This window comes from Grus americana, chromosome 1 (assembly GCF_028858705.1).
Source record: "Grus americana isolate bGruAme1 chromosome 1, bGruAme1.mat, whole genome shotgun sequence".
NCBI classification, from domain to species: domain Eukaryota; kingdom Metazoa; phylum Chordata; class Aves; order Gruiformes; family Gruidae; genus Grus; species Grus americana.
This window is the reverse complement of record NC_072852.1, coordinates 146,081,960-146,370,317: the sequence shown is the minus strand read 5'-3', so window position 1 is coordinate 146,370,317 and position 288,358 is coordinate 146,081,960. Positions and strand designations below refer to the sequence as shown.

The window sequence follows — 288,358 nt, the reverse complement described above, 5'->3', positions numbered from 1 at the left end:
CAAATGTGGATTACAGAAATAATTAATCTCTTGGTCCTCCATGCATTATGATTTTTTATTTTTTTTTATTCCTTGCCAGTTCCTATATTTTTTAGCTTGGGAATTATGTCTTTGTGCAAGAATATATCTACATTTTTAGGAAAAGCAACCTCTGTTGCCGAGGAAAAAAACAGCAATATTTTGTCTATTTCCATAATAATATTGAGAAAAGAACTCTGAAAGCAGCACATTATGTCAAAGCACAAGTTTACTTAAAGGTTTATTTTTGTTTAAAAAACAATTAAGTTGTAGAATAACTTTGACAGAGCCACTTTTCCTAAAAATCTTATTTTTCCAGAAGAGCTGATCAGCCCCTTCATCTCTGTAAACAAAATGAGGCCTCTCAGAAGCCTTTTTAGGCTTTTGAGATTCATTAGACACAGTTACCTAATAGCAGTACTGACGTGCTATGAGCCAGTGCTGAAGCAGATCACTTGAAAGGCATGAAAGGAGAAAAACAAAAGCCAGGGTAAAATACATGAGAAATTACAAAGCAAAGCTCTAGGGAGGGGGTTGTAGCTCCACACTGACAGGAGCTCCAGGGTACAGCCCTTGCGGGTTTTCCCCTGTGGCAGGGTTGCAGGCCACAGGGAAGGGAGATGATGATAGATTGTGTATCTTGACTCTGCTAGGGCTTTTGATGTTCACCTGAATTTCTTACATGCAGTGGCAGAGCCCGCAGGCTGCATCATTTATCCTGGCCCAAAGTCTATGGCTGCAGACGTAATTTGGAGGCTGGGTGACCTGCTGTGGCACGTGCTCCTGATGTCCACCTTCCCAAGAACCCTTGGATGGTCATGGGCTGAGGACACATGCACCTGGTGAGGTTATGTCGGGTGACGTGGTGGTCAGGGGGCTGTTGTTTGTGGTACCTGAAGGCAGAAACCATATGCCACAGTCACGGGATCACAAGCAGAGCTTTCAGTCCAAGATAATTCTTTCACTTGGCCTCCCCTGAAACCACAGGGAAGCAGCACACACCCCTGGAAGGATTCATTCCACCAGCCACGGAAAAGGAAATGTGATTTCAATGAAATGCTGCTCCCTGGGTATGCTTCTTACCAGCATCACACCACTGTGGAAAATGCAAACCTTCTGGGTGTATAAGCAGGCAATGCTAGATGTAAAACAAGTGAGGTGATTTTTCCCTTGTTCCAGTCAGAAGAGCTGTCTCAGAAAGCAGACTGCATCCTGGGTTTGAATGGCTTTTCAAGAGAACTGAGGGTAAAAATTGAAAATAATTTTGAGGAAGACAAGAGTGATCAGGTCAAACAAGAGATGTATGTGATGAAGAAAGACTGAAGGAACCTGAGAGTTTGTCAGTCTAAGGAAGACTGAATGGGAATGTCAAAACAGCTTCCAACCATGTGAATGTAGCTGCAAAAAATGAAAGACATAATTGTGGACTGGACAAAAAAAAAAGAGAGTTAAACACCAGCAGAGGAGATTGATTTTAGAAAAAAAAAAAAAAAACTATTCTAACAGTCACGCTAAAGAGTATGCTCTTTAGGGAGATACAGATTGTCCATGAAAGGATGCCTTAAAAACCAAATTAAATAAAAGTCTGTCAGGAATGATATGGGGGTCTCAGCATGAGATTAGGACTGTGCTAGTGTTAATATGTTAGATGTGAGCAACTGGGTCATCAACTTCCATGGCTTTTTGTATTGTCTGCAGAAAGATATAGGTTAGTCAGGACATCTAATTTGTACCTATAGCCCTCTATTAACTGTATAATGAACTAGGTGAGAATGGGCTCCTTTCTCAGTCACTTATAATACGTGCTTGAATTTAAGCACCAGAGTAGCCCTAACGATAGCACAAAGACAAGAGAAATTTTCCAGCACAATTTTACACTCCAGACTCGGTACTGGAGTGACTGCATCAGGAGAGCCGGCAGCATTAGCCTGTTTTTGCAATGAGCAGAAGAAGAAACGACAAAGAGGGATGTGCAAGAAAGGGAATGCGAGCCAGAGTCCCCCGGCTGCAAAGGGCTCTGGGGCTGGGAAGCAACCCACACGTGGAGCCAGGCTGACCTGCCACTTCCCCTGAAAGAGGGAATCCAAGATAATCCCAGGGAATCTGGTAGAAGAATCAGGTTAAATTGAACTGAACGCGCCAAGAAATATTTCCAGTGCAGCAGGTCTGCAGCCTCAGAGAGTCCAGTCACCTGTAAACCCAGATGCTTGATCCCTTTCTCACAGATGAAATTAAATTCATCTCAGCTTCTTTTTCTGCAGAATGGAGAAATGATGATCTGCTTCTAGACAAGTGTTTTACTGGTATTTAGTCATCAAGGCATTTTCTACCAAGGGCATGCCCCTCAGCTCCAGCAGCCTTAGGCCACCAGCGGAGGCTCATCAACACAAACCTGGTGGTAGATGAGTAAACCAGCAGTTTGCCTTGATGGGGCTCCTTCCTCCTTGCTTGGCAGGAAGAAAACACAGCAGTGAAAATCAGGTTCTCCCAACCTCTTCCCTGATTAAATCCTTCTGAGGACAGAACACGACTCCCTGGTTCAAAGACCACATTCATTTTCGTGAACCTGTCTCATGACCAAGTCAGGACACGGCCAAGGTAGGACACGGTGGGAATGCATTTTAAATGTAATGCAGGACGGACTGTGGACCGAGCTTCAGGTGCGTTCAGCAGTTTCTCTTCACTGTGTATAATGTGGCTGCTAACTTCAATGATCCCCACCTTGGCCCTATTAGCACTCACCGTAAGAACAAGTATTTTATCAAAAGTTTCCTTCCTGGATAGCCTTTCTTCAGGTGCTTTTGCTATTGATCCAGTCAAACAGAGGAGATCAGAAAGGAGTGACAGGACACCCAGTGCTTCTGCTTTTAAGACACTTTAAGTCTATTTTTGTAACTTTCAAAATTAATTTTCTGAATCGTCTGCTGAATTTGGTGTGAAAGCTTGTTCTCGTTTCTTTGACCTATGCTTGCCTGAAAACTCAGTTTAAAATGAGAAAGGAGGGGAAAATGTACTAAGTTTTCTTTGGGCACTATACAAAATCCTTTGAAAAAAGTGCCTGCCACAGGGACTGGCCATGGTGGCGGCATGAAGTATGCGCAGCAGCATGGTTTACACTGGTGATTCGGGGCCGCCTGATTCACCTCTGGCTGACGAAGACCCTGATCCCACCCAAACCAGCGCCCCGGGATTACAGGGTGTCATGGGCACTGTGGCGAGCCCCAAAGCGGTGTGTGCAGGATGGCAGCTGCCTGCTCTCCTCACCTCCGCTTGAACATAGCAGAGCTGCTTGTCTCCTGGCTTGGCCGGAGGGGGCTTGGGACTTAACCATGCCCCGGTGCTGGCCCTTCCGACGTGACATTATTCCTGCTGCAAAACACTAGTGGACTTTTTACAGCCTGGATGATGTATTACCAAGAACCACTTGCTGTTGGCAAGGCTTTGATTTGACCACTCTTTCCTTAAAAACCTGGCATGACGTCACTGACAGATGACCACAGGCTAGATAACCAAGGAAGACAGGATCCAAGAGGTGGTTTCTAACCTAAGAAGTGCTACAGATTATGTCAGCATTGACATTCGCCATAGTGTATATGATTCCCTGCTTTTTGGTGGGGCAAAGGCAAGGGTGGGTGACAAACATTGATAAAATGGGCATCCATTCCTTCAGAAGAGGTCTTAAAGTGTAGGCTGTTCCTGCTGTTTGTTGGTTTTGAATGATGAGAAAATGTGCAGTAATCTTACGCTTGTCATAAGAACTTCTATTTCTTTTTCCATTTTCGTTTTCTACCATTTTCTGCTATTTAATTCTGCTCCCACTAGTCAGGTCGGTCTAACAATGTGTAGTGCAACAGTAGCTCACTAATTTGCAGTAATGATTAGAAACTCTTTTGAAAATAATTAAATTTTCAAATTAGCAAGTAGATAAGCAAATGGAAATGTGCAATCAGTCAAAAGGTGTGATCGGCTCATTTATGTTGTCATCCCTGATTTGCTATTTATGACAATGCTATGTTTTCTAGCTGCTGTACTAATGCAATTCTTCATGGTATGCTAGCTAGCCCATGCGCTGTAGCTAGGAGAAATGATGCTATTAATAGGAGACTGCAGTACCTTCCATTAAATCTTAGCTGAGAGGTGGGGAGAGGCTGCCAACTTCTGTTGCAGATTATAAAGTGTGCAGTCTAGCAAGTGCATATTAGCTAGATGTAAGTGCAAATGTATTGCTATCTATGCCAAGCCCATTAAAATGTACAGACATTTACTTTTTTGCCATTTCTGCTGCCATAAGAGAGAAATAAACATGAGTCATTTGGTGAAGCCGTAGCAATGGCGAAGACTTCTATCCACACTGTCACCGTGATCTGTGGTAATAATTGTCATTAAACAAACCCAGTTGCAGTTCTCCATCTTTGAGCAACAGCGGCATCTTAAATATGCTTCAGCTAACATTATAATGAAGGCAGAGCACGACCAAAATGGGCTACCTATACGGAGGGACATCTCCTTTCCTGCAGAGAGATGGGCAGCACTGCCAAGCCCCTGCGTGACGGCAAGGCCTGCCAGACACAGCCGCCCCGGAGGTCGCAACATGGCGGTGCCGGACCACCACGGCAGCTGTCTCCACACCTCTCTGCCACCGGCCACAGGTGCCCTCCCACGGTGCCGGCTGCAGCAGCTGCCTTCAGCCGGGGGCATTGGCGTTCCCGGAGCCAGTTTCTCCAGGAGTGGATGTGTATGGCCGTGGGGGCATCGCACCAAATGGGACTCGAACGGCAGCAGCCGCGGGGCTGGTCTCATCTATCACAACTGCTCTCTGGATCTGGCCAGGGACTCAGCGGTGCCCTGGCAGCTCACCTTGCCATCGTCTCCTTAACGTCTGAGCAGGCTTCAAAGGCAGTTAAATGATTTCAGAACAGCCTATGGTAGCTATTTTTTACTGAAACACAAAGGTGAGAGAATACATGGGGTAAAAGATCTGCAATAAATAAACTCCAGAGTTTATTTATTTCTGGCTTTTGTTTTTGCCTGTTGTGCTAGGTGCTGCACAAACTCATAAAAGACATAAAGCCTCTTTTGCAAATAGCTTCTATTTTCATACCATAAAAGTTGAGTCAGGTAATCTGTAAAACACAGGTGCATATTGTCTATTTTTTTTTTTCCTGGCTAAAATATTAGATTTATTATTCAGAATCAACCACAGTATTGGTTTATGGGTTAATCCATTACCAGGGTTGAAATGATTTGTTGTCTTTAAATTCATCCTTTAGCACCTATTGTTACCTGTGTTGCTCTACTGCTTCTGAAATAAGGAAGCTAACCTCTTAGAGCAACATCCCAAAAAAGTTTGTTTGTGTTTAAAGAAAATGCAAATAAATTAGGGCTAGCTTCCTTCTAGGGTTTGAAGATGAAGGTAGACTGCCAAACAATGTAGGGTATAGAAATGCAGGACCATTCTTCACAAACATCATCCACTATAATTCTGTGTTCATGTCACTACTCTACTGTCACACTACTCATCCCTGTGTACCCTTCCCTGCCACGGAAAGATATCACAGAAGAAACAGGTACTGGTCAACCTGCTCTGACTTTGAACATCTCCCTGATTTGAGCAGTGGTTGGATCAGATGACCTCCGGAAGCCCCTTCTAACCTAAATTATTCTATGATCTTGTGGTCAATGGCCTCCCCTCTGGCTGGAAGCAGTAAGTCTGTCATGGCACGTGCAGACATCTAAGCTACTGCATTCGGCACTGGAGTTGGCTTCTGCAGCTGCACCTGTTGACTGCATTTATTTTTCACCAAGATCTCTCAGAGTTAAAACGCTCACAGCAAGGCAGTTATCCAGAGTCCATCCATTGGAAAGAAGAAAGGTCTCATTAATGAGAAGACAAGAGTTTTGGAAACTTCTAGCTGTTAACATAATAAAACCTGGCATGACAGCTCCACCTTTAGGACCAGCAAAGGGAGGATCTCTCTCCCACCCACACTGCTGGGAGGTTCAGTTACTGACCGTGGGATGAGTCCCACTGGAGTTCTTGGTGAAAGGGCGTGCTGGAGAGCCCACTCAGAGGAACCTCCAAACCCCTCCTCACCCTTGTAGTCAAGATAGGATTCAAACTCAAGTCAACTGAGATGAAAACTTTTATTTTAAATTGAGTTTGCTTCACAGAACTGCTGACTCCAACATTGTTTTAATACATTAATAAAACCTGTGAGACTTTGGGCTTGATCACTTTGCAGAGGAAGTGGAGGAAGCCTTTAAACCTCTGCCCCTACATGGAAGAATAAAAAAATTGCTGGGTACTCACAGCTCTACAATTTTAAATAACATTAGTATTTTGCTAGCTGCTTATTCCTAATCTCTGCATACGAAAAAGGTTAATGGGATCATTGCAAGATCAGATGTTTATATGGCAGTGGATTAACCTTTACTACTAACTCAGTTTCTTGCAAATGTAAACTGTATTCAGCATGGATACCTGCTAACTGTACCATGGCAATATGGACAACAGTTCAAGCCTTCATTAACTGAGTGCTAAATTACAGCGATAATCATGTAATTTTCAATCATTTCAATCCTTATATATTGCTCATTACAACACAAGCATAAATGACACATTCAAACTTCAAAAAACTCAAGTGAGAAATAAGAATTACCATTTAAAACCACTCAGTGAAGTTGACCTTGATATAATTTTATTCTGTTTTGCAGTAAGAGTATTATAACTATCTGGGGAGGCAGAGATTTTCGGCTTAAAAATATGATTTAGATGTGGCATCTTTATTTCTTATCTAGACCGACCTTTTTCTTCAGATTGTCTCCAAAATATATGCTACAAGGACAATGACTGATGGAGACTTTTGTACCTTTTTCATGCTTCTACCTGATTTTGAAGGATAATGTGGCAGCTTTATGCTTTAATACTGCTAAAATGTAGCTCTAGGATGGGATCAGCCACCAAAAGAATGATCATCAGACATCTGAAGAGTATTCAATGTGGATGGGAAGCCTCCCGTGCTGTTCTGGCCTTTGCAGAGACACAGGACCAGAGAACTCAGATGCAGTCACCAGGAACCAAGAAGCCTGTACGTGCCAATCAAGGTTTGAGGCTGCTCCTAGCTATACGAAGTTTATGACATTACAATCTTTTAATTCTTTGTGCATGTGCTGCATCGTTATGGATTGTTCTATTAGAGCAAGAGCCCCAGAGTCAGTGGTTTTCTACAGGTTTGTCTTCTTCTGGAACTTCAGCCCATTGCTTCTCTATGTTTTCATTAAAGTGTATACTTGCTGTAAGGTTGAGAGGGAGAACAAAAAGAACAGGGCAGGTTTACATGAGAAATATTTAAAGAATGGCCTTTCAAAGAGCTTCGGTCCACAGTGCCTCCACCCAGGCTCCATTTTGGGCTGCCATGCTCAAAGTATTACCCCAGCGTATAGTCCGGGAGACCAGATGTTGCTGAAGATGTGGTGGAACTAGACAGGAGGAATCTGTTTCCTTGTCTGTTTGAAAGGAATTTCTGGTGAGGTTAAAGCGAAATGTATGAGTCACAAATCAGCTTACAAACAACTTTGCAGTTAATTGCTAAATAGCATTATCCTGGGGTGAAGGTGGACTTCCTGGTTAGTGTCTGTTTACAGGCTCTGGATTATGAGTGTTATGTTTTTAACTATTTCATATTGCAGGAAAAAACCCGATAATTCATTCCTTTACATATATAACATGAAGGAGAAGACAAAACCAAACCAAACCCAAAACTGAAAAGCAGAAGAGGGATTTGTTCACTTCTGAGAAAAATGACACGAGAAAGAAGACAATGGGGTAACAGTATTGAAAAAAGATGCTCATGAATATCAGGAATGCCATGTGGATTAACTCTGTCAAGGTCTTTGGCTAGAGAATAGACACAGAAAAGTAAGTATAACACATGAAATTTTAAAGCTTTTGTGCAACTTCAGTTAGGTACTATATTCCTCAACTTCCAAAGTTATTCAAGAAGCCTTATTTCAGCTACATTTGCTCATTTCCAAGTGTTAGGACATATCTTTAGCAGATAAAACTGCCACAGCATGAAGCACCTAGGGAGCATACCCAGGAGGGTAGAGCAAAGAACATTCATGTGTATTTATAAAGTTCATCATTCTCAGCTCTGCATCTGACGTTAGGGCAAATATTTAGCTTTGGGTTGTACTGACTTACAGTATTGGGATTTCTCCAGAGGAAAGGTATTTCTTAGTGAAGATACCAAAACCAGTTCCTGAGTGAGCTTAAAGAAACCTTTGTCCTTGTGTTTCCTTAATGTGCTCAGAAGACTCTGCCTTTGCAAGAGAGTTATGACTTAGACTCTTTTCTGGCTGTAGACTAGTTGCAACCTTGAAAAGGTTGAGTTTCCATAGCAGAAGGCCCACTGAGGATTTTTCATGCTGTTCAGGGGTAACACATGCCTCATTATCCCATAATAACCCAAGAAATGTTCGAAACACTCCACAGAACGTATTTTCAATCTTTCAAGCAGAAGCTGGTAAGAAAGGTCATATTCCTTAGCTCCCAAAAAATTGTTTGTTTCCACTGTTTTGACCCGTGCAAAAACATTGGCTTCTATATGGCCTTCATTATTATTGTAGAGTTCCATCACACCACAATAATAGCTGGCTAAGGATATCATTCTGAGGCTTTAACTCTCCTTGAACATAACTTAGCCCGAGCTAAATACTACATCAAAGGTACTGCTAGTAATTTTAAATATGACCCCATGCTCTTTGAGAAGCTCTGAGGTACTTAAAGGGGCTGAGGAGATACACTTGTTGTATGTCAAACTTCCTAATGAATAAGGTTGTAGACCTGTGGTGGGTTGACCATGGCTGGAGGCCAGATGCCCACCAGAGCTGCTCTATCACTCCCCCTCCTTAACTAGACAGGGGAGAAAAGGTATAATGAAAGGCTTGTGGGTCGAGATAGGGACAGGGAGAGATCACTCACTAATTATCGTCACGAGCAAAACAGACTGAACTTAGAGAGGAAATTCATCTAATTTATTACTAAGCAAAACAGAGTAGAGGAATGAGAAATAAAATCAAGTCTTAAAACACCTCCCCCCACCCCTCCCTTCCTCACAGGCTCAACTTCAGTCCCGGCTTCAACCTCCTCCCCCCTCAGCGGCACAGGGGGACGGGGAATGGGGGTTGTGGTCTGTTCATCACACGTTGTTTCTGCCGCTTCTTCATCCTCAGGGGGAGGACTCCTCTCATCGTTCCCCTGCTCCAGCATGGAGTCCCTCTCACGGGAGACAGTTCTTCACGAACTGCTCCAGCGTGGGTCTCTCCCACAGGGTGCAGACCCTCAGGAGCAAACTGCTCCAGTGTGGGTCCCCCATGGGGGTCACAAGTCCTGCCAGCAAACCTGCTCCAGTGTGGGCTCCTCTCTCAATGGGTCCGCAGGTCCTGCCAGGAGCTTGCTCCAGCGCGGGCTTCCCATGGGGCCACAGCCTCCTTCAGGTGCCTCCACCTGCTCCAGCGTGGGGTCCTCCATTGGCTGCAGGTGGAATCTCTGTTCCCCCTCATCCTTCCTCCATGGGCTGCAGGGGGACAGCCTGCCTCACCATGGTTCTCCACAGGCTGCAGGGGAATCTCTGCTCCAGCGCCTGGAGCACCTCCTGCCCCTCCTTCTTCACTGACCTGGGTGTCTGCAGAGTTTCTTACATCTTCTCACTCCTCTCTCCGGCTGCAAAAGCTCTCTCTAACTGTTTTTTTCCTTCTTAAATATGTTATCACAGAGGCGCTGATGGGCTCGGCCTTGGCCAGCGGCGGGTCCGTCTTGGAGCCGGCTGGCATTGGCTCTGTCAGACACAGGGGAAGCTTCTAGCAGCTTCTCACAGAAGCCACCCCTGTAGACATCCCCCCCCCCCACCCCCGCTACCAAAACCTTACCATGCAAACCCAACACAAGACCTAAATATGTTGCATTGCTAGCAGGTGACAGGTCATCACCTGGTGCGTATTGGCCAACATCTGATAGTGGATAAGGTCACATCACCATGGGGGTGGAAATAAGAGAGTGATGTAGGCCTCAGCATGTGACTGAATGGGCACTGCTGTGTGAGCATACAGCAGTGGGGAACCACCCAGGACGCTAAAGGAGTACGACCTGACCTGAGTACATGTGGTGTGCACTTAGAAACAGGAACCTACACTGGTCTTGGGAATTCTTCAAAAAATTTTCCTCCACTCGTCTGACTTACTCAGGTTTTCTCAGGCACCTGCTCTTTATCCATCCTTCATTTTGTCCAGCTACATAATTATCTTAGGACAGTTGTATTTGTATCATTTGATAACGACAATAAAACCTCTGAGTCTTCATCATATTAGGGGGAGACAAGTCCCTGTTATTACTATGGTTGCTTTTAGGAGTTCGAGAATGACCAGAGAGATAACTGGCAAGCCAGCAAGTCTGGCTATTCCCTGTCATCTACTGAGAGAAGTTTATAATCCTTCATTTAATATGGGTCTGTACCCGGAAGGCTACACAGAAAAATTTCTTGAATGCTCTCCAAAGGATAGTCATGGGCACTTAACCACAGAACAAAGACTTGGTCAGCACCTTGATTTTAAAAACATATGTCAAATATTACTTCAGATTTCATTAACTTTTGTAGATATTAAATTACTCTGTATGTAAGGAGATAGGCAGTGGGAAAGCAATCTATTTTAGCTGACTTTCTGATGTTGGAACATCTGATTCTAGAGCTCCTTCTTTCCTAACATGACCACAAAAGAAAGCTGGAAAGCACAGATGATACCAATACTGTAAGAAGAAAAAGACCTAGCATATCCCTCTTCTCCTGTTTCCTTACTTACCAGTCCCTCTCATCACTTCTGATGGTATCCAGAACAGAGACGCACTGGATTTTCCTATCTGTCCAGGATGGGTGAAATCTGGTGAAATCTGTCCTCTTTCCTGCATTACAGGGTGCAAAACTTGATGCAGAATCTAGATATGGCTTGATGCGTGCCATACAGAGATGGTCCTTTTCCTTGGTCTATGTGCCGTGCCCCTGTTCATGCACACAGGTGCTGTTGGCCACCTCTGCTGCCAGGGCACACCATGGGCTCACTTTCAGCTTCCTGCCTGCCGCCATCCCAGGGCCTCTCCCACAGAGCTGCTCCCTACTCCCTCCAGATTTTTCTGGAGAAAAAGCCTAGATTAGGCCCCTACTTTGCAGATGTTTATCTTTTCCGCTGTCTTGGATAGAATAGAAAATGTCATCCTAACGTACGTTCTCAAGAAGGTTAATTTAGTAGCCTTGACTTTACTGGGATGACTCATGAGTCACGAGTTACTCATGAGCATAAATGTTTTTGAGATCACGCCTCAAGCATGTACCTGGGTTTGGAGGACTTTTGATTGACAAATTTATTCTGTTCTCTTTTCTTTAAATATTCATTTGTTAACTTAAAAATCTACTTATTCATACATTACTCATTAAAATATGAATAAAGTTAGTTATAAAAGGTCTAACCTAAAAAAAACCCACCTGCTTTTTTCTCAATTCTTTTGCATGCTCTCAGGAACAGTGTTATTCCCATTATATTTGAGGGATGCTAATGATTAACAAGATTCATTATTAGTGGTATATGTTGGTATTTTAGCACTTTGAAGATGAAAAATCTTGGCTTTTCATCAAAATGATTAAACTGTTATCTCTGTCCACTTCAAAATAAGATCATTTATTAGCAATAAGGGATTCAGCTGCCTAGGAATGATGCAAGGACATCTTAATTTTCATTGCTTAATAAAGCAAAGTGTGAATTCTCAGATTTCTATTTTTTTACTGTGTTTCTTATTCTTGAATTTCTATCAAGATGTCTCTATAATTCACTTCAGTTGGTAGCTAATTCACCTCATTTATTGCATCTTCACCAGTGAATCCTCCCACCAAGCACTGCAAAAACTTAATATGCTGGGTCATCTTTGTGAGAACCTTTCTGAGTTTGATGATTTCTTGATTTATTGACACAAAATTTGCTGACAGAAAACAATTCCAGCTTTGAGATTAATTTACCCAGGAAATCTTTTGCATTAGTAAAGAAAAGTGATGGAACCTGTTGTTGTTTAGTTTTGTTTTTTTTTTGCCAGATAGCTGCTTTTAACTGGAGATATATTTTACCTCCAAGAATGAAGTTGAAGTACAGGATGAATTTAATTCTTGTTTGATGTCAAAGAAAGGACCATTTCCTTCCTTTTCTGTCCTCTTCCTCTGCTCAAAGAGTTTAACTGAAAATGATCAGACTGAGGAAGGAAATGGACTTTTACTGAATCATTGAGCATGGCAAAAATACCCAGTGGTAGCTTATCAGAGAAGTTAGCCAGAGGTAGACCCCTGCAGATATTGGAAGTCCCTTCCTTCCTTCCTTCCTTCCTTCCTTCCTCCCTTCCTCCCTTCCTCCCTTCCTCCCTTCCTCCCTTCCTCCCCATCTTTGTCCTTCCATTCCTGCACTATGCCAGCTTCTGAGCAATGCAAGTTGCTCCTCAGTCATGCACTGAAGTGCAACCAGTTTCAGAGCTGGAATGGATCATTACTTTGGTGCAGCCTGTTCCAGAGAGAATAAGGGGAAGGAAAATGTTGGGAAGAGAAAGAAGAAAAAAAAGTTCAAGACTATGGAAAAATTTCTGAAAGTGGAGAGAACTGAGATAAATTGTAAGATTTTTCTGTGTGTTTTATAGGAGAGGTACAGAAGGTGATTGATACGATTCTATGCCAATTCAATAAAGTCGTATCTTACCCACTATTAGACAGTGAATGATAACTAATAATCCATATTAGATTTAAAATTAAAATCTAAATCTTTAGCTCTTTTCTTATAGATGTAGTGAAGTGCATTGCAAAGAATGGTAGTGGTAAGACTGCAAAGTCTATTTGCAGACCATGACTGCCCAGTTGGCTCTGTAAGCACCTGCCGGTCAGCGACGCTTTGACAGTGACAACATAAATTACTAGCTACGATGTCCTACACTGAGCACAGCGTAGTCCACCAGCACACTTGAAGCACAGCGTCTGACATTTCTGTATGTGGCAAAGAAAATCAGTTATTGCCCTTCTCAATGCTCTTTTATTTGGGGAGGAGGGTCAGTGTGTTGTCAAGGCATGAGCAGGGAAGATCCTCCCACCTGTAATATTGAGTCTGAGGCACAGATACCTCACTGCACCGGCATGTTTCTTCTCCAGCTGCACTTGAGCTGAGGACAGTGAGATGGGGTGCCTGTGGCAACAGCAATACCAGGAAACAGGCTTTTACTGTACGCAAAGCAAATCCTTGTGTTTATAACTAGAGGAAAACAACAGGGTTACGTATAAGTCTGGGGCTCCCACCTTCTTTGTGGTGTTGTGGAAGGAAAACTAAATACTATGTGAAATTTCACATGGGCTTTGCTGCTATTTGAGGTCTTTCTGTTGGAATTAAAAGTGTGGTCATTAAAATTTCATGATGCACTTCCAAGAAAAATGTTCTCTGTTTAGTAAAATAATTAAAAGCCTGCATGGTCTCTGCAGTAAGTGGCTATGGAGGGATGAATGAGAGTGCTGTAGAGGAAATGTGCTTGCTTTAATCAGCATTACATCAACCAAGTGGGATCCATGCAGGAGAACTGCTAAAAATCTATCATTCAATAGAGCTGCACAACTTCCAGACCCTTGGGGAGAGCTCAGTGCCACTTTGCATTTCAGACACACTGTGGTTGGGTCAGACCAGAGTAAATCTAAACCATATTCCTCCCCAGGGTGCTTATATCATTCTAAATAAATAAAAACTTCCCACAACAGAGTATAATATATTAGAAAACCACCCCTCTGTCAGCCTTCAAGGTATTTCTGTCAGCCTCTGTGCTATTTTAAGCTCCTATATAGGTGGCAAATGCTCGGCTTGGCACTGAATCTCAGTGACACACATGCAGCATTTCAGCAGCAAATGCTGGTGAAAGGGAGGGCAAGGGAGCTACAGCACTCTCTCCTCTCTACAGAGAAAGAAAGGATTTATTTTTAGATTCTTTAGCCATCCACCCCTACAGCCCTCTCTGCTCCTTCAAATGCAGACAGGCTACTCTGAGTATAAGATTGTGTGTGGTGGGCACTAAAATTATGCTGATGGCTTCTAGGAGACTCAAGATAGCAACAGGTGCCACCGTGAGTAGCAACTTAGAAGTGTCTAAAAATGCATGAAAGTGGAAGAAGAGGTTTGTCATCTAACCCAAAAGCTCCCAGTAGCTCCTGGATGTAGTGCTGAGGCTATCTACATTATACCCTGGCGAACTGCAATATTCAGCTGCCTGCTTTCTAACTTTGCCTATTGCTATATTCAAATTAATGATGTCAGACAATATGTTCCAGAGCTTATGCATCTAACTGCAGTCGTTAACCACAGAAGCTGCTTCCCCACAAGAGCTGCTTCCAAATGTCCTATCGATGCTACTGTGACAGTATACAGCACGATGAATTTCTCATGCAAAAGCCTTAAAACATGGGTGTGGAGAAGACAAATACAGAAGGAGCCAAATTCCCAACACACCTTGTTGGAAAAACAATTGCTTCTGGTCTACAAATAGGACATGAACATGCAAAGATCTTCGCTTCTGATCTAGCAATTGCTCTTAAGCAATCTAATGCTGTAATTTTGGTTCCACATATGAGCAGTCCCAGTAAAGTGTCCATAAAGTAAAAGAAATGCTTAAGTGGAGCAGTGCACAACACTGTCATAACCGGGCCCAGGAAGGTAATGTTTCAGATTCCAGGTAACAGGTTGGGAAAGCTTTCAGTGTGTGTTTTCTTGTGTGGTGGCATCTTTCTATTTACTATTTTGGGTGCCAAGGCATGCTCTCTTCTGCTCTTTCCTCAGTACACTTTACAAGGTTTACATTTCCTGAGGGTTGTTTGTTGGTTTTTTTTTTTTTTTTTTTCTAGCCATGTTCTCCTGTCACAGCCTACAATTTTTGTTTTGGGCTTAGTAGCAAAATGCACAGTAATTGGACTGCAGCAGCATATGATGAAGATTTTAGGTCTGCTTCACCTCTCTGTCACCAAAACCTCTGCATGACCCAGCTTCAGCAATCTCTGCGTTCCACTCTGCTAGCTGCTCTTGTGGGATGTTAATCACATATTGTTTCCCTGGCTGTAATTGGGAGGGTCTAAAAAGAATTACCTATTCCAGTCACGGCTGGAAACTGTGGGTGTAGTATGGCCTATGCAATGGCAGAAGTATTAAGCTTAAAGAAATCTCCATGGACAAACTCAGGGAGCGGATGTTCCTTACAGACTTTACAGCAAAGTCTATGCTGATATCTATTGCATGGATCTTTGTGTGCAGTTTGACAAAAAGGGGTGAAAATTTTCCAGAAAGTACATTGGTATAATACATGGAGCTCTTGTTCATTATTAGCTATTGGGAACTTAAAATTAGGCAACTATTTTCCATGCTGCCCCTGGCTATGTTCCCACTACTGGCATAAGATACAACAATAGCAAAATGCCACCTCTCTTAGCTGCAGAGGAGAGTTAGTTGCTTGTATGCAGAGGAGACGAATTCAACAGCTTTGGACGGGAAGTTCCTTATTTTTTTTTTTTTTTCAATAGTGCCACTTTTAATGGCTTTGCGATTGTTCAAATAAAGGAAGTTTTAAGGCTCATTTCTAATCTCATAGATGCATTTTTCAAAACTTAGTTCTTAAGCAGGAATATTACGATTTCACAGAAATATCCTATTCATCTTGATAGCCTAGTATCTGTGACCCAGGGTAACTGCATTTCTGCCTCCTCTGAGGCATCTCAAGACCAGGCGATATGTCTTTATTGTACCTGGGATATTCACACGACGTTACTCTGAGCCGCAGAGCTGTGCATGTGTTGGTCATGCTTGCCCAGAAGGTGATCAGCTAGGAAAAGAAGGATTTTAGATGGTTACTAAGTATATGATTCGCTGTATATGATTCTAGAAAACTGACAAATATCTAGATATTTTCTAAACATGGTTTTAAAACCAAGCACAAGCAGGTATCTTTCTTCACCCAGTTGCTCTGAACAATTTCCTTTACTTGAGACCCTTTACTGGCCATAGCGGAGCTACTTCTCTTTCCGTGAATTCACAAAATTTGGTCTTTCTGGACAAAGTGTTATCATAAACTGCCTGTTGAGGAAGTAAGAATTTCAAAGTCAGTGAAAGATTTAAAAGCCTACAGACATTTTCTGGAGCTATGCTTTACTTCTAACCATTCTCCTAACCTCACTGCCTGATTCTCCTGACAGCCCTCTTGTACTCTTGCAGTGAACACTTTTTTATGTAGATCAAAATACAGTATTCATAAATTCCTCCAGAATAGCTCCATTTCTCTATATGTTTTTTCTGCCTTTAAGACATGCTCAAGACTGTGTTGTTCATGGCAGGAGCCTGGCTTATTATTCAGCCAGCGCACTCTAGCCACAAGGTATTAGTTCAGTCAGTATTCCTAATCAGTGCAGAGTCTGAAATAAATTAACCAATCTACACTCATTAAAGACACCACTATCAATCTTAAGAATATTTATGAATTCTTAAGATCTTCTTTCCTCCAGATTAAATATTTGCTATTTGCAACTGCTTTCTAAAATTATCTTTGGCACAAGTATTTGGTTTGCTTTTGATATGAAACCCATTTTCTCTTGCCACCAAGGATAATCATGCAGGGAAGGGAATATGTTCCCTAATCATAATTTGTTATTCCTTTTCATTGTTAGTCCTACTTTTTTTTAGCTTTTTAAGGACTATCCCAATGGGCAGAATCAATGAGGTACTTATGTAGTGCCCATCTCAGTGTGTGGGTAATGAATAAAGTGAACAGTGCAAAGACACCAGGGGTTTTTATGTAAATAATTTGGTGAACATTTGTAGAAACTGAGTTGATTAGCAAAAATCATACTAATTTTCCAGGTTTTATTGGTGCAAAATAGGTTTACATTTACTGGGGAAATTTTTCACAAAATTTCTTACTGCCTAAGTTCTTTTTCTCACACTCTAACTTAAAATAGGTTTACATTTGAAGATGACTGTGCTGCAAACCAAATTGCTTCAGGTTCTTAACAGAAAATACAAAAGATTCATGTAATATTTGTGACAAATTTATCACCTTTTACCTTGCCTGCCCAATCAGTATCACACATCAGAAATGCTTATCACTGAGGGGTTTTAGCAGCAAAACATTTTATAATTGCAATTGACTCCAAAATAAAAAGTGCATGGAAGCTGATAATTCTTTCTTGCTGTGACCTTTCAGACTTGCATATTTGTCTTCATTTCTTATCGGAAACCCAGTAAACATCTGGAGTGTTTTCAAAACATAACTTGTACTGAAATGTCTTTTTTTAGATCAAAGAAGTCAGATACGTAGATTTAAAACAATGCTTACTTTTCTCTCTTTCTGTTCCCAGTTTGACCTCAGAATCTTCCAATTGAAAACTTTTCAAATTAGCATCTATCTAACAATAGTTTTAGTTTACCTGAAACAGCAAAAACTACTTTGTCAGAACTGTCCTAGGTGTTTACTAAAACACCTGTGTAAAAGGGATGATATCCTATAGTTTGTAGGTGAGACAGACACAATGATGTATCTATGTTTAAGAGATGAAAATGAAAATTCAGAAGTGTGTGTTTTTTCTTTCTATAGCTTTCCTTGGGATCCACATTAATGGTATTTTTTTAATACAATAAATTTCTTCACAAGAAAGATTACAGGAAGCTAAGAAAATCTCTCTTTTGTCTTTGTGTTACCCATATCTCCCTCTTCTTTGTGTCCATTGTTAATATGCATGACAAATGACAACCTTCTCTTTCCCCACACCTCACAAAATAATCCCCCTACTTGAGAAATCCATTCACACTTGGAGGATTAGTTTAAAGCACAGGAGAAAACCAGTTAAGTGATCTGAAACTTTCACAGTATAAAGAGATTTTCAGAGTACATATATTTTTAAAAAAGTTTGCTAAGGCGTTATGGAGAAGAATAAAAATTGTGTTTCATTTTCCTTCAGAATATAGATCATATTGAATGCTGCCATTCTTTAAAGACACAAACAAAAAGCAATTATGTGAAAGTAAAGTAAGTATATGGTCAGAATTGGATAGTTCACTGATCTGGACATTAAAAATATCTATGTGCACGTAAGTTTGACAACTGATTGGGGATATCATTGGCACACAGCTCCCTCCATTTCAAGTACAATATAACCATAGCTTCATCTCACTGACTAGAAAGGCATTGTTACATGAATACATCACTACCACTCAAGTGAAAGAACTGTACCGATCCACATCATTCTGTCCTTCATTACTCATTCTTAACCTAGGTCACTGAGGTGATGTGATTACAGAATATTATGGTTCTAGACCGACCTCTTCTAAATTACTGGCGGCTCTTATAAATTACTGATAAATTGATGATTTGCCTTTTGTGTGTGTGTGAATTCTATTTCCAACCTTATTTTATTTCTTTTCAAAGTATTGGTTTTGTCTAATTTTGTCATCATGGCAAACACTGTAGGTGATTACAGAGACATATTGTATCTAAAACACCAAGAAAAAAAACACTATTAAAAAAGAACTACTTTCCCTTTGATCAGCAACCCATAGAAACCTGCTGACTTCTTTCAGACATTATAGCTCTTTTAATTAACTTACTACTGGCTTTGCTATTATACAGAACTAAACCACTGCAAGAATGTTAAGGCGATAATAAACATCTCATTTAAATCCACTAAAGAGAGAAAAAAGTAATTTACAGCAAGATCTCTGTCCTTAGTTTACCCTTTTGTGTCAAATGCTTGGAGAACATTTAGGAACTGACAGTTTTTCTTAGGACAGAAAGGAGTCCCTCTGGAGGAAGCAGGCTTACTTATTGAGATGAGAAATATCAGGTCTTTGCTGCCTAAAATCTGTCTAAGAAGCTGGGATCAGTGTCGGCTCACAAGATTTCCTGCTTTTTCATTTCCTTCTTTCGGTAAATTCAAACCCTACTTTTAGAACTGTTTTTATTAATTTGCCATTTTTTTCAGCATTTACACCTCGATGCACTGATGACTTTTAATGTATGGATTTTCAAAAAGGAAGAAAATTTGACTCAACTAAACGGTATTATCTCTATATGTTGCACTGAGGAAAAAATGGTCTCATTATTTAAACGAGTTTGCTGTTTAGCTTTTGGCAAAGAAGGGAGGAGTTTAGAGAAGGCTTAGGAAAGAGCACTGAAAATAATCCAGAAATCTAGAAAGCCTGTTTCCCATAGCAAGGGAATTAAGAAGTTCAATTTATTTATTTTTTAAAAAGTAGTTTGAGAGATGACTTGATCAAGCGCAGCAAGCACCTCCATGAAGAAGTGTTTGCTGGTGGTGTAGAGATCATTCATCCACTGAACCTACAGCAAGAGACTGAAACCAATTGAGTTCCAAATGGAAAGAAAGGGGAGTTTCTGGCCATGGTTGTACTAAAACACAATCGGAGGTGATAGAATCCAGGTTGCCTATTGTCTGTAAAACAAGGATAGATACAATTCACAAATGATGCTCTAGCTTTGTCAGATTTTGTGGCCATGATGCAGTCAAGTAGACAATTAGGTGAGCCCTTTACATTTTGACAATACCTCCTACCACAGGACTGTTACTTCAATTCATTTTTTCATCTCACATGATAATATTTACATTTAAACTGCAGACTCAGATAGAACTTGATAACCAAACATGACCTTTAAAATGCTTTAGATGTTTTTTCCTTTCATAACTTTATTCTCATTTTTCAACGGAATTTCTATGCCTTGGCAGGCTAAATTAAGCTTAGTATTCTATCTTTAAACACTGATTTTAATGAGGATGTCCTACAGAGTGCAGCTAGATTTAGCTGCAGGTGCATACAGCAGTGTCACTCCCAAATCTTATCTTCCATTCATCTCAATCAAGGACCATGTCACAACACTTCACTATGGCTGACTATCCTGGATCTAGGAGCTTGGAAATACTCTGAATGCTCTAGTTAGGGCATAAACATTGCACTTGGAGAATGGAAAATTGCTCTGCAACTGCACAAGCATATTTACATGTTGTCTGCTGTGTAGAAGAAGCTGGGGACTTCCTGAAAAAGAGGTGTTTTCCACTGAGGGACAAAAATCCTTTGGGGACTGATGCTGCTAGGTGCTGGCTACAGAGAGACACCTCTTTGGCAGACATGAGGCAATGCCCCTTTGGGGAAGCAGCGCGAGGGATAGGAAGGCAGCTTAGGACACAGTATTTGTTACACAGCTCTCTCAAAGCTTGAACTCCTTCAAGATTTTCTGTAAACTCTTCTCTTGATTATGAGTCATGCTAATCCACTCAGGGGACAACAGCAATCCTGTATGATTTGGGACTAGTCTCAGCTAACCAAAGCGGTTTCAATTTCAGATTGAATCAGTCCAAAGAGGTCTGAAAAGACTTGCAACAAGATGTGCCATGTAAATTCCAACAATGAATAAATCAGAGGTAATTGTGAGCTGTTTCTGGATATTCCGTGAACAGGGGAAAGAGCTAAATTAATCAAGTGCACTATTCATTGCAAAATTACTTTTTCAATCTTAATGATGAAGCATTGTACAGAGACGAACCGTATGCTCTTAAACCTTCTGGTCCTTAACGCTAGCAGTTTCCCAGGAATGGGGCAGGGTGTTGCTTTACCCTCACCCCTCTGCCACCACCCCCAGTAGTCTTGTTGCAGAACCGTTGTGCTTTCTGATGCTGTGTTAATGGCTTTCACTGTTGCTGGCCTAAAAGTACTGCTGTACTTGGCACTTTCATCTCTTCCATCTCGCTTGCCATAGTGCCAAACTGCTTGCTGAGGTGGAGGATGAACTGAATTAATCCAAGCTCCATGGTAAGACACATGCCTGGACTCTACTATTACATTTATTTGGACTTCTTTCTCTTGCTGCTTGCTGTTGTTTCAAAAAAAAGGTGAAATTGTGATGTTGATGGTGATTATGGGCTCTTGTCTGAATAACATGTTTTCCTGTTCAAAACTTAAAAGAAAGATAGCTTTTTTTAAAAAAAAAAAAAATTATGAGAGTGCCATGATTATTTTACTCCAGCAGCTTCGTTCCATTGAAACAATGATGGAATTGTCAAAACATTGGCTCAGAGTCCTTCTTGCTTGTATACGTTCACTCACAAAGTGTAAGAGTTCAATGCGCAAGAGAATAAAGGAATGTGATTGAGTGTCATTGTGTGTCTGTAACCACTTACAGTTATGAGAAAAATAGAGAAAAAAGTATAAATTCAATCCTATGTGCTTTGCAGGAGTTTGGTATCATACTGGATGCCTGTTAATATCTTCAGTTCTGTGACTTTGGACTAATACAACAGCTTTCAAATCCATGTACCAACCTGGGCTTCCAAACTATTATTGAATGAATTGGCTATCTTTCTCCTTTTCATTTCAATGGATCAAGTTACAAACCCAAAAGTTTTCAGCTTATAAATTTGTTAGGAGGAGAAAGTTGTACATGCCTTATTTCTGCGTAGGCATCTTGATTTGTACAGTACTCCAACATGCTTCATTAACTCCAATCCAGTTCATAGTCCATTGGGTATGAAATAAAACCAGAAGAAAATTGGCATTTACTGTCACCTTTTCTCTTCAGGGGCCAATGGGGTATCCCAAATATCTCTGAAGACCCAGTAACGCATTAAAAGGCCATTCATCACAGGCGTGAAATCACTGACAGCTTAACACAGAAGACCTTAGTACTGCAGAGATTACCTCTGCAATATGTACTTCTTGCTCTTGATGATAAGAGCGAGCTCTGAAAAGACTGTGGGTTTTATGTGAGGAAAGCAAGAACAGAAAGGAAGAGCAGTAAGTTGCCTTTCTTGCAACACTTAATGTTTGGTCTTGGTGGCCCAGCCATGTGGGATCAGGAGAGAGGATTCCAGAGTTGGGACTGGTTTAGCATCCTGAGAATAACAGGAATATTCACTGGCTGTTAACACAGATTAAAAGGGGAGAGGAAGAAAAAGAGCCTTTACTGGGAAGATGCAGCCAACAACAGGGAAGCCATTTCTATTCTATGCACCTTGTTATTTAGAGCTTTGCATCCAGCTTGCTTCTGGCAACTACAAAATACATAATAAAATTAATAACAGTTCATTGCCACCAGCTGCTCACAAGAAACAGATGCAATCGTGGAGCCATTTAGTCAGCATTTCTTCCTTCCCAGTTATACCTTATCTTGAGCAGGGGATATTTGAATAACGAATTGTGTATTTGACTGCGAAGTAGGACAGATATAAATCAAATTATTCTCCTTAACTACTGCATATTATTAAGATGTAGTTGCACAGTTAAGCACAGGAGATTTAGGCAAAGCACATTTGCGAGGAAAATTCAGCTTCGACTTCATTCAGTTGGGGCATTTCCTCTCAGCACCATTCAGCGTGAGCTCCATGCCTGTGTGCACGGGGAGGACAGTCCCTTGCCCTGCCGTGGAATGGCTGCACTGGCACTCTGTCTTGGGGATACTCCTGGGTTTTTTTACCTTCCTAAATCTTTCCCTTTCTCTTTACAGTGGAGAGATAATAACACATCCATACCTGGGACCCCCCCTGCCAAGGCTTCTCTCTAGAAATTCTCATTGGAAATGTTGTGGATTCCCTTGCCTGAAACGTGATGTTACCCTGGCATACTTCCACTGCAGAAACATTTTCATGTTCCTAAAGGAAAATCACATGAGTTTCTAAGCCTATTAAGAACATGATTTACATGTGCCATATCATTCAGGGTAAAAAATTTCCCCTTGCCCAAAAGCATATAACTCTGTCTGAATGTAGGAGCCAGCAAACAAGGAATTTTTCCATTGACCATTGACCGTTGTATAAGAATAGCCAAAACACCTTGGTAAACTAAGCCTTGGATAAACTCTTTGTGAGACTTTAGAACTCCCCTATGACACAACCGACAGAAATTTGATAGGTTATTCAGATAGTGAATTACATCTTAAATGAAAAACAAGGTGGAAGCATTCATAATTTAGAAGAAACTCATAAACCCCAAAAGAGAAAAGAGAAACTATTTTAGGTACATTGTTACTTCAAATTAGTCATATAGTGGCTAGAGCTATGCCTGCAACTTACATCACTAAAAAAAAAAAAGAAAAAAAAAAAAAAAAAAAGAAGTAATAATAGCAAAAATGACATTAATACACTTAGACATTCTTATTAAAAGAACCAGGGGATTGGAAACAAATGGTTACAGCTAGAGGTAAATGTAGTCCAGGTAAAGTATTATGGCAATAAGGAAATATGAAACACCAGGATAGGAGAGAGTTATAAGTGGCAGCACCAAAAGCTGCTTTTCTGCAGCCCCTCATCCCCTGGCTGGTCAAGGAGATGCCTGAGAGAGTGCGAGGTGCAGCAGGTCGGCATCATGGTGCTCCCACAAAGGAATCCTCTGAAGTTGAGCACAGGGTGGCTCATCCCCTGCCCTGCCACCTGCTGCTATTCTTCAGGAAGGACCTCAGGGGGTCCCACTTGGCCACCTGCTTCCATGGAGCTTTTGGGAATTTTTATTCAGATTTGATTTGTTTGAAATTGACCAAAAGGTTCAGACAACATTTGGGAGGCAGGAGAGACACAGGCACACAGGTACTGATCAAATACATCTAATTACCTTGGGAATGCAGGTAAAAAATTAACGCCCCAAGGAAGAATTTCATTAAAAAGCTGCTTTTCTTTTATGTGCTCTGTGGTTCTTTGAGGTTCTCAGTCTTGGTTATGTTTCAAGGGGGAAGGAGGAAGAGAGAATTTCTATTCTCCAAAGCCTGGTGAATCGAATGGATCCAGTCCGCTGTTTGCTAATGAAGGTGTTGAGCACGGCCATCTTCCATTACATTTCAGTAACAGCTACATGTTTATGCAAAAAGAAGGCACTACTTTGCCTTTTTTTTTTTTTCTCTCCTGTGTTTTACATCCCAGTTTCCCCAGGAAACAAAAGTTATGCAGAACTGTGTGTCCATGCACATTTCCCTCATTTGAAGGAGGGATCTGGGTTTCAAACGTAGTTATGTTTTTATGAGTTTTATAAAAAATCCATAGCTGGAAAAGTAGGAAATGCGAGGGTCCAGACATTCACAGATTCATTATACAGTGACTCACATGTCTCATTCTTTCATTATCTTGCTGCTTTCTTAAGAGACTCAAGCTGACTCCTCGCGAGTAAGACACTTTTCCAAAATTTGCTAACATCTGCATTTCAGGGGTTGAAAATGCCAGACTTTTTTGAGAATCTCACAGTTTAGTGGGCCAGAGACACCCTTCTCCACTCTGGAATAATTTCAACAACTGGGAGAGAGTGTCATGTCAAGCCAGTATTATACTAGTCACAGTCAGATTTAGCATTAAGCATGACTGAGAGATAAAAAGACGTGTTTATTTGAAAACACAAATTTGCCACTATGGAATAAAGTTACAAAAAATATAGCAAAGTTATTTGGTTTATGCTTAATACTAAGAAGCTTCCTGTGCTGCTCCAACATCGCCATGGCTTTCTGGGTCAGCCCAAACCAGCCTCTGCCACCTGCCTCGGGCTTGGCGTGCTCTGGTGAGCTCCCAGAGCTGGGTCTTCCTGTTCCTGACCAAGGCTGAGTGATCAGGCTAGAATATCCCATCCCTTGGAGGCTTTTTTTGTCTTTTCTTATGACCAAGCATAATCCCGAGTTCATGTTCTCCCCCCCTCTTAGGGCTGCTGTTATCAGTCACATTTCTATTGTAGCAGAGACCCGACTTCAGGTATCAGGCTGCGTGGTGCTGTTTACTGCGTCCTTAAAACATGACAGATAGATAAAGCAATAGATAGGTAGGTAAGTAGGTAGATAGATCGATAGGTAGATAGACAGACAGACAGATTAATCCATTTTCTCATGAGATATGAAATGTGCAAGATTTATAACATTTTTCTTACTATAGCCATGATTCTACATATGACAGTAAAGCTAACGGATGACATATGAGCATGGGTTATTTGGGTGGCACAGCATCCCCATATGCTTTGGGTAATAGTATAACAGAGATTAACCGCTCTGCAGTTGAAGTAGTTTTAGGTCTTTAGTTAGAATGTAAATGAACAACACTTCTCACTAATGCAGACACTTTTATACTCGTGGGCTCGAACGGATACAGAGCTCTGATTGTCTACATAACAGTACAGTATCTGCTTGAGCATTAGTTCTGCTCCTCACTGTGATTTGGACAAGACAGTATGGCCAGGCTGATATTTAATTGAATTTTAAACATATCATTTAGCCACAGTAGATGACATTTTCCCTGAAAACTAGCCAGAGAGGTTTAAACTGTAAAACCTTTCAAAAGCATAGACTTTGCAAATTTTAGTCTTATACAACTATATAAGGGCTATGTATAAATGCAGTTTATTACTAAATCCCTACAGGAAACAGAAGCAATGGCCACTGAGTATGTTTGCACAGGATAGAGTACTTTGGGTGAAATGACTTTCTGGGACAGAGTATGCTGTGAGGTGCGTTGACACCCTTGGTTGATTACGACAGCTTTCATGTCATTGTTGAACTTCTCTGAAGGAGAATGTTTAGGTACATGCATAAATATTAGGATATCATAGTATAATTAATTTAAATAGTCAGTCAGCTAGCTGATAGCTGACTGATGGTATATTTATAGAGAAACAGATTCAGGGTAACTCCTGGCTTGTTAGCCAAGGTGCTCATCAGTTAATATATGTCACATTATCAGAATGGTTGGACATTACATGTCTGCTGGAGTGGGCCTCTCAGGACATACAGGCACCAGGCGGCCAATGCACGTATCCCATGTAGGCTTCGGTTTCAAGCAGGTGTTGAGCTGCAGTTAGATCAATATTGATGCTAAAAACTTTGTTGCTGACCTTTAGCAACCGAATCAAAAAGTACAAGAATATAAAGGTGTGCAGTATGAATTCAAGTATTTCATTGAAATTAATGGAAAGGGTAGACTTGAATGAGTGGACCTACACAAATATCAAGTAGTAGAATTTCTAGAAGGGTACTGTTAATTACTGAGCTATCTGAATGATGAATAATTATATCATTATAAATACCCACTGGCCAATGCATTGGCTTGGAGAAGTGTTGCTGCATGATGAAATATGCAAGTGTACCAAAACCCTGCTGCTTGCAGGGACATCATGCATAGATAGATGAGGACACAGAATATGGTTTTCTTTGTCATGATGGAGCATTTTTCAAACCCTTCAGCAGCCTATCATTAGGGTAGTGGAAACAAAAGCCTGAGAGACACCTGGTCCTCACCTGCGCTGTGCTGTAAAAGGCGCAGAACTAACTGGGTGCCCAGCTCCTTCACTGCCCCCCTCCCAGCACCTATCCTCAGCGCGACGCCTGTCCCCAAGCATCTCTGAAGCAGCACTGTGGGACAGCACAACCAGTAGTGCTCATGTGGGGCTAACAGACCCAAATCAGCAGTTACTTGCTAAAAAATGGCAATTTCAGCCCTCTTTCAAAGGAAGGCAGCCAGGTAAACTGTTACTGTGAAATGTGCTATATCTGCACTTAGTACGGTGTGCTACAGTGACTATTTTGATTTAGCTTTCCCAGCCCTGAAAACACAGGCAGCGTCTGGTGGTGCAACAGCCATGCAAATTTCATGAGCAGGGAAACATCAGATTTACAAACTTCACACTGACACTGACTTAATGCATGCTTTCGCTGGAAAAAAGGCCTGAGAGAGAGGCAGGAAATCCAGACGCAGCACAACAAAGAAGCAGGAAGCCTAGCTAGCCTGGAAACTGGCATTTTCTGAATAATGTTAAATAACAATTTTCTATCACATCTCTTCCAGTGACATTTGGCATGTAATTACAGACAGTCCATAGGGTCCACCTACATGGCGCACCTCCTCTAGTGCTGGAATTGGGGGTGCTCCGGGGCACACCTGTGCCTGCAGGTCCCCAAGGTCAGCCGTTCGGGTCCACACGTGTGAAACCCCATCTTCTTTCTAGACCCAACTCTACACAGTAGCAGATCTGGCTTTCTCCAGCAGGTTTTGTGATTAATGATAGTGTGACAGAATGATTTACTTTTAGCCAAACTCATTAAGAAATAAACCATCCTGTGAGATCATGGTACTACATAGTATAGCATACCTGTGAGTATGCACCACGACGAAGGAGTATATCAATGTAATCATCTTATTACATTTTCCCTTGTTTACCGATTGCTATTTAAATTTGTGGGAAGTTTACAAGGACCTTTATCTAAGTGCTCATAATACCCTTCCTAAAAGCTTCAGATGACAAAAGAAAAGAGAAATCAGACATTTCCAGGGCAGAATTGTTCCTTCTATTTTACAGCTGAGCAACTGAGCAGAGGATTGATTGGGCAGCTTGCTCAAGGCCAGACATCATTGCTATGGCTTTGAGTTGTTGTAACAGAGGTCTTGTGAATTCCTATCCAACGCAGCCACATCCTAGACAGTCAGCAAATAGTGTACAAATGTATATGGCAATTCCAAATATCATCCAGGGCAGCATGTGTACACAGGAATAGCAACACTATGGAGCCTGTGGAGATGTCGATGAGAAAACCAGATTTAGAAAAAAGAAAACCTTTTGCTTTTTGTATTCTTCATTTTTATATGTCAGGGTTTATTTGTTTTCTTTTTTTTTTCTTAGTTTGTGTTGTCCCTGGAGTACTGTCTTTTCATCTTTTCTCTCTGCAACAGAACATTTAGTTTTCAATAGTCTCCAGTCTGCAGTTCCATCAATAAATGTTTTTACTCTCGATAACTGAAAAGTGTCCAACAGCAACCCATCGATCCTGTTTGTGCATGAGAAACTTCAGAATACTGATCTTTCAGGGCACAAGTAGTTATTATGAAAAGTAAATACTGCTCCTAATTTGGCCTTAACTTTTTGTACAATCTATGCCCAGTCAAAGCTTCTGGAAAAATACTGGCATCTATAGATTAAAACCTAATGATCTTGGGGAAATTTAGAAAGGAGGCTGATGAGATTCTTACAGATTTTATTCTTGCACCCGGAATGCAGAAATGCTGTAAAGGGTCAGCAGCTTTTAGCTCTGCTTTCCATCGCTGTCTTTAGTATTCCTGTCAGAGAAATACCATTTAGCATTTCCCTTCTCTAACATGTCTCATTTATTTGCCAGCATTTTTAGTGATGCAAGTCTTGTTGATATCTGTGAGAGAAGAACAATTTGAAGACTGGTCAGAAAGTACAGCTGTAAATGATGTTCATGCTTTCCATTAGGCTGCCTTTAGCTCTGTCAATAAATGTCAGTTATGGAGAAAGATAGCACGCTTTCCGAAAAACACAAAAAGAGCTGCATCAAGGTTACACCCTACTGTGTTCTTCAAGCAGTGAAGGGTATTGTCAGTAGGGACTGCTACCTATGGAAATGGATCGATCTCCTCAGAAGAAGCAGAAATTACGTGCTGTAGGAATGCATGCTTCCTTCTATTTTTGCTGTTTCTGGGGCCTTTATGCATATTCCAAAACAGTTATAACAAGTAACTTGAGTCCTAGTATGCCTCACAGAGAAGCATAGTGAAGCTGGCTGTTTAAAAGCTCATCTGGCCTTTAATTAGCTCCGCTGCAGAACAAGCACACCCTGCCCCAGGAAGGAACAGCCCTGTACGTGTTTGGAGAACACGGCCTCCCACCCTGCTGGGTGCCGGTCTGGGGGCCACTTGCTTACACATCCTCCCATACAGACGTCTTGCCGCAGTGGCTGAGGTCCCCAGCGCAGCCCAGGGGGGACTGCACCGTAGGTGGCACCCAGGAGGGCAGCACAGCTCCCCTCGGGAGCGTGGTCAGGTCTTCTCACATCTCCTCCGACTTGGCAGCTGAACACTGGGCGCATCTTTTGCTTAAGAGTTTCAGGGAACAACTTCCAAAGGTCTTCGGACTGAAAAAACCAAACACCTGTAGAGGTCTCTCTTCACTTGGTCAGATGAGATTTATCTCTGCTCCTCCAAGGCACTTGCCCGGAGAACGTGCTCGGTGTTCCTCTCCAGCAAAAGCAAGCGCAGTGATAAAGCTTTCAGAAACATCATTTTGCAGGTTGAGTTAATTCATACAGAATCCTTACTATTCAATTACTTCTGCCATTTCTGGAGTGATGAATTCACAACATACAGCATTAATCGTCAGGCAGCTACATCTAAACCATGTAATAACTAGATGCTCTAACGGGAATTGACAGCTGACGTGTACCAAAAGTGTTACTTACCATGGCCTGAAATTGAGGGAATTATGTGACAAAATTAAATGCTTGCATGCTTCCAGGCAGCAGCTCTGATTTTAGTAAGGAACAAAGAAATACAATTACTGCACAAAGATTTACTGTAAGTAAGTTTGATCAGGATTTTTACCTACAATAAACCACTTCAAACTATGTCACCAGGTATGCATGTAAACACATTCATCTCGATGGATGTCATGACTTGCTTAATACAACCAATAATGCAATGCCTTACAGCAGCAGTGTTTTTTGGGGAAAAAACCTCCAACTACCCAACTTTCTTATTCTTTTAACAGACAGCCATTTAAAAATACTTCTTTGTAAAATTAAGTTTAATTAAGCATATAGGATTCACTTAACAGCATTTTTCTTCCATCATAAAGATTTTAAAGGCAATTTTATCACCCTAATTTGGTAGTTCTGATTAACTTTTTTTTTTTTTTTTTTTTTTACTCCTTGTAAAAACATTAATTTGTCAGGATCTACTGAACAGAATCTGCAGCAATCCTGTGCTCTGTTGCATGACAAGTATATTTTGTAAGTAAAAATCGTCTGTTTCTTTAAAAGGAATTCCTGTAGGTGGACTCCCCAGTAACTGAGCTGAGAAAGTGTAGGAATTCAATATGTATCAGTCTGTTTTGCTTTCCAAACTGCCAGGTTAGCAAGGATCAGGTGGTAGCATAATGTCTTATGCATACTCAAAATATCTTTCCAGCAGGGGGATGTAGAATTCCAGGTTTTTATGTGTTGCAAGACTGGTGGGACAATTATTTTCCTGTGTCACGAACACCAAAATGGATCTATTTCAAAGAAGAACAAAGCGAGAGCAAAAAAACCCAAGCAAACTGATCTGAAGAATTCCCAAATCTGAGCAACTGCTAAATTGCTTCCCTGTTTGTAATCTGAATAAATGATAACCATGAATTCTTTGGAATCACTTGCCAGATCACTGCCTGGGAAATGACTGGAGCAATTATTCCTGAATCTATTTAGAGTAAATTACGGATAAAAAGTGAGATAGCATATGGATAATTTAGAAACTATTTGGCCAGTATGTGGCTGGCTGAAAACAATGCAAACTGGATCTGGCATTGCTCTGGAGCATGTTTTTCCCTGGTGTGAATCAAGTCAAAAATAAAGTAAGTCTAGCAGAGGGCTACAGGGATGATGAGGGGACTGGAGCATCTCTCGTATGAGGAAAGGCTGAGAGAGCTGGGTCTGTTTAGCCTGGAGAAGACTGAGAGGGGATCTCATCAATGCTCATAAATATCTAAGGGGTGGATGTCAAGAGGATAGGGCCAGACTCTTTTCAGTGGTGCCCAGTGACAGGACAAGGAGCAATGGGCACAAACTGGAACACAGGAAATTCCATCTCAATGTGAGAAAAAACTTCTTCACTGTGAGGGTGACCGAGCACTGGAACAGGCTGCCCAGAGAGGCTGTGGAGTCTCCTTCTCTGGAGATATTCAAAACCTGCCTGGATGCGATCCTGTGCAACCTGCTCTAGGTGATCCTGCTGTAGCAGGGGGGTTGGACTAGATGGTCTCCGGACATCCCTTCCAATCCCTACTGTTCTGTGATTCGGTAACATTTAAAAAAAAAAAAAAAAGAAAAAAGTTGATTAGGCACCCTAGAGTCTTTAGACCAACAAATATAATTTCCCTTGTTAAGGTAGTTCAATGCCAGTCACAAAGGGAAAGCTGAGCCCAGTCCAAAGAAAAGACATTTCTATGGATTTTGACAAATTGAACATTAGCTCTGCCATTGAATCTCATCTGAACATCTGCAGCCTGTTCCTGTGGAGCCACCCTGGATCCCCTCTCTCCAAGAGGGCCATAGCATCTTCCCTCCTCAGGAAGCTGCAGCTATGTAGTGGCGAGGGCACTCTCCTGCCTGCTCCTCTGTTCTGATAAGAGAGATGAAGGCTGGCTTGTCCTTTAGGGCAGAGGAACTAAATCTGATTAATACAATGAAGACATCAGCCAGAGAAGCTCAAGGCAGGTGGGACCTGAGCCAAGGGTTACACCAGTGAACTGTGAGCGGGAGCTCCTCATCCACTGCCTGTGAAGGACCTGAACTTCAGCTCAGGTAGCACATATCTTCTGTTCACCAGTCTTCGTTTGTCCTTCCCTGGCTGTGTAAACCAACAGCATTACATTGAATCCCACAGGCTTCAAGAGTGCACACCTGAGAAGCTGACATCTGCCCAGAGCGGGGAGCGTAGGCGCAACCTTTTGAATCCTTTTTGTTTCTGCCTGAGCCACAGACCTGAAAGAGAAATAGATTGGGTTAATTCTTCCCGAACTCCCAGTTTCCAGCCTGAATTCCCTCTTCCTCACACTTCCTTCCATGCAGTCCCTCACTTACCACATTTCCTTCTTCACCCAGAGATTCCTGGCACATGATAAGATGCTTTTGCAGCATGCATGTTGGAATTTGTCCTTTTGCTTGAAAGCTGCTTATTGTTGTATGTCAATTGAGGAAGGAAACACTTCCTATTTAATCATAGAAAATCGCATTCAGAGATATAGAATCATCACACAAAACAAAGAAGCCAATTAAGAGATTCTAAATTAAAAAAAAAAAAGAGAGAAAGAAACAAGCTGTTGTCAATATACCAATGTCAATTCTCAACAGAGCTTTGAGTTATCCAATAATAAGGCTCTTTCAGGGGGTCTACTCCCGCTTCCATTGAAGTCAGTGGCAGAACTCCCAATGATACCAGGAGGAGCAGAATCTAGTCAATAATCTGCAAGCTGCTGGTTCAGTAAGAGACATTATGCAGATGGCCATATAAAGAAGTTGAGCTGAAAGTCATTTTGTGTTAAAAAAAAAAAAAAAAGAAAAAGATAAATACGGAAGAGAAATTCTGTTGTAATAGAAAATCACTGAAGGCTTAGATTTCAGAGGTAGAAGGCGATAAATCATTTAACATTATAAAATGTGGTGGACAAATTGTAACAGAATTACATAACACATACCAAGATGGGCATAAAGAACAGGTCTGTATGAAATTATACCTTTATTTCGGTATTAAGATAAAATCTTACAGATTTAATTACATGCTGAGTTTTGCACTGTTGGAAGCAACTGATTTCAGTAGAGCTGTGAAGAGTATAAATTAGTATATTACTGACTTATTCAGATTTCTATTCCTTGAAATAGGGAGCTGGGTTCAAAAGAAGGGGAATAAAAAGTGGGAAATGTGTGTAGATCATAGGGCTAGAAGGAACCATTTTAAATTGCTGCAGGGGAATTTCAAGGTAAATTGGGAAACAGTTTGTCTGCAGAGGCTGTGAAATCTTTATTAGTAGCAGTCTTTAAGAGTAGGTGTTAGATAAGCATTTTTCAGGAACGTCAAAAGAAGCAGATCCTGACTTAGGAAAGGAAGGCAGACTAGAGAATCTCTTGACATCCCTTCCAGACATCTTTTCTATGATACTTTCATGTTTTGTTTTGGTTTGTTTTGGTTTTTTTTTTTCCAACTGATGATTTCCTCCAATCTATAGGTCACACCATTCTACTCACTGCTGTTGTACAGAATGTAATGACTCCTATTTGGCTGCTGGTTTGGTTTTCAAAGCATTATAAAATAAAGATTCCCTTCATCACAGTTATTACAGCAGTGCCTAATGATCAACAAAGAACGGTGCCACTGCACTAAGTGTTATACTTGGTGAGCATTAGAGGATCAGTGCCTCTAAGGCTTTTGGACTAAAAAGCCTTTGGTATTTTCCTCAGCAGTGAATCACCCTCATGCCGCACAGTCTATGCAATGTCTTTCTGCTCCATTTGGAGAACTCTGTTGCACATCCCGTTTTCTTCCTCTGAAAGTACTCACACTGTAATAAAATCAGAGCTTTCGGTCAGTGATGCAGGTTTGACTCTGTTCCCTGAGTATATCCCACTGGAACTGAGATGCCTATGTTGAGAGGTTCCTTGACTCTGCTCTAGATGAAGGGAAAGTGGTGGTGGGGGGTATCTTCAGGTGGTAGTTTAACGCTTGTGAGGTCTGTGTTGCCTTGCAGAGGTGATTCCCCTCCCCCTGCTCCCCTAACCTAGGAATTTCAACCTGGTCTTAGGTTTTTAGAATCATAGAATTGTTTTAGTTGGAAAAGACCTTTAAGATCATCAGGTCCAACTGTTAACCTAGCACTGCCAAGTCCAGCCACTAAACCATGTCCCTAAGCACCACATCTATGCATCTTTTAAATACCTCCAGGGATGGTGACTCAACCACTTCCCTGGGCAGCCTGTTCCAATGCTTGACAACCTTTTCGGCAAAGAAGATTTTTCTAATATCCAATCTAAACCTCCCCTGGTGCATCTTGAGGCCATTTCCTCTTGTTCTATCACTTATTATAGGAGAAGAGACCAACACCCACCTGGCTACAATCTCCTTTTAGGTAGTTGTAGAGAGCGATAAGGTGTCTCCTCAGTCTCCTTTTCTCCAGACTAATCCATCCATTTAGATGGATTTAGTCTTTAAATTTCCTCTGTAAGATGTTTTTGTCTATTTCTTCAACAAGTTCTGTGGCTTCTTTCTTCACAAGTGATCAGCAATGATGTCAATTGTAAACCTTGTTTTTACCATACCTGTCATGAAGACCCTACCAACAGATGCTTCTGCAGCAACAATCTTGAATCGTCATCTTTCCACTCACTGCCATTTACGTTTACTCTTTGCACATCCTTTGGGTCTGGCAAAATTACCCAGTAGGCAGGAGCATGGACACCCTACCACCATGCAGGTTGAAGATGTCAAGAAGAGATTTTGCTGCCAATGGGGCCTATGTTAATGCCAGCAATGTGCCATCAATTAGGCATTTTCTTAGACTATAAACAGTTGTGTTCGTCTTCCACTATTGTTTTGCTATTCAGAATTTGCTTTGAAGGAGTGGGCTCACTGTTGGAGATGGTTCACACCTAGCCCAGTAGCTCTATCAAATTTGATTCTGTGCTTGGATATTTCCTTTTAACATCACTCCTCTAATGTTTTGAAGGAGGGTTCCCAATCTAGGCTCACCTTTTCTGAAATTATCCATTTTCCCTCTTGTGGTACAATATAGTGAAACTCATTGCACAGACTCACAGAAATTAGTCTGCCATGAAACATGACAGAACTATTTAATTTTATCATTTTTGCCTGGTTCCTACTAGTACACATACTGTGCAGTACAGTACCGGTCAGTCGCCTGCAAGTTGATTCAGAATCAACATGGAAACAATGGGAGAGGTGCTTGGAAACCATGTTGTTCACCATTTGCCACAACAGTTAAAAGAGAGAACTGTGGAACTTCATGGCCTCAAAGAAAATAAATTCAAACCTCTACTGGAAGAGAGGCAGTGGTAGCAAAATACTCACAGCAGATTAGTTGGTTTTAATACATACCAGTAAAACTGTAGTGAGCTTCTGTTGCTACTGATGGACATCCAGTCAAAGCTTGGCCAATGCAACTTGTGTTGATATGGGTTTCACTGCTCTTGATGCCTGAGCTTGCAGTAAAGATAATGCAGTAACACCTGTCCATGCTGGAATCACACCCTCAAATGCACCATAGAGCCTTGTAATGATAAAGATAACGAGCCATCAAAATTGAGTGGCTGGAAATTGTGAAGCCTCTTTTGCTGAAGGTCTTTAAATGGAAGCTGAATAAAATGCTATCTGGGATGATGTAGTTACAGATGATCTTACCTTTGGGCAGATAGACAAAGTAATTGACCTCTTGATGTCCTGGCCAGGCACATTTTTTTACTTTATAATCTTACATTTTCATTGGGTAACAAACCTTGCTAATTTGTTTTTCTGAGGCTCTTAAACTGCCTCAGTGCAATGTTGATATATCAATCTTCACAGTCATATCTGAGCCTAGTAATGCCTGCTATTAGGTTTACTTGCAAAATTAATTTCTAAAATTACATTATTCTAAGATTGCTCTGAATATAGCAAGTCACCTCCCTTCTCACTGCTAGGTTTTGTAGATTCTTGATTATCCTTTCATCCAGAGAAAACCTTAAAATATGAAGAGCTATTGTGAAGGATGTCAGCTCCATAGTTTTTGAATTTAATAGGGGAAATGTATCTCTCATGTATAGAGTTTTGCAGGTTGGTTAGGTGTGCGGACTGAATGTAAAGAATTCCTTGCCTTTTAATTTCTGCATATACCTCTCTCCAACCTACCTACAGAATGTGCCTGGTGGCTTCATTCGGTTTTGTAACAGGAATGGAATTTAAAACTATCGTTAGAATATGACTCTACCAGATTTAGCTTCACCAAGTTCCAAAGCACTTGTTCAACTGGGTTTCTGATTGCTATTACAATTAATTAACATGATATTTGTTGGCAGTCTGGAAAACGCTTCTATAGAACAATTCAGACAGAATAGATCCAGACTTTCCTCCTGGACTCTGCTTTCTTTGGATGTAGTGATCCATACACAGACATTGACGTGGCAGCAAATTCCTGCTGATTTCCTTGGGAAGAGTGGAAAGTCTGAGAACACTTTATGATGATGTCTTTGAAATAAGTCCCATGCAAATAGACAGGGTTTGTCTGCATGAGTCCCTGCTATAAGTAATGAGAGCCAGGACCATCCTATGCATTTCTTTCTGTGAGAGTCTATCTTCTGTTTAGCCACAAAAGTTTGACTTTACACTTTGTTATGTCGTCTTATTAGGCAAGATATTCATTCTGTTATATGATTTAGATGTAGCCTCTGAATAGAGAGAATGTATTCCTATCTCAGACTTGCTCTTTCCTTGGGCATTTTAAATAATTGTTAATACACAAATTTAAAATTTAAGTTAATATGGTATTTAGGATGTAACACTCCTTTGTGGTTTAACCTGTCATTATGTCTGATTATTCCACTACATTATGAGCTTACTCAGAGTAGAAGAGAAAAACTGCTTGTTTTCCTGACAAGGCGAAGGAGAAGAAGAAAATGATTACACAAAGGAGATGGTGGGTCCCATTCTGCCTCTGTTACATTGTATTTGCATCACTGCTGTTCCAGGCATTTCAGCAAAGTTATTCTAAATTTGCATCTCTGCCACCAAGGGCAGGATTTGGCCCACACTGTGTAAAGGCTGCATCCTGTTGTTATGGCAACAGGAGTTCTAAAAATTCTGGAAGAAAAGAACACCAGGTTGTTGTGATAAATGATGCATTAAAAGTGACTGCTTTCTTGTAGTTTCATAGTTTTAATTGATGCAGTTTTGTGTGGAATCCATTTTTATTGATAGATGCAATTAGCCAAGATGCTGCTGTAGTGGCTTTAACATTCCAGTGGCCAGATATCACACGGGAGATGATCAGGTTAGATTTTATAGCAAGATGAGTGCTTGGTTATCTTAAACTTATATGACAAACTTATGTTCTGTGCATTCCAACTGATGTCTGCACCAGCTGTCACACAGCAGCAGGAATCAACCTAAAGCTAATGTTATCACAGTGACACGAAGGAAACCACATTTTTAACATCTAAAGCATTCTATGTTCTGAAACGGGCTTGTGGGGGGAAAAAGTTTCTGAGTTCCTTTACTTGTTTCTTTCAACATCCTTGCCTGGAGGTATAACACGTATAATGCTTTCTGATGCTCTTCTCTCTGGTCTGTGCTGGGCTGAACTTTGAGGTCTATAAATCTATCCCAGCCAGCCCTCTGAGTTTACAAATCATTGGGTTGGATTTGCTTGATTGGCTCCACCATGCCCTCCCTGACAAATTAGCCTGCCAGTGGTCATGTCCTTCGGAGGAGACACCTGACTCGCATCCTCCTGGAGAGTTATAGGTGGCACTGGTTAAGAAGCAAGCATAGAAACGAAGCAGTGGGAGGCTAAAGGCAGCAGTGAAATAAAGGTAGATTCAAGTTTTAATTATACAACATATTATTATGCATATAAAATGGGGTGCACTTCTGTTCCAGTTTACAGGTATCAAAGTTCAGATGTCTGCATATGGGTGTCAATATGTGCCTAAGCTTCCAGCATAGCCAATGGTGCCCAAATCAATGGTGTGGGACTTCTTCACTTAAATGTGTCACCTGCTGCCATATGAGATATGTTGGGGTATCAAAGACATCTAGGACTTCTGGGAGCTCTGACCATTTTTGAAGCAGTAGCTGGATATATCTAATATGGCACCAATATTTAGGCTACTGAATATTCCCATTATCTAGACTGGACAATTACATAGCTCAGATATTCAGCTGACACCAACGTTAGCCTTGTTTAAGCTGTATTAATATGTTGTACATTGACTGTAATGAGAGCTTAACACATGAATTGCTCTGAATGAGTGGGTGCCCCAGTAACACCAGTCTGTAGGTAAGTGGGAGTGGACGAGACCAGCTTCATGCTTACACCTAGAGAACCAGCTTTAAAATATTGACAGGAATTTCTGTTGAGAGTTTTTATCACAGGTATGGAAATGTGGAAATTAATTGATTAAGTTTTCGGATAAAATCACTGTTGTGGCTCTGATACATATTGATGATTAGAAAAGGGATGTGAACCTTCTGTGAGGCTGGATTAGGTTCTGTGTTGGTGTTCTGCAGTGAGTGTGATCAGCAAATTTCAGGATACATATTGATCAACAGGAAAAAAATAGTCACCAAGACTCAAATTCAGCAGGATATTTGAGCATACAGATTGTTTTTTACTGGAATTTCTCCTGTGCTTAAGATTACACACTTGCTAATCAGACCCTAGGTTTCTACAAACTATAATTTGCAGCATTACCCATAATGTTGTTCTGTTTTTCAATTGCTCTACTTACCTCATTCCCTGGATGTCATAGCAAAACATTGTTGAGATAAAAGGAAAGTTAACTCTAGTAAATTCTCAGTGCACCTCAAACACTCTCTTGGAAAAAGTTTATTCTCAGAAGCCAGGATCTGAACACCCCTCAAAAGGCTATCTTGTCTATGGCCAAGCTCCGGGTGTTCATGGATGAAGCTGCCACCCCACCTGTGCCCTTGCTCCTTGCCAGAAATTACCGCCCCGTTGGAGGAACTGCAGAAACCAGCATGTCCTGACTCCCCAGGCCCTGCAGTTCCCCAGTGCGGTCATGGGAGAGTAGCCCGCACACCACCTCCTCCCATCATATCATGGTCTACATGCCAAGCCCAGCTGGGGCAAAATGGCTGGGAAAAACCACAGCAGCTCAGGCGGGAACATGAGTGTGACCATCACGTGGGAGTGGAGTGCCAGAAACGTGTAGTTAATAAATCAACCAACACCTTTGAGTTAAACTGTTGGATTTGAGCAATTTTTTTTTTCTTTCCCCTGAGATAATGTGTGCATGCACACATATTCAAAGAAATAACTCATATCTTAGAAGGCAAAAAAAAAAAAAAGAAAACTACATTCCAGTGAAAATAATAATAATGGCTGGGGGCTGCTATAGGATTATCATTTTTAGCTCTTAAACAGTGACAGTACTTTCTGTGCTGTAGAATAGTGAAGGGGTAAAATGTAAGTCCTGCTCAGATTAAGTTGCTGGGAAGAAAATACATAAATCTGTAGCTTTAATGAAAAGAAAAAGCAGAAGTGGTTACAGTCAGAAAAACACTTATAGGGTCTTTTTTATTTGTTCTTGTCAGACCATAGGACGTAGATTGAAGAAGAAGTTAAATCTCACAGGAAGCTAGCACTGGCCTTGAGTACACTGAAGCTAATTTCAGATTTACAGAGCAGGAGATGGCTTAGCTTATTTTTAACCCATGAAACTCCAAAGTAGGATAAAATTAAACAAAACCCAGAGACCGTACATAAAGCAACAGAACCAACTCCTGAACATTCCTCCTGCCCTCACACTTAATTCCACAAATTCTCATAAAATCTGAGGTAGCGTATTTACTGTCTGATGTGTTAGTGGGAAGCTGCAGGTGTAGCTCAAGAGAGGAGAGACAGAAAAATGGACAAGACTGGAATTAGGTAAAGCAGCAACCTGTGACCCCTCAGCAGCAGTAGTTTAGCTGAAATTTTATTTTTCAAGGATCTTTGCTCTGAAGGCAACAAGGAATCCAGGTAGTCTGGAGTAGTTAGAAAAGTCATAATGGTCCCTTCTCTGGCAAAGAGTTAGAGAGGAAAAATGGGCCTGGAATGGAGAGCAGACGTCAACCTTTCATCTGTTCCCTCCGTAATGGGAGGCACTGACTGGGGCAGCAGCCTTGGCATGCAGAGCAAGCATCTGCGCTGGTGAAGATCCCTCTGTTGGGAGCACAGGAACAACTTCATTCGTCAAATTGCATAGAAAAGAATAAAAAGAATATACATTATTTCCTTTTATGTTTGCAGAGTTGTTAAAAATTCATGGCCCCATTCTCCAAGAAATTCATCAGGCATGAACTGAATGAACTGCAAAGTGTGTTTTACGTTGCATATATATATCTGGAGGGGAATTGGAAAGTGGTCATAACTCATGAACTAAAACTAACTTTGGTGTGACCAGCATACTACAGCGCTGCATTCATTTCCTTGGAAGTGTATGTGAAGATTAAGCAAACAGAAGTGTCTTTTTAAAAGCCCTTGCTCTACCCTGAGGGATGTTGTCAACAAAGATCAGGTTTAGTTGACCTGTTGCTTCACAGGTTGGGTTAGAGACACAGACCAGACTGGGGGGTTGAGGATGAGAGATGTGGTACTCTTACCTATTGTTCTTCTTCTGTGGTCTGCAAAGACACACAAATAGGAAATGGAGCTAGATGGTTACTGAGACCCGCAAAGGATGTCCAGTTACACCTGCTGAGGGATTTTGTGTCTCTGGAATGAAAATGGTTGAGGAAGAACAAATCGGCATGATGACAGAAGCTGATGTAACTTCCTCTTCCCTGCTGAGAACGTATTGTGATACAGAAATCGGAACTAACGGAACATAAAATGGTACTTTCCATGAAGAGGTATATTATGGCCATTTAGCAAAGTTAGTCGTTGAAACTATTAAAATACACAAAAGCAGACCATGAAATATATTAAATTTATACTATTTCAAATTAGATTTAAATTTCAAGAGGTCATAATAGGACCAAATATTTTGCTGCCAGACATAAAAAGAATACGAATTGTTACTAAAATAGCTGTAAATTTGTATATCTTACTAAGTTATGTCTTCTCCATTAAATTTTTGGTCAATGAAAATATTATGAGTATTAAGTATTAAAAATGTCAAACTACATAAAAGCCTGAGATTGATACTTTTGAAAATAAATATAGAAGCACAGATTATTTTGAAAATTAATAAGTAGTAGGACACTACTTTCAGTTGTTTCAATGTAAACATTTAATCTAATAATTGAATTTATTTTGCTGTTTGCTAGTTACCAATGACATAATAATCACAAACTTGTTTGGAATTTGATTGCTACTTTGTTGACTTTTGACTATATTTTTGCTTCGTATTTTATTCATTGACTCTTTAGATTTGTTCTGATTGTGTTCTTTTCATTTATAGTAAAGCATTTCCTGCATCTGAAGCTACTTCAAAATAGATATTTTGTATAAATTTCCTTTAACTGTCTTTTTATTCCACACTAATAGCATCCTTTTATTAATTTACTTAATCCACCTAATGACTGATTTACTAAATCTGAAAGGATATCCTATCCCAATCTTCTCCAATCTTCTGAAAAAATCTTAAGACTTGGCTTCACCTAGAGGACAGTGGTTTTGAGCAATCACGACTGATTCTTCTTCACTCAGAACTCATGTTTCTGAAAGATTTTCATGACAAGCTGTTTGACCCCAGGTATCAGGATGCGAAAGTCATCCACCTGATAGTTGGCATACATCCTCTCTTCTCGAAAGAAAGAACACGGCGTTCCTGTAAACAGTTGTGTAGACACTGGCAGTCCAGAGAGGCAGTACTCTGTATTAAAAATTTCTGTGATCATAGGAAAAGTTAAGAGAATCTCTGAATAACATGCTGAGTACCAGGTAATAGTTAGGGCTTCTTCCGTGGTGTCTTCATTTTGAAAGATTTAATCGTATGTTTAAGAAGGTCTCGAGGACAATGTTGTACAAGTCTAGCATTTCCACCAGGAAGGTCCATCTCCCTGTAGCATAGCAGACATCTGAAATCTGCATCACCTTGTTTCTTCCTGCCCCACAAAGTGTCTCTGCTTTTTCTCCCACAGAACTGATTTTACCATTCACATATATCAGAGACTGACCATTGGACCCATCATCTCCTGCCAGTCAGGATTTCAATGATCATGTTTGTTTAATTTAATTTATTCTGAGACATAGTTAGAGAGTACCATCCAAGATTTACAGTTTTGTGCTATTTCCTTCAGACCTGATGGAAAACATCATCCTCCTCCAGGCCCCAGACCAGACAAAAAGGGTGAAATATCCAGGAAGAAAGTGTTGTTAAGTGGACTGGCAGAAAAGGCTGCAGGCAGGTATCCTCATTGCTTCATAAGAAAAATAGTACCTGCTTTATGTCCTGCGTGGGACTTCTGGAAGGTGGAAGGGAAGTGATGGAAAGAGTGGCAACAAGATTTTGTGTCTGGAAGTGAGGGGAGAAAAGAGGGGAGAAAAGGTGTAAGGAAGCTTTGAAATCCACTCCTCCAGCACCGATTCAGCCGGGTGCCACCGCGAGGAGCTTCCTCGCAGTCAGCCCAGCTGTCCCGGCACGTATTTCGCCCACGCACCTGCTGGGAGCCAGGCTCCCCCTGCCCTACCCTCTCCATCTGTTGCTGCTGCCTCGGGAGGAGGGATGGGCTCTCCTTCAAATGTGCCGCCAAAATGCTTTTTATTACTTTCAGTCATTTTCATGAGAAAAAGTGGGGTGCTGGGAAGGAAAACTGTGCTAGGAGGGAGCTGGTTCAGGTGTCCCGGGGCAGCTCTGCTCCCAAGGGGAGCCCTGGCACTGTTGCCTGGGTTGTGGGAAGCCAAAACCTCTGGGCAGCTTTATCGAGCGGGTCCTTCACGGACAGCCAAATTGTGTTCCTCCTCCCGTTGCCATGGGGATGGGCAATGCTCCTCTGCAGAGACAGCAGCACATTGGGGACCAGGGGAAGAAAGATCTGAGACTGCTCCTCTTTCCCAGACACAGCACATGCTCCTCTAAAAGGAAATTATAAGTTTGTTTTCTGCATATTCCTTAAACTCTAGGCAAAACGATCCTGAGAGTTAAACGGTTCTCCTCCTACATATCCATCCTGCTAATCAATAAATTCTACAGCTGGTGATGGGAGGATGATTTATGGTACAGTGCAGTATCAGAGTTACACTGCTTTGTTGATGTATTGATGCACTATATTATGGAGGCAATATCCTGCAGTGATACATTGATTCAAAACACGGTTGTAACCAGCAGCAGCATTATAGAATAGCCCTGTCTACCTTTTTTTCTTTCTTTTTTATGTCTGTTCAGATGAAAACATTAGGGATAATGCCATTATGGCATTGCTGGTCTCCTCAACAAGAAAAGATCCTCATTTCTTTGAGAGTCACTGTCGTGGTTTAACCCCAGCCGGCAGCTCAGCCCCACACAGCCACTCGCTCACTCCCCCCTGGGATGGGGGAGAGAATCGGAAGGGTAAAAGTGAGAAAAACTTGTGGGTTGAGATAAAGACAGTTTAATAAGTAAAGCAAAAGCTATGTGCGCAAGCAAAGCAAAACAAGGAATTCATTCACCACTTCCCATGGGCAGGCAGGTGTTCAGCCATCCCCAGGAAAGCAGGGCTCCATCATGCTTAACGGTGACTTGGGAAGACAGACACCATCACTCAAATGCCGCCGCTCCCCCCTCCTTCCTCTTCCCCAAGCCCCCTAAACCAGGACAGTCACACTTGGACCAGCTGCCCCCTTCAGCTGGTGCATGGAAGGCATTGGATGCTGTTCCCATTGAGGGCAACCAGACAGCATAGACAGGCTCTGGCCACCACCTGCTTCACAGCTGGATGGACCAAGTAGCACTTGCAGCCTGGTTAGTGGGGGGGTTGCCAATGCCTTTGAAACAGAAGAGGCTGTCTGACCCATCCTGTCGTATCACCAGCATGCTCTGTGTTTACTTGCTCCCTCCTCTCCCCGTCAATGATGAGCAGTGTTTGTTTTGAAGTGGTTTTGCTTTGCCACATTCCCAGTGAGATAAGCGCATGGCAGCCACTGGAGTATATCGAGCAATAAGACTACATTAAGAAAACCTCCTAGGGAAGCCAGTGTACCACAGTGTTGAAATTAGACAACATATTGTACAACACAGCCTCAGATATTCAGATGAACATTTTTCCTCGAGGTCCCGTAGGCACATCCAAGTTTGAGTGGTGAGGAGTACAAACAGCTGCAATCCTCAGGAGCCAGTGGGCACACTGCTGTCACCAGCTACTGAAGTGTAAGTCAGTGACTCTGGCACACCTTGAGGAAAAAGTCTGCTACCCAAACAAAATATGATTTCTCATCAGGGAGTAGAGCAGTGGCCTGGAGGAGGAGCAGGATCTGACTGCAGAATGCCACAAGGAGATTTGCAGAGGGGAATTAAGTGTTCAGGTATTTTTCTTTGAATATTTTTTTTTTGTCTAACTATCAGCACAGATGTGCTGGCATGCTCTGATGTAGAATATTGCCTGCTAAAAAATTCTAACAACTTCTTTTTTGGGAGAAAATAGCAATGAGTTATATGCAATAACTGTTCAAAGCTTGTCATAAATCCAAAGAGCCAACAAATAACTAGACTACCCATACATCTAAGTCCTCAGTGTGCCTCTCAGACACAGCAATTTCTTTGGAGCAGATGGGGAACTAAGAAGACACCCAAAGCTAAAGGGAGCACCTGGCATCCCTTCTAGGGACTGCATACCTGTGCGTCTTTGGACTTTGTGCTTATAGCTTGTCATGGAGCCTTACGGGATGCAGCTAATGGCATTCATGAATTCCCCTTCTCAAAAGGTCCATCGTACAAAAGAAGCAGCCAAGACGGAGGATCTATTAGAAAACTTATTTCTTGAATAAGACACAAAGGCAAAAATCAAAACTGTGGTCTGGAAAAGGCCACATCCAGGCTGCTTATCATGTGTGCCTGGCAAGTGCTGCACCTACTGTCGCTCCCAATTTCGAGGGGGTGATTCATGTGGTTCTAAGTTGAGGGGTCTCCACACCAAAAAATAAAGACCATGAATTCCCTTTTTTCTATAAACTGAAAGTAAATCGAGGAAATGAATGCTCCTGTGGAGGGTGATAAAAAGATTGCTAAGGAAACATAGAAAATAGAGCAAAGGAGATGAATTAGATGTTATTAAGCACCTGAAATTTTCTACAGTCAAAAGTGGTCTAGCATCCAGTTGCCAAGCAGGGAACCACTTACAGTACTATGCACTTGTTGGAAATTTTCAGACTAGCTGAGAAATTCTGTTGCAGATGTCACTGTCTGTGTCTATTTCGGGCTATGTTGCTGTGCAATTAAACTAGAACTTTTTTTTTTTTTCTCATCTGAAGGATAGGGTTGCAATAAGTGAAGATAACTGTACAGTTCTTACTTCTATGAGGATATTAGCATTTGCAAAACATTTTCTTGCTGGAGTCTCATAATACAATCTGATGTTAGTTATCATCTTCTCAAATGAGACAGAGCTTAACAGCAAGAAACAGATTTGTGGCTGAAATTTCATTTTATCACCCTAAAAGTAGTGACAGAATCTAGCACATAATAGTTCATATCCTTTGCAGTATGTCTTGATAAAAGTTTCATGTTAATTAGTTACTTGGGCAACTGGCCAGTGTTCTCTGTTAATTGTAGAAGACAGAACATTTACTTTGTAATAGACTTTGAAAAAACCCCTCCAACTTAAATAAAAGATGCTAAATGAGAGTAGGTCTGACTTGTGTTTTCAAAGAAGAGAAGGAAAAGAGGAAGCAGTACTGATGCTTCAACTTCAGAAGACATGTATCTTCCAATACATTTTACTTTGGTTTCTTCAGATTTCCAAACTGGAGATTAGGGAAAGAATTTATCGCTTTTCTGAATGCTTCCATACTGGGGAATAGCCCTTAGTGGTAGAGCACAGAAGAGAAACATTGCTGCCAATATGTGTTTAAAATGATTTTTAACAAGACAAGTAATCATTGGAAGGCTGCTTTTTATGCAGAAAACCCACTGAAGATACTGCTCGTCTTGCTGCATTTGTGTGAAGTAGGTTTTTGCTTGTACATTTTTGCTTGTTTTGAATTACAGCTCTCTGGAGCTCTATGTACTGTGAATTGTTTTTCCGTAGTAAATCCTGCTTAAAGTGGAGCAAACAGATCTTCAGCTGTTGGAATTAAAGGTTCTTCTTTGTTCACTGGAGACTATTCCTGGAGTCTTTGCTTCCGTCGAGCAAAAACTTGAAGATCAGGCTCTAAATAGTGGGGCTACCTAGTTAAACATTTATAGAGAGAAATCTGCTCACATCCTTCTCTAAGTGATGTGCTGGACTGTGGTGGTGAAGAGCAACATATCCTGCCAGGAAAGCAGAAGGCTGCTCACCAAGGATTTTTGCCTTTTCTATGGTTGCTTCCACCAAGATAATCAGCTAAAAGAGGCCATAGACAACCCTGATCATGTCTCAGTCATTGACAGCCATAACAGCTTGTATATACTATTAAGCAGTTTGTCACACATCACAGTATGCACTGAAAATATTGTGATAGATGCAGCTACTACTGTATATGGAGCTGTCAGAAAAATGGGAGATGCAGGGATTGTGCCTTCAAAAATACAGAAGTTCCCAGCTCGATTTCATCTAGCATGTTACTTTTCAGTTGAGAACCAGTGTAATTCTTATGAAATTGTTCAGTATTCTTCCCCTCATGGATATTTGCACCTTGCTTTTCCCCTATCTTAAGAAGGATAATCTAGCTCAATAAATTCACATCAGGCATAACTGAAAGAGAAAAAGATCACTTGTACACAAGTGGTCTTCAGAAAACCAGGGTTTCAGTAAGGAACAAACGGTAAGGAGCAGAACCATGTAAAAGAAAGCTTGTTGAGGGGTGGGATGTTGCAGAAGAGGAGCACTGACCTGTATACTGCAAGAAATGACCCGGATTCAGAATAGCACTTCTCAGTGATGGAACTGAAGGTTTTTACATCCTAGGATGGACCTTGGAGGATCACATATTCCATCCTCATCACAAGGCAGGACCAAATATGTGTACATTGTTTCTGATGAGTATTTGTCTAAGCTACAAAAATGGAAACTCCGCTGTCTCCTCAAGCACTTTTTCTAGTCTGTTGCCCTCATTATCATTAGATAGCTTTTTGCAAATCTAAATTGTATTTTACTTACTGCTACTAAGGTCTCTTACTTCTTATCCTATCCATCACATGTATATACAGAATATTCTCCTGTTTGCACAGTCCTTTAAATATACTTAGACTGCTCCTCTGACTCTTCTCATCCTTAGGCTAAACAACTCTGTTTCTTCCAAGTCTTCCTGCCAGTGTGTTTCTCTTGACCTATGATCATTTTGTAACTCCTTTCTAGACTCTTTCCATTTGATCTGTCTTATTCTTTAAGAATGCCTGTGGAAACTGGATATCTTAGTGTTAAAGTATTTCCCAACAGAAAGTAGAGCAGATAGACATCAGCTGTTCAAAGTCAGGGAACAGCAAGGACAGCTGCTCCTCAAGGGAAGGGGAAGCAGAAGTTGGACCACAGCCTCAGTCCCAAGCAGGGGTAGCAGAGCAGCTCTGGCAACACTAATAAAGATCAGATCACCAAACAAGTCATAGTGATGAGGCAGGTCTGAGGTCAAGCTGGGAAGTTAAGCCTGCAGGTCAAGATCATCAAGGAACATGGCAAGGCACAGGCATGGCTGCAAAAGAGCTTATTGCAGTATGCAATATGTCTACTGATCCTGCTTTTTCTGACATCTTTTTGTAGAAGGTGTTGGTTATCAACAGAATAGGATGACAGAATACTTAATCATACAAAAATAGCATACTTTGTTCCAAGGACTGCTTTTTAGAGAGCACTATTAGAGAAAGAAGTGTTCTCAATTAACCTTAGAATATGAAAACTATTTGACTTAAACTGAAAATCTTCAAGTCCATTTCTCAAATGCAATGATTATACATACATCTCCATACAATTATTCAGGAGCTCATCTTCTCTCCCCAGCTTTCCTCCAGAACCAAATGCCCATAAATCACAGAATCATAGTATCACAGAATCATAGTATCACAGAATCACTTAGGTTGGAAAGAACATTTAAGATCATCAAGTTCAACTGTTAGCCTAGCCAAGTCCACTAACCCCAACAAACCACATCCCTAAGTGCCACATCTACACATCTTTTAAACACCTTCGGGGGTGGTGACTCTGCCACTTCCCTGGACAGCTTGTTCCAATGCTTGACAACCCTTTTGGTGAAGAAATTTTTCCTAATATCCAATCTAAACCTCCCCTGGCACAACTTGAGGCCATTTCCTCTTGTTCTGTCACTTGTTACTTGGGAGAAGTAACCAACATCCACCTGCGTACAACCTCCTTTCAGGTAATTCTAGAACGATAAGGTCTCCCCTCAGCCTCCTTTTCTCCAGACTAACCAACACCAGTTCTCTCAGATGCTCCTCATAAGACTTGTGTTCTAGAACCTTCACCAGCTTCATCGCCCTTCTTTGGACATGCTCCAGCACCTCAATGTCCTTCTTGTAGTGAGGGGCCCAACAATGAACACAGCACTTGAGGTGTGGCCTCCCCAGCGCTGAGTACAGGGGGACGATCACTTCCCTGCTCCTGCTGGCCACACTATTTCTGATGCAAGCCAGGATGCTGTTGGCCGCCTTGACCACCTGGGCACACTGATGGCTCATATTCAGCCAACTATCCACCAGTATCCCCAGATCCTTTTCTGCTGGGCAGCTTTCCGGCCACTCTTCCCCAAGCTTGTAGCGCTGCATGGGGTTGTTGTGACCCAAGTGCAGGACCCAGTGCTGAGCCTTGTTGAACCTCATACAGTTGGCCTCAGCCCATTGATGAAGCCTGTCCAGAACCCTCTGTAGAGCCTTTCTACCCTCAAACAGATCAACACTCCTGCCCAACTTGGTGTCATCCGCAAACTTACTGAAGGTGCACTCGATACCCTCATCCAGATCGTTGATAAAGATATTAAAGAGAACTGGCCCCAGCACTGAGCCCTGGGAACCCCACTTGTGACCGGCCGCCAACTGGATGTAACTTCATTCATCACAACTCTTTGGGCCCAGCCATCCAGTTTTTTACCCAGTGAAACATATACCACTCCAAGCCGTAAGCAGCCTGTTTCTCCAGGAGAATTCTGTGGGAAATGGTGTCAAACTCTTTACTAAAGTCCAACTAGACAACATCCACAGCCTTTTCCTTATGCACTAGGCAGGTCCCCTTGTCATAGAAGCAGATCAGGTTAGTCAAGCAGGACATGCCTTTCATAAACCCATGCTGACTGGGCCTGATCACCTGCTTGTCCTGTACGTGCCACCTGATGGGATGATCTGCTCCATAACCTTCCCTGGCACCGAGGTCAGATTTACAGGCCTGTAGTTCCCCGGATTTTTCTTCTGGCCCTTCTCACAGATGGGTGTCACATTGGCTAACCTCCAGTCAACTGGGACTTCCCTAGTTAGCCAGGACTGCTGATAAATGATGGAAAGTGGCTTGGTGAGCACTTCTGTCAGCTCCCTCAGTAGTCTCGGGTGGATCCCATCCTGCCCCATAGACTTGTGTGTGTCTAAGTGGTGCAGCAGGTCTTTAACCATTTCCCCTTGGATTATGTGGCTTCATTCTGCTCCCTGTCCCCATCTTCCAGCTCAGGGGGCTGGGTACCTGGAGATTAACTGGTCTTACTGCTAAAGACTGAGGCAAAGAAAGCATTAATTAAGTACCTCAGCCTTTTCCTCACCCTTTGTCACTATGTTTTCCCTTGCATCCAATAAAGGATGGAGATTCTTCTTAGCCCTCCTTTTGTTGCTAATGTATTTATAAAAACTTTTTTTATTGCTTTTTACAGCAGTAACCAGACTAAGTTCTAGTTGGACTTTGGCTCTTCTACTTTTCTCCCTGCATAACCTCATGCGATCCTTGTAGTCCTCCTGAGTTGCCTGCCCCTTCTTTCAAAGGCCATAAACTCTCTTTTTCTCCCTGAGTTCCAGCCAAAGCTCTCTGTTCAGCCAGGCCGGTCTTCTCCCCCGCCGGCCCCTCTTTCTGCACGTGGGTACGGCCTGCTCCTGCACCTTTAAGATTTCCTTCTTGAAGAGTGTCCAGCCTTCCTGGACTCCTTTGCCCCTCAGGACTGCCTCTCAAGGGACTCTGTCAACCAGGCTCCTAAACAGGCCAAAGTCTGCTCTCAGGAAGTCCAGGGTGGCAGATGTATGGCTCCAGGGGTTTCCTACCTCTTCCTAGCTGGGGTTAGGGAACTTGGATTTGAACCGAGCAGAACTCCCTGAATTGCAAAGAAATACAAAAGCAACACTGTTGAACACCCTCCCTCTGCCTTTGAATAAATAATGCACTGTTTTGAAATAAGTTGCTTTGGCTTCCCATGATGAGAGCTTAGACTTGTCGAGCCCATGTGAGCCCACAGGGGTAAGGCAGATGAGGAGCAGGGACTCTGGCGGTAGTGAAGTTCCCCATGAAGGGGTGGAAATAACATGATTTTCCACAAAAGAGTGTTCCTGGAACAAAAGGGTCAGAGCCATAGTTCAGACTTTTCCTATATCTTTGAAATGTCCCGATCTTAAATAACATTGTCAAGTATGTCTGGCTACCAGTGCTTGTCTAAAATAACTTTATTTTAGTAGTGAATGAAATCATATCCATAAATAAAGGAGAGATTGGCCTATCTCACTCAAATATATACGGCTTGTCCAAAAAGAGCACTGTAGTATTTCAAATATGGGCTAAATTTAGACTGGATTAATGAAACTGAAACAAGACATTTGCACTGTCTTGAGAGTTATTTACTTCAGTGGTGCTTAAATAACTCATAAACAGGTTAAGCAAGGAAAGGGAAATCATCATTAAATTGGGAGATGGTACACGCACACACACACACACTACTTAAACCAGACCAAATCTGTGTGTATAGATGGATATTTAATAATTTAGATTTCTGGCACATTTTAACATTTAACACTGGGAAAAGCCTCTGCTATGCCGATTACCTTCATTGCATTTTTACAGTTAGTTAATGTGTAGAGGTAACAGTGGGGTCTGTATCTGTAAAGGCTCTGTTTTCCCTTCTGGCAAAAAAGCTGTGATAGAAACAGAATTTATCTCCATTTTGTATGTGCATGTTGTGACACTACCTATGGACCTTGTAAAGAAAAGCATTATTTAAAATTGATGTTTGCTCTGCTATATTTACAGAAAGCCATGTCCTCTCAATCCCCTCTTAATCCCCACACCCTGTTTATGTCTGCATTGGTGGTCAAGCTTTCACAGCACCCCAAAGGAATACACCTCCTCAGCTTTTAAATGGATGAAATCAACCAAAAAAATTGCCTTTCCAGCTTAAAAAAAAAAAAAATCACGAGCGGAGCACAATGAGAACTTCATGCCTTGTGGAATATAATTACAACTGTCAGGAGCCTCCTGATGTGTTCATGGGATTTGAATGTTTATTATATAACATCGCTACTTAAAAACCAAGGGACTGGTTGCCAGTGCAGTGATGAGTAGAAACATGTTGCATGGCATGTACACGTAGAGAAATGTGCATGCATTTATAGCAATAACAGCAAATTAAAAGGAAAGAAAGGGAGAGGGGGCAGAAGCCTGGCAAGTCGTAAACCCAGATGGTTTGGCGGGACAGCCCGTACCAACCACAACTGCCCCATCATCTCCTGGTGAAATGGATGAGAGTGGCCATGGACGTCCCTAAAGGAAGGACTTGAAGGGTTTCGTCAGGAGGTACCGAGCTCTACATGACCTGGCAGTTTTAGGCCACCCACTTTCCCCAAGCAAGATATTTCGGTGCACCTGAGATCTGTCCCAGGGGCTGCCAGAACAAGAATAGCATTATACGAACAGGGCCTGCTCATCTCGCATAAGAATTAGAGCTGGCACAGGGGCAGGGTTACAGCTGGGACTCCTTGTGGGCTGTACCTACACTACAAAATTCATTTGCTCTCGGAAATGATCTTCAGCTCCTGGCCAAGTGGCGTGGAGCGACTCAGAGCAGAATGCCTCGGCGCTCCCTCCAGAGAAGAGCAGTGGGGTCCACATTGTAAAGCACGTAGCCTGGGGTCACTCCCGGGCTGCATGGGGTATGCTTTTAGCCATCAGGCACAGGTATTTTTTTATGTGCAGTTTATTGCAGATACAAATTTCTGAAATTACGTGGGCTGTGTTTCAGACCACCAGGATGATATTTTTACAGCATGAAATACTGGGTATGCAATGTATATCCTGGGGCAGGTGGGTATTTGGAGGTGCAGAAATTGCTATGATAGTGTTGAAGTAGGTTGGGCAGAGGGACCCAAGCCTGGGACTGACTCTTCCATGCTGCCCACTGGGAGTAGTCCCTGGGCTGGACTTCCCTCAGAAGCAAACCCAGGTTTTTGTTTTCATTTGTTTTTATTGATGGGTACACATCAGCTCATTCCAAAAGAGAGTTCCCATAAGCAAATTAACATTTCGGCAGCATGAGCAATTACAGGATCAGTTCACCCAGGGGTGAACTGGAGATCTCAATTATTAGACAGCGTAGAGGTACCAGCAATTCTGATCTGACTCCAATAATACATTTACTACATCTTTCAATTACATTTGGGAATATTAAAACATTCTCAGTTCACTGTGTCTTGCTCAGTAATATTGTCGAAGTAGGAGACCAAGGATTTTCATACATATATGTAGAGTCTCCTTCAAAGAAGGATAATAAGAAAAGGCCCCTGTAAAATCAGATGGTGACTAGCTGTGCCCTCCCTATCTGGGCTTGCCAGTGGCTTTCTCATTGTCCAGACCAGGACATAAGATAGATCTCATCCAGCTCTCAGCAAGAAGCCTCTGGTTCATTGTTTAATTGAGATCCTTTAATAAAGAATCAGGACAGAGCAGGTGCAAGGTTTGAGACTGGGGAAGGAGGAGGGCTCTGATGCAGTGAGAACAGCATTTTCTACCAGAGGGAAGTTCTTTAAACAGTTTCCCATTAATCAAGCCATGTAATCACTCCTATATTTGTGATGTAAGAATATTTTCCCTCTTTAGTATGTTTTTGGCAAAAGTAATCTTTACTACTATCTGTTTTTCTAAATCCAAATATTCGTCACTCTGAAACCAGGAAATGTTGGGTCAATTTATGAAGCAGAAGAGCATTACTCCTTTCTTTTCTGGTGTTACATACCATGGTTTATCATGCTCAACTTGGTTCACCCTCCTAATCTCTTGAACCTCATACAAATTGTTCTGTTGTTGAATAATAACATAATTAGCCTAGGTTAGTTCTCAGGTTAAATGAATTAATAAAAACAGAATCAAGACAAGAAAAAGTTAACAAGCTAGCAAATAAAAAGACATAAAATAACTTTGTAAAGAAAAAAACTTCCTGATGCATCTGCCTAAAAACAGTAAAAAAATGTTCTGTGATACATAGGCTGACAGACGTGCCAACCATTCGATGGTTTCCAGGCTGCTCTATCTGTGTTATACACTTTGCTAAAAAGGCTGCACTGAAAGTGAGAGAAGAACAATATAAGAAAGAAGAGGGTGTTTAGGAGCAACGTACAGCCCTACCTGTCCCCTGAAGGAGTCTATGCACAAGGATCGCTGCACAGCAGCCTCCTGAGAAATCTTCAAAGATCCCACACACAAAGCTCTCCTGCTTGTCTGTGGCACAGGCAACATCTTCAGCTGGATAATTAGAGGGCAACATGCTGGCAAAGAGTCTGTGTAATCTATATAACAATAACATTAAGAAAAAGAGTCAACATTCTGGGGACTACGCCAGTGATCAGGGCACTATAATTGCTATAATTAAAAGCAAGGCAAATATTGCAGGGAAAGTAGGTCACTCTTCAGGCTGGTGTATCCCTGATGCAAATAGAAACGAGATAAAGAAGATTGTGTAATGTGATCTAAAGCAGAGAAAAACTCTGTTGTTCTGAGGTTGCTAGAGACCCTTCATTAAATGCCTTCGGTTTTCACATGCCCTCCCAGCAGGCGACATTTTCATAAACAGAGTGAAGCTGTTGCAGTCTACCGCAAGGACTGTCGGAGGAGTCCAGTGAGTGGAGCATAATTAAGACCTATTTTGTGCAAGGATGGTTTTAAGGAGGCTACAATACTTCCTATTTCAGAGCCGGTGAACTTAAGTGCCGGTGTTTTTCTGACAGTAGCTTCAGCCACTGAATTTTAACACATGTGGCTTTGCACTTTCAGAGACATTAAGGCTCCAGCCAGTACTTGATATCTGTACGAGTCACCTGAAAACTGGTTTCTGAAGAAAGGGCAAGGCACTGTACAACAAAACAGAAGGACGTTTCCTTGCATCATCACCAGCACCACACCAGCAGCACGCTGGGGATGACCCTGTCTCACCTTCCATCACTGCTTCCCCTTCTCTGCTCAGCTCCCTCCCCCTTGCATGGGATTTGCCCAACTTTTACAAAAAATACTTAACAAAAGAAGTGGTTTATTCATGTGAAGAGTGATTAGAGATTTTTGTGGCCCAACTGCTCAGCCCATGTAATTTCCATCTTCCTTTTCCCTCTCTATCTTCCCCTAAAACTCTCTCACCACCCGACTTCTCCCCCATGTAAACTTACTTTTTGTTGGATCCCTTCAGGCAGGTAATTTCCCCGCCATGTGCTAACCCAGAAGTGTATAAATGCTGGTGGATCCAGATATTCTCACCGTGAAGCCCCTTGCATCCTGAGCCTCACCTCTCCTTCCAGGTTTTCGGGTGGCCCCCCCTTCCTCACTGCCTTCTCCTGGGCTCGGGGCTGCACGCTGAGCACCCAGCAGGCGCTCTGCCCTGGCAGCAGTTTTATCCTCCTCCTCTGACAGGCTTTACCAAACCCTGTGTGGGAGACGTCTGCATGCATTCCAGTGGGAAAAAAATAAATTATAAAGACATTTGACATATTTATTTTAACTTTTTAGTAAAAAGATCTCAACATTTCAGAAGTCCTTACGTTTACCTGCTTTCCCATGCCACTGCAAAATTAATTCTACGCTGAATTCAGGCTTACAAGAATTTTGCAGTAAAGGGGGGTATACTTAAGTCTAAATTGAATTCATTCGAAGGAATTAGATAACTGGGAGCTCTGTTCCTCTTAATTGTAAAGATTCATTGATATGCTTGGACTCTTTCTCTCTGTATCCACTTTTATTTTAAATATTTTGTGCATTTATAATTTACCTAAAAAAGTGATAGGAGTCACAAGCAAGTTTCAAAGTGTATAGATGTTTTATCTTCATAAATAGAACAGCAAAGTAATTTCTCCAGGTCTCTGTGAAACAATTGGCTTGCTAACATCCTGTAATGAAACTATTTAGACAATCAGTTCAAATTAGGGAATACACCTTTTTTGATATACTACTGGGTTATTAACCTTAATGATGTCAGTGTTTGGGGTTTTTCTTTTTCTTGCTATCAAACTCAACTTATTAGTGTCTAAGGTAAAAATCACAAGTTTGTTCCACACTGAGAAATGTATTAATGTGTGTAATTAACCACAGCAACAATGTAGCACAATGTGAGGGAATTGGGAAATTGGCTAAAATTTAGAGATATACTGCGAGGACAAATTGATCCTAGTAAGCTTTTTCCTACAGCTGTCTTTGCTGTCATTTGGCTTAACACCCTGAACTAACAGGAACGTGCAAAGGTATGGAAAGAATTGATAATTGCAATTATTTTGATCACGCCTGTGGAAATTATATATGTTGCAATGTCCTACAGTAAAAGGCATCCATAGGTAGAACTTGAAAGTGCTAGCTAAATGTGTTGGGTTAACCTTGGCTGACTGCCGGATGCCCACCCGACCGCTTTCTCAATCCCCCTCTTCAAGGACAGGGTCAAGATAAAGGGCACATCCACCTGCTGCAGCATGGGGTCCTCCACAGGCAGCAGTGTGGATATCTGCTCCAGCATGGTCCTCTGTGGGCTGCAGGGGAATCTCTGCACCAGTGCCTGGAGGACCTCCACCCCTCCTTCTTCTCTCACCTTGGTGTCTGCAGGGCTGTTTTATTCCTATCCTATATTCCTGTTAGCTGCAGGGCAACAGCTTACATGCACATCCATGTTTTTTTCTGGTAGTCGTACACCACCTGCCTATCTTCTGCTTATGACTTATAAGAAGTCTAAAATACATCATCTTCTGCTGTTTTTCATAATCATTCCTGACTCTGGTGAGCATTTAGGACAAATTGGCTTCACTGTGGGAATAGCTCTCCTTATAAATCATCTTCCCTATTAAATCTCATAAATCTTGGAGTGAAATGGACACTGATAGAATGGTATTTTCTGCAAGAATGAATATCCAGAAGTGTTACTACTCCAGACTCAAAAATTTAGTTATTTTCACTGCTTACAGCTGTACAGACTGACTAAAGCCAGGAAAAAATGAAGACCAATGGATTAAAATGGGACTGTGGAAGAGGACAGTTACAGGACACCAATCGTTGCTCTGCCAACAGAATCTTACAGGTGCCATGTGGAGCCTGAGAACCCATTCTGGAACTAGAAAGTACCTTCAAAAGACCAAGAATATATCTATATCCCTTGAAAAATCATTTTGTGGTAATTGTACTCCACTTTTATAATCACATCCATTTGAATTCCATGAGCTGCAAGAAGTCTTTGTTTCTCGGTATGTCTTTTCCATTAGTGTATTATGTGCCAGAGCAGGTATTTACAGCAGGTAATTAAGTTGCATCATAGCGTCCTTTTTAGTGTAACTTACCTCTGAATGCTATACTATTTTTCAGTGTCTTTGTTAACTTAGGGACACAAAGAATGACAAGAGAAAATTATTTGTTTAGGGACTTTCAAATGATAGTCATGACAACAAATTCATTGCTAACATTTTTGGGGAACAGTTGTCGTCAACTATGTCTTAGACTATCTGGATAACTGCAGTTCAGAGCACAGCAATAAATCATTGAAGAGTTTTTTCTAAGGCAGTTTATGTAGGATAATGTTGTCACAAGACCAACTTACCTCTGAATTAAAGAATGAGGTATTTGTAGAAAGTTTGAGAATGTCTTCATGGTACAAGGTGGTAGATGGGCATATCGATGCTCCTTCCAAATTCAGGTACAAAGCCATTAGCCTGCTGGTAAAGGCTCAAGTTAGTTTAGAAGCTTCTGAAGATCAGCAGTTGAGTTTCTGCCACATAAATTTGGCATCATACAAATGAATTTGCTGCTTGAGAAGACAGCAGGGAGTGTGACCAAGAAGGAAGAACTCACAAGGGAAAGTAAATGAGGAAATCACTGAGAAGGGACGAGGAGATACCTGAGGCCTTGAGACAGAGCTGTATGGACTGACCTATCTTTCCATTTTAACAAATAGATAAGTGCTGTGTTAATGTACACATCCCACACTGCAGTAAGCATTTAGGAGATCAGAACAGGCTAGGAATGGCAGGTCTGTCTGGAAGAAAAATATGAACAAGCATAGTCAAGGTGCATGCCTTTCCAAGGCTGATGCTCACAAACTTTAAAATTGCAGATCTGAGGAAGCCTGTCAGATACAAAATCCTGTTCACTTGACTTGTCCAACAGGAACATTAGTCTGTTGGGCTAAATGGATTTGTGTTTTCTAAGTAATAATCTCCACAATCTGACTAGTGTTTAAAGTGCTTTCCATGTCATATTAGTCATTTATCAGCAGTCCTGACTAACTAGGGAGGTCCCGGTTGACTGGAGGTTAGCCAATGTGATGTCTACCTACAAGAAGGGCCAGAAGGAGGATCTGGGGATCTACAAGCCTGTCAGTATGACCTCGGTGCTGGGGAAGGTTATGGAGCAGTTCATCTTGAGTGCCATCACATGGCACATACAGGACAAGCAGGTGATCAGGCCCCGTCAGCATGGGTTTATGAAAGGCATGTCTTGCTTGACTAACCTGATCTGCTTCTGTGATAAGGGGACCTGCCTAGTGCATAAGGAAAAGGCTGTGGATGTTGTCTAGTTGGACTTTAGTAAAGAGTTTGACACCATTTCCCACAGAATTCTCTTGGAGAAACTGGCTGCTCACGGCTTGGAGTGGTATATGTTTCACTGGGTAAAAAACTGGCTGGATGGCCGGGCCCAAAGAGTTGTGATGAATGAAGTTACATCCAGTTGTAACTCTGACTGCTGCTGCCCACACACTGGTCTTTTTTACTAGACCAGAAAATCTGATAGATTAGTGACTCTCTGACTCCAGGCATTGGCCTAGAGAGAGAAGAACACTTCCTTAGCCTCAACTGGGCTAGCTGACCAGCTCCCATTTAATAGCTATATTGTAAGCAATAATTGGTAACATTCTCCCTGGTGGTACTTCATCTTGGTTATTATTTTACTTCCTTCCTTCCCTCCCCCCCCCGCACCTTTTTCAAACCCTAAGAGCCTCCTTTTATTTCACTTTATGCTTCATATCTTTATAAAAGCAGTAAGTTGCTCTCAGTTGGCACAAGAGTTCTGGAAGAAGTGGGGAGAAAAAAGAGAAAGGAAGGAGAACTGGGAGTGTCCTGAGCACAGCCTGGGAATGCTGAGCAGCTCTAGCTCAGCATGCAATCAGAAAATACAGCCCCTGATTGACATGGCACCCAAAAAACCCAGAGAACAGCGTAAATCCTGAAGCAGCTTCAGAAAAATGGTATCAACTGAAAATCTTTGGAGAGAGACAGCCCTAAGAATTGCTCTCCACACATCTGTCTAACAATTTTGACAAGAGAGCAGCCCAAAACAATTCAAAGAGGCTGGTAACATCTTGTTCCTTCCTCACTTCCTTTGAAGTTTTAATGGATTCTCTAAAAGGAACAAAACTATGGAAAAGGAGACAGGGAAGGTTAGTTTCCAAATTACTTAGATAGCATGTCCGCTTATTTCTTAGCTCTGGCCTGGCTTGTGGCTGTGCTGCAACAAATGCTCTGCAGGCCATTTGACACTCATGGGTTCTGTTAGCTCTGTGTTGAAAACCCTCCTCAAGTGTGCTTTCCAACCTGAATTGAAGATGAACTTTCTCTGCAGCAGGTTTCCATTTCAATGGAGCAGTAACCTCCATTTGGCATTTAATGATCATGCTACTCTTGCTGCATGGCAGAGCTGAAGGAGAGACAGGTTAAGAGGTCTGTCAGGGATGGTGGTGATTTGAGTCAAGCCTCTCAAGTTCCAGTGTTTTTTTAAGAGACCAAGGCATATATCCAAACAGGATGTTTCCGAGATGCCTCCCCACTGTGTGCAATGATTTCTTCCAGTCAGTAGGTGCTGGCATAAGATTGCTAAATGGTACCCAATTTCTATAAGCCCACTTTTTCTATGGTCTCAGTGTTGGCAGACGGTTTGAAGAACCATGGATAATATGTAGCTAAAAAGAATCTGTAACGGTATGGGTGGCTGTAAAAAATTTATTACAAGTTTGAGATGTTGCATTACTCATTAGTGACACTTCTTAGACCAATAGCTGGAGAACTTTACAGCCCTTCACATCATTGTATAATGCCTGTCCCCACAGGTTTTTAAAACAGGCATTAAGATTCAGTAAGGCCAGAATTTTTGTTATTCATTTTATAGAATCATAGAATCACAGAATGGTTTGGGTTGGAAGGGATCTCAAAGATCATCTAGTTCCAACCCCTCTGCCATGGGCAGGGACACCCTCCACTAGACCAGGTTGCCCAAAGCCCCATCCAACCTGGCCTTGAACACTTCCAGGGAGGGAGCCTCCACAGCTTCTCTGGGCAACCTGTTCCAGTGCCTCACCACCCTCACTGTAAAGAATTTCTTTCTAACATCTCATCTAAATTGACCCTCTTTCAGCTTAAACCCATTACCCCTTATCCTGTCACTACACTCCCTGATAAACAGTCCCTCATCATCTTTCCTGTAGGCCCCTTCAGGTACCGGCAGGCCACAATTAGATCTCCCCGGAGCCTTCTCTTCTCCAGGCTGAACAATCCCAACTCTCTCAGCCTGTCCTCACAGGAGAGGTGCTCCAGCCCTCTGATCAGCTTCATGGCCCTCCTCTGGACTCTCTCCAACAGCTCCATGTCTCTCCTGTACTGGGGCCCCCAGAGCTGGACGCAGTACTCCAGGTGGGGTCTCACCAGAGCGGAGTAGAGGGGCAGGATCACCTCCCCCGACCTGCTGGTCACACCTCTTTTGATGCAGCCCAGGACACAGGCTGCATCTTTTCTCTTGTTCATTTATTTCTTCAATTTTTTGGAGTCCTTACTAATACCAGGCAAGCGTGGTCACCACTGTAGTATGAGGTTACTTCTGAAAATGATGAATGCAACGGCCATTCTCTGGGAAATAAAGATGTTCCTTATGCTTTTGATGGGAACATACTCTATAACATAAGTAAATCTTGACTAAAAATGAGAGCTTCTCTCTTTCTGGACAGAGTTTTAAATAAGTTATGGAAAATACCTTTTTATGTCTGGCTTTCTTCTCCCCAAATAAGTGATAAATGTATTGACATTGGTCAACTCTGACATTCTTCATACCTCTCCATCACCTCTTATAGTAAACACAGGACAATATAACTGTTCAGGGAAAATGTTAACAATTTAAAAGCTTTGCAATGCAGATATTATGAAGGGAGGGGACTTTTCTCTAGCAGAGTTATAAATATTAAGATTAGATTAGGAAGGCAGACTGATAGCCCTTCAGTTCACACCTCCTGCAGCCCACAACACTTTATCCAATTTGCTCTCATCATCAACTCCGTTTATAAATGAAGAAGCCACGTACCTCAATATTTATAGGTCAGAGCTGCAGGTCTATTTAGTGACATTATGAATATTGTAAATCAAGTCATATCATAAACTATGAAGGGGACCAATGGTATAACAGTAAAAACAGCAGGAATTTATTGCCAGGTAGAAAAAAAAAAAAAAACCTTTTAGATTAGTTTTTTCTCTCACCTAGAATCAATGTGTTGAGAGGACAGGAGAAGTACGATTAACATCCTCAGATGAAGTACAGCCTTCTGTGGGCAGCCAGGACTGATGAGATGAACCATTGGTGTGATTCATTTTGACCATTTTTTTTTTCCTTTCTATCTGGTAAACCTACCCTGGAAATAAACAGTGCTGTGCCATCCATTTTTGCTAGAGGACATGGAAGGAAAACACAGCCAAAAGACTGGAGCACTCATCAGCTGCAGTGTAGCCCTTTTGGAACAATTTCTTGCAACTCCCTTAGCATCTGACTATGAGCTCCTGTTTTAGGCCATTCAGTCTTGCTCCAGCACTTGCCAAGCTCACCCATCAGCTACGGTGTTGTGGTTTAACCCCAGCCCACACAGCCGCTCACTCATCTCTCCCCTCACAAGGGGATGGGGAGGAGAATAGAAAAAAACCTCATGGGTTAGAGATAAAGACAGTTTAATAGGATAACAGAGGAAGAGAAGAAGAATAATAGTAACAACAACAACAATAAACACAAGTGATGCACAAATGCAATTGCTCACCACATGCAAAAGGCGGGGGCGGGGGGGGGGGAATCAATCTGATGCCTAGTCTGTTTCCAAGCAGCAATTCCACCTCCAAGCAGCTTCCCCAGTTATATACTGAGCATGACGTTCTATGGCAGGGAATATCCATGTGGCCAGTCTGGGCCAGCTGTCCTGGCTGTGCTCTCCCAGCTCCTTGTGCACCTGGCAGGGCGTGAGAAGCTGAAAAGCCCTGGACTTAGTGTAAGCACTACAACTACCCAGCAATAACTACAAACATCAGTGTGTTATCAACATTATTCTCATACTAAATCCAAAACACAGCACTATACCCTCTACTACAAAGAAAATTTACTCAGCCAAAACCAGGACATGCAGCAAAAGGGATTGCGTAATATGGGTCTTCCCCTGTCTCTGAACTGTGTGTACCCACATGCTCTGAGCTCGGCAGTCACTGACAGTAGCAGGAACTACTGGATTTGAAGGAAAACTTAACAAGCCAAAATGGCTTGATTGATGCCTCCCTTTCCAGATACGAGTTTGTGGAGAAAGTGAACCAGCTGACTTGAGGCATCTACTGATAACTCCTTTGCAAAGCTCCTTAGGAGGAAACAACTCCCTGCAACAACACAGCTGGTGCCTGAAGAAGAAAGAATAGTATTTGCTGTAGATTTTTCACTTGCAACAGCCATTGTCAAGTTGACATAAACATGTGTGAGGCATGTACCTGGCCCAGGTGTTTTTGTCTCAGGTAAAATGCTCAATTACCATCCTGATATTAATTTGCCCTGCCTAGGTTTCCGTGCCACTGTTATTGCTAGGGGTCCTTTGAAATCAGTATTGCTCTTAACCCTGATTTCATGTTTGGCTTCCTGTGTCAGCATTCACTGTTGGTAACAGGTATTAAATATTAGCAGGAACAGCTATGTAATACTTTATTCCAGACATAGCATCATCCCCAAACCTTCCTATCACTTCATGAGCCTTCCTGGATAGCCATGTAGTAGCGTATCTGTGTCTTCCTGAGAGTTGTGTAAAAGTGAGTGCCTTGGGAGTCCCATTGTTGTTTTTATAGCAGCTGCATTGTATATTTTTAGAACTGAGCCTGCTTCTATTTTTTGTATTCTCTTTATAGAATGGGATTTAATTGTCACGGGGAAGGTAGTGCTTATATCACCTTAGAGAGTAATAGTAGTAGTTAGAAACCTACCATGCCTGTAAAGGATAAAACCTGAAACTTTGCTTCTGTATCATTTGTCCAAAAGCCAGTTCATTTTGGAGGTTTTGGACATTTTTGAATGCTAACTGCTGCCGGGCATGGTTAGTTTCAGAGTGTGTTAAGGTCTGGGAACACTCAAACATCAGATTTGTTTACTGAATGGGAAAGTCAAGATGAAGGATGTCATCCTAATTGGTCACAGTGGAATTATGAGACATTGTGTTTTTCCAAAGGAAATTCAAAGTTGGTGAAGTTTAGCTAAATCTGTGCAAGTAGGGTGTGTTCTGTCTTTGTTTAAATAAGCAATGTATTGAGCATTAAATGAGGTACTGAGTAGCCTTTAAGGAAGGGAGCCTTTTGTTTCCAAAGTGGAGTATGAATTTCATAGCTAATTACATGTTATTTATAGAAAGAGCCCTTAAATTTAAATTCGTGTCTGGCTGTAAGTGGGAATTGTTTATGTTTGTGAAATATAACTTTGCAATAAGAGTTGTCGTGTGGTTATAGCAGAACTTTGCTTTGGATACTTAGCTAGCACATTTGAAAGATCCTTGAACTTTCATGCAGCCCATGTCAGCATTGAGCTAAAAAATATATCAGAAGCAACTGAAAATTTTCATTCTTTATTCTTAGCATATTCTTGCATTCCTTAGGCACAGAGCTGTATTATGAACACATTGGGCTTTGAGTATCTATGTAACTGAATGTAAACTTGAAGGTGCAAACAAAGGGGAAAATCAAAGTTTTAGGGTGACACAAGGTGAAACTAAGGAACATTAAGCAAAAGAAGAGGCAAGAAAAATCAACAGTGAATTCTCCTAAACCACAGAATTTCCTCCCAAGTGAACCTAGGAGAACATACTGCTGAAGGCATCCAAAGCTAGGCTGGACCTGTGTATATGAGTGCCATAGTGTTTCAAAGGTACCTGAGTAAGCAGTCGAGATGCTTCTGTTCTGTGCACACTGTTAATTTACAGTGAAGGATTTGTCTGAATATTGGACCTCTGAAATCAAAACTGGAAGATATTTCTGGCAGGAACTGAAAGCTATTATGCACTGATTAATGGTATTTGATACTGGGACTGACAGTGCTGATGATCTCCATAAACAATCTGGGCACTGGGAAGGAATGGACACTCACTGAGTTAGCAGATGATACATGTTGTGGGGACAGTTTGATGTGCTGATGGGTTGAGTTGCCATTCACAAGAACCTCAACAGGATGTAAGAGTGGGCTGAAAGAAGCTATGAAAATCAACAAATTAAAATACAAAATCCTGCACCTGAGACAGGAAACCGCCATGCAACGGTGCAAGCAAAGGGCGAGAGACTAAGGAGCAGCTCTGCCCAAAAAAACGCAGGGGAACCTGATATACAGCAGGCTGAACATGAGTTTTAGCATTATGACGGTGAAGACTACCACAGCCTGGGCTGTACTAGCAAGAACATAGCCAGCAAGTCAAGGCAAATGTTTATTCCCTTCTGCTTGGCGTTTGTGAGTGTGTGTGGGGGATGCTGTGTCCGGTCTTCGGCTTTCCCACACAGGAAGGACGTCAATAGGCAGAAGATAGTGTGTGGAGGCCCACTGGGATGGCTGAGGAGCACATGATGAGTGGGAAAAGACTGAGGGGCCTGGGCTTGTTCAGTCTAGAAGAGAGAAGGCAGAGAGGAGTCTAACCACTTTGCTTCACTATGTGAAGGGAGCTTATAGGAAAAGAGAGAGGGATGCTTTCCAAAGGTGCAAGGACAAGAGGTGGTGGTCACAAGCTGTGGTATGGGAAAGTTCACTGGGATATAGGGGGAAAAATTCTTCCTATGAGTGTGGTTCAGCACCTCACAAGGTTGTCTCAGGGTGTCATGGAACAGCTTGGAGACTTTCAGCACCTGGTGGGACAAGTCCCTGAGCTACCTCACCTAACTTTGAAGCCAGTCAAGAGAAGGAATTAGAAATATGTGCCAAATAATGACAGCCTAAGGAAGATGGATAAGGAGCTTTTCTCCTCTTGGTCTCATAACAAAAACAAGGACTGTCAATGAAATGAAAGGTGGTAAACTCAAAACTGATAAAAGCAGAGATTTTTCCTGCATTATTAATTATTAGATAAAACAGTAAAGTTACAGTTTTAAAAGATTCATGGAAGTGTCTGGGGAGTTGCAGGGAAAAGAATAGAAGAGCTTCATTAGTTAACAGTGCCAGAAAAGTGAGATTTGAAGAGAGATAAAACTCCACGTTTTGGTTTTAAAGGAGTTCTAACCATCTGCAACTCACACAAAGTCTATATCAGGGTAACTTAGTCCTCATCTGTCTGCTACAGGATGTTTTCAGCAGTCCCAGGCAGGAATTTATATTTTAGGAAATCCAATGTAATGCTTTCCAAAGCAGTAGAAAAATTCACACAAGTTTTTATAAAACAGGATTCAGCTTTTCTTGTAGACAGGGATGACATTCCCATCTATGGAATATATAAAAACCTAAAAGTATTAACAAAGGTATCATCAAGTAACAATCACAGAATTTTTCTTTTCTTACTTGCTGACAGCTATGCTCAGAAATTTTCATTTTTCCATTAAGTATTTGATTATCATGACAGGACTGAAACCTGTGTTTCTCCTAAGGCCATGCTGAGACCATAAACCTTTGCTAGGAAATATGAACACAGGTGCTGCCCATACTACATCAAAATGTCATGTACTACTTGCAAACAGGGCCAGCAGTGATGTTTGAGTCTATGTCAGCATGAGCTGTGCCTTTCCCAAAATGAACTGGGTACCTTCTCCTCTAAGAAACACTTCTGCTGACTCCACCAGAGCTCTGGGGCCTGGGAGTGCTTCCTGGTCCTGGATGGAGTTTCCTGACCCCAGGTCTTGTGGATAAGATCTGGGTCCTCAAAACTCTCCACATTTTTTGAGCTTGAGTGTTCATTAGGTGGAGCCGAGGTGTGGGGGCACGAAAGGACAGGGGCATGCTCCTGCAGGTCCCCCAGTCTGCAAGGTCTCCAAGAACACCACCAAGGGAGCACCCCCTGGAGCACATTTGCCTCAGAGGTAAGAGCAGCCACTGCGAATTATTCCTTCCTCCAATATAAAAATTGTGCAATTATTACTCAGTTTAGCAGAGAATTTAAACCCAGCAAATTTACATATGCATTTACATCTGAAGAGAGGATGAGAGGAATTTAAATGTAGACTAGAGCCATTGGGCCAATTGATGTACCATTGCATACATGGATGTTCCTTCACTTTTTGTGTGCAAAGAACTGTATGAAAGTAGCAGCAAAGCAGAAGCCATTAACAAGTAATTTGATTAAAAATTACATGCTATTAAAAGCTAACAGATCAAATGTTAGATTCCAGGTATATCTGAACAAGAAGGCAGACAGTTTTGTTTTGTTCTACTGTTTTGCCACTACAACAAAAGGCAAACTAAAACAATGAAATCAGGTAGGCATTAGACTTGCAGCACTGATGTTCGTAATTGGCCTTATGATGAATCTCCACAAAATCGTATTGAACTTCACGATGCTTTGAAAAATTCTACCATTATCTATTTATTGGCCTCAGTTAAAGGTCTTCGCAGAACAGCCCTGGCCTGCTTAGCACAGTTCTACTGCAGATTATAAAAAAAAAAAGAAATTATAAGGAGCAGTAAATATCCACATTGATATAAAAACTATGAGATTTTAAACTCACTAAAATACTGCAATAAACTGCTTGCAGGATTTCTCATACCTCTTGTTGCATCGGCTCTCTGAAATAGTTAAATTAAAAATTATAGAATTCAAACCACCTCAAGACTTACATTGGTATTCGGACGTTTTGCTGTGATGTTTGGACATACTGCACTGGTTTAATTAGCTATCTAACAGCAATTTCCACACTTTAGGAAAGAGAGCACTTCACAAGAAACAGGCAAGAAGTTTGCGTATGCACTTACGAAGTATTGCAAACACGTCTGGAAATTAATCTATGCACTCTCCCGTCTCCCCTACAATCGATGTCTGTTCAGTAATACTACAGCCTTGAAACCACCTCCTTGAGATTTGCCATGTACTTCACTTCACCTGAATGAATACGTCTTTTCATAGCTGGTGACTCATTCATTTCCCATACATATTGTTTTTAAAAATATCAATTTCAGGGAAATACATAGCATTGCTTCAAGCGGAACAAACTTTCTCTGATTTTTCTATTAGCGAATGACTCTATAGCAAAAATGTTAGCTCTGTTGAAAGAGAAGGCAATACATCAGTTAATTTTATAGCAATTTCTTCAGCTTTTTTGCTTAATAGTCATGCCGAATTCTTTCACTTGTAATTTTTTTTGCCCGCCAACACTATAATCTAATGTACACTTGTTTTACTTCTGTCATGTCCTCATTTGACCCTTATCAATATCCTTTCATCATTCAGTTTTGATTCTCATTGACTTATGAGACTTTTGATAAACTTCAGGATGCCAAAGGTTCCCAGTTTTTATGCTCTTATTTTTACAGTCTCTGTCTTTGTAATGAGCATTCCCTGGAGAGAGATGTTTCGGGCAATTGGAAGGCTCAACATTAGAACATGCAAATGTTTAAATTATGGCTTGCAGATCAATGACAAGAAATAGGACATCTATTTCTGGTAACATTGTAGATTTATAGTTATGAGTCAAGGCTAATGCAAGGTGAACTCCTCCCTTTATGATTACTGCCACAAATGCATTAGCTCATCCGTGAATTTCAAAATCGACCTCCAGACAGTTAGTTGGCAATTTGGCACCTTGCTTTGATTGTATACAATTTAACAAAAGAACATCCAGCACTAATTCAACAGTAATATTGCTTCTGCCTTTCAGGAATGATTTATTCATGTCCAAATTACATTTTCTTAAAGGGGGGGTGTGTGTGTGTGTGTGGTTGGTTGGTTGGTTGGTTTGCAGTTTATTGTATTACTTCTCAAGGACATGACAAAAGTAAGATTGTTGCTACTGATCATTAGGTTGAACGTAAGCGTGTCCCAACGGATGGTGCTCTGTACAGAAAACCCAGGGAGTGGATGGGGTGGGTGGGAGGTCAGCTGTGGCATCGTGCTTTCTGACACTTTACAACCTACCTCCTCTGGAAGCTACTGTCCCAGCTATCATCTCTATAAAACAGACAGGGATCTTGACCCCCACCACTGCAGACCCCGAAGGATTCACCAGATTTTAGACAGTGGATCATTGCACTTATATTTTCACATTAACAATATGCTTGTTGTTCTTTTTAAATCACGCAGCATGTGTTTAAGTGTTGGAGACTCCCTATATTATTGACATTTCAGATGATCTATCTCTTTAGTTATTAACCCTCTTCTTGGCTTAATCTTTCTGGATGGGATTTTCTCTGGGTTTACACACCTGCTGCTTAAATCCTGTGGAAATTCATGCCTATCTGGTTATTGCCACTAGGACTGTCTCAGATGTGGGCACCCCAGTATGAGCTAACTTCCATTCTCGCCAGGCTTTGTAGCCATAGCCCTGCTGGATACACGGTGGAAGGGCATTTCAAAAGGATATGGACCTAAGATGGTTACCTGCCCTACCTAAGAGATCATGCAGTTGTAGGTCTAAGATGTAAACACCTCTGTAGCTGTGGATCTCACATCTACTCAGTGAGTGCTCAGCTCTGCCAGAATTGTGTGTTGGGTCTGCATAGCCATCTGGCCCTGAAACAACCAGCTGTGACTGCAGAAAGGGTATCTTCTTGGACTTAGTTCTCTCCCTTTGTTTCCAGGTCAAGCAGATAAGTAGCTCTATCAGTGAAAAAAACCAGGTTAGCATTGCTATCTGACTCCCACAAATCAGCTGTCAGTGCTGGATGATATCAGGTGGTCAAACAGGCATGTTGTCATTTAACCACAGGCAGCATGAGGGTTTCCAGAATAATAGCAAACAATGCTCCACAGGTCTGCTGGGGCTATCACTGTGGCACACGACTTGAGAGCCCAAGCTATAAATATGTCAACTAGACATATTTATGCTCATTAAGTAAGCCTTGATCAATCAAAGGTGGGGAGTTAACAGACACCAGTGTAATATGGCTGGTGTCTCATGTTTTAGTGCCTCACGATGCTAAGGTGATCCAGCTATTTATAGTGTGAGCGAGCTGAGACTTTCCTTCCACTGACTTCCACAGACAACCAGTGGGGTGCCTGTGCCCACCGATATTTCATTCGGGCTCATTAAGCATTTGATGGGAGGCTAGCTGGCAGGACAGTTTATCTTCCAACTCAGCTGGATAACTGAACTAACAGCTGCAGAGTGGTGGTGGAAAGTGTTTAGCTGGAAGGGTAACAAGATATTACTGCTCACACACCTCTTTGAATGCCAGTCTGCTCAATGATGCTCTTATTACAGGGAAAGCTGAACATCGCAAGAGTTTTAGTCTGGAGCAGACTGATACTTCTGCTGGTTTCACAGGGCAGGTGCAGTGAGTAACTAGGGAGAGGACATCTGAAAGGATGCTATGCCCGGGATAGCACGGAAATTCCTGTCCTGGAATTGCACTGTTGCTGTACATACTCTCTTTGTCTAATGGCTGCATGTGAATAGAGAAAAACAAGGATGTCTTGGCCTGGGAACACTTTTGTTCCAGTGGTGCCTTGACTATCTCCTTTCCCACCAATGCTGCTTATGTAGCAAGGTGGAACAGAGTCCAGCAAGAGGAGTGATAATGTTTCATTTGAATCAGGTGAAAGACAGATTCAAATCACAGGTAATGATACCACCAAATAGCATAATATTAAAAATTTTAGAGAAGAGTCATTGTAAACTTTTGGGTTGCTGGGTTTGGTTGGTTGGGTTTTGTTGGTTTTTTGTTTGTTTGTTTGTTTTTGAGGGGATTAGTGCAGGGCTCTCTCCTTCCTTGTCTTTCTCTTTCTTTCTGACTAATTTTCATTCTTTTGCTTTGGCTGAAAATCTGTGGGGGATTTCCATCCTGAGGGTAGTAGCACTGGGGATCCTTCTCTTTCCCCTTTCTGCTCCCTGCCATTTCTCAGGATATCCTCTTTTGCTCTGTAGCCTTCCAGTATCTGTAGTTTTCCAGTTATCTGTAGTCTTCCTCTCCCCATAACGTGCATAATACATCTGCACTGCTCAAAACTTGACTGGGGATATGTGAAAGAGCTGTCAGACAGGGGAGCAAGGAAAGACTGTGGCTCACCTTGAACCCACTTTATTACTTTAGCTAGGAATCTTCAAAACTACTTACATTTCCTTCTTCTAAAGGATAAAAAATTCTTCTAAGTCATTGCATAACAGGAGAACTCAGATCCAAACACTTTGCAACAGAAATGCTTTTGTGACACCCTGCCTTTGCCTTATATTCCACCAGCAAAAAGTAGAAAATGGACCAACAGTATCAAAAAACTTTTCAAATATTGTGGAATTAATAACTTGATTACCTCTTCCACTGTTCTAAAGCTAAGACCAGTGTGAAAGAAAAAAAAAAACAAACCCCAAACCAAAACCCAAACCAAAACCCCAAAACACTACAATATTTCCATCTTTACTTTTCCTGGCAATGTCTTTTCATTCTCACACATTTTCCAGCTTTCTGTTAGCAATGCCACTTCCCTGGCCACAGCCCTTGTGCCAGGCACAAAGATGGCATCTCCGTCCTGCCCACCTGCTAAGGCAGACCTTTCTCCCGGGTCCCTTTGGGTGCTCTCTTGAACAGGTCGTGAGACCTCTGCATGGAATTGCACTCAGCTTCTTCCTTGCCTTTGGCAACCATGGTAACGGCTATGAAGGCCTTTTGGTCCCCAAAACTCATCTCAAATGTGTGAGAGGAGTGAAGGCGGTGCAGAGAACTCTCTGGCTCAGAGAAAGGGGAGATTTGAGAATGAAATCCCAGGCTGGACTTTGGAGTTTGGAATTGCAAGTCCGTGTTTCTCAGGTTTATTATTGATTTTGTGCCCAGAAGCCCAAACAAATGAAAAATTCCCTTCTCTGAAACCTGTTGGGGAGGTCCTTGAGCTGATTTCAGGAATAGTGCCCTAAATTATGCTTCTGAATAGCCTCATGGTACAGGTACACTAGAGATAATTCCACCTCCCAGGCATTCACTATATGCCAACAATAATCTGGATTTCCCAGAATACAGCTTCTGTGGTAAAAGCTAACTGTAATGCTGAAATCATTTATTCTCTGCAAGTTTAGTTCAATTTTGTCTGCTTAGCATGGATGTTAAATTTCCAGCCTCCACAATCAAGCATTTATTAGAACTGCAATCGAGTTATTTTAACCTAGAAAGGGATTTAGTAGACTATAAAAATTACCCTTCTCCTAAAGCAGGGCCAAACATGACACTGTCCTTCATATTCAGGTAAAACTCCTGCTGAAATGAAAGGGAGTTTTCCTTGTGTAAGGACTACACTGTATGCACAGGCTCTGCCAAAATGGTGCCATTACTAGGCTGCTGGCTTAAAAAGGTGCTTTGTCTGTAAGGGAATTAAATACCAAGTCCTCGAGTCCCCAGGCACCCGCTTTATGTGGGATGCAGGAAGGCCACTCTTCTCACAATGTTTTAGGTCTTATCATACGGTAACTCATCAAATAGTAGTTTGTTATTAAATCATTTGACTCTTATTTCATTGGGGACTGCACTAATTTATAAATTGTAGCGGCTGCATTTTTGGATTTGCCTAGCTGCTACCATGTATTATATTTGAAAAGCCTCTGGCACAAATGACACCAGTGTGTTTTTCTTCCTAAGAGCATTAAGTAGGCAAAACTAAAGTTTGTGTTTTAAGGAAAATGCGCTAAACAATCTTTTCGCCTTCTCATTTATTCACAGGTAAATCTTCTTTCGTATTCTGCCATTGGTTCACTCTGAACATCACAGCCACATCTGAAGATCTTGGTGGTCTTCTCAAGCGTAATACATTTGGTAATCTTACCACTATTTGTAAGTAATGTTTATTGTAAAAAGCTGCACTGGAGTAACAGTAGAAGTCGAATCTATTTCATGGATCATGAGGCTGTAATACAGAGAGCATTAGAATCACCCTTTTAATGACTCGCCTCACTGCGCTGCTTGGACCAAGACCTCTTGTGTTAGAAGTCTTGCTGTACAAAGATGACAGCAGCACCGCTTCTTACACAAGGCGGAGAAATGCTGTGTCACATGTCATCATTTTAGTAGGTAAATACACCGTCCTCCCATTGCTTCATTTTCTTGCCTGCTATCTGTAGATGTGCCTATAATACATACGCGGGCAAAACTGTTACTGGAAAATATATCTAGATATTCTTGCCCTTTAATCCCAGCAGGCTGCCATACTATAAAATCAAATGTCTGTCCAATCAACTGAAACTAATTAAATAGCAGCTTTTAAAGTCATATTGATTCAGCTTTACAGTTCCCTCACTTTTGTAACAAGATAATGCAAAGCTTAACTTTTTATATAACTGCAGGAAAAAAGTGCTTCCAAGAGCTATAATTAAGTCAAAATAAGAAAATCCAGCTAAGCTTTTCGTTCACTTTCAGGAGGCCAGAGGTGCAACTATAGACAGAGAAGAGCATTTTCTTCTCCCTCGGGAAACTTCACACCTGGAGTTCCCTCCACTGTTTGAAATAAAGGTTCATCGTAAAGTGTGATTAGGTGGAGTCTGAAGCCGGCATGATGTTTGGGAAATTTTTAAGCCTGTTTTCTCTGGAATGAAAAATCCATCTTCACCTTGATTGCAGCTGTTATTTCTTGGGAAGTAACTGGGGAGGGATACTGCCAGCTGGCAGAGGGAACGGGGCCTGATCCAGCCAAACTTCACTTTAGACCCTTGATAGCAGAACAACCCCAGGGCACCCTCTGGCTGCAATACAGGTTTCCTGGTTTGACAGGTCAGCACTGCAGAGGGCTCATCAGAAGAAAGGTATTTAAAAATGTGTGTTATTACCTTAAAACTGGAGCCAGTAGATAGGGGCAGGGTGCGAAACTTCTGTGCAGAGGATGCGCTACCTGCTAGCTTGTGTAAACGGGGAAGCTCTGCTGATGGTGGTGCAATAAAATATGCAACTTGCATAGGGTGTCAGCAGAGCAGCAATAGATACAGGGTGGCTTAACAGATCAGTTCTCCCCTCACTCTAGTAAAGTTTTGCTTCATTCTAAGCAAAAGCAGCTCTGTGATTCTTCGCTCTGACTGACTTTGCGACTTTGCAAAGAGCTTATGTTCTCAAATAGCAAAAAATGAAGAGAAACACCAAAGTGCAAAACATTTGCAGTTTTAGAAATAAAAATAATGTCAAGATACAACATACATTAAATAATTACAGTGTGAGATGATATACAGCATAAAATGTATCATGTATAGTGTGTAGTCTGTTATATGATGTATACTATATAATTTATCACATATATATTACATATTAAATATATATTACATTTCTATGTGCTGGAAAGAACCCTACAGCAAATTTTAGGACTAGGCTCAGCAAAGAAAGAACCAACTAAACTTCAGCCCAATGTGCAAACAAAAGGAGCTTACTTTTTTTCTTTAATATTTCCTTTAAGTGAGAAATGCTAGGAATAACAGATTTCATTCTCGAAGACAATTTTGTAAAAGGATCAGCAATCTTGTACAAAACCTAGCAAAAAACCCACTCCAAAACCCTCATAGCAAAGAAAATATTATATGATAATGATAAAGACAGGTTGACATGCTAGCCAAGGGTATTTGCACAGAGTGTATCTGGTGGGCGTGGGTGTGTAAGGAACGCACCCTCTGCCTCAGGAGCGGGAACTCACACGCCTGTGCGAGGGGGCTGCAACCACGGGGCTCTTTCTGCAGCTGATGGAGACAAGCAGGTTTCCCTAATGATGAGCCAAAGCAAAAGCAGAGTACGGCAATGTAAACGGTTCTCTGGGAAAAGCCTATTTCTCCCCGCTGGAGGGGTCTGAGCCCGTGCGCAGCTGAAAGAAAAGGAAGAGGGTGATCCCCTTCGCAGGCACATGCCTCCCCAGCGGGTTTCACAGCATTCGTGAACCTTTGGTGCTGTGGCTCAACACAGAGGAAGAGTTAGGTGCTAAAACTGGGGGTTCATAGAAAATGTAATGCAGAGAGAATGCCCGGGTGCTAAGGAAAGGTGAGAAACCTACAGCAGATCTGCTGGGCTGTGGGAATACACCTTGTGCTGCTTGGGATACAGTGTCAAACCTCTTCTGCAGTTAGGTACTTAATGCTTTTTCTTATAAAGTACAAAAGCAGTCAGACCTTTGTTTTAAAAGCCCTGAGAGTGAGGGAGAATGTTAGAATTCTCTTTATACCTTTTTAAAAGTAATATTTCCTTTTTACTGATTCCTTTTTAAATCCACATTTACTGGATACTGGAGATTTTAGTCCTAATTCAATCTGTGCTTGAAGGGAGATGGATGTTTCAAGGAAGGCCCCAGCTTCTGTTTATTAGTGCTGTGTAGGCTACAGGGACTTTTTTTTTAATAAGCCCTTCTGATTTATACCCTGTACTTACACACTCATTAGAGTGAAGCCCAGGAATGAGTCCTCCCCCATACCGGATTGCTTTAACAATTAGCCTGGAGAGGCACCTACCCGTCGTCACGAGCGTGTTGCTGATTTGATATGGTAGTGGGGGAGCTCCAACGGGCAGAACAGACCCCCCCACACACACACACACAACCGGGTGCCCCCAGCCACCCCCTGGCAGACCCCCGGCTCTCTCCCAGGTGCACCCCGACACTCGGCTCCCGAGCCCCTTGGCCCATCACCAGCCTGCACTCGCCCATGGTTGCATCCCCGCGCACCCCCCAGCCCGCACACCCCCGTCTCTGGCGCGGCCCCGGGGTGCCGGCCCCCCCTCAGGCAGGCGCTCAGCCCTCCCTCCCATGGGCACGGGGACGGGGAGCCCTCCCACGGGAAAACCATCAGAAACTGGGTTTAATGAGGAGACAGGAGAGTCTGTGCTGGCCAACACAGGCATGGACAGACACATGGACTGACCAGCACCCACTCACATGCCACCAGCCCCTTTTATCCCATTTTCCCACTGTTTTCCCACACTTGTTCCTCCTCAGTACCCCTTGATCCCTCCCTTTCGCCACCTTTATTCCCCCCTCTAAACATCCCATCCAAAATGCTCTTTCCCAATACAGAGTCACATGCGTCACTGACACTCCTCATCTGCCAAGTGACCTGGGCAGAGCCTCTCCCATGGAGTCATCTTGATGGGTCTCACCCAGCCCGTGGGGTGGCTGCTCTCAGTGACATCCAGGAGGGGTCAGGGCAGGGGACTCCATTGGCCCCCATGGGCTTAATGGGGGTCCCCCCCACACCCTTAGGCCTCCCTACTCCTTTTGCAACTCTTTTTTTATCACACAACATAACAAACTTTTGAGTAGACCCAGTATATGGTGGAAACATGCAATGGCCATGTTTATTTCAGGAGATCCTCAAGGATCTGCATGCCTCATTGATCTGCTCTTTGGAAGCAGGCAAGCAGGGATCAGGGGCTGAGACCCCTTCCAGGACTGGGGAACATTTTGTGCATGCCAGTCATGTAGATACCTGACTTAGACCCTAGAAATCAGTTAAGCCTGCTATGGTTTCTCTAGGGGAAACTGGACCAGTTTGGGATCCCTCTCGGAACAGGAATGGGGAAAGTTCCACCAGAGCCAGGACACCGCATGGGAACAGGGTGGACTGCCACAGGGAGAAAGCAAGGCTCCAGAGGAAGCAGTAAAAGTAGTTTAAAAAAAAAAAAAAGTGTTTTTTTGTATAACTGAGAGGAAAAAAAAGTCCTTGGGCGTTGTGAAAGCCTGCTATCAGGCAGCAGGTTTTGATAACCTTTCAGTATTGATTAATCAGTTGCTGTGTTCATTTGAAACAAAGCCCACAGCTTGTTTAGGAAGTGGCAGCATTGCAGCTTAGTAATGTCCAAAATACCATATCGCTATCAAGGCTAATTTAACACTGATGAGATCAATAGGGTTCCTAGGGCTAGGAGTAGATGAGAAACATGGCTCATTACATGCTGCTCTAGTTCTTCATGGGAAAGAGGAAAAACATCCAGTAGGGTGAGAGAAAAGGGACTTGGAAACAGTGGAGTCCTGAAAATCAGACAGGTACTTTTGGCTTGCTCCAGTGAGTCACCTGAACTGACATCTCTCTGAAAGAGTGACACAAAACTCGGAGAGGTTCCTTCCTACCTCTGACTTACTAGATGTGCCCCTTGACTGGAACATCCTTTTTAGGCTGTTGTTGTCAATGCTTGCTCATTTTTCCCTCTCTCTCTCTGTCTCTATTTATTTAAGCTACCAAACCTATAAAATTCGAGTTTTCTCTGCAAAGGTAAATCTCTATGCAACCCCATAATCTTTGATGATTACTTTTATACAGAACTGCTTCTGGATATTGTCCGGTAAATATTGCCTCCTGGTATAAAGCTTTAGAGTTAGACACAAAAAAGCACTTGGAGTCTTGACAGAGGGGTGTGAGGATGCTCACAAACTGCAGTGCAGCCCAGCCCCTGGGTGGCATGCCACACATGCCCGTGCCGTGCAAGGGGAGAGACGGAGATGCCAGAAGAAACACAGGCAGCAAGCTTTCTGTAGCAGGCCTGCAGTCAGCATGGTTAGTGAGCAGCAGCCAGTAGGAAACACTAAGGAAAAAGATGAAATCTTGGTTCTCTCTGGGCGTTAGGTATCTTTGCTGGCCCTGGAGGGAAGACCCCCAAAGGCAGTAGCTGTATTCTTTGTTCAAAGTATCAAGTGAAGGGAGATTGTGTGGCTGATTCCCTCGGTTTTGCACAGTTCAAAAAGGGAGAACCTCTTTTCGTATACCAGTTGAATAATTGAACTAGCAATCCGTGTAGCAGGCCAATAGAGTGCTCAGCAAGAAATTGGGAGCAATCAATTCCCTTTCCTCCTTGCTTGAAAGACTGCAGCTTCACATCTTTTTCTTGCAAGTGGCACCACTACAGTAAGATAGATTGGGAATAGCTCTTCCTTCTCTCTCCACCTCTAGTACCATCCAAGAAAGGACAGCTTAGGTCTTCTCGTCTTTATCAGAGCAGGCTGGCATTTTCTGCAGAGGTCCAAGAGTATGATATGTTGACTGCAAAGCATCGAAGGGATTCACGCGGCCAGAGTACTCCCTTCTGGGTTGCAGGCTTGTACCCAGCCTGTCATTGTAGTGATGAAGAGGGAACTTCAGATGGCTGCTGAGTGATTTATTTGGGAAGTGTTTATTTATACATTCCTATCTGGCACATACATCATCACCAGTCATATTTCATGGTGATGGGAAAGACACTGTGTGTAATTATCTCAACCAGGCAAGTCATTTTCCTCTTTTAGAGAAAAGATGGAGAGTTAAAAGCATGGCAGGCCCTTCTTCCCAGAAGCACTAATCCTTTCCATGGTAAAAAATTATGTAGTTCATGTAAGAATCTTCCTGTCTGAGAAAGCTAGTTGAAAAATGCATTTGGATCACAATTTGTTTTCAATTGCCAAACACTCTAGCATGCGATGGTGGCAGTTCCAGGCAATATAATACGATATTTTTGTACCTTGTTAGAGATGCTCTGTTTAACAGATTTTTTTATCCATCCCATTTAACTTCTCAGCAATGTCACACACTGACCCAGAAACTGCACTTGGTGACCTCAGGATCCTTTCTAGCAAGTTAGATCTACTAGGCTGGGGATGGGCACAGCACCAGTAACCCTTGTCTCCCCACTCCTCCCAAAACCTTTGGAGCTGTACTGGAAGTTGCGGTGGTTCTTCCCATAGCCGACTCATGCCAAAGCAGCCCCACAGTCTCTGAAGCTCTGGGGCAGAGCCCCACATCAGGATCAGGGAGGTCACCCTCAGCCGAATTATGCCAGGAGAGGCCAGCTGCTGCATGCCAGCCTCTGGTCCCAGCGATGCCGCCCCACCAGCTCTCAGCCCACGGGGGTTCTCTTCCCCACATGGGACTCCTGGCTGAAAAGGGGGCTCAGCCTCCCCGTTCCCACCATCCTGTGTATGTGACTGCTTTTTGAGTCTTTCCTCCTAACAGCAGCTTCTTTTCAGGCCATAAGCATAGATACAGTTTAGAAGAATAGGGTCCTAGAGATTCCCAGGGCCTTCTGAACGCTACAGCCATGGCACGATATCCTGAAAGAGAAAAAATGCCCTGCAAAAGTTAACATCAAATTGAATTCAGGGGTGTACGCAGGAGTATAAGTCCTCACCCTCTCAATAATTTCCATGGAAGCTAACTTTCAATCAAATAACAGTGTCAAAGTTCAAGCCAAAGAAAATGAGCTCAAATAAAAAATGAACAGAGCTCAGCTAAAACTAGAATCAATAGAGTAGCGAACTTAATGACCTGTTCATCTTAGTATCATGTAATTGAGCCCAAATGATATTTAAGCAGAAAGAAAACTGGCCTTACGTTTGTTAATAATTACTCACATTCCAGTAACAAGGCTACGGGAGTGTTCCTTTAAATGCATGTCGTGCATTAACGTTAGTACCCGACTCCAAGCAAGGGTAGCTGATGAACTCCAGCCATGAGAGAAGAATCAAATACAAATTAAATATTTAATGGCTTTAGCAAATGCAGTGGAAGTAGATACATAAATTACAGGGGGGGGAAAAAAAGAATCCCCAGAGTAAGGGGAACTTAATTCAGCAGCAGACTGGTTTAAGGGTTTCCAGTCTCTTTTGTTTTGGAGAATTGCACAACAATGACATATCCAGTGCAACAGCTTGTGAGCCCACATTTTTCAGTCAGTTTTCATGAAGCAAAAGTGTAAGTAACATTAAACAAAGGTGCACTGCACTTCTTATACAGTACAGTTTGCGTGCTTTTGGTCTACAAATAATTTCATATACAGGTTTTAAGACTCACAATAGCTTTATTGTAATTAGTAATACATAAAACTATGAAGCATTGTATCAAGCTGCAGAAGGATATTTCCTTTTTTAATCAACAGTGATGTTCAATGAAACTAAACAAATAATAATGCATGAAATACATAAGACTGATTAGGGAAAGAAAAAAATGTTTTAATTTTTGAAGAATACCTACACATCCTTTTCCTGATGACATCCTGCTTATTTCTGTCTTTGGAGGCTACAAAGATAATGCTGAATCATGGTGCAATGGAAGCATTATTTAAATTGGAGTAGAGTGGGGTTCCCCCTGCCCTTTTTTTTCTGAGCGATGAACAGGTTTCTGTGCTTAGTTAGGACCAACCTGAAGCTCTCTGAGGTTAGTAAGTCTTTGGATCGATTCCAAGGAGGTTTCTGCCAGAGATTAATTCTGCAAATTCATTGTGTCACTGGTTGAGCTTTCTTTTCCCTTTTGGAAGAACAACCAAAGTCTCATTATAGAGGGACATGCTCAAAAGTAATCAAGATACAACCCCATGGCTGGAAGGCACTGTTCCCTAGCTGAGATGTAGCAACTGACCATGTTGGCCTTCAAAGCACACTGGAACATAAAGTAAAATTGATTATTTAAATCAACAAGAGCCTTAATGGAACTGTTAGTGGAATATCAGATTTCAGCCATCTGTAACATGCAACATTTTGCATTTTGAATAACATTAAAATTGTATGGTAAGCGAAATAGATGTTGTGACACTAGATAATCAACAGCAAACCATTTTACTTCACAGCGCTACAGCCAAGGAAGATAGTTGGTTACCACACTTTAGCTGAGGGAGAACAAACTTCTTGCAAGGAAAGCAACTTATTCAGAAGTACTAATTCAATTGCTTGTGCTTTTGCAAAGATACCCATACTGGGGCATCAATATTTTCATTACACTGTTGACCTCAACAATCAATCATTGTATCTGCAGCACAGTTTCTCTCTTTTAATCAGTTTTTCAAAGTCTCCTTTCTCTGTTTGTCATATAGATTAAATATAGTCTATAATTAAATATAATTAAATATAACATGCAGTTACTAAACCGAACTAGTCTTATCAAATTAATTTTTGATTACACTTGCCTTTCAGTATGCTGGAATTTTATACAATGTTCATTTCAAAAGTCTTCAGATTTCTGTAAATATTCTGACTTTAGGCATGAGGATAAGACATCGTTACTTATAATTTGAACAATTGCCCATTTAGAAGAACTTTGTTTATCTTTGCTTCATTTTATTAACGTGGATTTTCAATTTTATATAGTATGGACAACATCCAACAAAGGTGTTTTCCAGCATACCTCTCAAATACAATCCTGTCTCTATTATGAAACACTTCTATGGTAACTTTATTAGTTGAAAAAAATAACAATAGAGAAGTACTGAAGAACCTTCATATCCAAAACTTGGGGGGAAGAAGCTACCAGCAAAATGGCTGCTCTGATTTTAGTCTGAGTGACCAGGTGGAAATGAATGAGAACCTATATGTGGCATGTAATTTGGCTGAGACTGAAATGTTGGAGACCACTATTCCCAGGAAAGAAAGGTGTAAGATCAGCAGAAAAAGGTTAGAGAAATTCACACCTTTTCTGAAGATGTGCAGAGAATTGGCCAGTAGGTTGGGTACTGGGAAAGATCATCTGAGCTGCTTGGGAGTTCAGGTCCAGTTCCCGGGGACCAAAGACATCATGATATGGCAGAGCAAGAAATCTGAATTTTACGTTGCAGGCTTGGAGCTTACACTGTGACAAATTATGTGTGTCAGATGAATATTTTTTTTTATTATTGTATTTGAGTTGGTAGTAATATTTTTGGTTCCTGTCTTGTCCAAAGGCATCAAAACCAGCTCCTTGTTCCAAGCTAGCTAGCACTGGACAGGAGAAAAAACCCTTAGATTTTGCTTACATAATATGTCAAAAGTCTGTCATGGGTTTTTGTTCTAGGAACTTTTGATGGGTAGAGGCAATTGTCAATAGTCTGGTCATTAGGGCTCTCGCTAGCAGTAGTTTATATATTAAATAATTATATTTAACTTTTTCTGCAGCACTTGATTATGGAACAAAATCTTGCAGTTTCTGCATTGGGACTTTTTTTAATCACAATCATCCAGTGTTTGTTCATCATACTGGACCTAGGATGCTCTCTGGCATATTTTTTTCCAGTATGTCACATTTCTGTAGAAAGAAAGAATCTTTAAGTGAATCAACATTTACTGGTGGAAAAAAAGATCTCATTTTTGAAAAATTCCAAGCTACAGCTCTTTCCACTTTTCTGTAGACACTTTAGACATCTGCAAAACCATCTGGAAGCAGGGAGAAACAGGTGTTTTGTGACTTGAGTTCTTCCAAGCGACCACAATATAATTGAACCATCTATTTTTACTGCATAACCTACATAATCTCCAAAAATGTGGGTGCTCCCATCAAGCACCCATGGTCCACAAATCACAGGGCTTTGAAAGAGCAATTTTGGTAAACCGGTTTAATTTGTAACTTTTAATTTTTTGTCGTAGCCTCAAATTTATAGCGACATTCTCAAAACAAGCAACCACAATAGGTTTGCATATTAGAGACAACTAGAAAAGGTGTCAAAGTGAACCTTATTTGGGTTATAATGTTGCTGGCGGTACTGTGCAAAGATTTGCTGTGGAAAAGTTACGTAGCAGCAGAAGGAAAAGTACTGTACTTCTCCAAATCTTCCTGCGTTCCTAGGAAGAGTTAACATTCCCTTTTTCAGGTGCTGGGTATAAACACTGGATCTGAAACCATGGCCCAGATCAAATCACTGGACATGTTATCATCCAGCATGGAGCTCATATTCAGAGTTTAAAACATATGTCAATCACTACCAAAATTCACAGCTCCTCTATCTAGCTTAGCTCGCTAGTCGCACTAATCACAACCTGCCAGGCTAATATTGCCCTAAAACCAGGGGGACCTGGACATGCCAAGGACGGACAGAAGTTCTGTGTCTTGATACCCAGCGTGCTCGCGGCCCTGAAAAGCTTGCCTTAAATGGAAAAGTCTCTCTGTCTGTGAACAAAGCTTGAAGAGAAAGAGAAAAACATTCAGTCACAAAGGGAAGTACTGGAGATGCTTGGGCCTTGATTCAGCAGCCCATTTTTATTGAGCAAACCTGTGAGTGCCAGTGCAGCGGGGCTAATGGATGCATTGATGCGCTCTGCTCCTTTGTGGCCCGAAGGAGATTCCTGTTGCAGCATTAAATGAAAGCTTCTGTGTTTGAAAACCTAAGTGGGTTCTGCAGAGATGGATTTCTGCCCTCCAAGGGTCCATCCCACAGATTCAGCCCCACGGGAAGAGAGTCTCATTCTTGGTGCTTCTGGGAAATGCTTTCTTGCTTTCTTCTGGAAATAGCAAGGAAGCGCTTCTGCTCCTCTCCTCCATCGTTCTTGTGGTTTTCACTTCCTGCAGCCTTTCCTCAGGGTCAGAGAGTAGGTATGAATGAAGACATCACTCTATTGTGCTGATCAAAACGGAGGCGTTTTCCCCCCAGAATTTCCATTTTCCCTATCTAAATAGTTGAGGAAACAGTCTGCCTGTTCAAATTGCAAAACATAAAGTAATGGGTCAGATACCATCGTAACTTTGTCAGACAGCACCCAGCATGATGGGTTGTGGTCTGCGGCTTGGATTTAGGTATTGTCATATTGCAAACAGTAAATGCCATGGAAAGTTGACTAAGATAAGATTAATTTTGAAAAAAACCCAAGCTCAAGAGCATCTTTTATTTGTCCATAATGCATGAAGAAAGATTTTTATACAAATCATTTACCACAGGCATAAATTAATGTCTAACACTCTTGTCAGGGAGAGAAAACAAATTTACATGAAGCACTTTGATGTATTTGTTAACTGACCCCTTTCCTACTTCCTTTAATTAGAATTTCATATCTGGTAAAATGTATCATTTGTTTCCAATTGCTACATACCAAAAGAGGAGGGAGAGAGTCATTTTAGAACAAGCATTCACACCTGGTCTATATATAGCTAAATATTCTACATCCATCTCATAGCTAGCTTGCAGAGTGGATTAAAAAATAAGATAAATTACTGCACCATTTATCTGACTTTTCAAAACAACTAATGCCTATTTCCATAGTGAGGTGGAGATGGAATAAGAGAAATGTAGGTCTAATTTATTTCTTATTCTGTCTTCCTTTTCACATTGTTCCTCTAAAGACCCTCTGTCATCTTTATACTATTAAGAAAATAAACAGGGAATTAGGGTTCGTATATATTACTTCTTTTTCTAGACACTGCTCTCGAAAGGGAGCGAAAAGCCACAGGAAGGGCATGGACTCAGCATTGCTGCTGTCTGTCTCAGTGAGATGGTGAGTTGAGCAGATGCTGATGCTGAGAGGTGTCCTCCCTTTGTGCCACAGTGTCGTGCTAACTTAAAACTGACTTATGCCCACTGCACAAGCTCCCTGTGGGGGCTACCTTGCTCTCAAAGAGCTGAGGTACCTTTCCCCCTATCCACCTTGCTGCACCCTTCCATTTCCTCCCTGCAATAAAACCATTTGCTATTGTGGACCATTTCATTTGATTATTGCTCTTTGTAGCCATAGGCTACTTCTGGACATAATTATTAGCCTGAGATGTGTTATTCTTAAGAAACAACGGTTGCTTCAATTTCCCATTGTTTATTGGTTTCCCTGGGCTCTGTGTGGGGGCAACTGAAACATAGCCCTCATAGAAGATGTGGAGAGAGACTCAGGACACCTCAGCAGAGTATATATAAAGCCATTACCATAACACCTCTTGTTAAGTGTAAACACACAGCATGGCAAGGTCTTTGAAGGCTACCGGCAGCCCAGCGCAAGCAGGACACCTGCCATCCACTGAAGGGCCAGAAGCAAAGTTGCTATCAGATGGACCAAACGCTCAGGATAAAACAGCAATGCAGGCTGTAATCAGCATCAGCCCAAACCGTCTTAGTGCCTCTTGTAGGTAAGTCCAGGAAAGGGTTACCTGTCTTGCAGGTAGCTCAGGAGAAGGTGTCACAAAGGAGGCTGTGAAATGATGAGAATAGTGATGGCAGAGGCAATTAGATCATGTTTTTCAGAGGTTTTGCTTTATTTTCTGCAATCTGTGGACTCTGTCTTTGCTTGAAGCACTTTGAAGCAAGTTGAAACAAGCCTGAAATGGAGGAGGGTTGACCTCTTGGCTGGACAGGCATGAAATCCCACTAGTGCACTCTCTCCCTTACCAGTTTCCCACCTCATGATGGCAGTTTAACATGGAGGAAAAAAGGCAAGGAAAAGGGTTTCTGTGAATCTGTTTTGGTGAGGTAACAGACAAAGAGTACTGCAAGATTTCAGCTTACTGGAAATACAAAGTGCTCTTGACTGCATGCATCTCCTGAGAAATCTTTGCTAGCTTTCCAGCACCAGATTGTACCATTTCATAGCTGGTTAAACAGGTCTTGCAGATTTCTGAGAACCTATTTGGGAGCTTTGTCACCAGCGCGGTTTGCCTCCACCTGAGGCACCTGCTGTGTCTCTCTCTGGATGGTACTTACATCACATCACCTTCCAACATGTTACCTGAGTTTCATCAAAATACTTACTTAGAATGAACCAAGCCATATCAGGTATTGCAATATTTACCAGGAACGATGGCTCAGATCTCTGCGGGACTGTCTATCTGCTTTACTTCAGGCTTCACGTCTCATACATTCCACAGTGACGTGAGGACATTTCCAGGGGAAAAGCAGCATCCTATAAATTTTCTTCACAGTCTTTCTGTTCTTAGTTAAGAGGACACATTTGTGAGGAAATACGAGGGTACTCCAAATCTCACACAGCACACACAGGGCAAGAGCAGAGGGAGGAAGAAGAATTAATTTCCCTCAGCTTTTGGCATGCCCAAAGTAAGATGGGCATTCACCCAAGCTCACTGGAGGGTGAATCAGTTCCCAAGTGCTGAATAGTCTCTTGAAGAAGCTCATTTCTTTTAATTGGCAATACTGGGAGCCTGGGATCCTCACAAAGGAGACAAAATTAGATGCCCAGACAAGTGGGGTGGGGAATCTGAGTCAAGGAGCTTGAGGACAAAAACTTTATCAAATGTTGAGGGGGGGAAATCATGCAAGGCTTTTGTATAAAGCTGCCCTTACAAATGGGCTCGAGGACTATGAAGTTAGACTGTAGAGATGGCAGTTCCTCTGTTTGAATCAGTTGTCTGTCTGACAAGGCTTTTATCTCCTTTACCACCCAGTCTCTAGAAGTTGCAATGCCTAGAACTCAAGTGATAAACATACATTTCAAGGTTTGATGGCATCATAAGGTGTGTGAACAGAAGATTAGGCCTTAGGCCCTGAAATAAGACCCAGCATAATTTGAGGGTCAAATATTTTGGGGTCCTGGTTGTAGATTTTCTGTAAATCTCCTTCTAGCAAACACTCCCAGGAAAACTTTGCCAGTGTTGTCAACAAAGGCTTGTTTTAGAAAGGCTGGTCAGTTGAGCCCATAGACACATAGATGGTTAGAACATAAAAATATGCAAATAACCTGTCCTGCATTTTAAGATCATTAAGAATATTTTGAGTGACACCCGTCCCTGGCATAGTGGTGTAATAGAGGTACATTCACAATTACAATCCTTTCACTTTTTTGTACTCCTGTTTGTTGAATAAAGGCTTCTCTTTTCAGAAATGTTTACAGTGAGATTTTTAAATACAAATTACCACTTTGCCAACATTTTGTTGCATATTCATAACTACTTGTGACATGATGCCAACTGCTGAATTAATTATTTAGTGAATATTTAGCATGACACTTGAAGGAATGTGATGAAAGTGCTGGCTTTAGACTGTATTTTAAGAACTCTCATTAATGAGTGCTAGAAGTACCTCAAGGTATGTCACAGTCCTGGAGATCATGTAATACAATGAAATTTTTAGAAATTGTGAAGTAGAGCAGCAAAACATTAAATTCCTTAATTTCCTTGTAAGATGTTGAGGAAGTGAACTCATTTGGAGGCACCTGTCCTTTGCTAGCTTGCAATAAGGAAAACTTTTTAGTCTAGCTAGAAAAATGTAAATATCCCACTGATAAATCTTTACTCCAAGTCCAGAAATGTTAGATGAGAGATTCCACTTTTGAACCATGCACTTTCTTTCCTTTCTTTCCCTTTCTCATTCCTTCTATGGGTTGTTTCATATAATTATTGAGATTAGATATTGCACGGGCTTATTCAGTCATCCAGTCCAATAGCCTTGCTATTTCTGCATTCCCTACAATAAAAGACATTTCTTAGAGGATCCAAATTCAGTTCACTCCAGCACCAAGTGTCCCAGAGAGTAGATCTCCCACTATTTCCCATATGAATTCATCTCTCAGTCTAATAGACCTTCTGTGATGTGCAGCTTAACTTTCTTGCTCTAATTTCATCCAACAGCTTCTGGCTATAAACCTCCACAGCTTTACAGAATCTCTCTTCAGACTTACTGTCTTTACCACAGTTCAAAACATGAAGTGTTGATTTCTACTTGTCGAAGGCTCCTTATACTTAAGACAAGATTTTCTGAATGGGATATGTTAAGAAAGGATTTTGAGACAGGAAGCTGGTATTCTCCTAGGTGCTGAATACGACTTCAGGCATTGCTTGGATCTCGACACTTTAATAAACTCAACGGTCAGCCTTTGGCTATTAATTATTTTTAGAGAGCCACATCACTTTCAACTTTCCCTCAATCACATCTCTAGGGACTGACACTACAAAAGTGGACATCAGAGGCAAATCTTCTACTAAGTGAAACAGACAGTGAGGGCCACTGTCATTTTTCATGTGCTTTCTTGAGTTTCTCTATGTATCACAAACCCTTAGCTCTCTATGGAAGAGTGCAACTCAATTTTAAATTATGACTTAATTACATTTGGGAAAAAGTCTCTTGACCTGGTTGCTCATTTCTTTCCAGAACTGATACTTTCCTTCCAACAGATGTCATTCATAACTAGAAGACAAGTACAAAAAGCCACTTTTCATTCATTTTTCCTATTTTCAGGTTCTGATGAACTTTAGTTTCGTAGCCTTCACAGGTGTCTTTCCTGCTTCTGAGGGTTTTCTGCCACAGTCCAAAAGGGAGAGTACTTGAGGTTGTGATGTGAAAGGTGCTTAAGGCAACTTCAGAAATATACAATAAGATTAATGTAATGGATTTTTCCACACTTCAACTCCTTTGTGAAAGAAAGAGGGTAAAATTTTAATGAACAATTTTCCTCTTTAAAATCTTGACATTTGAACACCCAGAAGTTAAAAATGTGTAAAGAAATGTGTGAAATTAAAATGTAAATCTTAATACAAATACTTTTTGACCTCTGTGTAAATCACTATCTGGACAAGCTCCTCCTGGACTGGGGGGCAGACAGGGTGAGGAAGAGAAAGAAACAGGACACAGAGCCAGAAGATAGCTGTCAAATTCCCAGCATTGAGTATTTTCAAATCAACACTTGCATCAGTTCCACTGACTTGACTGCTATCAAAGCATAAATTTAAAAAATAGGTTTGAAGAATGTAACTTGAAAGTTCCTGCATCCTAGGAAGAAAGATGTTTAGAAACAAGCTTAGTAGCTTAGCTTGAAATCCCTCATCTGCAGACATCTGGAGTGTGAACAGATATTTTTAAAAAGTCAGGAATTTAAACTTCTGGTAAAAATACTCTTCAAAGGTGATAACAGCAACTGTGAATGAATATGTAGAGATGAAATCCTGTCTGCAGCCACTAGCACTATTCCTTTAACAGTCACTGGTATCTCAAAGAAAACTAAGTTTTTCTCTGTGGCTGAGGGCGAGAGCCTCCAAAAGTCCAAAGAATGGAATTGATCAAGAAAAAGGAACAAAACCCCAAGTCTTAAAAGGAACCAGTAGCTTGCCAATATTTCATAAAGCTCTGTGAAATTTTCCATATCAGCCTTCTACAGTCTTAAAAGAAAACCACTAATTGTTTGTCCTGGCACTGCCCCTCTCAAAACATCCTCCCTGTTAGATAGCTCTTGGGATCTACTAGTCTAAAAGGTGTCCTGCACACCCGTGGTCTTGGCTGTACCATGATGACAGCATTCCTCTGCTTAGCATGAGCCACGACTTCCGCCAGGTACTCTGATCTTCCTGCTGGTTATGGGCTGTGAACCTCACCAGAGAGTTTTTAATGCAACCTTTGCTTCTCGGCGTCCCTCTTGCCATGTCTGCTGGGCCTTCTCGGTTCCTGTGACTTGTCAAGATGATGGATATATTACATAGCTGGTTAAGTACCTGGCTGATGTTATACATATAAAGAAAAGGAACAGGGAGAACATAATTTCCCAGGAAGCAGCCTGGGACAACATTATTAGGTCCACATTATTATGGGCAAGCAACAAGTACTTGTTGCTTAATAAAGCAGGGGCAAATATTAGCAGCTGTTACCAGACGAGCATACTGCTTGCGATAATCAGAAACAAGCCTGCTGATGGGCTGTGTAATAGAATTACAAATCAGTAAAGAAAAACTAGCACTCTCTCTGACAGGTTGGTGTAGGTAGACATGAGATAATTATGACCAAATAAATACCACAACAATAAAAATTCACAGGGAGAGCAGCATCAGGCAGAGGCGGGCCACAGTGCAGAACTAATGAGCAAATTGTTGCTAAAATTCAACTCTCTCTAGCTGCAAAATGAAGATTAATTTGCTTTGTTATAAGGCACAGCTATTAAAAACCTCACAGGCCTACAGATACATTGCAGTGCAGAGATGGTGAAATGAGATTCCTATGTCAGATTTGTACTCTTACAATTATGCATGAGGCTTTTGCACATTATTTGAGAGGCTGAGATTATTATTGAGTAAGAATCATTTATATAGCCTTCAAAGTTACATCTTCTTTTACAAAACTGATTAAGATGTGCTTGCTCTCTTCTTTTCTCCCTCTCATCTCCTTCTCTCTCCTTCCAGTCATGTGTCAATTAATAGACAAATATTGTTTCCTCCACTCATGACGGTATCCAATTGCATTTTTAAGGAAGTGTAAAAATCACATCAAACTGCCAACTTTTTGAGGTCCACTCATTATCAGACCAGATCATCTATGTTTATTTGCTATCAGGTGTTCAGAAGCTTTTCAGAAATATTGAACGCACATCATGGCAAGAGAGCCAGCTACAGAGGATCTGCCAAATGAAGAAGGACCATATCTCAACATCACTTTGCCTTCCCAAGACTTTGCTGTGTGACAGACCAGGCTGGCAGACCTTACCAGACAGGCTCCCAGAAACACAGGATAATTTAGACTGGGAAGGATCCCCAATGGTCATCTGGTCCAGCCTCCACTCAGAGGAGTGCTGGTTTCCACATTAGCGCAGGCGTTGCAGGCAGCAGTTATTTACAGGATCTCCCACATGAGCTTCAAGCCAACTGCATCTGCATCTGGATGCTTCCTCCCTGCTTCGTCCTTGCATCCAGCTACTCCTCTTGAATCCTTGCCTTTTTCCTTTTTTTTTTTCTTTTTTTCCTCACCCCTTTATTTCACTGTATACCAGGGATGAGGTCCCTTTTTGTTCTAGTAGCATTAAGTCCACCTTGAAGCCACCTCCTTCTTTCAAACCTTTCTGAGTATACTTGCCACAGCTATTATAAATGTTATTTCTGCTTCATTCCTTGCCTTTCTTTGGTGCATTTCCTTTAGACTCTGTTTAGATAAGAAATAATTTGGGGCAGTGTCTGTCACATCTTGAAACCTCTGTAAAGTGTCATAGGATATCGTGGTGTCATCCAGCAAACCAACAATAATGAAGATAATGACTTCTTTCATAGCTGTCAAACTTACTTCATCAAGAACTCAATTTTTAAAGATACAGAAAATGAAATGTTTGTCTTGACTTTCTGTCAAAAACATAAAATTTCAAATGGGTATGAATTTCATTTATTGTCATTATTTTTACTCATTTATGTAATCAATCTGCAGAAATGTTAGAAATGCAAAAGCACATTAAGTGACATGTTGTCAGTTTATAACTAGTTTCATACTGTTAAAATAGTGATTTATACTGTGTCTGCTGTAGCTCTCACATTTTGGTGTCTCGCTAATGCCTGCACTTAACTGCATTAGCTTAATAGTATTGCCTGTTGATTCAGGACTTACCTGTTTTCTCTTTGAAAGGTTTTTGTTCACATCAGTTTAAAAAAAATATTAAATTTTGTGAAAAAATTGTTTGTTGGTTGGTTTGGTTTTTTGTGTTTTTTTTTTTATTTAACAAAGTATTTTTTATTTAAGTATTTGTTTTTTCATAATCCATTGGGGGATAGTTGGGTGTCCCTAAGCTGAGGCAGTTTCTAGGAACATTTAATTGTAGGAGTATACTTACAGAAATATCTCTTTGGCTTCATGGGTATAATTTCACTGAACTTCATGAGTTGTTTCCTATATAATTGAGAAAATTATATGGTCTGTAATATATATACCTAGAAAATAAGCTTGAAATCATAAGTAAGATTGTTTACTACTCAAATAAACTGGCAGTCTTCACAGAATTATTTGAAAAGCTTGAAGAAAAAATTATCAAAAGCTGAAGTACAAACATTTTGTACCCCTTAAGGATGATTTTGTACAAAAGCAGAACATAATAACATCTGCCTAATAATTAAACATTCATTATTGTACAAAATACTGAGAAATAACTTCAAACATATATGAGCAATGGCTTATTTTGGCAGATCAAAGCAGATTTTGCTGTTTTCACGTATCTGATCAGCCATAAAGCATCTTACATAACAGGACGTAGGTACATTTCACTCTTTCTTCTGTGATTAGACACAGGATCATCTTATTATACAGCTGAGTGAAACCAGAAGAGGCTCTTTACTTCATTATAAAACTCACAGTTGGAACACTTTTTTTTCTCCTCTCATCTCCAAAAATACATGTAAGCACATTATAGGAGACCAGGCAAAACCTCTCTGCAGTTCTCACACAGACATAATATAAAAAATATTATGTATGTGTGAACAAGGGACTCGGTGTCTTTGCAAGTTATGAGTACTGCGTGAGTTGTACACGCTACCTGTTCGAAGGCCTTCAGCAAAGAGTGTTGGAGGCAAACCCATTTCGGGATGACAAACTGAGTGTTCTCATGGTCTTGTCTGGCCTTAAAATGTTTATTTTGACTTCTGCATTGCCCAGGACTTGTGCTCATCACAATACTCCTGCTTCATTGGTTTTATTGTGTGACTAGACACATTAATGAACTTGGTTCGGTCCTGCCAAGACATGTAGGTGTCCATTTCTAGGCAGGCTTCAATCCACTGCAACTTCAGAAAAGAGGCCTCTAGATACAGGCTGGGGGATAGGTTTCCTGGTGCCTAATGTGGCAAGGGGCTGAAAATGGACGTCCTGACCATCAGTAATGGAGTGACAGAGCTAGGAATGGAGAGATGAGCCTTCCAAACAGTATACTTCCTTCTTTACTATCTCTGGTCCACAAAGTTAGTTCTACATTTATTAAAGTAATTGGTGCCAGGAAGCACTGCCAGGCCCTGGAATGAGACTCGTTGTATTGACACAGTCTGGGCCAAATTCCTGGGCACAGCTCAGATCACAGCATGGCCAAGTAACCATTCCTGAAGGGCGGTTTGCATGCAGCCACTGTACTTTGGGAAGTAAGAACGTTAATAACGTGCGCTTGGGCTCGTCTGTGTCATTTGGCCTCCAATGACTGTGTGTGGTCCTTAGGATATTTATTTACTAGTACAGACGTAATCCAAAAGAAATGTAATCAATGGATGAATAGCACCAGTTCCTTTTCCTTAGCCTGGCTTCTTGACCAGTTAACCAAAATTAAAGAGCTTGCAAGTTGTCTTTACACCCTCAGTTTCTAAACTGCTTGCCTAATTCTTTTTTTTAAATTTTCCTTGGTGTAATATCAGAAGAATTGTACAAGTCATTCAGTGCTTAGACCATAAACCAAGCCAAAGATTCCTGATACTCTATTACTTAAAAATGAGAACTGACCAAAGCTAGATTATGAACTCATCTCTTCTAATGTTGAGAAATTACTCACTGAATTCAGTGAGTAATTCACTCTTTGATTTCAGTGAAGCTGGTAAGGGAACAATGACATGTTAAAATAAAGAATTTTTCACTCTTAATATTCTTATTAAATGTCTTTACAGCCCTTGCATATTAATTTGATATGACCCAGTGCTAAACTATAGATGAAATTGGCATTTTAATTAATACTATCTGTTTTGACATGCATATGTGTGGCATTTTATATAACCTCTGAAAACAAATGAACACTCTGCTCAAGAAGTAAAGCCAGCAATGTCAGATCTGCCCAGAAACTAAATAAAACCAGTGAAAGTAAGAACATTATGTGCCTTTTAAAACATAGGCACGTTACTAGAACATTACTGGATGAAATTTGAAGCCCAGCACTCAATATATATACAGCCAGGTTGGCAATTAGGTTCTTTTATTTGCAGTGTGTCTAGAAAAGCTTCTACCGCTTATTTGTTAAGACAAACAATTTTTTCAGTATTCCACATCCTTTTAAAACTGAATGTTTTGAGACCCGTCAGTCAATATTGACTCCTCTACCATTTATTGTGTTTACAAAAGCTGCTCTGGAAGCTGTCTCATGCTGTAAAAGAAGAGCAGCTTCAGCCTGTAAATCTCTTGCTAGCTCACTTTTAAGACTTACATATTAATACATTATGAATTATGCTTCTGGATTGCATTGTGTATTGCTCTCCCGTATGAAAAATAATTTATCAGCTTCTGTAGCCACCTCCATAATCTTAACCCAGATGTGATCTGCAGTATATTTACTTGTCTTATAATTCACTTGTAAACAGACAATCAATCTTGGTCCAACAGAAAAGCCCAAAGGTACACTAAAGGCAATGCAAAGATTCTCCATATAATATTATATGCCCATTTTGTTCTAGATGAGAACATTAGGGAACAAAAAGTGGCCCAGGGTCTTTTTGGATACTTATTGCAGGATGATTGCTTTTGTTCTTAAAATGCCCCAAATATTTGGATGTAATAAGTCTATACCCTTCTCCTCAGAAATTTCTGGACTATGCTGTTCCTGTAGCTGGAAAAGATGATTTTTGCAAGAGCCACTAATTAGTGTGTAGCACCCACCCCATCTCATGCCCTACAAATTGAGCCTTATTACTGCCTAAATATCTCCATGTGATTGCTAAAGTCCCTTGCCTGCTCCTGTACTTCACCATCCAACTCCACCAAGGCCTTCCATCTGGATTTGTTTTTTCTGGGTTCACGTTTTTCTGGAAGTATTTTGCTGCATCATACACACACAAAATGTTTGTGGAAATTTGAACTTTTAAACCTAGAGCATGTATCTGACAATGGTTCCTGTGAACGCATACCTCCAGTGAAGGAGCTTCTTCAGCCCATTGAAGCTGCTTTTCTCTCTCTTTCCACTGCTCTGGCTATCACTCCTCTCTCTCCTCTTGCCTCCAGCTTCTTTGTGCATTTGAGATTGATGGTTACTCAATAACGAAGAACTAGGTACCTTCAGGAAATGTGCCACTTTCTTTATGAATTTGTTTTCATACATAGTGTAACATTAAGTTTTCTAAAAAGAAGACATGCTAGAAAATAAAGGCATACGGTACAAATATTAATTGCATTTAGCTAGTGCCCCAGTCCTGAGTGGATGGCTGGACTAGTCCTGCTGGTGGCACAAACATATGCTAACATCTTTGCAGGATCCTAGAGAAGTAAGCAGTGTGCATGCATTACAAATTGTATCCCAATATTATATGATAGATTTGACTCTCGTCTTCTTTGAAAATCTGTATTTCCTACTTCAGTTACATCAGTGCAAGTAAGAGGAGTGGCAGACTGAGTGAGCAACAACTTTCCAGTGTTTGTTGAACTTTAGCCTTTTTCTTTCCTCTTCCTCGCACTCTTCTGTAAGGACTGCATAGTCTTTATCTGGAAAGGGATCTTTTATATCAAATCTTACTTAATATTTTTATCATTAAAAAATCTTTATCATATTTAATAAGAAATACATAAAAATGATAGAAAACCTTGTACGTGTTGGGCTCATGGGTCATTACTATACACTATACTGCTACTTCAAAATGCTGTTGTTCAAATTAGAAAATGCTCTTGAAAGTTACAAATCAGGTAAATAGAAAGTCAATTTTATACATAATTGTTAAAGCAGGCTGGGTTTCAAACTAATAATTCATCCATAAAATGTATCCTAGAGATATACCAGAAATGTTCTCATATTATGATAGGGGTTTCTTGGCAGTGCAGCACAGTAGTTAGCTGGACAAAAAGCTCTGCTTCATTTTGTTCAACCAAGGGAACTGCAGCAGAACCTCATTTAAGCATCAGGATCAGCCAGAAACCAAGTGCGCTTGATGTTCTTTCCATTCCCATGAACAAAAGCTCAAGCAGCAGCAGCAGCAGCAGTGCTGAGATGCAATCAGTGCCAGAAGACCTTCTTCACCTCCATTCAAAATAAAAGCTGCACTTGGAATTTCATCAGCTGGATCAGTTTTCTTTCCTGGAGTTTGATTGTAAGAGACTAAGAAGATGGGTGACTCATTTATGTACTTCTGATTTTAAGCATATTTAAATATAAGAATCACACTTGACTGAACAGAATCACTTTCCTCCATCATTAATCATGATGGAGGAAATACATCATTAATCATTATGGGGCTACATACAATATGCTGTTCTCTTATTTTAAAAGTAAAACAGAGCTGAATTCTCACATGCAACAAGACAGGGTTGCAAAGTGGCCTAATACACATGATATGTGTAAGTTCAAAGGGTTCAGAGACACATTTTTATCTACAACTAGAGAAATGTTAAATTTCCAGTATTGAACTAAATTATTTTTTTCAATTTAAAGTTAAATTTAAATTTCCTTCTCTGCTGGGAAGCAAGAGACTCTTCCCCTGAGTAAAGGGACAATAATGCCTCTTTAGAATTAACAAAATAGAAAAATGGGAGAATAAATGGGATAATAGCATTTTGGTTTAAAGATTCGGATTGTTTTGGTTTTTCTTATTACTGGACTGTCTATCTAGAAAGAAGTTCAGCTTATTTGTACACAGATGACGCATGTTTACCTCCCTTTATCTTGTGATGCCATATGGCTCCCTTATGAACATTATGACTGCTGACACAGTCTGAGGACTCAAAAATGGAACAGATGACTACTGGAAAGTAGAAAGTATTTGTAACTAATTCTTGAGCTTCTGGTGGAGTTATGCCACCATAACATTCTCTCCACCCTCCTCCATCTCCTAAAAAAGAATATAAATTAACAGGAACTATAAGGTTTATAGGAGACAAGTTCATTCTGTTCACCACAGAGCTGCTATATGAAGAGAAGACTGTAGACATAAATTAGCATTGAGAGTGACGCTTGATGTGTAAAAGGCTAAAAATATTATTTCATCGAATGGTACACTTTGCATTTCTAGGGTTTGAACCTTTAAAGATCACTCATAAACACTGTTTTTCACAAACGTCATGAGGGCCTGTCAATAATTGTTATTTCAAGACAAGGTAAATGGTTAATGAATTCAGTTTGTGATTGTTATCCCGGATAAGGAAGGCGAGCAGACACATGTAAGAATAAACACGATCGGATAACAGAAACCAAACATGTAAGTAAAAAGGCAGTCCTGTTGATTAGCAAGAATTGTGTAAAGAAATTAAAACCAACTTGGTCTTTTATCTGCAGGTCTTGGAAAGTGGTGGGGAGAGACAACAACAGGTCATCACACAGAATTGTCCTCGGAAAGCTCCTAACTGCTCCTGCCCTGCAGAAACAGGTAACCCAGGCAATGCAGGGGTCAAGGGTAAACTCTAAGCAGGGATATAGGGGCACAGCATCCCCTGGGGCACAGCAGAAAGAGGCTTTGCCCACAGCTTACGTGAGAATGAGCAGAGAGTTGATTTACAGACGTAAAAGACTGTTTTCTCTCATCGGTGGCTGGCTACTTGTCTGCATTCATAATATATGGTGTATGAAATGTTCCTTCAGAATTAATTTTCTAAACCCAGACCATTACTGAATGAGTAAATTCATGCAGGCAATTCCAAGGGGACAAGGATTTTGCCACCTCCCCAGAAAGATGCTTTAAATGCAAGGAGTCTCTTAAGTCAGATCCTACTGCACTCATGAACCTTGCCCCTGTTGTTGGCAGATGCAAACTCTTCCAGAGAGTTGCACTGGAAAAGCATCAGGTAGATGCAGTAGAGCCTGAGGACAGAAAAGACGGCAAACTGGAGGAGAGATGGTAGGCAGAACTACCAGTGAGGCATTGAAATCAATAACACTGTAAAGGGAAAACATGTATCCAGCACAGCTTTTAATTGTCAAAAGCTACAACTACACTTATTATCAAGAATAAAATGTTGTAGAAGAATGATTGTAGCTATAAAAACCTACAATCGGCTTAGCACAGTATTTTTGGCTGCCAGTGAATAATGCTATAATAAATTTATCAGGCAAATAAGGAGATCCAAAGAAAACAGCTTTACAAGATTAATGAGTTCAGTATCATATAAAGTAACAAACAATCGAAAATATTCACACTTGATATTAAGACAACATTATGTAAGTGCTTTTGTTTCCACTGTGGGAAATTAATGCTTTAATTTATTATTTTCTGTATAGATGGTACTTACAGGGTTTCGCATCTTTCACTGAGTAGAACTGTGTTCTGACATGCTCCAAAGCACACAGGGTGTCAGTTCACTGCTTTCTGGTTTTTTTTTTTTTCCCTTTAGAAAGACTGAGCTTTAATGTCTATTGTAAGACTTACCATTTTGCCTTGGGTTTGTAAAAATGATGAGATTTTCTTTTTTTTCTCTTCTGAGAGTTTTAAAAGATAGCTTATTTGAATGGATGTTGCTACTTTTATTTGTGCTATTTCTTTGGTTTGACCAGAACAATAAATAGGAACCTTTTTAAACAAGTGTTCATACAAATACAGAATAAATGTATGGCAGCTCTTGTCTCCTTCTCATGGTAACAAGGCTCCTGAGCCTCTTCTTGGTGGGCTGTCCATCTCTCTTCCTGTTACACCTCTTTGGCCTGACTGTCTCCATCCATGGTCACGAGTAGCACAGCTCCCCATCTCTGGGGCAGCAATCCATTTTTCTTACACTACTGAGGCCTAGAGGTGGATTTGGGAGTGGGACATCAGTTGCACCCCTTTCTCTGCCTTTGCCAAAACCTGCAGGGCAGCAGCTAGATGTCTGTTCTTACTGCAAAGATCAGCTTGCGAAGTTCCCATCATGAAGAACAAAGTAAGATTTAAGCCAACAGTGATCTCATAGCCTCAGAACATGCTCAAAGGTGAAAGTCAGATTCAACTGTTACAGGGGAGAGACCATAAAAGAAAAGCAATGAAACAAAGATGCTCATTCTGCAGGAGGGTCAGACTGTATGGAGGAGCAGGGATGGATTCAAATGACATTAGAAAGCCAATTACAGGATCCAGTCTCTGAAACAAGCTGTGTAATTTTAATCAGATGGTGCAAGACTGGAAAGGGAAGGACATCATGCAGTTAAAAAAAAAAGAAAAAGATAGATCTAATAAAAAAAGACTCTAGGAAAAAAGTATGGAGGAGCAGAATTATAATAGAACTGAGTCACAAAAGACTGAAAATGAAAAGAGTGAAAAGAGCCTTTTGAAAAAGATGTCTTAGCTGGTCTTTCCAAGAGGATGACCACAGAGAGGATAGAAATGAACTGTACTTTAAAGAACTTCTGTAGCCACATGGAAAATTTTGCAAAATAATTTAGACATATTTGATGTGCTTTATCTTAGAATTTGAACACTATAAATTGTGCAGTTTAATAGTAGAATATTCTCACAGAGTTCATCTCATGGATTACTGCTTACCCTCACCTGCAAGGATGGTAACATAACAATGAGTACAATCTGAAAGCCTGGATAGATGTGAAGTCCCCCTTCCCAATTTCAGTGCAATGCGTTCCTTCGTTTACCTATTATCCCACATGCACATCTCACTTGCAGCAGCAGATTTAGAAGTCGTCTCTATCCCTAGCCTTGCTCCATGATGGAGGTACCTAAGCTGCTTCAGAAATAGCTGGTGTGCCATCCATATGCCACAATGCCAGTCAGACAGTGGCTGGAAGAGGTGTATTTGTGCTTATAGATAGTGTGATGCTGTCCTCTTTAATTAAATTAATCCAACTTCCCATCAATGCTGTGGCCTTGGATTCTGAAGCCCACTTGCTTGAGAGACTACAAGGTGCCATGCCTATGCAAACCAGCAGGCACAGACATCTCCCACTCCTCTGAACATTGATGTCTTCACTTCAGGTTGTAAGCATCGGGGAAGATTCTGAGGTCATCTAATCCAAACAAACAAAATTCATCTGACCAGATTTAAGATGTTTAAACTCTAGATGTCTATTTCAGAATAAGTAACTGCTGCTTATAAGTGGAAAGAAAACACATCTGGAGAAAGTTCGTCTGATCTACTTCAGACACTAAGGATGAGATGAACTGTATTGTGGAGGAGGCCTTCTTCTCTACAGTGACCATAAAAGAAGCACAGGGCAAGCAGGTCAGATGTAGATCAACCTTCAGAAGCTTGAATTAGGACAGATGACTCATCTCAACAGCTTATTTCTGTAGTCAATGAGGAAAAACCCAGGCACCTCCAGAAGGTAATTCACCCCACATCTTAGAAAGGTGAGTTTGTTTGGGTTTTTTTTTCCCTAAATGCTAAAATAGGGACCCAAAACTAGGATTAAAATGGATGCACACATTTTAGATAGCTAAAATGAGGTGAATTTTAGATAGCTAAAATGAGGTTAGATGACTCCTAGGGAAGGTGGGTACATTTTTTCGTCCCTCTATATCTTTTACAGTGGGAATCTAAGACTTTATGTTTTTCTCAGGACTTCTACATTTATAAAACTTGCCTGTTCAAATTAACAGTTTTATACTCTACGGCCAATATGCAAGCTTTACTAAATATGAAGTGATTGTTACTTACTGCAGACGCCTACGTGATTATAAGCATAATGGTATAACGTTACTTTCCCTCCTTACTTCATGTCTTCTTATTCACCCACACTTTAAAATGTAATTCTGAAATACAGTGAGCAGTATAACCATAAGTTTCATCATAAATATTCTCTGTGTGAGAAAAGACACTGGAGTCCTCTAATGCTGAAAGATGGAAGGCAATAGTGAGCAGAGATTTACACCCATGTCTCTAATGCAGTATGACGGGATAAAAATCCAGCGTCATTTAGGAGATGGGTACCCAGAGGATTCATGAAGCTGGGAAAAAGCAAGGCTTTCATTTACTGCACTGGGGCTGCTTTCTAACCAAATACTAAATTGCCAGAAAAAATGTTGACAAACTGGAGGGGGTTCAGGAAAAAAGGGCTAGAAAGGGTGCTAAGGAGTTAAGTGCAGTGTGGTAAAACAAGCAGCAATCTATGGAAGAAAAGGAGTTGTGAGCTCCATCTGCTCTAGCATTAAGTGTCCTATCAAGCACGTTTTTCCTTGGGGCATTTCACTCCCGAAAATTAGCATGAACAGGCAATAAAAAGAAAGCAACACTCTTTTATAAGTAAAGACAACCCAAATCCCTATCTGAGCTACAAGCTAGTGCTCTGTTATCTACTGTCTAATGTGATTTCTTCCTGTCAATGAGGTAGCTGGTTTTATGGCTTTCTTGTTTACTCCAGTGGAATGACTGGGCTTTCTGCCCAGTTCATTTCTCCTGTCTCTATACCTATATGACACATGCATCAGCAGCTGGCTAACTCCTTGCTAGCTAGAAAATAAGTAGCACATCTCTATCTCTTAACATCAGTATGGTTAAAATCATACCCTTGCCCATAAGGCACAAGCACAGTCTGAACTAGAATGGGCTGGGTGAATATTTTTGAGTTTTCCTAGAGGCAGACCAAGATGCCAGATTTTCCTCCATTGAAGACCAGAAACCTTGAATAACTTGAGGATAAATTGCATAACTTAGTGAGCTGAGGTCAATGCAATATATACTGATGGTCTAATTTGACCTTGGTTTTATGGATGGACTAATACTACTAATATTAATTTTGTATTTTTCAGGCTTTTTTTTTCCAGAGTTGAAGAAGCTGGAGTGTCCTCCAGACTTAAAACCCGGGATTGACAGTAAGGCGAGGTTGACAAGTACTAAAAGAAGAGAAGAATAAACAACGCCTCCAGAAGGGAACTAAAAGTCAAGTTTCTAAGGACAGTCTCTTGCATGTTGCTACAGAACATACATGCTTCCCCAACAGGACCAGTACAAAATACTGGAAGGAAGCCAGAAGCACAGGCTGCAAATATTTACAAAAATGGATATGCATCTTAGCAATCTGGAGTCATTGACCTCTTTCTCAATACAGCAAACAGAGTGTCTATATAAGCATTTAAGACTTAAGTGTCTTGGAAGACATGCCTAGGCTTAAATATGATTATTGGTGTAAAGAATTACCAGTCATTATAATGCACTAATTTATGTAAGTGTCACGTGTTGCATGATTTATGGTAAGCTGTGAAACAAAGTCACATAAAGCATACGTCCAGAGAATCATTTAAAAAGTATTGCTAATGCAGAACTGATAAATTGCACTGTAAGAACAAGGAAATACTTGTTATAGAAAGGGATATCACAGCAACACATGCACATAGATGCTGATGAATGTAAAGGACCAAGACAATAGATGCCTGGGATAGGATTCGTCTTGCTTAACTTTGGTGGCTAATTTTGAGCTCTCTTGGGTCCTGTTAGTGCTGACAGAGATCAAGTAAACATAAGCAATGGTATATAAAGGATGGTTTACATGGTGGCTATTTCAGACTGCAATGAGTTGCTCTCTAGACTCCATCGGCTGGTGTTGACTAGATTGCTATTGAATAGAGTGGAGCTGTGCTGGTTTTGGCTGGGATAGAGTTAATTTTCTTCATAGTAGCTAGTATGGGGCTATGGTTTGGATTTGTGCTGAAAACAGTGTTCATAACACAGGGATAGTTTTGTTGTTGTTGAGCAGTGCTCACACAGAGCCAAGGCCTTTGCTGCTTCTCACACCACCCCACCAGTGAGTGGGCTGGGGGTGCACAAGGAGTTGGGAGGGGACACAGCCGGGGCAGCTGACCCCAACTGACCAAAGGGATATCCCATACCATATGACGTCATGCTCAGCATATAAGGGTGTCCTGGTTCTGGCAAGGATAGAGTTAATTTCATAAAGAGCCAGGACAGGTGAGCCAAGCTGGCCGGGGGCTATTCCATGTGACATCATGCTCACCATAAAAGGGGGCTAGTCGGGCAGGGGCGGGCTCGGCGTGGCTCCGGGACGGGTTGAGTGTCCGGTCGGTCGGTCGTCGGATCGGTAAATTGTTCTTTGTTATCACCCATCGTGAATATCTGTTATCAGTACTGTTGCTGATTGTTTCCCTCTCCCTTGCTGTCCCAGTAAACTGCCCTTATCCCAACCCTCGAGGCTTTGCCGTTGTTTTTCCGTTCTCCTCCCCAGCCCGCCGGGGGAGGGGTGAGTGAGCGGCGCGTGGCACCCAGGTACCGGCTGGGGCTAAACCAGGTCAAAGGGGCTGGGGGAAGAAGAAGGAAGCGGGGAATATTTGGAGTGATGGCGTTTGTCTTCCCAAGTCACCATTACGCGTGATGGAGCCCTGCTTTCCTGGGGATGGCTGAACACCTGCCTGCCCATGGGAAGTGGTGAATGAATTCCTTGTCTTGCTTTGCTTGCATGCACGGCTTTTGCTTTACCCATTAAACTGTCTTTATCTCAACCCACGAGCTTTCTCACTTTTACTCTTCTGATTGTCTCCCCCATCCTGCCAGGGGGAGTGAATGAGCAGCTGCGTGGGGCTTAGTTGCTGGCTGGGGTTAAACCACGACAAGAGCCAAGCCAATTGCTCACGTGTAGGGATTCACCTTGTAGCTAACCACGTTGAGAAAATATGAATTCAGTCCCTAATTTGAGGTATATTCTACTCTATTGTTGGATGAATGTGAAAAAATTAAAGGGAAAGGCAAAGCCTGATATTGTTAAATTATGAAAATAGGATGAGAGAATCAAAACATGAAAAAACCCACTTGAAATTAACTATGGTGGTTGAAAATAAATATTCCTCTCCATTTGACACCTGTCTGGAATGCCAACTCCATTTTACCCATCAAGGTTATTTCAATGGAGATGTGATTATACGACTAGCTTAGCCATCAATTTTTTATATAATTTTACATTTATATAATGTGCACAATTACATTTTATATAATTATAATTAGAGACTTTTATATTTCTTTTTTGTCATTGGCTATATTTTATTAAAATTGAAGTAGTACCACAGCTTCATAAATCTCAGGAATTGTTCTTCACTTTGATTTGCTTTTTTGGTATCCCAACGCATTAAGACCTTATGCATTTTTTGTAGCTATTCAGAAAGGAAATAGAATCTTTGATGACTTAATAAAATTAAATCAATCATAATTACACCATTAGGCTGCAGAGTAGATGAGTATTATGAAGGTAACTTATCTTCTAAAGATAACGTTTGCTTGGTATGGCTTGAGGTTTCAAAAACCAAATTCAGACCTCCTCAGGTGGCTTGTTGATGACCAATCATTTTCCTGTGAATTCTAAGGATGGTGAAGGTTAAAAACATGTTTCCTTTGAATCATGCCAAAAAAAAGAAGCAATAAGAGAAAATATCTTATAATCTGGTCAGTAATTCTGAGGGAATACCTTTTTCCCTGGAAGGTGTTACAAAGAGTATTGTCAGTGAGTCTGCCCCATGGGGTCCGTACACAAGGGGTATTCACACACACCCCCCCAGAGCAGGGTGTTATTCTGCTGATGGAAAGCATAGTTCAACTGTTTCAAACCTGCTTTTTTCACTCCCCAGGAAAGTATAGCAGCCAGAATCCTTGGACATGAAAAAGAGGTGAGGAGTACTCCCTCCACCATCTAGTTCAAGCTACATCTCTGTGCAGCAAACAATTTAAGAACTGACTCTACTAAGTAAAGTGAAGGTGGCTCAACAGGGAGGTGGTGAGAGCTGCTGTCTGATGGGACCTTCTCGGGCATTCGACCACCTAAAGCGTTTTCATGTTTTGCCACTATGGTCAAAAACAGGAAAAAGAAGGCTCAGAAAGGCGGTGGTCCCAGTCCCAGCTACAATCAAATATACAAACATGCTGTCATGAATAATTCAGTATTTTTGACAGCAAGACTGGGTACTATTGGTACCACAGCTACCACCTTCCAGCTCAGTCTATAATAAAATCACTAAGGGAGTTTTGTCTGGGAAAAGGGCATTTGAACTTTGTGAGACTGAGAGGTCACTGAACCCATGCACACCATTTCCTGGGTCATCTCACCAATATAGGTTCACTGTTAGAGAAAAGATCATGTACTTTTGAAAATTATTTTATAGCACTGTATTTAATTTTTGTGCCATCCTCACTACTGTCAGAGTGAATCGTGTGTGTATATCAAACTCTGTAGCACGGGATGACTTCAGATGAGGTCAGATCTGCCTTGTGAAAACCTCAGCACCCATCACCATTACAAACTGTGTCTACACTAGCGAATAGTGTGATCCAAAAGGATTTGTGCAGTGAGAGAGGTGGTGTGGAGGACCTGATATCCATACTATATATACATTCTTCCTTACACTAGCTCTAGCCTCAGCCATGGACTCAGTGACCATTACCAGCTGAAAAGCATTTGGTACATTTTGGAAATACATCTCCCAGTTTAATTCATCGGAAAGGAATCTGCCTTTAGTGCTGTGAGACTCGTCCATGAAGCACGGTGAGAGGGATCAGCTTCACCCCTGTCTGAGCTAATACGCTAATATAGATATACCTGCAGAAGAAGAGTGTTACATCAAGAGCAAACTTGGCCAGCAAACACCTCAGTTTCTGCAGATGCCAGAGAGGCTATGTGGGACTTTATAGGTCATCTACATGATGTCAGAGTCTGGTTTAGGTACCTCAGCATTTCAGCGGAGCAAGGACTCAGCCCCCCGGGTCTTCATTCTTCAGGTGTAAGGTGGGAATGATGGCACATCTCCCTGTCCAAGGGAAATTGTGAAGGTGAGGAAAAAGACTGTGAAGTACTTCCAATGCTCCGGTGATGAAAAATAAAGTTAGACGATCTTTTATAACAGTACAGAAAATGCTCCATTAATAATTTTTAAAAGTCTGTCTAATAAAACATTCCAGTACTAATAAACCAGAAAAAAAGGCCAAAGTGTAAATTACCCAGGGGGGAAGCAACACACAAGGAAGCAGAGGAAGGTTTGCAGCGTTGCAGAGCTCAGGGGAGAGCTGTGATCTCCACCAGCAGCATGAGGGAGGATCTTTGGGCAGCGCAGGCGGGTGAGGCCGTGTTACTGCTCTGCTTTGCTTGCCGAGATGACTGTACTCTTGGTAGCTCTGAAAGTCCCGCAAATACATATCGGTAACTCCCCACTGAGAAAGACGTGAGGCCATAGTGCGGAAAACTGTTTACTTAGACATTGGAAGAAGTGTGTTTTCCTTTGAAAAGACTGAAAAATTTCAGTAAGGTCTAATTTGTGGAAAACAAATTTTAAATTCACCCTCTGCCAAATGGGTGATTAATCTTATCTGATACAGAAATATACAATCAGGTCTTAGCCAACCTTTACAACATTTTGAACAGCTTACATAGGAACTAGTGATCAAGACTCATACCTAGACATTACTTTACAGGTTCTGTGGATAATGAGACATTTAAGAGTTTCCTTGCAGCTGATATATCAATAACAAGCAAGATTTAATTCCTTGAGTTCTCAAAGTTACATTCACAGATCTTACAAATCAAAAACTTACTTCTGCTGGAGTGATTTCTTTCATTGAGACATTTCTGAAAGCACTGTGCCCTTCACTCAGAGATTAAAGCAGACAACCTCTCTGTTAATTTCAATTTACAATACTCATTTGCTAGGCTATCACTTGTTTTCATTTTTCTAGACAAGCAGCTACTGTTCACCAGCCCGTGCACTTGAACTGCAGATTGTATCTGCATGAAACTCATAATTCAAACCACAACAGCATGCAAGAGCCCATTTGGAAAATGATGCCCATCAGGAAGAGATTCATTTCTCTGCAGGAATTTTTGGCAACACTCTATTCTTTGTAATTTGTACTGCAACTGCTCTCATTTACTGGCACTACAGGTGTACCTTTGTGTGTTCATTTTTAACTGTGGGTGATTAAGGGAAAAAAAAAATCCCTCAATGATAAGTCATCTCTCCCATCTTTGTCAGATTTCCTAGTGCTTGACTTACAGCTTTTTCAGTCTGAGTCAGCTTGACTACGGTATTAATGAGAAAACCAAGCATCATCAACCCTAGATCTTGAAAAGATCATCAGACTGTCATTTGGATGAGGAATGAGTACTGTGATCTACAACTGGATGTGACCAAACCAAGCACCATATCTTCACAGCACATAACCTGTATGAAATAAATGCAGAACCACATTTGCAAGAGTGGGACTTCACTATCAAAAAACTTTGTCAGTCCTCCTGGTCTCCTTAAACAAGGTTATTTAAAGATTTTGTGCAGGCTGATTTAGTCACATTTCTTCAGTGCTTTTACTCAGAGATTCCATATTTGAAAATAATTAACATGTCTGAGAAAGAACTTTTCCTTGTGAAACATTGGAATGAAACATTCCAAGAAAAAGAAGAAAAAAAGAAAAAAAAAAAAAAAGAATATGATACTAAATAAATACTATTTAAAATCAATTCCTAGTAACTTATTCAAATAGTGCCATGGAGGATCCAAAAGCCAAATTCAAAAGGCACACCAGCATGCAGGGAATTATCAAGTTATTCACAAGCACTGAGGTTAGGGTGGTCCAGTGTTGAGTGTGTTTCTAGAGGCTCCAGCAAAGACAGGGTCTCAGGATGGTGAGAAAAATGCAAGCCACTTCATTGTCTGAAAGTCTCCTAATCAAAATGTAGGCAAGTATTTAGACTTCTTTTGATCCAGTTATTGTGAGTGCTTACAGTAAGGCAGCAAATATCTCTTCATGTATTCTTGTTGCAGAAATGTAGAACTCTTGAGACCTACCAGTAGGATAAAAACTGATTATAACTGGACGCGTACTAGCAAATGTGAATTGGCACCTGAAGTAAATGCTGGCACAGCTACATTGACTAGTTATAGTCACCTGGGTAAAAAAAAAAAAGAAGTAATATCTTGTGAGTAGGTTATGTTCCTACCCATCCCAGCTACTTGCTGCTGAAAGCCTTTCTTCACTTAATACCCTTCTCTCTTGAAAAGGACAGATGTTCCAGGTAAGTGCAATTATACAAGTCAGAGAAGGAAACCTGTAAAAAGAAACTTGATGCTGAGAGAAATGAAGGATAGATGCAGAGTAGGGGAAAAATAACTCTGACCTGCATCCAAACCAAGATTTTTTCAAAGCTATTTGAATATTTCATTTAAAGCAGAAGCTTCATTGAATCATGTATAATTTGCATGTTCTCTTTACATCTCATAAATTTTGTTTTTCTCATGGTAGAAAGGAAGTGGTAATCTTAGCAGCAAATTGCTTTGATGGAAATAATGCACTGGAATGCACTTCAAAACAGTGATTTTGTAATACCTTACAAGCATTGTAAGTAGTCACATTTGAGGCTAAGTCACAGGTTATGTGAAGGAAGATTTGAGGGAAGCATGGGGAAATCCATCTGGATACATGTGGCTTGACAAAGCCCACTAATTTGCTTTGAAGCATAGGGACTCGCTAGTGCAGCCACACCGGGTTTGGGACCTGAGCTGACATCTCTGCACAGCACCGTGCTGTGCATACTCCTTTCCTGGGAGAAGCTCAAGAACTTATGAGGAGATGCAGCACCATAGCTTTGATAGCTTTCCACACAGCTGTAGCTATGATTCCTGATGGAGCTTTGAACATGCTTAGGCAAACTGACAGCGATAGAAGGTGGGATTTAGGTGCCTACCTGCCTTACCATGCCTGACATCCAGCAGGCCACTTCGGACACCCTGATGTAGCTATGACATCTGTGCAGGACTGGCAAATCTAACACAGGAGATGCTTTGCCTTTGGAGTGTCAGCTGGAGGACAAGGGGCTTATCCCATGGCGCCTAAGTGGCATTAAAGATCTATGACTGGGTCCTGGAATCCTTCCCAAAGTGTCAGAGTGCTTCAGAGCAGTGACTTGCTTTAAAATATATCTAAGAACTAAAAGGAGAATTGGAGAAATAAAAGCACTATTAGGGTGCACTTTTTATCTTGCAATTATGTACTTCTGTCACTACCATAATTCTGGGAAATGACAACTTTTAAGAACATGTTGTTTTGTCCTTTTAAACTTGTCTTCTTAACTACAAGATGGGTTTTATTTTAAAATATTGTGGAAAAGAAAACCAGCATTAATAAAGACTGTCTTACAATGATTTGTGTTTTCTTTTGCCACCCCTCCCTCATTAATCTTGTACTACTCACTTCATAGTTACAAATACTCTGTGGAAGAGTTGAGAAATCTCATTGTATATTTTGGCCTGTGGCCCAATGGACAGGACATGCTTGAGAGAGGCATTGAATTTGGGTTTTCCGCTTCATAATTAATTAATTGCTCTAACTACTTGGCTACAGCAAACATGGGGATCTGTAGCCCCTGCCACTGAAAGCGGTGTGTCTTGACCAGTTCTTGGTAGCAGCCAGCTCTTAGGAAGAAATTTGGTCTCTGGACTCTACATGAACAGAGCTTAACAATTCTTAACTAGGGTCCAAAATGTGAAGTTTAGGCAAATATTTGTGCCTGAAGGCTTTCTGGATGTGTGGCAATGTCCGGTACCCAGCTCTTCCCATGCACTCAGGCAGGACCGTTTGCAGACAGCACAGTCTGATAACAGGAATCCGAGCAGTGAAGCCAATGTACAGCTGTACCTCCCTTTCATACACTTACGATCTTTACTGGACTGGCTCCAAATCCTCAGCAAGGGTCGGTCTTGTTCCCATTAAAATGAGTGAAAGTTTTCCCACTGAAATCAATATAATGGGAATCAGAGTAATTCTCATTAAGTACAATTCCCATAGATTAAAGAGCCCATCATTTTATACTGACTGCTTATCAGTCAGTATAAGATATAGACCTCATTATGGAAAAAAACAGCATTGAGTTTTGCTTTTTCAAAGCATGGTTTAAATATGAACCAATTAACTTCAAAGTTTTCACCTGATGCAGTGACAAATCATGATGACAAACACACTAGTGCTAGTTATGAGTCTCACTAACCCAGTCTCCATGCCTTGGAGTTAAGTCTATAAAAAAGTTTTGAAGGAACCACAGTTCTACAGTCATGGTTTATAAGGGAACATGAATCATTTATACAAAGAAAAATAATGAAAGGATTTTACTCAGAAAGATATTTGCCTTTATGTACCTTGATGTTAAAGCACCAGTAAGTTTATATGCTGCTAAGAGAAATGAAGGGAATAGGATGGTTTCTGAGGACATAAAAGAAACTTCTTATTCTCCTATAGCTGCCAGAAATTTTGTGACTGATATTTTGTAAAATGGAAAAACAAAAGAGAAAGAATCTCCAGATTTTACTTTTTTCCTATTTGATTTTGAAATACTATTTCATGTTTAAAATGTCTTATCCGCTTCTTTTAAGCTTGAATATTCAGATTTTTTTTTTTGGTGCATGTCCCCAAAATGTCACCTTCTTTAATGTGGAATGAACATCCCTGGTCATTCCTTACTTTTCTCAATGTTTTGGAAGCTGGATTAGAAAGAAGTAACTTCAGTAAATTGAGAAAACCAAAGTGTAAGAACTAAGAACAAACAGACAGTTTTGAAAATAAAACAAAACAAAACAACACCCTAAAAAAATAAACCAAGACTTTCACTACCTCTTTTCCTAAACTAAGATAAAGATGGTTGCCTGTGTGGGAAGATTCCTGATAACTGGAAAAAGCCAACTGCCATAGTCATTTGCAAGAAGAACAACACGTCAGCTTCACCTTAGTTCCTGGGAAGGTGGTGGAGCAAATCCTCCTGGAAGCCATGGAAGGCAAGGTGACCCGGAAGAGCCAGGGCAAACCATGCCTGACCAAGCTGGTTGCCTTCTCAGCCATGGGCAACAGGAAAGCAGTAGATATCATTTATGTTGACCATGGAAAGGTCTTTGATGTAGTATTTTTACAGCCAAATTGGTGAGACATCATTTGGATCAGTGGACTGTAAGTTATAGGGAAGACTGGACCACTGAACTCAAAGGATTGTGATCAGCAATAGAAAATCCTACCAGTGATGTCTTTCGGGAATCAGCACTTGAGATCTGCGGGACACTATGCCCTCTCAGCATGCTTATGGACAACGCTGAATTCGGTGGAGTGATTGGTACGCTGGAAGGCAGGGCTGCTTTTCGCAGACACGTTGACATCCTGGAGATATGGTCTTATAAAAAGCTCACAAAGATGCTGAACATCAAGTTTAGCAAAGGGAAATGCAAAGTCTTGCACCTGGGGGTGAATAGTCCCATGCACCAGTATAGGCTTGGGGCAACTGACCAGAAGGCAAGGACTTGAGGATCATGCTGGACAAGAAGTTGGCCACAAGTCAGCAGTGTGTAGAGATCATAGAATCATAGAATATCTCCAGCTGGAAGGGAACCATAAGGGTCATTGAGTCCAGCTCCCTGCTCCTTGCAGGACTACCTAAATCTAAACCATATGACTAAGAGCATCCAGACACTCCTTGAACTCTGACAGGCTTGGTGCTGTGACCACTTCCCTGGGGAACCTGTTCCAGTGACTGACCATCCTCTCAGTGAAGAACCTTTTGCTGATGTCCAACCTGAACTTCCCTGATGCAGCTTCATTCCATTTCCTCATGTCCTTTTGCTAGTCACCAGAGAGAGGAGATCAGCACCTTCCTCTCCATGGCCTCTCTTGAGGAAGTTGTAGACTGCAACAAGGTCACCCCTTCTCCAAGCTGAACAAACCAAGTGATCTCAGCTGCTCCTTATAAGTTTTGCCCTTGAGACCTTTCACCATCTTGGTTGCCCTCCTCTGAACACACTCTAATAGTGTGATGTCCTTCTTATATCCAGGTGCCCAAAACTGCACACAGTACTCGAGGCTGGGGACACACCCGTGCAGCGTAGAGTGGCACAATCACCTCCCTCGACCAGCTAGCTATGCTGTGCTGACTAGCTATACTGGATGAAAGCTAACCAGACACTGGGCTGTGTTAGCAATACAATTAGCCACCAGGTTGAGGCAAGTGATCCTTTACCTTTCTTCAGCACTTGTGGGACCACATCTGGAGAACTTTGTTCAGTGCGGGGCTCCCCCATGCAAGAAAGACTTTGGCATACTGGGATGAATGCAGTGGAGGCCACCAAGATGGTCAGAGGCTGGAGCACCCAACAGTGAGAAGAGGCTGAGGGAGAGAGGCTTGTTCATCCTGGAAAAGAAACTGTTTCAGTGGAACTTATTGCTGTTTTTACTGACCTACTAGTAAGGTGTAGAGAAGGCTGAGCCAAATTCTTCACAGAGAGGCACAGGGATAGGAGAAGAGGCCATGGACACAAGTTGAAACACAAGAAATTCCAGATGTAAGGAAAAATTTTAAAGGAAAAGGTAGATAAATTTTGAAAGAAGTTGCCCGGAGAGGTTGTTGAATTTCCATCCCTGGTGACATTCAAACTGCAGCTGGACACAACCCTGAGCGATATGGTCTGACTGGACCTGCTTTGAGTGGGGTATTAGACTAGATGACCACGAAGGTTTCCCTCCAACCTGAATTATTCTGTGATTCTGTGGTGCTATGAAAAGAGGGCAGAAAAGCAGAAAAGGCTGGAGCATGCCCTTCCTCTGAGAATAGTGCTGGATAGGGTAAACTCTTGTACCTAGGAATTGGGCACAACTCGCAGCTGAGTTATTGAGTTACAGTCATACTAAATAATTTCCCCTACTTTTAGTGCATATCCCCTTCTGCTGACAATTAGAACTCTCTGGTAAACAAGTACTTTGCAATGAAAACTGGTTACAGTGCTTCTGTGCTCCTAGCATTAGGTTTTTTTGACTTTGTTTTTCTTGCTTTCTCTGTGTGCATTCCTTATTGCACCTCCATAAGAACAAATGGGTTTGCCAAAGTACAGTTTTCATTTTTAGGTCTCTCACCCCACATCTTAAAGACTCAAAAAAGCTACAAAGTGGCAAATGGACCTAACAAAGAAAGGCTTACATATAGCGAGATAAGGCAAATAAGAAGAAATGCAATGACAAGTTCTGAACGGCACCCATGAAAACAGGCTGACAAACAGAAAGAGTGTTATTATTCCCCAGAAAAGGAATGATAATTTTATATTGAAGAGCAGAACAATCTAAAAAAATGAGGGCTCCTTTAATTTTACATTTCAATATGGCTTAAAAATTGCGACACAGAAAACCTGGAGCCTTTTTTGTTCCTTAAATTATAGCTTGTAAAATCATTACCATGAATATCTTAATCTTTCTAAATGATCATTGTCTTCTTAATATTCCTTTGCATAATACACCATAAAAATTGGAATTCAAGAGTAAATTTTTTAGCTGTGAACCATTTTCCTGCTGAATGTCATGATCTGCAGTCTGTATATGCACCATCTTCCTGTTTCTTTCTCTCTTGCAGATGTGTAGGTGAACTGTAGTAATTCCTACTTTGCAAATTGTGATGCTTTTCTACTTGAAAACCTTTTTTTCTCCACTAAAGCTTCCCAAGAGAAGCTGAAAACTGTTTGTAAATTAATATAGCCTGACTTTGTTCTCCAAGGAGCTTCAGCCATTTCAGAGCCTGGAGGTGCCAGTAGGCTTGCTCTGTCTTGGACAGAACGCTGTTATATCCCATCCCTTTGTCCCTAAATTGAACATTACAGTCTATATTTAACTCAACTATTTCTTCCAAATAGAAAGGGCTTGTTCTGCTAGTCTGAAAGGGTCCTCCATTTCTTTTCGTAATTTCATCTCACGATTAAAAGTTTGCACCTGACTTCTTATTTAAATGTATCTGATACCAGCTTTCAGCTACTAGTACTTGTTAGTCTCTATTAGATTAATGAATCTTTTCATAGATAACATTTTTCTTCCTTGGGTGGGTCTATAAATATTGCAATCAAGTCACTTTTTGATCTCCTTTATGACAAATTTTATGTCATATGCCATATTACTGTGCACTTCTTTTTTAAAAAATCTCACCCTAACAGGCCTTTCCATCAGTGTCTTGAATAATTTTTTGCTCAGCCTTCTCTAGTTCCTCATTGTATTTGACACCAGAAGTGGAGGGGGGTTTTTTGGGTCTTACATTTGATGCCAGGAAGACTGCTTCCATATTCTTGTTCATCTCTCCTTATGTATTGATATGAAGATCACATCAGTCCTTTGCTCACATTACACAGTGATACTGCCTTTACTCTCTCTGAAGTCTTCTCAGTACACTTACTTTCTACAGTAGCATCCTCCCTTCCCTGTACTGATTTATCTTCTTTCTTTCTAAATGCACACTCTTACGGAGGAATTCACTTGACCAAAGGTATTCTCCTGATCAAATCTATATCTACAATACTGGTGCCCACACCTGAAGTACCACTTACAAGACAAAGGTACAGACATTTCTAAGGCCCTACCACTCTTACCCTGAGGAAGGTGTTTAAAGTAGGCCAGGTGAAATGGTGCCCTAAACGATGTATTCTCTATGTTGATGATAAAGGCAGCTAAGGTGGCTAGCTCTGATGTAGACTACTAGTAGGCATCTAAAATGAGGTAAGTGTCACCCATCATGCCTGCTTGCACCCACCTCTCTAAGGAACCACCTTACACTATATTACTTCTCCCCCTTCTCCTGCTGAAATATGTACATTATATATATATAATAAAATATATAAAATGATACTCATTTTCTCAACAGTCTACAACACCCACAAAACGCATTGGCAGTGATGTTATACTTGCTTCCAGATGAAGCATGAAAATTTGAGTATGTGATATTTAGCAGTAATGCCTGAAGAATCACCGAGTAGCTGCGACTGCTCTCTGTTCCCACCAAATGTCCTCAGCTCATGAACACAGGTACAGGGTAGCCACCAATCCCTAGTGCAGTAGTGAATTTACCTTTACCCTTCACAAGAAGTTCTGGAAGAGTTACCTAATGTTGTGTGCAATATGTTTCGGACATGAAACGTAATCCTTGTCTTTTAGAAATTGATATGAACTACTGGCTATATACAATCGTCAGTATCCATCCCCAAATTGAAGCTCCCAATGAATTCCATGTGATTTCTTTCCATGCATTACAAAGGAGCGTTCAAGCTCATCTCTGATTTATACATCATCTTTGCTGTGCTCCAGTACACTCAAACTGTGAAACAAGAGCCTAGCAATTTACAAGCTCCCCACCCCTATTTAGGCAACAAAAATAACTGGCTCTGTTTTAAAAGGTGATGACTCTTTAAATGTTTAACCTAGTGATTGGTATAAGACATATATCTAAAGGACAGAGGTAAAGAAATCTATGGTAGTAAATTTAGTGCTAGGAGAACAGACTGCATCTTTCCCGGTAAAGTCACAGACTTCTGTGACTTACACTCTTATTTATGTGATATCAAGGGACAGTAGTGGATGGATTAGTCTGCGCATTGCTTACATTGCTCTGGTGTTCAAATCAACCTTGCTCACCTCTGGAGCACCACTGAGATTTTCTTTTTATCTGTTAAATCCTCAGTTCCTTCCTTCCGCCATGGCACTAATTTATGTGAGCTGCAGTGTGTTGACACTGTGGGTTGGAGTCATCTCACCTAACTTTTTAAAGCCTGAGGTGCCGATGCCCACACATGAACATTTCTTCCCAGGCTCAGTTTAGAGTCACTGGAGCTTGGTTCCTCTGACTTATTTGAAACATCCGTATTAACATGAATTCAATCACACATAGAAAAGCCTGCTTCTCTCTGCTGCTAAGTCCAGGACGTGAAAGTCTATGGTGTAAATCTGGACATCTGGTCAGGTGAGTCCCACACGGCGTGTCCGACTGTAATTGGGGTTGGCTGAAAGGCTTCTGTCAGTCCCCTGCCCTCGGTGGTAGCAGGGATGACAGGAAGTAAAACACAGAAGAGGTTGCTTTGCTTTGAAATACTAACTAAATACAGCTGTGAGTTGAAATAAACCAGTACAAACTGGTTTCTCAGTGGAAAATTAAAATTGTTGTAAGTCATAGCAAAAGTTGTTTCAACTACTGAAACCAAAGGCTGTTCAGTTTTCAGATTCAATTTAGAGATAACATTTTCAGCTGCAAGTTTTGATTCAGGTAAAAGTCTGGGCTCATTGTCTATTCAGAATAAAAAAGTTTTCAACTGATTTATTTAAATGTTAACATTTAGAATCCAAATGCTCTAACTATGCCAAGTGACTTTTACGTTTTTCCAAAACATTTCTGAAAAATGGAGCTGAAAAAATTCAGAAGGCAGCAACACAGCTAAAACAGGCTATTCAAGCGTGAATTATTCAGTTGAGTTCTAGGCAAAAAATATTTGTAAAATAATAGATATCACAGTGAAAAAGCACATTGCCGGCATTTACTATTGCATAATCATTGAATATTCAAACATTTGTATTGCTCAGAAGGGAAAGATAAGTTACGCCATCAGGCATGATCATGCTCACACGGCCCCCGTTTCCCATGGCGAATGGCCTGGACAACAACAGCAGGTAAGACAGAAATGTGACAGTAAATGATGCGTCTGTGCACACATGTGTGTGTGGGTCTAACACCCTAACCGTACGGAGGGCATCATGCTAAAGAGGAAAATCACTGCTGGATTAAATGATGACCAGGGATTTGCACAGACACTTTTGAAACAAAGAAGTTGGCTTGAAAATGAGTATAGAAGAAACATAAAATACTTGTACCAGAGGAGAGCGTGCTTGGGGTGGGAACAGAGCATCAGTGAAAACCTTGGTGACCCTGCGGCTCCACAGCCCCTGCCCAGGCAGCCCCCCTGAAGGACAGGGGACGGGGATGTAGACAGCACCCAGAGGGGGTGACCATGTGGGTGCAGTGCAGAGGCACCCACATCTCAGGGTGTGCCTGTGAACCCACGGGGGCTTTTTCATCATCACAGAGGTCTGGGGGGCGTTGGGAGCAGTGGGGGTAACATGCAGCCAGAGCAGCCGCATCTCTCATGTGCGTGCGTGAGATCAGAACTTCCTGGGATCAGCTATAGAAGGGCATTTAGAAATTGGTAGGTGTTTATTAACATTTTGTAACTGTCTAGTTTTGTGGTTTATTTGTTACATTACCAATATTGATTCTGCATATATGGTTCATGGATTGTGAGTCAATGTTCTGTCACTAATATATCAATAAACTCTTTCAATTCTGATCTAATTCAAACCATGTGAACTGACCTTTTTTTTCCTGTGGCATCAGAAAGGTCTGCAAGTAAACATTTCAGTCTATATTGCCATTCTGTGCTGTTCCAAAATAACACTCTTAGCTCCACAGTAAATGAGGTCTTTTTTAAAAATAAAGACACACTAGAAATACAGACTCATCAGCCCTGCAGCAGACACTGTCCACAGAGGGAGACAGCGGGCTGCAGCTCCGGGAAGCGTGAGCAAGCAGGGGCACATTTATGGATGACGGGAGGAAGGCTGCTCTAATCTACCTTTCTGCCCTGTGCTTCTCTATCGGTTTGCCAGGGAGCAGCCAGTAAAACCCAACATTGCCCAGATTCCCAAGGACTCTAGGAAGTATTTCTCTGCAGACACACTTGGTGACACCTGGAATGGCTCCTTCCACCGAGCTTGGACTGCTACCACAGAGCCTTTATGGCTGCACAAACTGTAGCCTTGTCATCAAAATGATCACATCAGCAACTGAAAGTGGCTGACAGCAGCTTTATGCCTTATCGGAAGAGTCTGATTTGGAGGGTGCACGTGTATTTAGGATGGGGAGGACCCAGTCACTGAGCATTTCTGGTGCCTCTGTACAGCTGCAGCATCCTCCTGGGCTGAACCAGGTACAAGCAGAATCTCTCACTTTCAGTAAAGCACCATTAACAGCCACTGCTTTAACATTATACTTTTTTTTTCATATTCTTTCTTTTCTTCATTTCTTTTGTGCCTGTAATTGATTTTGAAAGGAAAAGGTAATGTCGGTAGGACTCACCTTGCCCTCCAGGGATCTCTATAATGGACGTAATTGCATAGCCAGCAGCTAGTCCAGCACCTCACAGCTACATTAATAGGTAACAGCTTTTTCCAGGAAATAGTTATGCTATCACTAATGAAAAAAAATAAATCTGTGGAAATACAGGAAAATTACAGCAACTCAGTGCTTTATAAATCTGTAATTTGCAGAGGGAAAGCCTTGTGTCTTATCTGGCACTATTCTGGCAGATCTAGCCTCCATGACTATGCAAGAGCCGTTTAAAGAGACTTTCTCTGAGACAGCCAGTGCGATGACCTCACATGATGGTGGTCTTTGCCAAGTGCAGCCCTGAAAGAAAACTCCAAACTTTCATAGCAGCGCAGCTGGTGCATAGTCGTTGCATACATAGTACCTATCAAACAAGCAGGGTAATTAGTAACTGACCCCTGCATTTAGTCAACCAAATCTAAGCAGTTGCTCGCTTCTCCGTTGTGAGGATCTTTCTTCATTCTTCTCCCGTAAGCATTTCCATGAAGGTAGTTGCGGGACCAAGGCTGCCCGCCTCCCTTCACACATACAGCTAGGTTGTTCCCAGCCTCCCTGGTCCTGTGGATTCCCAGGTTCATTTCAACCAGTCTAGATTTCATTATAACGCAATGACACCTATGTTATCTTGCTTTGATTGGTATCATCCAGAGTAAAAATTTATGGGTTTGACTCTAGGTGTTCCCAGTGGGAAGAGGAGGCTGCCAGGTCTGGGCAGTACACAGGCTGTACAAGCAGAGCACACCAGCTTCTGTTCTGGTAAAAACCAGCAAACTCTGTTCATATCAGAGGTGCAAACTGACTTGACCAGAAATACACTGATACCAGCGCACAGTTTGTAGCAATATTTGCTTTTGTGGCTGCCTGGGTTTTCTGTTACAGGTAAATTTTGCAGACAATGAAATCCTGACTTTCAAATCAGAGAGAAGAGAAAGACTTTGGGGAAGCTGGTGGAGCTACATATCTACACCATGGAGAGCCAGGAAGGGGCTAGGACAGGTAAACTGGAACACCGATGCAAACTGGGGCCCAGCTGCAGCTGGTTTGCGTGTATCGGCTATCCAAGAGGTGCAGTGTTTAGTATTCAGCTGCTATGCTTCTAAGATGCCAGGCTCATCGGGGGAGATTAAGATGTCAAAAACTGACAATGTAGACAATTAAAAGCTTCCAGTACCGGAGCCCATGAAGTAAGAGGGAGGTGCAGATGGGGGGAGAAAAGGGAGGAGGAAGATTTAATGATTCCTTCAGGGAAATTAATTTCCATCATCACCTTTTGTATTTTTGCCAATTTCCGGTTGACAAATGCATGCACAAAAAGCAGGAATTTTAATAAATGTTTATGACAACATTCTTTTGAGTGAAGTTAATCATATTAACCTCTTGTGGACCCTAGTAAAGGCTCTAAATCAATAACCCTTTTTAAGTCTGTAAGGTAAAATAGCTGCATCTGGAGTGGGAGAAAGAGCGTAATGCCTGATACACATGAGAGGAGTCACAGCACTGACTCGATTATCACAGCGGCTGTCCAACAAATGCTTGCAAAAGGTTTCTCCTTGAGACACATTTGCAAGTCCCTTAAAATGGGGCCTGAGTGTCTCCTACAAGTCTTGTGAATTTGAAGTCTGTGCTAATTTTCCTCACTCCCATGAAGCCCCCCATGGCCTGACAGGTATTCCAGTGCTGACTTAAATGGAGGCAAGATATTACTGAGATACTTCTCCACAGTGAAGTGAAAGATTTACAGTGAAAGCTTTTTTCTTTTTCTTATTATGTAGGTTTTTTGCCAAAACATACGTGTTTTTACTATTCTAATGTCAGGTTGCTGCTGCATTCACGAAACAATTTAATCTAGGTTTCGCTGTTTGACTTGTGGTTGATGTCCTCTGAGGCCCACGGATCCCCTCTGAATGTCTCAGATCCTCCCTGCTGACCTCCCAGGAGAGCAGGCTCAACACCGTGGTGTGGTTTTCCACAGCAGTTTCCTCGCACCCTCTGCTCAAAGCACTTGAATACACCCAGGAGGATCTGCTGGCACCACGGCAGCCCTCCATCTGGCTGCTTGGGGCAGCACCAGGGACACAGACCACCCGGGTTTCAGTCTCAGTGCCCCTGAGGGGTTACACATGTTGCGTGTAGCTGAAAGGCTTCAGCAGAAGTGAAGAGCATGCTCCATCCTATCCATCGTGCTGTCTGAGGATAAGGGTCTTTTCCTGGGGTGTGAGTTCAGGAGAAAGGAAGATTTGTGCTGGGGAGGCCGAAGTTTCAGCTAAGTTGAAGTTGTACTCCTGGTTCCCCTTCTTCCTGGTGAATTATTTAACCTCGTGGGCCTATGAAAAAAATCATTGCCTTGCTTTGATATAACTAACAGTGTGGCCTGACCCCTATCTTACATTAACATTACCAGATTCATAACTTGATAGCTTTTTACACTTAATATTAGCCATGTTTTTCTTCACTGTCCATGATTAAGAGAAATAAGGGTTAAAATGTTCATCCAACAATACTTACATTTCTCTGAAAAATTTTGCCATGAAGTAGCTATTGAAGTTATCTGTAAATGCAGTGATACACATTGCAAACATTATGTAGGAAAAAAAATATCTGGGGGCTGGAAAAAGATTGTTTACGTATCTTTTTTATCTATGTACTTATTTTAACACCATTACCCCCCAAAATACCAATATCCATTTTCTGAGTGAGTCATGGAATTCTCAAACAGAAGGGAAAAGTAGTTAAGGATGAGGGATTCAGCACTGGAAATTAGTAACTTCTTGGTAACAGTGCCTAGTGAACCTGCAAGGGTCACATTCCTTGGACTACATCCTTATTATTATTATTATTATTATTATTATTATTATTATTACCACCTTTGTTCCCTGGTTCAGCTTAGGGTCACCTAGCTGGGTGACAGGACAAAATCAGGCACATTTACACCCACTTGCCTCATGATGTTCATTTTTACAAGGAGAAAAGCTGTGTGTGAGTGCTGAGCAGATGCGATGGGGTGCTCCATGAGATCCCATGGTGGTGGAATCAGTGGGACAGAATCACAGACAGTGTGGGAGTGAGCATCAGTAAAGCTAGGTATGGCTTTTGGTGCTAGCCACTACACTTAGAAAATGAGAATTACTGCTAGAAAGACCTTACAACATGGAAAAAAAGATATATCAGTAGAGTGGTGGAATTTGAAGTAGCATAAAAGTTTATTTATTGGATGATATTTATGGAACATTTCTATAGATGTGGTAAGCCAAATGGTGGCAGGACAAGCAAGGATTTCATTGCATTGCTGCAATCGACAGTAAAAGATATTCTGAAAGCAAATATTTATAAAATAAAAAAGGAAATTGTTAAAAGGACCAGGTTTTAAATTCACCATTCCCCTACACATGTAAACTTTATTGAATGGAGCAGAACATAAATACACGCTGTCAACAGTTAAAACCTAGCCATTGAAGAAGTAGGTCACTGCGTTTGTAAGTATGGACTCCTTCCCCAAAATGTGAGTGGATTAGCTGATTTAAGAACAAGTATTACCCTTTCATTCAAATCACAAGCCTGCAAGGGATCTGTGTGTACTTGACTGATGCAGTGTCACAGCCATGCAAGCTATGTGCTTTGACTTTCACTGGCTCTGCCGAGGTACAGATGGAAAATCAGAGCTTGCAATGTGTCAGACAGTGAGGCAAAGGACATAAGAAGGGAAGATTGAAGTAGAAATGTTAGTGGGTGGCTTGCTAGCTTGCTTGTAGGAAGGCCTCAGCCCCATAGGAATCTTTATGGCAGCTGTGGAGAAAACAATGGGAGAAAAATTGCAAGTGGCATGAAAGCTCTGGTACTAACAAAAGAAAAAAGGAAAGAAAAGACATTTAGTGATACAAAGCAAACAACAGCTTCTCGGTATCAGCCCGCCAACCTCAGAGTATAGCGCACATTGCACTGCCTTGGCTGCCTCAGACTGGGTACCATGGGGCGGGAAGCAAGGCCAATGGCACACACATTTTATTTGCTACAAGTTTTGACTTTCTGTCATGGTGGATGAGGTCATTTTATAAGCTCTCATTCACTGGACACATTCATGCAAGAGCATGCTTTGCTAGCATCTCCCCCTTCCTAAAAGTGTTTCAGTGTCCAAGTCAGGTATCGGAAGTTGTTCCACGCACCTTGTGTGGTCACTGAAGGTAAGCCAGGGAGCAGCCGAAGTGGGTGAGACTGAATCATCCGCCGGCCTCCTCCCTTCTGGCTGTGTCCCTCCGTTCCAACGGAGAAAGGCTCGGCTTGGCCTGTCCTAGCCAGGTGAATTCTGAATTCCTGCTTTGCTGTGGCACAACCTTAACAAACAAACTGGATACCACAGAGGGATCTCAAAGCAGGTCTTTCCCAAATGGACTTTTTTCTCCAGCCTGGTAGCCTGGATAAATTGCTGTACAGCCATCGCACTGCTGAGCTGTGTGTCCAGCATTAACTATGCCCAGTGAAGGAGCCGCTTCATGTTGCTCCTGTTTCCAGTCTCAAGGGCCATGTACCTAAGTCATGTGTGCATACTGCTATTACAGCTCTTACTGTGGCACGTAAATCTCTTTTTTAGGGTCAGACCTTAGGAGTTTAAGTGTGATTGACTTAAAAACGTACTCATGATCCCAATAAACTATTGAAAGTTTTAAGCCAAGACTTAGGAGCCTCAGTTGTTTAGATTCCCTTGAAAATGTTACCATCAAATGTCCCTGTTAAAGTCAACAGAAGCCAAACTGACATAGGTTGAAAATCAGATCAGAAACACAAGCATTCAGTGGATTCTCATTCTATACCATCTCCCTTGTACTATTTTACATTTTACTTCCCTAAGAAGAAAAATAGCAAATAAAACTTATTTGCAGCAGTTTGGGTGAAACAAGTTTGGGTTGGTTGGTTTTTTTCCTTACACTGCAATGGCACTCATTGGATCTTTTTCTCATCAGCTTCTCACAGCTATACCTGAATGCTGAGAGTGAACTCAGGCAGTTAAGGTCTCCTCACTGACTTCTTATAGATAAGTTGATATTGCCAAGCCCAGAAAAAAATAAAGTTTTAATTGCAAAGAAATATCTTCAGTACAACATCACTTCACTATGTCAGCTTAGGTGCAGTTCCACTTGAAGTATCAGAGTTAATTTTAATGGGCATTGAGCGGCCTTTAAATTTCCTGTTAGAAAAGAAAAGAACAGCAAAATTTCATAGTCAGTGAGCAGCCCTCAGAGGGAGTGAAGGAAATCCACAGACCTGGGCTGGCAGTCTGAAGTTTTCACATTGCATCTTGCCAGCCAACCACATTGACTGAACTTTTTTGTCTCCTGATGAAGAAAGCCTTCTTCACAGCTTCTCTTCAAATGTGCAACCACTGCACCTCTCTCTCCAGACTGGAGTTGTGTGTGTGCAATTGTCCATACCTCCACAGCTTGTAGAAAATGAGGCTTTTTTTCATCATCAGGAACCAGTAGGCAGTAACTGGAAAGAATACAAAAACCTTTATCAGAAGCTGAATTTCCTAATCCCCAAATTTCCAAGCCTGGCATGCAGTAAAGACTGTGTGGCCAGAACTGGCTCTGCTGTCAGGTTAAAGCATGCAGATTTTGCTCAGTGTTTTGCATTAATGAACAGGGATTAATTTTACTGAAGAAAGTATTAGTGGTATTTAGAGATCTCATGGGAGCCGTCATGTACTGTTCTTGGCAGAATTCCTTCATCATCTGGTTAATAACTTTAGTTTCCTACAATGTTGACCCAGAGATAACTTTGAGGGGAGATGGATGATGAAATTAATTTTTCTTCTAATCTTTGATTAAACATGACAATGACTTACTTGGACTGATACACATATTATAAGACCTGTTTCAATGGAAGAGGCCATGGGAAAGGATGGAATATATTTCAGTTACAAAGCTTTACCTTATGTGTTCACGGTGAAATAAATTTCTCATTGTGGTAAGTGGTTATCGCAGGCTTTTACTCTAAACGGAATGTTAGCTTCAGGACTGAGTTTAATCAATAAACTACTTTGTCAAAGAAGTAAATCACAATTGACCCTCATAAGTAGATTTTAGTAGTTTTCTGGAGTTAATACAAATAAGTGTAAGGAACTTCACGAAGTTACATGACAACAGGACCATTGTCTTCCACATGCAGTCTCTATTTTGAGATTGCCAGGTGCTAAGTTTGAAAGTGATGTGAATTCTGCTCTGTCTGAAGCAGAAACAAAAGCAATAGAGCCACTGGATGCAAATTTTTTATGTGTTCTAAATCCACAAAATGTCCTTCAGATGGTAAAAAAGCGTTAGTAACTAGGATCATTTTACTTCTCTCTCTCTATAAAAAAATCCCTACACATATGAAATACTAAGCAGGACATTGTGCACAAACTCAGTAATAGCAGTCTCATCTGTTCCCCAGAGCTTACCCTGAAAATTCATGTTCACTGAAGTGACTGAGTGCAGAGATCCAGGTAACTCTGAGCTTGCCTTTGCTGTGTTGGAAGAAGTCCTGAACGCAGAAACCTCTACTTTGGATAGACAGGGAGCGTTGGCCTGTCAGACACACTCATCCAATAAATTTGTCATAGAGAAGAGCTATAAAGGCTCTTCTTGGGGAATTCTTGGCCAATTATTATTTTTTATTTTGTAATACTGAATTTATTATATTTGTACTTTTTTTTTTTTTTTTTTTTTTGCAATATGGAGGAGAACTGAAAGGATACTATAAAATATGTCCACTATGTTAGAATTTAACAGTTTTCTGGCTAGGTTTTGAAGGCTCAGCCCTTCAAATATATATTCTTGATCACAGAACTTGTAATGCAGAAAAACCCTGGCAAACTGGAAGTAACATAAATGACCAATAGGATTTTAATAACCCTCCAACATCCTCTCTGCTTAGCATTAAGGATTGATTACTCTATTCAATGTTGATTTGGCTTCCATAAGTCAACACTTCAGCCACCTAAACATTCAGAATTAATCCTTCCCAAAACCCCAAATCTTTCCTAAAATTGAACAAGTCTTAGAAATTTCCATGATTTCTGAAAGAAGAATGAGTAAAAGTATTTTATTAAGATTAATAAATGTATTAAACTTTGTAAACTTAAAGAAATGCCTGAAAAATGAAGTTCCTTTCCAAAAAGGTTATAGTGAGTTGCACCAAAGTACTTTTTTAATTTCAGAAATAAACTTTCTTATTTTACTTCACAGCCATGTTCACCTGTGATCCTCAACATAATATTTGCTGTCTGAAAAGATTCACATGAAATGTTTTTGTTATATTATTAGGCCTTTTCACTGCACTTTCATACAGATAAGAAGAGATTGGAATAAACAATTCATGTCAATTAAAACTAGGGATAAGGGCATGCACAAAAGATAAAATGAGGTTTATCTATGATCATTTCTTAAAACATGCCTCATTTTTGTTTACAAATCATTGGCCAACACATCCCAAGGCAGACACACGGTATTCTTAAAGCTGTTAGAATACTCTATGTGAGAAAACATTGGTACAGGTGTATATATGATTTATGTCATGTTTCATTTAAATCCTGTTCTATTCTCTGCTTCTAGTTTGTGTAACTGTTGAAGGTTTTTTGAAAGCAAAATAATAAATAGTGATTAACAATACAATTTGTTGGATGAACTGTGTATTAACTATAACAATGTAGAACCTAGAAAGTTTTTGGGAACCAAACTAGGGCTTGGTGAACGGTCAGCAGATGAAAGGCCAGCAGAATGAAGTTAGGTAGTTGCATTCATGAAAATGTTAAAACTACATATTTTAATATATATGATCAGCTCTTACAACAAAACTGGAGTGTAGGGGGCAGCTTGTGGAAAACAGAAGTATTTCAGGCAGAGGGAAAATATGTGTGCAAATACAGATGCTTTACACAATTTCATTCACATGCCTGAGCAACCGCTGTCCATGGCAGCTGGTTTCATTCCAGAATTGGCCACTACCCTCAGGCATGGGCCTAAGCACAATAGCATTTTCTGCCAGAGCACCTCTGGGCACAGACTTATTCCCACAACAGCTGGCCTTTCAAGGGAACATCTTTTGTAGCTTCTTTGTTCATTCTATAACAGCATAGAAGGGGACGTTTTGTCAGCATAAGAATCTGCACCACATCAAAGCACAGTAAAGATCTGTCTACCCGTTATCCTATCTCCACTTTGGTCAGTGTAAAATGCTTTAAATGGAAATAAAATGTGATTATTTTCCTGTTACTTATCCCCAACTTTCAGCAAGAAGCAGTTTAGAGAGGGAACATGTTGCAAGATCTCTCAAGGTGTAATCCATTAAGTCAGTCCTTATGCAAGCTCTTCTAGAACTCATGGCCTTTCAGCAGCGAAAAAATTCAAAAAAATTTGCTGCTCCCTTTTCAGATGTCATACATTTTCCATAAAGCCCTTTCCCTTTCAGCATTTCCTAGAAACCCCGTTAACTACAGCAACATTCAGTACTTTTCTTCTTCTGTATGCTGTTCTTCATTTTGCTGAGCAAGCCCCTCACCCTTCCTCACTGCATGCATCCTACTTAAGAGGATGCAGGCCACTTTTGGCCATGATTTTAAAAGCAACATGGAAAAGCCTTAGGATACCCATTGAAATGAGCAGGTCAGTACCAACTGTATGTTTGATTTATTTCTAATGGAGTATATTTCATTATACATTTCTATCAAGAAGAGGACAATCATGGCAACAGAGCCTACTTAAATCTGTTCTGAGTGCATTTTACATTGGAGACATGGCTGAAAATATTTTTTTTAAAATTAACATTAGCCAGAGCATTTACTTATGTTCGGAACCTTGCTCCAAGAATAAATAGCAACCGGGGAGAGAAGAGCTTCTGCTCCTGAGACTGTGACAAGGAAACAAATGTTCACTGCAAGAAGTCAGGCCATCTCACTGCGCTTTCTGTTTTCTCACTCGCTTCCTTTCAGTCACACAGAGTTTTGTGATGTCACCCAAATAATGTTACTAACATCAAAGCAAACAAAAGCAATTTCCTTATCTGATAATTGTGGCCTTTCTCATTCCCTGCTGTGTGCGCTTCTTAAATAACCAGTGTCATTGACATCAGCAGCTACCAGTACATGTTGTCTTATTTGCACACCACATGAAACAGAGCTGGTAAGAAATGTTCCCAATAGCTAGGAGGCTATTCATTGTCAGTTAACAAAATACTTTAATGGGTTTCTTAGCAACATCATTTACTTTAAGCATACGCCCCTAAGGGATGTGTTCTGTGTTGTCAGACAAACAGCAAATGAGGGCAGCTATTGATCCCTACCCTGTTGGGTGCTGAATTCCAACACACAAAAATAACTATGTCAAAATGACATTTGGACTTAAAATGCTTATAGTGCTAGATGTTTCCATTAAGAATGAGATGTCCCTTCCGTTCCCCCAGTGGGATTCACATCTAAAAGTATGATTTACTGAAGGCATTACAATCTAAAATTGCCAAAAAAGTAAGTAAAAAAATCTCCATTCTTGAAGCTATAGAAACATGGTAAAACTCCAACACCTGTTGGAGAAGAGAATGGAGACCCAAGTGGTCCCCAAAGCCAGGTGAGAGCATTTAGTCAGAGTATTTTTAGGGAAAATACAGAAACAAGGCCTTAAAAAGCTTTCAAGAAGCCATCCAGTTCCAAAAAAATTTCCATTCTGGAGTACATATAGTTCCAGGGCATAACTGTTCACATGATGACAAAGTTTCTCCTAATGCTTCACATAATTTTGCATCTAGTATTTGCTTTTTCATCCATCTTTTATTCAGCCACCTGGGCATGCAGGACTGATCATGCCCTTCTTTCTTGCAGGTATTGTTCTACATGTTTGAAGAATACTATTTTTCTGAACTAAAAAAAAAAATGCCATTCCTGCATTCTTTCCTCATACATTACTTTTGTTTCTCTACTGAGCATTTTCCCTTCCCGTCATATTTCTTGAAGATGTTGACCAAAGTAGATCTAATACCCCTACCGCGCTCTAACTACAGTGAAAGCTTTGTACTGGACCTTAGAGTCAAAAACTCCTGTTAGTGTAATAGCCGGGGCTCCGTGTACACCAACAGGCTCTGTAACCTCTTCTCCTTCCTCAGGATCTGGCTATGCACTCAGGCCAGCTCTGCTACGGCTTGTTTGAGTAACCTGGGATCACACTGCCGGGAAAGAGCTGGTGCAGAAAGATCTGGGAGAAGTTTTGCCAGGGGCTCCCCTTTCCTTGAAGCTGCATTTCAGCTCATGTCTTTGTCTCCTTGTCCTTGCCTGTGCTATTGCTCTAGGTATGGCTACACCTGGACATGTACCTCATTGACCCTGACCTACAGACTTGACTTCCTGGCTGTACCTCAGCCCTGCCCTGGCACCACAGCCATGCTGAGCAGCCCCATGGATCTGGGTTTACCTGTCACCGTCCCTGGGCTTGCTGGGTCCTACGGGACAGTCCCTGGTTGATAAGGGCAGAGCCCGGCCGGCTCCATTGCCACCCTGGGCACCCTGCTCTTCTTGGGGCAGCTGGCCCTTGCTGTGCCCTGGCAGCAACTTTGGTTAACCCATGGGCCCCTTTTAGACACATTCATTGTCTAGATATATATTCCCTATGTTGTATGCTGTAGTTGGCTGCTTCAGGCGTAGTGCTTTTCCCACTACTGAATTGACTAAACTCAAGATACGCTAGCTGATGTTTCTTACCAATCTTTAGGACCACTGTAACAGAAGGAAATTACGTGAACTTTCAGAATGTGATTTTAAGGGACAGTTGTTGTTATCTACAGCCCAGGCATGAAATAGTCCTCAGTTAAATAAAATATTAATTTTAGCTAGTTGACGTCATTTGCTATATGCTTAATTGAAGAGTGTTACTCATCTCTGACCAGTGATGCTTGCTGGATCTGCCTTGTTTTCCAGGCTCCTTCACAGGTGTCAACAATGTTAAGCCTCATTTCCAATATTTCTTAAAATAGCAGTAGTTGTTTTGGCACTATTTTTGTTAAGTTTCAACTGTCCTTTTGCATGAATGCTAAAAGGTAACCATCAAATGGTAATGAAAATAACCCACAAGTTAGCTTTACGTAAGTTCAAAAACAAGAATCATGAATTGACAACTTGTCTTTTCACAGATAGATTCTTTTTTCAAGAACTTCTTGGAAAAAAGCGTACAATAGAATTTTGTACGGAAACTGTACAATGCAATTTCATTTGGAAAAAAAAAAGTACAATACAATTCTTTTTAAAGCTGTATTCATGTTTCCATTCTTGTCAAGTAGGTATTCTGACCAGGGTAGGACACAGAGGTTAAAAAACATATATGAAGGAGACCACAGCAGGCCTCGGTTTCTATCTTTGCACTTTCTGGGCCAGTGCCAGGCCCTTGACTGGCTCCACAGACCTCGCTGGCCCCCTGGGGCTCCCCCACCCTGCCCAGGACCCCGTGTCAGCCCCCCAGGGCTCCCCCACCCTGCCCAGGGCCCAGGACCCCACATCAGCCCCTCAGGGCTGTCAGCCCCTGCACCAGCAACACGACAGCAAGGCCGGTCTCCAGCTCCCCACAGCCCTGCCTGGCCTGGGTCCTGCTGAGCTGGGCCCACCCACGGGCCCACATTCCAGCCTGGCCTCATCCGATCTCCACCCCAGGGAGGTGCCCGATGCCCGGGGCTGGAGCTGCCCCGGTGGCCCCCAGTGCCCTGCTCCTGGCTGCTAGGCATTTAGGGAACTGAAATCTTACTTTGTATGTTTTTCTGGTTTTAAACTTGGTAATTTATTTAATTTATATTGTTTCCTCTTAACAATGGGCATTGCACAGATAGTTCTGCTGCCCTCATTAGCTCTGTCCCAGCCCTTGAGGTCAGGGAGAAGCTATTGCTCAGCCTTTTAAAGCCGTATTTCTAAAAACACCTCCCTGTAGTTTTAGATTACTCTCATCTTGTTACCTTTCCATGCAATGTATATACATACATGAGCCTAAGGGCAACAGCAGCCCCATGCTGGCTGCACAGTTGAGATGAAGAAGATATAGGTAATTCATACCCCACTGTATCTGAACCAGGTGTCAGGGGCTCTCTGTTTCTCCAAGTTGCCCAAGGCTGCAAGCAAGTTGTGGATTTAGCTGCCCTTATCGTAGATAGGTCTTTGCTCTTTGGACTCTGCATCGTCTTGGTAGCAAAGGAATGGTTGTGCCTGATTAAATCCAGGGAGACACCTAGGACTTTCATATCAGCCTACTTACGGAAGTGTTTCCTTGCTGATTACAGGGTTTGAAGCGCAACTGTTTTCCAGTAGTTTTTTTTTCATTGAATAGTCGTCAGTTTTCTACTTTCTTCTTTTTGAGATCCTAGAACAAGGTTTCTGTCATGTCTCTTCCTTCCCTCTGCCACAGCCAGAAAAACAACAGTGTAGATATCAAAGGTAGAGCAAAACGTTCGAGGGACAGAACAGTTCAGGAACCTGATTTCACTGACCATGCATGTATATCTACCCCATATCTAGCTTTCAAAGAGGTTTATGGATAGACCAGACTGCAAACACAAAATGAGATCAGTCAGAAAAAAAAATCTTACATGACACTTTCCTCATCAGATTTTCTACTATACCTCTGTATAGCTAGATGCCACTGCTCTTTTAAAGAAATTAGAGCAAAAAAAAAAAGGGGGGGAGGAAACAACAATTTGAAGAGGGTTTTTTTTTTATTCAGCACAGACATAGGATAGTGGTTTGAAGGGACAAACAGAACATAAGCTTTACTGTGCCAGCCTCACCTCCCTGTTGAGTTGACACACTAGTAAATTCTGAAAATATGCAAACTTTTCATACCATTTATGTTAATTGGATAAACAGTCATCAATTACAGTCAAGCAAATAATTTTATTCCTTTGACAGTTTCTGCATTTTAGTTACCCTTGAAGAGCTGTGATACCATTCCCAGACTGGTACTCGGTAATGGACCAAGCTGCAAACTCAGTGACAGTGTGAGAACCAGAGGACATTTTGTGTGGTAATTGAAATTCTCTCAAGTCTACTAATGCAAATCTGACCACTTTCAACCTCATTTCAGTCACTTTTCTTCAGATAGATTGGTGAGAAAACATGCAACAAAAACTTTGTTCCAGTGAGAGCACTTGGCAGGAGAGCTTTGAAAGTGTGCTCTCATGGGGAAACATATTGTGAATTTATGAGCTTACTTCTTATTTCCTTAAGTATATAGGGTTTTTTCCACAAGAACTTTTGGAGAGTTAATAACTGCTGTCCTCCTTCAAGATGAACAACTCTATGGAAGCACTAAATACTAAGTGTTTCTGATTTTTGCAAACTTAAGTAATCTTAGCAAGATTTGAGTAGCCATTTGGGAGAGAGAGAAAGGATTTGAGTGTTGCTGAGAACTGTAGAAATGCCTGTTTGTGTCTTAGTTAAGGTAAACCATCTCACTAAAACAAACAGTTTAAAAGTATCTTTAAAAAGTTAAACATCTTAACACCACACAGAAAATTTATCACATTATTCCTAAAAACATCTTGTAGGGTTCTTGTGACTTAAAGTACAGAACTGACCTTTGTGATTTGGCAAAGACTGCACAGTTGAATTGCCCTTTTTCCGTGCATGGATGTCAGCGTTATTTCAAGTGACTAGCACCACGTTAGCAAGTGTCAGTACATAAAGTGTTTCACTCCTCAGCCTGTTTGATAGTCATTGCCTCAGTCCTTTCTCCATGGCTTTCTCTTTTTGAATCCAGTCCCCCTGTTCCACTTTCCTGCCAGTTGAGAACAATTCTGAAACTTGCCACAGAGTTATTTTTTTCTTTTCCAGTTAGTGTGTAGAGTCTTGATTTACCCAATTTTGTCACTGTTACTGATCAATGAAGGGGGAAAAAAGGTTTAAAAAAGCAGAATTCTTGCATTTTGCTTATGTTCTTTACTCTCTTCTTACCACTTATCAAATTTATTTTGACCAAAAAACCTATGTAAACCAAAGCAAACTTCTTCTGAACAATGTCTTCTAGATGCTTTCTTTCAAGAACCTTCCTCAAGTTATGAACAATATTTTCTTTTTATGAAGAGATGGAGTTATCCATCCCCCCACAATTTCAGTTTACAAAATGATGCTATTTCCTAAGGAGAGAAAGAAAAAAACTTTCAACAGCATCTGAAGAAAACTGATCATGTTCTTTGAGTTATGAATCATTTCAGAAAGTCATGAGCTTTTGAAATTCTGATTTCTGCCTCTCATTTTGGGTTTGTATTGCTTCCAAAGTGAATCTGTATTTCCCATTAATTTAATAATCCAGAAGTCCCTGTATTCTATGCATTTAAAGTTTTAGAAGCTGTAGAGCATATCCCCAAGAGACAGAAGTCAGCATAGCTCCAGGAACGTAATTCAAGCTCTATTGATTTATACCTGCTGAGGATATGCTGATGAATGAGATAGAAAAAGCAAATATACTCCTTGGAAGACAGAAAAATCCTGTAAGAAACCAGTTGAAGTTGCTACTTGCCAACAAAGTCCTTTTCTATTGCATTCATAGATAACAAGTAATTAAAAGACAAAGATAATACCACCTGGGATTATTAGAACCCTTGTCTTACCCTCAAGCTGCCATATGTATTTTCAAACGTTTTTAAATGATCCTTTGTGCCATGTGCCTGATTAGCAACACTGTAAAGGGTTTATTTTCAGCAAACTAATCTTATAGCTTGTGTCCCCATCATCAAAAAAATCCAAAGATGTTCTAAGGGCATCTCTAGATTCAAAATCTGCCTTCAGAAAACCTTGGGCATTCAGTTTAAATTATGGACATAACCATCAAGAAATAGGAGACTGTTGCTCTATCCTCTTGTCAGCTTCATCGGTCTTGTGCCCCTGAGGTTAAGAATGACAAGGTCATGGAAACAGAAGTTGGCAGTCTCCCTCTTCACCACCAAATCTGGAGGGATTTCCTAACTCCTTTAGACCTTCAGCCTCAGTGGAGAATACACCCCACCAGCCAAGGGAGCCCGCATTCAGTGTCACCTTGCTCTGTTCACAGAAGCTGCTGTGTCTGATGAATACATGTGAGATAGGGGATTAGCAGGAAAAGGGTCTGAAAAGAAACGGGGACTCTGCCTAAGGCTGATCTGCTGCTCCAAGAAGCTTCATGCAGGTAGAGAAGGAATGAAAAATGTGTCAATGTGAAAGCATAATAGAGCACATAAAGAGAAAGCGTAAGGCATTTCACAGGTTAAAAATATGTGAAGAAAGAGAAGAACCAGAAAGGCTGAATACAGCACAGAGCCTTCTTCTCAGATAAATATATATTTATTTCATAAGCTATCCTTGATACAGTGAACATAAAGGTGAAGAGTACATGACAGAGCCTCCTGGTGATGGAAAAAAGAGCTCATCTCAATTGGTATAGATTGAATTGGGATTGAATCAGTTTAATTTATGGCATGTATTTAACTGATAATCAGTGAGCTATACATTCAGGATCAATATCAGCACCAAAACAAATGTAAGTTGTGCGTTATGACCGTCAATACAGTCTGTCATGCACTAGGACAGGTAGAAGAGTCTATGTTGCTGTGCTCATGCTCTGAAATGCAGCACCTGTTTACAAACAGGGAAAACCTCATGATGCCCTTGAAGTAAGAGTTTTCTCCCCAATGTTGTGCTTTGACTTCTTTCCATATGCTGTTCTCTGCTGGGTTTCTCCTGGCTGCCTCACATGTTTTTCTCAGCAACAAGGAAAAAGCACGTGAAAGCTGCTCGGCACGTAGAAACAGAAGAGACAGCGCTGACAAGAGTACAGGAGTAGAGTATGATTCCCTAAAAATAGGTGTCCAGGGGCTACTGAAATGTTCAAAGTTATCTGGCTGCCACTGCAGAGTGCCATGGGTCTCCTCTAGGACAGATAACCTAGGAAGGCATTGTGTCTGGCTTCCTTATGGCTAGGTGATGGCACCAAGCCCAAGTCAGTGCAGGCAGTGGGTTTGGAGACTCATTCAGCTTTTCCTGAAGTCAACGCTCACACTTGGTGAGTGTGGGAAGAAGCCTCCTAGTAATGATAAAGTGAAGAGAATGGATTTACTCTGGTTTGAAATAGCGTAAGACCGAAACTCAAAATAATGTAAGGTCCAACATAAAATAATGTAAGACCTAACATACAGTGTCGTGGTTTTACCCCAGCCGGCAGCTAAGCACCACGCAGCCGCTAACTCGCTCCCCCCATCAGGATGGGGGAGAGAACTGGAAAAGTTAAAGTGAGAAAACTCGTGGGTTGAGATAAAGACATTTTAATAGGTAAAGCAAAAGCCGCGTGCACAAGCAAAGCAAAGCAAGGAATTCATTCACCACTTCCCATGGGCAGGCAGGTGTTCAGCCATCTCCAGGAAAGCAGGGCTCCATCACGCGTAACGGTTACTTGGGAAGACAAACGCCATCACTCCAAACGCCGCCGCCCCCCCCTTCTCTTCCCCCAAGCTCCTTATAAACTGAGCATGACGTCATATGGTATGGAATATCCCTTTGGTCAGTTTGGGTCACCTGTCCTGTCTGTGTCTCCTCCCAACTTCTTGTGCGCCCCCAGCCATCCCGCTGGCAGGGCAGTGCAAGAAGCAGAAAAGGCCTTGGCCCCGTGTAAACACTGCTCAACAATAAGTCCATAGAACAAAAACATCTCCATATTATCAACACTGTCTCCAGCACAAATCCAAAACATATCCTCACACTAGCTACTATGAAGAACATCAACCCTCTCAGCTAAAACCAGGACATACAGTAAGCACTTTATGGTGTTAGAAGAAAAGCAATATAATTTTATTTGGGATTCAGATTACTCTGGGGAAGAGGAAGAAACTAGTGAAACCAATTCAGTATTACTGGAAGGGCCTTTTCATCCCATTCGGCGTTATAAAGTAAAGGTTCTCATTTGCCGGTGTTCCCAACATTTTGTCTCAGGAGGTAATTGCACCTGATTACAACACACCTTCCTTATCCTGATTTAATATCCCGATTTCATACTAGGATGTTTGATTTAAGTGGGCTGAATCCTCAGTGATGTAAACTGTCTGAGTTACTGAAAAAGTTTGTCTACCCCAACTTTGGCAGCTAAAGATCTAAGCTGGACACCTGTAATACCTTTAAAGTTGGTTCAAAGAAAAAAGGGCCTCCAGAAATGACTCATCTCATCTTAAAATAGTTGTCCAAGACAGATCAAGTGAACCATCTCTGGGGGTGCTTATTTTTCTCTAATAACTGTAAAAGAAACATGCTGTGACTGGCCCAGGCTTAGCCTGGGGTGGTTGAGATGCTGCCTACCCTCACTGACTTTGTGGCCTCTTATTGTGTCAATAAACGTCAAAGAGGCAATGCTGGAGAAATCAGGTTGCCAAGGAAAAAGAAGTACCAGGTTTGGATCCCTCATCCTGGTTATCAGAATCGTGAACAATACCACAGGCTTACAGCCATTGTTTTGTTGGAGATATTTCTGGTTTGAAAGTAGACTTTCTGTGAAATGTAACTCATTCTCACGTTTCATTTTCCTTCCTCAAGTAGTTAGGCGTCTCACACAAAAGTTCCTTTCTAACATTCCAAATTTATGTCCTCAAGAAGAGAGAGGTAATTACTGCCCAGGTTTCAGTGTGGTTTGTGTCTTAGTCCCAGATAGCATACACACCTCATCCACAAGGGAGTATTTATTCTCAGCCTCTTGCCTTCCTAGTCCTGAAGAAAAGTAGCTCTTACACTTCTTTAGCTCTGGGGATTTCGCTCTTTAAATAGGCTGGAGAGAAGATACTTATACCTTGGGTCACTTTCAAAAGTAGCATTTCTTCGCTTCCTATTCCCACAAGATACGGAAGGCTGATTTGCCACTTTAGTTTTTCAGCAGAAAAACTGCAAAAGCAGTGAGGAGCTAACTTCACCCCATGAGCAGTAGAGCAGGGAAGTATAGCAACAGAGAGACAACTATGTGGAAAGCCGAATACGTGTAAGCATTTTTTACTTTTCTCAGTTACGATCTATATTGGCTTCGCCTGTTTGAGGTATTCACATTCCCAGAGTCTGCTTTGTTTACAAAACCAAACAAGATTTATTTTAAGTAAAAAGGAAGCCATAACTCTTTCAGTGAAATGTCTAAATCAGTGAAGCAGATTAGAAGAAAAACATCATAGGATTTTGGCACAATTCCGCTGGTTATTATTGCTTTGAAATGATGTAAGAACAGAGACTATCACTTAAGTGACAAAGTCTCATTCAGTAAGAATCCCATGCCAAATTACAGAGACTCAGCAGAGAGACTGCTGCCATGAAACATCGATTTAACAGTAAATCCACATCTTAGTACCTGGATGAGAAGGGGTTTTCAGAGCAAGCATGTGCAGATTCATGTCTCAGGTTTCATTCAGCCTGTAGCTCAGCTGTGCACCAACTGGAAGGAAATCACCGTGGGACTGAAGAGGCAGGGTGGGATTGAAGAGGACCTACCCATATTTCAGGATCTCCAAATCTGGCTTGCCTTTGCAGAGGGTTCTGCTACTCTGGGAACTCTCCACAGCTGTGCAGAAGGGGCTAGATCCTCTCTGCAACATCTGCTCCCTTCAGAGAGCACGCAGAGGGAGCAAACACTGCAAGGGTGGACAAAAGTTGAGCATCTGTATCCCCCAGTGAAAGACAGATACTCTATTACAGAGGACCAAGTGTAGAGGAAACTAGGAAGAAGTGACTATTGTATAATGACTGACTGCAGCTTGGAGATGGCAGGGTATTAAACAGATCTTTGATTTGTTTAAATTACACCTGCAAAAGTACCCTAGAACTGCTCATATAGATATCAAAAATGGCTTAGACCTGAAGCAGTTTATAAACACATTAGGAAGGAACTCTAAGAAGGTTGTCTCAGTAAGGTTATATGTATTTTATAATCAATACTGAAATATGATTTAAGGTATCCACAAAAGACTTAGAAACAAATGTAGCTCTGTGAGTGACAACTTGGAAGCTAATTTTTACATTTCCATCTCTTGATTGTTAGGAAATTAATGCTAAATGGTAATGTATACAGTTTTCACTGTTTCAATTGTGTTAATGATGGATTTGTGTGTGTAAGTTCAGGCTTATTGATATTTTAAATAAATTTGTTTAACATTCACTGAATTACAGGTCTTACTTGCCAAGTCTATCAAGAAAATAAAACTGAGATAAGTTATTTCCCTAAACTACAGTCTGTAATCTGATTAAATTAAAATTTGAGTGCTTTCATTCCCATCAGTGTTTAGTAAATACTTTGAGCACTTTTTTTTTCTTTCTTTTTGCTTGCTTCCTCATGGAAATACCTTTGACAGTGAGGAAAAGCCCAGCCATTGAATTCAGCATCATCCCTCAGAAAAGATTTTGGAGGCTCAGTGCAATCTACTGAAAACGCTGTTCTATCAAAAGAAAGGTAAAATGGGATGAAATAACTATTTTCACTTCTTTGGGATGATAGCAGAACAGATAATCTCATAAATTTGGATTCATCTGAGCATAGCAGTTCTTGTTCCCATCTACATATGTAATCTGTAAATGTGAATTTTGTCTTCCCACCTGCTGCTTACCTTCCTTCTACTAACATATCTAGTGAGCACAATGTGTGTCAAGACTTCCAACTCTGTGAGGAGGATGAGGGAGAAAAGACAGTAAATAACCCTTCTACCCCTTGCTCCTCAATCTTAACTATTGAGGAGGAGACTTGGTCAATAGGCCTTCAATTCTTAGCAATCCCTATTCTCCCAGAAAAGGGTTTTTTTTAACTGATCCATTTGCTGTCAGTAACCACCAATAACAGCGTCAGAGAAAGAGGCTTTGTCACAGCTCTTTGCTCCTGTCCATGAGTTGATAGATTTCCCAGCCATATATTTCAGGCTGCTCCTTAGATCATACTCTGGATGTTACGGATGTGTGCTACTCAGATATTTGTATGCCCAAGCTCCTCTGATTTTCTTCCTCTTGAAGTCTGTTGCACTCACTTTGCTGTGCCTCCATTCCTACTTTCTAACACATTCCCCAGTCCAGCACCAGCCGGACAGTTTGCTCCCCACAGCAGAATTTCCTTGGTTGAGCAATGTGGGTGCCTCAGCTGAGACCAGTACTCTGCAGTGACTCTACCTTGTGCTGGATTACTTCTTGCTCCACTAACTACCCTTCCTCTAACTCCCTCCCTCCGTACTACTGCAGTAGTGCTAGTATGAACTCTGAGGCAATTACCCTGCTTTCAATTTTCCTTTCATTTCTGTAGTTGGCCTCTTTGCAGTATTTCTGCACAGGGAAGTAAAAATCTACCCTTCACCACACATTAAGATAATTAGATGTCACAGCCTGCTTCTTTGTGAATAAGGTCTAATAGACTATGTCCATATCCTGATAATATCCCAGGCACAAACACAGTAAAAAGAATATGCATATATTTTAACAAAACCTGATCTTTCTTGTGCTGTTGTCTGTTCCACAACACCTAGAATAAGTGCCTTTACAGCTTATCCACTAGTGAACAGCTGGCCTCTTCCTCTGTGGAAGGTGCCACATGTAGCTAGCATGTTGTTTGAAGACTAGGGCTTGTATTTGGAAGCTCAAGCCATTAGGTTAAGTTTATTAGAGTTAAAACCAAGTTGTGGATCCACAACTCTTTCCTCCATGACAGTGTTTCTCTGCCTCATTGTGGCCACCCCTACTGTCTTGCCAGCTTGTCATTCACTTGTAGTGTTTCTATTGTCTAGTTTTTCACAGTCTTGCCATGGCTCGATATTGTTGATTCCTTCTGCAAAAGTTCCTTTACACAGTATGACTCTCATCCAGGCTTTCACTGTCTTTCTTCTTTATTAGTACAAAATTGTTTTCATCTGCTTTGGCAAATCCCTCTCTTTGCATATCCATTCAGACTGCTGCTGCAAAGTGCTGTTCTATGAGTCATTAATTTTGATCACATTACTCTTGTCTTGGGAGCTTTTCACTGTCTTTTTTTCTTTTCTATTTTATCAGACACAGGCCACTTGTCATCTCTTTCAAGGATCTTAATATCCTTGCCTTTCCATTTCAGCTCTGTTCAATATCAAAATGACTTCTGGCAACTCTTTTCAGTCTATGGCATCACCCACATTTTCCAGAGAGTCCTCTGTAAACCTTTGCAAAGTTACATCAGGATTGTCCTTCAGTCCCTCCTTCACAGTCTCTTTCTCTGTGAAGACAGCAAAGACCTTGACAACATCTAGCCTGCTGCTGTGCTGGAGCCAATACCTCCAGAGCCTTTGCAGTACAGCTCTTTCATTTACCCAATACGTTAGCTGGTTTTCTGCATGTGGTGTGCAAACTGTCTGGGGAAAGGATTAGGGGTTTTGTTCTGTGCTTGTGTTTCCCAGTCTTGGTAGACTTAGTCCTCTTCCATGACTGGACTTCCTAACCACTGTGGATTACTGCCAGACGGCTGTGGGACTTTTTTAAAGCAGCAGATAGATGTGCTGACATAAGTCCGAATGAAAATACGACTATATTGGTATACTTCCTGGAATGGTATAAGCAATGCTGGCATAAGTACTTGGGACAGCTGAAATTGAAGCTTTTATTACAGTTGAATAGTCAAAGCTGCAAAATATCCTTATTTAGAAAATCTGTAGGTCTGACTTATTTCACCATCAGACATTGTAAGGGTGGAGATGGAATATACTGCCTTGAGGAGCATCAATATTCTGACAATAAGGGCTAGAAAATACATATGAAGATATTTAGTATACAAGATTATACAGGCAACACAGATGTCAAATTACCTGGCAGGGCTAAGAACTGAAGACAAGACCCTCAGTGACCACATCACCATTCATCTTTGTCAGTTGCCATGTCTATGAAATCCTCCTCCCCAGTTCCCCAGCACATGCTCTGGTGCCCTCAGAGAATTCTATTTATTACAAAGAAAGTGAATATTTAGAGATATGACCTTGTCTTCTTTTATGTTTTAATTATTATTTGGGCTTCTAATTGTTCTTCATCAATTCCCTTCCCATTGGATTTTTTTCCAAAGAAGCGTTCCCAACACCAGCTCCTTAAAGCAACATTACAGTTGCTCACAGCCTCTTCACTGTGACAATGAAATGCTAAGGCATTTTTTCCCACAGTTGCAGTAGGTTTAGGCTGCCAGGAACTAATTAAGTCTGTTTGATCCTATGCCCATCCTTTAAGTTTAATAAAATGGAATAACCCAATCAGTCAGATCTGTTCAAAGAACTGGATTAAGAGTTATAACTAGCATGCTAGCAGTAGGAGGTATAACATTTTATTCTCTTCTAAATACTCTAGTTGAAAAGAGTGAAGACTTGGTATAGTTGAAAATAAATCCCTTCACTAGATGTCAGTCCGCGGAGCTGAACTGATGCAGCAATAAGATTCAGGAAGAGCTCAGGTGAGGCTGAACTTGTTAGTCTTTGTTTTCACAGGGAGAGGTCCTACCACACATCCCTGAATAGAAATATAGTTGGGGCAATACTCCCTCTAGATTATATAAAGTAATCAAGAAGCTAAGGCCCTAATTGAGCAAATCCTCTGTTCTGCTAAGCACACGTTCAAGATATAGGCCTCTGTCTTTCTCATGTCATGTCCTAATTAGTTATATGACAAGAAATGATATACAGCAATGGTTAAGGAAGCTGAGAATTAGAGACTCTCACAGGAAATGATTGATAAAACCTTCTGCAGGGGCTACTCCTGCCAGCGTAATGGGGAAAAACGATTGGAGCAAAATTCTATTTACAGCAGCAGCTCCAAGCCCTCTAATTACATCAGGTCTCATAGTGACATGTTTGCTATGAAACTTGACTAAATCAGTGGAGAAAGAATTAAGCCTACAGAGGTGGATCCACAATTTACTTAGATACTAGAATACCATTTTTTCCCCATATGCATATGGCCTGAGGCAGACTGGTCCTGGATCGCAAGGCTTTAGATCAACTTATGTTTGGAGCATGGCATTTTATTATTCTTTTTCAGCCTGAATAAGTATTTGGATTTCCCTTCCATGGACAGTTGACAATAAGTTGGGGACAAGGGTTGATGCAGGCCAAATCACACCTGTGGTGAACCCAGCACACTGCTAAAATGCACACCTTCATGCAAGACTTCAGGATTTCTCCTAGCTCATTAATACGGCTCTTGTGAGACCCCACCTGGAGTACTGTGTCCAGCTCTGGGGGCCCCAGTACAGGAGAGACACGGAGCTGTTGGAGCGAGTCCAGAGGAGGGCCACGAAGCTGACTGGAGGGATGGAGCACCTCTCCTATGAGGGCAGGCTGAGAGAGTTGGGGTTGTTCAGCCTGGAGAAGAGAAGGCTCCGGGGAGATCTAATTGTGGCTTTCCAGTACCTGAAGGGGCCTACAGGAAAGCTGGAGAGGGACTGTTTATCAGGGAGTGTAGTGACAGGACAAGGGGCAATGGGTTTAAGCTGAAGGAGGGTCGATTTAGATTAGATATTAGGAAGAAATTATTCACTGTGAGGGTGGTGAGGCAGTGGAACAGGTTGCCCAGAGAGGTTGTGGATGCCCCCTCCCTGGAAGTGTTCAAGGCCAGGTTGGATGGGGCTTTGGGCAACCTGGTCTAGTGGAGGGTGTCCCTGCCCATGGCAGGGGGGTTGGAACTAGATGACCTTTAAGGTCCCTCCCAACCCAAACCATTCTGTGATTCTATGATTCTATAATACAGCCGTCCCTCTGAATGGACAAGCACAGGCAGAGTGTATTTGCTTGGTCTGTGGTCTGAGCCAGAGGAGCCATCTGTCTGTTCTTGACTGCTGTCTATGAGTGCAAGTGACCCTGTACATCTAGGTTGGGTTCAGTCTTGAACCCAGCTCAGATCAACATTCCTTCTTCCTACTAGAAAACAGGAAAATCATGTCCCTGAATCTCAGAGGGGGGGATGACGTGATAAAAACACACCACTTTCAACATCAGCTTCCCACAAGCACTTAATCAGATAGGGCTAAGTAGATTGCAAAATCAAGCAATATAAAGGCAGCAGATGTTTTGACTCTACATAGAAGTATTTTGATAGTCAAATAGTGAATGGCAACTGTCCATCCTTGTTAATGCAAGGAAAAAAAAAAAGTTGTTTGACAGCATTACATTATTTGTTGCCTTTTCAAAATGCTGTCGTGTAAATGCCACTTGCATTATGGTCATTCACAAGAAATGTCACTTCAGCCAAGCAAGCTTATGGCTGAGGCTCTGTCATTTTCCATCCAGTCTGCACAGTGAATCAGGCACTGTGATAAAGGGGAGCAGAAGGCAGAGAAGTGAGGTAAGCGGGGAGACGGCATGCTGAGAAAGCTTGGCAAGACAATTTTCTCTCAGCTTTGACCAAACTGACAAATGCTAAGAGAATGTCATTTACAAGAAAACCGTGATCAGCTTGCAAATAAAGTTTGGTGATTCACAAGCTGCCTCTGTCCTTCTGAAACAATATTTGTAGGGCTGTGAAATACTACATTTTCAATATAGTGACATTTTGGATACAATAACACGGGGAGCTGCTTGTGTTAAAAAAGCCTGCAATTCGCACCAGCCCAAGGACGCCCAAAAATGGTTTTGCCACCACAGTTGCATCCCTATTTGATGCTGTGACCCCTGTTCATCTCCTCCAACACTGTCCAAAGCCCTTCTAATAGAACTGGAGCTCCCAGAAACTGCTGCACCATCTTCTGTGAGACTGAAGTTCTGCTGAATGGGACAGGGATGCATAGACATCAGCAAGATTACTTCAGCCCTGCCTTTGCAGCAACTAATAGCTAGATTGAGCCTGGTTCTGGACTTATTGGTGAGCCCAACCCGTAAGAGGGATTAGAGACTGTTTGCAGCTATCCAAGAGGAGTGAGAGATGAATGAAATAAAATGCTGGCTCAAGTCTTTTCCACCTCCCAATAACTAACTGGAATTTCTGTAAGAAATCTGAAAAAAGAGTGTGTGGACAAGTTTAGCTTGCAAGACTCATCAAGCCAGCAGATTGGTTGATCGCTTAGGCTGCCTTCAGTGTCAGGATTTTACTGCCCACGTGGGTTAAGCAGGCTTTCTGAGGTCATGTCAATCACATGCTATCCAGCCAAGCTTACAGAGTTCCCCTGGTTATGTAGGACTTATTACTACATTTGTCCCTGCAATACTGTATTTCTATAAATAAACTCTGACTGGTGAGTGGACTTTGGGGGTAAATAGAGATCTTGCCATCAGTTTTAGCAAGAACAGAAATTCAAATATATGTGACGCTAAATCCCTTCTCCCACCCCACCCCTGCCTAGTTGCAACTATCACACTAAATGGATTGGTGTCTCCATGCAGATGGCTGAATCATCCTGTAGGACTGTGTCAAGGACTTCAGTGATGCTGGAGCAATGGTATCAAAAGCTGGGATAACAATAGTCTCATCCCTGTTTGAACCATCTCTTACATGAATAATTTGGGGGGCAGCATCTGACCCCCAAAAGACTAAAAAAAAAAAAAAAAGTTAAAACTAGCAAGTTAATTGTGGCTTTTCTTCTAACTAGTAAATGCTGCAAGATGCTGCAAGTAGAGTGTGACTTAGATGCTGGCTTTGCCATGAGTGTTCTATGGGGAATCAGTATGGTAGCAGCCTAATACATTTGATTCATTACCTGAGCAGAATTTATTCCAAGTGTGAGCATGATGGTATTTCACTGAATGCAGTCAGCTTCACTGATCAGAAAATGAGAGCCCACAGTGCTTAGGAAATAGCCTATGAGAATGAGAATTATGTAGATGTTAATGATGTAGAGATAATATGGATCATTTGGATTTTGTAAGGACTACATATTCTATTTATCACAGTGACTTTTAGCTTGCTCTCTTAGATATAAAAACTTATTTCACAAATGGCTTTAATTAAAAAAAAAATTGTTTTTTATTTCTGCAGTAACCTTTCCTAATTTAGCAGTATCTACAAGCTTAATTCAGTGGACTCTCAAACTTAAATTAGTGAACTCTCCTGATTGTGATTTTGCCAGGGTGGATTCAGCCTATTTGGAACATATGTAATGAAGTCTGACTTTCAGGACATATACATTATTACACAACATCTGAACAAATTAGCAACTGACTCAAAAATATTTTTCCTAATAAAATCATGCCATTTTAACAAACACCATTCTCTTAAGCCAACCACCACTAAGTATGGAGTTTATTATCATGTGGTATAGTTGAATACTACCTGAATTTTTTTAAGAGTAGGTAAAACATCTATATTTAATTTTGCAGAAGAGGGTGGTTACATCTGCTTTTGCACTCTCTTTAAATTACCCTTAGTTTATTGTAAAGCATGTGTATCTTCAAGCCACGATCCAGCAAAGCGGGTTAGTAAACACGTTTTGAAAGTTTTCCTGGGTGTAGATCACAAAACTACTTCATCCGTAGGCAAAACAAGTTATCTCAACAGCATCAGATACTGGATTTAGTTGTACTCATCAGTATGAACAGCAAAATTAATCAAGCATGATTGTAAAGAAATTTCCCACTTACTATCTTATATCTGTATTGCTGCACCTTCATTGGAAGTGCAGGTTTCAGGTAACCTTGAGCCGTTGTGTTGGGTTTGCATGGCAAGGTTTTGGTAGCGGGAGGGGGTGCTGTGAGAAGCTGCTGGAAGCTTCCCCTGTGTCTGACAGAGCCAATGCCAGCCAGCTCCAAGACGGACCCGCCGCTGGCCAAGGCCAAGCCAATCAGTGCCTCTGTGATAACATAATTAAGAAGAAAACAAAACAGTTAGGGAGAGCTTTTGCAGCCGGAGAGAGGAGTGAGAAGATGTAAGAAACTCTGCAGACACCCAGGTCAGTGCAGAAGGAGGGGCAGGAGGTGCTCCAGGCGCCGGAGCAGAGATCCCCCTGCAGCCTGTGGTGAAGACCATGGTGAAGCAGGCTGTCCCCCTGCAGCCCATGGAGGAAGGATGAGGGGGTGTAGAGGTTCCACCTGCAGCCCGTGGAGGACCCCACACCGGAGCAGGTGGAGGCACCTGAAGGAGGCTGTGACCCCATGGGAAGCCCATGCTGGAGCAAGCTCCTGGCAGGACCTGTGGACCCATTGAGAGAGGAGCCCACGCCAGGGCAGGTTTGCTGGCAGAACTTGTGACCCCGTGGGGGACCCAAGCTGGAGCAGTCTGCTCCTGAAGGTCTGCACCCCATGGGAGAGACCACGCTGGAGCAGTTCGTGAAGGACTGTAACCCGTGGGAGAGACTCACGTTGGAGAAGTTCGTGAAGGACTGTCTCCCGTGAGAGGGACTCCATGTTGGAGCAGGGGAACGATGAGAGGAGTCCTCCCCCTGAGGATGAAGAAGCGGCAGAAACAACGTGAGATGAACTGACCATAACCCCCATTCCCCGTCCCTCTGTGCCGCTGAGGGGGGAAGGTTGATGCCAGGAGTGAAGTTGAGCCTGGGAAGATGGGAGGGGTGGGGGGAAGTGTTTTAAGAGTTGATTTTATTTCTCATTCCTCTACTCTGTTTTGTTTCATAATCAATTAGATGAATTTCCTCTCTCAGTTCAGTCTGTTTTGCTCATGACGATAATTGGTGAGTGATCTCTCCGTGTCCTTATCTCGACCCATAAGCTTTTCTCCCCTGTCTAGTGAACGAGGGGAGTGACAGAGCGGCTCTGGTGGGCATCTGGCCTCCAGGCAGGGTCAATCCACCACAGCCATTTTCAAAACTGCGAAAACTTCCTCCAGTTGTTCACTTCTAAAGGAAAATGTGACAGTTATAAGCACAACCTTACATAAAGACCTCCAACAATGACTTGGAATTGCTTTCCTAAGCGTAAACATCAGATGTCTCCAGGCCTTGCAGAAGGAGATTTGAGTTGCATTATAGCAGGAATCTAGGGTTCTTCACTCTAACCCTAGAAAGTCTAGTCACAGACCTATTACTGGTCCCAGTCTAAGTGCTTTCTGTCTTGGCCATTTGAACATTGTACGCTTTCTGGAAGAGAACCTTCATTAAAAAAACCCAAAACCAAAACCAACCTCAAAAACAAACAACCAAACAAAACACAGAAGACTGATTTATGAAATAAACTACTATTTCAAGTATTTCTGAATTCCAGAAATATCCCTCACAGAACCAAATCAGTGTGGAGTATGGGACAGCATAAATTTTATCAGAATACCAGTTATTGAACCTGTGTCCCTTCCTCACACTGGCAGTTCCTTTTACATATCTAGTTCAAGCATATGATCTAAGCAATCACAATAGCATATCACAGCATTTGTTTAACTCTTAAATCCATGGCAATTAAAAATAAAACCGTCACAACCAGCGGAAAGGATGTTCTTCTTTCCTGCTCCCCATCAAACCAGAAGGGACATGTAAAAAGCCTGCCTCCACACAAGAGAAGCATCAACACTATTATTGTTTGGACTTCCCTTAACAGAGAGAAACTAGGAGAAACTCTCTCATCACTGCGGAGAGAGGAGTTTAACTGATTAGCCACACAAATCTGCATTTACCCAAGTGTACTATCTGTATTCCATTCACCACTGCACATCTCAATTTTACTACGATGTGAGTTGATTGACAAATTTTATTGAGAAACAGAGAGAGACTCGGGGCTGTTCTGTCAACACAGTGCTCCAGTTTTCCCCCAGGATAACAGACATGGAGAAGATGAATGTCTGTAAGTAAATTAGTAAGTAAATTCCTGCCTTCCTGTAGCTGACTGAAATGCTGTCACATGATGAAAACTGTAGGTCAAAACTAACTGAAAGCACATTTCATAACCCAGTAACCTCTTTCCTTAGAAGAGGATGCACTGGTGAGGTCGCTATACTGTGTGTAGGAATGGTCTTGTTCTGGTGCTGAGTGGGAGCACAACAATGTCAGTTATCAGCAAAGCAGCTGCTCAGTGTTGGGTTGGGTGTATTTCCACAGCACCTGCTTCCACAGCACCTCTGGCTGTCAAGTTTAAGGTATTGCTTTCTGCCTGAGGAAACCTTGGAGCAGACCATTGCAAAGTCAGGAAAACTGAGTTTCTAGTTCTTGATAAGTGACTGAAAAAGGGCAGGGGGGAAGGGGAAAATGTCTGGAATCAACTATATCAACTATATATCAACAACAGCACAAGTAGGTCCCTGAGATGCACGAGCAGAGCTGGTCTGACCAGTGAGAGCATAGCGGACCAGGCATCAGAAAACCACCAGGCTTGCTTTGTGGCCATAAATATTACACGTTATCTTGCGGCCAGGAGACTCATGAAAAGGACTTGCAGTTACTCTAGGCAAATAATGCGACAATGCGGCACATGGTGCTGGCCTGGGAAGATAGCCCTCCTCAGTGTAACAAGGGCACATTTGACTCACAAATTAGCCTTCTGGTCCTCAGCACAACCGAGGCAGAACAAGCTCCTGTTTGCACTATAAAATAAAGTGACTGTTTCTGTGCTCTGTAAAGCTGTAAATACCATGCTTTATTTACTCCTGTTTCTTTGTTCTGCCAAACTGCTCAAACACACTTATTATTGTTAAAGTTTCAAATTTATACTCACCAGAGACTAAGCAAAGCCACAAGAACTCTAGACTTGTGGTGCTTCAGATAAGTTGTGTGGTACTTTCTATGGAAGTGTAGGGTTTTGAGGTAGAATTAAATGGATACATAATAACCTCACAGTTCTTCAGCTATAGGTCTTCTGTAAGAGCTCAGGCAACAACAATTAATCAGGTACAAAGAGATATACAAAACTTTCTTTGGGAGACAGAGATAGAAAATACCTCTGCTGACCTCAGCTCTTTCCTCAGCTCTTTCACATTTATCATAGTACCAGTTTGCACAAGTTATAAATAAATCCAAATGTGCAGTCCTTCAGGATGTTCTGATCCTCAAAGTTCAACCTCTTCAAATGTGGTAATAGTTTTAACATGGCCTGAAATAGTCACAAAGACTGTATGGTACACCATGGTATTTCAGTTAGCTCTGCCTCTTGTGCTGCAAGCACAACCATCCTGGAAAAATAAACACTGGGAAGGCTGAACACATCCCTAAATCCAAGTGCAAGGTGCTGCATGTGGGTCGGGACAACCCTTGGTATCAGTATAGGTTGGAGGATTAAAGGGATTGAAAGCGGCCCTGCAGAGAAGGACTTGGAGCTACTGGTGGATGAAAAACTGGAGATGAGCGAGCAATGTGCACTTGCAGCCCAGAAAGCCAACTGTGTCCTGGGCTGCGTGAAAAGAAATGTGACCAGCAGGTCGAGGGAGGTGATCCTGCCCCTCTGCTTCGCTCTTGTGAGACCCCACCTGCAGTACTGCATCCAGCTCTGGGGACCCCAACATGAGAAGGACATGGACCTGTTGGAATGAGTCCAGAGGAGAGCTGCAAAGATGATGAGAGGGCTGGAGCACCTCTCCCATAAAGACAAGCTGAGAGAGTTGGGATTGTTCAGCCTGGAGAAGAGAAGGCTTCGGGGACACCTTATTGTGGCCTTTCAGTACTTAAAGGGGACTTATAAGATGGAGAGGGAGTTTTTAATCGGGCCTGTAGTGATAGGACAAGAGGTAACAGTTTTAAACTAAAAGAGGATAGATACAGATTGGATATAAGGAAGACATTGTTTACGATCAGGGTGGTGAAACACTGGAATGGGTTGCCCAGAGAAGTGGTAGATGCCCCATCCCTGGAAACGTTCAAGGTCAGGTTGGATGGGGCTTTGAGCAACCTGATCTAGTTGAAGATGTCCCTGCTCATTGCATGGGGGTTGGACTAGACAACCTTTAATGGTTCTTTACAACCCAAATTATTGTACGATTCTATGATAAATTACTGAAGATTACTTTGATCCCAAAAGCAGCTGGAAAAATTAATGAGAGAAAAGTCCTTAAAGTCTGTTACACAACAGGCACCACATCTTGCTCAGGTTGTTGAAGCTGGAAGACTCTTCTGGGGAAATATCCATCTACATATCTTGTTCTTCTGCACTTGACTACCTGTGGAGTAAACATACTGGGCTTGTTGGACTTCGTTCTGAGCCATGATGGCACCTAATCCTTCTATATTTATGCTGGCCTGCCTAAGTTCTCCCAGCACAAACACAACACCAGAACTGCCATTCACATTTGCTTTGTTTGGGCAATGTAGGGAGCAACAAGGCAGCACAACATGTGGCAGATGGCTGGCCAAGCAATTACTGTTACAACCTCAGTGTGCAGCTGCTAGGCTCCCAAGTCTCCCAGCCCCACGTCCTTTGCAAAAAATACATATTCTGCCCCACTGCCTTACATGCTTACTAAGTGGCTTCAAAGCACAGCTACGTACTTGGCACACATACACACTCACCAATTTGTCTCCTGACCATGTACTTCACCTGAACATCATTGCCATATTAGGAGCTGTTCTGGCTTGTAGTGACGCTGTGATTGAAATCTGAGCACCTTTAGTAATGACATGTGTACCTGAACTGCTGTACACTTCAGCCTTGTCTTGGTTTCAGCTGAGATGATAGAGTCAGTTTTCTTTCTAGTAGCAGGTATAGTGCTGTGTTTTGGATTTAGTATGAGAATGATGTTGATAACACACTGATGTTTGTAGTTATTGCTGGGTAGTTGTAGTGCCTACACTAAGTCAAGGACTTTTCAGCTTCTCACGCCCTGCCAGGTGCAGCAGAAGCTGGGAGAGCACAGCCAGGACAGCTGGCCCAGACTGGCCAGAGGGATATTCCCTGCCATAGAACGTCATGCTCTGGATAGAACTGGGGAAATTGCCAGGAGGCGGGATTTCTGCTTGGAAACAGGCTGGGCATCGGATTGTTTTATTTTCCTTTTGCATGCGGTGAGCATTTGCAATTGTGCATCACTTTTATTGTTATTGTTATTATTGTTATTCTTTTCCTTTGTTATCCTATTAAACTGCCTTTATTTCAACCCACAAGTTTGGTTTTTTTTCCATTCTCCTCCCAATCCCCTACAGAGGGAAGGGGTGAGCAAACAGCTGTGCCGTGCTTGGTTACCAGCTGGGGTTAAACCATTACAAGCCTTCTGCATTTTTGGTCCCTTTCTCCAGCTGTCTGTCCCTGTAAGCCTTCTGTCAGTAGAGCCACCTTCATCCTTATCACATTGTTAGCATGCCAAAATTGTCTAAACAGGAAACTAGAGAAAGGTAACTTCAGGTAAAATATAGAAGCATAAGACTGGTCCTTCCAGTTTTCCTCAATGTTTGGCAATAATTCTTGGATATAATTCTTCATTCAAAATCTTAGCAAAACTCCCTCCCTTACAGCAAGGTGCTTAACAAGTATTTTGATAGTAATTCATCACACTAAGGTTGCTTTTCTTGAGGGGGAATTCTTTATCACTGATCTTCTTAGTAGGGAAAAGTTTGCTGGGCTTGGGGTTAGGAGGTCTTTCTTTTTGGATGTGCCAGGATCTCTTTGGCTCTGGCTCTGGAAACAGCAGTGGTGGAAACCCTTCTAAATCTCTCCCACCTAATTTCTCAGTTAATACTTTGACCCCTTCACTTAGCTTTATGCTACACTTAGGGGGCCTCAGGCATAGACTAAAGTGCACATCCCTTCCTCTTTCTCCCACACTTGATGACTAGAATTGCTGGAGGTTAACTAGTCTCCCAGCAGACCTGGTCATGGGTAATTTCTTGCGTTACCTTTCCCTAAACCTGGCTCTCTTTCTGCCTCTTGAATTTTATTCTATGCCTTCCTGTCTCTTGCCTTCCTACAGACAGCATGTTAAAAGCAATGGCAGAAAGTGCGCACCAGCTGCAACTGAACCAAAGTGTCACCTGTCATCTCCTTATCTCTTGTGGTTCCCCTCTTGTCAGTGCTCCCAGGCAGCCACAGCAGCTATGAATTCAACAATTAGCATTTTGTGTTTCAAAGACAAAGATGAGCAGTTGGCGAGTAAATTCTTTGTTCCCAATCCTACCTTGTAAGCTGCAGCAAAACCTCTCCCAGGAGTTCAGTTGGGACTTGAAGTTGGATCATGGCAAATAAGAATTTCTGGCAGGAAGGAGACACCTATGAAGATATTAAATGTTCAAGGTGCTCCTGCCTTGTGATTACTAATTAAACAATGTGTATCCTCAGTGGTCACACAGTTTCAGGCAGCGTTTTTGGCAGTTGTCCTAGTGTTGTCTAATTGCCACCTGTCACATCAACGTGTCAGGTACTATGCCCCATGTTCCCTATTGAGAAAGGCTGATTCAGTGAGTTAGAGCAAGCATGCCAAGGGACATGTTTTTAGGTGGTTCGCAAGAGGCTTTGTTACTGTGGCTTTAGGCATTTGGGGGGAGAGGGGAGCAGAGGACCTCTGCATTACCCAAGAGAAGCAGGTGTTTTGCCAAAGGAGGAGAGTAAGGGTGGGAAAACTTGTTATCTTAATGCCAAAACAACACACAATTCTTTTGGTCACAGGTGCATGACCATGCAAACATGCATACAGGGAAGAGGGAGTTAATTTAAATTAATATTTTCTGAAGCTTTTGTTTAACTATTAGCTCATTATATAACCCTGTTTTGACCTCCTCAGCCTGGCTGTCTTCAAAATAAGTTTTCTGTAAGGGCACTATAAACCTCCCATTTGTCTATGGCACCAGGAGTCAGTTTTTGTCCAGCTTTTATCTAGCTCTGCAGACATAGCCAGAGTGATCTGGGCTTTGAGGCTAGTTGCTCAACATCTCTGCCAGTAACAAGCTTGGGGGTCTCAAGCTTGTGGAGGTGGTGGAGAAGGGATGGAGGAATTTGTAGAGATAAAAGCGCTGAGAAAGAGTACTTCACAGTGCACTTATGAGAGTGCCTGGCTCTTTGCATACTATAATGCTACTAGTGAACTGGAACAAGTCATGGACTGATCTTGCTAGTCACAGTGAAAAATGTCAGAAAAGTTTAAGTTCAATGTGGGGGATGGAGAGACCAGGAGACTTTTCACCTTTCACAGAAGTCAGCCAGGATGAGAATAAAGTCTGATTAATGGTAAACTCACCGCAGATATTTTTTTTTTTTTTAAAATCTGTTTCCAGATTTCCAACTGTTTCTAAACCTCACAGGAAACCACGGTTGAACCTTGAGTGTAACTGAAGGAGGAGAGGTTAGGATCACAGTTCCCTGAAGAAAAAAAGCACAAGGGGCAAAAATTTGCTTGAAAGGGGCTCTGCAGTGCAAACTGCTGTGCTTAGCATGTCAGTGGTCCTGTGAGCCCTCAGAGAGGCACATCCACAGGGTCCCTGCTGCACCTCCAGCTGATTGTGAAGCTTCCTGATAGCCCTGGCTGTGGTGGGTTGACCCTGGCTGGGGGCCAGGTGCCCACCAGAGCCGCTCTCTCACTCCCCTCATTCACTAGACAGGGGAGAAAAGGCATAACGAAATGCTTGTAGGTCGAGATAAGGACAGGGAGAGATCACTCACTAATTATCGTCATGGGCAAAACAGACTGAACTTAGAGAGGGAATTCATCTGATTCATTACTAGGCAAAACAGAGTAGAGGAATGAGAAAATAAAATCAACTCTTAAAACACCTCCCCCCCACCCCTCCCATCTTCCCGGGCTCAACTTCACTCCTGGCTTCAACCTTCCCCCCCTCAGCGGCACAGGGGGACGGGGAGTGGGGGTTACGGTCAGTTCATCTCACGATGTTTCTGCCGCTTCTTCGTCCTCAGGGGGAGGACTCCTCTCATCGTTCCCCTGCTCCAGCATGGAGTCCCTCTCACGGGGTGCAGACCTTCAGGAGCAAACTGCTCCAGCTTGGGTCCCCCACGGGGTCACAAGTCCTGCCAGCAAACCTGCCCTGGCGTGGGCTCCTCTCTCCATGGGTCCACAGGTCCTGCCAGGAGCTTGCTCCAGCGCAGGCTTCCCACGGGCCACAGCCTCCTTCAGGTGCCTCCACCTGCTCCGGCGTGGGGTCCTCCACGGGCTGCAGGTGGAACCTCTACACCCCCTCATCCTTCCTCCATGGGCTGCAGGGGGACAGCCTGCTTCACCATGGTCTTCACCACGGGCTGCAGGGGGATCTCTGCTCCGGCGCCTGGAGCTCCTCCTCCCCCTCCTTCTGCACTGACCTTGGTGTCTGCAGAGTTTCTTACATCTTCTCACTCCTCTCTCCTACTGCAACACTCTCTCTAACTGTTTTGTTTTCTTCTTAAATATGTTATCACAGAGGCGCTGATTGGCTTGGCCTTGGCCAGGGGCTGGTCCGTCTTAGAGCCGGCTGGCATTGGCTCTGTCAGACACAGGGGGAGCTTCCAGCAGCTTCTCACAGAAGCCACCCCTGTAGCCCCCCCCGCTACCAAAACCTTGCCACGCAAACCCAACACATTGGCCATCAGAAGAGTCTGTCCCAGGCAGTCAGCTTCTGCCAGATCTCCCACAGAATCTTCTGTGGCTCTCCATGTGCTCCAGAAACGACACAGATTTATGAAAGATTTTGTTCAGTCCTGACATGCTGTGAGGAAGCCAGGAGTTAGTACAGATCTATAAACATGCTCGGAGGGAGCAATTACTTCTGGCATGTGAATGATAGGATCAATACATACACATTCTGAATAGCCTTTGCCCCGCCTGCTCAGTGCATAGGGGAGATTATTTTTAGCAGTGCAAGTTGTCTGCCAAGGTAGATTTTTCTACCTTTGCTAAAGTTACTTTAGCCTGGGAAAGGCCAGGGGAGACACCTCTGGTGGAAGAGTACAGATGGAGAGCAAGCCTGCTTCTAAAAGAGAGAAGAAGTTTGGACCAAGCTTGCAAAGCCAAAAGCTAGGTTAAGATATTTCATCCTGTCATTCTGATGTTCATGAAAGCAAACCAAAATCCTTAATAGTGCCCTTCAGGGTCAGACCGTGCTTTGCTTCACTACACTTCTAGCTGCCTCTCCCAGTCATTGTTAAGTGCAAGCCTCCAGCTCATAGGGACAGCAAGCTTATTAATCAGATTTCAGATGAGACCACATGATATTGGTCTGGGTCCCAGGATCACCAGGTGTTTCCTGCTGAGGACTGAGTCTGACACTTTAGCTTGATTGTCCAGTTCTGGACATTCAGTGGAAACCTATTCTCTACGGTAATGTTGATCACCAAATGAGGTACCTCACAAGCTGTAAAAGATTAGCTGGATTTCATATTAACAGAAGGCATTTTGGGCTAAACTACAAGCGTGCTCAGTGGTGTAGCATGGAAGAGGTATGTCTTGAAACAAACTCTTCCAATGTCCACAAGTGACCAGCAGGAAGGCTGGAATATGGAGTTGCATTAGGCTTCTGCTGAATCTATAGAGTCTGCACATTAATTTCTTCAAAGTCTTTAGAAAATCTTAAATTCAATCTCCCTGAAAAGTCACATCAAAATTACAGAAGTTGAAGACTACATTTGTTTTGACTTGAAGCTGACATCAGTAACATGGTCCCAATGGCATGAGAAAACAACAGAAAAAAAGGCAAAAAAGACAAGATTGACTCAAAAAAAAAAAAAAAAGGAAGATCAATCATGTTTGAAGAGAAGGCAAATATTTGAGAAAAAGACAAAAACAATTCCCAAACCATTGCACATCACAGCCACAGTGACATACTCAGGAGCCCAGGTTGCCCTTCTATATCTTCCTCCTGGGGTTCTCCAAACAATTCTGCCTTCACCCTACCACCATGGGATAGCCCCTCCTTGGGCCAGGCAGTGCCAGCAGGAGGTGGCAGCCCCCCAGTGTATTTGCTCAGATTTAACGTGACCTCCAAGCCATTCTTGCTCTGATATTGTTGGTAATAGGAAGTGTAGTGTAGCTGGATACTCTCAAATAAATAGTAAGACTGGAGAGTGGGACACAGCCACACTGGTGAGCTGAGGTAGGCATAAAAGCCAATGTTGCACCATTTCCAAGAAACTGCCTCTAGGAAAAATCTCTGGAAATGGATATATGCCAGTCAAGGTTTATTTCTCTAGGTTAAGCAGGAGATTAACATTTTCCTGGAACAATTTCAGGGAATACACAGGAAAAAGAGCTGACCTACAACTGTCACAGGTTAAAGAAGAGGTTAAAATCCAAGGATAGATACCATCTCAAAAAAGATAGATACCATCTCCTTTGCTGCCTCTCTCTGTTCAGCCTCAGGACTCTTTCCTCATTCATGGAGGTTGCCTGGAACTGCATTAGTCCTGAACACATACTCTGTCCACCATGAAATTTAAAATCCGTGTCTCCTTAATTTTTGCATGTTTCCAAGTTTGTGAGGCAAGCAAAGGAACCTGGATCCTTTCTTGGGCAGCTGTCTCTCCGTGTCGCATCAGTTGTCACTGTGAGTCATGATCCTATGGCCCAACTCTTCTCTGAGCCTCTGCTGGTGTCAGCCTCATTTATCTACTTCTTTGCCTTCTCCTACTTCAAATTCCTGTTCTCCTGTGAGTCCCTCTCAACCACCAACAATGATAGAGCAGTACTTCAACAGGTGTGCTTCAACACGTGTACTTCAACAGGGCACCAGAACAGATTTTTTTTTAAAGAAAGAAACAGGGAAATTTCAAAACCTTGTTCCATTTGGTCCACGGCTCCTTCTGAAATGACATGATGTTATTTCCTATTGTTCTACTCCTAATTTTTTCTTTATTCGCCCTTATCATAAATTAAACTGGAAACTAATTTCTTCCTCAAAAAGTAATGGAGACACAAGCAGCAGAAGGAGGAGTGTTAGCTCCATTTCTTTAAGACTTCATGTGTTTCAAAGGAATGATAGCCATCCTCTCCCCAGCTCTGCATCACTGGGAGGGACAACTTCTGGAGACACGACATGCTCCTCTAAGGCTTTGCAAACACCACTAGCAACAGGAAATCAAATAGAGCCCTTCCTCAGGTCAGAGTGAGTCCGCTAGAGTTACTGTCGCTGTTCTCAAAGCATTTCCTTTCTTCTTTTTTGTCTCAGCTGGCTGGTTAGATGGTCTCCAAAACTCGAGCAGAGGGGCCAGTGAGGCGTGGGGGAAGGTCCTGCTGTTCTGTCTGCAAGGCAAACTGTTTCCTCTGATGGAGGGGAATGTATTTGCTAGTTCACAAAATTCTTCAACGTGGTTCGTTGTACTGAGTATTAGTGACTTTCAGAGGCCTCAGCAATGTATAGGATTCAATGCTGCCAACTCTCATGAGTTTATCACATTATTTGTGAGTTTGTTTTCTGAGAAAAAATTATAGACTGTGGTTTTGTTACCCTTTCTCCTTAAGAAATCACAAGCCTTAGAGCCCTCCAGGTCCATTTATAAACTCGGTTAAAGTCAGCCAGGGACTGATGGGGAAGTTGAGGTCTGAAGCCTAGGAGTAGTCCCCAGAGCTGGGAGGAGGGTCGAGGGCAGCGAAGGTTGATGGCCCAGAGCGGGAGACACGGTGTCTCTCTCAGGGTAAGGAGGTGGGAAGAGGGATGGGGAGCTCACAGAAATGGAGACCGATTCAGCAATGTGGCTGCTGAATGGACTGTGGTTGCTGTAGGGATGGGGAAGAGGAGGTAGCGATGAAGAGGTCAGTGAGTCGAGAGCAGGCTCGAGGTAAAAACACGACAGCTTCAGGTTTGGGGCTGACGTATGGAAGGAGATGGAGAACTATACCCCCAAACTCTGAGCATCAGTCTTCTCCAGCTGTCAAAATACAGCTGTGAAATGCAGCAACGGAGTGCGTGCCGTACTGCCCTGGCAGAGGTGCCTGCAGGTGGGGGCACAGCACGCTTGCTGCCGTGGGGGCCTCCACCAGCCCCAGGCAAAACAACTCAAAATGCCAATCCTGTGTATTGCCCAAACCTGTGTCGATAGGATGGTACCTGAAGGAGCCTTGGGTTTCTCTTCTATTTGTGTTTTTAAAAAGCTATGAAGACTTTATGAGAAACTACTGTAAAAAAATATATTGAAAGAATGCTGTTTGCAGACTTAATGACCTTAAAGATAAGCAGTGTCAGAAGCAGGTGCAAATTAGTCTTTGATGACATATATACTAAATGTTGCCAATGTCATATGGAAAAGTAGTGTCTGAACATGTAAAGACTCTCTCATAAGGCATACACAGCAGAGGAGAGGTGTTACATGCAAATTACACAAGCAAATTTTGAGTTTTCCCAGCTCATGGGTGCTTTTTTTGGCAACGACACTGGTGTTATTTTAGCTTCACGTTTTCCGTGTAAGCCAGTGCTGAAGTTAATGAGAGGAAGTATACACTGAGAGCTGCATGATGACATCTATTTTTACCATAAGAGTTTGGAGCATTAATGCCCTTTAAACAGCTTATAGATTTTGCTTTAACTGGGTGTTTATTGCTCAGTCTTTCATATGTTTGAATTTAACCTCTGCAAAGTCTATATACACAGTTTGTGTGCCTGAGTAAGTATGTAAACTTATGTCGATAGGTATAATGAAACATTGTTCCATCAGCTTCCTCACGTGAACAACGAATGGAACCCTACTTACTGGTTTGTATAGGATATATGTGAGTGGCATGTGTGTACCTGTGCTAAAAACATGCATATGCAGAGAGAGGGCATAGAAGATTTTCTAAAAAAATACTGCTTTTGCATTCTGCTGTGTTGCTCTGTACCAGGAATGCCTGAATGTGCCAATGTCTTTTTGTAGCTAGGTAACTCATCTATCTATTTCCACAGCATTTTGACTTCTAGGAACCCTAATTGGTGTTCCATTAGGCACAGTGCTAGCTTCACTTCGAACAAATATAGCAAACTCTTCCAGTATGCATCATTAATGACTGCAGAGCACACAAAATTGTTCTCCATGAAGAAAAGACAGATGGCTTCTTTATGTTTTTAATATTGCACACAGTCAAATCTTGCACTTGCTTTTATTCAATAAAATCTTTTGTCTCCTCTGCAGTAAGATGTATTCTAGCCTTTATGGCCTCAGAACTTACTAGATAAATAATTACTGAATTTCCATCTATCACTGAAGGCACAGATATGCTATAGATACAGATGGGACTGGAGTGTGTTTATGAAACTGATAGATCATCTTTAATCAGTGGGTTCCTGAAGTGACCTTCGGAGATATAAATAGCTACCATCAGGTGTTTAAGTCTGAAGCCTAGCTTCCTGTGAAGAAAACAGAGTAGGTAAGGAATGTCCAGAGGGCAAATAAGAGGAGGAGAATCACTAAGGCCCTTTAAATTGTTTTTTGAGAGGAAGTCTACCTCTGCAGATAAGGTACAGTGCCTATTACAAGAGTGTGAGCACCTAAATAGAGTCCCAACAAATACCTGTTGAACCCTGCTCTCTTCCCTCCTCTCCTCCAAGGAGGGTAGGGAGTATCAGAGGAGAGACTATCTTGGCAAGTACTTTGGTGATAAAATGTCTCCAGCCCCAAGGAGATCCTGTGCATCTCCTCCCAGCTGAGGTAGCTTAGGAGCACCCAAGCACGTGCTCAGCCTGCTGAGTATGTTACCTGCTGATTTCGTGATATAACTGGAAATCCATTATTGAATAGACTGGTGGAAATTTATTTACAGGAAGGTTCTTGTGCCTGAAGACAAGGCAAAGATGGGCTGCTTACTGGCCATTTTCCCGCTCTATGCCAAGCACTGGGACAACGTGAGGAAGGTGAGGTGGTCACCTCTCCAGCTAGAAGTTAGTGATCTTCTCTAAACTATTTACTTAAGCTCCCCTGTGAGTCTGTGAAGGCAGAGAAGTGATTCTTTCCCCTCATCTCAGACACTGAGACACTTTGGTGAGACACAGCACACGTGAAGCAAAACTGAGAAGGGCACGTTATGTTTTCCAAGTCTTGGGTCACCTGTTGCAGTCAGGTAGCCGTTCTCCAGACTGTTGAAGGGCAAAACAAGAAATAAATAAATTGCCTTCCCTTCTGTCAATAACAGCAATAGCAAGAAAATAAAGGATGGAGATCATTGGTACCCTAATTGAGCAAGGAAAATTGAAGTCAGTCATGATTACAAAGCCCCACTCCACAGAGATCAAAAGAGCCTCATTAGGGAAGCCTTGTGCAGCCTGTCCTTTGGGCCTTGGTTTTGCTGTGGACCAAAGTTATTTATTCCAGAGGGACAAATGACTGAAAGCACAAGTGTTCTGCATCGATACTTGTATCATGAATGGCCCAGCCTCAGCCCTAACTAGTGTCTAGAGTTTCCTTGGATGTCACTGAGAATGAGGGCGTCAAATGCTTGATCTGACTGCTCTGACCCCAAATCAGAAGCATTGCTTTCTTTTGCAGCAGTGTAACAAAGGCGTAACACAGTTGGGCAATTTTTAAAATGTTAGAAAAGGGCACAGGAATTCACACTGCCTTTTTTTTTTTTTAAAATTTTTCAAATCCAGATGAAGCAGCAGCTCAGGCCATCTGTACTTTCAGGATAACCTGGATGACAGCTGTTTCTCTTACATCAGTGATGAACATTTTGTTCTCCTCTGTGATTTGCTATCTGGCTTTTGTTTGCTGTTTTTATTTTTACATCTATATTCTTTCCCCACTAGGTCTAATTTTTTTTTTGAGTTACAGGGGTATAAATCAACAGTGAGTGCTGTGCTGACATGGAGATGGCATTTTCTCAGTGGAGAAGTCTTTGGACATTGCTTCCTAATGCTGTCCCATACTCTTCTGCAACTGTGCATGAGCACGTGTGGAAGCTAGTGATTTTCTGAACCAGCAACTTTAACATCTAGTTACAAAATGTAGTCATATGGTAATTTGTCTTTTGGTCCTAAGAGTCCATATATCTTTGCATGCTTCCTCTCCAGGGCCACCACGGATGAAGAGCACTTTGGGGACAGAAAAAAACAATAGCAACAGCCACACTCATTTCAGCTGGGTGGGAGCAGATTTGTACCATTCCCATGGTATTGTTGGGATCTTCCACTCATGGGGATGTTTATGATTTTCAAGTTATGTAAGAAGAGCATGTGCGCGAAAGGGAAAGAGACATACCCCGAGACAAAATTCTGTGCAATGTCTTTGTAAAAAATGCATTAACTGGAAATGGCAAAATTGCTATTTTTGCCTCAGTGGTATCAAATGTCTTCTCCATCCTCCCCTTGATCTACAAGTAGGTATTTAGGAGTCCAAAGTTTATCCAAATGTGGAGTGGTGGCCACCACTTTAAGCAACATCTATTTCTTTCTGTAAGAAACCCCATTTCTCATTATCCATTCGGTCACCCTGCTACTGGCTCTGTTTCGTTAGCACAACCTGTGGGTTGGAAGCCCACTCCAAAATCATTCTCAAGATCAGTACAGCCAGGCAGTATCTCCTGACACTGTGTGGATAGGCATGATGACTGCCTGTGACCAAGAAGTCTACGTAGATCCACCTTTCTCTTCAAGGTGCATGGCATCTCCCTCCTTTCCCTCTTTTAGATTTGATTTCTCTCTGATTACAAGCTGGAGTGCCTCTGGATGCCAACAGGTAAAGGCAGGAGATTTGTGGCCTTCCTGCTTAAATTCACACAGTTGGAGCTGGGCATCAAGTTGAAAATGCATGTGCCTAAATATCTTAAAATTCAGAGAGGGAGATTAATGGTAGGTGGTCTTTTGTATCGTGCTTCTCAAGTAGTGCTGTGTGCACCTATGATCTTTGTTTGCCTTTCAGTCACAAACAAAAGCTCAGTACTGTGCTGCTCCTATTCCTCACATCTGCTTACAAAAAATCTCTCCGGGCGATGCCTGATGGCTCTTCTCAGATACATAATTGAAGAAAGGGAACCTCTGAGGGAAAAAAGCACTTAACCATGTTTAACTTTTTGAATTAGATGCACAGGAGCCTTTGACCCTAAGCATGATCTCAGATATATCCCAAACAAGATAAATATTCAGGAAGGCTCTTGAAAGTGTTGTTTTTCTATTCTCCAGCCTTCTTGAATTTCCCTCCTAGCTCAGACTAGTCTGTGTCACATTTCATGCAAGCTGTATTCTCCAAGGGAGAAAAAGCACTTAACCATGCTGTCAGGCTCTTACTTCAGGCTCTCAGCAATCTTCTGCTTCCTCTGAACACTAGTGTATATGTATGAGACTTATAGATATGGTTTGACTAAACAAATCAAACCGTCAGCTATCTCATGGGAACTCCTGAGGCAGCTCTACTCCCCTACTCTTCAAAATGTCAGGATGTCTTTTAAATATGATTGAAAGTCTTCTAGAAATGCCATCCAAGGTGTAGTAGCTTGAAAACAATCAAATGAATATAGGTAAACAAGTTTGATAAATTTGCTCTAATTAGATAGATTTTAGTAATAGGAAGTTAGAAAGGTATATATACACACATTTGTGAAATAATACATCTACAAATACATTTTTATATTGTGTATATAGTAAGTATGCATATACATAGTATAGCAATGTAGCATATTGTTTTCCTATTGCTATGCAAGTCTAATTTCTAGGGACCCTGAGAAATCGGGGAACTCTAAAGGAAGGGCGTATGTGTGACCAAGGACATATTAAATCTATCCTGAATTGCACTTAGAAAAATACCGAAAAGTTCCTATGTCTTAAAATAGTGTTAATCCACAGCTGAAGTAAAATGTAATTTAGTAGATGTTCCACAGGCAAGCAGTTTATCTGGGAAAATGATCCACAGAAGAATAGGCTGTCTAAAAAGTATATATTGATGGATGGTTCACAGAATGGATCTGTTATCAAATTAAAGAAAACAGGAACCATCTGTGGGAAAACCAATTAACCTTGTATGTGGATCACATAAGTTAATCGCATGAAGAATCATCAAAGTTCACCATAACTGATATCGTAGGTAGTGTGTATCAGACTCACCACACACAGCTGAGATGTGCAGGCTCTGCTTTTCTTCACAGGTGGGTGTGCAGAATTGTTCGCTCAGATGTAACACCAGGTACGTCAGCATTAGTTTAGCAATATTAAAGGGAAATACGTTTCTGTTACCGGTGTTTGCTCTGGTACCCCATCCTTGAGATGCATCTGTAATTTGGATGCCACAGAGGAATTTCTTCTGCATTACTTTCACAGTTCTTGCAGACTCTGTGGAATCACACACAGCCCTACAGAAATGCAAAGGATTAGCCTGGACCTATTTTTCTTCCTTTCTTTTTTCACTTTCATTTATTCTGCGCTCAGTTTTCTAGCCAGCGCTGAGATGCAGCTCACGGTTCATGAAGAAATCGCAAACAGCCTAACAAATGACGTGAGAACAAGCTCTTGATGCAGTACTCTTGTACTCGACATCTCTGCACTGGCAAGCGCTTACAATTCCCCTTGGGTGTCTCTAATTATAACGTATGGTTCATTAAAAATGACAACAGAGTTCATCGAGCCTGCGTTCTTGTGATTAATTGCAATGTTCTCCTAATCAGTTGTTGTTATTTATACCTCCGCCTTTATGCAACTGATTATACTGTACATTTGCACCATTCGGAGAGTAACAGAAGGGACGTGAAGGGCACGTTTACGTGATGCAACGGAGCACGGTGTAGACATGCCTGAACTAGCGGTGACCCAAGCTGCGTGCTGGCACAGCACAGGGCTGTACGGCGCTAGAGATACAAGTCTGTGTCTCCATCTCAGAGCCGCAAGGAAGCTCCACCAAGCTCATAAGCTCTGCCTCTCAGGAGGATTTGTTAGACTCTATGGCGAGCTGTGGAGATGGGGTTTTCCTGCTTTCGATTCCAGAGCTAGTGGTGTCTCCGGTTGGGGAAAAATCACAGGCAGTGCAGGTATTTCTCAGGAACTCCCTTTGAGTGTGTTCATGCCTGTATGTGTGTGTATATATCAGATACCTGATTTCTGCAACCAGAAGCTAAATCCTTCCCTTAAGCCTCCTAAAAATATCTTTAAAATAGCCTAGATCCACTAAGAACTGCTGCAGACTGAAGAAACCACTGAACAAAACCTAAACAAAATCTCTGAAAATCAGCTCCTGTCCATCAGGAGGAACAGAAATTTTGAGGGTGGAAAACTCCATGATAAGTTGCCAATAACAAGGCTGTAGTTTGATCCACCTTGAGTTTATATTTGAGTGCAAACGTTTTCTTGTTGTTTTTTTAAGATCTCAGCTAAGGTAGTAAGCAATTTTGGGGGCCTGTTATTGGATATCCCCACCTGAGACAGACACCAGTAATCTCATTTTTGAAGAAATTGCAGAGCAGCTATCTCCGAAAATAAGTTAGTCCCTCTTGGGTACACTGGATGCATATACAAAAACTGTGGCAGTGACATGCTAGCTCGTTTTTCGGAGTAGTTTTGCAAAGAAGCCACAAACTTCCTGTGTTGTTACAGATCTTTCTTATGTCCTCCTCCTCTTTTAGTTTTCTGCTTGCTACGCATCTGCTCTGCTATTCTCCTGTTCCTCAGTTTCAGGCTTGTAGTTGCAATCTAATGCTATTTGCACAGCATTATCGCCCGGAGGCCTAAGTCAACTTTGGCAAGCCTCCTCCCGGCATGTTATGTTAATAACTGATTGGTTTTGTTCTCAGCGAGAGCAATTTGTTCCAACAACTGGGATTCATCCCGCTTTTTTTAGCACGTACACAGCTACACTCTAGCGCAAACATTAAAGGCCAAGATCTTTAAAAATAGCAAGGGAAGGACCACCGGCATCACTGCACACGCCCCAACAGCTGCAGGCAGCCATGCCGTAGCTGCCTAGTCCAAGCTGCACACCCACACGCGACCCTGCCGTCGCAGAGCCTTCCCCAGCTCCACAGGGCAAATTCACATTTTCAGACTTCTGACTGAAGTTTTTGAGCATCCCCAACCGCTTCAAATATTTAGATTTTTTAGCCAGACAGTTGTTAAAACTTTGGCCCACGCTGGTATGTTGATGCTGTAGGAAAAATCATGCAGATAAGGACCTGCAACTTACTGCATTAATTCGCGTACAGTGGTGGGAATTAAGGTTGCAGAGACCATGTTTATCTGTAATCTATTTGCTCTTCAGTATGGGCAAGGTATGTCCCTAGTATTACAAGCATTTGTATTTGTCAATACAAACATGTATCTCCATAACGTAAGCTAGGCATTTTAACTGCCTGGGAAGTTTCCAAAAAAATATCCCCAGATAAACAAAAAATGCTACTCATGAGCAACGAAAAATAGTACGTGAAAATTACTTTGCAATTTGCATTTTTAAAATATGTCTGTGAAATTTTACAGTCATTTGCATTTCAAGTCAGCAATTAGATTAAAAAAGCCCGCAACTGCAGCTGTGACAAGTACTCTGTTATGTGAAAAACCATAAACAATCCTCTTGTCCTCCAGTAACAGCTCTGATGAGAATGAATTTTAGCGTAGTGCTCAACTTTTGCCTCTTCAAGGTTGCTTTCATCCTTGATATAGTATAACCGGAAAACCTAAAAGAATTGGACTCCAAACAAGATATGTTTTTAATAATACAGATTTCTCTTGGTATTGCACTTGACCCTTTACAGAGCATCTTTTCAGGCGCCATTAGGATCAGCTGTAGAGCAGCCCCAGAGCCACAGAGAGGCTTTTCCTGGCACACAGGGTGGGATGACGTCCCATCAGCTCAATCATCCTTCAGATGAAGGGTAGATGAAGGTCTCTGGGGATGGACATCCATCAGCTCCCCCAGAGCTAGGAGCAAATGCCCTCATAGTAAGGGGAGCTGAGGCCAGGGGCTTTCCTCCCCATCTTCCCCACCTGTCTTGCTGACAAAGACAGAGACTTTGAGGCTTTGTTTCACAAAAAGAGACACAAAAGAGTGAGACTGCAAATAAATATCACCTCTTTTCCCCAGCTTCCTCAGCCCTCAGTACCAAAACTGGCACCTTCCTTACAAAGGTACTTCCAGCTCGTCCTGGGCATTGGTGCACCCAAACCCAGGCATAGCAGTCAGTCCATGACACCTTTGGGGAGAACAGATATTTGGCCTAGAGAGGACTGACATTGACAATTTAATTGTTCAACAGCTGCTCACGGATCAGGTCTCTGTATTAAACAACCTTTGTCCTTAGCTTTATCTTCATCTTCTTTCTGTCCTGTTGTGGTGGGTTGACCCTGGCTGGAGGCCAGGTGCCCACCAGAGCCGCTCTCTCACTCCCCTCATTCACTAGACAGGGGAGAAAAGGCATAACGAAATGCTTGTAGGTCGAGATAAGGACAGGGAGAGATCACTCACCAATTATCGTCACGAGCAAAACAGACTGAACTGAGAGAGGAAATTCACCTAATTTATTACTAGGCAAAACAGAGTAGAGGAATGAGAAATAAAATCAACTCTGCAAACTGCTCCAGCGTGGGGTCCCCCTGTCCTGAGCACCTTACTCCGCTGTCGTCCACCACAGCCCTGTCTCGAGCACCTTACTCTGGCAGAGGAAATGTGGCGTCATGGAAAATACTCATCACCTGTCGATGCCTGGATTTCTCTGCGCTTCAAAACCTGTTCTTGCCTTATTTTTCAGTGGAGCTGGGTAAAAGATAAAGGAGACTTGGGCTCTACTATGCATCGCTGAGATGGAATGCAAGCTTTCCCTTCACCTTCAGATAAGGGCTTCTCCTTCCCTGTAATACGTGTTAACATGAATTCCTTTCCTTACATCAGAAGGCAAGTGGATAGCACAGGGAGAAGAGAATTAGAGACTTATTAGAGAATTATTGAAAACAAATGATGAGCTAAGGGCTGGGCAGGGGAAGAGACTGGCAGTGGTTATGAGGAGAGTGTGTCCAAACACCACCGGAGAGGACGTGATCCAGAGGAATAAAGACGGTAGGAACAGTATATAGTATTTTGTTCATTTATGATCCAGAAAGAGGATTATGATATTTTTTTTCTGCAACAGGTGAGAGAAAGACTAAGATGGTAGTCAGGGGAGAGATAAGCATGATGTGACTAAAAATAGCTGAACTTTTTTTAGCTCAGCAAATGGAAGGTTGAGAAAGATGTGATTTCTCTCTAGAAATATATCAAAAGAGTAAATGCCAGATGGAGAAGGGCTATTTGAGCTAAAGGGCAATTTTGGCAAAAGAACAAAAGGGGGGAAAATCAGCCATAAATACATTCAGCCCAGAGAGCTCTCTAACTATCTGAGTGGCGAGAGTCTGCAAGAGTCCGCAGCGTCCCCTCGGCTGGAGCCGCCGGAGCAATCTCTGGGACGTCAAGGTAGAGCCTGATCGCTGCGTGAGGAGTGAGTGACAGGGCTGCCTGGCTTTGACAAGGCAGGACGCTCCTAATGTTCAGGTCTTGCTCTTGAAAAAGGCAATGAAAATGGAAATGAGCGGAGGATTTGCTCGCAGCCTTTTTGTTAGCTAGCAGATATCAATAGGACTGAGGGCACTGAACATTTCCACAGCCAGCTATCAGACCCTCATCCAGCCAGTCCCCTGAAGCTCTTACCTTCATGTTTTACAATCACTTTACAATGGAAAAAGGTGTATATCCGTGAAGATGGTGCTTCAGTGGTTATCAACAGGTTTTTTTTATTACAGCTTGCAGCTACTAACTATGCTTTTCAAGACCATTTGACGTGCCAGCGAGCATTGAACTCCGGATGGGCCACCTAAATTTTAAACAGATATTCTTCTAAAATTGTGACATTGTCGGCAGCGTGCGGGTAGCTCCCCTTGCCTGCCCTCATTCCAGGTTCTCATCCTTTTTGGCTGCTGTGATTGCTCTGTCCTCATTTAAACCTGTAGTAACTCCCCCTCTGACTGCCGGGCTGGTGTCAGTGGGCAGGAAGCAGCGTGAGTATCAGGCCTTGTTTTTACTTTTGTACATCAGAAAGCAGTTTCTGGCCAAAAATTCTTCACTTCCTAAATCAGAGCTGTCTCATAGTTGGGCTACAGTAACGTGGTTGAACACGATCAGCTCTTTGATAAGGTTTCCTTTTCAACAAATCATGTAACATGTCTATTTTATTATTAAATAACCATATCACTACTAATATTATGATATCAACATTTGTATTAATAAAAAGTAGGGTGTCAGCCTGCCTCTGGAGGTGGGGAGACCTGTCTGACCTGCCAGAGGTGCTCTGCTTCCATTTTCAGGGGCAGTTTGGAGGTTTTTTTATTTGGTTTGGCATTTTGCTGCTAAAGGGCAAGCCTGGGTTTTGTGGGCATCCGCGGACAAATGCCAACCCAGCCTGGCTATTTGCCACCTTACCAATAGCAACGTACTCGATTAAACTAAAATCGCACAAATTTCTATCCCTTGTGGCTATTGCAATTTCAGGTTTCAGTCCCCTACTGTATTTTGATCTTTCCCATAGATGCCTTAAGTTTTGGCATTTTTTTGTGTCTTGAATTTCATGTAATCAATTAAGATGTAAATTTTCCATCAGTCTGGCTAATATTAACTTTGGGTGGTATGCAAAGCTTGTCGAAACCTCTGAGAGCTTTTCTGTCGACTATAATGGGCTTTGGATCAGGATTCTTAATAGCAGTCATTTGTTGGAATGTATTCTAGTTTAATGAGTGATTAGCAGATGTTTTTGCCACTCTTTACCTAACAGTTGATAAAGCAGAATCCGTGAGGAGCTGTGTACTAAATAATGGTATGATTTTACAACCCTCAAATTGCTTTAGAAAATAGATTTATAAATCATGCACATAAAAGTAAAGGATATTGACAAATTCTCTGCTATAAAAGAGGAGACTTGCTGGGCTTTATGTGAGTCTCTCAACAATAAAGTGTTACCTAACATGGGACCCTGGGAAAAAACTATCAGATCTTTATATATCTTGGTGTCTTGGGTACCTCTCCTTTCTGTTCTATTTTATTTGAGGTAATTTACATGTCTCTGGTACTCCGGCTCAAATTCCCACATCTTTTAGGACTAGATTCTTGTTTAAACAATGTCTCTTCGTGCAGGAAGAGGGTTGTGCAAAGAAAAAAGCCCTTGATTTTCCAATTACTTGTTGTTATTCTTTAAGTCACCTTCCAGTCCAAGCAACGTTTCTAACACTGAAAGGTAACAACTATCAGGATTTGTTCTACTCGACCTTTCATGATATTTAGGCATCTGGTTTTTCAGCTCAAGTAATCAAGATGATAATTAAACCTACATCTTTGTGAATGTCAAAACTGTCATCTGCATTCAGAATGTTACAGGTCTGCAAGAAATGATGATCAAGAGAAATTTAACATCAGTGAGGTCATTAGGAAATTGTTCCAGCACCGGCTTCACCAAAAACTGCCTTGTCAAAGCAAATTACATACGTGGAAGTATGCTATATGAACGGCCCATACAGAATACCTAATCAGTGTCATTATAAACTAAGCATACTTTGAAAATGTAATTGTTGACAGTATTTTAGATAATGCCCAGCAGGTTACGGGTATCCTTTAGATTGTTTCACTATTAATACTTTGCACTATGTGCAGTTGTATATGCATTTATTACAGATATTAATTACTTTCCTGCTGCAAATGGCTATGGTATTTTTAATGACACCAACAAAACCCTTCAATGCTTCACATTAAATAATGAAAAATTAAATGGTAAGTTGAAAATGATGCAGTAGCTTCCAGCTTAGAATAAGACATATTCAAGAGTGTTAAGTTCATGGGGAAATGTGGTTTGAAATTGTTCCCATTTGCAAATGAAGTCATGTCACAGTTTTCCAATCCCAATGAGCAATCAGAAATTATGTCCCAACAGCCAACATGGTGCTGAGTTTCCAGCCAAAGTTGTAAGCGCACACTTTGCTCTCACCCACACCAGTGGGACAAAGTGTTGACCATGGTATGGGATCACTCGCGTTGCAAGTCTTCTGTCATCTGCAACTGAAACAGTTTAGTCCAAAACATTATAAATGTGGGCAAGTGTAGGAATTATTTCTGATTTCTCTCTTGCATTCCGTGCCACGTGCAAACTTCAACCACAGCAACTCCAGCTGCAGAGCACCGTGCAGCAGCACACAGTTGCCCTCTTGTCACAAGTTTCTTTGGAGGTTGGTTTTGCAGTTATTCAAAGAATTAAAACTAAAAAGGTTGGCTTAGAACTCCGGATGTGGGCTTTAAACAGCCCTTGGGATGATAGTATGTATTTCTGTTGGTTATAAATAGGGTCCACAATGACTGAGGGACTAACTGAGCACCTCAAATAAATGTGCCATGTGACATGGAATGAATTCAGCCCTTGTGTCCTCTGCAGCAGCAGGGGAATTAGACAGCTCTGAAGGGCAAAGCAGCATGCCTAGCGTGCGATCGTTGGGAGCAGCAGCAGGAAACACAGAGCTTAGGGAGAATCCGTGCCTTGAAGGCACTCACAGATATCTGCTTGCACCCAAAGCCTTTCATGACAGGAGGCTCCCCTCCATCTAAGATGCAGTTAGACGTAGTGCTTTTGTCAGCTCTTTACATCAGAGGCAGATGCTTAGAGCACTTGCCCAGAGGGGGCTCTGGGTCATGTCCTGGCACTTTTCTCAGCTGAGCTGGGAATTTCCATCAGAATTCTCCAGCTGCTCAGCCAAGAAGAAAGACCTTCAAAAGCAAGAGGAGCGCAAGTGCCTGACTCCAGCCTAGCTCTTGGGCTGCCTGCATTGGGAGATTTGCTGCATGCTGGTTCCTGCTCCTGCAATTGTTTGAGCTTTTCACATTAAATATCCCCAGAAGAAAAAAAAAAAGACGGAAAGACTTCATTGCTAGCATTTTTAAATACTTTTGCATCTACCTACATTACTGGTGTTTTGGACTGCAAACTCTTAAGAGTAGCCCTAGGCAGGAAGAATTTTGTACCAAATTACTTCTGTCCCTGTGGATTAAATGTATAACCTGCAGCAAAATTTGAGCCCGGGTGTACGGAGAGAGGTTCTTAATTGCCTGACAGCCTGCAAATTCCTCTTTTTCTAGTAATTTTCAAAGGATGGGAAAATAGGGTCTCTAGTGGCAGCACTGGCATTTTAGATGGAGGAAGTGTGAAGCAGCAGTTAGTCGTTAGACTAATATAGCGTCTGATCCGCGAGACACTGTCTAACAAGCAGAATGTCTAGTGGTACAGCTGAGCAAGTCGTCATTTGGCAGCACGCCTCTGCAGGCTTGAGCCCTCGATAACCTGTAGACGGGTGGGTAACTTAGTGCAGGGGTAATGTAAACCCTGACCTGTGGTATGGGTGAAGGATGGAGGAAATGCCCAGGGGAGTACTGCTGAATGGATTTAAAGTCTTTAGAAAACACCCCAAGCTCTGTCCCAGACTCCCAAGTATATACATACAAAAAGCATCAGCACCTGGAGACGAGTGTGCTAACTCCTGAAGGCTAGAGCATAAACTGAAATAGATTTAAATACAATATCAGAACGAATCACCTAAAGATTACCGTGATGTATCGTAGCCCTGAGTACACGTGCTGTTTGCTGGTGTGCCTCCTGCCAGCTAGGATAATAGCTACTTTATCTCCAGGTTTTTGCAGCAGGAGCAATAACATCTGAAAGAAGCCAAACGTGGTGGTAAGCTGGGGGATAATTCAGAGTTTAGCCTAAGGCTCCCTCTGGAGTCAAAGGAGAGGGATTGGTGCCTCCAAAGAGGACTTGGGAGCAGGGACCCGAGTGGCTTTGGGCAGCTCTGTAAGGGGAAGCGCAGGGAGGTGCTCTCCTGGTGCCTCGCTGGAGGTCCGCCAGTGCAGGGGCTAACTTGGCCTGGGCAGCCGCTTTCCGGGTTTTCCCGTGTTTCCAGGGAGAGAACAAAACCTGCTTATCTAAGGCTGCAATGCCGGGGCAAAGCCATACCGCATAGCACATTGCAAAAGTTGTCCAAATAAATACTGTTCTTGCTTAAGCACTACCTAAAGTTCAGTTAATTAGGCAATAATTTAAACTCTGGCTGATTTAGGGGCAGTACTTGTTTGTTTTGTATTATTACATTCCCTGCCCATGGCAGGGGGGTTGGAATTAGATGATCTTTACAGTCCCTTCCAAGCCGAACCATTCTGTAATTCTGTGATACATATCCCATCTGCATGGCTTTCATTTTCAAGTATGACAAGTGATGCTGTATGTTGAGTAAGCTGCCAAAGGGTTGGATTTTCAGAAGGTATATGTCCAGCGTCCACAAGTCAGGCCCTCACAAGCTATAAGAACCACATAAATTAAACACCCAAAATCTGAAATAATTTTAGAAATGCTGTATTTGGAGGAGTTGGAAGGCATTTACGAGAGATTCTGTCTTTGTTCAAAAAAAGATCAGAGAAGCCTTGGGATTCCCACTGCTTTTAGTTTAGTTTTCAGCTGTGTACTGTACTTCTGTTAGCAGGTAGTGTTTGCTGTTGTGACAGTTGTGACTACAAAACCAACATCTATAGAAATAGTCTTGATAATAACAGGACCATATTTACTTGGTCCAATCATTTCTAACAGAACCTGAACTCCTTTAATATGATTAATAGTACTTAAGCAACTAATTGATAATGTTTATCCATACATCAGCTCCAAAATACCCAGTATTCCCAATCACAAAACTAAGTTTGGTACATCATTAATTTTTTCTACTCTGCAATACATGCTGGACTGGAATAAATAGATAATAGATGTTACTTATGATCTGGGAAGCGTCACTAAAAGTGAGCAAAACCATGCTGAAATCTGAGGGAGCCTTGCAGTTGTCTTCAAAGACCTTGCAATTACATCTACGGTGCTGAATATTTTATCTACTCCTAAAAGTTGTGACATGTGTCATTAGCTACTATGAGATTTAAGCAAGCGTGTGACAGTTTGTTCCAGCGCAAAGCATGGCAATTGGGTTTAGGATGGTCTGCTTTCCAAACCCTCAGAATATTTTTTGGTTTTGGGGGAAAGGGTTGGTGAACTCCTGTCAAGGGGGCTTTAAAAACTCCTCTTGGAATCTGTCCGTATCCTGACTCCTCTAAAATAATTTACTAGTACTTAGCAATAAAAAGTGAAGGAACACAATTAGCATTCCTGATACAATTAGCATAGCTGGAGAAAGGGGTTTTTTGTTTGGTTTTGAAATATTTATGACTTGATTAATGACACAAACAAACAGGACACCCCTGTCTTGTTTTGATATCAAAAGCTCTTTTGCCTCCTGGGCAGGTAGAGCTTTCATGTAAAGCAGAGGACAAACTTTCTGCTCTTAACAGGCAATGCCCCAGCTTGAAGAGGGCTTGGTTTGCCATTAACAATCGTGCTAAGTCAGTGGATATCGTTTTCCCCTCTTCCTTAATCTACCATAGAAAACACTAAGAAATACAGTAGTTTAAGGCTTAAGAATCCCTTTTGCTCCTTGTGTACCAATAATAAAATGCTTTCGTGATTTTTTTCTTCAAAATTGTGTAAGACTAACCATTACATGATATTTAACATGTAATTAAACATTAACATTTAGCCAAACACATAGTCATCAGACTCCCCCCCGAGAAAAAAAGAAGCAATTAATCTTTAAATCCTTTTTAATAAATGAATATTCATTCATCAATATTTTCATAAAGCATCTCTTCATCATTCCATTTTGCTATTCTTTTTTTTTTTCACTGCTGAAGAATACCAAAAATACATAGATGTGCCTTAAGCAAAAAAGACTGAATTTTAGTTTATCTTTACAATGGGATGAAATCAACTTAGAGTTAAACCACCATAATATTTCTACTGTTTATTGACCCTTTGGGCTATAACACAAGATAGTTCCAGGTTTTTTTTTTTAATGCCTTTTACAAACAAATGATGTGTAAATGTTATTTATAGTTGTGTTGAGTTAGAAAGGAGTTAATTAGCTATGAAATACATTACCCTGGTGCAATTTGGTTGAAATTACCATTTTTAGTCTTAAAACCATCTATGGATAAAATCATACACTGCAGCTAGCATAAAGGGACACGAGCCAGAAAATGGGAGGTCAAGGCAAACACTGTTCTTAACACATGGGGGGTGTGCGTGTGTGTGTGTGTGTGTCTAGGTGTAAGAAGTGGTGCTGGGACCGGAGGAAGGGAATTGGCAAAAAAAGGCACAAAAATGCGTGTTAAAGATGAAGTGTTAACCTTAAGTGAGAATTTCCTGGCTTTTTTCAAGTCAAACCAAGACTTGGATTTCTTCAAGGTTCGAGCTGCTTGTGCCCCATGGAACTCAACTAGACTGATGAATATGAAATCTCGTGAAAAAGCTGAAACGTGCAAGTGCCCGCTGTTTGCGATGAGAGGCAAGGCAGCAGGGAGTACGGTTTCATGAAGGGGCTGCAGTAACACACTGCCTTCCAGTTGTGCAAAGGGAAAGAGAGCGAGAGTCCTCAGAGACTCACTCAGTTCTCTTGCCCGCGCAGGGTCCTGAAAATGCACATTGCCTTTTTGCTCTGGTCAGACGGTAAATTTCCATCTGCTTGAAAATCCTGGCTGAAGCCACTGGAGAACCGATTTCAGTGGGATTTGTAGTGCACATTTTTATCACAACTAAAAAGTCTCTTCTTATTGCTGAAGATCTCTGCCTGACCGCACAATTTCTAGGAGCTGGGGCTTGAAGAAAAGAGAGAACTGTCATTAAATCATGAGGGTGGAACCACTCTCTTCTTGAATCCCACTTTTCAGGGTAGTTCTTAAGGGAACTTACTGAAAGACTTGCTCAAAGATCATTTCGTTAGGGTAATTTTTCTAAAGCAAAGCCTACCATTTTTAAGTTTTATTAAAATCAGGGGTTTTTTGTTTAATTATATTTTGAAATTAAGATAAAATCTTGGGAGGGCTTTTCAACAATTCTACCAAATATGTACCTTGGGAGAGTGTTAATTGTTTAGTTACTTTGATTATAATGATGACAACGTGCTCTATAATCCCTTCACAGTTTGAACAGATATTAGAGAGCTCATAATACATTGCAGTTTACCAATGGGAGCTAATACTGAGGAGCTTTTAAACCCCAAGTTTTTCTGCTCCAGCTATACGGGCTCCTTCGAGGCTCTTCATACTGCATAGTTGTCTGCAGATACAGTACTTAAAAACTGCAGTTACAGCCACTTTGCACCACTGCCAAGGATGCAGCAGGACTGCGGTGCTGATCCTGCACACGCCGGCAGCAGCGGGGGTTAGGGTGAACGCTACCAGCCGGGGATCGCACTGCAGCTCCGCGCGGAGCACGTCCCCGTCCAGGGAGCGGCCCCGGGCACGGGACTGCAACGCAGACCTCGCAACCCTGGTTCGTCTACGCTGAATTTCAGCCCAGAGCAAAGTTTCACAGTCTGGCAGCAAATAGTCAGGGGTGGGAACAGTAATGGACCGTGCAGGGCAGCAACACAAGTATCGTTGCTCTACTCAGAGATAAATCAAGTACTAGCAAGAACACGGGTCATTACAGAGCCAAGGCAGCCTTTTCAGTTTCATCCCTTTTCGGTGTTTTTGATAGATGCATATCCACACATTTTTCTCCCGTAGACGTCTCTAACTAGCGTCCAAAGCTCTCTACCTGCCAAAAATTCCCATCGATGTCCAGAGGAATTCTACACGCAGAGAACTGGCGGGGCCACACCTGATTTATTTTTTTTTTAGATCTATTTATGCTACTGTATCTGTTGTTATTTGTGAATGTACATGATAGAAACACTGTTTACAAAAAATATATCTTCTTTTCTTTAGAAAGGTTTAGTTCTGATAAATAACAAATTAAGTTTACAGATCTGAAATTGGCATACCTTGACGACTACACTCTACTAGACTGAAAAAAGTTGGAATCCCGGTGAGGCAATGAATCGGGATGAAAACCAAAGTGGTCACATTTGCATGAAGGATATGTTTGAACATAGGTGATGCTGAAAAAAACATACTGTTTGCTATCTCTTGTGATCTGTGACTGCAGCACACTAGCTTGGTAAGTGTACGTGAATATACTTTCATTATATAAATAAAATATGAAAATGCTCCATTACTGAATCAAAGTATCAGAAGTGCTCTATTTGCTCAATTCTAGAGAATAAAAAGTTGTAACATCACAGAAACAAAAATATGACATAGCATGCGGTCACAATAGCAAGCACAGGGAAGAAAAATATTGAGAAAATATACTTATATGCATATTATGCAAATATATTTTACATTAACATACAATGTTATAAGAATGTTAAATAACGTGAATGCATGTTTAAAAAAGGCTACAGCTAGGTGGTTTCATGTTGAAGTAGCAAAGAACCTGAGACATCTTCTATGCTTTCACTGGAATAACAATCTTTAAATCTACAGCAGATGTAGAACACATTGATAGTAGTTGAATTCTCAGCTAAATTATACTAAAAATGTGCTGTTCTCTTTCAAAATGACATGGCAGCTGGAACCAGTCCAAGGGAAGGAAAATGTGCTGTACATTTACAGTACTTACAAAAGATTCGTTTCACTGTTGATGGACACTTAAAATGCTTGTTTGAAATATTATGAACATGTATACGTCTCCAAAGACCTAAAGCAACACTCCCGTGATCAGCTTGCTTACTGCAGAAGAGAAAGCAAGAGATCATTAAAAACAATGCCCATTTAGGACTGGGAAAAAAACGTATTATGACATATATAAATTTTAGCGAAGAAAAATAAATTTGGCCTGGTGAAATCATAGTTGATGGATCTGCAATATAAATGACTTATTTTAAACTTAGCAGCGTAACTCTACCACTTTATGATTAGTGTGTATGGCAGCATTTACAAACAATGTTACTAAATACTGACTTTATACACGATTACAGCTGTTTGAAAATTTCTATGACAATCAAAGTTTTGTAGTGATAATATACAACACTTACTTTCTCAAGGCTTGTTGTTTTGACGACACCTGCCTTTCGATTTAAGAAGTTCCTCCGAAGTGCATTCTATGTTAAAGTGTCCATAACCTCAGAACGAATGGGTACATGTGTGTGTGCATACATCTACTTTTGCTTTGCAGTGTGTGCTTTTATACACACACAGTTCTTTGCTATATGTATTCACACATACATGAGTATGGTCTACATAGTAAAAGTTCATATATATATATATTTTTATATATAAATATATATATAAACTCTGCAGGCAAGTAGTACTTCACTTGTTATAGTTGAAGTCCTTTAAAAAAGTTCAGTCACTCAGTTAACATAGTATAGCCAGTAAATTAAGTTGAAAAGAGAAAATGTGAATGGAAACACCATTCTTGACCATCTGTCGATGGCATTCACATCTGTTAGATCAGGGATTTTTATTTTCAGTTGCGAAGACCTTCTTCGTAAATGGCCCCTCTTGCTGTGGGAGCCTGTTCTTTCTGACGAACGCCTTCCAAGGCTTTCGCGATGTGAGCTCTGTTTTCTGTACTGGATTCCTGAGTTGTCAAAGGATATCGTTGAATTTCTGGCATCCGTAACGCTGGTGGTGACCTCGTTGCTTGCCACCTCGTTGTGAATTTCAAGCGATGTTAGCAGAATGTTTCCATGGGTGTCCACCTAGGGGGCAAAAAAAGAAATATAAATTGCTTCAAAAGACTTGACATCCATCAGCAGAATGTGGGTGTATTTAAATCTCTAAACCCATACATATTTTAAGAAAGCGTGTATTCATTTTAAGCATGTGATAATCTTAGGAAAAAATGGCAATACTCAGCTGCCTAAAATTAGACAAGTACTTAAATACTTTTACAAACAGGGTTATCATACTACCAATATCCAGTACAAAAACAGTATTTGGCAAAATCAATCATTTTCCTCTCCCTCTAAACCAGCTGTGCTTTAAAGGATGGTATAGTTCAGTGAAATCTCCATTTTGCTGGCGATGGCAGGGAGAGGGCAAGGGATGGATTCTCTGTCTGCTACCTACACGTGAAGTTTGCTAAAATCACAAGAATAGTTCTGACCTGCTGAACTATTTGCATTTTGGAATCAGAGAGCTTATTTACAACTTCTCCCTTAAACTTTTCCTCCCAAAGTCATTTGCACAGTTTTGCAATCATGGCAATGCTTAACTGTGGGGCTCTTCCGCTTGGATAAGTGATCTTTAAAAGCAATGAACTTGGACAAGGAAGAAAGCTGCTGAACTGAGGAAACAGGTGACACCCTTCCCTTCCACCTCCCTATCTAAGAGGCAGTGAGCACAGTGTTGAGCACAGGTGAGCAATGCAATGTCATTTTCAGCAAATAAGTGGGAGGTCATGATCATTTAGAGTCCCTAAATTCTGTACCAGAGTCTCTAGTCCCCCCGAATACCAACAGAGGAGGAGCAACACAGAGTTGGGTATGGCTCCTTCAATCCAGAAAAACTTCCAGTTCCCATGAGCGGCACTGATGCCAGTCCCAAAGGATGCTGTTGTGGTCAGTATTTGGTGGTTGCAGTGGTGGGGCAACACATCCCCTTGCGCCCCAGGCCCAGCATGCCGGAGGATGGGCAGAGGACAGCTGATGCAGGGATCAGCTCCAATTTTCCTGCCCACTTTTGGGAAAGGAAAATAATGTCTGAATGGAAAATAAATGCTCTGTAGTAGGTATTTTCCGCCAGTTAATGCATTTATGATTCTGTTCAAGTGAACTTGGTTTGCCATGTCAGAAATAAATAGTGAATCATGGCATACAGGATAATTTCCACTTGTACGTCTACAATTTATTCATCCACAATTCACCCCGCAATTAATACATTTTTCTAACCTGCCACATGATCTAGCTGTGTTAGCTGTGCAGCAGTTGAACATCTCATCCTAGAAGCATCTGTTTAAAAGTGGTTGAGAAAACACACTATTGTCATGGCCTTTTGAAGTTTGTACAGTCATCTGATACCATGTCCTTTGCAAGGTTTGTGTGATGCATTAGAAGTATAGGTAGCTATGTGTCTGTCCATATGCATCTAGCTCTTTTCAATCTTGTTAAAATTCTGTAAAATGGATATTTCTTTCATCAATTATTGATGCTACAGCTTATCTTTTCTCAGTGGAAAAACAATTATGATAGTATATCAGTAATGCTTTGCCAAGCTTCCTGCAAATGGAAAAAGAATATAAAAAGCTATGAATGACATACAGGCAAAGAGGAAAAATAGTCCTAAGGTATCCAACAAATCCCGCTGTTGTAGGCAACAGTACATTATGCTGATGAGTGCCTATAAATAAAAATAAACAACATGAACCAAAATAATGGGGCGGAGAAGCCTCAGCGGTGATTAAGAAGAATTTATTTTTCCCATGGCAGAAACCCACTGGGTACAAAAGTACGAGCTGGAGGTTTGTAGAAATAAGTTCGTGCTGTTGAGCACTATCTGTAAGCAGGGAATACACACAGCTGTAAAATACAGCCACGGATATCACCACTACTTATGGTGGTCTCTGAAAAAACCTCATTCCGGTTTCTTTGGTTTTTTTAATAAAGAGCACAAATTATGATCAGGATTTATAACAGCGTTCTGTAAAATATCTCCACAATGTGCATTTTCCTTACGAAGCTTAAAACTAAATTGCTCATCCAGGCCCCCACGGTGCCACATGTCGTCTCCTTTCCCATCTCCTCCCAGGCTTTAACTGCCCTTCAGCTTACTAAAAATGCCCCAGCAGAGACCATTTTGCTGGGCTCCACCCTGAGAGCACTGCCTTCCCCTTGCAGGCCTCTACTCCCTTCCCGTCCACCACCACAGATGTCAGCTGCTCTTTCCCTCAAGGCTTCCTGATCTCTCCCGATTCTCTCTGCCACCTGCATACATGCAGACATTAGCGTGTCCACGGGTACTTTGTCCTTCTGCACTGAGCCCTGGATTTTTGTAAATGAGGTGTCAGCTGAAAGCTTGTGTTCTGGAGGGTACGTCTATGTATTCAGGCTTCTCCTGCCCAAGGAAAGTATTAATTTGATTCCACTTATTCCATCACACTGCACAGCCTGCTTCGCCTTATCTGCCAACCTTTCATGCCACCCTAACGTAGCTCTGCCTCTGATCTGCCAATAACGCTGCCACTCCTCGCTGCTCGTCACTGCATCTATAAATCAAACCGGAAAGGTGGTCAACAAAGTTGCAACATTTGTGTAAATGCTTTGTCTGACCATACCATTGTGTCCTGTGAGGCTGTATGACAGCATATATTTTCTCAAACTATCGAATGAGACAAATTTGGAAACGTACTTTTGAAATGGATCTCTTTGTTAATAGGGCAACAGACTTGCGTGTCAAATACAAGGAAGGAGCAGATGGATAGAAGAGGTCTGCAGAAACTGAAATCAGGCTTCTGGTCTGCAGATATTCTTGAGGCCGATTCCTGCAAATTGTATTGATTCCTTCAGAGGTTTTGGATAAACCACCTAAGCTCTCAACAAAGTTAAAGCAATATATGCTAATGCTTTGTGGCAATCTTAAGGTGCTGTTGTGAGGTATGAATACTTAATATATGCAATATGTTAGAAAGTATTTGCACATAAGCATGACTTCTGAATGATTTAAGCAATGATTTAAATGACTTTGACAAATGTACACAAGCTCTCTCAATGAATAAAGAAGCAAATGAGTAATGGCAGGGTATTCTGTGCAAGTCGACTCACGTTTGCCTGAATATGCAGGTAAGGCAAAACCCTCCACGGGTGAACATAAGTTGCAGGGATTTGGACTCGCTGATCCTTATGAGTCTCTTCCAACTTGAGATATTCTATGATTCTATGAGTGCAGATCAGTGGCTCCAGGGAAACTGTTACTCCAGGTACAGATACTGATTACGAAAAGCAGCTGGAACTGATTACAGTCATGGCTACATACGACGAACAAGGCCAATGTCTCTGATAAAACTTCAGTTTTACTCCTTATGAGCTTTAGAACATAATTTTATCACCTGGATCAGAAATGTCACTGTATGTGCACTGGAAATTCTCCCCAAAATGTTAACGGCAGGCTATGCTTGAACCTTGTTATAAATCAGAAGGATGACACTGTGTATTCAGCCACTTCCCCCTGTCTCCTTGCCACCCTGCTTTAAGCTCAAGATTTCCCTTGTCTCCCTGGGCCTCCGTACTTCTTGTAGTCTTCCCTCTGCCTGACAGTGGCTCCACCTGAAGCCATTCATTCCCTTTTCCCTGCTGTGGTCTCCACTGCCGGTGCTCCCATCTCCTCCCTCACACTAGCCAGGGCTGGTTGTTTCCATGGAGTGTTTCCCAGTGAGCTCATCAAAGCAGCTGAGTACCAAATCATTAATTAAGTCTCTGCTGAATCAGCACGGATCCAAATATGCAAAACTGATGCTCTTATTTCAGAACCAATTTTAATCAAACCCCATCCTTCTCACCTCTGAAAAACTACAGCTCCTGCACCAGGGTGAAGTGATTGAATCTCACAGATCTCCATTTGGAGGCTGAGAAGCATGAAATGCTGTGAGATGTTTTATACATGGAAAAACAGATTCACTTTTGAAGATTCACCATTTCTGAGCTACACATGTTACAATACGAAGAAAAAATCCAAATACTCTAGCAGCCTAATGTCATCACACAAAAACGAGACAGAAAGAGGAGAATTAAGATAAGTCTCACAAGGAACCTCTGGTCCTTGCTCTGGAAGAACATCACATCTCCAGTAGGTTTAACTTGGATTGTACATTGTAGAGATGAACCTTCGACGCCCTTTTTAGACCTGGAAAGTCCTGAATCTGCTTCTTAATTCTAGACAAGATACTGGCTTGTTTACATGTTAAATATTATATTTTTAAAGAAATGCAAGCCAAGAGCTGTTATTGAATACCTTTCTCCAATCAAGATTCTTGGAAAACTTCAGCTATAATGCCAGTTTGGAAACAATTTACTAGGGTCAGAAAACTACCATAACGTTTGATTTACTATTAGGTAGTGTCTAAATTATTTCAGCTTCATTTAGTTCTCTGTTTAATATTCCATAAATTTTAAGGGGTACTTTACAATGAAATCTCTTTTTCCTTATAAGTCTCTCACTCTGCTACACAAAAAGAAAGAGAAGAAGCATTTTGCTCAAACCCCATAGGTATATTTAGGAGTTCATCAATCCCAAATTTTTAAATACCGTGTAAACACTTTCCATCATATGAAGCAATATAAATGCAAATAGCAGGTTTAAATAACAGCATGAAAAGCTGTCTCTGTAGTTAGTCTTGCATTATTTTACATTGAAATTACTATTCAAGTACATTATCCCACAAAACAGATCTCCCCTTAAAATTACAATAAAATGGAAATATTATTTTTGTTGGAAATTGTAATCTTGACTCAAGCTACCTGATTCTCACCTGATCTGCTCTGGTGCAAGCATCTATGGTTATGCAAGGGGCAAACTACCTGGTAGCAGTTTTCATCTTCTTTACTTATGTATAAATGGCTTTCCAACACGTAGAACAGTACGCGATCAGGCCCTAAGTGTTATCTGTTCTTAAAGCAAAATTCATTGACCACGTTATGCCTTGGGTATTTTTAAAATAATTTAAAACTGCAAGCACAATAAAAATGATAGTGTTGAGTGTCCTCCCTGAGTCTAAAAGTTAATACTTCTCTCACTACCAGTGTAATATGTTTATATTCATTAAAAAGCTCCAAAACATGAAAGAGACAATTATGCTATATCGGCCTAGTAGATGAACCCAGGGTAGTCAGCGGAACTGGGAAGATGAAATTATCTTGAAAAAAAAAGGAAAGCATGAAGAACAAAAAAAATTAGGAAGTTGCATCTTAGTATTACTGTCCCCCAAGTAAGAATAGAGTTTGACAATTAACCTTGGTATATTTGAACTGACGAAGAAAAGGACACAAATGTATGGTCATTCCTTCCCCTGTATTTTACATTGTCTGTGGATTCTTACAATCTCTGGGCTGTAGTACGGATTGCATGTACAATCCTTATTACCACATCTGGATTTGCACCATTCACACTTGTGCAAAGTGGTTGTAGGACAAAATTAGTACACACATGATTCTCCCAGTGCACACTGAATATCCCCATTGTAAGCACTACAGGACAAGAGTTCTTCCCCCAAGAACTGTGCTCATCACCCTTGACAGATATTTTTCAAAACTTGGCGTCTACTCATCACACTCATGTTTCAGAAGTATCCCACTGTTCAAAGTGGCACCAAAAAGAGTATCCAGGAAAGATGAAGATGCACAGGAGAATACTGGCAGCTTTGCCATTCTCATATTTCCCAATTTAAACTGAGTGATAATTCTGCCAAGGCAGCCAAGATATTCATTCTCAGAATAAAATCCCACTTGTGAGAACGGTTGCTACAATTAACAATTCTTTAAACGCGCTAAGTAGATGTAAGTGGCCTGAGCCTCTATTCTCAGCAATGCCTGGTAGGAAGCTGCTGCCTTGGCCGACAGCGGGGGTTTGAGCCAGGAATCTCCAGAGCTAAAAAAAATGCAGGAACTGCCTGACGAGAAGGGCCTTTTCATAAAGGGTTATGCATTATTTTTATTCAAAGGAAGCTCTTCCCACATGTCCGACAGCCACAGGGGGTTGAAGCTTGAATAAGCTTGTGTGATAGTTCCCCTCCTGACTGATACCCTGGGGCTGAACTTTTGGTCCCACCAAACTGAAAACGTAAATTGCCACAGCTTGAACTAAGAAGCAATATTTTTAGCAGGGGACTGTAACAAATCATAACCTCTGTGGACTGGCCCAGAAGGAGCAATGTCCAAAACACATGCTCACCAGCTGATTATGCCAGTAGCCTCTATCACAAGAGTGAACAACAAGTGAGACCAGGATTGCCTTAGAGCTCTCTCATGCTGATTTAGTTGTAAATTAGGCTGTATCTGAGCCTTATTTAAAAGAAATAATTTATGGAGCGAAACTGAAAGTGCACAGAGAGCTACAAATGAAGCCTGAATCTGCCAATGCAAACAGGAGAAACAAAATTGATCCATAACAATGCTGACCAATTTTCAAGGGAAAACATTTTTACAGGCCGCCTATTCTTTTCTGACAGTTTTTCCACAAACAGAGGACTTTAATTTAGGCACCGATAGCATGGGCAGAATAAATATTTTATAAAAAAATCAAGATTCAGTTCATCTGTTATCCTAGAGCTTGTACTTATATATGAACCAGTGTATCAAGGTTTTCAAGAGTTTTTGATCTGAAACTGGTACATGTACGAAAATTCGTTTAAATGAAAAAAGGAGCATCCTGTGTTCATCTCTAGTAACTGTGGTTTACTGGAAAAAGGCTGGAAAAGTTCAGTGAGGAATACTATTTACAGTGCATTATCTGAAATAAAATATGATGCAAAAGCAGTCAAAAGAAGAGACAGCTATGTGTGAAATTTCCTTTGTAGTCAAGCTGCTGATCCACAGATGAGTCATTCGTAAAGGCGCTCTCAGGTTTCATCTCATCACCAGCTCTGAATCTTCTGAAACCACTTCCAGAGATTCAGTTTAGTCAGACGTGCCTCAGTCATCGTGCCACCTTCAGCAGTGCTACACGGGAGAATACAGGACAACATTTTCCTCTCCTCACTGCTCTTCTTTGTCACCCCTGCGATGTGAGGACACCGGCTGTGCCGTTTGCATGCTTCTTTCCCTAACGCCTGGAGCTATCGGGCTCGTTGGCTTTAACACATGGGCAGAGCTGGACAAAAAGCCATAACGGGAGCAGTGAAGCCAACAGGCAGCCCGGCGGCAGCAGCTGGTGGAGCCCTCCTCAACACAGCAAGCCTCAGTGGCAGCAAATCAGGAACAACTTGGAGGGAAGTGCCTAAAAGCTTGGTGTTAGCGAGGCACATCCAGAGCAGCAGCATCAGCGTGGAGATGGCCGTGCCAGTTTTGGCTTTTCAAACCCATAACCTCCAATGCGGGACAAAGCAAATGCATGCATTAGGAAGCAGAGTTACTGAGCATGAACAGTGGCTGCTTTGCAAAGCAATTATCAAATAAATCACAAACATACCCACATCTGTAGATTTTTGTTATTATAACTCTCCTGCTCTACAATCAAATAAGACTAGGAAAGCATGAAAAGCCCTTTTGCTACTATAAGCGGAATGTTTATAACCAAGCCTGCTAGCTTGCCCACCAGACTTCATTCTCTGACATGCAAAAAAATGAACTACAATACCAGTGTCCATGCTGGTTCTACTGGTTTCCATGGGCTAAAATGCTCTTAAGTGAAAATAACATAGTATTTTCACAGAATCACAGAACAGTAGGGGTTGGAATGGACCTCTAGACATCATCTAGTTCAATCCCCTGCTAAAGTAGGATCACCTGGAGCAGGTTGCACAGGATGGCGTCCAGGCAGGTTTTGAATATCTACAGAGAAGGAGACTCCACAGCCTCTCTGGGCAGCCTGTTCCAGTGCTCGGTCACCCTCACAGTGAAGAAGTTTTTCCTCATGTTGATAGTGTGTTCCAGTTTGTGCCCGTTGCCCCTTGTCCTGTTGCTGAGCACCACTGAAAAGAGTCTGGCCCCTTCCTCTTGACATCCACCCTTTAGATATTTATAAGCATTGATGAGATCCCCTCTCAGTCTTCTCTTCTCCAGGCTAAACAGACCCAGCTCTCTCAGCCTTTCCTCATACGAGAGATGCTCCAGTCCCCTCATCATCCTTGTAGCCCTCCGCTGGGCTCTCTACTGTAGTTCCCTGTCTTTCTTGAACTGGGGAGCCCAGAACTGGAGACAGAACTCCAGATGTGGCCTCACCAGGGCAGAGTAGAGGGGGAGGACAACCTCCCTTGACCTGCCGGCCACGCTCTTCCTAATGCACCCCAGGATACCATTGGCTTCCCTCACCCTTCTCTTGTTCCCTTTGCCCGAGAGACAGACACTGCCTCAGCAGCACTCCCAGTCTCGGGTACCATAAGAGCAACACTCGAACTCAGGGCCTGAATGCCACGGCAATATGTTGTGCTGCCTCTGCTCTGCTAGTGCTGCCTCCCAACACAAACAAGTGATTTCCACAGCGCCGCAGCCCCTCCTGTCTCAGCACTGACTCAGGCTGGACCTGATACAGCACAGAGTTGTTCTGTCACTACACCCACAAGTTACAGCATCTGATGTGGACAATAAATGGACTAATGTTTATTTATTTATTTGGTTTGGTTTGTGGTATGGATTTTTTTTTTCTAGTGCCCTGAGCTAGCCCTCTAAATCAACGACAGGGAGCTCATGCACACAGTTCGTATACAAGCAAATTCAATTACTAAAACAAAACAGCAACACAAATCAACTCAAAATGGTAGTCTTAGAGACAAACTAAAAATAATGCCTTCTTCCAGTTTTATATCTGAACCCTTTTCAGTCTTCTTTCCAGCACAGCGTACATTTTGTCAGTCATCAAATAGTGGTGATAGCTGCAAAGGGGGCTGCCTGTTTTTAGGCACTCTCCCAGTCTTTAAAAATGTTGCTCAGCCCCAAATCACATGAGATTTGAAATATTTCCCAAGATTAGAAACTTTCCCTTTCGGAATGGAAATAACCTCCATGGAAGCCTGAAGCCTCATCAAAATGAAGAAAACAATAATTTCATTGAACTCATGCAAGGTAGTCTTCATCTGTGGCTCTGAGCCTCCCTTACTGTGCAGTATGCCCTCCAGTTTGTGAGCCTCTCTCGGGACATCCAGCCCCTGAGTCGCAACTCTAAAGCAAGAAGCAAGCAAATGCCAAGCAGATGCTATTTCCATCAGATTCAATGATCTTCAAGAGCCACTAAAGGATAGGTTGGACGTTAATGCCTGTTTATTGCCCCCGAAGAGATCAGAGCCAAGGTTGCAGAGCTTTCAGGTACTGTCTTCCATTACAAGTATGATTAAAAAGTCTGGCATAACCACCTGTCCTGCTACATCCATGGATGCCTGTACAGCATGGTACATGGTGGGCGTGATCCAGAACCATGGAAACCATTTTCCTGCTTCAGCGCTACAGTGTCTGGAAACCCTGGTAAGCTTTGTTCAAAGTAGATCTGCTAGATGGATTCTCCTTGAGCTGCTCATCCTGAAAGCCATGAGACCTCCTACCTGTTCTGAGCAATTCCCTCTGCTTTGCATTTGCCAGTGTTTTTCAAATCAGAAATTCAGATTTGACATCCTACATCCACTGAATCTGCATTTTCTGTCTATTCTTTGTTTCAAAGGAAGATTTCTGATCAGCTCTACCCAATGTCCCTGTCTTTCTCTGTTGTGTGCTGGCACTGCTTCTCTGAAGGGACTGAATCCAGTGACTGCAACGAAGCTCTGTTGACTTCACCAGCTGAGCCTGGAGACAAAATGTTTTCCACAGAGATTGGGACCATACCTCACTATTTATCCTAGATCATTGGAACAGCAAATATTCACAGCCAGTATGAGTATATGTGTTTCTACAAAGCATATAGAGTTCCCTTTCACAGCTGAGACTACAAGGGACAAAGCAACACACTCTTCTTTCAGCTCTGGTGTGCTGCTGAATTTGTATCCTAATTTCATTCATACATGGTTGACATTAAACCAGCAGAAAAATCAGAAAAATCCATGATATTTGCTTAGGATAGTCCAGAAAGAAAAGGCTGTAAGTCAAAAGTGAGAAAAGAAAGGCCTGATACATGGTCTGATCAGATCTGGGACATAAACATGACATGAGCTGGGTATGGAAACCCCTCATTTTCATTAGTTAAAGTTCATATGCTTCTTTTGACAATATAGACCAATTGATCTCAGGATAGAACAGTGAGACATGGGGTGCTATTGGGCGCATTAACATGACTTGTACTGAATTATGTAAATCATTTAAATGGATGAGATTCACCAGATGGTTTCCACTGGGAGAACTGAACCTTAGTGCATACATCTGCATTACCTGCTAGCAGCTAAAATCTTCTCCATTGCTTTCAATTCTGATACTCTTTTTTTCCCATCTGCTTTTTTTATTATTATAACTATGTATTTTTCCAGCAAAGGGAATTCATTCTTCCTGCTAGCTTAGTCCTAAGCAGTGCTGCCAACTGTGATGAGAATTTGGTTTCATAATATAGTGGACAAAAATAAGTTTATTGGTGTCAAGATATGAGTGTCAATAATTAGGTGTAATTCTGCATTACATTTACTATAGCAGAGAGAATCATTAGGATCAACAATTACAGCTAGAAATTACTTTTATGATACTGGTCTTTAATGAATAGGTAGTAGTGTCACTGTGAACTCTTCTAATTTATAGCTGATAGAAAAAACAGTCTTACTCAACAGAACTGAATGAAAAAGCCTCACTGGGAGCATTTTAGCCAAAAAAGATGTTCTTTTCAAACTGACATGGCTTGCTAACATCATATAGTGTGAAATACCTTGAATTTGTCTTCCAAAGGAACAAAAAAGGATATTCGTTGGATGAAGTAATACTCCAGGCAAGGAAATAGGCTGGAGCGTAATCAGCTCAGACCATGCCAATATAGTGCTTCAGAAATCAATCTGAAAGTTTCTCTAGGAATCATAAATTTCTGCTGGTCTTAAACAGCAGCAGATGACAATGCCACACACAGTGGTTCAGCTATGTTGGCCAATTAATTAGCATGCAGAACTAATCCCTTATCTGTTCTCTCCCATTTTAAATGTGTCTGCTCTAAGTGAAGTAAGAAAAAGCATGCTCAGATCCTGGATTCCCCTACGTAGGTACTTAAACAAAATCACAATTAAATTATATTTGATTTAAACAAATAAATGTGTTTGTAAATCTGGGCCTTTATTTTCAAGCTAGTTGCACTCCCATTGTTATCTTCTTACAGTTACTTGTTACACAGATCATGTTTACTTCAATTTCTATATGCCTAAATATATTCTTCTGTGTAGGTTCTTGAATATAAAAAAACCAAAGTTTGCCCACAAAAAACGTGATGTGGTTGATGATGTTTTTACGCATGATTTCTTTTGTTTATTTCAGATACTTAGTGTTTGTAATAAAAGAAAAGAGAGACTATATATAGATTAAAGAATCCTACCCGGTTGCCTTCAAACTTTGAGCGATCGTTGTTTGCCTTTGCTGTTTTTTCTGCAAGTTTCTTCTGCCTTTGAGGGCCCTTCCCGAAGAAAATGTAGTTGACAAAGGCGTATTCAAGTAAGGCCAAGAAGACAAATACAAAGCAGCCCATAAGATACATGTCAATGGCTTTAACATACGGAATTTTAGGCAAAGTCTCTCGCAGATGAGTGTTGATTGTTGTCATAGTCAGCACAGTTGTAATTCCTACACAAAGAAAAAAAGAGCACATATAACTCTAAGCAAATCATGCTTCAATTTTATTTTCCTCTTTGGCAAATCTGCCTTGTTAGTGTGAAGAAGCTTAAAAACTTGTGAAAGATATCTCGCAGGTGACATCCTGCAAAAGAAAGTAAAATTAAAGCTTGATGCATTATTATTCTGCCACAATATTTCCTTCACATGATCGGGGGGAACAGCTAACAAGGGGGGACCTGGCACCACCGCTATGAGTTAACACAGCTTTATGGAAGCCACTGTAGCTGTGAAGACCAAACTGATCTGTGAGAGGAAGGCAAACCGTCTGCCAAACATTAAAAGGTGTGCAGCACTGCGACACTCAACACAATGGAGAGAACTTTTTAAAAAGTAACAGAACTAATTAGAGGTCTGGATAGATAAAACCATGTGCACACACTAAGGCAGAGTGTTTGTATAGATGGTGAAAGATTCCTCTCATGCCGTTTTGAACTTCTAAGAGTTAAGCAGTTGGTTGAATTTGGTCCTGCAGGGCCCCTCTGCAGTAGATGGAGAGAGACAGGAACCTTTCTAGAGCAGTTCATCTCATCTATTTTAGACACCTGTTTCAGGAAAGGACAATATAGAAGAGGGATTTGAGATAGCTAGTTTAGAGCAGTAGTCTAATTTTTACGCAGAAAGAAGTGAGATGAGCAGTGAGAGGCAGTGAGAGATGTGTATTTGTGGGAAGAAAAAGCCAAGGAGGGAGAACAGCATTTTTATAGTGATCGACTGGACACTAATAAAGTACCTAGAAAAATCTATAAGGTATGTCAAACCCTCATTTATTTACCTAAGGATGGACATAGCACCTGAAAATATATTGCAGAGCACTGTTTTGAAAAGCTGGTAAGAAAAGCAAATTTATTGTCAGTCTGCTTGAATTCACAATAAACTGCAGGGTCTGTATCTCTGCTGGAAATTTTATGGGAATCGCAAATCACAGGTGGCTGAAAACACTGATTTGTGGAATAAGTCTACATTGGTAAAAGAGGCAAGCCATTCTAATAGGTACGCTCCATTACTATTCTCTGATTCCATAATTATACCATCAGTTTGTAAGTAGTCACTAAAACGGAGGCAGAACAAAAATAAAGAATGAAAGAAAATTGTTGCCATATTATAAAGCACAGCTCCTTTTACCTGAAGAGACAGAAATAAAGACAATATAACTCAAAATCAAGTTGGTGCTGTAAACAGTGTCACTCCAGGGAACTGTAGTAGTAGTAGCCTATGAAGTTCTGTAACAGATATTTTGTGTATTTAGTAGGTTAGCATCATGTGGTTTTTCAGTGCTTTTCCTCTAAACTGTGAAACAAATGTGTGTTGATGTCAGATGTTACATAGCTTGAAATACAGCAGAAATACACACAGCACAAGCTTATTTAAAAATTGTATTGGGTATAATGCACCCAGATCTGCAGTAAAATGAGTATAGCTGACACATTATTTTTACCTAAAGAAACTTTGACAAAGTCTTTAGAAAATCTCCATGCCAGCACAAGGAACAGGGGTGAGAAAGCTGGAGGACTGCAGCAAGCACTATCAGAGGTTTGCAGCCCAAGGGATTTCTCTAGCCTGAATTAGCTTCTTTCTTTGTAGGATTACCTGCTGCTGCTTCCCATAAGGGATTCCAAGTTACCTAGGATCAAATTGATTCTTGTATCAGAAATCCCACAGATGCCTTTCAACACACCCTAGGCATCTCACTATCATCTCACAGATGCTTACCGAAGCCTAGGTTAACAAGGGACTTAGAAGCCTGCCCAGTGGGGGTTATAATGCCCACATTTTTGGTGCCTGTTCCCAGGCTGGAATCTAGATTCTAGAGATAAGTCCTTAAACTCCACACAGGCAGAGTTTGGTGGCTTTCTTGGTGATCCAGAAGATTAAGCACACTGAACAGAAAGGCGGCTATCACTAACCAAAAGGAAATATGTCCCCTAGGAGATCATGACACCCTGCAGGCAAATGCCCTTCTGAAGATCAATAATTTATTTTAAAGCACAGCTGGAGGAGAAGCAGATGACACTCAGCAATCACAGAAAAATAGGATAATCTTGTGATTACAGTCCTCTCCAAGAGTGAGAACTCTAGAGATTATTTTTCTCCTCACTCAAAGGACTGAATCAAGGACCTTCTAGGGCTAACTAGCAAAAACTCAGTTTAGAGCAGAATTGATGGTTTTGAATATTTCTCTTGAGATCAGCCCTGTATCAGCCTCTATCTGCAGTGTCCATAGCACATAGTCTCTGGAATGAGCTGCCCTTTGCTTCATGCCTGGGTTTCTCTGTTGAGGCAACCACTTGGTTCAGTGCAGGCTGGAGGACAGATGGCATGTGCAGTGAGGGACCAGAGACAGGAGCGAAACATGGAAGTGAATGAACTAGAATGAGGCCCTTGCAGAGAACACAGGCTTCCTGCAGGGCTTGAGTAAAAGCTTGTCTCCGTGTCCCTAAGAATTGCACAGAGTCCTTCCTCTAACAAATACCTAGGCCAGCAGGCCTTACCCTCCTCTGCACTGCACATTTCAGAGCTAGTTACGTATGTCCAAAGGTGCTATATTGCCTTTAAACTTCTACACCATTTCATATCAGCTTCAGACTCATAAGAGGGGCAATACAAATGAATATGGGATAGACCCATGGTACTGAACTTTATTATACAAATATCGCAGACATAATCACCAAGGCACTAACTGTTTTCTCAGAAGAACCTACTAGATGGATTTTCGTCCTCTCAAAAGGACTTTCTGTCAATTGGAAATAGAACATCTGGGCTCCTGAGCTTGCTGTGAATGTACTCTTTGACTTTTGTTCTAATATTTGTGTTATCACAGTATGATACCTGATGAACTTCTGCTACACAGAAATAGGCCACATGAGACAGTCCTATTCCTTAAACAAGAAAAAACTGCATGAACCCATTATAGAAGGGCACGGAATGTCACTGGGTTTGCACCTTCTGTCTAAGCATCTGTTCTCTGCAGTCCTGGCCGGCATGTAAAATCTAGATGCTGACTGACATGTTTGAAGCATTCCCTTCACTTGGTCATAATGTCTCTAGGGTGGATCTTTGGTATCCAGTAGTTCATTTATGAACACATTAGAGGTGTTTGGACTCTATGTCCCACCTCCCATTAAGCTACTACTTAGCTGCAACCTGCTGAACATGCACTAGCTGCTGAGTGGTAATGCCAGATTGTGTCATGCCCATATGTACCAGTTAATCCACAGTATCTGTAGAATTACTGTACAGTAACTGCAGTTAATCTACAATATCTTCAGTTATCCAAGTTCAGATGCTAGGATGTAATATTATATTGCTCAAAGGTATAGCTGTAAATGCCCAGCATGCTTTGGTAGGAAGGACCTTGGGAGGTACGGGGTACAGAGATGGGGAATCATATGGGCATTGGTTGGAGTCCCAGTTTGCTGTGTTAAATATCAGAAAAATAAGGGAACTAGGGAATATGTTCCTGTTTTAAGAAGAGGAGAGAGTATAGCAGGAAGTTATACAGCATAGGCATTGGGTAGGAAGGTATGTGCTATTGGGAAGCACAGGGTTCAAGATGGGATTTGGGATGAGATGAGAGGCAGCAGTAGTCATAAGGACTTATGGATCCATTTAATCTTCCTTGTCTATAGCTATCCCCGAGTATGCTTTGTAACAGATGAAATATTTCCTGTAAGAGACTTTGAAGCCATCTTCCCTTATCTAAAGGATACTTTGATCTGCAAAGGTCTTGGACAGGGATCACCAACCTGTGCCAAATCCATGTTTATCTGCCATGAGGTAAATGACACTTTAAGTTGTGATAAAAATGCGCTTGGCGTACTGTGCGTTCTGATGGTGAGGTGAGATGTCATGGTCTGTAGCTGACGCACCCCTGAGCTATGAACTAGCACATGCTTCTTGAGGTCTGTTCCTGCCACTGAGTTAAAGCACCTAGGACCTCAGGTGGAAGCTTGGAGCCACACTTGTCTTCCCACACTGACTATGATTCTGGAGCTGGTCCCCTCACTGAAGTTACTGACAACAACTTTAAATTTGATGAGAACAAGGCTGGGACCTGTATGAGCAGCTCATGTCACAGATTTAGTGGTAGCCACATTCTTGCATGCAGGGGAAAACTCATCACTTTTGAGGCAATACTGAATGACATGATTTTGATGTAAATTATTTCGGAATATCAAAACACTGACATCACATTGCAGTCTTTAACAACCTCCAAAAGGCTACATTCAGTCTGACATTTTAATGTCCCACTCATTCTTAGCACATACCAAGGGCAACTCTTGCTGCTGATGCATCATAATTGATCCAGAATGACACCCAGGATAAAATGGTAATCAGTATGGAGGGCATGTAAGTTTGAAGAATAAAGTATCCAATATTTCTCTTCAACCTGAAGCTCAGTGAGAGTCTTGGATAGGCACCTGAGGAAAGGGAGGGGAAAACAGAGTTATTTACACTGAAGAAACGACACTTGCAGATACTTGTCTTCAGTTTCTGCAGAAACTAAGGCATGCACATTTTATGGGGTAGTATGACATCTGCAAAACAGTAGGGAAAACGCCTTCACTGTATTATTGGTTGGTATTAAAAGAAACCTTGCAGTGAATATAGTCATATCCAAGCAATTTGTATTTGGGAAGAAAAGAGAGAGTCAGTTATCCTAGATTATTGAACAGATGGGTGAGCACCAGTTAGTTTTTAAAAACAGATGCTTAGGTCTCCATGTAAAATGCTTATCCAAATACACAGTTTTATGTATAGTGTTTATATTGAGAGAATTAGTAATGATGTGTATAGTTCTTCATTTACATGGAAGAGTTGCTCATGAGATGGCACTTCTTAATTACATTTGAACTATGAGAAAGATGCTACCTGTGGTGTCAAAAATAAATTGTAATGAATCCCAGTGAGGAAAAGCCTTCAGACTAGATCCAAAGGCCTCTAACATCAATTAGAGCTGGACAGACTTTTTATTCCAAAAATATTTTAAGCAAAAAAAGAGATGTTTTTATATCTCTGGGTATATATATACTATATATACATAGGATTCATGAATTGTTACAACTGGAGCAAATAAATAATGAAAAAAATTAATAACCTCAATGTCAATGTTTCAAACAAAACTTTTTATTATTTAGCTTCCATTTTGTGTATTTCAAAATTGGTGTTAATCTTATTGAATATATTTTATGTATTTAGAAATCTCAAACAGTTAAAAAAATGTGACTTCTTTCACCAAATGCAAAGAGGATGAAATCTGAGTACAGCTGTACAAGAAAACGGTAGTCATTCACATATTAGCTCCATGTACATGTCAGTGTTTGCCTTACTATTCTTAGATATGATACTTCTAATAGCTCATCTAAAAGCTCTAGTTATGGTCAATATCCTAAAAAACATTTTTTAACATACCGAGGGCCCAACTAGGTATTAGATCACATCCTACCCATTCTAATGCAAATATGTGCAAGATATGAAAGATTATGTCTAGAAACAAAGAAGAAAATTACAAACTTCCCTTTAAATTCAGTTTGTATGTTTGCATATGAGCATTAATAAATTATATTTACCCATGTACACAAGAATAATGGATTTCCTGAGAAAGAAAGCGAAAGAAGGAATAGAAAACTGCAGATTTCTCTTCATCGCATTCCTGATAGATATTTCTGAGTCATATGACAGAAAAAATGCTACACCGTTTCCAGGCAGCAGAAACATCCAGGGAGTATCAAACTTTATGCAACTATCCTTAACTGTTTTATCAAACAATCCCAGAACTATCACCAGAAAAAGAAATAGCTGGTAGATGTATTTGGTTGCTGTGATTACTTCAATCGGTAATAATTTTGTCCAGGATTAAACGCCTTCTAGTTTCACCAGTAGAAGAATATTGGTAGAGTCAGAAGAATTTATTTCATCATGAAAATGTGACCAAGGTTTTCTGCTGTCTAAAGCAGTTAACATAATTTTCAGCAAAGAATCATTTAGACTTTAGCTTGCTTAACATATTCATTTTCCAATGAGCAATGTTTAATTTCAAAGGACAAATTCTCTCTTTGAAACCACGCAAGCTTTTTTGCTAACAAGGCTTAACTTTTTCATGGAGCTTCTTATGAAATGGTTTTCATGGTCTTCTGTCTGCAGACTATGTAAATAAAACAGGAACATACCCTGACATCACGAAATACATTTAAAATGTAGCAGACTTCTTCACCTTTCTGCAGCAAGATTAATGCACCAGACAGAAATCTTTCTAAAGCTCTGTTGAGGAAAATTATTTCATATAATACACCACTCATGTAAAGGATTCTCAATAAATCTCTTCCTTTCCAAAAGTCCTGTCCAGGTCTGGGTGTTTGTGGAATATCATTGAGAGAGATGATGACTGGAAAATCTCCCATAAAGTACTGATTCTTCGATAAACAGTCTGAAGGATTCATTCAAGTAGGTTCAGTGGAACTGAATCACTGAATGAAAGCCTCTTCTTGGGCTGCTCTAGTGCCAAGGGCACTGGAAGCACTGGTGAACTTCAGACAAAAAAGAAAGAGAGCACTTTGCTGCTGATAAAGCAGGGAAAATGGTATGGATGGAGGAGGCACGTGACAACAGTGGAGAGATGTAATGTGTCAGGTATGTCAGCAGTCTTCAGTCCTGAACTGAGAAACAGTGTAACAGAGCAAACTTTAGACATTTATTTTGAATGCTTCACCCGTGGCCATCAGCCATTACCTCATCACCATCTCTGTCTAATGAGATAAGGTAATTACTGAAACTAGTGGAACCTGGCCTTAAAGATGGACTCTCCAGACAGATTGTCTCAAGGCCAGAGATGTCAACGTAAAGCTGTTTCAAGTACCAGGTTCTTTGCCCTGAAGCTGGAAGAGAGAACCCTAAGAACCATGCCTAGGGCCAGGGCTGTCAGTGCTGGCTGTCTTCCTGCTCTAGAGATGAAGCGGGACTGTAGCACAGAGATTCGGTTGAGAACCTGCAGGTGCACTGTTCCTTTTGAGATGCCCTATGACATCTCAGACACCAGCATGCAGCTGGTGGATATGACATAGCCCCTACATCTTTTTGATCAGCAGCTGGAGACTAAGGCGGCTGCCCTATGCCATCTCAAATAGCAGTTGATTAAGTGACTCCTTTGAACTGCATACACATGAGCTAGGTGTCTAAGCTCCAATTACATTTACAGGAGAGTCAGTTCATCTAGTCAATCTAGTAAATGAAACTTAGAATTATCCATTTCCTCCTCAAATAGACTGTTATTGGTGGACTGAATTCATCTCCAGACTTCATGGACTGTATTGACTAGATTCCCATCAACTAAGACATCTAGTTCATACGTAGACACTGAAATTACATTCACCTTAAATCAGAGCAAGATGAATCCCAGCTCTGCAAGTCTCAGGGTAGGTGGTGAGGGTCTGCAGCTCCTGGGCAATCTAACCAAAAGTCTTGCTGGCATCACAGCTACTTACTGGAGTTGACACATTGCTCAGTTTCATAGAGGTAAATAGAATGTCATCCTGTTTTGTGGTTATTTTCCAAGCTCAAATTTTATTGGAAGGTCTGGATCTCAGGAAATTTCAGAATAATTTGGTCTTTGTAGAGTTCAGGTTGAAACTGAAACATGAACTGGTAGCCTTGTTTTTTCAGACTATGCAGCTGGAGTTCTCCTTTAGGTAGCTCTCCCTGAGACTACAAAAGTTTGTATTACTTTCACCTGTATTGCTTTTATGCCTTTCACAGATGATCTATTGGCCCTGCCTCCAGCCTGCCATCTCTGCTATAATATCTCACCTCCAGCAAATAGACCATAGGAATCTGTGGAAAAAAAGAATTAAAAGAAGGAACATTTCTTATTTCCCTTACCCGTTTCCTCCTCTTTGGATGGCTAAAACTCAGTGAAAAGGATGGGTCCTAACCTGCATGGAACAAAGACTGTAAACTCAGATCTTTATTTATCTAAGAAGGAACCATCTTCTGTAATTTATTTAATAAAAATGGATTTCTTGGTGAGCTCAACAATTACACTGTTACTTGCCTGATTATGCTTGGATAATGATTTGTCAATTAAGGCTCAGTACATTTAGAGATTAATTACCAAGAAATTCTAGTTGTTAACATTCCATCAAAATTTGTTTTTGCCTAAGAACAGTGTTGTTGTGCAGGGACCAGATTTGTTTCCCTTCCTCCCATCTCATATAACATGTTGATGTATATGGGCTAATCTATATAGTACAGAAATAACAGAATTTGGCCTGAAGTATTTACATCTAACAACAGTATTGAGACTGCAGGCATGAAAACAAATACTTAATCAATAACTGAATCAAAATATTCCTCTTTCATATATTTGAACACTTGGTGAAAAGTAATTACTTGTTTCTGTTTCAATTTCATTAAAAGCTAGCAAGCTGAAATATCTAGCTCCAAGGCTAAATTAGTCTCTTGCTGTTTTATCCAAGTATGAACCAAGAAAACAGGGTTGGTCAGTTACAGAATTCTTATTTTAATCTGTTCTTCTGGGAAGGTTCTTCAGCTAATTGGAAATGTACTTTACAGACTGATCTTTCAGAATACAGCAAATAATTAATTTTCAAATCTTTTAAGACTACCCTCCTCTTACCAACAGGTAATCTTGCTCTGACTGCTGTGCATCTTGAAGCTATTAGGTGGTGTTTTATGTATCCCCATTCCTGTTCAGTTTCTTAGCATTCCTGGATAACAAACATTTAGGAGGTGGATTCAGCTCCCAGGTCTAGGGACTAAATTTCAGGTGTTTGCATGCAGATATGTACACATGGACAGTGCATAAGCTCTCAGTATAAACCATGGAGATCTAGACTTAACAGCCAGCTGATTCTAAGAGTGGAATTTAATTGCCTATACCTAATGCCATTTGAGATTACTTTGGCTACTGAAGAGTAGAACTTAATTAATACTAGTTAAGTAATTAATACTGAAGCACTAGATTGGTACATATGACATAAGACTGTAAGATTCTGCAACAGCAGCCTAACTGCTAAGCACGATGCTCTACAGCATCTCAAGAGGCACCAGATACCTCTGTTTAGGCAACTGAATAGCGTCCTAAGAGCTATTCACTTGACAGAATAGAGGTGTTCAAGAGCTGAATAGCTCTTTAGACTCCATTGACAGCACTGATTTGATATCATTTGACTATGGGCTTGATTCAGTTACTGACACATAGGCATGTAGTGCCATTTTAGACATCTTAGGGTAGCCTGTAAGGCCTTCCCCTGATGTTAGAAGGATAGTCAAACCAGATTTTTCTTCTTCATAGCAATTTCAATACTACTTTCTCTTCTTTCCATCATGAATAAAGAGAACAGGCTATTGCCCATGTCTTTGCAGATACCTTCTAGATACTTGAAGACTATTTAATTCCCACCAAGTGTTCTCTTTTTTAAAACTACATGATCATAGCTGTTTCTCTGGTAATCTCAGGTATTCCATTTTCTAGACTTCCACTCATATTTACTAATTTTCCCTAGACTCTCTTCTATTGCTCCACAACTGCCTCGCAGAGTGCCACCCATGACCACAAATACTCAGCTCAGGCCAATGCAAGTCAGACTTCTTATAGGATGTGTTTTGGTCTTTTTTCCCCAAAAAGATGTTACTGGCTCACGTTCAGTCTGAGATCAATGGCAACCCCTAGACTTCTACACAGAGAATCCTGGCCTAACCCGGTATTCCCTATGCTGAATTTGGATAGGAATAGCTAGTTGTATAGATGCTGTATTTTGCACTTGTCCATACTGACTTTTATACTTATTTTCAGACCTGATTTGCTAATTTTTCAAGACCATTTTTAACTCCAATGCTATGCTTCAACATGCATGCAGTTCCTCTGGTATTCTTGCAGCCCTGCACAGCTTTCTGTCATTATCTATGGGGTTTTTCTCATGCTTACCGTTGCTTCTCAGTAGTAACTATGGGAACAGGTTTTGCCATTTGCATAAGTTACACAAGATTATACAGCACTGTTCCTTGTGGAGGACAGGAGAAATAACTACTCCAAAAGCCATTTATGACATGACTCTGAAGTCCTCTTTTATTTTTATACAATCAAAACACACTAGTAGTGAAACCCCTGAAATGTTCACTGAGATATTGCACTCAAAGAACTACTATCTTTCCTTGAGACTTCAACAACTTCAAAGCCCCAAAAAAGCATGTCTGACTTATTTTCCACAAAATTGTAGAAACTGGTTCTAACTACTAGGACCATAAGAAAGTAGGGTCTTGAGAAGAAATTTGAAAAGAGTGTGCTGACTTTATCTGTCAGATTCACTAGCATGCTTCAGGTTTAGAATTAAATATGTGCTTTTGAGAAACAAATGTAATGTTTCCCCTGCACGTAATTATTTGTCACAAAATTTCATAATTAATTATGTCCTGTACCAAAATAATAGTAAATTCAGTATCATGTCTTCATCAGTGACAAAAATGATATGCTTCAGGAAACATGCAGTAATCTGTTCTCTGTAACTGTCTCATCCTACTCCCTAATGTCAAGCTGTTTTAAACCCTAAAGCATGAGACCGTTTTACTCCTTCCACAAGGGTTTTTTTGTAAAGAACTGTTATGGTTCTGAAAATTTGGTCAGTCATACACATGTCTACTCCTAGTTTTCATTCTCTCTCATATTTGTCTCACAGCTCTGGATTTTTTTTTTCCTGAATTTAACAAATCTCTCTCATCTCTAAATTACTAAATCATGCCTTTACTGAAATATTTCATACTGAACTAAAAGGTGGCTTTGGACTGTCATAAGAACTTCCCAGCTAAGTTCTCTGTATTCTCATTGTTGTCCAAAAGAGCCATCCTACAAGAGCATATCCAGCCCTGTGGAGGAGCAGGTAAGCTCTGGCTGCCAAAGGTGATACCAGCTGCAGAACAGAAGGCTACAGGATTAGAGTATCTGTTTCCCTATAGGAAAAAATGCTTCCATTCATAATGATAAACAAGAACAGCAGCGCTGGCAAACCCCCTCATATTAATTTCAATCCCAGCAATATTTACATTCTGTTCTGAAATACAGCTCCGTGTTTCTGTGTACTTTGAAACAGATGCTGTGTCCAAAGAGTGGGTGAAGTGATGCTTACAAACATAATAGAGCTGTGCTTCATTTGTTCTAGTGCACTGGGACAGACGGAACAGTACACTCCTGTGGTCTGAAGAGCACTGAAAAGCTGGAGGTCCCAAAGAGTGGCCCCACACTTGCTGATGGCTTTCTGTGATGCTTTGGTCTTGTCACACATAACATTTTCCTATACCACTGTCTAACATTAAACATGTACATCAACATTGTTGTGCTTTGTCACCTGAAGACATCCAATGTTGTGAGTTACCAGTAACTTTTATTACATCTTCAAGGAAACAAGGAGGAAACCCCCACATTTAATTTTAGCATCTTAACAATGATTACAAAAGCATTGGCTATGTATACAGTACTATACACCCATCAGTGCAAATCAAGATACAACAGGCATTGCATTCACTATACAACAACAAAACAAACATGCACTGAAAGGTTGCAGGGAGGTGTTCATAAAAACAGTGGCTTTTTGACCTAGTATGCCAAAATGTACTTATGCGTGATCAGTAACCCTGTAGGCTACCTTTAAACTGATGATTCAGAGGTGAATTACTTCATATTTATTTAGATCATAGATATTTAGGTGTCTGGTTAAGTATCACACACACACAAGAAGAATAAAAATAAACAAGAAATGCTATTTCATGGACTCCTGCCTCCAGGCTTTATCAAGTAAGTAATTTCTTTACCCAAGCACACAACACAGACTATATATAATTATGATTAATAATGATTAATTATGATTAATAAAACAGTAATTGTCATACACAAGGAAATTAAACACTAAATGGGCAAATGACAATACTTGCCTGTGGCAAAGACAACATTCTTTGACACCAGTCTATACTCCACGATGGAGAACTGAGGAAGCTCAATCCTCTCCACGCCAGTGACCGCGTTATCTCCACCCCTCCAGTAGAACTCTATGTCGTCGGTTGTGTAGCCATCTGCAGGCAAAGCAGGAGAGTAAGTCAGAAATAACACCAGACTCAAATGTAGCTTCAAACACAGTACCCGCGGTTTGTCATTTGAGACAATGAAAAGAATCAGAACAGCTGGAGTGGTGTACAGTATTTTGTTCTGTATGCCTGTGGGAAGGTCTCCTGAAAAGCTGTGCCATTACAGTCTGCACAGGAATTTGCGGCAAAATACTGTGGGTTTTTTGTTGGGGTTTTTTTGGTATCACTCTCATAAAATTCACATAAGGATTAATGGCCCCAATGAGACAGAAAATGCTACCCAATAATCTGCAAAATTGCAGATTAGCATGATTTAAGACATCATAGGTATTTAGCACTGAAACCAAGTGTGTATTTGTGCTGATAACCACCACCAGTAAAAGGTGAATTATTCAATGAATACAGACAAACATAATTGGGGCAGATCTTTTCCACTCACACTAAACAGTGTGAGTCGCACCATTTCCATTTGCTTCTGTAGTGGAGGATTCCAACTGAATATAGAATATGTACTGGTATTTTCTGTACATAGTGCACAATCTCCAGTCAGTAGCAGAAATGGAGCAGGAACTCTTGAAGCACAAATATACATCTGAATATTGCAGTCCCAGGACAGAACTAGATGGAAGACAGAATCTGGTTCTGTGTGGAACAGAACTGCAAATCTTAAATGGGGCCAATCTGAAAGCCCGGGGGGGGGGGTGGGGGGGGTGTCCTGCGGCAAGACCATCCATGCATAATAAAGCATACCGAAAGAAAATGATATCACAGTGTTTGCTCTCTTGAAAATGAATCTGATTAAATATGAACATCCAATCTCTTGTGTTGAAGACAAGCATCCAGTCACTGCCTCTGCCAAGTCAGGCTGGAGCAATAAATGGCTTCATTCCGTCCTAAACCCATTTTCCTAGGATGTATTCATCCATCTAGAAATGGATGGCCCCTTATATTTTTTTTAAAAAGTCAAATAAACAAACAAACAAACCCAAAGGATGATAATTACATGATTCACATAGTTTTTATAGACACCAGCACCGTTCTATAAAAGGAAAACCGCCCCGCAGGTGAACTAGGTTTTACATGCATTTCCTTATGTACATACAGCTTTCTATTTCCAGAGTGCAGTTCTGTTCATCTAATGGATATCTTCTCAAGTCCATCATACAAGCTGCAGTGGTTGTGATTCTGAAACACAAACATCAAACAGAATTACTGTACAGCCAGTAATCTAGGTTTTATTGCTGCTGTTGTTGATTTTTCAAAGTGCGGACTCTCTGAAGAATAGTTTACAGTAACTGAGAATCTGGTCCCTCATTTTACATGGAGCAGCAGCTTAATACAACAGCGGTTACACTGCAATGGAACAACTCACTGTGACTTACCCTTACGCAGCCAGTCCCTTTGGGGTTCAATGGACCTATCTGCATGTGCAAATATTACACAAACATTGCTCAGATTAAAGAATATGACTTTATATTCTTTATAACGTGAAGCGAAAAAAGTCTGCTACAAATGTCAAAGTGATTAGACATGTGTGAATAACTCATTTCTTGGTTCTGTGGCAGCTCTAGAAAAAAACTGGAATGTTGAAAAAATGTCTTAAGTCCAACAAAATGCTTTGTTTCAAAGTTGGGTATACTTCTCTAGTTTTCAAATTTAAATTAAAGAGGATTTTGTAATGAAATGCCATATTAAATTTTAAATTTTATCTCCAAATAACAATATATTTTTGCTTTTTTTATTTCTAATACAGGTAATTGAGCACATTAATGATGAATTTGCAAAAAAATTCATTATTGATTAATCTGCATTTTTCAAGCAGCTCTTGTATATCAGGAGTGTCAACAATATACATGTACAACCAAAACAATTGCATTAACAGCTTCACACAGCATTTGTACTTTATTTTTAAATTAATAGACTTACATATTTGTACTAACTTTTAGACAGATATAACCATATGGTCATGATTACTCTTCAGTGTATTTCAGTGTTTTGCTGAATCACAGCCTTCAGCAAGAGTATGTACATTATTATGTAACATTTCTTTATAATGTGTCATATAAATTTCACATTTATATTATCTTCTGGGCCTGACTGGTCTGTTCCTTACTGATCCTTTTCTGATATAAACAAGACATGGACTCATACACAGTTAATTCCTAAACAAATAATATTCTGGTGATAATTTATGCTCATAACACAAGAGGGGAAGTGCTTTGAACGGACCTCTAAAAGCTGGAACCCTCAGTGTTAAGGTTTTGTCCATGTGTTTTCTCAGCTTTGAAGCTTTCTCTTTAATCTCTTAACCTTCAGAAATGACAGTCTTCTAATTTGGTAAACTAGTTTCAAATTCAGGGGTATCATTTCAAGAGGAGAGAAGTAGTTAGGTGCCTTTCTTCAACTCTTTCATACTAAAGAAAAAACTGGTATTATTATGAATACCTTATCCAATTCTCCCAGAAAAGAAAGGAAAAATGTTTACCCTTAGCATATAGGTTATTTCAGATGGTTAACTACACATAATATCCAAAGGAAGGGATTAAGACCATTATAACTATCTTATAGGACAACAGAAGCTCCCTTTCTGAGAAGGTGCTTTTGCAAGAAAATATTATAATTTCTTTGCAAAGGGAGAGACAGCTGTATGTGCACAAAGGCAATGGATGGGCCAGGAGAGGAAGAAGCTCAAGGATCTGTTACTCAGCATACGTTCTCACTTGTGCTCCTACCAGTAGCCAGTAAGAAAGGCCAACACCTGATCTTTGTCCTTCCCAGCCTTATCTATGGCATGATCACGTCTTTGCCACTGCTGTCCACTCTGGGTGTCCTCTGAATACCCTTATGTTAGTCCCACAAGCTTTCAGGTATCAAGTACTGTATGACAGGAGGATACTTCAGGTCGACCCTCCTCCAGCTGCCTGCTGGGAGATGCTCTGGTTCCTCTGTTAGCACATGTCCCAGTGGGCTGGAATAGTTTACAAACAGAAATTCCTCAGCTGCTCTGTACTTTAGGGGGACATTTTCTTTGCACTGAACATTTACAAGTGCCCTTCTGGACCTTCAAGCAAGGTGCTAAACACAGGGCTATTACTTATGGCGATGAATGTCTCCTCAGTATGATGACTACTAGCAGCTTGTGCTGGTTTTGGCCCGGGATAGAGTTAATTTTTTTCATAGTAGCTAGTATGGGGCTATGGTTTGGATTTATGCTGAAAACAGTGTTGCTAACACAGGGATGATACAGTTACTGCTGAGCAGTGCTTATACAAAGCCAAGGTCTTTTCTGCTTCTCACACCACCCCACCAGCGAGTAGGCTGGGGGTGCACAAGGAGTTGGGAGGGGACACTGCTGGGACAGCTGGCCCCAACTGGCCAAAAAGATATTCCATACCATATGACATCATGCTCAGCAGATAAAGCTGGGGGAAGAGGAAGGAAGGGGGGACATTTGGAGTGATGGCGTTTGTCTTCCCAAGTCACCGTTAGGCGTGACAGAGCCCTGCTTTCCTGGAGATGGCCGCACACCTGCCTGCCCATGGGAAGTGGTGAATGAATTCCTTGTCTTGCTTTGCTTGTGCACGCAGCTTTTGCTTTACCCATTAAACTGTCTTTATCTCAACCCACGAGTTTTCTCACTTTTACCCTTCCAATTCTCTCCCCCATCCTGCTGGCGGGGAGTGAGCAAGCGACTGCGTGGGGCTTAGTTGCTGGCTGGGGTTAAACCATAACACAGCTCTAGCTAAGCATATAAAATTAGGATTAGCCTAGGGTCTTAGAGGAGAAAACAGTCTTAAATCTGTGATCATTGATGAACAAGGTCTTAGCAGTGATTGGCTTTACAAAGCCATACTGACTGTGCAATCAAATGATCTTGCTCCAGAGTCAATTGATAACTGTGCTCTAAGTAGAGCAAGCAGGCACACTTGGGCATTGCTGCTATGAGGTTTCCATGCCATGCTTTCGTACATTCCCCTACACTGACCTAGGGCTCATTTAAGATCCTGCAGCAGAATCCGCATGAGCTAAGTTGATACAAGAGGGACTGTGGTACCAGCATCTTAACTATTATGTTGTATAACTAGCTTTAAATGCCAGTCATACAGAAAATAGGAACTTACAAATTATTAATTTGGCAGAATTATTAAAAATTATGCAGCTGGCAAACTTGCGTTCAACTTACTAATTTCCTTATGACCTTTTAAGGAATGTATTTTTATTTTGGCCTGTTCACATACTATAGCGGTTCTGTGTCACAAGTTCCAGTACCAGAAACTGCACATTTCTGCTCAAGAAACTTTTTACGCTACAGCAAAATGTATGCTTTTAATTTCAAAAATATCCACTGGAAAAGTGGATACAGCTAGATAGTGACATTTACCCCATTTAGTCAAAGTAAGCTGAGTGCTCAGAGGTCCCTCCCAAATGAATGTTCAAGCAACCAAATTTAACTTGCACAAATACTCACCAAAAGCAAATGTTAATTGCTTAGGTTTGTGCATGCTCTCAAGAAGAGTAGGTTTTATTTTTTATGGGATGAGATGCTGCCTGACACAGCAGGACAGCAAGGTTTCAAGAACTCATCATCACAGCAGTGACAGAGAAACAATTACAAGCCAGACAAAGATAAAGTGGTACACAGATACACATACATTTTGGGTGAAAGCAATACACAAAGGAAATATTTTTAATTGCTTAAAATTCCCTCCTCCAGTTACCTATCCTCTGGATATAGCTTCTCTTACCCTTCTCTGCTACATTATTACTGGGCTGATTGCCTTTGATTATTTTGATATATTGTATAGGAACCCCACCTGTGATGTGCTGGCATGTGCTGCATAAACAACCGACAGAAGGATATTTTCTGTCCCCCAAAAGTTTACAATATAAATCAGTCTAAGCAATATAAATACTTCTGTCACTAGCTCACAGTCCTGATCACTAACTTGATCTTCTTTTCATCTTGATACAGAAATACACTCATCCAAAAAAGAACAGAAATAAGCGTGGTTGCAAACACACAAGCAGTCAGAAAGACTCTATTTTTGATCCCCAGTCTATAATGTCATTATTTCTTTTTTTGGTCTGTTATGAAAAAAAGCTGTTGTATCATCATATGTCTTGTATATTGTTCTGAACAATGTAGAACGAAGTCAGTATCATTTCCAAAGTAAAAAATTCCCCAGAAATGGGTTGAACTTCAAAAAGCTATTGCCCCATTCCCCCGCCCTCACAGATTTTTGCTGTGGTAGCAAACTGCTTTCTCTGAAGTAGAGAGAAACCTTGGATAACTGAAGGTCAAGTCTTTCAAAACTATGATAAATTCTACATTGTTCAGAAGAGAACACAGAGCTAGTGTGGCCTCGGGATCACTTTCGTTATAAATTTTTGAGGAACTGCTTTGTTCCATGGATATTCTATAATCGGTTGCAACCCTCCAAAATTTCCCCTATTATTCTCAGTGATTCTTTGTTTTGTGGCACATGAAATGCCGGGTTCTGGTCTCAGCCCACAGGATGAATCACTGCATCCAGACTGCAGCTTGAGGCCAATGCCATTGAGATGCTCTGAAGCCATAATACAAGCAGTTAGGCTAGTGGTAGAGCAACACAAAGCTCAAGTCTATAAATCAACAAAGCTAACACTCAGATATTTTCTTCCTTCTGATCACAATGTCCTATATTTTGCCAGGTTTTAATTTCATACAGTTATCCTTCATTAAGTAACTCAGCTGCTTCACACCATGGATATCTGACCATGGATACTGTGTGCTTTCAGAGGGAAGGCAACGGGAAGAAGTTTGCCACATGTGAGCCACTGGTGAAATCCCTGCCTAGCAAATACTGTCAAGTGAAATGCAATCTGCCTGTGGACATTAAAGTTATGTAGAAGAGGAGGCTAACTTATTCAAATACACTATTTTATGACAGATAATCCTCACCTGAATGACTCCGAACATTTTTAGTGTGACAGAAACACTTCTATACATTATTAAGATCACAAGATTTCTAATCTCTATCACTTTTTTATTGCATTGCTTGTGGGGATGGTTCTTGAGATAGAGTAAAGGAAACAAAAATACCTTGCATCATTTTTTTGATATTAAACTACTTGTGGAAGGAATCCTAAACCTGCAGTGTTCCATATTTGGTCAAAAGCATGTGAGATGAAAGCCTCCTACTGCTAAAAACAGTTAATTATAGAGACAACATTTCCTGAACATTCTGAACTTCTTTCAAGTTTCATAATAGGCTGAATCTGTTTTTATTTTGTCTAGAAAGATTCATCCAATTATAGTTCATCCATGAGATGTAATAAGAGTTAAAAAGGTGAGAGACCAAGTCCCAAGTAATGTAAAAAGTTCAACTGTTGATAAAAAACAATATCAGGTAAACTAGTCATATAATCCATCTGCACCACTTTTCAGTTCTCATTCATTTTTATGCTAAGGACTCTTTATCCTGCGCTATGTATGTGCAGCAATCTTGGGTATTATCTGTGCTTAAAAATACAAGAAACTTCCGATGATGGAAATGGAGCTTTGACTGGCAAAGACTTGTTTTGCTGGTATAGTTTAAACCACTGGAGCAAGTAGAGTAACCTGTCCAAAAAAAAGCAACTTTTTTATACTACTGAGTCTTCCATTAAGATTTTTGCTAGTGTAATTACATTTATTAAGGGAAGGATTTTTCAGCATTCCTAACCTTAAAAGCTATGACAGAAAATGAAGAAAACACAGGTCAAGCCTAAAATACATAGAAAATAGGATAATGTAAGGTCACTTTGTACCTGTGATTTGAAGTGTAACATATTGCAGTGCTGATCCCTGTTTGAAAAAATCACTGAAGGTACCCATAGTCATGGTCTTGACTGTGGCTGACTCCATTTAACCAGAGCTACTTGTGGATTTTTTTTATAGACTACAGACACATCAAGAGACAACATAAGCACCCACATTCAATCTTACTGCCTGTAGTTTGGACAAAATTTTCAGGTTTACAATTACTGCGTGCCTTTCTGCTTCCCATAGCCAGTGGGCTTTCCAGATATGGTGACTCTACAGAAACAGATAAAACCTGACTGAAGGTGCTTCTGGCAAAATTAAGGAACATCGAGTGTGTCATTTGTTTTCTACGGGCATCTTTCGGAGTTACAGGGAAGGTTACATAATACGCTACCCAATGTTTGTATTAACCTTGCACCGGGAAGCAAATATCAACAATACACAACAACAGTGATTAAATCTTCATCATAGAAGTACAGACCTGAGGCCGTAAAGCACTGTTCCGTCCGGGTGAAGGCGAATCATTCGATTCTTCACGGTAACGCCATGCACAAATGATTTCTTGTCATTTAAGAAATAAGTGTCAGGCACCCAGAGTTGATCTGCCACTCGGTTATCAAGCGTGAGGTTGAGAGGTATGCCAGCGTAAGCCAGCCTCTTATCTCTCCAGTACTGTTGAAAATACATAGTCAAAGTGTAATCCTGGTGAGGAAACAAAGAGAAGCACAGAAGTCAATCATATTTAGCATAACTAGAAAAATACTTTTTCCCCGTCACTTGCTTATTTTGTTGTTGGTTTAATTTGATTTTAAATATTTTTTTGAAAAAATGCTTAATAAAAACATAAAACATTCCTATCACTTATTAAATAATTCTAACAATTCAAGTATCACTCTAGTCTAAGGGAGCATTTCAAATCTTAAGAAATTCAGCTATGGTTGATATGATTTGTCTTGCTCCTCCATTTCTTTCATTTAGTCCCCCTGACAACTACCCAAAATTATGATGTTCATGGAATGATAAACAAGGTAATAGGTCAATACTGCCATCTTCCCCATTTTTAAAACCAATAGATGAATAGAAAAACATTTACAATATTTTGAAGTAGTATGCAAAACTGTATCTGAAAAATAAACTGCAAAGATGATGTATATACATGTGCCTTTGTGTGATATGCATCTTGCAGTGACGTAAAGATTTTCTCATCAACAGGCTACATCGGTACTTAGAACAGTAAATTACAGTAAAATCCTACTAATGTTAATGTTTGGTTTTTATAAGTTAAGTTTCAGTTAAGGTTCATGGTATCTACCAAGAGCTGTGATCACTAACATAAGAGCCTCAACATGGATACAGAAGCCTAAAACATTAATTTTAAAATACTTTATTTCATTTCAGAATTTGCTAACTTGACTTGGTCATGTCACAATAACTCTATATTGGAACACTTTAAAAGTCTTAGACAATAGGCTTCATTCATTAGCTCCATGGTATTATTAAAAAAATAAAATTACAGGAACATTTTAAAGTTAAGTGAAAAAAATTGGGGAAAAAAAAATCACAGAAAACAGCAAAATTTCCTGTTAGGAAAGAAAAACCTTTGTCCTTTCCCTCAAAACTTTCAAAGTGTGGAAGGATGTTTTCATTTTTAGACAGATTGTTTGTATGCATGAAATAAAAAAGGTGAACATCTGAAAATAATACTTTCTTATATATGGAAATTAATGTCTACAATTAAAGAAAACACTGGGTTTAGGTCTGATAATACTGCTGTATTTAACAATGAAAAAAAATGAGACGGTAAGTGCAGGCCATTAAAACTCCGATTTTCAAATTACCGAAGTGCTCTAAATGATAAAACTCTTCATGAAACTCTTCACAAAACACTGAGAAATTTATGTGATCTCCAAACACATTTAAATATTCAGCAGCAGGTGTGCAAGCCGCAGGATACCTGCATTTGCATCTGGTTCTACAAGCTGGTGATGCAAAACCCCTCAGGCTTGCTGCTTGTTCGGGAAAAGGATGCTCAGGCTTTCTAAGTACGGCTGTTGGGAACGGTCCATTCTTGTAATGGGTTCTGTGTGGAGACGACCCGATTGCAGGCACTGATCCTGCCCGGCTCCCCTCAAGCCCTACAGCCTTTCCTTGAAATCAAATGAAACTTGAGTATTGCCTCACACTCAGAGCCTTTGCATTTTTTATTCAGTGATTCATTCCCTCTAATGAGGGAGCTGCTATAGCTTTAAGAAAACAATTCTAATTGCTTAGAAAAATAAATCATTATAGATGTGAAGGACAAGCTGTTCCCATTTTAGGAAACTAATAGGAGACCTTTGAAAACAAAAGGGCCTGGTGATGGGAGAAAGGAGCTCATGTGGAACTGCCTGGAGGGAAGCTCATTCTTCAAAACTCAAATCCAACACGACTGCTCAGGAGAACGTGATCCGACGTTTTGGTCAGCAGCTTTCTTTGCTGGGTCTAATCATCCCTGCTCATCGCCAAACGAGGTACATGCTACACTGGGTGCAGGTGCTTTGCTCCCATTAGCACTTCAGGAAGACCACATCTTTCCTCGTGTTCTCTGCAACCGATTTTCTGACACTGATGCATTAGAATTAATATCCTCTACCAGCTCTGTTTCGCCTTAATTAAAGCTTGTTTCTATTAACGTTCAAAATTTGCTATGTGCTTGGCTTCAATAGTGGTTTGCACATCAATGTCAAGGAATCAGGGATTATAAAAGCTGTGGACACATGAGCAGTACACCAAAAGCTCACTATGTATAAATGCACGATATATGCGCAAAATAATGCAGAACAGAAATAAAGAGATGGGGTGGCACTGCGCAGCATTGAAAGAAGTGAACCAGCTAGCCCTAAAATGTAAGAGAACTGGTACATTTGAGCAGAAGAGAACTTTAGGCCAGCCTCCTTTTTTCCTTTGGCTTGAAATAAAATGCATGTTTACAGCTAACAAATGGAGTAATTAACTACTCCTTTTAGCTAAATAAAACATATGTAACAACACAAGCAGTAATAGGGTGTCATTTTATTTGTTTGTTTAACTATGGCAGGGAACTACAGAGAAAAAAGTTTACAAATTGCAGACAGAAAACAGCAAAATCCAGCAAACATCAAGAACTTTCAGTGTCTTGACTGAAAGACAAACTGCCAAAATAGATCCTCTAAGGTACAAATTTTGTTAGTGCTTTCTCAATTAACCTTTACTTCTTATTTTGTCTTAACTTGGAATAAAAACCACCTATCTATACATCTGTTAATGTATATGACTGTGTTTGCATGTACTGAAAGCAATGATACCCCAAAAAGTTATTTTTTTTAAAAAAGTACATTACTACATGCAAAATATCGGCTCATTCCCAGTTCTTTGCTTGGTATCTACTAAGGAAAATGCTCAAGTAGCATCTTCTGTAATGGCAATAGACTATGCAGATGCACTGCCACACCTGCCTAACCCCACTCTCTGCACTTTGAACAACAGACATGGCAGAAATAGAGTTCCCAAGAAAGCATGTGTGGTGCCACACAACTTGAATGCCACACACCTTGAAGGATGACTGCACATTTGTGCTCTGTCAGCCTGACCTGCTCTGAAGACAGCAGGTTAGAAAGAATGAATATTGTTCACCATCACACTTTTTTCAATCATCTCAAAGCAAAAAGCAGCAGCAAACTCGTATTAGAACTGCACTGAAACTGCTTGGTTGTGCAAGAAGCAATAAAATGAGCAGGACCAAAATCATCACCAGCAGAAACTAAGCTTATTAAAACCCATGAGGTTGTCAGCTCTTGTTCTTTGATTAGCTAATTTGCTAGGCTTTCTACCCATAAAGAAGTTTTCCTCTTTTCTATACTCCAGAGGAAAATGCAAAAGTGGTTTGAGTGTGGACTGGAAAAAATGCACTACGTATTTGTCAGGTAAAATGAGAAAATGGACTTTTACCCCTAGGTAAGCCTACAAAGTTTATTAAGGGCTACCTTCCTCCAGGGGAGCTTATGATGACTAGTTCTGATATAGAGGTCAAGAGGGTAGATGTCTAAAGCTAGAAGAGATTAATCCCACTACAGCTACTCTATTAGGGTGCTATTATATGTCAAAGATGACACAAAGCTGCCAGCTTTAGGAAATTCTAACTACTGCACAGAGCAGCGGACAATCTCCTCAGCAGCAAAGACCTCCATAAATCATATTTTTTTTCCCGCACCGTGCCGCATCCAAGGTCCCCCTTTCCCCTCTCCAGTTCCTCACAGTAATAGACGCATCAGGTTGAGAACGGTAACAAAATCACTCAAAGCCCTGACAGAAAGACAAACACAGTGCTTCTGAAGCACAGGAGAAATGTCCTCAAAATGGGAAAAGCTGGACTGCACAGGCAACAGGAGCTTTCTTTTGTGTATTCAAAGACCATGGAACATCCTACAAGCATAAAGAACAGTGACGAGCATCCTTGACTTTCTAGCACTGCAACGATGCCACTAATGTAAGGAAAGGCACACAGAACGGTGTGCTGGTGGTTTTTTTCAATGTAGTTTTCCCTGGGTACAAAAAATAAAAGAAAAAACTCACATAGTAGATAATACTTGGGAAGGAATTTAGATACAATGGTAAAGAGACCTGTATCACAGCTTAAATAGAGCATAATATATCTGTATTCTCCAGGTGTATTATGTGTGATTTCAAAACATCTTAAGCAAGAATTACAGAGACTCACAAATATTATATGGTGCTAACTATGTACAAAGAAATTTTTAAGTGTTTTCTACATGATATTTGTCTCTTCACAGACCAAACATACCATGTAGGAAGCACAACTATGATTTAACTACCAAGCAACTTCAGACAGGCAGAATGTATTATAGTATGTTACTGTACAGTACCTAATGCACTGACTATAGGACTAATGAACAATAAATACTAATATGCTGTAATCTTAAAAGCAAGCAATAATTTGTTTGCTATTACAGGGTTTGTCATCTTTAGCTTTTCTCTCCTGCACTCAATAAAAAGGAAAGAAAAATTTTAAAATATGGTTTGTTCATCAAAATAAAATTAGCAGCCATATAGCAGCAATAATGCTCTAAAATTGACTGTTTACAGTCTTGGTGTGGTATGTATCAAGGATGCTAAAGTTTTCCATTAGCTGTAAAAATGATGTGTTTCTTCAAAATGACTACTAGATAGAACACTATAATTAATAATTATGATGGAGTACTGTTAATGTGGCAGTTAACAAAAGGAAATTATTCATGCAAAATAAATAACTATATTGAAAATTAATGGAAATATTAGGAAAAGTTATGCAATAAAAGAAATATTTCACTGCTTGGGAGGACAGCTTTGTTATCTACTTGAAACGCAGATTCCTGTCTTAGATTTGCATTTGGATGTAAATTCACATCCTTGTTTTCTTCACCACCAGAGAAACGTGATTATTAGTATTGGCTTTTGGATTATTTATTTTTCATGAGTTAATAAAGTAAATACTCATTCAGTGGATGAACAGTTGACAATCCGTGCCTTAGTCTCCATATAACTTCAAGGTCCCTTCCCTCATCTTCCACGCAATTTCGGAAATTAGATATAGCTGCTGTAGCATAAGGAGCTTTGTCTGAAGCATTGATGAGTGAGTTACATTCTTCCCAATAAGCCCAAAGTGAGTTGCAAAGCCAAACTCATGAATCCTATGCTTTGATAACATAGCTGTAAATCTGTCCTCCTACTGTACACAAAAGAGACCTGAGAAATAGATTCATGCACATATTAATTCACATAGTTAAATATGAATATAATAAAGACATATTCAGAAAGGCTAGCCCTAGGAAATCAGAATTTACCAGCAATACCAGTCAGTTGTGTGAGATGATAATTCAAAATTTTCTAAAAGCCTTAGCAACTTACATATTCAAAAAAAGTTTTATCAAAGATTTATTTAAGAAAAAAATATATTACATTTTACCTGTTGACATTTTGATTTGCCCAATGTCCAAACTGTACATTACTTATTTAAATGTCAGTGAATGGAGAAAATCACTGCAGTCTATTCTCCTGCAAAGTCTTTTATACGAAAACTGCCTGATCAGAACCTCTCCGGTGTTAGATGTAGTTCATGAGCAGCCTGAGTGAAGGAGATTTGTGCATGGACACACACACACACACATCCACTCTACCCCATCGAAGCACCTTTCTCTAATGTTTCCGGGCCTACCTGCTGTTATACTCACAATTCATCTCACCCATAAGATCCTGACCCTGGCTTCTCTCTGACACCACTCAAAAACCCTGCAATAATGACTGGTTAAAAACATGGCACATATTTTCCCAAGCATGTGGCTAAAAGAGTCTTCTGTTAAGAAAATGCAATGCTAAAGCAGCAAAATTACACTGATTTCACTGTGACCCTCCATATATCCATGTTGTCTTGGTATTCTTTATACCAAATTACCATGATTTTTTTCCTCTTCTACTGAAACACACAAGCATGGTGTTATAAATAGATACAAGGAAATATTTAGCCTCCAAGAAACCATTTGATGCTACAAAATAAAGTTTCCCAAATAAATGTATGATTGCACAGGTCTTTCCTGTCCTCTCATACCCTTTGGCACAAGAGTTTATGTTTCCACCGCAACCACAGTGCCTTCTCCAAAGAGCCTGTTCCCCACCGAGCATCTCTGGGTGCTCCGAAGAGGGTTGCCATACCAACCAGCCCTCAGCTTTCTGCAGGCAAAGGGAGCATGGTTGACATAGCAACCGGCCAAAGCAGCTTCTCCCCAGCTTTTCGGGGACAGGTGGTGGTCACTGCGACAGAAGAGAAGCTTCTCAACAGGAATGAAGGCAACAGCTGGGCACCCTTGGTGGGCACTGCCCCACGGCACCTTCCTGCCACGGCCATGGGAGCTTGCTCTTCAAAAGCTCTTTTCTGTATGTGTTCCTCCGCCCACGACAAACTGGTGGGGATGCCTTCCCGCTCGTGGGGTGTTCTCTTATCTGAACATCAGAGGACACCAGCTGACAAGGAAGCAAATTCTTGGGCTTAGTTTTGGTAGGCGAATATGGAGAGAGACGGAAGAAAGTTCCTGCAAATATTTCAGTTCAGGGACGTAAGTCAGGATAATAAGAAGCCAGCCTGAGCTATTTAATCCCTCACAGATGGGGGCAGGGGGACGATACTTAAATATTCCTTCTCTGATTCAGAGTATCACAGGTATTACAACACCATAAGCTTCTCAGTAATCAGAAGTTTCTATTCCCAAAGGACTGATCAAAGGAAAACTAACATACACCTTTACACATCAAGGGTATCATGCTCTCTGATCTGGTGGCAGAAAGCTAGCTAAAAGAAGTATTGGTCTTTCACTACACCCCTGAAGATCTGTCCAAAGATTACGTGGTGAATTGCAATCAAAATCCATTTGATGATGGACAGATACAACATAAAATTCAACATCTGATGGAGCCCTCCTAAAAAAAGAGGAATGGAAATAGAGATGTCAAATGTTTAGATGCTATACTTGAAAACTCAAAAAGAGATCAAGGCAGACAAAAACCCACCAAATATCCTTAAAAAAACCACCACCTTATAAGAAAGAAAAATAATCCTAGGCTCAGTGAGGCACTGAACTTGCTTCATAAAACACAAATTTATTTATTTTAGAGCTCACAGGACCCCAAAAAAATAGATAAATTTAATTGCACTAATTGAAATCCTGCTAACAACCTACAGGGAAGAAAAAAATCAACCTTTATCAGCTGTCAGCTGGTTCCCACGATTGAGGCAGCTGACCTTAGAGAGATGGGAACTGACAACTAATGGATTGTGCCTCCTACACAATAGCGGGATGTGCCACGAGTGAGTTGGAGAAACAAGCTAGTGCCCTGAAATCTTAAAGCTATGGGGTTTTTTTTCACTTATACGATATGAACAGAGGCTAAAAATTTGGGATCTACCAGGTATTCATTTCAGAGAATTAACGACTTCTTACACTCCTACTTTGTTGTTTCCATAAATATATCAACTTATATCTCTCTTTGGCATTACTTGAATTATCAATAAAAATCCAGAAGGAAAAACAAAACTCAGAGAAAGCCCTATAAGTTGATATAATTTGTCATATTTGTTCAGGTCTTCCTATTTCTTAGACTATTGTACGCATAACTCTTTTAGTGACTGCAAGGTGCTCCAGGATGGGAGGGATGGAGGTAGTTAAGAGCCTCCATAGCTGAGCATACACAGACGTGTTTTAAATACTGTCACCATAAATATACAGCTCTATGACCCTCTTATTTCCTATGATTAAACATGAAAACCATCCAAAACAATTTTCAGTAAATCCGTGTATCAGATTGAAAAGTCTACAGTCTTTTTGTCACCACAGAATTGTAAAAAGACCTTACTAAAGGCACTCCAGAACTCGTGTGATATTTTTTTAATCGCTCCAGAGTTAACAAATAAAACAAAACTATATTTAGGAACAGAGAGCTAAGGAAAACATGCCCCTGAATGAAAACTGAAATACATATCCGTTCACATCCACACTTTTTGGTTAAAAAAAGGAATATTTACTCCACTGTGGGGAGAATTTTTTAGATTTTCTCACCTCCAAACCTATTCATTTGCTGACTCTGGGAGCCAGCCAGCCTCACTGGCAGTAGAGCAGCCAGGCTGACGCCCAAATTTCTACTTGCTGTCTGTGATTATCTGAACCACCGGATATTCTTATAGGAAATCTGATTCAAGACAGACACCATGAACAAAATGCCCTTTGAGAAAGAGAGTGAGAACACATTTGCCATCAAATGCTTTTAAAACATGTAACTTGAAACATGATCCGCGTATTTTTCAATATCACCGCACATGCCATTTGGGTGTGCCAGGCCTGGAGGGCACCCCCAGACCTTGCTGGCCCTGCCAGCCCCCCAGGGCTCCCCCACCCTTCCCAGGGTCCAGGACCCCATGTCAGCCCCCCCAGGGCTCCACTCTCCCTGCCCAGGGCCCAGGACCCCACATCAGCCCCGCAGGGCCATCAGCCCCTGCACCAGCAACACCGCTGCAAGGCCGGTCTCCAGCTCCCCACAGCCCTGCCTGGCCATGGGCCCTGCTGAGCTGGGCCCACCCACAGGCCCATGTCCCAGCCTGGCTTCAGCCTGTCTCCATCCCTCTGGAGTTGCCCAGTGCCCAGGGCTGGGTCTTCCTGGTGCCCCCCCTGGCTGCCCTGTGCCTGGCTGGGGCTGGGACGAGCCCTGGCTGCCAGGCCCTGCCCTGCTGCCCTCCATGGGGAGCCCCTGCCACTATGGCCACCATGACAGGGTGTCCACAGCAACTGTGGCTCTTTACATATAAATGGGCAGTTCACTGGGACCAGGACATTGTGCTCATTTTTGAGTAAGGAAATAAACTAGAAGAGATTTCTCTGCAATGGCAGAGAGTCGGAAAGGTGATTAGTGAACTGCCCTGCGCAGCCCATTCCCTTCTCTCCAGACACGTTCCTTCACTGCCAGCTTCCCTCAGTTCGCCCTTTTTCTCCATCAGTAACGCTAAATCCACCTTTACATCTTGCAGTAACAAAATTGGGATGCATGCTAAGTCAAAAGCAAAACAATGCATTTGCTAAGAACGCATTACTGCGGTTGGGATAAACTCATCACGTGCCACAGCTATGTTCATAAAACTCGGTAAAGCGCAAAATAAATAAATGGGTAAAAAAAGCCAAACGTGACATCCAAGGGGAAATATTACAAGCATATGTGATATTTGACCCCCACAGAAACCTCTTGCTGTGCAGAGATTTGTGAAAGAAGTGGAAAAGAGCGTGCCCCCTGCCAGTGCCATTTAAAATATTAGGTTGTGAGTGATTTATTGCTGAGGGAGCATCTCCCCTCCTGCACGTGATCCGAACACCCTGCAAAGATCTGCTAATAGCTTTTGGAATCAGGGAATCAAGATGTGTCACTGGATAAAGAAAGATGAGGAGGGTTTCAAACTGCAATGCTGCCCAACTCCTGAAGCCGCAAACAGGATGATCTAAACAACTGACTTGAAACATGTATTTAGTCACAAATCTTTAAAACTTCCAGTTTAGGTAGCCAGATTTTTTTAAAAGTGGAGTTCTCTCATGACAGTGGGCACTCCCAGGGGTTTGCATCTACTTAGAATACTTAGAGCAGAACTGATCCTGCAGTGAATAACGTGTTGGCTATTTTCCCCTTCGTGCAAACCGCATGAAGTTCAACAAGGCCAAGTCCAAGGTCTGGCACATGGGTCGGCACAATCCCAAGCACAGCTATAGGCTGGGCTGAGAATGGATTGAGAGCAGCCGTGAGGAGAAGGACTTGGTGGTGGTGTTGGATGAAAAACTAGAGATGACCTGACAATGTGCACTTGCAGCCCAGAAAGTCAACCATATCCTAGTGCATCAAAGCACCATATCCTAGTGCATCAAAAGCAGCGTGACAAGCACGTTGAGGGAGGTGATTCTGCTCCTCTACTCTGCTCTCATGAGACCCCACCTGCAGTACTGTGTTCAGCTCCAGGGTCCCCAACATAAGAAGGAGGAGGTCCAGAGAAGGGGCATGATCAGAGAGCTGGAGCACCTCTCCTATGAGGACAGGCTGAGAGAGTTGGGGTTGTTCAGCCTGGAGAACAGAAGGCTCCAGGGAGACCTAATTGCAGCCTTCCAGTACCTGAAGGGGGCCTACAGGAAAGATGGTGAGGGACTCTTTATCAGGGAGAGTAGTGATAGGACAAGAGATAATTGCTTTAAACTGAAAGAGGGTAGATTTAGGTTAGCTATAAGGAAGAAATTCTTCACTATGAGGGTGGTGAGGCACTGGCACAGGTTGCCCAGAGAAGCTGTGGATGCCCCCTCCCTGGAAGTGTTCAAGGCCAGGTTGGATGGGGCTTTGGGCAACCTGGTCTAGTGGAGGGTGTCCCTGCCCATGGCAGGGGGGTTGGAACTAGGTGATCTTTAAGGTCCCTTCCAACCCAAACCATTCTGTGATTCTATGGTTCTGTGATCTGTATACAGTAACAATACTTTCTTCAAAGCTATTGTAGGCTATTTTCTGACATCAACACATATATGCAATACAAGACACCTGCAAAGACAAAAAACTGTGAATGTATTTCACCATGTGTTCGCTTCAAGTAACTGAATGTAGAAGGGGCTACTTGTGTATTGTGACATTCCTCCTAGTGTGGTACCAACTGGAAGGACAGAAGGCAAATATTTTTATTTCCTTGGAAATTTGGTGAAAACATTGACAACTTAAAACTGGGTTTATATACTTCCCTCACAAAAAGTGTTTTTCCCTCACTAGACAGTTACTCTGATGTATGTAATGCTTCTCCTGTAGCAAAATTACTCGTATAAATCTGTGCTAGGTGGACACGCTGATTTCAACGGTGCTCCTCAAATTCAGAAGTAAAGACACAGACCAGTCATTTAAAGAACCGGAGTCTTCCCTGCCACAAGTATAGGCTATAACCACTGCTCAATTACTTACCTAATTCATCTACTATTGTCAAATACTTCAGAACCAGCAAAGTGCATTTAAGAGGCAAGAAATCATTTTTCCCATGAGGCCTTTGGGGGAACAAAATGTGGCCGAGTAAAGGGGCATGAGCAAGCTACATTATATACCATTGCTTTCAGCCAGAGATTAGTATTCTGCAGAGCACCTCAGTTACGATAACCGGATGGCTTCCTCAAATACAAAAACTATATCCTTGATCATCTATCTCTGCTCTTGTTCCAGCAGTGCTTTTTCATGCTGGCTGGAGAATCAGTCCTTCAGACAATGGTGCAGGGATGAAGGGTTTAGATTTCTCAGGAACTGGACAAACTTGTACAAAGTCTGTACAGCAAAAATAGGATTCAGGTAAAGCTGTGAGAACTAAAAACTAGGAAGATTACCAGAGAAGGGAATTGAATTAAAGACTATAGGAAAGCCAACAGGTGCAGAAGAAAATCTGGCTTGGGGGATGAATCACAGGGGGGTGAAATTAAAAAAGCTTTATATCCTTGAGAAAAAAATAAGCTGGTAAAACTCATTTGGGACACAAGTTAAGCTCATTCTGCACCCAAAAATACCATTTAAAGATAGCACAGAAAAATAAGCAACAAGATCAAATGCATATATGCTGCTATCGAAATGCTAGAAGTTTTAAAATAAGAGAAAGGAACCAGGATACCTAGTTTTAACTGAGAATATTGACCTAAGAGGAGCATCAGAGACTCGATGGAAAGAAAGCAGTCAGTGGAAACCTGTAACATAAACCAAACTACATAGGCAAGAAAAATAAGGATATAGTGTATGTTAAAGAAAGCTTTGCATCAGATAATTAGCTGTGCTGAATGTTACACATTATCTCTATGGATTAAGATGCCAGGCCTACATAAGTATTAGAAATAAATTGTCACTGCCTAATCAGGATGACAATGGTGTCAGTGAGGTGCCAAGAGAGATTTAAGAGACAGCAAAAAAACAAATTAGTAATCAGAAACTTCAATCACCCCCACATAGACTGGGTAAATGTCAGGTTGGGGTGTGATGTAGAGACTAAATGACACCACAAATGACTGATTCATGGAGAAGCTTTTGGTGAAAGCTGAAACAAGGCAAGACACTCTTGCCTTGGTTCTGAGCAATGTGCAAGTCATGGATCAAAATGCTGTGACAGAACAACTGCTCCATAACCCTGATGGAATTGGGAAATCATCTTTTAAAACCGAGAAAGGTTTAAAATTACATAAAAAATAGTATTTAATTTCAAAAAGTAAATTGTATAAAAATGAGGCTGCTCATTTCCAAGTTGGAGAAAAGATTGTTTATAGTCATCATAATATGAACTTCTGTATATCAAAAAGTAACTGTTGAGTAAGAAACAAACCCCAGAATGTTTAAAATTTTGGGTAAATAATTTTATTGGAACTAAAAAGATGTACTTCCAAAATAAGAAATCACATCCAAAGGAGAAAAAATAGATAAGAAGATAAACATAGAAAAGCAAGCCAAAAACACATAAGCAATAATTTGCTAAAGGCATAAACACTTATTATTATAAATCACTAAGTGGTCTTAAAGAAGGCCTCGTAGAACAGGAAAGTAGTTCCTGCCATGTATTAATGACCGGGTAAAAGACAAGAAACAAACAACAGAGCCTAGCAGTCAGTTTTCACAACAGCAGGAGGTCACTTGCAGACCTGAACAGGGATCTGTGCATGACTCCATTCTGGTCATCATCCTCATAAATGGCATAGACAGGGGATGCACATTAAGGTGCTTATATATATTGCAACATTTCTCCGAATAGTAAAAATGAAAGATGAGAGTGTGAGGAGCTGCAGAAGGACAGCAGCATTTCGAACACCTGAGTGATAAAACAGATAAAATTCGATGCTGATGCAAAGTAATGCATAAGGGGAAAAAACAGTCCTAACTGTGGCCTAAGCAGTAGGTTCTGAGCTAACTATGGCCACTCAGGAAAAAAAAAAAAAAAGTTGTGATATTAATCAGTAGTTTTACGAAGAGATTAGTTCAATATTCTGCAAAGTCATACTAAGCAAACAGAACATTAAGACTATTTGGAAAAGAAACAGAAAAAAGGAAAAATTATTGCCCTGCATCATTTTAATCTACTTACATATTGAATACTGTGTGCAGTTCTGGTCCCTGTCCCCAACAGGACAGAGCATAACAAGGTACCAGGAACTGCAGCAAGAGGAATGAAAGGCACAAGAACGTCTCCCTGTAGACAGGCAAAACACACAAGGACTTTTCTGCCTAGAAAAGAAGTAACTAAGAGAAATATTGCAGATATCTGTAATAATTTGTGGAGGAGATCAACAGCTGTTCACAGCTCCTCACTTTTAAAAGCAGAGGGCATCAATAGAAATCACCACATGTCAGGCTAAAAACAAATGACAGGATACTCTGTTTTCATGCATATGCATATGATATGCATGTTTAAACTGGGCAGTTCTTACCCACTGCCTGACACCAAAGATATGTAGAGGTCTTAGGAAGCCCCTGAGCAGTTTCATAGTTTGATGCTGGGAGAATATAAAAGAAATACCACAACTTAGTCTTTTCCTACTTTTATACTGTTCTTGAGCCTTTACCATTGCCCATGGTTGGAAATAGGATACCGAGAAAGATGGACTTTGGTCTAACTTCATAACGCCATTCTCATTTCCTTATCTTCTTGGAGTGTGCTATTAAATCACTTAGGACTCATTGTTCATAAGCTGATGTGCTTGTCCTGTGGTGTTAATAAATTGTTGGGCCTGACAACTTGTCATTCCAGGGGGAAAGGAAGTAGAAGTTGTGACCTAGAACACTTAAACAATTCATTTTTGATTCAACTGCATATGAAGATAATTTTGTGCATGAGATTTTTGCAAATAGCATAAATATGCCAATGTAGAATATTTAACTGCCTGTCAAAGTTCAGAAATTATTATAGAGTCGCTTCTTTAATGATGTTGAGTGATAGTTATGTTCACTTTAATTTGTCTAACATCTGCTTCTGGCAAATGTAAGCAGATGCGTCTAATTATTATCTTTCGATACTTCTATATGCACAGCATGAATAAGAACTTGGAAAAAAAAAGATTTTTGTGAAGTAGAGGTAAAATGTCTTTGAAGCAAACAACACAGTAATGAATCAGACAGGTAAAATATCTATTTTATAGTTGGGAAGTTAGCAAATAAACACAAAAGATACATTATTCCAAGTGAAAATATTGTTTGAAAATGATAGATATTTTTAGTCTATGTGCAATTTAAATTAGTTTGGAGCTCGTAGTCAGAACTGTGTTCTTTCACATTTATGTTGATTGATAGGGGTAGTATTCTTGACCTTATTTTCCAACTGCAACACCATTCACATTTTATGCCAGTGTTTTTTACATCTTGAAAGATTTTTAAATTCGTTAAAACCCTAATTGAAGTGGTGCATTTACCCTTTTTAACAACACAACAATTACACAGATTTCTGGTCTACATCAGGAGACAGAAGTTTAACTATAAATACCCTGCGACACAATTCTCCACTCAACTATGTCTGTCTCTTCAAACTGGGACCTCCAGTCCCATATCCCCTCATGCAGCCTCTCCACCGTTCTCACCTACATCTGTAGTCCCAGATTTTGGGTCAGTTGTTGACAGCGCAGCTCTTGGACTTGCTACTGTGCCCAAGGACAAATTGCTGCCACCCAGCTGGCTACCGCCATGCAAGCCTCCAGGCAGACAATGCGGTCCACCTGACATGCAGGGTCTTGCTGCTGTGTAAGGGAGTAGCTGCCAGCTTTACATCTGTATTTCTGACTGCTGCTCTGCTCTGTCCCTGACGAGGGTTCTGTTCTGCACAGCAGCACGTTGGAGAGTCTCTGGCCTCTTTGGGGTTATAAAATATATTGAAAAAAGAGGGCGTGACGGGTTGCTAGGGATCAGGAAAAGCTGAAGTCTGAAAGCTCTTGAAAGAGCAACATAATCTCAAACAAATCAAGAAGTCACACTATTCACACGAAGTGCAAAGTTGATTAGGTTATCACCTCTCACAGAGCACAGATCATGCCAGTAAAGAATCACAGAATTATAGAACCATTTAGGTTGGAAAGAACCTTTAAGATCATCAAGTCCAACCATTAACTTAACACTGCAAGTCCACCACGGAACCATGTCCCTAAGCACCACATCTACACTTCTTTTAAATACCTCCAGGGATGGTGCCTCAACCACTTCGCTGGGCAGCCTGTTCCAGTGATTGACGACCCTTTCAGTGAAGAAATTTTCAATAGTATCAAACCTAAACCTCCCCCGGCACAACTTGAGGCCATTTGCCCTTGTCCTATCACTTGTTACTTGGGAGAAGAGACCAACACTACAACCTCCTTTCGGGTAGATATAAAGAGCAATAAGGTCTCCCCTCAGCCTCCTTTTCTCCAGGCTAAACAACCCCAGTTCCCTCAGATGCTCCTCATAAGACTTGTGCTCTAGATCCTTCACCAGCTTTGTTGCCCTTCTTTGGACACACTCCAGCACCTCAATGTCTTTCTTGTAGTGAGGGGCCCAAAACTGAACACAGCACTCGAGGTGCGGCCTCACCAGTGCCGAGTACAGGGGGACAATCATTTCCCTACTCCTGCTGGCCACACTATTTCTGATGCAAGCCAAGATGCTGTCGACCTTCTTGGCCACCTGGGCACACTGCTGGCTCATATTCAGCTGGCCCCAGGTCCTTTTCCACTGAGCAGCTTTCCAGCCACTCTTCCCCAAGCTTGTAGTGCTGCATGAGGTTGTTGTGACCCAAGTGCAGGACCTGGCACTGAGTGTTGTTGAACCTCATACAATTGGCCTTGGCCCATTGATGAAGCCTGTCCAGAACCCTCTGTAGAGCCTTTCTACCCTCAAACAGATCAACACTCCTGCCCAACTTGGTGTCATCCGCAAACTTACTGAAGGTGCACTCGATACCCTCATCCAGATCGTTGATAAAGATATTAAAGAGAACTGGCCCCAGCACTGAGCCCTGGGTAACACCACTTGTGACCGGCCGCCAACTGGATGTAACTTCATTCATCACAACTCTTTGGGCCTGGCCATCCAAACAGTTTTTAACCCAGTGAAACATACGCCCAGCCAAGCCGTAAGCAGCCTGTTTCTCCAGGAGAATTCTGTGGGAAATGGTGTCAAACTCTTTACTAAAGTCTAGGTAGAAAACATCCACAGCCTTTCCCTCATCCACTAAGCAGGTCACCTTGTCATAGAAGGAGATGAGGTTGGTCAAGCAGAACCTGCCTTTCATAAACCCATACTGACTGGGCTGATCACCTGCTCGTCCTGTACATGCTGTGTGATGGCTCTCAAGATGACCTGCTCCATACCCCTCCCTGGCACCGAGGTCAGATTTACAGGCCTGTAGCTCCCTGGATTTTTCTTCTGGCCCTTCCTGTAGATGGGTGTCACATTGGCTAACCTCCAGTCAACTGGGACCTCCCTGGTTAGCCAGGACTGCTGATAAATGATGGAAAGTGGCTTGGTGAGCACTTCTGTCAGCTCCCTCAGTAGTCTCGGGTGGATCCCATCCTGCCCCATAGACTTGTGTGTGTCTAAGTGGTGTAGCAGGTCTTTAACCATTTCCCCTTGGATTATGTGGCTTCGTTCTGCTCCCTGTCCCCGTCTTCCAGCTCAGGGGGCTGGGTACCTGGAGATTAACCGGTCTTACTATTGAAAACTGAGGCAAAGATGGCATTAAGTACCTCAGCCTTTTCCTCACCCTTTGTCACTATGTTTCACCTCGCATCCAATAAAGGATGGAGATTCTTCTTAGCCCTCCTTCTGCTGCTAATATATTTATAAAAACATCTTTTATTGTCTTTTATGGCAGTAGCCAGATTAAGTTCTAGTTGGACTTTGGCTCTTCTACTTTTCTCCCTGCATAACCTCATGCCATCCTTGTAGTCCTCCTGAGTTGCCTGCCCCTTCTTCCAAAGGCCATAAACTCTCTTTTTCTCCCTGAGTTCCAGCCAAAGCTCTCTGTTCAGCCAGGCCGGTCTTCTCCCCCGCCGGCCCCTCTTTCTGCACGTGGGTATGGCCTGCTCCTGCACCTTTAAGATTTCCTTCTTGAAGAGTGTCCAGCCTTCCTGGAATCCTTTGCCCTTCAGAAGAAAATATTGTATTTTAAAATATCTATTCAATCCACAGACAAATTCTTTTAGCAGCTTAAATTTTAAGAATGTTTGTTTCACTATTAAATGAACTGATTTTATTCACGGTATGTAGACAAAATCTCTCTGCTCATAACCAAATATCACATCTTCTACATGGTACAAAACCTGTAAATAGTTCAAATTCTGCTAGATGAGAAAGAACTACCTAAAACCATCTGGCATGCCAATATAGATCAGAAGACAAGCTACAAATAATTATTCATCCACCTCAGTGTGCTATAGTGATTTTTGATTCTGTTCCTATGTATCCAAACCGATACTTTTCTGCACAGTTAGCTAGTTTCTGTGACAACGATAGTAAGTTTGTATCTTTTTCTAATTAGAATTGCAATTATCAGCTACTAACAGAAGCAGAATTACCAAATCTTTAATTATATAAAACAACGACAAAAAGTATACCATATCTCTAACTTAGAAACTTAACGTATGTGCGAGTTGTACTTCAGTATATAACCTAGTTTTACATTATCTCTTTCCTGTTTGTCCAGGTTCATCTTACACAGAATTCATTCCTCTATGGCCAGCTTTTGTACATGGTCCCAAATCCAGCAGCTCGCCTTCAGAGGAGAAGCTGCTGGATGCTGAGCACATTAAAAAGTCTGATGCTGTACTGGGGAAAAAAGCTCTTAGAAACCTGGTCATAATGATGGAAATGGATGCATTTGAAAAACATGGCTGATGATTGGTTATCTTTTACAACTAACTGTAACGAATGCATTTACACTAATAAAAGAATTTACTTTCTTTGAATTCAGACCCTGTATCCCAGTGGAGTGATTTATTTTATGCTTAGAAAAGGCCTTTGCTAGAATTATTGATGCACGTGTTATTATTAGAATAACATGACATGGTAGAAATATTCTAAATGGATTCATAAAGTGGGTCCCTGATAATATAATAACTAAATAGAAATATAAATGATTTATTTTTCCTACTAGATACACAGATTATATATGTATTTGTACATGCAGGCATGCATGCTTTAAATCCTAGTTCCGTGTTAGTGTACATGAGAGAAACATCCTGTGTCTTCATGTCACACTAACTCATATTTTCGGTAACACAGCTCCCCTACCTAGGCTTTAAAAAGTTATGGGTTTATGGTTAACATTACCATTTCAAAAAAGTAATTCGCTGATCAGTCACAAGCCATCTGAAATATATGAAGAGTCACTGCTTGGAGCTATTGTTTCAAAACCTTTACCTGAGGCTATGAATTCTAGAAGGCTAACTTGATTAAAATTGATTTTAAAAATATCAGTAGCTAATATTGCTTTTTTGAAGTACAAGAATTTATTTTACATACTTTGTGTTTTCAGAATTGGTTGACCTTCCTTTGCGGGAATATTCTTCAAATGACTACAAGATGTAATGTCATTTGGGTGTTTCCAGTTAATGACAAATACAAATTGTATTGACAAATGTAGGAAATTAGCCCCTGCCTTTCATAAGGCTAGAATTTCTTCAACTGTCATATCTTCGGGACACACTCCAGTTACTCCTATGTAGTTAAGGTCTCCTTTCAGTCAAAGAGGATGAAGCGGTTTGAAATTGGGGAACGCAGAAATGGAAAGTCAGGTGCCTAGGGACTAAGAACAACAACATTAACTACTCGGTAGTGTGGAAGTGTGGAAGATGAAGCTGGGTGTTTTGGGTAGTTGCAAGAGTAGCAGGAGTTACCACTGAAATGCATATGTGAAAGATTCCATTGCAATCCTCGCACGCAACAGGTGATGGAAGTAGCAGTGCCACTGCACAAGGTATTAGTTAAAATTTCACCTAAAATACACTGTAAAGTTCTCGACACCTTTCTGCAAAAACTGGAAAAGATGTTAGCAAAGGTCCAATCAATGTCCAAAGGAAGAGAGAACCCGTCTCCTGAATAGAACATTGGCTTGTTTAGTCAGGGACATGACAAATGGAGTATATTATGACCCTCTCCCTGTACCACATACATTGATTTCATTCGAACTGAGTAGTAGAAGATGAAAGGAACGTGTGCACCTACATCTTAGCAAAACACGCAGTCGGGACGCATCTGCATTGTTTACCTTGATCCTAGGGAAGGAAACACTCCATGTTCAGATGTAATCTAAGACAGTTTACAATTGATTGCCTAAAGAACCACCCTCCCACACTTCATCATCATTTAGCATTAACCTTTCACAGAAAGTCCTAAAATAAACTCCAACTTATATTAAAAAAAAACCTGGCAACAGATCTCTTTTTTTTTTTTTTTCCAAAGGTGCCTAGGTGCAATTAGGATGTAGGTTCTTAAATTAATTATGATCCTTACCAAAGCTCTCATCAAATAAATTGTTCACATTTTAATGGGAATTAATCAGAATAAATTAATCAGATTTTTTTTCTAATTTGTTAGAAAATATGTATTAATTCTATTTAGAAGCATCAGTTGTCTACTTAATGTTGATCTGATTCATTGGCCGCTGTCATTGATTGTCACTAATGAAAGGTTCAGAGTGTTCATTTTAGATGATTTATAGTGTTAAAATCAGAAAATCTGAACTAAACCTGAAGTTGTGGGACTTGTCCAAGTACACTTAGGACTAAAGCCACAAAGCTCTTTACATATCTCAATCCTATTCGAGTGCGGGTGTCACACTGCTCATACGCATCAGTGTGCATTTGGAAACCTGAACATGGACCTGAAGAGCGTGTGAAACCATGTGCAGAGGGTCTAACCATAGTGGAGGGGTGAGAGTGCCACTGCATCGCTGCAGTGCCTGGAGATGCCTGATGCCATCTGCTGATGGGCTGCTTCACCAAAAAGTGATGTAAAGGCCCAGGGACAGAGGAGAGGGAGACGAGAACCTGTCTTTGAGAGTATAGTTTGAGTGGCGTGAGGGGTCTGTAGTAGGAGTTGAAGACCTCTGTGCTTTTGTGATCTGGACTTGGGAGTTTCTCAGGAGCACCTCTGTGCCTTTGTGATCTGGACTTAGGAGTTTCTCAGGAGCAGACTGATGCTTCAGGATGAGGATCCCAGTGTGATGCACAGGGAAGAGCTCATGAGACAGGCTGATGAGGAAAGAAGACACAAAGCAGAGAGAAAGTTCTGCTTTGGCATCCTGACTCTTGGCAAAACCAGAGTGTAAATTACCCAGATATAAGCAGTTGCTGCTTTCAGATTGTTTCTACATCATCATGTTAGCATTATCACAGTTTTATTTTAAATATGCTTATTCTTGCATTCAAGGAATACGTCCAATTTTGACTGAAAGGAAGCATTAAAAGGAGAAGATATTGATGGAAACCTGCAACAACAGTGACAGTGTGCAGTTTACATGTAATTACAGTTACTGTGGTACTTAGACAGGATGAGAGCATATTCATAGCTTTAATGCACCAGACCTATGGCACGTCCCTGCCCAGATAAGCATTCTCTAGAAAAGTCATAGTAGAAGAGCTGCACATTTTAAAATACTTGGGTTGTGTGATCTGGATTCTGGACTGAGCTCAGACAGACAATTCACAAATAATGGGCCAGATTCAGCTAATGTGATGCTATTAGAACTCTACAGATTCTGATGGGGTTGTACTCCTGTAAAGGAGATGTACATTTCTCCCAGTAAACAATAAATAATGATTTGCAGAGAATGCTATGATGGAAGACTAAATATAATCCAGAATTAAACATGCATGCTTCCTTCCTTTCAGGACAAACACTGGATTTTTCAGTTGGTTTCTGCCTGCTAAATATTTCTTCCTCCTTCTATAAACTGAGTTTGTGCTCAAGCAAATTCTTCATTTATTGATTTTTTTAGTATTCCTCCTACAGTCATCCGTTATATGGTCTATGCTACTGGAGTTTTATCCTCTCTGCCATATTTTTGTTTCTGAGTATATCTGATTTGGTCTGTGCTTTCTTTTAAATGCATTCCTCCTTCCACGGCAATCATATTTCTTCCTCTAAATATATTCCCCCATACTTGTTTCTGCCACTATGCACTTTTTAGATTACACTTGTTACAATATTATCAGACCAGAACAATAGATTCCTCCTTATTTCTCTGCTGTGGATTTAGTGTGAATTCACACAGATCTAACAGTGCAGAAACTGACGCTGAACATTTTAAGGTGTTGGAATCAATCTTTTTCCACAAGCCAGCACTTGTATTTATGTGAACATGTTTTAATAAGTATTTCTCTTCCTTATAAAAGCGCTGTGAGTAACGAACAGTCATGCAGTTCTGCAGGGCTGGGCTCGGGAGCTTTGCTGGTTGCTGTGTGTTGGCTCTTGCCATACTTCTCTGCATCAACTGTGTTTAGTCACTGTTAGATGCAACCAGTTTAAACCTCACGAATCTAAACCTCTCCAGACCTCACAGGTAGTAAATATAACTCCCTGCCTTGGAAAGAATACAGATCATTGAAGCCCCCTAAAACCTAATGATTTTATCAATATGCTCAGGTTTTTACATATGATCTGAGCCACCCGGGCTCAAATTTACCAGGCCCATAAATTCAACAGACAGAAGCAAGAGGAAAGCTGAAAGACTTCCAAAGTTCAGCCAAAAGCATTCTGCATTTTATTCTAAGATCTACATGCAGGTAAAAAGAAAAGGTAACTTTGGCTACTGACCCCTCTCTTTCTGGCAGCTTCTATGGGCTGATACTGCTGTGTGTTTTAATGTGGCATTACAGAACGAAAGGTATTCACGGGAGAGACAGTTCATTCAGGTCTAACTACCTGGATAGTTATACAAACAGCATTAAGGAAATGGCATCTAGTCATTTGGAGACTTTTCTTTGAATTATATAGATTTCAAATCAGTTCCTCAAATGGACCTCAGGATAACTGTTGAGAGTAATTAAAATATTCATTAGCAAGGAGTGAATCACAGTAGACTGAAACCAAACTAATCCGATGCAGTCACTGTATTTCCTTATTTGTTTCCCTCGTAAACAATACATATCACAACTTCCCCAGGATGCTCAAACTTCTTTCAGATGGATTAGCCAAACTGTTTCTAAGCAATTTTTAAAACTCCCTTCTAAAAATAATTTTTAGAAATTTCTATTCTGAATACTGCATCTTTACTGAACAGTTTATTCTCTTACTCTTCATATGCAGAAAAAAAAATAGTTGATACTCTTTACTCAAAACATACTCTTTAAACACAATATATTAAAAAAAATATATTGGAGTGTACACACTTTCCCTTCACTGAACACTTTAACTGTGAAGTTGTTACCAGAAAATTTTAATGAGGAAATTCTCAGCAATGTCAGTCCCGCAATATTGTTCTTATTCTTTAAGTTTTTAAACTACTAAGTAACTTCCACAGTTCTTTGCTGGTTTCTGTCTTAGAAGCAAACTGGAACAATCATAAAACCATACAACTTCAGCCCTAATGTTTGCTTAAACATGCAATGCAGTTGTTACTAGAGCCTCCAACCATAACGGTAAAACCCCATTCATTTTGTGCAGCTCTCACTCCACAAGAAGAAAGAGCTTTGCAGAAAACACTGCAACTGAGTTTTACCCTTTTTGTACACGTACGATTTTGTTACAGAGCAAAAATAATCCACGTAGCAGAGATGGAAACGATTTGGAAATACAAATGCTCTGTTGCAATGAAGTCAGACAGAGTGGCTTGAGGGGTTGTGCTCTCCCTCGCTTGGCAATAAAAAAAGTAAATATTTTGATTATCTATTACCATCACACCATATAGTGTCACTAGCTGATACATTTTAAACCAGTATAAATAAAAGGAGCACAGAATGACACCCATATGCAACAGAGATTGACACTAAAAATATTTATCTGTCATATAGCTTTACTGAAGCCAGAAGAAAAGAAATCCCAAACCCTAATGCACTCTCCTTAAGAAGCCTGCAAGTACTTCAGTACAAAGGAGAGACAGTATTTGTGAGTTTAGGGGTATACCAGAGAACCCAGACTTCCAATGAAAGGATGGAAATAGCCGAAATACATGGAAAACAGCACCTTACACATGATTCAGCTCAGCAAGAAAACGTATGTATCGCACCAGTGTCCAAGGACAGTCTGAAAATGCAGATGCTGGAGATTTAGTTTCATTATAAAGATGGATATGAAAGGAAGAAAGGACCAGAGTAAAAATGCACCATCCATGAGGAGAACACTGCGTGTGCAACCCTGGGAGAAAGCCAAGACCCACAGGGTTGGGGTTTTTTTTGGGTAGAGTGCTTGTGGCAATGACCAACTTACTCCTGAACACAAGGGAGACTCCTCTTGTTCATGCACAGTGTGACCAGGAAAAGAGGACTTTGCACATATTCTTGCCTCTGCGTGTTGCCTTTGTAAATAAACATCATGACTGGACCCAATAACACCAAACTCATTCATTTCCCCTTCTCACCAAAAAGGTAACAAGATCCTGTATCTTATCAAACTGCACGAATCTCAGCACAGTAATAGCCACATGTACTATTACAGTTTTAATGATTAATTAATTAATATTATTTAAAAAAATTTCATTATTTAGTATTTGCAACATTGATTCTGTCTGGAATGCACATTATGAAGCACCAAAGCAATGGAAATGATGAAAAGAAACATACTCAAAAGCTGTTTATATATTAATGTATTTTAATATTCCGGAAATATTTTTTAGTAAAACCTTTATTTTCTGCTTCAATTTTTGAGATTTAAGCCACTGTTGAAGCAGAAGTAATTGAAACCCTGTGGATGCAAAACAAATAAATAGAGTGTTACTTTATACTTACAATATAAAAAAAAAAGAGTAAACAAACGAGTTCCCAATTGCCTGTGTATTGAACTCAAGGGCTGAATCAGCTCATTCCTGGAGCTGCGCTACCCTTTCAGTGTTTCCAATTCAGGAAAACATCAGCCCATAACTAACTAGACTGTGTGGTTAAAATCCAAGATCTGCTCATTTCTTGCTCATACAAGATTTTTTCATTATTATTATCTTTAGAAATGAAATGAATTTTAAAAAGTTGCCTGCTTCGAAATAGCAAGCCTCTTCAGCTTAATGCACTTGCTGGGGGTAGCAGGTGAAAACACCTCTTTCTTTCAGAATCAGTGACTGCCATTTCAGGCTGCAAAAAATAGAAAGCAGTAAAATGTCAGCTGACACAATGAATATCTGTATAAAAGCAATGATACAACTTGGCTAAAGCTAGGGAGATGGATGTGATAGCTGAGGGCAGTAGAGCTGTCAGCCTGCTATGCAGATTTTATTGTATTTCTCATAAAAAACCCAGTAACGCAGTTTATATTGTTCACTACAGATACAATATTTTCACATTTGTTAGTGCTCACCTTCCTATCAGCACTTTTACTTTGTCACCGACATACATCTGCAGTATTAGCAGAATAAAGGTATGCAACAGGATGTAATGACTTTGTATCTGCTTGTCCACTTGTTCAATTATATCAGCTCAATGAAAATATTAAAGCAAACTTGATTGGAAAGTATCCTTATTTAGATAAAAAAAATAATTGCATTAATCAAACTAGAGTATTTGCCAAATTTCCATGATGTCAGCGTTAGTGAAGAAGCAACCCGAAACTCCATGGGCAGCCACTCTGATGCTTCTGAGGATATCTGACGTACAAAAGTGCACATCATTTGCATCCCCATAAACATGAGATAAACACATTTCTTTCTTGCATCTGTCCTCTTTTGGTAGCTTTCAACTATTATGTGATCTCTGACTACCAATATAATCTGGCTGGCACTAATTCAAAGAGTCTGTTCCTGCCAAATAGTTTTCCTTGTGACAAAAATGCTTCATATTTTCCCTTCTGTACTCCCACACATAGTTGCATCCCTCTTTGATTGTCTGTGGACTGCTGGGCCTTAGAAAACACTCAGAAAGTTTGCAGAAACGAAACTATATTTTAGCTGCAGAAAAACTATTTCAGAAGATTTTTATTGTCTTAGAAAACACTTTAGTATTCACGCTGTCCTCAGCAGCTGGTTTGCTGATGTTGCTCTCATTGGCAGTACATAAAGCCCAAGAGCTCATCAAAAACAGGACAAGGATAAAAAGAGTACCCAAATGTCAAATAATTTTGGTAAATTGGCATCACCTGTAAACGCCATGGTGAAACCAAGATACATTTCCCCAGTAGATAATGCTGATCTGACAACAGATAGGAATAGTGAGACTACTAGTAAATTATGTAAATCACTTACTGCTGATGCCAGTACAAGCTCTCCCTTTGTCTTTCATAAAACAAATGACAACATATATAAACAGGATGGAAAATCAGTGGCAATAATTAGTAGGAGATTTTATTTCCTTTTTGACTCTTAATGAAGGGATAGCACAGCAAATTACAAATGAAAACAAAAAGAAAATTCTATCCAACAGACACTGTTTACTTATACTCTGTAAAAATTTAACATAATTTCAGCTAGATCTATAATCCTTGCATTGTTGCTTTGATGTTTGTGTGTACACATCACTTGAAAGAATACACACATAAAAACAAAAGAGGTTTCTTTCCTGAAATCTATAAAGTAGTGATGGAAGCACATTTGTTCTGAAATACAAATATTACAAATATGAGAAAGGCTGTTTGAATCTAGGAATGTAAATATTGATTATAAGATAAATTAACTTAGAAAGTAAGTACTTTTTTTTTCTTGCATGAACAAAATAACCAGTACTTATTTTACAAGGATTTCGTAAAGATTTTTTTCAGTGACTCTTTACAAAATAATTCTAGTCCACAATATAGTGTCTTTCAGTGTGTTACTTATAGCTCATTTAGTGCTCAAGGTTTTGGTTTTTTCAGAGCTCTCAGAATCTGGCACCCAAACACCAGCTTGTGACCTTGCAATACAGTAACCCATCTCACATCTTTCAAGAAAAAGAACATTTTCACTCTACTGGATACTTGACACAAGATGACTCATGAACTGAACACTTGGCAACTTCAGGCAACCAGACTAAAACACCATTTTCTGAACCTTCTAGTAGCTTGTTGACTACTTAATAATAATTCAGATTTTCCCACTCAAACCGTTGCTTCTTTTTCCTTTACACTTGCCATTTTCCTCTCCCCTCTCCTTCCCCTCCCTTCCCCCCCCTCCACTTACTCCACCTCTCCTCTTCCCTCTTTTTTCTTTTCTTGTCAAAAATAACAAAGTTCATCATTTAAGCCATTATGCCGTGAAGGCAATGACAAGAAACTCATGTGGAAGTTGGATGAGAACAGCAACGGTACCCCATGAGAAGCTCACCCAGGGTACTCTTGCTGTGGTTTATTGCTAGTGTGTGGCATTCTTAATTCTCCGGCCCTGGACCCCTCCCGAGCACAGACTCACAATCATTTCTCAGCAGAAAGATGTGATTGCATATTTCAGTTACTGCTTCCATATTGTGAACACTTGTGATCATTGAAAAACTCCTTCACAGCCAATAATACCGAATATTGCTGGACATTAAAGAGGCAAAAGCTTCCAAGGAAAGAAATACTACACGCTACAATAAATATCTGAAACGAAGCCAATCTTGTATTTGGTTGTACAGACAGTGATTCTAGACACAGGCTATATGACAACAACATTTTCTTTTTCATGAATGACAGGAAAAAGAAAAAGAAAACATCTATTACTTCTTCAGAGAGCATAAGTCCTTAGGCCCAGGCTCATCCTGCTGAATTTTAAGCACTTAGATGAGTGAGATGCGTAATTGCCCCAGGCCAGTGGAGAAAGACAAGCTACTCTAGACGGCCATTTAGATCTTAGGCAAGCTGAAGCCTCTGGAGGTGCGCTTCTCATTCCATTGACTGCATATGCAACCTAGGACAAATGCACTCGTAATTTAGGCACCTCATATGAACCCCAATTCAGTTCTCACAGGCAAGTTACTCAACTTGGACTAATTACGGTTGGAACAAAGCCACCTCTGAACTAAATACCTCAGAATCTGAATCAAATGTCTATGGCAAATGCGGTTTTAGTCTTGCTATTCCAATTTTCACCACGTAACTACAAGCAACTCTTGTCCATTTCAGCCCCTCATTACATTTCTAGAGCTGAAGAGTTGATATTTGTTTATAACAGGTTTACAAAAAGCCTTCTACTTCATTTTCCTGCTGCCTCCAAATGTTCTGTAAATAGGAAGAATCACCCATTGTCTACTTACCACTCAAGATAGCAAACAGATAACTAACCTCTTCTAGTACACCATATGCCTCTATAAAAATTTCACGATGCATTTGCTTGTAGAAATAAAGCAAGACATAACCCACCTACTTCAGCTAGAATTGGTTCTGGCAGTTACACTTGCCAGACAGACACAAAGACTACTGGACAAGCATTGATGTGTTGCTGTCATCTTACAAATACACTCTAAATTTTCATCTCAAGGTGGTAAATAAATCGTTTGTACACACAATCATTAGCTTATTTTTGTTAGACTATCTAAAGCTGTGATTTCATATAGATTAGAAACCCTTTTTGATGTACTACAGGGGAAAAGAAGGTAAGTGAACAAACAATGATACATTAATTAACATTATAAAACAAATTTCGACCCACAATCAGACCCTAAGCCCAACTTAGGTTTCTTTTTATTTCCAGAGAGAAATTAACTCTCAGTCAGGAGGACTTATTAATCATAAAAACAAGCAAGTATTTCCATGTTGGAGGCATAACATGGGGAAAAAAACAGCCTGCCAAGCAATTCATTACAATAGGGGTAAATATATAGAAGTGAATGGATCTCTGACACTAAAATTCACTCTCCTGGAGCCTAGTGCATTTCTGAACTTTGGTGGCTCTGGCAGATCTTGGTGTCATCTAGCCCTGTCTTCACAACATCTTGTAGTAATGACTTTGGCTGGCCTGGAAGCTGGTTCACATGTCCCTTTGGTACCTGTGGGCAGGGTTCAGTTACCAAGACACACAAGCTTTCTCCTCTTGGATAGGTAAAATTTCTGCACAAGACTGCAGATAGGACACACGACCATCAGATGACCCACTCCCTTCCTGGGAATGCACCTGGAGGCCAGATGGAATAACTGCAACACCCAAACAGACACTGGATACCTGTAATTGAGCAAAGGACTCCAAACCTCTCTATGACAAAATTAATACAAATTAAGAAAGAAAGAAAGAAAGAAAGAAAGAAAGAAAGAAAGAAAGAAAGAAAGAAAGAAAGAAAGAAAAGAGATGAGCAGAAGTTGCACAGACATTAGACTGAAATAGCCGAGTCACAAGTAGCAGGCAAAAGCACAGACCACAAATTCTGATGTCAAACAAATTTCATGCCTTCTGTGTAAATTCTCCCACTTTCTATTCTATTCTGCTAACTTAGTCATAGAACAAGCCCCTGCTGTTTCTTTATGAGGGTTTCATTTTTTCTTTATAAATAAGTCAAAAGAGAAATGACATAAAAGATCACAAGAAATACTTAACTGATTCAACTCCTTTTCAGCCCATGTCTGTGATGTTCATTTACAACTTTTCCACCCAGACATCCTCCAAATAAGTCACCAGAATGGGAATTTCAACTCCCAAAGCTGTACACATCTCCAGACAAACAATGCTTGACAATATATGCACTGATAGGGTGAACACTCACTTTCCTGAACGGCTCATTGCCAAAGTCTTCAAAGAGGGCAGGATTCTACCTTGAAGAGATAGACATACCAGTTCCCAATACCTCTATATCTACAGCAAATATCTTCAAGAAGAATTAATCTTGCTAGAGTAGAATTTTGTCTTTTAGAATTACGTGCCTGGCATCTGTGCTTGTGCAACCACAGTCTTCTGGTTCAAGCACTCCAGCTTTTTCCAAGCACAAAGAGGAATCAAAATAAAACTTAATTATACTGATATTACAGTTGCTATCTATTTTATGACGTAAAACAGATAAAAGATGTAAGTTTAAGTATTCAAGCATATGCATATCTGAAGAATACAGAGGTATTTATATCCTATTCATCTCTTGTGTACAGAAGCAATCTTTGAAAACTCACAAAGCAGAGCCAACAAGAACAGCAGGAAAAGATTCAGTCATTCTCATTAATTCTACATCGAATTAATTAAGCAAATTAATAGCAGAAATGTATCTGTCAGACATCACTCATTTTACAGAGTCATTAAAACTTGATGTAAGAAATACTGCATGGATACCAGAAGAGCTGTATGATACAAGCTTTTAAACAGAAGGGTAAAGTCATACTCTATGCAAATTGTTGTCCAATTAAGGCAATTTTACATATTATTAATTTTTTGGCAATAATTATTGAAGAGTTGTTGAATGAACTTTTGGGATTTGAAAAAAGGCAATACGATTTAGTTCTGGGACAAAGTATGACCAATACTATATCAACTGTCTGCATCCTCATGAAGAAATCTAGTGAGGAGAAATAAAAAGAAGCCCATCCTATGGGAGCGACCTTTAGAAACTGGGAGAAGACATTCCGGCCATTCCTGACTACATTTGAGGGGGAATTTGCTGAGGATAAATGTACTGGAAGAATACCTCAGTGTTACAGAAGACAAGCATGAAAGTGGCCCTCTATAGGCAAAGTTGCAGTACAGACCTTGCAAAAGATTCTTCTGGCTTGCAAGAGGTTGAGCACCAAGTTGACTTCTGCTGGTGGCTGCCAAGAGAGGGAGAGAGGGAGAGAGGGAAGGAAGGCAGGAACCTCAGTAAGGTTCATGTCATTCTAGCCAAGGAAATCAGAAGCTCCACATTAGAGTATTCCAGTGGGAGAGCTTAAAAAACTGTAAGCAATCCAACTCCTGCGGATGTAGGCTGATTTGGGTGACAAGCTGCAAATAACACTGCCTGGTTTGGTGCTGTCTCACACTACAGCCACCGTATAGCTGCTGCTGTAAAACACTACCTACGCCTGACACAGGTAAGGGGACCTTTCGCTGGTTCTCTGGAGCGAAGATGGGCTTAAAGCAAGATGCTCCATCTGAATACAAACTATGAATGACTATGCACAGAATCTATACGTCAGAGTACAGGGCAGTCCTGGAAGACCCCCCCAAGGATAAGTCATACATTCCCCTGACCGCTTCTGTGCTTCTGCCTCCTTGCACAGGGTTCCCGGGCTGTCTGCAGTGCACAGAGCGGGCTCGCAGACAACTGCAAATCTGGAACATTACTGTAAAACATGCAGGTGCATGGGTTGAATCAGAGCACCTATGGACAGGAACAGCAACTGGAAAGGCTGCATCTGAATTATACCTTTGTTTTCAAACACACAAGGAAAACCAAGACCAGCCTAAATACCAGTAGGTGACATTAGGAGCAAGGATGCAATTTTACCTCCCTGGGAAAACAGGTTAACATCAGAAAGTTTGTTGTACTGATGCCAGATGGGCTTTTTCAAGTAGCTGTAGATCAAACTGAAGGCTTCAGGCAAATCAGAGACAAATACACAGCAGTGTTCATCACCCACTCATAAACAGTACCAGAGAAAACCAAACCAACCAAACAAGCAGATGCAAACAAACCTAGAGGTAGGACTTCCTATATTTTGGGTATTAATTGCGAAGTGTATTGCTGTAATTTCTTTGTGGTCAGCTATCCCAGCAGGGACAGAAGGCAAAATTAATACATCTAAGTAGGACTTAGAACCATTTTGACAGAAGCGTGCAAAGTATATGATCAGAAACAATCTGCTTTAAAGTAAAAACATAAAGCTGTTCACACAGGCATGATTTATAGAGATGATCAAAAAGCCGTTTGTAAAATTCTAAGTAAACATTTTTTGGCTCAGATTAGCCATGCTAAATGGGTGATAGTCTTGTCCTTTCTCCCTACTTCCTCTTTCTTCAAAACTCAGAAATTAACACAGTACCTCTTAATTCAGAAAAACATGAGAAAACATAGGTCACTCATGCAACAGAATTAACCGGTTTTATTAACAATTCAGCAAGAGAACCGAGAAACATCAACACACTGGAAGTGGCAAAGGGTACTTCAGACCCCCACTTTGCCTTTTTCTATGGTCTACGTGTAAGTTCATTATTTCGGGCTCAGGAAACATCCCTACGTATCACCTCCCAGTGAGGAGAACAGTGAGTCTCAGCAGCAAGTGCTCTGCTGCAGACAGCTGCTTCTTGCTGCTCTTCCTGTGCTGCGTGAGCCGGCCGCCTGGGAAGGCTGGAACTGAACTTCCATCCGCATCCTCTTCCCCACCCAAACGGGTGGGAGACTGAAAGCCACATGGGTCTTGCTCTGCCTCTTTCTCTGTTCCTGTACCAAAATGTGTGGGAGACTGCCCATGCTAGCATCTATGCCAACAAGTTACATCTCTTGAATCTCAAAGCAGAATTAATCAAATCAACTATAAACCAACCATTAAAAAGGATGCTAATGAGGCAATAGCTAATATCACCAGCCATTTCAAACATTTTAAATACAATAAAAGTAACACAAGCGGAAAGCTAGACTTTGAACTACTCCTAGTACAAGAAAGCAGGAAAGCAAAAAGGGAGATGTTACTTTTTCTGGTCCAGTTGGACATCTAACAGGGATGATAGCTGGCTTTAGTCATTAATATCCCTGTCTGTTTTCTCTAATATCCCCATCTGTTTTCCTCTACTTGACTGGACCAGATAGGATTTTATTTAGGTTTTTAGAATTGATTTGAATTCAGATCTCTCAGACAGGTGTCCCTGCCAGGGGTATTCTGAAGGGTATTTTGAAATGCCTTTAAGCCACTCCTATCTTTAAGGCTTCTTGTTCTTCCACGAGGTTTAAAATACTGAAATACCCAGGGAGCCATTAGGAAGCAAACGTGAAGTTAACTCTGCCACCAGACGGCGAGGACATTTGCCTATACAATGAGCTCCTCCTCCTGCTCCAGCGAACACCGAAGTGTTACACACCAAGTACAACACTGCCAAATGGGAGAGACGTGCAGGACCCCACATGCGAGTAAGCTATGCTCATGGTTATGTCTTCTAAACAGTAAATGAGTCAAATCCCACTTCAACAAAGAAAGGAATCGATCCTCAGATGTCCATGCATAAGAGTGCCACTGAAGGCCTATAAAGAAAATGAAACCTCTTCTATTTAATTATTCTGACTTAAGTAGTCCTCTTTTTTTTTTCCTTTGGAAACTAATGACTGCCTTCTGAATCAATCTCACTTCTTACACACACACAAAAAAAGACAACTCTAATTTCAATATATTTTCAGATGGAAAAAATCACCACTCCAAAAAAACCCCATAGAGACCAAACAGAAAATGAAAAAGAAAACTAATTCAATCAATTTACAAGTCAAAGGATATATTGGAAAAGACCATGATCTTCAACAGCCTTTCTTTCAAATCCCACAAAGAGCAATGTTCCACATCTACTGGAAAACAATGACTCTGAAGAAGGGAAATGGCTGAAAAAGGCTCACTGTGGCATCTTCCTCTTTAACTGGAAGGTCCTCTGAGTTTATGTTTCCACATATGAGCTAGTACTAAGTCATGGTCTGCATTTGTTGCTTCCTGGTGTTGGGGGAGGGAGGACACTTTCTGCCCAGCCAAGCTGAGACCTTCTGTGGAAAGGAAAGTAACAGGCCAACTCTCTTACTTGGGGGCTGCAACGTCATTTTCTGTAATTCTCAAAAGCTAAGTTCTCTCCATCTCCGAGTTGCTGCAGTAAAATGTAGTATTTCTGGAATCTGAAATAGATTCTCCAAGGAAAAAGATGTACCAGTTTCATGCCAGCCATGTTCCCATGTTTCCACTGGTTGTTTTCCAATGACACAGTCATAGTAAAGCCCAAGCATGAGTCTTGCATAATCCTGCAGCTCATTTTCCCGTGTTTGTGGATTTAATTGTAGCTGGATAAGCTATTGCCCAGATAACTTAAGATACAGGAGAAAAAAAATGATCCAATTTACACAATAATGTAATTAAATTTCACAGTTCAAACGTATGCTGTTTGTTTCATTTGTTTAAAATCATATGCCAAACACTAACCTTCTCTCTAATAACCATCAATTAGCAACACGGAAAAGCTGTGAAGGATGCACAATTATGCTGACTGCTGTCTGGTTGAAACTTTAATTTGCGTGGAGGCCCATGTGAATCCTCGGTGCACGTTATGTAAAACTGTTGTTGAAAGCAGACACTGGGCACAGTGAAAGGGAGTGAACTGAGGGTCCACGGCCTGGGTTAGCTGTTGTGTTTGGTACTCCGGTGATGCTATGAAGTTGTTATAGCAACGGGCCAGAACCCTCTTGGGGAGAAAAAAAAAAAAAACAAACCAACAACAAACCAACCAAACAGAAAGAGTTGACATGACGTGGGTCGCTGTCAATCTGTTTTGACTGAACAGGGATGAGGAACAGGCACTGTCCTATTCCAATACCTCTGTACAGGCTTGAATTTCTCTGTTTATTTAGCTTGGGACTTATTAGACTCCACTCCATTAGACTCCACAACCAAATGTGTACATCCTCCTTTAACCTAAAGAAAATCCTATCTGGTCCAGTCAAGTAGAGGAAAACAGATGGGGATATTACAGAAAACAGACAGGGATATTAACTGTTTCCTGACTGTTTCCCAACAGCTCTGAAACTCCTTAACTTTTCCTCTCCTGCTATTCATGCCTTCACCTTGCTTTCCTGCTTTTCTGACCAACAGCAGCAGCAACCTGTAATGTAAGTGGTTTGAAAGGATTAGTGAGGTAAAAGGGAGTTGATCTGACTTATATTGAGCTTGGAAGCATGGAAACTATTGAACTGCAAACAAGAATGTCAGACTCTTCATCATTGTTTACTGCTATGCTCGTCTGCCTCCTTCTGACTTACCTTTGCTGGATTTTGAAACACTCATCAAAACCTGACCATTTGGAACAATTTTCTCTTTCCCAAGAAGAATAATTAGTGTCTGGAAGTTTCAAGCAAATATTTTTGTTTTTGTCACTTAATATAAAACACTGATATGGGAGAATTCCTCATTATAGACCTATTTTTAATATTTAAACGATCTACATTTGTTATCCTTACTCTTTTTTCTAATTTGGTTAGAAAATGGAAAAAGAAATTTCTTTAACAATGCAGCACAGGGAAAAAAGCATCAAAAACCTCAATTTTAATAACTTCAGCATCTTGAAAATAATATAGAGAGGATTAAAAGGATATTTCAGAAATGCATTAATTCTAATCATTCATGGTAGCATTGGTGTGGGGAAAGTCGCATATCACCTTGATGTGGCATAGAAATCTGGCTTATAAGGAACCAAAGCAACCTGGATAAACGTTCATGTCTTGGTACGTGGCATGCAGCATATGGCAATCTTTGGTTTATACTGTCAAATGTAGATACAGGAAGGGTAACCAATTTATGACAACTACATTATTCAGATACAGCAAATCTAAGTTTCTAAAGCCTTCAGGGCTCTACAGTATGTCAAACATAGTTACATTCTCGTGTTTAGTGGCCCTTAAATGTGTATCCTAATTATGTAAATACCTACATTTTACATAAAAAACTCCTCAAGGACTACTGGCAGGAAAGGGGACACACCTTTTGCATACAGAACCATACATCAGAAAGAGGGGTCCCTAATCTTTCAGCTCTTTTTAGCCCAGGACTAGCAAAGGGCTGGAGGAAGAGATGAAGTGCTTCAGCTGCCACGAGCAGAGCAATGACTTTTCACCGATACTTTTCACCCACTTACCAAATAAGACATAAATGTAACTTCTTGCACTACCTGGGAAAAGAAGATAGCTTTGAAAACGTATCCAGTTCAGCCCAGAAATAAATTAGCCGCTGTACATTCAACTACACGGGAATGTGCCGAGGACGACTAGCCAGCTGAGGATTATCCATGGCTGTGAAACCTGCTCTCAGCATTCACAGCTGATAAGCATACAGTGCATGGCCTTTTGGCTGTCTATATTTGTACCACTCTGCTCAGAGGGCTTTGCATTCGCTTAGCATCGGTCAGGTCATTACATCAGGCATCAGCGCTTCCCCGTAAAACAGAACGATTGCCTGAAGCAGTTTTAATCAGTTTGTAACTGGAAATGTTCCATACAGGTCAATGGCTATCAGTTGTTGGAGTGTGCGTAATGTAATTAGCATGGGCTACAATTGCTATTTTTTGACTTAAATAAGGGCCTTTTTGCTAAAGTCCACAGCTTTATCTGAAAAGATACTGAACTGTCTCTTTCTTGTAGTAGTGGCACAGTCCACGGAGGCTTCATTCTCTGAACCATGAAATTTGGACTGTTTAAAGAAATCCATTATGCATAAATACTACTGGAGGGGGAGGAGGAGAGAGTTGTTTGGTTTTCTTCAAGCCAATACTCTGCTGCCATTCCTCTGCAGAATTTAGGAGTTGCCTTTCTCCTATTTATCAATATAGAACATGTATTGATTAATACATGCGGGAGGGCAGGAAAGATGTTACTACTGTTAGCACATACCTTGCAAAGCCCTCCACAGACTGTTCCCTATTATGCCACACATTGTTCACATGATAGCAATTTTGTTTTCCGAGTCTTTCAGACTCAGTTGTCTTCTTTCAGCAGAACCTTGGAACAGTAGTTTCTGGGCTCCTAGGTGTCTACAGCCCTCAAAATGTTTGTGAACTCAAAGGACACTACCTTTCCTTCAAGCTCCCTCCAAGCTTCAGGAGTTCCTGCAGCTCCTCCTCAGCTGAACCACTGGCTGGTTTCTGCAGCGCTCTCCGGTCTTTCTAGGTAGTTTGGTAATTAAACAGACCTGGCTTTGAGAGGCAGGTGACGCAATTATTCTGAGGCAAACAAGATGACTTCTCCAGGCTACTGATAGCGGCTGTTGCCCGCTCATTGCGTTTTACATATTTAAAACCTAACTTCCATCACAAGGTAAAATTAGCACTGAAGCAGATAATTTTTTAAAGCATCAGTTCATAACGTTAAACAGAGCAAGTGACTTTCCCTTTGAATTTGCATGTTAACATCCATCCCCACAGTCTGTGTGTTCCTTGTTTTAAATGACAATAGGTGGGGAAAAAAGCCAGGGAGGTAAAACAGCAGCAAGCAGTAATGGTGAATTTAAATAGTATTTAGTGCTACAAAAAGTCTCCTTTTATTATTATTAAAAAGCAATGTTAAAGTAGCACCTGGATGTATTGGTTTAGATCAGGCTGCATTTGGTAGCTACTGTACAGAATAGACACGAATACAGTCTTCATTCTGTATAGTTCATGCTCTAAAAGACATACTGAGATACAAAAGGATGTTTGGGAAGAAATACAAATACAACCAATTCTACTGTTACACTAACCTCTATGCATATTAAAATAATAGTCAATTATTCTTATGCCATCATGCTCTCAATGCACTTCAAAGCACTAAAACTTAGAGGTCTCTCATTGGCACTCCAGCAGAAACGGGTCGTGAGCAGCCTGAAACCCTACCCGTGATGGAGAACTGCATCAAAAAAGGTGTGGGCATTTTTTGTTGAGTAGCTGAAGGGTGAGGAAGATGAGGATAGTTCCCTTTGTGGAGGGGTAGATAAAGGGGGAATCTGATAAAATATAAAAATGAACCAGCCACAAAAGATACAGCTGTTTCCAGAAGATAAAATGCACAAAGCGAATGTGATAGAAGAGGAGGAAGGAGCAGTGGTGGGATTCCCAATGTGAGAGTTCTGAATTCAATCTTACTGGCAGAAAAAAAATCGCTTGAGTGTCTGTACTTAAAAAAAGAGGAAGGAAAATGAGAAAGATGTGAAGAAAAACAGAAAAGGAAAGGCAATGTCACTAAAGGACACTGAAGTAAGCTTGGATCACACAGGGACATGTTTTAGAAACTTACTGTAGAGATGCATTAGTAATTACAAGCAGAAAGAGAAGAAATAAAATTGGTTGTATCCTTAAACAAACACGGAATATGAACGGAAAGACTAGCCTGGGGCTACGTATTTATCTAAGCATTGTTTGGTCTTGATCAAGGAAACCAAAACCTTTGGATCCAAATGACACCAAAGATCAAATAAAAATATATCGTCAATAGCTAGTGCTGATTCAGACCTAGACAAGAGAACTCCTGAGAGGGTTTAACTATCACATACGTACACAGGGAATTCTTTGGTAATAATTACGGAAGGAAAGAAAGAAATTCAAGCATGGCAGTTTGTCTTAATAATAGCCAACGCTGAAGAAATCTTTCCAATTACATTCAGTGCAATTAGAACTTGATGAGGGGAAGTGGGTTGGTTTTGATAGTGGTTTTTTTAACTGCTGTGTCTCTGACATAATTATTAATTATTCAACTCAGGGCTCTGTTGGAGAGAAATTCCAGTCTGTTTCAGATGACCAGCTGCTGGAATTACAGCCCATTGATAATCACTTGGTCATCCTGCTTCTTTGCAGCCTTGATCCATTCCCTCTCCGTGATCTCCGCGCACTCTTTTTGCTGTTCTTGGCAGAGAGGTGGACGTTTTGAAGGCCAAGCATGAAAGGAAACAAGAGGAGACCACTCTGAAGTCCCTCTTTCCCCCCATGCTATGATCAGCAGACAGCTTTATGGCTTCTAACATTACTTCTGTACTTGCAACTTGGGGTACCCTCCCCTGTTTCTGGAAGGGAGAGGAGAGGGAGGGAGCCATTTGGACTGGTATCTTGTGCCCGTTCTCCTTAGCTATTTCTAGACAAGGGTACCAGTGTGACAAACTTTGGAAATGTTTGCTGTTCACTGGGTCTTATGTCTGGGAGGGGGAAAAAGGGGAATCTGAATAGCATTTCTACCCAAACATGCCTACAGATACATTTTTGTATTGGCTTAAATCTAACTGTAAACTTTAAAAAAAATCTAAACAAACAAAACTTCACTCCCTCTTCACAGTAGGGAGGCTTCAGAGGAGTAATGAGTGTACTCTCAGATATCCTTGTTTATACTCAAGACCAAAATGCCAAGCTTCATAGGCAAGTTCTATTATATAAATTAACTTAAATAGTTCAAGCTGGCTTAATTTGTATTGAAAAGATCCCATTAGTATGTACATTCTTCAAACAAAAAGAAATCTGTCTACAAGTGCAGGGTGTATTTATGTGTATAATTAGTGTAATTGTAATAGCTGCAAGATGAAAATCTGTAGAAACACTCTAGAAAACATGGAGTAACCAGTAACAATGATCATTCCTATTGATATAATGTGCTAACTGACTGAAGAGCTCCCTTCTAGGGACTTCTAGATGTGTTTAGTTTTAGAAAGAGCATGAAAAAATGGACAGCTGAGGTCCTTTGCACTGCAGGCCATTTCTCTAAATCCAGAGCAGGTTACAAGAGCCAGACAGTCAGTCCCGTGCCGAGTGTGGTTCACAGCTTATATGAAATATTTCGTTCCCCTTAATAAGAGCACATCACAAACATGGTTAAGGCACCAATGCTGAAAGGTGATTAAGAACTTTTTTTTTTTCTTTATAAGCCTGGCTAAATAAATTCATGCTGCCCAAAACATTTCACTACCTTCCTAACTTTATGTCTAGGCAGAGGTCACACAGAAGCAAAGGGGACAAAGTACATGCTCCAAGTTGAAGGCACATCTAAGTGAGCTGCTGAATAAGACCTAAATTACACCCTTGTGAGGAAGCTCAGCTAGGAGGCCAAAGTCACAGATAATAAACTACCACTTCACCTTCAGACATGCCTTCCCCCAGACACAAACAGAATTATATCAGCAGGGGCTGGGGAGGATTTTGCATTGGTGACAAGATAGGTGCGATTTTCTGTCCAACCTAGGGAGAGCGATAATATGGCAACCCCTTCCAATCGTCTTGCTGGCACTCCAGGAGTCCTGGGCTTCTGAGATGAGCTCCTGAGTAGATCTCAGCCTGGCTCTCCACCTCCTGTGTAGTTGTACTGCTTTTCAGGATGCTAACGTCATAGTCTTTAATCAAATTAAAACTTGAAAATCCACAGACAAAATGCTGAATGGTAATTTTATTCTGGACATCAAGAGTTGTTTGCAGGAATTGGAGTAACGTAGGAGGATAAAAACTCTCTCAGAAGAGTGGGATAACCTCTGCTACTAAGACCTTTGGAAACCATATGCCATTCAGTCAAGTATCTAAGAGCTAAGGATAAAATTCTCAAGCAGAAATGATTCAATTGTACCTTAGAGATGGGAGTCCCACTCCCTGACTCCATTTATGATGTGCTTACTCAAATGATGTGGTGATCAATAAACTAATGGAGGTCTTCTTTTAAATAAATTGGTTTTGGCCAAAAGGTCTTTTCAGCTAACAATGTTCTATCACATCATCAGCTGCAAAAGAATAAACCAAAATATTTCCTCAGACAAGCCTCTCGCTTCAGTCTGACGCCCAGCCGAGAGGTGGCCAATTCCAGGAGAGCAGGTCCACCAGCAGACGGGTGATGCAGAACCACTCTCACGCTGCTGAGGCCGAGCTGGCACCGGCGGGTCATACCCTGCCCTGCCGTGGGGGAGGAGGATCTTGCTATGCCTAGGAATCTGGCCCCTTCTTGGCACAGGACTGACTGCTGGTACCTGTCCTGTGCGTCAACAGGAGACTGCAACCCTCAGGGCTACCAGTCTGGTTCTGCTCCCTGCACAAGCAATGAAAATTGTATTTCAAAACTATACAGATACATACCTATATATCCAAAGAAAAGATTACTTTCTATGCTACTGATGAGCAGCCGATAGGTCAGCTCACATCTTTGATATATAAGATGACAATATTAATACTTCTATTATCTTTGAGAACCAGGGTACAGAGCTACCCCAAGGAGTTTTACATTATTTTCTGCACATTGTATTACTGGGTTTATATTCTAGTAGAAAACAAAAGTCACTCTTTTTCTGGCATACTCCAGCTTGCAAGAGGAGATCAAGCACATTGTGTGAACAAGAATTCAGAGAAAAAAAAGAAGTGTAGCTGTTTGATATGATAATTATTTTACCATAACAAATAGAAAGAAAAAACATTTGGCAGGTGGTGATGGACTTAGTGCTGCTGCTGGCAAATTTTAGTTTACTTTCAGTAAGAGCACATTCACTGCATGGTAACCTTGAGTTCACTTTGCCAAAATCAGTGGAGAAACAGTCGGTCAACTGCAATAGATGTAGCTGGCTATAGGTAGCTGGCCTACAGTACTCACTTTCGAAGTGGTGAGTTGGCAAGGCTTGTCTTCCATTTGGGGGCACGGGACAGGGCACCACCGTTCATATTTGCCTCTACTCTGTGGGTTGTCCTCTATACATAGGGCATATGAAATGCTAAATAGTAATCATCTAATTTTATCTGAGCATTTATGTTTAATGAAGTCCACATTGTTCCTTCCTGTACATCAAAATCTATCATTTGCAAAAAAACCCAACCCAAAAGCAAACCAAAACAAAAACTTAAATGAAAAAAGAAACACGAAATGAGGGCTGAACATGGGAAGAACTAAGAGTAAAAATTAAGAGAAAAAAATACACAAATATGGCTTGACCATCTAAAAAAATTCCCCAGCTGAGAACTCTTAGCCTCCCTACGAATAGAGTTGCTCCTTTGTAAGTATTTTATAAATCACTATTCTGCTGGCAAACAGTATGTAACCCATTAAGCTCCTAGAGATGTTATATCTACATCAGAAAAGAATAGCTCTATTTTTAGCCACAAACATGTTCTGGTTAAAGAAAAGCAAAGTAAACCCATGGCAATTAAACCTAATAGCTGTGCACAGCAGTGCTGTCAGGCTGCCTCTCTATAGGTGAATGGAAAATGCAGGGGGACTAAAAGCTCCGCAGCTGAAGGAAATTGCACAACTAAGATGCTTCTCTGATTTACTATTTTTAATCTGTCTTTTAGGGGAAAGAAGCTATGCATTTGAGATTTTCTTCTAATAATAGGGAAGACATTTCAGTGAGATATGTTCCTTCAGTCCTATACCTTATTCCTTCAAAGACTTAGAAATATAGTGAGTTTCAATTTCTTAGAGCATGTTCTGCTATAGAGGAGAGGAATGAGAGGAAGATGTAATCATTCACCATTTGGCTCTTTCCTTTTCTTCCAAGGTTCTCTACTCCACCTCTAGTCTTTAGATCCTAAAAAAAACCAAAAAACTGAAGCAGACAAGAAAAAAAACCAAAAAACAAAATACAAACCCAAAAGAAACCCCTAATACAACAAAATGCTCGTTTCTTTTTCATATATTGCAGATATTTCTCATTAGAAGACCTTTCTTTGTCCCAAATTTGAGTGTGCTTGGTAAAGCCACTTGTAAGATATGAGACTCAGGATAAATAGGTGTTAATTATGTTTTGAAGAGTCTCTTAGCACTTTCTGCCATGTTGCATCTCCAAAAATTGTCTGTTCTGGAAACTTCAAATAAACCTCATCTGAAGTGAGATGTAGCTGAAAAGGGCCATTAAAAGAAGCTGGAAGGCATTCTGGGATATTATTGGTTGGTAATTAGGAAAGTAAGAAGAATCTTACAAGCTTTGAAAGATTTTTAAAAGATACAAAATGACTAAATAAGATTTGGAGTCCTAATCCTTATGCTTAACTACAGGCGAATGCAGCTTTGGAGGAAACAAAGGACTAACCAGATTGTTAAAATGGTGGAACTGAGCCCTCTTCCACCCAGCTGAGAGACACAAATTTTTCAAGACAACTGGCAAGGAAGTTTTACAGCCAGTAGTGCCGTAAGATGACATTTTCAGGATGACACTAGTGCCTGAAACAGAGAAGTTTCCTTCAGGTTTGCAGAGGAAAAATGTAATCCCACTGAACTGGAGGAGATTTGGCAAGTCGAGGCTTGCAGCCCATGCCGCACACGGTATAGCACATCTGGCCCTTTGCATCTTATGCCTAAAGAGAGACGAACCCAAGAGCTCTTCCAGGTGCTGCTACGAAGGCCAGAAAAAAATCACAGCACTTACCAGCCAGTGCCCTAACAGGATGCTGGGGACCAGCGTTCAAGGCACGTTCTGGGGTCTTTTTCTCCGAGGATGAGGTGTTACAGTACTTGTGCTCACAGGCTGCGATAAGGGTCAGCGGTACATGGAAAAATATGGCTGATAACTGGCACATCCTACTGAGCTTGGGGCACCTGTGCAGGTTTTTCCTTTTTGGGGAACCATGATCAGTAGAAGGCTTCCTAATGTATGTTTAAAGAGACGCTGGAACCAGCTATTTCAAAAGAGGGGGGAAAAAAGATTTCAAACAGCAGCTAACACAAATATATAGTCTCAAGATTCGCACATTAGAGTTCTTTCTTAAAATGAAGGGATAGAACCAAGTTATCATCTCTGAACAAGCCTAGGCTCTCTCGTAGGTCTTTGGGAGTCTCCGTGCAGTGTTTTCTGTGTACGACCACACTGTTCTTACACTCCAGCCATGGTGAGCTTCATGCAGAGAAGCATCATTTCACGTGACATTCTGTCTTAGTCAAATGGTTGGCTTCCAGATCACTATCACTTCATTCTCCTTTTCTTCAGTGGGCACACACTCCTGCCCAGTCAAACCCCGAGACTGAAGTATCTGTTCATCTATAATAAAGGCATATCACAGCAGTGACAGATACGGATGCTGTGTTAATAAACACCGAGGACCACAGCCTTATTTGTTACAGCTTTGTACCTCTGAAGCTCTGCAAGGAGCGAAAGCAGAAATGAATACATGCAGACGGCGGGAACACTGAGAAAATGCCAAGGTGAAAATACGCAGCTCTCCAAAGGCTGGGGGAGAGGCAGGGGAAATGGAAAATCATGAAGTAGTACAGAGAACCCATGGACCCATGAAAACTCCTCTTCAAATGTTTTGTCCCGGTGTCTTGCAGAGAAAATGTACAGAAAAGAAATTCCTAGAGGAAAAAGTCTTTATTAAGCTAAAATCATTGTTCAGAACATATTTCAATAACTAAAGGTAATACAAAAGTATTTCACTTGCAGTGAAATAATCATTAAAAGAGGGGGAAATTGAGTGTTAAATACAACTAAACCACAAAGATTCAAAAGCACTGGGAAGTATGTTATCCAAACAGCTCTAGGTCTGTCCAAAAGCTATTCATGTGGAACACCACCACAAAAACCAACAGCAAAATAAAACCCAGTTCAGTAACTCTGGAACAAAATGGCTTCATTTTCGTCAGTGACACAGAAAAATGGAATTACTTAAGTTTAACTGTTAAATTTTTATACAAATACCATCTTCTGGGACCCACAGAGAGCTCACAACAGAAGCTGTAACATACACCAACCTGACTAAGGGCCAAAGATGAAAGTCACCCTTCCACAATGTTTGACTGAGAAGACTTCCACTACGCTACGGAAGCTCAGTATGTCACACAGAAGCACAGGGGTTACGTGAAATAAGACTTGCGCATATCTATAAAGCAGCAGAGGGAGAAAGAACCTGACCTTAAACTGTTAATTTAACAAAAATACAATTGTGCTTCTCAGCCTGAAGTCAGTGTCTGAGGGAAAGTACGCTTACATAAGTACAGTAATAGAGAAAAATGGTTTCCATGCAACATAGCTAGATAATCTGAATAAGAAGCTATTTTTAGTTTTCAAGAAAAATGACTTCTTCAGATGAAAGCATCACTTTCACTATACTCAAAAATTATTTCTCATCAGTCATAAGTATGTCTACCATCTATTTACATTTTGCATAGATTTGATATTTTACCTGATACATTTCTTAAATGCTGTCTATTAAAATACATATAATTTGTCCTTGATAGTAGAATATTTTATTCCAGTAGGTTCTATTTATTAAAATTAATAAATACAAGGTTTTCCTTGAAGACAACTGCATTGTTATGTGCTGTGAATAGAAGTCAGTGATGTTTCTGTGATACTAAATGCAATTTTTAAAGACAGTGGTGTAATTTCCTTGTAAACCGATTTCTCACAACAGTACTGTACAATAGCATAATAAAGATTTTTTTTCCCAGTTTATCCTTTAAGGACCTCTCTTTGCCCATTAAAAATTCTTCTGCTATGCTGAATGCATGGCACTTGCATGCCATGCTCACCACAACAGAATTCAGAAGATGCTATTAATTATTGTCACTGATTTGTATTAAGACTGTACTACAGGATTTATTTAAAACAGGACCCCACACCAGAGGTCTCTGAGTCAGTCCCCAAACCGAAGTACTTACTACACTAAGAGAAGTTAAAGAAGAAAAACAAGCAGAGAGGAGAGCTCAACAGCAACAGAAGTCCTATTAGCGTCACAGAGAGAGAGTGCCATGCTTTCTATACATAGATACATAAGGCAGGACGACAAAAGAAGTGGGAAGGCAAAAATGGCAGAGGAGAAGGAGCACAACAGGAGAGGGAATGGTAGAAAAGAATATATTAAAAGCAACTGGCTTATGCAGACAGCTGGTGGATGGACAGATGACCACAGGTGACTGAAGTCCTACCATTCCAGTCGTAACTCCACAGTGATTACCCTCAGCCCAACCCACCACTGAAGTAAAACCATCTAGGACACCAGGCAAGTGGCTTTAACCAATAAAGTTTACTTCACAAAAAGGAATGCAGGATCGTGAGTATGGTCACTTGACGCTGAGGTACCATCCGGCTTCTCTTTCAGTGAGAGCAGCTCCGTGTCCTCAGCAAGAGCAGTCCTTGGTTGTTTGAGATAAGGGCACAATCACCCCGGGTTTGTTCGTGTACACTTGTGTCTCACCTTTACCAAGAGCTAGTGATGGCCACCATGATTGTTCAGATTCATGTTTTTCTATGATGATCAGTTCTGCAGTTTAGGAAAATCATGTACTTAGTTCATATATATTCAGAGATAACCAGGCTTTGGCTTCTATTGAATGGATTACTAAGATAAATTATTATTTTCAATGGTTTTGATATCACACACACAATGGAAGATTTTTTTTAATCTTCCTTTATGTTGTTTCGTGTGTGATTCATAATAAAAATTCCTACCAAAGAAAGTATCAGTGATGCACCAAAGCATTACAACACTTGTAATAGCAACAGAATAAAATATCCAAGATAGATAAACTGTGAAGAAAAAGTAAGAATCAAAATGAACAAAAATACGTCACTACTCATGAAGAAGTAAAGAAAAGAATAAAGTCTCAGGCTTTGGTTGGAGCGGGGTGTTGCTGTAGTTCTTTTTTTTTTTTTTCATTTTACAAAATAGTATTTAGAAGAATATGTAAAATACAGATGAAATATGTAGAATACACACATTATCTCATCTGAAAAGTATTGCCTGCACAGCCTTATTTTTAGTCATCAGTCTGGGATGAAGGATGAGCTTGACAAAGGATAATGTAGCTCTACAACACAGAAGAGTTTGACTGTCACCTGAGACACCAAGAGCCAGAAAACTGAATAACCATTTGGTGCAGGTATGGGGAAATCTGGTTTTATGAGTAATGGGGCATTCAGGCAAAATGTTTTAGTGCCCTAACACCCCTGAATGTGTAGTAGGGGAACTAGTAGATGGCTACTGTGTTGGTCACCTGGGAACCTGGAAAAAAATTATGTTTCTTTGTGGACTTTTCCCTGCAAATCTTTTGCAGAATTCATAGCAAGACACCCCATCAAGAAGTGTGCGTCCTTACAATATACACAAACAAAACTTACATTAGTAGCTGTAAATTCTTTTTTGATTGCTAATATTATTCACCAGGTATTTAAGAGGTTTCTGTTTTGTTTAGTTCTCTTTTTTTAAAGTTCAAAGAGTACATTTTAGATGTATTTTAGTTGGGGTCAGCCTGAACACCGCTACAGCAAATGCTGGCACAGTTTTTGACCAAATGTGTTTGGACTGAGACAACTTGGTCATTTAATTTAATTAAATTTCTCTACTCTTCTCCCTTTTCCATCATGTATAATTTAATCCGTGTGTAGAATCTTAGATTAATGCAGCAGTGAGAAAGCAAATCTTTTCTACTGGCAATTTCTTTAAGCAAATCTTACAGTTAGCGTTCATAAAGCGAGTCAGGGACTGAATGAGAACAATCTTATATTTAATAGTTTTTAAAACATTGTACATTTAAGGAATACTAAAAATTCTTAATGTTAGTATGTCAGTGATGTTACTTTATCCTATATACTCTTCAGCTGGCACAGTCCCCAAGCATATTGCTGATAAAGCGCAATAGCTGAAATCATTATGCCACTAACATACTTAGGATGTTGGACTAAGCAAGCTGATTGCTATTATTAGCATTTGCCTTTTGATGCAAAATAATAACTCAGAACATAATTCAGTCCTACAGAAAAAAAAAAAAAAGAAGGAAAGGAAAAAAAAAGAACCAATTTTATCTATGGCACAATTCCAGTGAATATACACAAGGAAGACTTTGGACCAATTCATCAACTAAATCTGTTGTATTACATATGTTCACTTAAGTGACCATGACTTTATTTTGAAAAGTGCTGAAGCAGCACAAAATAAGCAAAGAATCTGTATGCAGCAGAAATTGCAATCACCTGAGGTGCTCCTTGAAGCTACAAGTCAATCCTCTTTAGCTGTCATAGAGAGATTATCATGCAGAATTTTCTGATATTTTCCTCTTAGTAAACTTAAAGCACACAGTGAGGTTTTGTTTTGGATTGTTTCCCCCCCCCCCCAGTTTTGCAGACTTCCACATTCTAAAACATTATCATTCTGTCGTGCTGTAAATACCCTGCCTGCTGCATTCTGCTATTTTTGCAGTTCCCAATTGCAGTCTTGGAGCAAATTAGTCTTCTTGCAACTACCTCGCTGGACTACACCTTTCTGTTGAATACTGCAAAACATTAGGGCACGCGTCTGCATCACAACAATCATGTCAGCAGTCATTTTGCCTACAACAAATCTTCTTGGGTCAAAGTTGCCTCCTTGCTTCCCATTTTTAAGGGTGGGAGTAATTTGTAAGCAGCATTCTCCATTCTGGCACAATTTAACTGGAAACCCATTGGCTTCTCCTACAACCTACAAATCGGCACTAAGATAGGCAGGTAGCACAGCCAAGGCTGAAAGGTTGTTCTTAAAATCCACTTAATTCCCTTGTGCACATATGTAGCCAATCCCAATCTACCCTTTAAAACTAAAAAAAGAAGAAAAGGATTAGTCAAATAGACACACATGATTGTATTAGGAAAATAGAGAATATATGTTACAACCAGTGGAAACAAATTCCATGAACATCGCTGAATGTTTCTTAAAATGTATAGTATTTACTATTCTATGGGTTAAACAACCAAAAGGATTTTTAAAAAGAAAAGTAAAATTAGGCACTATGCATTTATAGCATTAAACAGCATCAAATGCACTGTGGACATTCCAGCTCCAAAAGGGGGAAAGAGCCCAAGCCAAAAAAGAAAAATCTGATCACCCATGACTTGTCAGCTCCAGACAATTTTGTAGCAATATATGAAACTCCGTTGCTTTCAACACAGATTTAGAGGAAATTCTATCTACCAGAATGAACAGAACAATCATTAAGCTTATTACTGCGTCAGAAGTTTTCTACTTTTCATGCTATTGATTAACTGCAGGCAAAATTTAATTTACATGTCTTGCATTTTTAAGAGTGATCTAGGTCTACTGCCCTCTGGACAGAACAAGTCTCTTAAATTACATCTACTGAATTTTAGTAATTGTTTCAGCGATTGATACTTTCTGGATCATCAGGAGCTGAATGCAAAGAAAGTAGTACTTTAGTGTTTACTATCAAAAACTGGTTTTAAATAAACATGCAAAAAAACCCCCAAAACTTCTTCTTCAGTGGGACTGAAACTATCTGGGCAAAAATGAGCTCACCTTTTTTTTACAAAACAGAAGTTTCCTAACTGGATTTGGAAAAACTCTTCAGAGAGGGCGACAATCAGGACACACATATTCTGAACAAGAAAGCAACCAAAGGTATGAGTGGAAATGGGCAAGTGAAATCTTTTAATGCAAATTGTATCACATAAGGATTATACTATATAGCACAAACTTGCAAAAGTTACGTAAGAAAAGTGTAGAGAAGGCTAAACTCTAGTATCTTCATTCTGCTATAGTAAGCCTATCACAATTCACTAGAACCCCAAGTGTAAAAGGACTGATCAGTAAGAGCGGGAATACCAGAATCAGATCCTACTCTCTCTCTTTCCAAAGTGAAATCTCATACTGTTTTTCACTAAAACACGGATTTGACTTACAAAAAATCAGAAGAAAATGTAAGAAAATCCCAGAAAATCTGCTTTTTAAACACATCCTCAAGCTATTCATAATTATTTATGTGTTAGCTAACAATTCTCTTCAGTTTTTTTTCTTTTGGGTAAATTATTTTTGTGTAAATTTTTGTGAAATGTCCTCGTAAAGTAATAGAGAGAGAAGCAGTGTATTATAATTTACTGACTACTGGTCTGATTTTGTGATCCCTAAGGAGGTTGGTGTTTGGCTGTGAAGAAAGCTACAGTAGATATTTTATATCAGAACAGAAATTAGACCATTTTAACCACGGGATGCAGATCAGGGAAAGGGAAATAAGAAAAGATAGAAAAGCTGTCATAGAGACTCCAGTCAATGCAGAGAGAAGGTGATGGCAATGGCCATGTCCAGTCACGCTCCTGACTACTTAAAACATGCACTGGATGGCACGGAGAACTGGGATTTCCACAGCGTAACGAAGTTTGAGGCAAGCTAAATCTCTAATACTAGAGTTTTGCCACCTAACATATACGTTAGAAGGTCCTACAGAACTTGAGCAACGATAAGTATCAGAATCACAAAGTGATAATGCTGAGGTAACAGAAACAGCAAGATGGGTTAGAGCGATCCATCAACATCACGAGTAGTGATCAGCAAAATACCCGACACAAATTCCAACACCTAGGAAGGAACACAGACTTGTCAAAACTCGTGTTTCCAATTTGAAAATCTGACTTCATCTGTGCAACTGCTGAGCTGGCATTAACCTCACCACGCCAGCTGGAATGGGATGCCTGAATCACAGAAGAGTATGATTTAAAGATTTTACCTCTTTGCTGGGTAACCAGAGAAGTTCCCCAGCTACAAGCATGTTCTTGAGCAGGAACGGTGGGCAAGGTGAAGGAAGCAGCAGCACACATTGGCTCATCCACCACGAAATACTCTGCAAAAACTGTTTATTACACTTAAACCTGTACAGGTGTCTGTACATGTCATCAGCTTGACTCAGTGACTGCAACACGGGCACTCTCAACAGCGAGCAGTCATTAAACAAACACCATTCCTTACAGTTCACCCAGTGTTTTTCCATCTGTGGATTGGCTGAGAACACCTAATGGAAGCCTCTGCTACTGAAGATTCGTTTCCCAAGTTGTACGGATCACACTGCTAAGTCAAAACATAGGAGAATTGTTTCTGGAATGGAAAATCACGATTTGTATCAGAAGAATGCTTTAAAAACCTTGGGTTTCCCTGTGTGGCACAATATAATGTGTGAGGATAAACAATACACAAACAATCTCTGAAGAAACCCCAGCCTGGTTATTTGAAGATTACTTCAAGGCTATAGCTGCAGTTATAGGACTGTCTGTTTAGGCAAATTTAGCCTGCTGACATTGTGCTATGAAGATATTTTCAGCATTTTGAAGCTCTGAGTCTCATGGGGGAAAGGAACACTTTTCATAAGACACAGCAATTAAGCAAGATTAGCAAATATTCAAATAATTTCAGCCTGAACGCTGTTCTGTGCAGCCCTAGCCCTGAAGGTTAAAATTATTATTTAACTCCTTTCTGATCACGTCCTCCTTACTTTAATCATGTTGCACACAGGGCATGGTGGAGTCCTTTACTCTGTGAACGGGTGAAATACTGGCTTCATTTAAATATATCCACTACAGATTTATGAGCGTAGGAACAGAGAATGGGAAAGTACCATAAAAATTACTGAATGTCATCACTTGCGATGGCAGGATTAGATGGAATCATCATTCCATTCACTATGAGAACTAAGAGTAAGTTACTAACCAGTGGCAGTAGAAAGGCAGAAGCAGCCTCTTAAATTAAGGTTCATCAAGGGAGGACTGGTAGAGACATCGGTTTTCTACTGTACTGCTTACTAAGCACTATGTAAAAGGCATGACTTCCAGTTTGCAAGCTTAATATTCTTATGCCCAGAGCATTTCTATGGGCAAAACTTAAATTGCTTCAGTGTTTGTAGAATGCACACAGCAGCAGCATAAATACAAGCAATCCCTGCTTATACTACCTGCAGGTAAACAGGGCAGTGCAGTAAACAGTGCCCTCTCCAAAATCTCACGAACCTCACTTCTGATTTTTTTACTACAGGATGGAACCATCAGCCTTTAAGAGTTATTTTAGATACCAGTTAAAATGCATCTGATATGGGCATGCCAATGGACAAAAACCCACTGTCATTTCCAGAATCAAAGGTCTCACATACAATGCAAACAGACATTATTTTGGGTAGGCACCTCCTGCTCACCTTCAGGACTAAAATGATCCCAGATTCACCTCCTGATTGAGTGTCAGGGGTCTGTCTTTAACAATCCAGGTGGATAGTCAGTGAAAGCTGACAGATAAAATTTGGCAAATCGAGATCTGCTTAATTAGGTCATTTTAGTGTCTATATGCAAAGTACTGCATTCCTACGTATTCAAGTTATCAGCGATCTTTGAGTAGGTCTGCCTCCAAAAGTAATTTGATGGACTGCAAGAGAAAAAATTGTTTACACGACAGGTTTTTCTGCTTGGTGGTGACACACAGGGGGATTCAGTAAATCCAGCAAAGGCACCGTGCAAGCAAGAACAAGGAGTTAAAAGGTCCCACAGAGAGCTCCCGTGCCCATGGTGCAGTAGTAGGACTGCATCACAGCACAGCAGTACTAGCTGAGACCTGAAAACACAACAGCTGTATCAGGACAGCGACACCATCACTCCAACAAGCTCAGCCACTGCGTGTTTTGATACACCCTTGGAAGCACCGGTCCCACTGAGATTAAACTTCACAGAGGAATATAGCCTGCTCCAACCAGTTTTGGTCCGGATGACTTGAGGAAGTTCACCGTATTGAAGGGGATGGCTGCAAATGTGGGGTATTTGCAGGAGAAGGACATTAATGCTGTCCTATCGTTGTCTTGTTCAGAACACCAAAGTCTGAAAACTTCTAGTAGAAAAATGCTCTGGCATTTTGCCAATAGGGAGGAAACAAAAAAGTGCTCTCCAGAAATTTCAGAGTAGTATTCTGGTGAAAGAAAGTGGATGATGCAAAGCGGCGGCGGTGGCAAAGAAGATGAAGACAAAGATGAAGAAAAAGGGCGAGAGGCCCTGGGATCATTTTTTAACCCAGTTTTTGCTCATTGCAGCACAAATAGAGGAGATTTCTCTTGAAACTTATCTTCCATATCTATATTACTACTGCACCATTCATTTGGAGTGTCCTCTAAGCCAAATCTATTACAAGTGCAAAACAAGAAACTATATCCTATGGAGGTAGGTAGCCATATTTCAGCTGTGGAGGAAATTAATGGACCTTTTTATAATTACATAAAGTTTAAAAAGGGTTTTGAGATGTCTCGTACTGTAAGACAGTGGCTTGCACATATTATTGACAGCCAAGAATTTCCAAGTTTTACCACAATTTTTTCGTCATTCACTCCATTTCAGCAAGTGTATCACTTCAGCCAACATCTTCCTAAACCAGATGGAGATAGGCACTTAAATATATTTTTAAGAACATAGGTAAGTAGTTTGATGCCTCTCACCCGCAGTATGCAGCAAAGTAAATAAAACCTGTTAACTAAACATTAAAACATTACTGAACGTTTCAGGAAGAAAATACTGTGGGATGTGATGCAGGAGGAGAACTGAGCATGCTCCAGTTCATGGGCCACTGCCAGACTTCTCAAAAAATGGCAGCTCAGGCTGAACATTTTTGAAGGCAAACATTCAATATGTAATTACATTTTATGAGGACACAAATGATGGCACCATATCCCAACAATACTGAAAGGAGTACAAACATTATCAAATCATCTGTACAACTCGAAGCATTCAATCTTTATTTTACATACTCTTTTACAAAGGCAAAATAGTCAAAGAAGACATTTTCATCTTAACTAATCAAAATTCCAGCCTGGCATAAGCAGGGTAAGTCAAAGCATTATTTCCATGCAGTCATTCAATAAAAGCCCATTATACATCTCAGTAGGATAAAGGAAGGCAGAAGAAGGAGTTCTGTACTTAAGACCCAGGTGAAATATTTGCCATGTTTAATCCAACTACAAAATTATTAAAATCGTAAGTTGTGACAGGTATTATCATCAGGGAATTCGGAACGATAAAAATAGTATTCTTATCAGTATTAACTGTTCTTGAACTCTGTACGCAGTAATATTCTTTTTGTTCCTTTAAAATATTCACTATCACCAAAGAAAACAATTTACTTGGCATTTCCAGTATATTTCTGTAACAAATGTTGACTTGAATGCATTTGTTTACTAGCAGCTTCTCCTCAAAATATTGGTGTTACAGAACATCAATGTTTCATAATTGTGAGCACAAGTAATTCAGGTTGATGTTTGCTAAAGTTCGGTTACCTCGGCTTGTGAAAATCTGAACTGGGATTTGTGATCCATCCCTTGAAAGTGTGCAGTAGCGCTGACAGGACCAGTAAAAGTAAAGAAGGTTCATTTTCTTTTACAACTGGAAGAGATCAGTAATTGAGGTCTATGTTCAAGTTCTCTTCCCTAAACTGCAGAAGCAGCCTTAGTCATGTACTCCTATCACTGAGATAAACTTTCACAGTTTGATCACCTTAATATGTAGAAACTCACAAAGTTTAAAATACCTTTTTCTACATTCTCCAAATCAAAGAATTTGTCCCAAATACAATCAATTACCTTAATTAAATATGCTGTGAAGTGGTTTGGCAGCAGCTTTCCATATAGACTGAGACCTCTGCAAACACCAAGTACAATCTTTTCCAACTTCCCAGCAGCTATCATTCCACCCCTTATTTTTCAAAGAAATGGGGACGGACATCAAGTAAATGGCTTGAAGTAGTCCTGGTAAAATTGTACTCCAGCTCAAAGTGGCAGACAATTCAGGTCACATTTGTTTTCCCTTCCCTTAAGCTTTTCATTATACAGCAAAGTTTTTCCTAAACATGCCTTGCAACCCTGATTCAATTTAATTATGCTTTAGCCATTACCCAAATAACTTAAAATGAGTAATTTTTGTGATTAAATATAAATAAAATATAGTAGGATTGCAACTTCCAACCCAGTTTCATTGCATATTGTATCATTTCAAATCTGTTCAATAAATACACATTGAGTTAGTTAAATGACTAACAGTACACTGACTGGACAAACACTGAAGAGCCCACCGAAGGGTAAACACTGATTCTAAATACACATGACATAGGCATTTATCGGTTCTTAATCTGGTTTCACTGTCTGAAAAAAAAAGGAAGCCTATTGCTCATATGCAAATAAAAATCTCAATTTTAACAAAAGATGCCTTCAAACCAAAATATGCCACGTTGCAGCCAAGGTTCAGGTAATAATGAGACTAAACTACGCTGTCTATACTCTCGATAAACACCACGTAGACATTACAACTCCTTATAAAAATATTAAACTGTGGGAGAATTATTGTTGTGTTTTCTCAATAATACGTGGGTCAAGGGATTTCAATGCAACCTGTCTTGTTGCCATTCTCTATGAAGTGTCTGAAAATTTAAATAAAATGGCTGAGTTTTAGAGCTGTCTGGAGAGAGGGGTCTTACTGGGATGAGGAATAAAGAATCATGGTATCTTTCAGGTAATTTGGACCTCTCCCTTCTTCAACATTTTTAGATATACTTATTGTAGATATACAGCTAGAAATACCTCTGAGAGCTCTGGGCACATGGCTGCTACAAAATTCAGGACTATCTACTTCTGTAATCAAATCTTTCTACCCCCTACCAGAAGGGAAAAATGAATTGTCTTTTATATATGAAGGCCTGATGGTAGACTGAAGAAATTTAGATACTACTTACTCTACAGAGCCTGTATAACACGCTTCTTTCAGTCACAACTTACATAATTCCAAATTCATGTCAAGAAGGACTTTCTAGGACCTGCATAAAGACTTTTTAAAGGACCAACCCCATGAGATAAGAATCAGAAATAATGTCGTCTTCACTAAAAATTCAGGGGAAAATAAATCTTATCAAACTCCTGTGATTTTTAAAAAACACTCTTTTTTTCTCTCTTTTTTATGTATGATGAAACCAAGTTCATCCCTACAATTCCATTTCTCAGTCCTGACTACCCACCTCTGATTTCTTTCATCCTCTATATGCTTGTGGGCATATAGTCTTCTGGACTAGAGAAGTTCTGTTGATACATACCTTTACACAGAACCCCTGCATAAAAAGGAAAGGTACAGGAAACAAAACTCTGGTTTTGGAGTCATATAAACTACAGAAGAACTCCAGTTTTTTTAGAAGTTTCTACCTCTTAGAGTTGCAGAACAAAAACCTTAAAAAAAATGAACTCTCGCTGCTCAAAATCCATAAAACAACAAAACGCCTTACAAATTGTTTTTGTATCTGACAAGCACTAATGCAATTCAGCTTTGTAATCAGTTTCAAGATGCGACAGCCGTCATTAGACTTCGCATCTGGCATCTGACCTTAAAAGAGAGCACTGCCGCCCTCCCGCTCTGCCCTGCGCCTTCTGCCAGATGAGCCCAGCCCAGCCCTCCGCTCCGGCGCTGGCTCTGTCCTTTAGCAGTGAATACAGATTTCACATTGCCCCAATCCCATGCTATGCTGTTGGAGGTTAAGATCACGTCACCAATATGATTTAGACCCCCGATTCAAAAATTTATTGAAGACGGCAAGTGTTGGCTCAGTTCCTCAAAGGCAAATATTGGAGGTCTAATGCTTCTACATGCTCAGGCATTTGGCAGTGCTAAGGATCACAGTGGTGCTGAAGAAATACGTTTTACTCAGATGAGGTATGTACACCCAAAATTATATTATTCAAACTTAAAAGGTAAGTTTAGAAAACTAAAAGATCTGAATGCTATCCCGTTTCCCCATACATTGGTACTGACAAGCATCTACTGTGCAAATCATCTCCCCCAGAGCTTCTGCTGACCTGGGCTCTCCGGTCTTGACAATCAGACACAGCCCTCAACCGATCACCCTAAAGCTTCAGATCCCTCCTGAAGTGTTTTTTAAGGTGTCTGCTGCTGTTCATTTGATTTCATTCCCGATTTTAACAGACGGCTGAAATTTACTGATGCCTCAACCCTGGAGCCAAAGCCAGCCTGAAGTGCAGACCACACTCTGCTTCACCTGCAACCCACACGCACAAACCAGTCGAAACCGAAGGAAGGTGCACAGGAAAAAGCGGAAGGCAGACTATCTTATAAGGGCTGAAAGAACAAAAAACAAATATGAAAAATCCTGTTGAATGAAGTAATATTAATTTTTTTTTTGTTTACATACATATCCTGTATCTTGGAGATGGCAAAAGATACTGAATGATCCCGCTAATCCTGTCACTTAGTGATTTGAAATTGCTTCTTCCTAAGCATCTTGGTATGCAGTTTACAAATGGAGATTTCCACTAGTTAACTGCAAATTTCCACGGCCTAACATATCCCACTGACCACCTCCCCCTCACATTTGTTCTAAACCACCGCCATATAGATTATTTGCAGGGAATACCGACAACTCTGTCCTAGAGCATACACGGTATTTCTTTTATTTTTTTCCTTCCCTTTGCAGTTGGCAATCTCTCTTTGAAGCGGGTACAAGGGGCAGCGCTGTCAGCAAGAGGGGAAAGGGGTTAAAAGACCAAAGCTGCTGCAACATCCCATAGCCTGGGGTACGACGGCGAATACTCGGGGGAAGGCTCCCGGGAGGGAGCAGTCCTTCATGGCCGCTCTCGTGCCGCTCACACCACCCGAGCGACCAGCCCCTTCTGCGATTTCTCAAATGCAGCAACTGGAAGACTTAAGTAATCTCGATTTGATTTAATCTAGTGGCTCTGGGGGACAGTAAGTATTTCAAGCTCTATCTAATTTCTGGTGGAAGCAGTAGATTTAGGATTGAAGGAAGAATATCTTTTTTTTTTTTTTCCCCGACTCTTCATTTCTCTGCTTCTTCATGATATAGAAAATAATAAAAATAGCAAGATAACTTTATCTTTTAAAATAGCTTCTATTCCCAAAAGGTGAAGCTGCATTTGCTCGCACTTCCACTCGAGAAGACGATAAAAACATTTAAGCCAAAATGAAGAATTCTAGTCAGAAATCATCCACAATTCTAACAGATGACAACGAAGGGATTAGGAATTTATAACTACCATCAAGGTAGGTTCTCCACATTAAAGAACTTTATTTTTTTTAATTAACAGAGCAGAAAACCTACACAGGGTTTCCAGAGACTCTTTGGGTTGCTCTGGGAGTTTGGAAGTCACTCACAGCATATTTTGAGGGCTTTTTCCTCCAGTGGCCGCTGCACTGCATTACAGTATGCATGACCTGTCACTGCAGTAGAGGAACTTGTACCAGCCTTCATTGACACTAGCATTAGAAATTTATGATAAGCTCTCCAAGTATAAAAGACCATTTAAAATAACTGACAGAAGGGAGAAGGTTAGAATTGCTATTACTTTTATCAGGCTCTGCGGTAAAAACAATGAAAAAGTATACCGTAGAGTTTTAACCTCAACATGTTATTAAGTACAAGTCTACAGCTGGTTTTGAAAATTTTAAATACAGTAGTGAAACTGCATGAAAGAAAGGAAGAAGTAATTTTCTTTCAGTGCCAATTCTCTACATTTTACTTGTAGTCAACCGATTTATTATTAAAAAATTCTCAGCAACTCTGGTAAAAGGAAATACATATGAAAATAAACACTTTTTTATCCTATAATCTTATCCAACTAAGTACTTAGAAAAAAAATACTCACAAGGGGAAGGGAAACAAGTTAGTTTTACTAGCACTACAGGTCTGAAAGAAGGATACTCTTTAAAACAGTATTTTTTAATGTGCAGGAACAGAAAACACTGTTGGTGAAACAACACAACATTTAGTGTTGGTTCACCTTACTTCTCTTTGAGAACACAGAATTATCCATGATTTTACCTTTCCAAAATGTTAACTGGATTTGCAGAAGACTGACTGCAACACAGGACTGTACCTTGGAGGCAAATGTCTACCTTATGAGGAGAAGCAGTTCAGACACTACAAAAATGCATATGAGCTGTTCAAGCAGAAACACGATCTGAACAAAAAACAAAATGTCATTTTGAAAAATTCAATAACAGGCCAGGACACATTTATGTAAAATGTTCAAAGTCTGTCTTTGTTTATTTCTCAAATTATGAGATATCTTAAAGGAAAATAAAATGAAAACTCAGATGACTAATGTTCTATTAAGCAATCAACAAGTTATAAATAATTATGAGCTTGTCTATGCACTACTACATGAATAATTTTTACCTTTATTTTTATCCTACCATGCACACAGTACTGGAAGTCTAATGCATTTGTTAAGATACAGTCAAAATTATAAAGAATAATTTTTCATGTTAATGTATTTTTAGTAGCCACTACACAGATATTTCTGAAGTTGGCATTTTTGCCTGCCTATTTTGCTGTATTCCTCTATTAAATTATTCCAAAATCAACATGTTTCTAAAATACTGATCCTAAGATGTGTTTTGCTATAGGCATCCCAGTCAATTTTAAACAGATGATTTTCCCCATATGTAACTAATACAGGTTAAGTGATGCCACCCTGACACTGAATTATTTCACACGCAAAGGAATAAAATGCAACACTTGCCAAAAAGAGTAACCTGAACAAAACCTGGGTGTTCTACAGAAGGGCAATTAATTAGATCCATAATTTTGTTCTACTGTATGGAATCGCAGCTAGTGAACTAGTGAATGGAGCATAGTAGAATACCATCTTATTTTCATACAGGGGATCATATACAGTATCTTAAAAACAAAAAAAAAAAACCCCAACCAAAACATCAACTAATTCCCAATCGATATAAAATGTCACAGTATTACTACCTTCAGAAGTGAGATACTGTGGACAGGGGCACACGTGTTGGGTCATGGGATGATTTCAGCGAAGAAACAAGTTTGTCAGCTACATCAGGTGCATGACAGAGGAAGCAGGCCAGAGTCTGAGATGCATGTCATGTGTTAGCACCAAAAAGAGGAAAAAAATTTTCAGCAGCAATTCCAGAGGTTCTGGCAAGAAGGCAGCTCATTGCTTCTTACAAGCAGTCTCACTGGCAGACAGCACTGAAAATGCTACAACTTCAAGCAAGGCTTTCAGTTTTGATTTGAATATGTACTTTCCTCCTCAGTATAATTCATTATTACATATAGCTACATATGTTACTGACGATATAAAATACGTACTTTCTGTGATGGTTAAAGTGTAAAAAAACCTTATTAAATAAACCTATGGCAAAAATAAATGGGCAAATTATGCATCAAAGAGGAGATTTGATCTCTATTTTAGAGTAATTTCTAAAGCTGACTTGCTGCTCCAGCAGCAATCACTCTAATGCAATGACATGGTCTTTACAAATGCCAGATCATCACATGCACCTGCAGCTACTTTCCTGAGCTTGGACTGTAAGCATGACAGCAGGATCTTGACGACTATGAAATTATCCCAGTATGGCCACAGTACTAAATCTATCCTGAGAGTCTACGGCTTTCTGCAATTTTTGTGATACCCATGGTCTCATGTAGGAATTAATAGCCCAATATAAGCACGCATCAGTTAATGACTTTTACAATGCCAGTGTAGAAAACCACACCCAGTTAGGCTCCGCCTCAGTTCAGCCAGCTTACTGTGTGCTTAAGGACACACTGCTCTATCTGTACAGACACGGCTGGCTGGCATGACCAGTCCTAATGCTACGCCTCTCATCCTAGGCTTCGTCAGGCAAAAGGTACTAACACCTCTCCACATCTGCCCCTGTCCAAAGTGAGAAGGACCAAATACTGACCCACATATTCTTCATATACTCATTCAGCTAACTTAATAGAGCAAATACTACTCTAAAATCAGTAGACCTTTGTTGAGAGGATGCAACTTTATAAAGGAGCATAAAGGTCTGCCTGATAGGGTATATTCATACCCTATCCTGTAAGATTAGTCAGTCAGAATTGATTGTAACTATAAATCCTCAGAGAAATATTTTGTAATGTTTGCTTCTCTGAAAGTCTCTGATGCAACTGGATCCCACTGTGAAAGACTAAACTGTTCCATGGAAGCCTCTTAGGAAAAGAAGATGACAAATAAATAAAAGAATAAAGACAGACATGAGTATGCATATCTTTCTAATAAATTGATTTAAAGCAGAGATTTGCTAGAGCATGACGTGGAATATGGTCACAAAGCAAAGGTGTGATCATCATATGCTAAACCACTGGTGTTACCTGTGCGGTCTAAAATAATCGAAAATAAAAACTTGAAAGCTCTGCTTCAATACACTTTAGCATTCCTGGAGCTAGCTCTGCCGTTGCTACTACATGGTAGTAAGTAAATACAGACTATTTTAAGTCTTTATTTTCCCATTTGTACTAAAGAGATTCAGCAGGTACACGTACACCGGTTTTGTTACACGTGCACTTTTACTTTGCTAGAAGCGCTTAGCATCATAATGAGTAGATTCCAATAGCACTGTAGTCGCTTCCACACTGCTAAAAAGTACTATGGCATCAAAATTATACATTGTCTGCCAGAATATATTGATTTTGACAAAATGTCATTTAGAAAAAAAAGTTTGAAGACAATGTTTTGTTGCAATATTTCAGTAAATATTTCAGTACAGTTTCATATTCAATTAGCCCTACATTGAAAAAAAATCAGTTATGTAAAAAACATTTTGACTGCTCCCAATAAATATTTTTTAAAATATGTTCTATTGAAAATATTTAAATATTAATTTTTTTTTTGTTGATTCTAGGCAAAACCAAACATGTAAATAATAAAATTGCCATTAAGTGGACGGTCTGGTTCCCGCATAGGTCCCTTAATTAATGGTTTGCATCTGGAAGTGACCTCAAGAGAAGACTTTACATCACAGTAAGTCTATTACTTGGTGTCCTCCTCCCCTACACTCTAGACTTCTTTTCGAAGGTTTCTACAGTGGTTCTTCATACCCTGCAAGAATAAGAACTCTAATTCCTCAAAAGGCACCTTGTCAGTGTTGCATGCTTATCTGATCGTAGCAGGAATCCATGCTAGAGTCTGACAACTCACAGCTATGTTTAAGGAGGGGTGGAGAACATACAGACACTTGTCACTTCTCTTGCACCATCTGGTCAGCAACTTCTGCCAAAACAGTCTTGGAACACCTTGAAATAACCCATTAGAGAAGAATTTGAGCATTTCAGAGCATCTCAATAGAGGGAGAAAATGATTGTGAAGATTAGCTTCTGTCTTTGCCTCCCAGTTCTCTGTTCTCCTCTTGCTCTTCATCATACCTAAGGCTACAATGATCAACTTACCTGGAAAACTGTATACCAATTCCAGGGTAGGTAACAGTGAAGAAGATGCTGAGGTGAAGAACATGAGGAAGTATGTTCTGAGAAGACTCTGTGTCAGTGAAAGATCTGTGCGTGTGTAGTGGGAACTAACTATGTCTCATCTGAGACACCTGGGAACTCATTGCCAACTCCTGAATAAGGGTGCGTGTCTCCAGGTGCCATACCTCAAGAATGCTCTGACCACAGGAAAAATATCCTGTTTTCCACCTTTTTATGATGCAAATAAAAAATTCAAGAGATGCAATATCTAATCCTGATCTCTAATCAATTTTCTGTCCTAGATTTCATGATGACTTAAGTTCCGAAGCTTTATCTTTTTGGAAAGGAAGGAGTCACGAGTTCTTGAAAGAATACTGCATCTACTCTCAACTCCTATTCTGCATTAAAAAATACAGATTTTAACAGCTTTCAAAATGCATTACAGTTTCTTTTTTTAAAGTTCATTGAAGTCATCAGAAACTCTCATCTTGGGGATTACACACTCCTATACCTTATACTGCAGAACTCCGTATTGCAAGCTTGAGGAAAAGTAGTCTCAGACATAAATTAATCCATGACTGAATATCCAAAGACATTCAGATTTTCTCTTCCTGAATTCACAATAACATAATACAAACATTACTTCAGAAATATTTTTGAGGACTAGTGCAATTTAAAGCAAACGAACTGCTGCTTTGAGATTTCCAGACTGCAGAAGTCCAGAAATTTAGGGGAGAGTTTACAGTTTTTCCTCTTTCCAGTTGCAGACATACACAGTGCTTTATAGTGTTTGTACACTGAAGTTTCCCGGCATTCAGAGGAAACAGTTGGTGAAAGCAAGCGATTTCTAGAAATCTGCATGAGTGCATGGAGGTAGATTTCACTGCAATGTCAGTGATTAACACTGGACAGCTTTGGGGATCTAACGAGCACAACTAACAACAATGATGACATGTGTTAAAAAATATGTTGCAAAAAGTATGATCTACAATGAAAAATGTGGCCAAAAACTATATAGAGAGATATCCTTTATCTAGGAGCACATTAGGTAACTAAATGCAAGCATTTATTTTAATATCCTTTAGCTTAAGCATTAAGAAACCAACTGCAACCACAGATATTCCTGAACTGAAAAATCACAAAGGCTGTGAGATTTTTCCAGGGAAGTATTACTTTTTTATGCTATTCATTAAACATCTGACACTAGTCACAGTCAGAGATACGATCCTGGGCAAAGAGACATTTGGTATGAGCTGATACAGCAATTCTTACACCTGTTTACCACTGCTTCTTGTAAACAGCAGAGAAATGAGAAGATGAAGATATCACTTCACAACTAGTTGCTAATTAAGTGATGAATAAATAACACATCAGATGGGGATGTGCTTCAGTGTCCAAAAATGAAATGACAATTCATTCTAAAAATGGAAGTCAGTATGGCTTTGAGTTATCTATATTAGCACCATAGTTCAAATCGGGAACGTGCTTTTGAAGTGAATCTGCCAACAGCTCTCCCTTACTATACCTTGGTTTACGCTGCAAAGCTGTTTGGGAGCATGGCAACTTTAGTCCTTTTGGATGGATCCAAACCAGAGCTGCTCTCCATAAGCACACCTAAAGCTCTAACTGTAACTCATTATGCAGCCCACTGAACCAAACCAGAACTACTTCTACAAAGCAAATGCCCAGCGGAAGCATTTCATGTGGCCATTAGCCACCCAGCTGCATTCTGCAGATCTGCACGGTACCAGCATTTGTCACCAAAAACTGGACCAGATGTCAGGAAAGCAGGGTCTGTCACTCGTCTGCTGAAGGATGTAGGACATGCTTCCTCTCTTGTCTGTGGCCCCACACCGTTAAGATTTTTTAACTCCTTCAGATGGAACTTTGAGACCTACCAATGAAAAGCGATTTCCATAGTTATTTCAAATGCATGGTTAACATGACATTCTGGTAATCAATTCCTCTACAGACGTACAGTACTGTACCTTGGTTTTGTAAACTATCTATCCCCTGCCCACATCTCATTTGTCAGGCTCTTCACCACCACAGAGACGCATTTGGGCAGAATCAGACCCTCCGGACCCCATGAGCGGCTCAAAGGTCAGCCTGCAGAGCGCGTGGGTACGTCTGATCAGCTCAGTGTGGAGAAGGCATTCTTTAATGGAAATCTTAGAGATTGCTGCTATAAATGGAGATGTCAGTCGGCTTCATTCTCCACTTCCCAAAATAGACAGTTTCCCACTTTTGTTAACACAAAGCCTGCAACATAATTCTACATAGCATTAAAAAAAAAAAAATTACCTGGTTTGATCAGTACACATCAAACAAATCTTTATCTGTGTTGACTTTATTGACATTTTCTCCCTCATCTCTCACACACACTGAATATCAAATATTTCTTTGGAGTGCTACAAAGGAAGCAGAAAGAAAGTTTGCACCACAGAAAGGCTGTTAATGGTGCCAAGGATGACAAGCACAGGGTGATAGCATCTACACAGCTGGCCATCGCACCCAACAGGGGCAACCTGCCAGTGCAGCATCAGCTATCGGTTTGAGTCATGGATTTCCTTCAGAAAAAAATTCTTTGGGAAAAGCTGAACTGCAAATATCACTGGACCCTTTTGTCACAGAAAACTGTGGGGAATTTTCACCAGCTCTGAATTCCTCTTGAGAATTAACCCTTGTTTAAAAGTCCAACAGGTACAGCTTAGTGAGGATGTTTAATAAGGCTGAATGCAGTACAGCCAGTACATCTGGTACAAAAAAAAAAAAAAAAGCTGGATTTATTAGGCCTACAGGTCAGTATATAAATTTCTCAAAGAGAGTCTATGGCTATGTCTCTACTAGTGAATTAAACATGACTAGAATATTAAACATATGCTCTGGCACTGAGGCCATCTGGCAGGAACATCTCGAGTCCTTACTATTAGGTTTTCTCACTCTCCAGAAAGGGGTGGCTGTAGGCTAGATGGGGATCAGAAGCATCTCTGGCCCATGCAGAGTCCTGAGAAGCCTCTGAAGGAGCATTAGCTGTCAGGGGCCAACACCACCCCAGGAAGTGCTCCAAGGATTTATTGGTAGGGTTGGTTGGACTTCCAGTACTCGGGAACATTCTCCAAAACTCTTTAGCTACTAACATGGAGTAGCCTATTGGCAGCAGGGTCTGCATGTGTGTGTGTCCTGCCTTTTCTGTGTAAGTCGAGAGAAGGGGCTGAGAGTGGTGGTGGGGCAGCAGAAGAAACACACACACACAGACATACACATGTGTGCATGTCAGGGAAATTCAGTTCCTGGGGATATTTCTTCGTGGTCCAACAGTAACTGTTGAACTGTAAAGTCTGTAATAATTTCTTTGGGATGCACCCTAACTCTAAATGACACTGAGCCTCTGGAGATTATTGAATAATTAATAAAACATTTTTTCTCCCCTTTTATCAGTGTCTAATGTTCTAGTATGTTTATTCCCATGAAGGGAAACCAAGAAAAAAATGGTGTTGGACCTGCTGGTAGGTAACAGACACTGAGTCAAACAAACCTTTTTATTCAGTTTCTATATTTTTCACCAGGAGTTTTGCTTTATTAAGAAAACAATGTTTAGAAAATGTACTGATCAGATCTTCATCAGGTAGAGCTTACAGTCAGAACAGCTGAATGGGAAAATGTGAAAAGTTGTCTTAAATCACCTTCTTGTTCCTCTGATCCCAAAGCGGCCAGACTGAGCCAGCTCCCAGCATGAACTGCAGCAGAGCAAAGACTACAGAAACACAACGCTGCCCAGTCATCTAAGTGTCAAACAGACTCTGTTGCACTGCACACAAGTTCTGTCCTCTGCTCATGCTGACAAGCTTCTCTCCATATCCCACCTAGATGGAAAGGGGCATTAGCTCAAGGGAGGTATTTCCGAGAGCGGTTTTCTTCCCTTCTGCCCAAAGGGAATCCTCTGCTCCTTATTTATTCTCTTGTACTGAGACAGTAACGAACAGCTGGACTCCAGAAAAGGATCTGGCTACTTCCTAGACCTCTGGATTAAAAAAGCCCCTTTTCATACATAAAACTTACAGCACAACACTAGGCAATATATCAGCATGAATCATGACTGGCATTATAGTTGGTGGCCACTGAAGAGAACACTTGATCGACAACAACAAAGACAAGCCAGAGAGTGATTAATGCGGAAGGGAAAGTTTTAGAAGCCCATCAGCATTTCAGAACTCCAGCCAATAGTCTTGCAAAAAGTAATACCGTTTGCATGTGTATGAAGATGTTGAACTGAATACCAGCCGCAGTTCTGCCACGCATTTTGCTGCTTTTAGAAACAAGGAGAGGGCAGGACGAGACCTAAAATTCATACAGACCGTGGGATGATCAACAGAAGTAACTTTGAAAGAAGCTTTTTCAAAGAAATGGAGATTTAAAGTATTTTCAGAATTTAGTCTTGTACTTATATATAATTCTTCTTCTGCTTTTAATACACCCTCTAATATTTACAATGCTCTGATCCTAGTTTTTTGCGGAATATACATAGGATGGAAGGTGTGGCCACTTCTCCTCCTTCAAAGCACCTAAAAATTCAGGCTACAATACCTAACAGCTTAAAAATTCCAGTCTTGGCATGAAGATCTGCGTGTCTGCAGCTTTTGCGCCATCCTATGAAGACACAATGGGATAAGTTGATGGTCAGGATATTGGCATTAGCACTGGATTGCTTTGCTTCTGCCAGTCTGTGTGACAGCCGACAGAAGATGGGCTGAAACCTTTTTGCTTTGACACCACTGAAATTGCACTGCTGCATGTAATAGCCAAATTTGACACTGTATTTTCCCTGGCACGGAAAGGAAAATGTGTTCCTCAGAAGTCTGATATGACATAATATGCTAAAATAGTCTCCTCTGGAGTTTTTTCAGTCAATCAATAAAATAAGTGTCTTGGAAGAATATTGAATACATGTTTTTGATCATGTGGAGACTACAGCTCCTTCTGAATAACTGCCTATTTACCAATGGTTTTTGTGAAAAACAATAAACATACCCTGTCCCTGATGAGCAATGATAACCAAATAAAATCAAACTTTCACTTCAGTATGATCGTATAGTAATCTAAAAATTGAACAACCCCCCCTGCCTTCCTTCCCTGTGTTGTCTACCTCCATTAGAAACAGTCACGGTTTACAGTATGGCTCACCACAGCAAAAGCACAGTAGAAGTAAACTGGAGGATTTTTTTGCAAAGGTCTGCTCCCTCAAGTCTTCTAAAGATTTGACCCTTCTTATGTTTATTTATACAGCACGAATGTCTGTTATTCAAGTCAAAATAAATAAACAAAGAAAACATAGCATAACAGTATCATTAAAAATAAGCACTTTCTGTTTTCAAAGCAATTAACATGCCTGTACTGACTGACAGCCATGCCACACCAGTCGAAAAGGAGACACAGAAAAGGATTTGAAGCTGAGCGTTGAGCGATGAGGCATGGCAGCCAGCTCTAGGCAAGGGCGTCTTGGAGAATATGAAAAAGCCTCAGTGGCAGTGGGTTGGTTGTGCTGCAAGAACCGATGAAAAAATATCACGTCTGACAAAAAGATGACCGGAGAGTAATAGACATGAAGATTCAACAAGGGACAACATGGAAAAAAAGATGAAAATATACTAGTAGTCTCAGTAGAAGTTAGGACAAAATCTGGTTGCAGTGATAGATGACAATTCAATGACAGATTGAAAAGTAACCCCAACACTTTCATCCTTTGATTGCCTTCATCAACATTACATCTAGTCAATTCTTCACACCCATTATTTCCATATATCTGAAGATTTATCACTCATCTTTGAAAGGCAGTATTTCATTTTGTGTCCTCTAGAAGGAATTAACTAAATCCATCTTCTGAATCTTCAGCATTGTTACTGCATTATTGCTGTGTTTTAATCGAATTCCTCAGAAGTGATCTGCCATTAAGTATAGATTCATCGTAACATTTTATTTCAGGTTTGCTTTGATTTTATTATCATGAAGGAGGTCACAAAAACATATCAATGTATAAAAAGACACAGGGGATTCAACAATGCCACCACACATACTAAGGTGCTGATGACGTTCAACATTGCTCTATAAATGTTATAATCCAATAGTATATAGTGTTATAACAAATTTTAGAACTCATTTATTACCACACTATGCAGTAGCAAGCATCAGCTACAGTTAAGCTCAGAAGGACTAGCTAATTGTGTGCCAGAAAATAGCAAGCTACATTGGTATTTAGCTTAATTCAGCAGTGTTTTCATGGAGAGGGAGTGATCTGCTTTTCCCACAGCAGATTTTTTTTTTTTTTGTAGACTGCACACCTTAGGAATAGGACTAGAAAAATAACGATGAGAAAAATGCAGCCTCCTGCTTTAGAGCACAATAGATGTGAATAATCAAGAGTCAAGAGGGAAGAGAAAGAAAAATTGCAAAAGATTCACACAGGAGTCTCATGAGATTTGGTCACTTTCTTGAGCTATTAAAAAAAATCATTCAGGGACTTTTTTGGGAAAAGTAGTAACAAATGACTATGACTTCTTTCTTAAAGACAGCTGTTCAGTGAGCACCAGCAGTTGAATTAATAGGTATACTTATATCTGAGTGGAGTAATTGTTTTTTCAGTTAAACCACTTTGCACATATAGAAACTTTTGTGCCAGCAGGTTACTAACTGACATTATACATATGTCTCTGTGGGTAAATTAGAGGAATATAAGGCAAGATTATAAATGAGATCCTTTTAGATGTGATTAATGAAGGAAAGGGATAACATCACGAGTTTTAGGGCCAGATTATTTCTTTAGGAAAGCTAAGCAAAAGGGATCTTCTTCAGAGGTTGAACTTTTTTTTTTTAATGTAAAGATAAAGAAATACTTCACTAATGGATAACAGGATTACTTTATGCAAACTTCTGACTTCCCTTTCCAAATTACAGCAGCAGCATCCAATTCAAAAGGCACCTAACACCACATAAATGGGTATGCCGGGAAAGACGTACAGTATCAACCTTGATGCAGTACTTTACAATCAGGTTAATAATATATGAGCCTGTGACTAAAGTGGGTCTACTGGAAAGATAAGCTGATCAACTATCTTAAATGCATTTTCTAATTCACTGCCCATCTTTTTCTTCCTCCTTTTTTTTTCCTGTCCATTTAAGGGGGATGGTTTATAAAAAGAATTGTAGGCAGATAATCAACATTTTTAAAATACCTAATCTATTCCCTAGCTCACCATTTTTCTGAAGAAAAAAATGGAAGAAATGCCAAAGGAGACACCATTTTTTGATTAAAAGGAAATGAAATATTTCCTCCTTAAAACTGATTTCTCTTAATCACCTCTCGTTCATCACGCAAACATACAGGTACTGCTAACTACTTATCTTCACATTTCATAATCCCTTACTGCCCAAAGACAATCTGCTTTCTCTGTCACGCGAGGTAAAGGTGAAATTCAGTCCAGCTCATTTAGGCAATTAACTTGCACCTACGTTCTAGGTGCCTAATGAAGGCTGTGTAGGGAACTCTGGTACTTTATTTTGTATTAATGAACAGAGGTAAGGACTCTGGAAACCCTTTATGGATAGACCATTAGCTACCTAAACTGAGGTGAACATCATCTCCATCTGGATTTAAATGCATGTTAACTGCCCAGCATAGCTGGCTCAGATGCTGCCTCAAGCTCCTTCTCCTCTTCATCAACAGCTATCGCTCATCTACCAGAGCCTTCTGCTCTGCGATGCAGCTTAACATGCAGCTTTCTAACTGTGTGACAAGTCACTATCAACAGGTATGAAGCCAAGCAAAACCAAGAGACAGAGCTCATCCCTGAGAAGCAAGTTTGCAACAGCAGTTTCCCAATGTGCAGAGAATATTTGTCCATGTATTACCTCTAGAGAATGTGTTCTCAAAGAGAAACAGAGAGTTCCGACAGCAGGGCTGAGTCAAGAGGACATGCAGGTGGCATTCATCTCACCTATGTCCAGAAGCCTAACAGACAGGCATTTGGCCCAAGCTGTGCTCCCTGTATGGAGAATGGAAAGAAGCCAGCTCTCTACAATGAGTTATCTTCTAACACAGGTACCACCAGACAGATAGGATGTATCGCCCTCTGGAAAGTCACAGTTCTCCCACTAGAAAGGGTGACTACATAACTTGACACGGATGCAATGAATTGCACTTTTTGGATATAGATAGCCTAGCAAATAAAGCAGGCTAGGGAGTTTTTTCATCCAAAGGACAAGTAGCATGGCGTGGCATGGCACAGTTTGTTACTATCCAGACAAACTTACTTGTTTCACAGCACAAGTAGATGCCTCCAGGCTGCCTACAGGGAATGGGCTCGGCATGTGCTAAGCATAACCTGGGAAAATGCTGGGCCAAATCCATGCTAATGATTAAGATACGAAGGGTGCATGCCTGAGCTCAGGCACCATGCTCAAGCACAGAAATCTTGACGTTCTTCAGATTGTCAGGAGCATCACAACTCTTAAATCTAGCAGATCCATAGCTTACAGGGTCCTTTTGAAAACAAAATCAAGGGTCGTATCTATTCTGCAAGTTCTGTTAACATTTTGCTATGCAAAATTCCAGTTGGTTTGGGAGACGTTTTTGTTATCTAAATAGAAAGCCTATTTTACATGATTGGAAAATGCTTAGAAAGCCAAGTGTCATTATCTGAATAGCCCAGGAGGTCAGAAGCTAAAGCAAGTCACTGGTGCAGAGAAACACAGACATATCATTGTGTTATATTACAAAAAAAAAAAAAGGCCTGAGTTCATCTTCTGTATCTTTAATGAATAACAAGACTTACTGCATTACTCAGTACTCCTATCTTGAATTGACGTATTCTAAAATTCAGAATTTAAATGCACTTTCATATTGTCTATTATTTTCAACTTCAACATTTCAGTGCATTTAAAAAGGCACAGTGGTATCAGAAACTACCAAGAAAAATAGCTATCTGCTTACAAAATAACTTTTGATTATGCAAGAAAAACGGCTTCCACTAGTTTACATTTTAGCACTCCAAGTCTGACAGATTTAATTTCTTACTCTTCCAGACTTATTTCCCCACTGAAAAATGTGAGAGGGACTCAGCTTCCCTGCACAAATTCAGCTCCTGGAAGGGGAAAATCTCAGCATTTTGATTCTGCACCAGCCCAGTCCTGAAGAGTGGAGGCCCCAACCAAGCTCACATGGTGCGTGAATGGGATTACATCTCAACATTTGACGTTGTAACTAAGCAATGATGAGCTCACATGCTAAGCCCATGATGGATAAGTAATCACCTGAATGCGAGATGTTAAAGTACCCCGATGTGATCAGGAAATAGCCATGTGTGACTCCAGGGAACAAATCTCTTCCAGTAACTTCAGGGTTAACAGACCAGCAGAGCTTGATTGTGGGGGTATCTTACATCTCAATTAAAAGAGCAAGGGATGAGCTATTTCTAATCACATGGATTTCAGCTTGCTTTTAAAGGTTATCTTCTCTGTCCTACATGTATTTGGATTCAGGACTCACACAAAGTCTACCTGAAAAATCCTCCATAGTTCAAACTGTATACAGAATTTTACATGCATTAACCTGCTGAGTAATATTATTTAGCGCTGCTAAAGACCAACTGTGTACCAGTTCAGCACAGTCTTCTACTTACCTTCAAAAAGGCAGGTTAAGGAGGACCAAGAGGTGGAATTCATCCCAACATTAACTAAAAACTGAGCACCTATCCTAGGACAGTCAACTCCTCTCACTGTCTTCTCCGTCCCATTACCCCGTTAGCACTTCTAGACAAGCACTTCTGGAGGGCCAGTCATCCTTATTGTCTTAAATACCTGTCTTAGAACAAAAAATATTGTCTTATGGAAGTGCTTCTCTTCTGTTACGGGGAGCTCTGATGATGAGCTCCGGCTGGATGCTGGTCACACGCTGGATAACCTATTTAAAGCTTGTGAAACAAGTCGTATTCAAGGACCCAATTCCCACTGATACAACCATCCTGCACAGAGCTCTGTATTGACATAACTTCACAGCTTCCAGAAACTGTACTAGCTGCACCAGAGGTACTTCTGGCTTCTCTGCAGAGTGCTGTATTGTGCCACAGAGACATACCCGTGAACTAATGAAAATTCAACATTCATATTAGTATAAAGAAAAAAGTCATTAACTGCTATTGAACTGCCAATTATCCAGTGTAACTCCAGACCTCCCAGCGCAGCTGTTTCACCTTCCCTCTCTGCTGTATGCAATATTACATTCATACTGCAGGTTACATTATCACAGCAACCTGTAACTGGTTCCTAACTGCTGAGAGAACAAATTATTTTGCCAAAATTATTGGTTCAAATCTGTAATAGTGAATAATGAATTAGACATGCCTAGACTTGGGGATTTTTTCCTTGCAATCTTTGTAGTTATAAGGAACTGTGAAATTCAATTACACATCTTAAATGAACTCTCCTTTTGAAATGATTCTTCTTCCAGCTAGTTTTTATGACTGTATCATAGGGGAGAAAACAGAAAGTTTGTCCTGGATAAGCTAAAACCCCGAATGGTAACTAAATATTACTCAACCTCTTCCACAGAAAGTTTTTATTGTCCTTCAGCATTGATGGACTGCACCTCATATTACCTGAGTTTAAATTCTTTATATAATCAAATCTTTATTAAAATTAAAATTGTGGGGGAAAGTGTATCGTCACTAAATGATCCTAATGCTCTGGTGACACCTAAACAAAAAGTACACGTTCTGAGAGTCTTGAGACTTGGGAAGTCTCAAGTCACAAATCATGGGAGGTTGCAAAAGTACACTGGAGAAGTATTAGCAAGTGTTTATTTTATTCTTCCCTAAGCGTCCACTACCAGCCAGTATCAGAGTCAGGACACTTGGTTGGGTGGACCTTTAGTCAGATATGTCATGGATCTTTCTGTGTTTGTATGTTGTTTTCTGCCAATCATGAGATTGTCTGCTGTGCCTTTATCAAATTGCTAAGCTTTCTGCTTGATTACAAACATTAAATTATCTGAATAAGCACTCAGTGCATGAATAAAAATCTTCATATAAATATCACTCTTTCCTTTCTCTCTTTTTTTTCTATCTTCAAAGGAATGCGAAAAATTGGTAGGCACAGAGTAGGTATAAATCCATAAAGTTTCTGTGAATTTTCCACTCCCATTGTATAACTTAAATTAGCACACCTCTTCATTACTTGGACATGATGAAAGGCTGTCGACAGAAGTAAAAATTTACTTATGGTTACATGCACAGAAGTCTTGACCTTGGACTTTATAACTCTTTTTTTTTTTTTATAACCAGTATATTTGAAAGGACATATATGCAATGCCTGATGCAATCAATACAAAAGATACCAAGAACACAATGAAGATACAGACACAATGTTGGTAACTAATGACATCTCAGATGGCATGGCATATCCTTATGACACTGTCATATATTAAAAATGACCTGTGAGAGACTCCTGATCTTCTGCAGCATCAGCAACGAGACCAGCAGGGGCATCCAAAACCACACCAAGACACACTTGTGTGCACAACTCAGGGGAGCACTGACAGAAATAATCATTAAATCAGAGCACAGATTCACAGAAATACAGTGCTGGAAAAGATCTCAAAGCTTCAGCTAGCCCAGCCTCTCCAGGGGCAAGAGCCACACCACTGCAAGATGTATTTTTCTACACTCTTCTTGAAAACCTGCAACAAAGGAGATGCTACAACACATGTGGCTAGCTGAAAACTGAAATCAATTACTTAATTAAAAATCAATTAATTAATTAATTTCTTCAGATCTTACTTCAATTGATGCTAAAGAGCAGCTCATCAGCCTCCTTTCTCCACCAGCTTCCTACATATTGGAAAATTTATGTCCTCTCTCTATCCTATTTTTCAGTGCTAAACAAAACCATTTACTTCAACATTGTTGCATACGCCCCGTATTCTAATTATTTTAATTGGAAACGTTTGTTTCCCTTCCTTATACCTCCTGCTCATTTCCATCTCCCTGCAAGCCAGTGCAAAAACACTGGACACAGCATTCTTGCTCAGGCTTCACAAACGGTGGACAGAGAAATCCCTGTGCCTTGTGAATGACACTTCTATTTATGTACCCAAGAGTAAGATGTCTCTTTTTTCAATTGTATTGCATTTATGACTTGGATTAATTTTTTCGCTTCCTTTAGACTCTGGCCCAGTAAAACCTCCACATCCTTTTTTTTCCTGCACTGCTGTTTAGCCAATTATTTCTCATTTTAATTACTGGATTCTTCCTTCCCTACAAAATGCAGCACTTTGTGCTTGCCCCTTCTTTATTTAGGGCCATTCCTCTAATTTGTAAACATCATTTTGAATTCCCTCTTCATTCCCTGAAGTGTTTGCAATTATTCCAGATTGATGTCATCACAGATTGTATCTATTTCATCATCCAAGTCAGGATGATTCAACCTTGGCAGCTGGAGTTGGCTTTTAAAAAGCCTATTGCCATCTCCCAGCAACATTAACTACCTCCTTGTCCCTGCACAGGCAGGTATTTCTTCCCCTTCACAGCAGCTGCTTTCCTCTGCGGATAAGCAGAAGCCTGTCATCAATTCCCTTGGCCAAACAGGAGTTATTCTCCTATCACATTATCTGTTACAAGCACTTCTCTCTGTCAACAGGAACTATGAAACATGACAGGAGTGGAGAGACAGAGTCAGGCAGGCTGGGGGAGTTCACGGGTACCGTCCTGAGGAAGAAAACTGGATGGGGCCAAAAGAGAGGATTAGAAGGAAGGATGCTCCTGTTGCCAGCTGGCAACTGGAAGGCAGGTAACCTGCTCAGATAGACTGTCCTCCAGGAGCCGTGCCTGTTGCTGCCATCTCCTACTGGATGGCTGCTGGCTCATCACCGGCACGGTGACAGCACTCTGCAGGGCTATGCTGGCCTCAGGAGATGCTTCCCTGCTTGGGCAGTATTTCTTTCTTCTTCCTTTTTTTTTTCCTATCTATCAAATACATACATGAATATATATATATAAAAATATATACACACAAAATTATTTAGATGCTCTGTCTGCCATATCTATTTAGTATGATCTAGTAGTCTCCCTACATATGTTAAATTATAAAATATATAAAAACAAAAATCAGTATATAAAGTTATATATTCTATTTTATACTCTTGTGATTTGTGATCAAGTTATAAGCACTGCACACATGAATCTTCTAGCTAGAAAACTTGCGTTTGCAATAAAAATGATTATGTAATCACTTTATTAATACAACTCATTTAATTTCTCCATCTGAATCTTCAAAGCAAACTATGTCACAACTCAGTTAGGATTTCCTGCTTGAGGTAACTTTGAGATTCTGTTTGCAAAGTATTTAGAAAGTAGCTGTTTATGGCAGGAAATATAAGCTATGATTATGATAGGAAACATAGGTTAGGTTTCATTGTGCCTAGCTGCAGCCACTCAAAGACTAACCAAGTTGCCTTGGCTCTCTCTGCAGCCATTCAAGGAAGATGGACACCTTCCAGAAAGATGAGTCCTTCCATCTTAAAAAAAACCCCACACAGATATCTAAGGTATCTCTTACAAATTAGTGCCTATCTTCTCACGATTCCAGAGGGAGCCTGGAGGATGATCTTTGGCTGGACACCTAGGGAACAATTCACTTACCTAAGCAAGGGTGTCCGGTGCCATTTCGGATGCTCTGGATTATGCAGGACCTCTGCACACGGCTGGCAGAGTCCCCTATAGGAGTCCACTACCCTTCTGGAGAGGCAGCTGGAGTCCAAACGGGATACCCTGAGGCACTTAAAATACCTAAGAAGCACTATTAAAGTGTCTTTTTTATTTTAAGATAAATAGCTCTCTGGACTCCGTCACTTGTATTGACAAGAGTAAGACTCATTTGTTTCAGCTTCAGGAGCTGGTGTCACGTTTAACACATGTGCACAGAGCATGCAGACATGGCAGAGGACTTGCGAGAGATTTGCACCAACCTGGACTGGAGATTGGAGGGTAAGTACAATACCATGAAGCTGAAATGATAGTAGACACCTTTGCCTATGCAGCCACACTCTGTTCTAGATCCCCATTAACTACAGTTGTAGAGCTTAGCAATCCAGCTTTCATTTAGACATCTAATTGTATACATCTTAATTTACATGAACTGAATCCCACTCCATTTTTTAGACATCTAAAGTAAGATGTGGCAAATCTCATCAACGGAAGTACGAAGGTTTTGCACCTTCAGTATTTCAGGTGAAGTATGAATTAATTCACCTTAAAATAACTATTTATGCATCACTATCTAAGGAAAGTAGACAATATTTGCCTTCGGTGAGTAAGAACTTTAGCTGACCTTACAGCAGCAACTAAAACACAGTTTGTCAGAGAGATGTCAAAATTGCTTTGAAAATCAGCAGGCATCCAATGAAGTCCATATGCGTACTTGCAGTTTTATAATGGAACATATGTAAAAATAAAAAATTACAGTGTTAGCATAGAACAGATTACATCTTTTTCAGAAACAACAACTCGTAAGTTTTATGGCCTGACTTTATGTCAAACTAATTTTCTGAGTACAGTATTCTCAAAACAGCAGGATGACTATATAGCCAATGATGCCTCCTGGGTTTTGCTGGTTTGAGTTTAATTTTATCGAAATTAGAGCCTTTGAACAATTCTGAAGTCCCCTCCATACACAAAGAGAATGCAGACAGCAGCACTTTAGAGAGCTGTAGTACAAGTTTGCTTTGTTACAGGAGATCATACTATTCTCTGCAAAACGTTATCTCTAAAGAAAAGGTTCCTTTTTGCCCTGATCCCCTTGTCTTCTCTATCCACTTTATAGGTTTACCTCCCATAAACTATAAAACACATCCTAAAATGATGGGAAAATGAAAGCACAGCACCTAAGTCTTCCAGCTATAATGATGAGTTTAAAGAGGGGGTTATTTGGCAACTCAGCGTATTGATTATTTAACTTCCTAAGGATAAAAAGCTGCGGGAGTATTTGGGTGCTTGAAAATTATATGCCTGGAACTAACGCATTTGATTCACATACCAAATGTTGAACAAGAATCAGACTGTAAAAAGAATCACAAACTGTGGATACTATCTGATTGGAAATAGGCTGACAGGCTAGTCAAAAGCACGAGAACTGTTTCTTTTTCAATTCACATCAGCTAAGCAAAACATACCTCTAAAACATAGAAAGTACAGAACACAATCAACCCAAATTATGTAAAATGATCAGTTATACAGCTAAATAATTGAAATCTGACAACAGTAATCTTCCATACTCTTTATTTGTGAAATGACTTACAGTATTTTCTACTACTACTGTTATTATTGATTAGTATTTGGTTTGGAGATGTTCATTAATGTACATTGTACAAGCATTTACAGCAGTTTTAAATGCAATTACTTGAGGTATGCACAAAACCAGGTAGGTGGTTAAGTACCCAATTATGAGTATAACTTGCGATATAGGCAAATAATAATGGGAAAGCATACCCAGGTAAGGCAGGGAAATAAAGGACATACGGCAAGATATATATATATATATGTGTATATATGTATATGTACAAGTCAGTAACAGACTGCAACCCTTCCTTGAACAATGCACGTCTTACATGCAACTTCATTAATTCATTCTTGCTACCATATATGTAACTCAAAGTATAAATATCAAAGCATATTATTCTTACTTCATAAATGTTTGTATTTTCAGTATGATATAAATAGTATAGCAGAGTAACAATTTCAGTAATGCTACTCAATATTTTCAAAATGTTATGAGATCAAATAGAAATTGCTTATTTAAAACTTTTTAGTAGAACAATCTGATGCTGTGCAGTCCTGATACTTGCATCAGTCCTCCTGATCCAGCTTAGCATTGCAGCATCAAAAGTAAAACAAATGTTAACTGTTCCAGGTAATCTGAGGAAGATGCACATTACTATTCAATAAGTGTATTCTAAAAAATAGCTACAGGTAGCCTAGATGCACGGAGGGCAAAGGATTTTTAATAACTTTCAACAGAAAGACTAAAAATACACAAATTTTTAAAATGCTGGAAAGCCGAATTAATAACTAGTAACCAAAGATCCATAGAGGAATACATTATATATAAACCTACAGTTTGATTAAGAATAAAAAAAGAGTATGATACAAGCTCTAATTCTTGTTACAAAGAATTGTCATCGTATCACTGAAAGCTACATTACAGACTGCCTATAAGCCAGTATAATAAAACTTGCTGTAATAACTTTTTATTTATATTCATAAAATTGAAGAATGTTAATTCTCTAGTTATTTTATTTTTAATATAGAGATGAATTTTAACAAGCTAATTTATAAAAGGTTACACTGATGTCTAGATTTAAATCAAAGGAATTAATGTCCGCAAATCACAGTTCATAGAGAGAAATTCTTGTAAGACATTTCAATAGTTGATGAGGCTAAAGGTCAATGCTCACAATATCTGCTTGGAATTAAATGAAAGAATATGTCAAAGATTAAAAGTTTAGTTGGTAACCAGCATGAAGTTCAACAGCTATGCCTCAGGTCTTCAAACTAACTGACTTTTTTTTTTCCCCTCCAAATTACTATCTTGGAATGTATACTTCAGTAATCTTGAAAAGCTCCTTCTGTTCATCCTTATTCATCATTTCCTGATATTTACTCAAGAATCTTTGCAGATCAGTATAAAGTTACCTAAAATAAGTAGAAGTAATCAACTCAGGCAGTACTTGAATATAGCTGTGCTTAGTGAAAGATGACTTCTTTCACAGGGAGAAGAGACAAGCTCAGCTGAAAGTCCAGTTGTAGTAAGGTGTTCACCAACCAGAAGCCCTTTCTGCTCATTTTTCCTGAAGCAAATTAATACAGTTTTTGTAACAATAGTACTTTAGCAACTGTCTTCAGAAACACATATTTGTTTCTGTTGCAAGATCTGTATTGATATTTTTCAGACTTTGCACTGTCCCATGAGAGGGCACAGAAAAAACCTTTTCACTTCTTTAGAGCTCTGGCAACTAATGGGAAACAGCGGGCACTGACTTGCGGGCCAGCTAGAAACTAAATGGGTATGCTGGCTCACTGTCCAGGAGAAAGGGATGGCACCCATCCTCTTGAGGAGCTCCAGTCTTATTCAAGATCTAATTATCCAGCCTAGCAGAACAACAAGCAGTGCAATTACTTACTTTTCCTTATACCCCTGCTACAGTGGCTTGGACAAGCTGTTATTTAAACCTAACAGGCTTTCCCACAGCTGGGAAAAAAAAAAAGCACCATACATACCCTCATGTCCTCTCCAATCTCAGCCTGCCTCTCTCTGATATTTATTCCTTATGTGGCACTTCACATACACAAAGTGTTATATATTAATTGAATGCGTAATGTAGTGCTTCCCTAAGTGTGGACCATAGCCAAAGGTGGGGGAAGGTGGCAGTGGGGATACTAAGTCAGGCTTTTTGATTACTCTTCAAAGACTCAGCTTCCATTTTTTTGAGAAGCAATCCTACAGGTACAGAAAAGTCTGTGGAATATATGAGCTGTCTCTGCAGCTGCCTGAATTTGCAGGAAGCCTAAAATAAACTCTTATAAATAAGAACTATCTCATTTGTCCCTCCTGAATGAGTAGAAAGGCAGATGTTGGCAGCACTTTTAACTGAAAACAGGTAACTATCTCTGTTAAAGCCATTTTTTAAAAGATCAATAGTAGAGCAAAAAGTTTCTATCTCAGAATTTTGGGTAGAGCAGGTGAAAGAAGGTGCAGGATTAATGAAAATACACAGACCATATATAAAGCCAAGCTACGATAGCTTGTAGCACTGCAACAGTGCATTGAAGGAGGGGTAATGCTGGTGTTAGTGTCATATTTAGTGAAAGAGAGCTCAGCTTCCAAACGTGCACATTATTATTTTTAATGCCATAAATACAACCACAGCATTGCAGAGTACACTGGCCTTTTTACCTCCGGTTTGCAAAAGAAAAAATCTAATATACAGAGGGAATGACTAATTTGCTAAGAAGCATGAAAAATCCACCTCAGATTTAGGATTAAGACAAGAAACAGCAATTCTGCCTTCCAACCCCAAATTGCCAAACTGCACAGACCCGGGGACCAAACGGCAGAAACACACGGAACACCTGCCTTATCCTCAGCGAACCTGACAACCTCCGAACAGCATCACTCTGCGAAGCAAAATTACAATTCCTCCGAAGACCGTACGCAATCGCGCCTGCTCCAGATGCACGACAATAATTAACGCACTCGCACATGTCAGAGTTTAATCCACCGACAAGCTCGGTTGTTGGGATGCCTGAACCGCGCAAGAAGTGGGGAGATGCCGACAGCCGCGGCCCTCCGCCACCTGCCCCCGTCGACCGCTGCCACCGGCCCGCTCCGCTCCGCATCCCGCCGGCTGCGGGGCCGCGGCAAATGCCGGTGGCCCGGCGGAGCCGGGAGGCAACGGGAGGGGTAGGGGGGTGTCAGGCGGCCCGGCACCCCCCGGGCTCGGCCGGGCCACGCACGCCCGCGGAGGCGGTCGCTGGCAGCAAGAGGGGAAAGGGAGGAAAGGGGAAAGCGCGTCTCCGGGGAAATAAAGTTTGCAGGTGGAGATGGCAGCGCTCGGCGCCCCGCTCAGCTCGGCCGCCGCCCGCCCTGGCAGCAGCGACTTCGTGCGAAGGGAGGGACGGGGAACGGGCGGCTGTGACCCGCCGGGCGGCAGCCCCAGCTCCGGCGCCGGCTGGTCCCCCCCGCTACTCACCATATTGACTTCTGAAACCATGTCGATGCTGGCGATGTCGATGTTCATCCCCACGCAAACGGGCGGACCTGCGGGCAGAGGAGACCGTTACCCGCCGCCGCTCCGCGACCTGGCGGCGAGAGGGGCCGCGTCAGCGGGGACGCGGGAACCGGCTCCGCCGTGCGGGAGCGGCGGCAGCCCCGGGGCGGGGGGGGGGGAAGGGGGCTCCGGGCGGCGAACCCGGGCAGGGCGACTCACCTCCGAAATCCGGCCGTAGGCGGATGTCGTAGCCCTTCAACAATTTATCCACAGTTTCCTTCACGAAGGACATGTTGCCGGGATCGTTCACACTGTGGGGGAGAGAGACGGGGGGGTGTCGGGTGGGGGAGGCAAAGGATGGGGTGCGGGGGGACGGGGGCGACGGCGGGAGAGGGGAGCGGGGGGGCGGGGGGGGCAGCGCATCAGCTTGTTCCCCTGGCGAAACGCATCCCGCCCCGCCGCCGGGGCACGCTGGCTCCTACCTCTGGGCGCAGCAGACCACGGCCACCAGGACGGGAGCGGAGAAGATCCCGAAGATCCTGCCTCCTCCAAAGCCCCACATCCCTCCGCTCCGCGCTCCCTCCGCGCAGCAGCAGCAGCCGCCGCCGCCGCGATCCGGCTGCCCCAGCTACCGCTGAGGAAGAGGCGGAGGCGACAGTCCCCGTCCCCCTCCCGCCCCCCCCCCAAAAAAAAATCCCCCACCCCCTGCCCCAAGACCGCTGCCCGGCCCGTGGGAGCCGCCCGCGCACCCGGCAGCGCCCACCCCGCGGCCGGACGCCGCCGAGCCCCGGAGGAAGCCGCCCTCCGCCGGAGCCCGGCCGCCTGCCTGCCTCCCCTCCGCCCGCCGTCCCCACACGTCGCCGCCCGCCCTGCCGCCTTCCCGCCAGCCGGGAAGGGAGGGGAGGGGAAGGGAGGGGAGGGGAGGGCGCCGCCGTCCCTCCCGGCGGAGAGCCCGAGGAGGGGCGCCGTGGGGAGCGGGGCTCGCCGGGGCCGGCACCAGGAGGCGGCGGCTCCCCCAGCGCCGCCTCGGGGTACGCCCGCCCCGCCGGCCACGGCACCGGCCCTGAGGCAGGGGTGTCCCCTCCCAGCCACCGAGCGGGGATCCCCGCAGCCTGCTCCTTCTCTTCGGGAGGGCGAGGGGATCCCCGGAGGGGCGAGCGGGACCGGGGCAGCCCGCCGGGACCCACCTGGAGCCGGGTAAGAGGGGGCTGCCTGCCCGACGCCGGGCCGGGCTGAGTGGGTGCGGGCCTCGCCTCAGCCCTGGGGCAGGCAGGCCGCCCTCCCCTGCCCCTCGGCCTGCCCCAAGCAGGGTGACTGCGCCCACCTGCCTCTTGGCGTGTCCTGCGAGCCATGCTGGGTGGGAGGCCACGGGAGAGGGAGCTGGGCCCGGAGCCCTGCCCTGGCCCCACAGGGCTGGAGGGGGTCCCAGCCATGGCCAGGGGTGCAGTGTGCATGTAGAGGTACGGGGCCTGAGGCTCCCTGCAGCCATGCCTGTGTGGATGCCATCCACACAGACCGAGAGTGTCATGTTTTGCCAGGCAAACGTTACGTGGGACGGTAGCAAAAGGAAACTGCCCTGGTGTCAAAGGGACACGCGGTGAGAGCTGTCGGACCTCTGTTGTGTTGCCTGTGAACTTCTGGGTGCTCTTAACTGTATAAATCATTGGTTGGGGTGGAGGAAGCACAGTTGTTATTATTGTTAACCTCCTTCCAGGTTAATTAGTCCTTTCAGCAGGACTAATTGGCATGGAAACAGAAGCACGCTGACTTGGCTATATTGCTTTTGGTTCCAGAGCCAGCTCCTTCTCAGTGCCAGACCTCTTCACCATGCTCTACCAATGGTGTAAACATGCCCTTAGCCAGCTCCTGCTTCTGGTTACATCGCAATCGGTGTCTGCTGGTCCGTGACAGAGCACAACATTTCACTAGTAAAGGGAGAAAAGCAATGTTGGGTTTTTTTCACTTTTACCACCTGTTTTTCCTTCTACATATCTTCTTTCCTTAGACAAACTGCTAGGAAAAGGAGGGACACTTGAGGAATGCCATGGTGTTGTGTACAGGTGAGAAAGCATGGATGGCTTTTCATCTCCGCCCAACAAATTCTTAAAAAGACAGACAAGTGCCATCCATGGTATACGTCCTGACCTTGTTGCTGTTGTAGTTAATAATAAAGCTCAAATAAAAGAAAGAGCAGGCTCAGTTTAAAAACAATATAAGACGCTATAGGCAATGAGAAAAAATTTAGAGAAACTGGGTGTTGCCAAATCTTGTGATTTCGTTTTAAGTCTTGCAATATTTGGGGGTTTTAATAGTGCCGTAATTACTATGATTATAAAGTAAGTCAAAATCTTAGCTTTCAGTTAAAAGCTAACAAGGCTTATTATGAAAGCTTGAGAATTGTGACATGAAGCATACATGACTCAAGGGCTCAAAAATGAAAAATCAAATAATAAATATATATTATATATACATTATATATATATTAAAAAGTTATTTGAGAGCCCTGGATCCTGACTTTTCTTTAATGCTATGGATGGGCTATATTGAAGACTAGTTCTTTCAAAGGCTTGAGAGAAAGTGAATTTAGGGAAGGGTACCGACTCAGTTCTCTCCCCCTAAGTGCTGAAAGAAAGTGTTAACACTATGAAGAAAATATTTCTTATGAAGAATTTAACATGGTTTAAAAGCACCTTTAAGCACTAATAACGTTTCTTAAATAGATTGTCGGTTTTATAACAGAAATAAAATATTTTAGAGAACACTACTTCTGATTAATGTGCTATCCTGGTACTTTGGAAACACATCTGAGGTGGGAATGAATCAACAGTGCTGTAGAGTCTGTCATATTTTATCACTTCATTTAAGTATTTGTCTTCTTGATCTTTCAGAGCAACCATTTCCATTTACTTGTGGGTAGTTTAAAGATAATCCAGGTTGGAGCTGATGGGAGAAGGAATTAGTTAGAGGGATATGGAGCATTTGTTCCTTGGGACTTTGGATTCAATTAGCCTTAGCAGTAACTGAAAGACATTAAAAATTATAAATAATCAATGATTTTCATGAAAGGTAAAAATCATCTTGACTTCTCAGTGATGTGGCATTTACAGTGAAAATGGCACTTTGGGTTTTGAACGCAAGAAGGACTCAGAACAAAGCTTCTGTGGCAACAGTCTGGAGGTAAGATCCAGCAAAGCCCTGCTTAGTGCTGAGTATTTAAGGAAATAATGGAAGCCAAGACTTTTGGGGAGCCATTTAATGTGGCCAATAGGAAAAAAATGAGCAGAGAAATAGACTTCTTGTCCTGCCCCAAAATTTTCTCCTGGATTTAGGCTCCTAAACGTCTCCCTTCAGAAAGCAAAGAGGTTGTTTCCAGGTATGGCGGGAAGGAGTCTAGACACTTTTATCCACCAACGCAAAGCACCCAGTCAGAACCTGCAGGTTCTCCATCCAAGAAGATCCCAAGGATGTATCTCCCGAGACCAGCCCAGCCTGCAGGACCTCAGGGTAAGGTTTTTGTCTCTGTTGTTTGAAATGTGCCACTTTCCAGCAAATAGTTAAGTAGGGCAGAGAGGGAAAGAGTTAACATGACTGTGTGGCCTAGTGATTTGGCTCTTATCTATGAAGTACTGTTATTTCATAAATAATCCAGTAATTCATGAATTAATTACTGGATAAAATAAATCAATGTTCAGTGGTGTAAGGAACAGAACCCGATTCTCTGCTCCCCTTAGGTGCCTTCATCATTGCTCATTCTCACTCTTGCTCTTTTTCCAACATACAGTCTGTCCCAGTAAAATTATCCCTGTAAAAGATGAGACTTCAAATGTTGTAGTTCAGGGACTAAAATTCATCACTGTTTCTACTACTTTGGGGAATGTTCCAGCCTCTGGGCCACTAGACAGTTAAGATCTATGCTCCCAATTAAATTTTGTTCAATAAGGTAAGCACAGCGATATTCCTCTCTTCCTTAGCATTGCCAATATTGGTAAAGGCCACTTCAGAAATGGATAAGTCTAAACTGCAAAGGCAAGCATTATGTGTGAGGGAGCAATAGGACTGTCCTTGGGCCAATGCAAATAGATGCGGCAGAGTACACCTGCCAAGCCTACACGTGAAAGAAGTCCTTGGGGTGAGTGGGGTTACAATGGATTCATCGG

General features: G+C 41.1%; 1 protein-coding gene across 1 annotated transcript; it reads right to left on the bottom strand.

Moving 5' to 3' along the window:
* Positions 1 to 169,633: 169,633 nt before the first annotated feature.
* Positions 169,634 to 284,856, bottom strand: GABRB3 (gamma-aminobutyric acid type A receptor subunit beta3). The gene is made up of 9 exons (XM_054809374.1): positions 284,684 to 284,856; positions 284,421 to 284,512; positions 284,184 to 284,251; positions 204,677 to 204,897; positions 198,514 to 198,596; positions 197,262 to 197,399; positions 189,590 to 189,742; positions 185,029 to 185,273; positions 169,634 to 173,597 (listed from the first exon to the last, which is right to left on the bottom strand). The coding sequence occupies exons 1-9, from the start codon at positions 284,761 to 284,763 to the stop codon at positions 173,247 to 173,249; spliced, it is 1,431 nt and encodes a 476-aa protein (XP_054665349.1). The 5' UTR covers positions 284,764 to 284,856; the 3' UTR covers positions 169,634 to 173,246.
* Positions 284,857 to 288,358: the final 3,502 nt, after the last annotated feature.

Coding starts and splice junctions, on each gene's coding strand:
- GABRB3 (XM_054809374.1), bottom strand. CDS start 284,763: ATGTGGGGCTTTGGAGGAGGCAGGATCTTCGGGATCTTCTCCGCTCCC. Junction 284,513..284,683: donor GTGGTCTGCTGCGCCCAGAG/GTAGGAGCCAGC, acceptor TCTCCCCCACAG/TGTGAACGATCCCGGCAACA. Junction 185,274..189,589: donor AGCAGCAAGAGTTGCCCTTG/GTATGTGCTAAG, acceptor TTCTTTGTGTAG/GAATTACAACTGTGCTGACT.